The sequence below is a fragment of the Zalophus californianus genome, chromosome 4 (genome assembly GCF_009762305.2).
Source record: "Zalophus californianus isolate mZalCal1 chromosome 4, mZalCal1.pri.v2, whole genome shotgun sequence".
Taxonomy (NCBI): domain Eukaryota; kingdom Metazoa; phylum Chordata; class Mammalia; order Carnivora; family Otariidae; genus Zalophus; species Zalophus californianus.
The window spans coordinates 70,442,476-70,696,162 of NC_045598.1; the positions used below are offsets into that span (position 1 = coordinate 70,442,476).

The 253,687-nt window shown below is 39.1% G+C and overlaps 6 protein-coding genes, 1 long non-coding RNA gene and 1 pseudogene across 17 annotated transcripts; 3 read left to right on the forward strand and 5 right to left on the reverse strand.

The window, feature by feature from the left end:
- Positions 1-26,125: 26,125 nt before the first annotated feature.
- LOC113935935 (uricase) lies at positions 26,126-60,650 on the reverse strand. 3 transcript variants are annotated; one of them, XM_027618610.1, is made up of 8 exons: positions 60,525-60,650; positions 47,226-47,444; positions 43,947-44,063; positions 43,770-43,848; positions 33,350-33,536; positions 31,622-31,745; positions 29,496-29,579; positions 26,126-27,210 (listed from the first exon to the last, which is right to left on the reverse strand). In XM_027618610.1, the coding sequence occupies exons 2-8, from the start codon at positions 47,400-47,402 to the stop codon at positions 27,136-27,138; spliced, it is 843 nt and encodes a 280-aa protein (XP_027474411.1). In that variant the 5' UTR covers positions 47,403-47,444; positions 60,525-60,650; the 3' UTR covers positions 26,126-27,135. The 3 variants fall into 3 exon arrangements, with proteins under 3 accessions (XP_027474411.1, XP_027474403.1, XP_027474422.1); XM_027618602.1 differs by lacking the exon at positions 60,525-60,650 and adding an exon at positions 57,232-57,345; XM_027618621.1 differs by lacking the exons at positions 29,496-29,579; positions 60,525-60,650 and adding an exon at positions 57,232-57,345 and having other exon boundaries at positions 27,112-27,210.
- On the forward strand, positions 57,610-71,862 carry DNASE2B (deoxyribonuclease 2 beta). The gene is made up of 6 exons (XM_027618589.2): positions 57,610-58,160; positions 61,059-61,236; positions 64,541-64,622; positions 66,931-67,092; positions 68,418-68,615; positions 71,522-71,862. Exons 1-6 carry the CDS (start codon positions 58,048-58,050, stop codon positions 71,860-71,862), a joined length of 1,074 nt encoding a protein of 357 aa, XP_027474390.1. The 5' UTR covers positions 57,610-58,047.
- Positions 71,863-81,138: 9,276 nt separating this feature from the next.
- On the reverse strand, positions 81,139-83,526 carry LOC113926606 (annotated as a pseudogene).
- A 35,774-nt stretch (positions 83,527-119,300) lies between these two features.
- Positions 119,301-122,070, reverse strand: LOC113938560. Its single transcript, XR_003524898.1, has 3 exons — positions 121,254-122,070; positions 120,664-120,728; positions 119,301-119,611 (listed from the first exon to the last, which is right to left on the reverse strand). It is a non-coding gene; the product is annotated as an uncharacterized LOC113938560 (long non-coding RNA).
- A 303-nt stretch (positions 122,071-122,373) lies between these two features.
- On the forward strand, positions 122,374-147,276 carry RPF1 (ribosome production factor 1 homolog). The gene is made up of 9 exons (XM_027623930.2): positions 122,374-122,749; positions 124,315-124,371; positions 126,084-126,164; positions 137,261-137,356; positions 137,934-138,087; positions 145,406-145,488; positions 145,903-146,084; positions 146,265-146,391; positions 147,047-147,276. The coding sequence occupies exons 1-9, from the start codon at positions 122,522-122,524 to the stop codon at positions 147,086-147,088; spliced, it is 1,050 nt and encodes a 349-aa protein (XP_027479731.1). The 5' UTR covers positions 122,374-122,521; the 3' UTR covers positions 147,089-147,276.
- Positions 147,277-148,100: 824 nt separating this feature from the next.
- Positions 148,101-155,690, reverse strand: GNG5 (G protein subunit gamma 5). The gene is made up of 3 exons (XM_027623952.1): positions 155,536-155,690; positions 151,420-151,564; positions 148,101-148,326 (listed from the first exon to the last, which is right to left on the reverse strand). Exons 1-2 carry the CDS (start codon positions 155,614-155,616, stop codon positions 151,439-151,441), a joined length of 207 nt encoding a protein of 68 aa, XP_027479753.1. The 5' UTR covers positions 155,617-155,690; the 3' UTR covers positions 148,101-148,326; positions 151,420-151,438.
- On the forward strand, positions 155,583-203,699 carry SPATA1 (spermatogenesis associated 1). 9 transcript variants are annotated; one of them, XM_027623910.1, is made up of 16 exons: positions 155,841-155,953; positions 156,558-156,802; positions 162,610-162,779; positions 172,542-172,648; positions 174,080-174,197; positions 177,226-177,279; positions 177,367-177,595; positions 184,028-184,151; positions 184,878-184,938; positions 189,665-189,776; positions 190,853-190,978; positions 193,742-193,920; positions 195,561-195,659; positions 196,442-196,525; positions 198,366-198,431; positions 201,952-203,699. In XM_027623910.1, exons 3-16 carry the CDS (start codon positions 162,678-162,680, stop codon positions 201,988-201,990), a joined length of 1,500 nt encoding a protein of 499 aa, XP_027479711.1. In that variant the 5' UTR covers positions 155,841-155,953; positions 156,558-156,802; positions 162,610-162,677; the 3' UTR covers positions 201,991-203,699. The 9 variants fall into 9 exon arrangements, with proteins under 9 accessions (XP_027479679.1, XP_027479672.1, XP_027479687.1 ...); XM_027623918.1 differs by lacking the exon at positions 156,558-156,802 and having other exon boundaries at positions 155,817-155,953; positions 196,442-196,529; XM_027623905.1 differs by lacking the exon at positions 156,558-156,802 and having other exon boundaries at positions 155,817-155,953.
- Positions 197,747-233,869, reverse strand: CTBS (chitobiase). The gene is made up of 7 exons (XM_027623942.1): positions 233,487-233,869; positions 215,364-215,502; positions 214,419-214,627; positions 201,932-202,100; positions 200,189-200,286; positions 199,769-199,930; positions 197,747-197,938 (listed from the first exon to the last, which is right to left on the reverse strand). Exons 1-7 carry the CDS (start codon positions 233,643-233,645, stop codon positions 197,747-197,749), a joined length of 1,128 nt encoding a protein of 375 aa, XP_027479743.1. The 5' UTR covers positions 233,646-233,869.
- Positions 233,870-253,687: the final 19,818 nt, after the last annotated feature.

Here is a 253,687-nt window from a genome sequence, read left to right on the forward strand (position 1 = left end):
GTATCATGACAACATAGTATGCAATTCATGGTGACAAATTAATTTTACTCTATTATCTCCTCACTTTCCCAAACCACATGTATAAGAGCAGTATTTTACTCTGAAATGCCCAACTGGTTGTTTAAGCCATTCATTTAAAATGCAAAGATTAACATTTTTTTCAGATGACTATTTGCTAACTTTCTGAAGCTACTGACTAAACAAATGTGAGTAAAACTTCTCACTGCTACAAATTGCCAATAACACTACTTCCAAAAGGAGTAGTAAAGTGGGAAGGCCAATCAGAGCAACTCTGAGCCTAGTGGCCTAAGTCATTGCCAGATGGATTTCAACTGTAGTGATTTTGGTGGATATTTTCTTTTTTTTTTTTTTTTAAAGATTTTATTTATTTATTTGAGAGAGAGCAAAAGAGCAAGAGAGAGAGAGAGAGCAAACACGAGCTGGGAGAGGGACAGTGGGAGAGGGAGAAGCAGACTCCCCACTGAGCAGGGAGCCTCATATGGGGCTCAGTCCCAGGACCCTGAGATCATAACCGACTGAGCCACCCAGGCACCCCTGTGGTGGATATTTCTACTTAGACCCAGGACAAATCTAGGTTTGGGGAGGTCTAAAGCTTTTACAATTTTAGAGCCCTTCTTGGGGAAAGAAATTCAAAAATATGAATACAGAATTACTGAGGCAAAAGTTAAGCTTTGTTATCTTCATGGTAAATTCAGCTCTGAGTGAGACCAGTTAAAACCCCACAAATTGGTGGGTGCCTGAGTGGCTCAGTTGTTAAGCGTCTGCCTTCAGCTCAGGTCATGGTCCCAAGGTCCTGGGATCGAGCCCCTCATCACGCTCCCTGCTCGGTGGGAAGCCTGCTTCTCCCTCTCCCACTCCCCCTGCTTGTGTTCCCTCTCTCACTGTGTCTCTGTCAAGTAAATAAATAAAATCTTTTTTTAAAAACCCACAAATTGGAAGTAACTCTTATTATTTTATCAGCATTTTATAATACCAACTACTGTAAATATTTAAGGTGCTTTGACACATGATATTTCTTAACAGTTGAAGGCTTCTGAAATGCTTAAAACATTTTATAACATAATCAATAGGGGAAGTGGCAACTCAAACTCTGCTGATGCGTCCTTCCAGTCTATATATATTTAGGAAATAGTTAAAAACTAGATGGATGATGCTAACAATAAGAAAATAGCCAAGAGAACTGAAAGCAAAACTGATAAGGAAAGGACCTTTTGAGTTTTTGATTGAAATAGAGTAGATTTTTATAAGCCAAAAATCCCAAATGGTTGTTTAAGTCATTTATTTGAAATGAGACCAGTTGTAAGACATTATCACTTAGCCAGGTACATACATGGTGCTTCTTTGGCTTATTCACTCATTCAAGTGTTTCAATAGTTGTAGCTTTTTCTAACACTCATTAAAATGAATATAAAACTATTGAAGTAAACAATACTCATTATTACAAGTACTGTTTTACTTTAACAAAACCACCTGAAACCATTGTAGGTTTGGAAACCATTGGAAGGAAGCATAGAATTCCTGGCAGGGGAAGATCAAATACAAAGGCATGAGAAAACATGGTTTATCTTGAGAATTCCAAGTGCCTTGGAATAAGAGGTGTGGAACAGGGAATGTCAAGGGATAAGACTGAAAGATAAACAGGGGTCCAGAATACAGATAGTCTGGTTTGCCTGGCGGAAGAGAGACTTCACCTGAAAGGCCCTGGGAAACCGTGGAAGGATATTAAGTGGGAAGTGAGCGCCAGGATGAGATTTGTGGTTTTGAAAGATCAATCTAGTGGCAATGTGGAGAGTGGATTGGAGGACAAGGAGATGGAAGGTGGGAACACTGCTGCAATAATTCTACCAGGCAAAGGAAAAGATGGATTAGAAAACCTGGGGAAGATGGCCAGAAGAATTTAGTGGATCACTGGCAGTGGAGGTTGAAGATTTGTCCCATCTCTATTCTCCACCATAACCCAAGACCAAGTTCACTGCCCACAAGTGGGAAAGGGAGGGGCTTGGATGACTGCCAAGTTTCCAGACTGGGTGGTTGTAAAGTAGTGCCATTAACTAGGATGTTTTTGGGAGGTAAGCTGTAAAAGGGATATAATGAGCACAGTTTGGGGTACACTAAATCTGAAGGCCTATGGTACATTCAGGTGTAGATATCTAGCAGACAGTTTGGGGGAAGAGTGAGACCTAGAGACAGAGATATGAGGTCATCGACAGTCATAGGAGAGATGACAGTGAGAGAGGCATTTCGAACCGGGAGAGAAAAAGGCCAAGGTCAGCACCCTGGGGAATCCCAAGGTTTTAATTGCTTGGAGAAGAAAGGCAACTAGCAAAAGCAACTGAGAAAGAACCCTCAGGGAGGCGGGGAAAGAACCAGTAATGAGAGTTGTACAGAAACCAATGAAGGAGCAAGTTTTAAGAAAAATGCAATGATCGGCAAGGTCAAATACCTCAAAAAGGTGAAGCCCTCGTGGGGTCTGTGAATGATGGTGGAGTTTCAGTGGAGTTGGGGAAGGGAGAGGGTGGGTGACTGTTTGGGAAGTGGAGGACCCTTTCCTCCAAGTTGAGGCGTGAGTTGGGAGGCAGACAAGTGAAGGGAGAACCAGTAGCTGGAGGGTCATGTAGGCATGAGGGTTCTTTTCTAAGAGAGGAGACACTCAAACTTATTTACATGCAGGAAAGCAGCCAAAAGAATTAGGTTAAAATTGAATGAAATTGAGGACAGTTAAAGAAAGCAAACTCCTTGAGGAGAAGGAAAAGGATGAGATCAAAGAGTGTGGAAGGGCAAGGACAGGGGGAAGTTGGAAACCCCATGCACTGCTGGGTGGAAATGTAAAAGGGTACAGCCACTGTCGGAAAGTTTAGTGGTTCTTCAAAAAGTTGAGCATAGAATTACCATATGGCTCAACAATTCCCCACAAAGAATTGAAAAGAGGGACTCAAATAGATACTTGTACCCAAATGTTCATTGCAGCATTATTCACAATTACCAAAAGATGGAAACAATCCAAGTGTCTATGAACAGATGAAGGGATAAACAAAATACAGTATATACATATGACAGGATATTACTCAGCCATAAAAAGGAATGAAGTTCTGACACATGCTACGTGGATGAACCTTGAAAACACTACACTAAGTGAAGTAAACCACTTAAATATTGTATGATCCATTTATATGAGATATCTAAAAAAGGCAACTTCATGGAGACACAAAGTAGATTAGAGGTTATCAAGGGCTGGGGGCAGGGGGAGTTACTGCATAATAGAGTTTCTGTTTGGGGTGATGGAAGAGTTTAAAAAATAGATGGTAGCAATAATTTCACAATGTTGTGAATATAATTAATGCCACTAATTTGTACACTTAAAAATAGTGAACTAAAATGGCCTGCTTCATGTTATACATATTTTACCATAATAAAATGTAATGTCGGCCATAATATACATGATTCAGTTCATTCAATTTGGTTCATAAAATATTCAATTCTTTGATTTTTTTGTTTTAAAAAAAATATGAAGGGATTAATTCTGAGCAAGATAGGGATATTCTTCCTCTGTCCTTCCTGTGCTTTGGAGGCATAGGTGAGCATGTGTCCAGACCTAGCTAAGATAGCCCTTGTCCCCAGGGACATTAAGGGAGTTCCTGACAGCCTCTATTTCTTTTGCTAAACAAGAGGCAAGTTCCTGCGCTTGGCGTGGACAGGATGGGGAGAGGTTTAGTAAGGAACTGGAGGAGAGCAGTGAAGGTTAAGAGTGGCCATGAAGGGAAATGGGAGAGAGAACTGAAAAAGGATACATAGAACTGCTAAGGAATTTTCCTGACCCAGCGGAGACCGGCACACGGCTCCTGGGTAGTGTTTTGTCTTCACAGCTTGTTTGTTTTCCACAGCTGCACCAGGCATAGGAATCAGAGAAGCTGGATTGCTATTCTGCTCCTGGGTGGGGTGTTTGTGGCATGGGCACAGCGGATGACTAATGGCCTAAGAGGGCAATCTGAGAGGGCATATAAAAGAATGGTTCCCAGGGCCAACCAAGGGATGCAGACTTGATACAAACGAGGAGTCTGCAGGAGACCCATGACCCTGGAGAAAGTGAAATTGAAATGTGAAAGTGGGTGTAATGAAAGTGAGGAGCAAGAGATTGGATAGGATTTTGGACTTTAAGTGTTGCAGAGGTAGGACTCTGCTGGTTGATGATATTACTGAAGGTGGAGTTGTGGAAATGGTGTATTACAGTAGACTAACTGCTGTCACAAGTAGATGAAAAGATGTATAATGGCTTAATTATAGTAGAAGTTTATTTCTTATTCAAGTAAATAGTCCATGGTGGTCTTAGGAGTGTTCTCCTTCACTGTAATTCAAGAACCCAAGGTGATGGAGGCTCTGTCATCTTCAGTCAGATCAAGATCATCCAGACATTGACATCCAGTTGGCACAAAGATAAAGAGCAGGGAGGAGCACACATAGGTGGTCTTATGGGCCGGGTGCACAGGAGGAGGTACACATCATCTCTTCATATGACATTGGCCAGAACATGGTCACATGGCCATGCCAAATTGCCAGGAAGTCTGAGAAATGTGTAGCTGTGGGTCCTGGAAAAAAGAGCAACCAGCAGCCCTGGTTACACTTGAGCCTCAAAGTCATTTTTTTAAAGCATCTGATGTTGTGATGCTGCTACTTAGTTTTGTTCTTAAGTCCAGAGATAAGTTTCAAAAAGACTAACTTTATAAAGATAGCTGAAGTGAAAAAGCCTTATCTGACCATACATGGGAAGCCTTCACTTCTAATTCTGTTCCTTGTATTTATTCTGGTGGGTTTTTTTTTTTTTTTTTAATCTAGGCAGACATCTCTGTAACCCAGTTTCCTCATTTGATGAAGTGAGTTTCATTCTTTTTCCTTCATCAGAAATGTGTACAAGATATTTTTGGTAATAGAGCCCCTTTATCACCCACTTTGTGCCAGCAGCGAATATTAAATAACGGGGAGATACCCATTAAGTCACTGAAGGCATTAGCCCTCACAATGAGCCCAAATGGATTTTGTGTCGGATTTAAGGGCAAGACCCATTTTGTTCTGACTGTTACTTTAACAAATGAGGTAAAGACTTCTTTTTGAGCCACACAGATGTTTTTTTTCTGTAAACAAGCTGCTCAGTGTTGGTTTTTTAAACTAGGTGAAGTCTTCCTAATATGTATATTGTCCACCTCAGATTTTCCACCAATAGGAACGCAAGGCAAGCACAGCATCAGCTGAGAGTCATTGGCTGATAATGTTGAGCTCATAGTCACTCCCCCCCACATTGAGCTGTTGAGGGGGGTGGGCAGGGTAGGGGGTGGGAATTGTAGAGGACACCAAAGAGGAATTTCCTCTCCAGAAGAGAGTTTGCTCCAACAACTATATGTTAAGATTCTAAGGGTCTTGGTGTAGACTGGAGTAGTTCACCATCTTACTTTCCAAAATTACATGGAAGTTCTTCTGAAAACAAACTCTTTGTCTTGGTAAGGAGAGGTCCTTTAAAGAAACATGGTGAATTACTACAAAGTAGTAGGGGTGCCTCAAAACGCATCCCCCTCTGATATTAAGAAGGCTTACCACCGTTAGCTCTTCAGGTACATCCAGACAAGAACCCAGAAAACAGGGAGGCAGCTGAGGAGAAATTCAAACAAGTAGCAGAAGCCTATGAGGTCTTGTCTGATGTCGAGAAACGCAACAACTATGACAAGTCCAAAGAGAACCACATCAAAATGGAAGATACAAGCGACTGCAGAGACAAAAACTGCTTAAAAGAGGAACCACGGTTTGAGAAGTCACACTGTGGGTTTCAAAATGTCTTTGAAGACAAAGACTTCTTCTCAGGAGATTATTTTTCCACTGGTCATGTGGGTAAGGCTAGGAGATTTCGCTCCTCCTCCTTTGATGTGATCCCCATATTGGACACAGGATTTTCCACGTTTGTATCCCTGGGCTCCAGACCAAGTCCCCCTTCCTCTGGGACATCTGTGCCCTTTGTAAGCAGTGGAATGGGAAACTTCAGACTGGTCACAACTTGTAGCCAGATAGTGAATGGCAAGAGAGTTGTTACAAAGAAAGTTCTAGAAAACGTGAGAGGGAAGACTGAGGTGGAAAAAGACAGACTATTTCGTCAAATTCGTCCACGTCTTCGGTAAGGAGTCTGTGCTTTGTTCTTTCACAGGGAGACTTTCCTATAAGGCTGGTGAGTCTGATGCTTATCAAAGACAGAATTGGAATCTGAGAGTGTGTTGAACTAGAACGGACAGAAGTCAGCTTAGTCCAAACCTCTCGTTTCACAAAGGAAAGAAATAATGGGCCAGATAATACACAAGAAAATAAGAAGCAGCAGAGTCTGGCTTCCACCCCATCTTCTGGTTCTAACTGAGCCTTCTTTTCCTCTGCACGATATTTGGGACAGTGGAGGTTACCACCACAAATATGATCTTCCGGGTTAGTTGCAGGGCCCCACCATCAGAAAGCCCATTGACTTCTCTTTGACTTTTTCCCTGTCCTTCCTTGCTATTAACCAGTTTCCTCTTTCTTGACAGCCACTCTTTTTCTCTTCCTAACCTCTTTCTCTTTTCTCTTCCTACCTCATCTTTCTTCCCATACATTTCCAATGGACCATATCACAATTAGGCTCAGTTGAAAGATCTACCAAGGTGTAGATTAGTGTTTGTAGAGAGAAAGAGTGAAAAGTAAATGGGTTAAGATTTTTTTTTATATACTTTTTTAAAAATAGCATTTATTGAGTACTTGGTAGGTATCAGGCATTCTACTTCACCTGTGTTATCTCAATAATCCTTTCAGCAGTGAAATACAGTAACTATTCTTCCTCCATCATATAGATAAGGAAATGAGGCTTAGAGAGATTAAGTAACTTGCCTAGGCCCCACCTAATAAGCAATAAAATAATGTCTTACTCTAAAACACATGCTTATCTACTGAGCTATGACATCTAAGGATCCCACTCATTTATTTTTACATCTAGGGTCTTGCACTCATTGGAAATTTACACCTATCATCTCTAAACCTTAACTTCCATGCATGAGTACTTGCTGGAACTTATTAAGTAGGCAAAGATTTCTTGCATAAATATTATTGTTCAATGAGTACTTGGTTACTCTTACATGAAAACAGAAGCCATATACAAAGTTTCACTGACACTGACAAATGATTATCCCTTAACACAGGGATGTAATCAGGATACCAAGATGTGAACTATCTTTTTGTTTTGGCTTTAATCATGATGTACATGCAAAATCATGGGATTTTTTTTTTAATGTTTATTTAACTGGATCTGGTCACCCTCCAACCCCTTCATTTATGCTAATAAACAGACTGGGGTACAGAGGAGTGGCTGCTTGTGGAAAATTACTGATGGAGTCTACATCAGAAACTCTGTCTTCCGGTTCCCAATCTCATGCTCATTCTAGTACACCATGCTGACTGGCAAAATCTGGATTTCATTTGCATCTCAGTCTTTTATAGAAGTTATGTAACAAATGATTCGCTTCCTTAATCAAGGAACTTTTCTGTGTTTGCAATTTTTATGAGACAAATTTTTGATGTAGTCTTTGAGCTTTTTTAATCTCACCAAATCTTCTGAACTTGAACAGGAATACGCCTACATCCCTCTGGCAAAGGGTAGCATTCAGGCAGGGAGCACACTTCCAGAAAGGAAGCAGTAGATGGATTTGGAATTGGAACACATCCTGTTCTTGCCGCTTAGTAGTCATTGAGAACCTCCTGTCTGTCAGGCACTGTGCTAGGTGCCTTACGTGAATGAATAATTTCTAATCTCTAGAATCCTTCAGGGGGTTATTTTCATTTTGCAAGTGAGGAAACTGAGGCTCAGAAAAGTCAGGTCCTTTACACAGGGTCACACAATAAGCTGTGGAGACAGGGTTCAGACTGCAGTTTGCTTGACCTGGAAGCTCACATTTCCATCACGTTGTATTCCACTGCCATTCATCTGAGTTGCTATAGTCATGACCAAAGAGGAACATTTGTTTATGTATGAGTTATATTCATTTCCAATTTTTAAAATGAGGATTTCCAGATGGAGCTTTCTTTTACCAGCCCTAGTGTGAGGTGAACTGCAGTGTGGCTACTGAACAAAGGGAAAATCAAATTGGAGCATGAAACTTGATTTTCCATTTTGTCTTAAATAAAATCCAAATTTCAGCATTTTTCACAGACATACTTGGCTTTTGACAGAAATGCTGAGTTGTAGAAGGACTTTTTTGCCACCAAAGATAAAAAAAAAATTCACTTTCAGTTAGTCAAGGAAGTTTTCTTGCGTAGAAGTGAAAGCAGTGTCATCTCTTCCTGATGCCCATTTAAAATATGTAGGAAGTTAAGTATGAGCAAACAACAAGAAAGGAAAGATGGAGAGCAGGAAGGGTTTTGCTGTTTTCTAAAGTGTTCCAAGTGAGTCCATCTTCATCTCAGTCAATCTAAGATAGACGGTGAGATTTGAAGGGACCTATGATTCAGATTTCTGTGACCTCAGAGTGCCTTCAGAACGGCTACTGTGGTTTTCACATGTCATAAGTTCCTCTGCCAATTCTCATCCTTACAGGTTTTACTGATGGGCAGTCTTTGGGCTTACTAGCTGCACAGGGAGAAGAAAATATTTTATGGTTGGAAAGTCAAATCATCTGTCCCGAAATAATTTGCCACTCTTGCCCTGTCAACTAACTGCTTTTTTATGCACCACGTTTTTGAATAGTTGTCTCTCACAAATTAATGTAAGACCTTTTTTTTCTAGTTGTCAGCAAAATAAAGGTTTCCAGAGTTCAAAAACACCATAGAGCAGTTAGAAGTAATTCCTTGTCCTTCTGTTCTGGCTCATGGTAGGTGGTTGACAAATGACATGGGGACCATGGGCCTGTTGAGGAATAATGACAAGTGATCATATAACTCATAGCTCAGGAAGCATTTGCGAAAGTAATAGGTGACAGAATCCTGTCAGAAACCCAAAAATCCCCACATTACCAACCAAGGAGACAGAGGAGGAAAGAATTTACCTAAGGTCAGAAAGTGGGTGTTTCTTCAGCCCGCTAGACCAGTGCTGTTTCTCCACACACTAAGACATACAAAGCACATTTTCTTCATAGCCGGGCAAAACACAAGGGAGTTTGGAAGAATGGCCTTGTTGGGGACATTGTAGGAAAGAATCACAATTTTATGTAGTTGCAGTTACACCCCCAGTCCCCTTGTCTGTCCATCAGTGGGGAAGAAGGGTACAGACATATGTCTGTACAGACATGTCGAGGCTTACTGAACATGCACAGCTGGTCCATCTCTTGGGCCCAGGCCCCCTAAGAGCCAGCTCCCTTGTCCCCACAATAAAAAAATAACAAAAATAAGGTGGTATTCAGCATCTTTCTCAGTGATCCCTTTCCAAAAGTTCCAAACTACTTTCTGTATTTGGGATCCATATCCCTTTCATGGAAAGCCTGTTTATAGCTCATCCCCAAAGCTTTGTGGTCTCCAGGGCACTCTGGTTGGGTACCTGAAGGGGGTGGGAAGTGGACTCTGAGAGAGCTCTACCCCTCACTACCTTATCTGGAATCTTGAGGACCCACTGAGAGGAAGTATGGTAGGGCCCTCAACATGAGAGGTTGATTTTTGGGTTGAGGCAGGATGGTTCTTCTTTTAAAGGACAGGAAAGAAGTTCACAGAGAGTGAATCATTTTTCCACTGCCCATTGTTGTGATTGACAAGATTCCAGAAAACCAGGATTGTACAACCCCATTGGTTCACCTATACTACACATATTTACTTCCAAGTTTCAAGAGAAACAAAGGCGTTATGGAAAGAACATCAACTTTGGCTTTAGGCAGATGAGTTCAAATCCTCTGTTTTCCTTGCCTAACTTCTTGATCTTAGGCATGTTAACTTCTCGCCTTGGTCCTTGGTTTGCCTGTAAAATTAAGCTGATAATCCCTGCCTGTCCTAATATATAGAGTTGTTTGAGGAATTAAGTACACAGAAATTTTGCACAAACTTCAATACATTTTATAAATGGAAAGTGTCATTATTTCTTTCAGAAACAATATCTCTGATCCTTACAGGTATATGTGCCAAGCCTGCTGTCAGTTTTTTAAGATGCAACTTTGGGGATGTGATCTTGAAAACGAGATCAGCTATGGATTGTATTTAATCCAAAACTAAAAGTGGAAGATGGAACATAAAAATAGAGGAGTCCATTTTTTTCCATTTGACCCAAGTAAAAAAAAGTAATGTTTTAGCTTGAGGACAATCAATATGTCTTTTTCCTTTGAACTTCTTTTGTTCTTCATTATCCTTGCACTTTTGGACTTAATGTTGGTTTTACCCTCTGCTTCCATTATAGGAAATTGATGGAAAATCCCTGCTATTGATGACAAGAAATGACGTGTTGACGGGACTTCAGTTAAAACTGGGGCCTGCTCTGAAAATCTACGAGTATCATGTAAAACCTCTGCAGACAAAGCATCTAAAGAACAACTCTTCATAGTACAGTCAAGTTGGGGTCTTAGACCTCAAAAAATACATAATGACATAATTTAGTTTCATGTGATGAAACTTTGTAAACAGAATACATACATGTGTATATGTAAAGAATTTCAGTCAAATGAAACGTTATCCTATGGGATAGACTAGGCAATCCATCGGCTGACCTGAACTCAGCCAGGAGGAGCAGGGAGGACTTGTGGACAGCATGGGTTTCCTGGTGGAGCTTGTCAAACAGAGTTATCTTTGACATGGTTGGACACCCCTCCCCACCAAAGGGGTTTTCTTCAGATGGCTTTCCCAAAATCCTTGAAAAGTATTGAATGGCATGATCCTCTGGTTACAGATGTAGGGAGATTAAAGACAAGAAAACTTGGGGAAGGGGAGAAAAGAGAGAGAGTTTGCTGTCTCCCTTGAATCCCTCTGCTCCTTAGAGTTTGTGTTATTGGGATGGAATTGCCAACACCCTCTTTTATAGAGGGTCCTCCACTTGACCTTATTAAGGTTTCACTGGGATATACTGGAATGTTTGAGAGGAATGTGCATCATGGCCCCTACAGGAGCAGAACCTCTGAAAAGAGAAACTCTGTTGTGTCTTGGGGATCTCCATCCATATTCAGCTTCTTTCACAGGGGTAATGGTATTTTCTGCATAGATTTACTTTCAGATCAGCTCTTTGTTTCCAAAGAAGAAAGCATTTTTTCACTTTATGGTTTGTATTTATACTGATTTGTTTCTGAAGGAATTTGCCAAGAGTTACAGATCAAAAAGCCTTGTTACTAGTACAGAATATTTTTATATATATTCCTTCATGATGGTGTAATATTTTTTTAATTGCTCTGATGCTTTGTTTGATTCTTGGTTCGAGTACTTGTTTTTAAGAACTTGAAAAAAAGCGAGCTTGCTACATCTCTGTTCAAAGAGACATTTGTTCAAATCTCTGTGTGTCAATGCCTTGTTGAATTGGTGCTTTGTGGTCGCAATAAAGCATTGCTTCAGTTTATTGCCAGTGTGTGTTTAATCTTTTCTGTTTGGTTGCCTCTTCAGTTGAGATTAAGGATTAAGGTCATTCCTCAACACCAGGGAAAGAAAGTTAAGCCTAAAAAAAACCCAAAACAACAACAACAACAACAAACTTTCAATACATAAAACATTTTGATCTATTTGTGGGTTTATCTTCTTTATAAACTGCATTGTCCAAGTAGGCCTTATTCCTTCTCTTGCCCCCATCCAAAAACCAATTTTAGGTGTCATTTTAGCCAAAGAATTTTTCTTCTTCTTCTTTTTTTTTCTGTAGGCTAGTGGGGGTCATGATTTTCTGGAAATTCTGATGAAAGCTATGTTCTTTCTCTCCAGGCAAAAGCTCATATTCCCACATATAAAACTTTGCAGAGTTGATGGACTCCCCGAAGTTCTTCTATCTTCCCCTTCCTCAAGTTAAGAGCTGCTATTTTAGAGGGTGTTATAATTCAATCTCCTGTGAAGATAATTTCTCTAAAGAACAGAAAGTCTGAAGATGAGAGTGGAAAAAACACAGGAAGTGGTGTAATGAGTGGGGTTGAAAAATGCATTCCAAATTAATTCAATTATGGAGTGTATGGAGTGTCTGAAATTTAAGTAATGCTTTGTTTTGCATGCTAAGTGGGAGAAGGGGTTACAAAAGAGACATTTTCCATCCCCATGTTTTCACAGTCTACAGAACATGCAAAACTAAAAGGCAGAATATAGTTAAGTACTCTGGGGAGCGGTAGTGATAAAAAGTGAGAGGTGTACCTGCTGGAGATGCGGGCAGGAAAGAAGGGACACAGGATACAATAGAAGGAAAATGGGATGAAGAACTGAACTTACCCCTCTGAAAGACTTTCCCACAAGTGAAATAGTAATGACAAGTGACCCCTCTCGGCCTCAAAGGGATAGCATGAGAATGTCCCAGCCCCACTTCGGCACATCCACCTGATACTTTATGTATGAGTCTGGAAAAGATTTGGCTATAATCTAAAACTGCCTCCCTGCCTTCACCCACCCCCTGCCAGGTAATATAAACAAGACAGAAGGGTGTCTTCATGTAAAACATCCAGGGGGACCAGGGATGGCATGGCTCTCCGTGATGTTAGGGATTCCTCCCACCTTTTTGCTCCATCATGCATGCTGTTTATTCCCAGAATCCTTTCATGGCCCAAGACGGCTGCTTCAGCTTTCCCCATCACCACCTGACTTCCAACCAACAGGAAGAAAAAAGGGAAAAGAACATACTGCCTCTCTCTAAGGACACTTCCAAGAAATTGCACAAACTACTTCCTCTTATATCTTGCTGTCCAGAATTCTGTCACATTGCCATACTGAAGCTACAAGAGAGGCTTGAAATAATTCTTTTCCTTAAAGCCCATGGGCCCAACTAAACAAAAGTCCCATTATTTTACAAATAGGGGAGAAGGGATATTAGAGGACAATGTCCTGTCACCACCATCAGCTGGCCATTGAACACTTGGAGCAAATGTCACTGAAAGTATGTCTTTAGTTGTATTTTTCTCTAGATTTGAACTTGGGCTTATACTCCCTTCAGTCTCTAGATGCTTTTATCCCAGCCACCTTTCCCAGCTACCGGAAGCCTTGCTCACTAATCCCAACCTGACACAACTAAGCTTTAGACCCAGGCTGCTCCATAAATGCTTGTCAGGGGGTGGGGGAAAGGAAAGGAAAGGAAAGGAAAATATCTTAATTGAAAAGCAAACTGAAAAAAAATCATTTCTTAGCCCTCTGTTGACAGCTTTCAGGCAAAATTAGCAAATTAAAGATACTCTGCCTTTCTTACACCCAAAACAATGCCTTGGCAATAACCGAGGATGCTTTCTCCCCACCCCACCCCACCCCCAATTCAGGGAAAAGGAAATATTACCAAAACAGGACCATCCGGAGGGCTGGAAGTACTTGAAATTCAGCAGGTAGGCAGCCTTTGTCTCCAAACAGCCCTAAAACCGGAAATGTCTGATTCCTTTCCGATCACACCAGATTTCTATTAATGTGATCTGGGTCTGCCGCTAGTAGCAAATACACACATGGGCCAGCACTTCATAAGCACAAGTGGGAAGGAGCATGCCTTGGTGCCAATATATTTTATGTGAGAATTGTTTAATGTTGAATTTGATTATTCTCAACCAGAGGGGCAGATAGGATATCAGAATCGAGAGGGATTTTAAACAATAATTGCCACTCCACCTCTCCTCCCCACCCCACATTTGAGCCTTGGATTCAGACTCTACGAAGGACCTGTAATGAATTGATTTGCAGGCGAGGTCACAAACTTGTCTCTTTTCAGTGGAATCTAAGCTGACATGTTTTCCTTCGGCCAGTGCAGTACGTGTGTGTTCTTAGAACTACATTTGCATTCTTTTAGGTGAGGCTGAAAGCTTCAATTTATTACAGTCTTTTTAATTCCCTAATACCTTGCAGCCAGCAACGGCACCTTTTACATTTTCATTACAAGGTATATGAAATTTAGACCTCTGATGGAGACCAAGGACCACACAGAGAGCCTCCTTAGAGTGAGTTAATTCAGGAAATAGAGCTTATCAGTAGATTTAGTTGAAAAAGAAAAGGTGGCATAGTGCATTGGAATGTACAGCAGATTTGAGCATCATTTTTGATACTTAATGGACATGATGAATATGAAAGATCTTCATATTCAGAGACCAGTTGGTGGCAGTCTCCTTGTTCTTCCCTCAACAGATACCCTATGTGAGCATGGATTCTGTCCCTCTAAACTTAGCATCCACTGTGTCAGGGGCACATACTGTCCTTCCGTTGCATTAGAGAAATAGATCATAGAAGGAATTTAGTTTGGAAAAGTCTAATGACCCTCAGTTGCCCAACCACTCCTACATTTGGAAGCCAAATGCAAAGAGTACTTACTGGTGGTGATCCATCTGCCTTTGACGGTCATTGCAAATGGGATCTGCAGGGGTCAGGTCTGGGCACAGAGCCATTAAGTGTTTTCTGTAATGATTTGGAAGATGAAGTTAAATGTTCAAAGAGCTGACTGCTGTAGGACAGTTACGCTTCTTAGAAGAAAACTTGACAGTTCTGCTTCTAAAGCAGGAACAGAAGCCACAGGAAGGAAAGAGAAAGCAATGGGTGCACTAATGAGCAGCTCATTAGTTTCATGCTGTAGCTCCATAGGCAATTAAGTAGCCTGGGTACCATTTCTGGCCAGTCGTGGCAGTTCCACATAGAGAGAAAAAGATTAAAATGATCACATCTCAGGTTATTTGGTGACTGTGACTGTGTTATATCTTTGCGAACCTCAAGGAAAGAGTTGTGTCCAGCCTAGCACTGGGACAGAATAATGGAGGGCCCTGTGAGTAAAAACAAGAGGAGTCTTTGGCTGCCCACAAGTAGGGGGCTAGGCTGATATCTCTTCACCTCAGGTAGGCAGAGTGTTCCTGTCTACCATTATCTTTAGGGAGACATCAGGAATGCTGGGGATGCCAGGCAATCTCCAAATAGAAAATGTGCCCCACTTCCACAGAATAGGTGCCTGGGCAGAGCTACCACCTTTACCATAACAGAGGTGGATAAGAGGTCGGTGCGTATAGGTGTCAATAATACTGAACATACTTGTTACCTGTAGGGCAGGCCATGGCCTGGGGAGGCGAGACCTACAAACAACAAAATAAGGGGACAAGATAGAATGTGCTCTCATCTAAGCATCTGAGAGAGATCACAGAGCTTCGAGGCCTTAAGCTTCCAGAAGACTCAGGTAAAACAACCAAGGAAATATCTTCCACAAGTTTCTCCAGTTCTGTCATCCGTGGGGCAGAGACATCTATGGCAACGTTTGCAAGTTAAATGTCTTCTTTCTAAATTAAAGATAACAGAATCTTTCAGTAAATTGTATTTTTCATTTCCTTTTTCAATGGCCTACACTCTATTTTTACATGCTGGGAAATACACAATTTGAAAATAAAATTATAAAACTCATCAGATTATAAACATATTTTGAGGCAAACTCAGTAAAACTCTTCAAGCAACCAGCTGTTCCTGCCTTTAAGAATTAGTGTTTGGCACTATATGTTAACTATAATGGAATTCAAATACAAATACATACATACATACATACAAATAAATAAATAAGAAATAGTATTTGGGACAGTGTTCTCTCTCCTGCACCAGAACCCAATGACACCAGTTGAGATACACTGTGCTACAGTGGGTGGGAGCACTGAGGCTGCTCCGCATAGATCTGAGCTTGAGTCCAGCCCCATCACTTACCAGACATGGGAACTCAGGTAGTTGTATGGCTCCTCTTGGCCTCAGGGACCTCACCTATTCTCTAGTGCTGAGACAGAGACAGAGCAGAACAACATTTGCCTGGCACTGTCCAATAAATATATAATGGGAGCCACATGTGTCATTTAAAATTTTCTAGTAGTCCCATTTTTAAAAGTAAAAAGAAACAGGAAAGTAAAAAGAAAAATAATCTATTTAATCTAATAAATTCAAAATATTACCATTTCCATACATAATCAATATCAGAATTATTGATATACTTTACAATCGTTTTAAGATACGTCTTCAAAAGCCACTGCATATTTGACACTTCCAGCACATCTCAATTAGGATAGAACAGCTCAAGCGTATCAGTTAAGATTAGTTTCAGTTGGAAGCCTAAATAACAATGACTTAGACAAGTAGGACTTCCCTACTGTACAGATGAGGTCTGAAGGTAAGCAGATCAGGGTCAGGATAGACACTCCACAATCGCTGGGTCCCACTGTTTTCCTAGTATGTTCCTCCACCATCTTCAACACACGGCTTCCTGTGTGGTCCAAGATGGCAGCTTAAGTGTCATTTATCACAACTGTATTCCAGCCAAGAAGGAAAGGAGGGTACCTGTTGTCAGAAGTTGCATACAGCACTTCTACTTGTATTTCTTGAACCAAGAACTTGGTCATTTGGCCATACCTAGCTGCAGGGGAGACTGGGAGCTGTAGTGTTTGTTTCAGACAGCTGTGTATTCAGCTAAACAAAGACAGGAGGGTGGATACTGTGGGGAAGATAGGAACCCTTCCATAATACCAGTCTCAAGGTTGATGAAGAATTGAATGAGAGTACGTAGTTCAGTCATTAGTATAACAGGAAAAATGCATTAAAGTATGATTTTATTACGATGGTCTCACTCCATTTTTCAAGCCCAGACCAGTCACAGAATTAACAAACAAACATATGCTCAGCCCAAATACTGTTCATTTGATGCATTCTAATATTGCTAAAAGATAAAACAATTACTTTCTTAGGTCCTTGGATTTTGGGTGGTTCTAGATACTTTATTTTCATAAGGACCATAAAAGAAAAACATTTGCATTATTTAAGCTCCATGAAAAATTGTTATGCTGAGGGAAATGTGCTGAGCAAAATGCATATAAGTTTTTATTGGCCCCCAAAGGCCTAGAGAAGTTAGTTCGAGGTATTTGGTGAATTCTAAATACATCTCATCCCTAATTCAAAATGAACATTCAATGACATTCAAAAAAGTTTTGTGAGACTAATGAAAGGGAGACCTCTGATACCTTTGCGATTTTAATGAAGACATGTGTGGGTCAATAACAAACATCAAAAAACATTTTTTTAATTTAAAAATCTAAGTAGATCTGCATTCATTAATTTGAGCCAATTAGGTTGACATCAGTCTGTTTAATTATCTATTTGGGTAGATTTCATAATGAATTTTTAATGCTAAGGTGACTTCTCCCAGCTACCCTAATGTCTGTAGGTTATTCATCAGCCTTCTGTACGGTGTGCATGCAGAATGCAGAGTGAGTTAACATTAGCCTAACCCACACAGAGTTAAAAAGGAAAACACTGAAGCTATGAGTCCACATTGGAGGAGGAAGAGAACACTGGACTAGGGGTCAGCAGACCTGGGTTCTGATCCCAGATCTGCTACTGACTTACCTGTAAGACCCTGTACAAGTCTTTTAACTTCTGTTGGTTGAATTGCCTATGTAAAGTAAACAAATCCGACTAGAAGTTTATTTCAGCAATCTCTATGATTTTCTAAGAATCAAATAATTTGAGTTATATGTGTCACTGCTCTCTCCACCATTCAGTGAAAACTCACAACACTGTCCGGTCCTACAATTTCTTTTCCCCCTCATAAATGTTCTAAGATTTCAGTCTGATTGATTGTCTCTTGGCTGTGCAGTGGGCTGGGAACAGCTGTTTTTCGTGAGAATTGCCAAGTTTGCACATTGTACAAACCTATAGCTTTAAGACACAGCTCTCACTGTGTCCCCTGATGGAAGTATCCTCCCTCTAGGAATAGGGCCTCTACACAATCAGAGCCGAGTTGAGGGGATGAGAAAGCACAAATTTCCCAACTGGGTCACTGGGAATGATGGTGAGGGGGCCACTCTTACTTTTACCCTTTGGTTAACAGATCCATGTGTTCTACCTTCTGGGGACTTAGCACCATGTAAGAGTAAAGTATTTAGGAGATATATCACATCCTGGGGGATGGTACTCCATCATCACATAGTATCATCTCCAAGCTGGCACCCCAGCTGTACCTTCAAAAGGCCATTCCATCAACCTCATCAGGTCAGCAGCTTCCAAGATGGTACAGTATGTGATAGGACCAGTGGATCATATGGTCATTTACAGACTGTCATTATCTCCTTTATTGTAAAGTAGGTCTCATGGTCCCTTGATCTGAATAATCTTGTGCAGGATTGTGTAAGCCCTTGGACAGTGCTGCCAAGTGAATCCCTGTAGGCAGGAAAAGCAAAACCACACTCAAAATACGTATCAATTCTAGTTAAGATAAGGCACTGCCCCTTTCAGAGTGAAAGGGGTCCAATGTACTCAACTCACTGCCAAGTAGCTGCTTAGTGTTCTCAAGGATCAGTGCCATATCAAGTTCTCACTTGATTTTGGTCTCTACTGCTGGAAAGTTGGATGTTTGTGAGCAACAGTTATGATCAGTAATGGAAAGTAGAATCCCATCGGGGCCCATCTATGGCCTCATTCTCTGCTGTCATGGCTTCTTTATTCGTGAGCTCATTATGCCAACATTGAGATTGCCAGTGACAAAGGCTGACTGACATGAACTGGCCAAGTCATTCTGTCTACTTAATCGGTCGGTGCCTCTTCCATGACTGGTACTCTTTGATAGACATTATGCAATACAAAGATCCTCACATTTAAATGTCCACTCCCACAGTGACTTGTGCCCAGGTCTTAATTTATGAAGAAGACTGAGTGATAAAAGGGAGAAGTCAATGGCATTGAAGAAAGAATTTATTACTTACATTTCCTGAGAAAAAGGGACATGCCATACCATGCAGGGCCACAAGGGAAGCATCTGGTTTTGGTCAGAAAGCAAAAGCAGGTGTGAGGGGAAAGCCTAGAACAGAACCTTTATTGAGGTTTCCATGGGAAAGGCAAACCAGGGAAGAACTTAGGATTGGCTGGTTTGAATAATTCTGTCAGGCTTTGGGGTATAGGAGCTGTCTCTTCTCTAGCTGTCTGGTTTCTGGCCCTGGGTTGACTTAGGACAGAAGAAATATTGGTTTGGTATGTGAGTTAGGTAAAGGAGGTGATTGGATCAGACATGAGAGAATGCTCCTAAGTAACTTTCCTATCTTTAGGAATTAGCTACGCCCAGGAGGGGCAAACTTTCACTGAGTCTGTGAGGCCCACCAAGATGTCAAAACATAAGATACAGAGAATAAAAAGCATAATTAATACATATAGTTCCATTCACAGATCTCTTCCTTCTTCCCAATCTGCCAATCTTTTTCTTTCCAGGAGCCTGACCAACCAAGCCATTTGCCCATGAATTTATATATATTCTTACCTAGGGCCACTTTCTTTCCACACTTTCTTTCTTAGATGACCCTTTGGTGCATTTCCTAAAACTTTATTCATTGAGAGGATTTCCCTTCAATGCTGTCATAAGAGTCCCCTCCTCCTATGACCGTAAGTGTGAGAGGTGCTGGAGAAACACTGGTAGATGACATGAAGGTCGGGTCCCACATCCCTTTCTTGTGTCCTCCAGCCCTGTTTGTGCCTGATTCCAGATCTAACATTTCCATCTTACAATGGATTGCTGCTCGGCTTACCAAACCCTAATACTTGGTGGGTTTGGTAGAAACCAGCTCATGATGAACAGCTCTGGACACAAAGTCCCTCCATGTCCCATAATCAGATATTTGTCTTTACCAAGACTCAATAACACACCAGGAGTTATTTTTCTTTTTTTTTTCCTTTTTTGAAGATTTTATTTATTTATTTTGACAGAGACAGACACAGCGAGAGAGGAAACACAAACAGGGGGAGTGAGAGAGGGAGAAGCAGCTCCCCACTGAGCAGCGAGCCCAATGCGGGGCTCGATCCCAGGACCCTGGGATCATGACCTGAGCCTAAGGCAGACGCTTAACGACTGAGCCACCCAGGTGCCCCAGGAGTTATTTTTCAAATAGTGAATAATTCTCGGCTATAGATGGCATGCTCCAGAACCGTAGGAGTCAATGTTGTAATTTTCCTATTGGGGCTTTCTATAAACCCCAATACAATAACTTCCTCAGTCAGGTGCATTTCTAATAGCATAGTGTCTGCTAATTCATATGGCTGAAGCATCAGGAATGTTTGCACCCAGCCTGAATCTGCTTTGGGCCCCACACAAAGCTAGAAGTGTTTGTCACCCAGTAAATGGGTTGGACCAGTATTCCCATTGGAATATCCCAGTGAAATATGATGCCTCCAAAACTTGGAAAGACTACCAGGCACTGTGGTAGAAGTGGTAGAAAGTTTGAGATGCAGTAATGTGCCCTTTGGAAGAGATACCTGGAACAACCTAGACCAGAGGTCATGAACCTCCCTATTTAGGCCAGAGATTAAATATTTTAGGCTTTGTAGGCCAAATAGTCTCTATTGCAACTACTCAGTACATAAACAATATATAAGCAAATGGCTGTGTTCCAATAAAATTTATTTACAAAAACAGATGGTAGGATAGATTTTTCCAACCCCTGTCCCAGACCACTGGATTCCTAAAAACTTCACTAACATGGTGGGCTCCTGATAGGTTTCTCCACCATTCTCTAAAGCACAAGCACCACTTCTTGCTTTTCCAGTTCCATTAACATGATATCATGGGTACGATGAACCAATGTGATGTTCTGTGGAGTGTCCAGATGGTCCAGGTCCCAGACAGAAAAAGTAAGAAATTAATGTAGTCCTAGGGCAAGACCATAAATGTATACAGTGGGCCATCCTATGTGAATGGAAAGTGCTCTGTTCTTCCTCTTGATTTAAAAATCTGATGAGGGGGTGAGCACCGGGGTGGCTCAGTGGTTAAGCATCTGCCTTTGGCTCAGGTAGCAATCCTAGGGTCCTGGGATCAAGCCCCACATTGGGCTCCCCACTCAGCGGGGGTTCTGCTTCTCCCTCTCCCTCTGCCCCTCCCCCATCTAGTGCTCTCCCCCCTCTCTCTCACTGTCTCTCTCTCTCTCAAATAAATATCTTTTAAAAGAAATAAAAACAAGGGGCGCCTGGGTGGCTCAGTTGGTTAAGCGACTGCCTTCGGCTCAGGTCATGATCCTGGAGTCCCGGGATCGAGCCCCGCATCGGGCTCCCTGCTCAGCAGGGAGTCTGCTTCTCCCTCTGACCCTCCCCTCTCTCGTGTTCTCTCTCTCATTCTCTGTCTCTCTCTCTCAAATAAATAAATAAAATCTTTTAAAAAATTAAAAAATAAATAAATAAATAAATAAAAATAAAAATCTGATAGGTTTTGTCCAAAACCCTCGGGATCCAGTCCCATGTATAATCCTCCAGCTCTCATACACATTGACTGAATCTTTGCCACTCTTTTGGCCTGTAAGCCCCTTTCCTACCTTAGAAGTCCAAGCATGTCTCTGGCTGGTATATGATGTAACTTGACCCTATTTATAGGTCTGGTATCCTGAATGGGATGTGAAAATAGACTCCAAGGGGACATGCAGAAGGCTTTGCACTGTCTTCAAGCAACGGTGGCAGTGCTAGATTTTAACAGGGAAGAGTAGTCTACTTCTGCAGGCCCAGAGAATTCAGGGAAATCTGAAGATTTAAGGTTTCGGGTGCATCAATCAGGAGCCTAACCTTGGTGCGTGGACCTCTCAGAACTGAAAATTCAATCTTCCTTGGAGCTCTGCTCTTCTTACAAATAAGTCCTAGGCCTGATCTTAATTTTTTTCTATCATCTGGGTGTAGATTTTCTTCATAGGCTACCAAGGAGGTCCTCTTGCTTTCATGCTTTGCATTACATTGGTTATTAATCATCCTCATCTTTTTATTGTCTTTCTTAATGTATTAATGGTTCCCAGCAATATCCAAATTGCATCATCCTTATAATCATTACCCCAAATCTCTCAAGCATCCAGGATATTGTCACTGCCAAAATATTCCCTTCCTCCAGTATCCCATCCCAATTCACCTCAAGGGATAGTTTTAACCATCGCATAATTATAACATTCCAGGAGCTCATCACCAGCTGGACAGTGGGTGGTTCAGCTCCCACAACCCCATTTTAAAGCCTCCTTCCTAAAACACTCTTAGATCCACAGGTTGGCTTCCCTAAGAAATGTACAGTGAGACCCCGAGATTTTCATGCAGCTTTATTAAGGATCACTTCCTGGAACAATGCCTGTGAGCAGCAAAGGAAGCAGAACTGGGCAGAGAAAGAAGTTGGATTATGATGCTGTTGCAACAAAGACCTCAGTCAGTTAGGAGCTCTGGGGCTGGAGTGTCCCCGCAGAATTGTCCCAAATGAGGCAAGAGGGTCGGGACTTTATATCTCCTCCACTAACCAGCACTGGATGTGAGCGGCTCCCCGGTGGAAGGTATAAACTGGGGTGAGGCAGCTTCCTTTAGCCCAGGGCAATTCCTGCAGAGGGACCCAATGATAAGCCAGCAGAGGCCAACACTTCCGGCATCTGAGTGCTTTGGTGCCAAGGGAGATTTGGGTGATACACGCTATCTATAACAAGAGTTTACTACCCATTTTGTGACCCCAGGGGAAACATTAACGCCTGTGAGCATGGCAGAGCCAAGGATGGAAACGAGCCTGAGAACATGAAGCCATCCCTGAGTGTCCAGATCAATCCTGAGACAACTTACCTCTAAACTTCTTAAGTAAACAAGGTGTCCTTCCAGTTGAAGACACTCTGAGATATTTTGTCACTTGCAACCCAAAACATTTTAACTCATGCATGCGTTATCTCAGTTAATCCTCCGTTCATCTGTAAGGTAGTTACTATTATGAGACTCATTTCAAAATTACAGAACTAAAGTTTAGGGTTACTTGCCCAAGGTCACACAGCTAGAAATTGGAGAAGCCCAATCTGAAACTGAGCACAATCTAGATCCAAAGTCCATGCTCTTCACCCTTTTATAGACATCAGTGTGACAGCTGATCAAGCTGAAAGGGGGATGTGACTATCCCCCAGGTATGAAGGAAACAGTAGCCTATGTGTAGCTGAAGATCCAATATGCACTAGAAGAGCTGCTCTCAAGAAGCTCACTGTCCACTGACTCACGGGAGTCAGTTGAGCGGTGCCCCCCCAACCAATCCTATGTTTTTGCCTTAATTTGGAACCTGTAATTGTGATCTTATATGGGAAAAAGGTCTTTGTAGATACCATTAAGGATCTTGAGATAAAGAGATCACCTTGGGTTATTTGGGTGGGCCCTAAATCCAATGACAAGTGTCCTTATAAGAATGACACAGAGGAGACAGACAGAACAGGTAATGTGACCACGGGGGACAAACCAAGACACCGAAGAAAGTACCAGAAGCTGTAAGACCAAGGACAGAATCTCCTCTAAACCTTTAAAGCAGACACAAACCTACCAACTACCATGACTTTGGGTTTCTGGCCTCCAGAACAATGAAGGAATACATTTCTGTTGTTATGTACCATCAAGTTTGTGTTACTTTGTTATGGCAGCCCAAGAAACTAATATACCTGGAGTCCTTCTCTCTTGTTTGCTTATTTATTTATTTATTTATTTGGCAAAATTTGTTTTATTAAAGTGGTGTAGAACTGAACCTTCAGTTTCTCCACGGTATGCCTGCAAAACCCAATTGAAGTTTTTTTTTTTAATTTTTTAATTTAAATTCAATTAGCCAAGGTATAGTACATCATTAGTTTTTGAACACACTCATTTCCCTTTCTCATATAAAGGAATCAGTATGCCTTTCTTCCAAGTTTGGTTGAATGTATTCCTTATGTGGCAAATTTCCAATGGAATCCTTCACACTTTAAGGATTGAGAGTAAACCACTTCCATGATGGATGTTGAGGCACCTGTAGAGGTGTGAATGAGCGTTTTGCTGAGAGGAAGGTCCATAGCTATTCTTTCTCAATAAGATATCCATAGAATCCAAAAACTTTAAGAATTCCCGAGAAAGAGTCTGAGCAAATGCAAGAACGAAAGGCAGCTGAGCTCTGAGAGAAATGAGAACAAAGACTATGAAAAATGCAAAGAGAATAAGTTTCCAATATTTGGAAGCAGGAAGAACCCAGTGAGTCAGAAGGCTTGAAATCCACGTCTCTAGAAAGAAGCCTTGGTTTCCTCTTGAAATGCAGGCGAGGAAGCAGAAGTTACAAAGGTTTTGCAAAAGAGACTACAAAAGGCAAAGTCCGGTCAGGCCCAAGTCTGAAGGGGGAAAAAAATGCTCTTTCTGGACAGAGGGCTAGGAGGTTAGGGGGAAGTTCAGATTTCTGTAGTTAAATCTTGCATGTGGTTGAAAAAGGTAAGTTCTGTTTCAATAACAAACAAGAAAAACACTGTTTCCAAAGAGTGATTTCTATTATATTGAGAACAAAGGGAGAAAAAGCAGGTGACGGAAAGTGAAGAGAGGTATGAACTTAAGTCGGACTCTAAAAAGGAGAAAGAATGGAACATATTTTCTGAGCCTGTTTATGAAAAGTGGGAGATGAAATTTAGAGGATTTCGACCAAGTCTTAGAATTCTGGCTGCCAAAACCACAAGCCCCAAATGACAGCTGATCCCTTGAGGCCATGCAAACTGCCTCCCCGGCTGGAGTCACCTGCATTACTTCCCCCCGGGACTTGAGAGCGGGTTGGGGGATGCCTGGGGGGAAGGCAGGGGAGAGCGCTGGAGAGCAAGTCTGCTTCCCAGAAAAACTGGCAGAGTCCCGGTAGGCTTCTTTAACGACATTACAAAGTGTTTTGATACAAATGAGCTCACAGGCGTTTCCAGTTCAGGCTGGCCTGCTCCTTTGAGGGCACTGGCAAGACCAGGTGAAACCCCCAGCCTTGTTTTCAGCACATAGTTATGATTTTAACCACAAGAAAACATCCTTCCCAAAATAGGAATCTGGTCCTTGAAAATTTCACAGACAACAGGCTTTCCTGGCGCACCACTGGGTCATAACATCCAAGAGCTCATGTGCAGTCCCTTACAATAAATGTTTTAAGAGCTCAGGAGAAACAAAATGAACGCGTGTATAAAATGGGCCCCAATTTCTAAGGATTCTGCTCTAATACGGATTTCTTCTCAGGAGAAACTACAGTGTTTCTTAAACTTACATGACCGAGAAAATATCTAGCAAGAAGGGCCCAATTAAGTTTTTGTTCTTGTTTGTTTGTTTTTAGGAAAAAAAAATCATGTTAAACTCTAAATTGCTCTTCAAACTGGATCATCAAATCAGCAGAGGAATAAAATGTACCAGCTATTTGGCCATGCAAGTGACATGCTGTAAGCACATTCTGTAACGTGAATATTCAATGTGGCACAAAACTTTCCTTATCAAATTATTTCTTCCTTCTTATCTCATGTTCTTTCCCAGCAGGCACGAGCCTGTGCCTGGCCTCCAGCATCTTCTAGGGCTCGCTGCGCTCAGACCTCCCATCTCCCATCTCACTCACAAAGTCCAATGACGATTTTCTACTTGGGTCTAGTAACACATGAAAAGAAGGCAAGCAATTTCATTTAACAAACACATATAGAAGTTTCTGTGTGTCGGGCATAAATACGACCACAGCACTGTACAGACATTAACCCATTTAATCCTCAAAAAACCTCTGAGATTCTATTCTCACCTCTATTTTACAGATGAGGACACTTGTCATATAGCTAGTAAGAGGAGGATCCAGGAGTGAAGTGAGTTTGTGAAATTAAACACTACGCCATGCTAGCTTAAGGTATAGTACTAGAAGGGGGCGGGGAATGAAGCAGAGTTATCAAACAATACTAAGCACTCATATGTAACCATTTATAAAAAATGGAGATTTAAGAAAATTAATAAATGGAGATTTTTTAAATGGAGGAAGGTTATCTAGAATGTTCATGTGGACAGGTTTTCATCATGGGCTTCTAAAATTACAGTTTATGAAGCTTTATGGTATATATCTATATACAATGGTAGTATTAATCAACTGATATAAAGATAATCACCAGTCAAATCTGTGTACACCTTTAAATCATCAATTATATTTATTTCTCTGATTATAAAAGTAATAACTCTTCATATTTGGAAGATCCAGAAAAGCACATGGCCAAAAAAAAAAAAAAAAAAATCACCCCTAATCCCACCATCTAGAAATCATCATCACTGATATTTTTTTAAAGATGTATATATTTATTTGAGAGAGAGAGAGAGAGAGCCCTCTTGCACAAGTGAACAAGGGGAGGGGCAGAGGGAGAGAGAGAATACTGAAGCAGACTCCCCGAGCATGGAGCCCGATGCAGGACTCGATCCCAGGACCCTAAGACCATGACCGGAGCTGAAACCAATAATTGGCAACTCAACCAACTGAGCCACCCAGGCGCCCCATCACTGATATTTTTATAGAGAGAGTCTCTCGTCTTCTTTCTCTATGGATATTCACTGATTGGTGTATTGACTTAGCATTTATTAAATGTGCTCTTTTTGGGCCAAAGTGATGCATTATTCAAAGAAAAACAAGTTATATTTTTTTCAGTGTCTACTAAATATTCTCTAAGAGTTGTAAAAGTCATAAAACCAATACATTAAGATTGCAAAAGTACATTTAGAATAGAAATAAGCTCCCAGTGATTCATATACTAGAGCATTCTTAGAAATTCAAATATTCAGTCTAACTGAAGTCACAATGGTGATAGTTTTCAAAATATGATTTTGTCATTACATTTTCTGCATTGCCCAGAGCAAAGTTTTAGCATCAGTAGGTTGAAAACAGTGCTTACTCTTAAATTTGTGCACAAACTAATTGATAGGGCACATCCATTAATTCATGATTATTTTCTTAATACATTGATTCTAAAACTTCTCTAAGATAGGAAGGCACAAGACAACTAAAAGGAAATATTGACTTATGACTCTTCTCATACTGCTTAGCATTTGTGAAGTAAACTGTATCCACCACGCATGTTATAATTACTAATCACAAAACATTTCACTGAGCTAGTAGTAGAACAATTCTTTCCTACAGGAGGAAAATTAACACTATAAATCGACACTCTAGTTTGAACATTTGCATGGCTACATGCTATGATTTCCAGCATCACAAGAGGCTGAAGGAATTCCTCAGTTGAGAGTAGACTTCCCGTGGTGGTGGCTACAATGTCACAGCTTCGAAGCCAGTTTCCTCTTGACTGTCCCAGTAATTTTGCCATATGGATTGTCCAATGGTAGCAAGACCTGTAGAAAAACCAGATGGCAACTTCAGAGGCATTAAAATAGGCCTCTCCTTTTTTCTGTGAATCAGTAGTAAGTAAACAGCAAAAACAACTCACTAAACAGGAAAATGTATATGCCCTACAGTCATATAGTTATTTCAAGTATGGGAATGCCTTATTTTTCTGGCAATAGTTGAGAGATGAGTTGATGGTCCCGAAAGTTAAAGAGTTTTGGAAAAACTTTAATCACTGTGATATGAAAGTTTCTCAAATGCGTTATATATCCCCCTGCTTTTTCAATAGAATGTGGTGAACCTAATTTGACCTTTGCTTGATGATTCACTTTGAACATCAGTCATTGTTCAATGCTATAATACCACCATGGCCTCAGGAACATTTGAGGTCCTCCGGGCTGTTAGCCCAATACTAAATGGCTCCAGACAGCTGTGACTTTAGAGCGGTTCTCTCTTCCCACCCTGTCATTTGTCACTCCTCTGCCGTTGTCAGTGTATCCTGACTCCCTGCTTTTCGTGTGTTGCCTTCACTTTGTAGCCAAGAGCAGCTCCGGCCACCCCCAAAGTGCAGACACAGACCTGGGCCAACTTGTTCAGCCTCTCAGGTGCCTTCATGCAGAGCCCTGGCCCGAAGGAACTGGGCCTTCCTGCCTCGGGGTCCCCACCCGTTCTTCAGGTGGGAGCTGAGGAAGCTGCAAATCTGACTTCTTGGGTATAGAGACACAACTGGCAAGCTGGCAACAAGTTTTTGAGCTGGGATCGGTGCAAGCCAGAGGTGTCTGGGGGCCCTGAGGAGACCTCCTTTCTCCGCTGGCTTCCTGGGCTAAGCACTGTCTGAGTCATGACACTTGGGCCCTTTTCTATTTGGGGCCCCTTTGTTTTACCTTTGGTGGACATGGCCAGGATTACTTTCAGGTCCCCCTCCTGCTCTTTAGAAAGTAATTGCTTTAAAAGGCTTTATGGGTGGCTCAGTCATTAAGCGTCTGCCTTCAGCTCAGGTCATGATTCCAGGGTCCTGGGATCGAGCCCCGCATCGGGCTCCCTGCTCCGCGGGAAGCCTGCTTCTCCCTCTCCCACTCCCCCTGCTTGTGTTCTCTCTCTCACTGTCTCTGTCAAATGAATAAATAAAATCTTAAAAAAAAAAAAATAAAATCTTAAAAAAAGAAAAAGACTTTATACTCTAATTAGTGGTATTCTGGTAATCACCATGCTTTCCTTCCACCACAGTAAACAATGTTGCCTCCCTGCTCAGCTGAGTGAACAGCACCTTGGATCAAGGTTGCTCTCCTCTGCCACTCAGAGTTTTCTAGTAGCCATCCTGGCACCTAAGCATGACCTTCGTTTCACATGACCTTCAAGTTCCCCAGCCTCCACCTGCAGCTGTGGTGGTGCAGGCCCCGCACAGCCCAGGAACACAATTTGCCGAACAGAAACAAGGTGACTGGCCAGAGGACTGTGGCTAAGAAGAAGGCTCCTAGGTCAGCAGGCCCAAATTCTATGGCTGCAGAGCCACGTTGATAGATGGTCCCTCTCCCTACACACTAAAACAAGCTATCAAGATGATGTTTTTCAAATTCTAGAAGCCTATGCAAGGATGGATCAAATAGAGAAATCCTACCATTCTGAAAGTGGTTCGAGAGGGGAAGGACAGTTCTAATCTCCAAGGCCCTACTATTTCAGGCTGTTGAGTCAGACACTCCCACTCGGTTTAACCTTCTGTCATGGCTTAAAACAAGTCCAGGTAAGTGTTTTTTTCCAAAACAAGGTTTCCTTTCAAAAAGCGCACTTCCTCATCTCGCTTTCTATAATTGCAATTGGAAACACAAACACTCTTTCATTTTCCTGTTGACATTATCTGTTTATATGCTACTTAAATTGACGACTTAATCCAAAGTTAAAGACGATGAAGGAAAATGAAAATAGAATCTTTTTCTTCTCGTCGTCGCCTCATCATGGAAGAATAATGAAGCCGTGACCTTGGGTGGCACTTTTCGGAGAAGTAGATCTCAGAGCTGTCTCTTCTGGCACACTCTGTGCTTTCCTTGTCCTTTACTCCCTGCAGACTCCAACCCTCCTCCACAATCACTCATCCACTTCTAGGGTACTCCAGCCTTAGGTATGGAAAGGCCCAGAGTTTAAGAGGACTCTAATCAGTGGCAACTATAAATACTCCAAAAGCAACAACTGTGTAGAGTTTTGCTTGGTGATGCTATCATCCCAAATTTATAAAGACAAGTAAGGGTGTGGGGGCAGGAGGGTGGATGTACTTTAAATGTTTTTAAAGTTCTCTTACCTCTTCCTTGTTGATCAGTCCCATTTTGGACATGTCTATGTTAAAGTAGTGCATGTTGGGCAGGCTGATTTCCATGTCTTCTATCTGGAATCCGAAGTAATACGGATCACATTGGGCAACTGTGAATCTCTCTCCCTCTATCACTCCTCCCCTGCAACCCACCTGCCCAGTAGCCCATTACTCAAGTTCTACCTCTGTCCCTGAGACACCCTCTGATGATCCTCCACTGCTTGACACAGTTGTCTCCTGATAGTCCTATTATTAGATGGTGGACCCAAGCTTTTCCCCTCCGAGTACACAATCTGTTCTCAGAAAAGTAAGAGTTCCTTGGCTCAGAAAGCTGTGGGACCTTCGGTATCCAACTGGCCTCCTGGTGCTGGCCAGTCAACCTCTTAAATTCTTCCTCAGTCCATTTCCTCCTCTCTAGGCCTGTCCCAAACATTTGCAGGCCCTGGGGTAAGAATATAATTGGAGGCCCACATACCAGATGTTTAAAGCTATGAATAAAAAAGTTAAAAAATAAAGTTATGAATCAAGCAAGAAACTTTTAAGTGAAATATGTTCTATCCTTCCAACTTGACAAATATACCTTCATAACAACCTGGAAGGCCAGGATGTAATTTAGAATTCTCTGACTGCTTACAATGCCATGCCAGGATGTGGTAGTATGGGAAAAGCCAGACCCCAGCCCTTGGCCCATCCCACCTTCTCTTTTGGACTCACATGGGTGGACACCCTTGCTTACATGTCAAGTCTCATCCATACCTCCCGCAAACATCTGCCCCTTCACCTACTCTCAGGCCTAAGGGTGTATACACTGAGGGCATAATGTGCCTCCAGAGGATGGATCTGAGGAAGAGGTTTGCACAGTTTCTGAAAGTAGTCTCAGGGTTATTTGGGCAGTTAATTCCGGGCTGCAAGTATTCAGAGAATGATCTAGAGAATGTGGGTCCCTGAAGGTTTTGTTGCCTTGGCCCCATTGACTCTTCATCCAGTGAAGAGGGGCATAGCCAGAGAAAGGCTTGGAAAGTGCTGAGCCATGGCAGGTATCCCTCTTGCCCAGGTCTAAGGGTGGTACTCTTCCTCTCCAGGCCAACATGGAACTAAGTTCAGGCCCTTCTTGTGAAATTTCTGCTTCCCAAAAGCCTCCAACAGGTCTCCTTGTCTGTAATCTATTATCCTTTTAATTTATCACCCTTTTTTAGAGTGATCTTTCTAGAGTGCAAATCCAGTAGTGCCACACCTTACTTAAACCCCTCTGTGACTCCTAAGAGCTTTCAAGTTAAAGTACAGACTGTAAACAAGCCCACAAAGATCCTCCTGATCTGGTTCCTGCCTCATCCCTAGGCACATGGAAAGACTTTCATTCATGGAGCTTCATATATGGCAATCCTCAATGGCAAATGACCGCTCTATAATGCCTCCTTCTCTCTATACCTACCAGGCTCCCTCACCCTTGAGTGTGAACCCAGAAAGCCCCTACTTTTCCCTTAAGACTCAACCCAAACATCTCTCCCTCAGAAAGCCTGGCTGGTCCTATGCCCCATACCTGAGTTAGATGCCTTTCCCTGTATTTCCATTATAGTCTATGCTCTACTGCATCATTAGTTTACTTATTTTTTTTTCTTTTACTCAATGATGGACTCTTTGAGGGTAGGCACCCTGTCTAATCTGTCTTTGTATTCTTCATATGTTGACCGAGATATAATAACCATCCAATAACATCAGATGTATAGATGGATGGATGGATGGATGGATGGATGGAATCTGTCTGCATCTATCTTTCATTCCCTGGCTACCCTGAAACATAGACCCTTGGCCTAATTATTCCTCCTTCAGGGCATTTCAGTGTCTTGATATGAGGCTTAAATTATGGCAGGTTGAAAAGACCCACAGAATTTTCAACAAGCCTAAAGAACTATAGCAGTGGCCTGTGTTTTCAGGTTGGACAGATTTTTCCATTTTTTGCTCTCTTCTCACTTGCTATAACAAGCTTTTGAACAACAACAGATGTCATTTTTCATGTGTCTTCCACTGTCTTATTTTAACTCTCAACTCTCTGTCAGAGCTGACGGGAGACACAACAAGTTCTCTTAGTCTTCAGGATGGCAAGTGACAAAACATACCTCAGGAACTCGGCTCAAAGAGTGCACCTGGATGTCATAGAGGGTCTTCTGGACAGAGGGTGAGTACTCTCCTTTGTCACAGGGTCCAGCAAATTTCTCCAGGACAATGTCCCGAACAGTATCACTAAAACACAGAAAAGAGACCTGAGGACTCATAGAGTGGTCTTTTAGGAATGCACTATAAAGCTGGGTAGTGGTGACCTTCTGTCTCCCCAGAAAACAATTTTATTGCTGGTTTTAGAAGAGATTAATATCCTACAATGCCTTCCTCCTGAAAACACCTCACTTCCGATTTCCCTACACACACACACACACACACACACACACACACACACACACACACGCACGCACCCTATTCAACAAAAGTATTGTCACTAGACTATCTTCATCATCTGGAACTAGGGTCCATTGGGCATTCCAGAGTAAATCTTCCTCACATTTGAAGAACCCATGAAAAGGACTTCTAAGTACGCTAGTGCTCTTACTGCTCAGCTTGGCCATTTCTTTGCATTATTATGTTTTTAGGTGTTTTATTCTGTGCCAGGCTCCGTGTTAAGGATTTTATGTGATTACTTCATTGAATTCTCTCAATATACCTGAGGCAGGTACTATTATTATTCCCAATTTAGACATGAGCAATTTTAAAATTTAAATGATCCACACTAAGTCCCTCTCCTTAGTAGGAGGCCCAACTAAGACCCTGATTCTGCCATGTTCAATTTTGTGCTCTTTCCAACAGAAGTACATCAGCGTGCAGCCAATGGGGAACACTTAAAATAAAAAAGGAAAAAGAAGATTGAAGTGAGGTTCTCTGTAAGCATTTTCAAACCCATCACATAATAAAAGGAGTAGAGCAAAACTACACCAGTGGGAGGAAGCTCCCAGGGGGCAGATTCCAGCTTATCAGAAAGTAACGTTTCTAACAATTAGAACTTCAGCAGACGAATGAGATGCCTGGTTAAAAAGCAAACTCAGAGTCCAGAGGCCTAATTACTGCTTGTCAAGGATATTATAATAATAATCACACCTTTATGTTGTTAAGGCATTTATCATTTATAAAATACTGCTTCTGTGAATATCATCTCATTCTGAGTTTAGCCTACAGTGACCACCTGTCCCAGTTTGCCTATGACCAAGGGGTTTCCTGGGACATGAGACTTTTAAGTATCAAAATCAGAAAAGTCCTTCACAAACTGGGATGAGTTGGTCATCCTCATGTAGCCCTCTCTGCATCTACTATGAGGTAGTAAACCCAAATATCATTAGCCTCGCTTGATACAGTGATTCTTAAAGTGTGGCTCCTGGGCCAGGAGCATCAACATCAGCTGGGAGCTTACTAGAAATGTAAGTTCTCAGGCCTCACCCCAGACCTACAGAATCAGAGCCTCTGGAGGTGAGCCCAGTAATCTGCATTCTAGCAAGCCCTCCAGGTGATTCTGATACACAATAATGTTTGAGAACTGATGTAATCAATTGAAAAACAGAGGGTCAGGGAAATTAGGTGATCCATTCAAGGTCATTTTAGCTAATAGCATCTAGGATTTCAGTGCAGATTTACTAATTTAAATCAAGAGCATTGTCTTTCTGCTATCCAACAGAAGGACTCCGAACAGTGGGGAGGTTGACTTGGATGGCTTCTAAGTTTCCCTTTCAGATAGAAGAGTCTATGACCTTGGGGCCCCTGGGAAGAGGGCAGAGGTGGTGCCAGGCCCTAGCACAAGCTCATACCAAATAGCATCAAAATCCATGTCTCTGCAACGGTGATAGCGCCATTTGCAGTATACTTGGGTGGCAAAACACCGGTCCTTCACCTCAGGGAGGGTGGTGAACTGGTCCTTGATGAATCCTTCAAATCCAGACTGGGTCGTTTTCAAGACCTTGAGGTCTTTGATTCCAGAATGAATGACTGGAGGTCCTGTTTTAAGTAAAAACGCAAGAAGGAATAAGGTCATAAAATAGTGTCTTCTTACTGATACCTAGCTCTAAGGATCTGGGCCATTAAAACATGGTGCACTATTTGAACAAATAACTACCTCACTGCCCATATTTTCTGTCTCCCTGTCTCCTCTGAAGTCCAAGTGATGAGGATGGTGTGCCTTTCTCTCTATCTGGATTCCATGACTCCCCACCTTTCTCCAGCCCTAGGAGAACTGAAGGTTGGAGACTAAACCTTCTTGTTGTGTTGAAATGAACACCTTCCTCTCAGCTACACGTATAGGTGACTTCTAGGCCAAATACCTTCTACTTTTTGAGCTCTCCTTTACTCAACAGATAATCATGCTGATTAGTAAGCTCCTCCAGAACAGTTCTTCTGTTTGCTACTCTGACTGCCTTTATGCGATAGGGGAGAGTTAGTCCTCATGTTGATCATCTACACTGGGTGATGGCTCCGATGATCATCAGACCCTCAGTTCTCTTGTGGTCATGAGCTCACTGAAACCAGACAACTTCATGAATGGGTAGCATTGCGGACCCGGCTCAGCCTAAATAGAGACTGGGACGATGAGGCAGTATCCCATAGGGCATAGATCTGCCTAAAATGAATACCCATAACAGCTTTTGGTTTGGGCTGAAGGAGAAGGGACAAAGTTGGTTCATGGGGACCTGGGGGAGAGAGGGCAGAGTTGGCAAAAATGGAGGGGATGATAAGGCTCTCCTGCAGTTCCTGACAGCATGAGGTGAATGAGGAAGGTGGAGGGATAATAGGTATAATCTGAAGAAGCTATTTACTTGTGTACCAGGCAGGTCTAGCTTGGGGCCCAGGACAGGTGGGGAACAGAGTTAGTGAGGGGAAGATTCTCTCTTCTTCTATGTGGAACACACTGTAGCTCCAGCAGTTTGGTGAAGCCTGAATAGAACATGGCACCAGGTGACATACTGGGAAATCCCAGAGTACAATGTTCTGTAGAAAGCATCATTCTTCCCAAAGAGCAGCGACAATGAGCACAGCCAATGCTGAGCAGAGCCAGTGAAGCAGTAGTGGTACCCAATGGGTGCAAACTTCTCCCTAAACACGTGTGAAACAGACCTCCAGACTGTCAGGAGGTGGGAGAGTTTGGAGAGATCCAGCAGTTTTGTAATGAGAGAACTACAAGGCCAGAAAAATTCAGGAATTAACATTACCATAGACTTATTTGTGCAGGCTGGTGAGGCTGGATGTTCAGGGCGCACTTGGGTACAAACCCTGAGTGGCATGGTGCCATGACAGGATGACTAAGGTCATTTCTTTTCAGTCTTGAAGTTAGGCCTGATTAATATCTCTCTTTCCTGGCTGGTTTGGTGTATAACTCAAGGGCCAGAGGCATCAGGCATCACTATGTTGTACATGGTTTTAGTTGAAGGACAAGAATATAATTCTATCCTCAGTTAAAATCCAGGGCAGCTCTTAATAACCCAATAGTTTACATCTTCTCAAGTTACTGTGGTTAACTCAGGAGCTGTGGAGTTTAGAAGTAGGTAAATAATGACTATATTTTGATATTTTCCCAGCCACATGTGTACATCTACCAAAGATAGCGATAGCCAGTGGCTAGTGGTAGATCAGTTGATTAAATAAGGTCTTCTGGTCGGAGTGTTCCAGGATAATGAGGCAAAACCGAAATGATATTTGTTTAACATTCTGAAGTTCTCTTTGGAAACTACATCTGAAGAAGGATCAAGAGAAAGGCACTAGCAATGACTGCATGCTTTAAGTTGGCTTGATGTAACAGATTTTAGATGTATGAAGACATAGTTCTACAAAATCAGCATTTCTAAATGCTGTGTAGAGCTGATCCAAGTGAGTCTAAGTTTAAAATCCAAGAGGATTGTAGAAGCAATCAATAAGTATCTATTGAATGAATGAGTGAATGCATGCAACAAGATTGATGCACGTCAAAGAATAAATATTTCACAGCTAGTCTCTTTTTTTTCTAGACAGTTCTCTTCCATCAATCTTTACCATTTCCCTTCCTGATCACACCCACCAAACTATAATAGACAGCATGGCAGGGGAGGCGGAGGACGTCGCCATTAGCTGAGAACATCTGGACTATTGGCAAGCGTTCAGTTGCTGCCTTTTTCAGTCTTTATTTTACTTAATCCTCGCAATTCTATTAAGCATTTTTAGACAGGAGACTTTCAGTCATTTGCTCATAGTCACGTGGCTAGAAACTGGCAGGCGTGGAATTTGAACTCAGCACTTCATTATTTCCTCCTTTTTGGATCCCCTTCCCCATCCCCACGATGTTTTCCCCTTCCTTTAACTCTCCTCATTTTTTTTTTTTTACAATAAGAGGCCTTTCCAGGAGACAAGAAGGCTGCCACCTTCCCTTCCACAATGTTCTTTGAGAGCCTCAGACAGAATCCCCAGCCTGAAAAATACCATCTCCATTGATCTGAAACAAAAACTTGAAGCATCACTTTTAGAAATGGCCCCTGTGTCTGGAAAACTTTTCATTCCTTAAAAATTTCCTACTGAAATACAAAGACCCCATAAAAAGGTGACTTCTTAAGCCTTTATAAACTAATATAACCTACTTCCAACAGTTATCCCTTCTAAAAAAAAAAGTCCTACAGAAATGAAATGTAGGTTTGCAATAAGGAATGAGGTTAGAACAAGCAGTGGGAATCCTTGGGGGGGGGGATAAAGAGAAAGTCAATGAGAACCAAAGGCAAATTTTACCTATTTTATCTTTTCCTATACAGCTGGACTTTATCACCAACATCCAAGTAAGCCGATAAGACCTTGGCTCCTCCAATGGTCTTAGTCATAAAAGGATTCCCGGGTGTAGTGTTGTTGCATAGTGGTTGAGGTCACAGCCTTCGGACTCAAGATTTCCTGAATTCAAACCTTAGTGCTTTCTGTTCCTCTCCTCCCCTATTTATGAGCACTATTCCCCTCAGAAAATACTTAATCCCTCTCTAACTTGAGTTTCTCATCTTGAAAATGGAGATGATCACCATACCTATTTCCTATAATTGATAGATGTCTGAGATAATATCTGTAAAGTGCTTATTAGAATGGCTGCCCCACAGAAAAGGCTTTCTAAAAGCTATCATGATTTTGCAATAATTGACTTTTTCTTATCAACTTTAACTACCTGTGAATGTTTCCCATGTTTCACAAAGGCTCATTGGGTTCTGAAAACTACTTCTGACATGCCATCTCTGTCCACCTCCAACCCTGCGATGAGATTTATTGATCTCTGGGGAGTGTCGGTTTTGCTAGGCAAATTTTAAATGATCTATTTTCTTGCTAGAATCTGAAAATGAAGAAAAAGTTGAATTTTCTAATGTGTTCTGGCCTCAGTTTCACATAGAATAAAATGTTTTTATGTTCCCAAAGACAATTAACCATTGCCACAGTTTTGGCAGAACACAAATCATCTACTCTGGTGCACTCATCATTCTATGAAGAAACAACAACAAAAAACCCCTATTCTCTTTTAATGTGAAAAATTTTTCTTCCTTGGCACACATTAGACACTCTGGATGAAATCAAAGAGCTTATTTTATCTTCTCTGTTGGCGGTGCCCCAGTTTTCTGAACACTGGTACGAACCTGAGCCTTTCAAATTCATGGACCCATCAACTAAAAATATGTTGCCTCACACAGGCTAAAAACAATTCCAATTTATACTAACAGAATTAATTCAACCAAAAGGACTGTCCTTTTCTAGGTTACTTGTCATGAAACCACTTAATCAGCTTTTTTCCTTTTTTTTTTGCCATGGTTATAGAGTAATGCAAAAGAAGATTTTTCACATTTTACTTTGCTAGAACATAATCTTTGCTAGCTTTTAGTGTCCTCCTACACACTTAACAGATTGTGGTTTATCTCTCAAAGAAGCATACATCCTACCCCTTAGCTCTCTAAGGGAAAGAAACTCACTGCAAATTAATAGAAAATAAGCCCAATTCCTTACCTACGCATCAGGTGTCACAAAGCACAAAGCTTTATTGAGCCAAGAAAAAAAAAATCCTGTCATGAAGAGGATAATTGCTTCCATGTTTAACACCTCCAAAAAGGACACAAATAGCTAAAAGGAGGATATTTTAAAACTATATTAAATCATTCTAGTAGAAAAACCTCAAACTTGTGAAGTGCTAGAGAAAGTGAAGATTAAATATCATTTGTCTTTGAGAGTCCATTTCACTCATGCAGGGAGAATGCAAGGTACCTCCGTGCAACTCTGGATGGGGAAAAGGTGTCAGCCAGGTGGAAGGAAGTTAACTGGGCTTTTGTACAACGAGGTTGTGATAGAGATGATTTAAAAAAAACTTGTGTGTACTAAAAACTCATCTTTTGGAGAAACTGAAGAGTGTTTCTGTCGTGATATCAAAAAGGACATACACAGCCTTCTTGGCAATGGGCCGTCTCTGTCCTGAGTCTCCAGTTCCTCCCTCTCACTTCTTCTGCCTGCCGAGCCTCTGAAATTACTCTCCTCTAGGACTTCAGTTTCATCACCCCTCCTTCCTTAAGACCACCTCCAAGGCCCTACTGGTCTCCATGTCAATAGATTTTTTTTTTTCTTTTTACTTCCAGAAGACAATATCTCTTAGCTGACATGTCTTCTCCATCTACCATTCCTCTACTTAGCAATGCCTTAGCTGAATTTTTATACTTACTGTCAGATTGGGAGGAATTTGATTCTTAAAGAATTGTGAGTTATAAATCAAATACTGTAGAGGTCTGGGGGGCAATTTAGTCCAAATTAGTGACTCAACCATCTCAGCAACTTCAAGACTTGGCTACGCTTATCGTTCAGGGAGACACATGAGAGAAAGAGTTTGTAGGATCCAGGTTCCTTAGAATGCCTGAACCAACGACTTGCATCACACATGCAGAACCTAGCTCTTCTCTCAGAGTTTGGCAAGTCACAAACATAACATTTGTCATCCCTTTGGGTGAACAAATTTCTCTCTCTCTTCCAGATTCTCCCTTGGAACTAACAGACTTTGAAATAGGTAAAAGTACACTTAATGATGTAGCTTTCAAAGATCCGCTAGGAAAATAGTGTAATGGGAGTTTTACAGCAATTCTAGGGCCTAAAATGGTGCTCGAGATTCAGTAGGCTTTCTATAAATGTGTGTTCAATTGATAAGAAAGAATCCAGTCCTTTAGTTACATATCCTGCTGGGAAGAGTCCCTATTGGGAGTTGCATGGTTGAATGTGTGATTAAGTGCATGTGTTTGAGTGGGCAGAATTCTCACCAACTAGCTAGCCCCTCACCAAAAGCCTTACTTACAAGTTTGTAACAACAGTCTTTGCCATGTGAATTGGGGTTTGGAGGGGCAGGGGTAGATACCCATTATTGTCTTCAGTTAGGCCTATGCAAGGGCATTTCTTATGATAATGCTTGTTCATTGACTTACCTCAAAATACCTGCAGTTTTAGCTCTTGGATAATAAGCAAATTAAGAATTAAACTTTGCTACCCTAAGATCATAGATCCTTACTTTCCAAAGAGGGACAGAGTACAAATGTCATTTTTATGTACACAACACTGGCAGATACACATACTCATATACGTGTCCACACACATACTGCATACACTTAAGGCAACAGATCCCTTTTCCCCTACCCTGACCCCTGCCAGCCCTGCATGACATTCAGAGGGACGCTGGACTCTAGATGAGTCAAGCTGGGGCTTCTGGGAACATCACCATAACGACTGGAGTACCCTGAAGCATTGAGGCTTTCCGCAGAAAGAAAAAGCTTTCGCCTTATTATGGTGACTAGTTTTTCCATTCTGCAGCAACCAGGTGACTAGAATTCAGGCTGACGATAGCTTCCAGTAATTCCTGGAAAGAACAAGGGTGTAAAGAGTAGACGGTTTTCTTCTTATGGTCAGCGGAGACCTAACCTTGGCCACTCGATTTCCACTTCCAGGCCCTGCTAAAATATTCTTTTGGAAGTCACCAGTGACCCATTTGCCAAACTGCACATTTATTCTTCAGTCTTCTTTCAATCCAAACTTCTGAACCTTCCTGTGGCAAACACTGCTTGCTGTTTACTAAATCTGTTTCCTCTTCCTCCTGGGTACCTGGGTAGACTACATTTCCCAGCCTCCATTGCAGTTGGGTGTGGCTGTGTGATTGCGTTCTCTCCAGTAGAAGTGCTGTGTACTAGCTAGTCTCAGGCCTGGTGTTATGCTTGAGGGGTTTTGCCTCCTCCTTTGGCTCCTCCAAGCTCTTTTCTTCTCCTGGTTGTCTGGTAAGGGGATCTACTCTCAAGGTGACCCCAAAAAGTAAGGATTAAAAAAATGTAAGGTTGCATCAACCTGGATTCCTGAATAACTTCCTGGAGCAGAGCATCACCCCAACGCATGCCCGCACTCACGCACGCACACACACACACTGAACTGGACTTTTACAAAAAGCAGTGAGCTTCTTGTATGGAGCCAATACATATGAACCTGTGTGTTATGTATCCTGTTATCCTAACACGGTCCCTGATTTCTTGAAATGTATTTTTGTTTTAATTCCATGACACCACTCTCTCCAATCTTCCTTCTCTCTCTCTGTCCTTTCTTCTGTCTGACTTTTCAGACTGCCCAACCCGTAAACTGGGGAATTTCCCCCAGTCCTCTCACTTTTCTCCTCTCATTTCACTTGTTTTCCTGAAATGGCTCCTTCTTGCCCACAGCTTCACCCACCATCAGTCTGTTGATGGTCTCCAAATCTACCTCGATCCCTTATTACCCTCATTCACCAGCTTCCCCCTGAACACTTTTTCATCATATGTGTTCTCCTCAGTCAGTTCCTGCGAGCCCCCAGCTTTAGGGCAACTTTAACCTCTCCTTCTCTGTACCTTCCACCCCTACCCAACCCCTCACACACATTCAGTACCTTTGAGAAATGCCTCATATAATGCCCTCTCCATCTCTACTTCTCACTGCCTGAGATCCGACTCCATCATTTCTCCATCTCTGCAACAAGGTCCCAAATTTCTCACTACTGCCTGTTTCATCCAGGCAGTGCACAGTAACCTTGGTCAGAATTACTGAATGGTACATACACACACACACACACACACACACACACACACACACACACAGACCTTTCCTGGGTCTCTATGGCCATCCTAAATAATAATACTAGTAGCTTTCATTTAAGGAGTACTTCCTATGTGCCAGGTACTGTGCTAAAATGCTTTATATTAATATTTATCTCCTTTAATTCTCTGGGCCATTGAGGTGATCACTGTTATCATCATCTCACAAATGAAAACCAATGAGGTAGCATAAGTAACTTTCTCATAGTCACAAAGTTATTAAGTAGTGGAGCTCAAATTCAAATATAGCGTAGTCAGAGTCCAACACCTATGGCTTTACCACCATGCAAAACTGCCTCCAAGTTAGACCAATCTTGCTAGCATGCTACACAAGGCCCTTCCAAATCCAGCCCAAATCAATCTCTTCATTTTCATCTCAGCTCCTTACATTCTAAGAACTAGACCCTTTAAACTTGCTACTATTCCTCAAATGCTTTGCCCTTTAAAACAAAAATTACTTGCCCAGGGTGGTGGTCAGCAAAAGGCAGATGTCCAAAATATTTTAGTTTCCCTCCTCCACTCCTTCATAGGTCCTACCCATGTACATTCTATTTCTTCCACCTGTAATTTTCTTTACCCTTCTATGCCCAGCACATCCTGAATCATTTTTCAAAAGTCAGTTGGAATATTTCCTCCTCCCCTGTCAAGCCTTCCAGACTACCCTGGGAAGAGTTAGGTTTTTGCACCTCTTTGCCTTCCTCGCATAACTTTGATTCCTTCATTGTGATTTTTAGCCCCTGATATTGCAATAAATCTTTCTATAAGTCTATCTCCTGCTATTCATCTACTGTAAACTCACTAGGGCCAAGCAATGTCTTTTTCACCTCTGAATTTACAGCCCTAGGATACATAAAAAGTCCTCAAAATCCAATTGTTGAATGAATAGTATTTCAATGAATCACATAAACATATTTCATTCATGTTCTCATTTTTTAGTTAGCTCTCCCCAAATCTAATTCTAGCCCCTACTATTATTTTACATACTTGAAAGTCAAAAGAGGGATATACTAAATATTGCAAAATCACTTATGATTTGGTTTAGAGCTATGCTAATTAATATGGTAGTGCTAGCCCCACGTGGCTCTTAAGCACTTGGAATATGGGAAGTGTGAACTGAGATGGCTTGTAAATATAAAATACACCCAGGATTTCAAAGACTTAACTTTTTAAAAAGAATGTGAAATATTTCATTAGTAATTGATATTTATAGCATATATAATGGGGCATTGTGGATATATTGGATTAAATAAAATATATTATTAAAATTAATTTCTTTTTTCTTTCCTAATGTGACTACCAGAAAATTTTAATATTACATATGTAGCTTGCATTATATTTCTGCTGGACAGTGCTGTTTAGAATTTATAATTTTTTGAGGCTAGTCCGTGTGGTTTGGGTAAGAAAACCCTGGTTTGGGGAGGCAGGAAACATTTTTTTCTCTTTCTCTCCCAAAGTCACATGCAAAAGGAAAGAAGGAAGGGAGGGAGGAAGGAAGGAAGGAAGGAAGGAAGGAAGGAAGGAAGGAAGGAATGGAGGGAGGAAGGAAGGAAGGAAGGAAGGAAGGAAGGAAGGAAGGAAGGAAGGAAGGAAGGAAGGAATGGAGGGAGGAAGGAAGGAAGGAAGGAAGGAAGGAAGGAAGGAAGGAAGGAAGGAAGGAATGGAGGGAGGAAGGAAGGAAGGAAGGAAGGAAGGAAGGAAGGAAAGTTACATTTCAACTAACTCACAGCTCAGTCAGCAAGTCAATATATCACATGGCTAAGCATTTGGGGGATTAAAAAATCATTATCTCTTCAACTTAATTTAACAACTAGTTATTAAGTCTCCTTTATAGGACAATAATTACACAACTGTTAATTAAACACTGAGAAGGCTATGGCTGTGCCTGGAATTTAATACAGATAACGAAAATTATTAAACCACAGCTAATACAATAGAACTTTCTAAGGGAAGGCATTATCCAATAGAACTCCAAAGGGACTTATATTTTATTAACTTTGTAATATTTCCAACATTTATGAGATGCTACCTCCAATTCTTACTGAAGAGAGCTAGAGAAGAGCGAGAAGGAGATACAGCAAAGGAAGGGAAGGGAAGGGAAGCGAAGGAGCGAGAGGAGAAGGAAGGGAAGAATCATTGAAAAGGGAAAAAGTTCAGAGTCCACGTTCTCAATTTATGATGATCATGAAATTTTTTTTTTAAAAGATTTTATTTATTTATTTGAGAGAGAGAGACAGCGAGAGAGGGAACACAACAAGCAGGGGGAGTGGGAGAGGGAGAAGCAGGCTCCCGCGGAGCAGGGAGCCCGATGCGGGGCTCGATCCCAGGACCCTGTGATCATGACCCGAGCCCAAGACAGACGCTTAATGACTGAGCCACCCAGGTGCCCCAGAAGTTTATTTTTATTAGGATAGAGACCTATCTACCACGTTTGGCTCCAAGGTTCTTAGAGGTCCTCTACTCTAACTCATAGCCAATTATTAAACTCTGCTCTGACCATCTCAACCAAGCAGTGGGAGACAAGCTTTGGGAATTTTGATATTTGCTATGTTCAATCATCAGTACTAACAAGGTCCATATTGTAATTATGTTCCTCAGTTAAGTTTTAAATTTCTTAGTAAATAGAAAGAATTATATCATTGTCATTGCTATTTAAATGGGGTTCATTCTATAGTAATTATAATAATATCAGTGGTCTTATTATGAAAATAAAATGTCAGGGAAACTCGATTGTTATTTACTGGCTATTTCCTACAAAGGTTGTTATAATTATAGCATGGTATTGTACAAAAAGTACCGGTCAGAAAATTCAGAGATTTGGGGTTCTGTCAGCCTGGACCTTTTTTTCCCTCACCTCAGAATCAGATGATAAAAATGATCTACCTTATTCAACCCCTAGATTTGTTGCAAAATGTATTATTTCATTTTTACACTAGGCTAAAAAGCAGATAGTTTTTAATTGTACTCCAGAGTCACAATGCTCATTTCCATCTCAGATTTAAATGCCTTCAAAATTCTCTACAGTTTTCCTCAATGCTAATAAACAGAATTGTTTAGAAGAATAAAATATTGAAATTGCTATTGCAGAATCAAAACATGAAAAATATTTTCTCACCACCCCTCATCTGTTCAACCTCACAGAAGTGCGTTCCAGTGGGAGTGTGAATAAATGCATGGACATGCTTAACTCCATTCTGAAAATTAGAAAAAAAATTGTTTCCAGTAAAATTTCAGCATATGTCATAAAGCCAATTTCTTTAATTAAGCTGACAGCACAAATAACTGAGGTAACCTTTTCAAAACGCTTCCAAGGGACTTCTTCCACATAGACTTGAGTTCGGATGACATGGTTAAAAGAAGAAAGAAAATGCTCACAGATGTTCATTGCAAAAGTTTCTATGCTTTTGATCTGTAAAAGGAAACAAAATGGTAATGATCAGAAACAACTGCCTCATTTAAAAATAATTTTTAAATACCCATGGAGTTCTCTCTCCTGTTCAAATGTTTTTTTAGAATCAGAGAAATAGAGATTTTGAAAGACTCTGGAGAGGTGAATTGGCCCCTATCTCGATTTTTCACAACGTCTTCTAAGTGTGAGTTAATAGATCGCCATTACCAGGTGAGACTACCCTATTTTTAAAAGAAACCTGTTTTGCAGGAAGAAATGTGTCAGTGGATGAGCAAAATGAAACTTAACATTTAGATTCTCCTTATGGTGAGCTCAGTCATCACCCACCCCAACTACAGTACCACAGTATACTCCAAAGTGCTCTGGTGTGTTTATGACATTGGCCAATGGACCTTCCAGTTTCCCAAGGAAAAACATTAATGTAGAACCACTTCTGCTTCTTTGCTTTGCAAACAGGCCTTCTATGGACCATCCCCAGCTCTCCACCCCATAAAGCAGCTCCCTACTTTCACGCAAATTCTTCATAATAATCTTTAGACAATGGGTTATGGTCTTAGCACAGTCTACAAATGATTTATGTCTGTGCCTAAGGTGGACTGTTTGTACAGGTTTCCCCAGGATAGTTCTGTTTTATGCCTCTTTAGCATCTTATTTCACTCTCAGAAGTGTCCTAGTTTAGAAAACAAAAATATTAACTCAAAAAGATGTATGCTCATTGCAGCATTATTTACAATAGCTAAAATATGGAAACAATTTAAGTGTCCATCAGTGGATAAATGGATAAAGAAAATGTGGTGTGTGTATACATATATATATTTATGGTTTATATTTATTATTTATACCATATTTATATGGTATATATATGGTGTATATATATTTTATATATATATAATGGAATATTATTCAGCTATAAAAAATGAAATCTTTGTATTTGTGATAACATAGATCATAGATGAACCTTGATGGCATTATGCTAAGTGAAATAAGTCAGGGAAAAACAAATACCATATGTTCTCACTTATATGTGGAATCTAAACAAAACAAAAACAAACAGAAAAAAATCAAGCTCATAGATATAGATAACAGAATACTGTTTGCCAGGCGAGAGGGGGTGAGCAAAATGGGTGAAGAGAGTCAAAAAGTACAACCTTCCAGTTATAAAATAAATAAGTCAGGGGGATACAATGTACAGCACAGCAAATACAGTTAATAACACTGTGTTGCCTATTTGAAAGTAGCTAAGAGAACAAATCTTAAAAGTTCTCATCTCAAGAAATAAATATTTATTTCCCCATATATACAAATATCAAATCATTATGTGGTACACTTGAAACTAATATAAAGTTTTATGCCAATTATACCTCAATTAAAAAAAAATCAAAAGAAAAAAATGTCTTGGTTTGGATAAGAAATTATATGGTCATTCTATATATAATGAGTAAATTCTAATTGTTTTTAATACCCAGGTCCATTCCATCACTTTTCTGTATCTCTCACACAGTGCAAGAAATACAAGAATCTGTGTTACCTGGTCCTCTTCTATAGCTCAAGACGAAAGCCTATTTTCAATTTAATTTTTCAAGAGAGCAATGCCTTTGTCCATAGTCATGTTTTGTTTTGTTTTTTTATTATGTGATGTTAGTCACCATACAGTACATCATTAGTTTTTGATGTAGTGTTCCATGATTCATTGTTTGCGTCCATAGCCATGTTTATGCTTGCTGGGCCACTCTGATTAGCAAGAGAAAGGTTCAGCAGGGAGGGAGGCCTTGCAGAAATTATATTTCAATTAATCTGTTCATTTCATGCATTCTGAGCGTGCATTCATGCAAAAGCATGAGAAAAGAAGTTTTCCAGTCTACATGTCTTGTCTTTTTAGACTTCTTAGCAAATAGGAAAATTATCTTGCTGAGTGAAATAAGTCAATCAGAGAAAGACACGTATCATATGATCTCACTGATACGAGGAATTCTTAATCTCAGGAAACAAACTGAGGGTTGCTGGAGTGGTGGGGGGTGGGAGGGACGGGGTGGCTGGGTGATAGACATCGGGGAGGGTATGTGCTATGGTGAGCACTGTGAACTGTGCAAGACTGTTGAATCACAGACCTGTAGCTCTGAAACAAATAATACATCATATGTTAAAAAAAAAAATAGGAAAAAGAAGAAGATAGCAGGAGGGGAAGAATGAAGGGGAGTAAATCGGAGGGGGAGACGAACCATGAGAGACGATGGACCCTGAAAAACAAACTGAGGGTTCTAGAGGGGAGGGGGTGGGGGGATGGGTTAGCCTGGTGATGGGTATTAAAGAGGGCGCGTTCTGCATGGAGCACTGGGTGTTATACGCAAACAATGAATCATGGAACACTACATCAAAAACTAATGATGCAATGTATGCTGATAAACATAACATAATAAAATAAAAATAAATAAATAAATAAATAAATAAATAAATAAATAACATCTGCATGCCTGTGCAAAAAAAAAGAAAAATTATCTTGAGTTGCCCAGAAATCTGCTAGTGCTCCAACACAGCTTCACTCACACTTAAAGAAAGTGGAAGGTGAAGTGTTAAAATAGCAGATTCTATCAGCTTCAAGACCCTTTTGAAGAGTGCACTTACCACAATATACAGATACTAAGTGGTCATGGAGTTGGGAAAATTAGGAAGGCATCAAAAGTTGGGCAAATATATTTTGAAATATATCTTATACTCAAGATTTTCTTCTATAGTAACAGCAGGAAGAGAAATGGTACTTTTTTCTATAAATGTACACCATTCTAAATTAGCTAGAGGAATCAAAGAAATGTATGACAAAAATGTATAAAATCCTATTCTGAAATCCTCCCAGGGCCTTGATTTGCCAATGATCCTAATTAAGAGAGAACATGTAAATTTGTCAGATAGGATTCTCTTCCTAAAAGATGTAGTAAGTTGAGAACCAAAAAAGAGAAGAAGTGAGGTTAAGAAGAAGAAGAAAAAAAAAAAGCTTTTCTGTAAGGCTGAGAATTTTAGAATAGAAATTTTTAAAAATTAGTGGCTTAAATGTAAAAATAGGGTTAAAAAATAAAGGGAACTTGCAGTAAGCAAATAATACCCTCAGGTTATAGTACAGTGAGTTCTGCATCAAGATAGGCAGCATCTAAGAAGAATGACACCTACCCCTTTAAACTTTGCCAAGACATGAACTGTGTTCTTGATGGTGTCTGTGGGGATGATGTCTGAATTATCTCCATGCATGTAATCTTTTTTGGAGCTCAGAGTAAGTTGCACTGAAGTTGCCACCTCTTTAATGTTGTGGTATTTTCCATCTCGCTGAATATGAAGAACTCTTACCATATCCTTCCCATAGCCAGTTCGGACGAACTCCACCTCATCATTCTACAACAAAAACACAGTCCTCTTATTGAAGAAACTTAACGAAAGCAAAAAGTCAACTCCAAGCTCTTAAGCCTTGATTTAATCACATAATTATAAAAGGTGAGAGTTAAGAGTATTTATGAAAGCAAGACTACATCCGACCTTTGAAGCGAAATGGGAACTTTAACGGAGAAAAGAGAATTATGAGAAACAGATGAAAATATATCCCGCTAGCCTGAAGACAGACAGGTACAGGGCTTTCCTGATAACAATAACTAATGATAACAATAACAGTATCTCCTGGACTGAACTCTTTACTCTGTTTTATTTAATTCCTGCTAACTTAATCCTTGTAACAGCTCTATATATAAACTCATATTATTCCCATTTTACAGAGGGAGAAACTGAGGTTCAAAGAGTTTAAGTGACCTGCTCTACTCCACATAGTTCGTGAAGGATAGAGCCAAGGATTCCTAGTCAGATCTGTTGACTTCAGATTTTGTCCTCCGAACCACTGTGTAGACTGCCCTTCTTCTATTAACATGTTTTGACTATGTTAACTGAGAATAATTATATCCTCTTTTTTTATACTGAGCCATACTCTGGAGAAAATGCCGTGTGATCAATAAAAACAATTTGCAAACTGCTTCTTCTACTTGCTGCCGGGAAGAAGAGTAATTAGTGACAGGGTCCAGATTACCTTTAGGAGGGCAGAGCCAGGGCCATCTGGCTGCAGAGACAGCTATGCTTTTAGCGAAGAAACACTTAATAAAAGCCTGGTGACTGATTGATTAGTAGCCTTATCTGGAGCCCAAGCTCTCACTAGCGAATGCAATCCAACCCCACTGCTAGGATTCAGAAGATTCGTCCCTGGACTTTACTGGTATTTGAGAGAAGAGGCAGGAGGGAGCAGAGGGGCAGAAAACCCTATTTTAGTTAGGGTCAAAATTGAACATTAAAATGGTAATGAAAGCAAAGTGACAAAAATAAAAGTAAATCAGAAACAACATGCAATGAGAGTCTGGGGAGGGTCACAGAGGAACCTCACCTGCTAATGGCACGTAGGCAATATGCTGATGGCAGCCCCAAATTCTGCTTACGTAAAGTGTCACCAGATCCCCAGGGAGGAATCATAAAGTATGAGAGATGGTATTAAGTCTCAGGGACAGAGCCTGCTAGGACATGCTGCTGACTAAAGGGACGACTCTTGGAGAGGTCCCTCAAAAGCCTCTGACCCAGTTTTGGAGGGACTTATCTTCAAGAACAGGATCAATAAGACAACACAAAGAGCGGACTTAAAGGATCTTAATAAGAATGATAATATGGACAAGGAAAGAGTCACCGCTTGTGGTTGCAGGGGCTTTGGAATCAGACCAGGTCCAAATTCTGTCTTGCCGTTTATAGCTTTGTGGCTTGCAACAAATAATTTGTTGGTTCTGGCCCTCAGTTTCCCCGGCTGTACAAACGGAGATAACCACCCCTACTTGTAGGAGTTGCTGGTGAGTGTGAACGTCCCAGCTCAGTTCCTAGTACCTAGTGGAGCAGCGAGGGCCACCCCCAACTACAGTGGCCACGTCAGGCCCAGCTGCGGGCACAGCAGCGGCAGGGATGGCAAGAGGGACTTTGAGTGAAGGCACCAGGTTTTAGAGTAGAGAGCACTGCTGGCCGCAGTCGGAGGAAGACTCTGACATGACTTTTGAGCCACAGGGATTCCACCAGGGGGAGGGAGGCACTTGGCTGGCCTGGGGCCCCTGGACGGCATGGATGAGGGGCCAGAACCAAAGGTCTCCCAGATCATCCATCAGCTGCAAGACACAGCAGGACTCAATAAATGTGACCCCTCAGTCCTACACCCTGCCACTAAATACCCAAGCTACAGTAGCTCAGTCTGTGAAAGCAAGTGGTTCCTACATGATACATAGAAAGATTCAATGATAGCCACCCTTCAGGTCCCCAACCCTGCTCACCTCTCCAACTGCATGTCTTGCCACAGCCTATTTCAAACTCTGTTTCAGCTATCCTGAGCTCATTGGGCTTGCCCAGGCTCTGCATGCTTTCTCTGCCTGTAGGCCTTTGAATATGCTATTCCTTCTTCCTTGGGCACTCTTTCTCTTCCTTCCACCCAACTACCAACCCCTTCACCTGCCGAACTTATTCTAGTCACCCTTCAGGTCTCAGATGCCACTTCTCCCGGTTATCTGCCCAGTTCTTCAGGGCTGGAGTAGGTGCCTCTTCTATATGCTCTGGAAAGAATTACTGCCTTAGCAGAGCCTTTATCAAATTATGTTCCAATTGCCTCATCATGTGTCTGTTTGTTAAAAAACGGGTGACCATGAAAGCAGAAACCATTCTATCTTAGTTGTCATGGCAACCCCAGTGCTCAGCACAGTGCCTAGAACATAAATAGGTGCTTAACAAATATGGCATGGCTGAATGACTGGTGCACCATCACCTCCACTTCTTGTGTGGTGACATGGAATAGTTAATGAAAATATCCCAAAGATTTCAATACAGAATTGCCACGTCAGCTCAAACCCTGAGCAGGAAGTTCCTCTTCCTGGGAAAGTGGGGAAGGCACCATCAGCTCTCTGATCGCCGCAGCCTGGAGATCACAGGCACAGCTGACTGGAGAATGAAGGCCCGGGAAGGGCAGAACTGAGTGTAGAGAGAGTCAGGGACGCAGCACAAAGTGCTCACAGTGCTAACAAGACTGAGCACTCCACACAGCGCAGCCATCATGGAGCTCCTGCGTGATGCGTGCAGGAGAGGTCAGCCTTCCTCCCCGAGCTCCCAACCAGGCCTTGGCACCAGAGCAAAGCTTGAGTAATCACATTTACCGGGTAATAAGTCAGAAGAAAAAGGACATAACCATCTGAGGACGGAGCAGAATGGAACAACAGAGGTGTGGGATGCCCGAGAGTCTCTTGGCAGGACCTGACAGATAACGGGTCCAGACCAGAAATGAGGCTGTTCTCCTCAATAAGACTTCCCCCATTTCTGCAGGCAGAGACATCAGAAGTAGGTGCCAGAACCCTATGGTGTAGAAAGCACAGTGCGGTGCAGAGATCCATATCCAAGATAACCGCACAGTAAGATAGGAAGGCGGCTGTCATGTGGAGGGTGGGCAGGTGGCTGAGAGGATGGGCTCTGGGCTCTGGAATCAGGCAGCACAGGGGTGCACCTTTGTTCTGCCACCTATTAGCTCTGCACGTGGAGGTGAATTTCTCCATCTATAAAATGGGAATAATGGTAGTGCCCACCTCTCAGGATTGCTGTGAGGATTCTGTGGGAAAAACCACAAAGCACTCAGAAAAGGGCCTGGCAAATAGTGAGTGTTCAATAAATGTTAGCCATAATTACCATTGATAAATAATAACTACATGTCAGATTTTATATCAAAGGGTTCCAATTACTGTTAGAGATAAAAACCCAGATTGCACACCAATCCAGAAAGACTGCTGCTATGACAAGGCCTACCTCTGCCTTCATACTTTGGATGTCCTTCCTCAGCCTTGTGTGGCTTCAGGAAACAAAGTTACAAAAGGAAACTCAATTTCCTAGAGCAATACTCTGGATGAGTTACCTGGCTCTACACAAGGAAAATCCCCTTTTCTTAGACATGTCTTGAAAGATAAGAGGATAGAAATCATTACTTGCCCGCAAGTAATGTTGGAGACAACACTCTGAGATTGTAAATTAATTTTATTTTTCACTTCTGTAATGAGATCGTGAGCATTCTCTTATTTGCAAGCCATACTGAAAACGATGAAGGCTGTCACTACAGGTCTAGGGGTCCTTAGCCTGGAGTCTGTTAACCCTAGAAGGCCCAGTGGTTGGATTTGAGGTAGAAAATATTAAGAAAGGTTTAAAAAAAAAAACTTTTTTAAATTTAAAAATAACTCACATTTTCTCTTCAGTCTTAGAAGAGCTTCTGTAAGCCTTATCTCTTCCCTCCATAACAGAGACAAATACAAAAGGGCTAGCTATTTAGGACCCAACACAGGTATAAAAATCAACTCAGTTGCAGTGCACCATGATGGAAGAACTGTTCATGGAGACAGGCCTCTCTTTCTGTCTTTGGAATGTTCTGGAGAAGTTCTTCCAATTCTGTGCCCAGGTTTTTCCTTTGCCTGACTATTTTCTTGGGTATTCGTGAACAAAAAGATTTCAGAGAAAGATGCTAAACTAATACGAGAAAAAGGAGTACTCATCTGAACAATCTTAATATCACTTTGGCAGATCTTAACAATACATAAGGATAAGAACAACAATGGTGAATCATAACCTTAGAAGCAGCTGGTATTTCTTTTCTTTTCTTTTTTTTTTTTTTGGCTGCCTAGGATCTACTAAATGTCAGATGGGAAAATATTGATATCTGGTAGAAAATGTCATGTTGCTTTAGGCTGTAGAGTGGCTTTATTTTTGCTATCAAGGAGGGCTATGCCCTGAGTTATGTTCAAAGTGTGACTCTAAAGGGATTTGTCAAGCAGATGCTTCAAAAAGAGTCTAACAAGTCATATGCATAATTATGGTAGAAGGAAGGTGACCTGTTAGCTAATGAAGATTCTATTTACAGGTGCTCAGTGATTTTCATACTTCTGCCTATTACAAAGGAAGAGAAAGTTCAGTCACTAAATGTCAGGGGAAATGCTAATTTTCTTGCCAACCTCTCCATGGCGCCAGTAGCCTTAGGGCTGGGGACTGGAACAAGGCCCTCAGCAGCTTTCTAGCATTGGGGGCGGGAAACGCCACAACAAGGAATTGATGGAGACCTCCAAGAACTCGGTGGGAAGAAAATGTCACTAAAACGCATACACTGAAAGATACCTCTTTCCAAATGTGCAAGTCTTGAGAATAAAAATAACAGTAGTAACCATTTAGTGAGGGTTTCATCTGTGTCAGGAACTGGGCATCTATTATTCCCTCTGATCCTTTACAAGGACCCTGTGAAGTAGGTTATTTTTAATCCAAGCTTGACCAAGGGAGATACTAGGGGTTCAATAGCCTGCCAAGGTCACAAAATTACTCCGTGACAGAAGGCAGGAGGAGAACCCCACCCATTTGCCCCTGAATAACAGGCTCTTCCCCACTACAGGCAGAGCCCTGATCACCCCCTGGATGGCCAGCCCACTCTTTAGGGAGAGAAGGGATATAAAGGGAGGGAAACGGCCATGCAAACTTGAGTTTCTATACCATTTTTTAAAATTCCATTCATTGGAATCTACATTATCTTATCTCTTCCTCCCCAGACCCCTGCAATTTAAGAGGAAGTATCCCTGTTTGGATATAAAGTGAGCTGCCCAAAGCTATAAGGCTACCAGGCAGACCCGGGCCGTGGACAGAGCCCTGCTGAGACTGAAAAGCCGTATTCTGCTTACACTGAACCAGCCAGAACTTATCGACCCCCAGAGAGACCCCAGTCCAAGCCATCCCTTTTTTCTAGAACGGAAGTCATTGGTTTAAATTGCAGGGGAATTCTCTGCTCTGATCGATTCTGAGTGTATGGCTAGGATGTTTAAGTAGTGAAGTAAGGGGAGAATGAAAAGCTCATTGCCCTTGGGGGCAGGATGAAAATTCAGCTTCCAGTCTTCAGTAACAGGCACTCCATTTGAGTCAAACATTGACTTTTATCTGGGCAAGGACGACTATAAACATGAGCGATGTAGGTGTATTTGTGGTCATTAAACCCGTATCACCAAAGGACAGTTTTTAGTCCATCAGCAAAGATAAAGACAGAACAGTGTCACAGAAGAACAGGAAACAAGGAGGGAAGGAACCAGCATTTAATAAGCATTCGTCATGTGCCAGAGGCTATGCACACAGCCCCTCACTGAATCCTGAGAGCACTCTTTGAAAGCACAGATCATGAGCCTCACCTTGAGGGAAGGAAGCTGACAGTGTTGAGGTTAAATAGTTTGGTCAAAACCACATGGCTGTTGTGGGGGCACTTGGCTGGCTCAGTTGGTGGAGCAAGCAACTCTTGATCTAGGGGTTGTGAGTTCGAGCCCCATGTTGGGTATGGAGATTACTTAAACATAAAATCTTAAAAAAAAAAAAAAAAAGCCAAAACCACAAGGCTTTTTTTTTTTTAAGATTTTTTATTTATTTGACACAGAGAGAGGGGGCAAGAGGGGGAGAGCAAGCACAAGCGGTGGGGGGTGGGCAGCAGAGGGAGAAGCAGGCTCCCCGCTGAGCAAGGAGCCCGATGCAGGACCCTGGGATCATGACCCGAGCCGAAGGCAGATGCTCAACCAACTGAGCCACCCAGGCACCCCAAAAACCACAAGACTTTTGAGAGGCAGGGTCAGGCATGGAACCCAGGCCTGCCTGATTGTTTTCACTACACCCAGCTGCCTTTTTGACATAACATTGCAAGTTCTTTAAAATTGGATTTTGCCTGCATACTCATTTCTATTTATTTATCTGTTTAGATTTAATTCATTATGAATTCCACGTAATCCCAGAATAGAAACCTCTGAAATCGTTTTCATTCAATCCATTCATTCATCGATATTTCTTTAGCTCCTTCTAGGTGATAAGCACCAGGGTAAGTGCTAGAGATACAATAGCAAACCAGGCAGACATTGTTCTGCCCTGATAGGGATTATACATTAGAAGTTTATACCCTTCACACTAGAACAAACCTTTTCAGTAAAAAATCAAGAAGTTCATATTTTAGGCTTTGCAGACCATACAGTCTCTGTTGCAACTACTCAGCTCCGCCATCACAGCGTAAATAGTTATACATAATACATAAATGAATGGATGTTGCTGTGTTCCCATAAAACTTTATTTACAAAAACAGGCAGTGGGCCAGATTTGGCCTGAGGACCCCGGCTCTTAAGAAGAAGGCTCAGAAACATAACCAAGTAATTAGAACACATTGTGATAATTACTCCCATTGAAAAAAATACAGTGAACCCTGGGATACCTAAGCCAGATTGAGGGACATCAAGGATAGCTTCCAGGAGGGCCTGGCATCCACAAAGCTATGAATGATGAATAGGAATTAACAAAATAAAATTTTCTGGCCTTCTTCCATTAATTCTACTTATGTTTTCCTTTAACAACATTTTTCATAAACAATTCTTTGTTTCACAAATACCTGTATCAAGTTGCTTGTCTCATCAATTTTCATCAAAATAATTCCAGTCCCCGCCTTCCTCCCACAATAAGGATATCAACTTTTTCCTTCAGTCTGTCACATTCCAGATTTTACTCAGGACATCAACAGTCTTGTAAAAGTTTGAACATTAAGTTAAACTTAAACAGATAAATTTTCTGGCATGTAAATCATACCTCAAAAGCTATTGAAAATAAAAAAAAATAAAAATAAAGCCAGCAGCCTGACTTCCAGAAGTCCTCAAAGGATGACCAAATTTCAGTGAAGCCAGCATAGGCCAGGGGCTGGAGAAATCCAAGTTTATCTCAATCTCAAGAGATTTTCACAGATAAGGCTTCAAAGAATATGGACTCACCGCCGAAAATAAAAAAGCACACAGAGTAGCGAGGTATCATGAGAGAGAGTTGCAGAAACAACAAACAGCAAAGACTTCATTCCAATTTTAGTATACGTGCTGCCGAAGCGAGCACAAACAGCAAAGACTTCAGATATTGGAATTATCAAACACAAAATATAAAATAACATATTTAATATTTTTACAGAAATAAAAGAAAGAACTGAGCATATCTCCTTGAGATAGAGTGTATCTTCTCTTGAGCAAAAAACAAGAGACCATAGAAAAGACCAAGTAAATCTGAGAATTTTGAAAAAAACCCGATAGAACCTCTAGAAATGCATTACCAAATGCATTAAGAAACAGATTAAACACAACTGAAGAAATATAATTAGCTATTTGGAAGAGGTAGATTAAGTCACAGAATAATGTGGCCTAAGAGAGAATATGAGAACTGGAAGATAGATCCAAATAAAGAACCGGGATTGATACAGACACACAGGAGACAGAGTGTACGCAAGAGACGTAAAAGGGTCTAGGATGATATGACAGAGCGAGAGTGAAAGAGGCACAAATGACAGAGCGAGAGTGAAAGAGGCACAATTTCAAGGAGATCAGGACTGAGATCTTGCAGAATTACTGGATGAATGAACGCAAACTTCCAACTATGAACTAAGAAGCCCATGACCAAGTGAAGAACTCTACTTTGTTCACTATACTCGGCTAAGTTATAATGAAGGGGTTTTCTACTGTTTTTAGAGGTAATTGTACTGTGAAGGATCTGTGGTATTTTTGTCATCTTCTACCACTTGGGCTTCAAAAGTGGATATTGTGAAAAACATTCTATCCAGTTTGCGTTTTCTCCATCCACGAAATTCAGTTTCCTTTTACATTACTTCACTGTTTTCAGCAAAAACCAGGACACACTGGAATCTAGTCTTTAGGGTAATGTTGACATCTCTGGAGCCCCTCAATGTCCAGGACAGGGTTTGATACCTAGTGATTGCATAAGAAAAGTCACAGACTGACAATCAGCATGATCAGGTCAGCAACAACTGGAGATAAGAAAGCTTAACTGAAAGTTATATCTGAAAGAAAGTAACCTAACAGCATTTTTCCAGACCTTGAAATAAAAGTGGATTTAGCAAATAGCATCCTAATACAGATGTCCCCCAGCCCAACCACAGGAAGGGCTCAGGTTGTAGTAAAAATAATCTTACCTAACATTTGTGGATCATTTACTTTTGGCCAGGCCCTGTGCTAAGCATGTAATGAGGAGAAAACAGGAATTATTTTATATCCTATTCAACAAATGTTCCTTAGCCTACATAACTGAAAACAAGTTGCTTATATTCTCTGAATGCATCAATGAATCTTTTTTTTTTTTTAAAGATTTTATTCATTTATTTGACAGAGACAGACACAGCGAGAGAGGGAACACAAGCAGGGGGAGTGGGAGAGGGAGAAGCAGGCTTCCCGCTGAGCAGGGAGCCCGATGTGGGGCTCGATCCCAGGACCCCGGGATCATGACCTGAGCCGAAGGCAGACGCTTAACGACTGAGCCACCCAGGCGCCCCTGCATCAATGAATCTTAAGCCTAGGGTACTCAGCTATTACCTTTATACTACCAAAAGCTATCATAAGATAAAATTAATTTTATTTTATTTTAACTTAGAAAAATAAACTTCATGCTATGAAATTTTTAAAACTTGATGAAAAGTTTACAGTTGCTGAAATCCTTTTTTTTTTTGGATGCAATAAAAACATATATAAAACAAAATGATACCCACAGAGAAATGATCAGAAATTTTCTTTTTATTTACCAAGTTGATAGGTGGCAAACCTATCAGATACAGCACAGCCTTGGCTCAGGGCAGCAAGCCTCAAAGTTTAGGGTGTACCAGCATCACCACAAACCTTGTAAAAAAAAAAAAAATGCAGATTCCTAAGCCGAAGTGGAAGAATTCTGAGTTAGCAGGTCTGCACTGAGGCTCAGAATTCTGCCCCTTTTGTAAGCACCACAGGAAAATGTGGGTGGGTGGTCCAAACATCCTTCACAAAACTCTGTCTTTAGACAAATAGAGCCCCAACCCCTCACTTTCCCATGAACCTTGAGTCCTGAAAAACTCCAACTCAACCAGAAGATTTGAAAGATTCCAGTTTGGTCTGGGTCCCTAAGTGACTGATCTAGATCCATATTCAGAGGGACAGATCAGAGCCAAAATGATTTCCAGGCAGAGGGTAAAATGCTACTTTTTATGACAGCATCTTTAATAATTGAGTCAATTTAAGAAATTCTCTTCATATGCCTGTCTACTCCCTTCCCTCCCCCAAAAAGAGAATGGTCTCACCTTTTTATAGTCATTGTGGTAATGGGCCATTTTCTCTTGGCCTTCAACTTCAAATTCAGTTTCAAGAGTGAAAAAGAATAGTTTGGGCAAAACAGATGTTTTCTAACATTTTTTATCTGACCTGAAGGGTGAGCAGTCAATATGTTTACCTGGTTGCATTAAAACCAATCGGACACCAAGGCCTCTTGGGAAACGAAAGGACCACGCTGAGTGGCTAAAACCAGAGGTGGAGACAATATGTAAACATCTTTGGTGAAATACAATTAAATTTGTTCTGACTTTGAGGCAACCCTTTGAAGTACTTTAGGGAATGTTTACTTAAGACTGAGAGTATTAGAAGTGACAGATCCTAACTATTACTAAGACATAAGGTTTTGTCATTTCTGCTCAATGAGTCAACGACAAGCATTTGCTTTCACTCCTGGGCCATCATGAGGGAAAAACATGAAATATATTTAATTCAACATCTACTGATCAACATGGAGTTCCCCTGCCCACTGAACTTCCTACTATATGATGTTCACTCCAAAGAGTTAACTATATATCCCGCTTTTCTCTCCAGAACTTTTGATGACTTTGCAAACCAGTCAACAATTCAGCACCAAAGCCTCCAGAGTCACGCTGGCCTGTTGTGACAGGACCACACAATGACATGAAGTTCACCCTGTCCTGAAAATGCCCAAACAGCGGTAACAGAGGTAAATGGAATCCCAACATCAGCACCAGCACGGACTGAGAGAGACCTGAGACTCGGAGTCCTCAGTCTCGGGGGCAGGTTTCCCGCTGTGGCACGGCGTGAAGGTGGCAGATAAAAAAATGACAGCAAGACCTCGGAGAACAGCCCTTGCTTTGCTCTTCTTTAGCCTCTTTGGGGTCCTGGAGGCAACAACAATATCGTGCAGGAATGAAGAAGGCAAAGCTGTGGATTGGTAGGTAAATGCAATGTGCGGATTGGTGCATGCAGCTAGAAAGCCAGAGTATCTGAGGCAAAGCGGCTCACTGTAAAGTTCCAAAGGAGTCTTCCACCCTGCCTCTCCCTTTTAAAAAGAGAGGAAATTAAAGTGTGTAAATGGGCCAAATATCCAAATAGCGGCAGGCTCCTGAGTGGGGGAGCTTCCCCACTGAGAAAGAGCGCAGCAGCCCCTCGTGAACCTGATTTGCTGGTCCCAGAGGGGCACGGCTGGTGGCCACAGAGGTGGGGGAGGACTGACAGCCTCTCTTGGTTGGCAGTTTCCTTTCATTGCATTGTGCCTTTCTTAACAGAACCCTTCCAACATCCTTTTAGAGATTGACAAAGGAGAGAAGGCAGATTACTTTTTGTCTGACATGGGAGCTTGCTCTTCCCCTTATGAGAAGGAGAAAGAGGGCTTGATCGAACACAGCACTGTTGGGGTAACCTTGTTTATTAGGCAGCACAGGGCAGCTGTTGGAGTGGGTACTAGGTCACTGGCCTCCTTCACAGTGTCAGAGAGACTAAGCACAGCATCACATCATGGTCATGGATTCTTCTAAAGCTTTGATCACCTTTTCACTCTTTAATTAAGGTGTTTAGTTTTGACATTATGGTCGGGATCAAGCTTTGCGTAAACTTCAGGCTAGAGAACACAGATACACTCACTCAGTCTCTCAGCAAACAGTTCCCGAGCACATGCCAGGCCCTGTGCTGAGTTTTGAAAATACAGATATGAACAAAACGTGGTTCTTGCCCTCCAGGAGCTCAATTATGGGGTGAGGGCATAGATGGGGCCATTGGGGAGCAGAGAGCCCAAAAAGCTTCTCTGAGGGAGTAGTTTTGAGCTAAGTTTTAAGAACAAAGGTGAGCTGCTCAGAAAAACCAGGGAGCTGCAAGGGCATCCCAGGCCCAGGAGGGAGCAGTGAGGAGATGATACAGGGGCAAAAAGGCAAAAAGCCACAGAGAGGGCATGGCAGCAGTTCAGTGTTGTTGGTGCTTCAGGAGAACGTAGGGAGATGGCGAGAGGGAAGCTCAGCAGGAGGCAATGGCCAGGTCATGAAAGGCTTCGTGTGCTGGGCTTCAGAGTCCACACTCGACCCTCAAAGGGAGCTACTAAAGACCTTCAAGCAGGGATGTGATGTGGTCAGGTTCATATCTGAGAAAGCCCACTGGCGGTACTCTGAAGGCCAGCTGAACGGAGACCAGTCTAGCTAGAGTCATGGAGACCACGAAGACTCACATTATGGTCAAGGCAATGTGTGGACCCACGTCAGAGAAATGGTAGTCAAATTAGAGAGGAAGGAACACTCTGAGAAAACTTGCCCACAAATGGGCTGAGGGTTGTAGGAGAGAGGGAGAAGTTAAGAAAGACTTCTATATTGCTGGCTTCTCTGACCATACAGATAGATGTGTTCCCTAGCTGCAGAGAAGAGCAGAGTTGGAGCAAAATATTAGAAACTTGGTTTCAAAAATATGGAGCTGGAGGTCTCTGGGACATGTATGCATGTAGACTTCTCTGGACCTCAGCAGAGAGGTCTGGGCTACAAACAGATTCAGGAGTCTTCAGAATATAACTGGAAATGGTTACCCCCCCAAAAATGCTTAAAAGCATGAGTTCTCATCTGGTATGTTGTTACACTGAGAGTTCTCCAGGCCTTCAGTGGTGGGCCACCACCGTGTGATTGACACATAAAATGTATTTTTGCCACAACTTAATGAACATCTTACTTAGCAATACCCGTCAGAGGGAATGCTGAACTGAGCAGACAGGGAGGCAGCCTCCAGGGGCTACAACTCACCGTGAGAGTCAAAGGGCGGAGCAACATCAGGCCCGCAGCAAAGAATAATCTCAGGTTTCCTGCCACATGTGAGGACCCTGTCCTGAGAGTAAGAACGCATGCGCAGGGCAGGAAAGAGCGCGTGTAAATAGAAGTGAGCGTAGAATGTGAAGCTTTTACGGGCAGTGTGAGACACTGGCATGTGGCAATAGTGAAATGCATTAGAAGGTTTGCTTCATTGTATTTGACAGCTCATTGTGGGATTTTTGCTATTAGAGAGTATTTGGCTAGACCCGGGTGACTTTGCCCCCTGGGGACTTTCAACATTGGAAACATTTTTGATTGGCACAGCTGAGGAGTACTACTGTCGTCTAATAGGTAGAGGTCAGGGAGGCTGCGATGCCCAGTACAGCCCCCCACGGCAAAGCATGATCTGGCCTGAAATGTGAACAGAGCACATTGAGAAACCCTGGGCTACATGATCCAACCACCTCTCCTCCCTGTGAAGTACCTGATGAAGATATACAAACAGGAGATAAGAGTAAAGAAGGCAAAATGCTTACTTGATTGGCTGGTCTTGGCCCTGAATCCTCAATGCAGGGCAGTCTGATAAACAGCTGAAGAATGTGGCCTAGGCCAGAGGCTCAAGGGAGACGCCATCTACTCTGCCTGCCAGACCCAAATCTCCGACCCAGCCAGCTAGCTACAAAGAGATGAGCATGCCAAGCACTTGGGGCAGAAGAGAAAAACACATCCAAGGCCTTTGCAGTCCAGCCCTGGGCTTTGGCCTCTCCCTAATACAGCCATAAGGACCGTGGAAACAGAAGAGAGCCACGGTCAATGGGTACAATTCATACATGGGTTTCCCCTACAGGGACCCTCCCCACCGGACTGGTTACTCTCTCGAGACATATCCTGTCAGATTCACATTCCTTCTCTGGGAAGGAGCAAAGCTAAAGGTGAGAATAGAGGCAGAAAGCTGGAGCAAGTCCCTTTCCTTAGGCTTAGGAAACACAAGTGAAATGATATGTTTAGGTGCTTAACACCAGGGGAGCAGTCAATAAACGTTAGTAATTTGTAATTATTTCCTTTGTTAGGTTTATCTTTTACAAGTTACCTAAAAGGCAAGACAAGGAAAGCAGACAGACTGGGTTAGAGTCCCTATACCTAGACTCTACAACCAGAAGCTGGAGGAGGAGTAAGCAGCTCATGAACACCACCAAGAGTGTGTTGGGAAGGACATTACGACAGCTATATGAAGCTGACGCCTCCAAGGTAAGCTATAGTTAATCATTCATCTGAATCATATGAAATGCGTGAAACAGAATCTAAAGCTTCCAAAAGATTTTAACGGCTAACTTACCAAACCCCCAATCCTAGCAACTTGAAGTAAGCCAGCGCAGAATCTGAATCAATCTAAAACCTTAAGGCATATGTCATCAGACTCTACAGCAATGCCAAATTATTGGCACATTCAGCACTATATCCAATAGTATCGCTGGGTAAGGTGTGAACTAATTACATATGGAAGCCTTCTGGCTGCCAGACTCTGCCAATTCACTCAGTACTTGCTATCTTATCCCTCTGACAGAAATAGAAAGGAACCCCCTCCTGTTATAATGCAATAGAGACCTGCAGTCAATATGCCATGAGGGATGGATTCCTGATGCTATGGTGGGGCTGAGTGGTGGTGGCCCACATAAAGGGTTCCACTTGGTCTTCCTTTTAACTTATCATTTTCCGAATAGTAGGTTGAGAGCTAGGGCCCTAGTGCAAGGCCCAGAACCAACTTGCCTGAATGGAGACTAAACCTGCTATCTGGACTTGATCAGGCAATGAGCTAACCAGCCAAAAAGACACAGGTAAGTAGGCTGCTGGCTCACTGTGGGCAGTCTCCCAAAGTTCCAGGCACCATCTGCTGTTCAGTGACAAGATACTGCTTTCCAACCAGCGGTGACAAATAAAATCAAACAATAATATTCAGTTGCATGCACGGATGCATTCCTAACACTTATAGAGAAGTCAATGTGTATAAATAACTCAGCACTTACAGTGTACTGGGCCTTTCTATAGGTCAGTAAATCTAATCCCCACAATACTGTGTTAGACCCTACCACTATGGTACATGTATATGTGAGTATTTACTTAAAACATGCAGAGAGCCGTCCCTGTGTGGGCTAATACTCACTTTATTCACCTGCCATTAAGACCAGCCTTCAGAGCCAAATTACAAAGTAAGAATTTATTTGTAAGGTGCACCAAGGACGGTTCTAGGTGCTTTTTAAAATTATTGAATCCCAGCAGCAACCCTGTTTTCAATTAATAGATTATTATGTAAAGTCAAAACTGCCTTCTTTCCAAGGTTGGGGATGGAGGCTGGGGGCATAACCCATCAGTGAGAAAATCAACACTTCTACTGTTCCCTTCCCCACTGGGGAGAGAAAGGAAAGAGCAACATGGTAGAGCCTCTGTCATTTACCTTACTTGGGGCAGATGGTTCTTACTTTGGCAGAGTATAATAATGATCTTTGGAGGCACAACACTAGCCCCAGAGCCTAGGAGGGCAAGAGAGCCAAACTGCTCTGCAAAATAGAAAAGAGTAGATGAGAGCTAGGAATTAGAAAGTGTAAGAAACACGGAGGGAGACCGGGAGCAAGCCGGTGTAATGATGTAAAACCATTCAATGTTTTGTAGCCTCAGTAAAACCTGCTCCTACACAAGACCTTGAGTGATGGATTCAGGAAAGAAAATGACAGTAAAGGGGTTGATTTCCCTGTCTGATTGGCATAGAGCCAAAAGAAGAAGAGCAACAATAGTGGGTGACATCCCAGGGAGACGGGGTGTTCTTTGGAAGCTGGAATTCTGTGCCAGGCGTGATGGTGAGACATAACTCCCCCACCTCCCAACCTGGAATTCTAACAGAAAGCAGAATGCAAGATCAGACCAACTGGTTTTAAATCTCAATTGTCAAGTTGACCTCGGCCAATATCTCAGTTATATTTGGAGTTGTTTCCCTTCTTCTGCCTTTGTCAATAAGAACCTTCCATACACCTTCATAGTAACACTTATCAAACTATATTTGTAGTTGCCTGTACTTTCCTGTCTATATTCCCTGCTAGACTAGGGGCCAAGACTGTGCCAGTCTTGTCCAACATCCAGTAGTCAAAATAATACCCAGCCTAGGTGTTAAAGAAATAAAGCTGTCCAGAGGCACATGCGTAGGCCTACCTACTCTTAAGTCCATGGTCTTTCCCCTTTATCAGAGAGCCTCCCTTCACTAGGGCTACATCCCATTTAACCTTAGCTTACTGTTACCCTCCTGGTTAGAATAATACACTTCATCTATTATAAGAATAAAGCTCCTCCGGAATCTTCCCAGAGCCCCTTCACATTGCATACCAAAGGCACACAATGGCCTCCTGACCACATTCAACGCCAGCTCATTGAATCACTAACTGTCAGAGTCCTCCGGCAGAGGACCTGAACGCCAACAGTAGCTATGGTCAATTGTGGAAACTGAGGGTAAGGAGACAGCTTCTTTTCCTGGATATTCATAAATATAGTAGCCAGGAATGCTTCACAGACTATATGGTGCATTTAAAAAAAAAGTTTTTAGATTACATCAAATAATGAAGCAACTGTAAGTGACTCCGTTATTGACTTTTTTTCTGAGAGAAAAGGAGGAGCCTTTTTTTTTTTTATAGGAGCTGGGTTGTTCTTTCTTGCTTTTAATTACATCCCCAGATTTTTTTAAATATCAACATTATTGGCTTGAATAAGAATCGCTGCATCATGACACAAATGAAATGGAACCACACAGAACAAATATAAGCACGTTTCCAAAACATGACATAAGAGATACCACCAGAATAATACCTTCATTTTTACTCAGAGATTTGGCCAACTGTTTAGAAAATTTACTCATATTTCGACTTACCAGAGGAAATCCAATATCACACACTCAACTTCACCACTTTTTCTAAGCAGAAAGTATCAGGCAAGAAAGGTGAAGTGACACTGAGAAATGGATTGAAGGGAAATCCTCCCCTATAGGGAAGTAGTGGGAACAGAGAATGAGGAATCCTGATTAAACACAAAACTATGACCAAGCGGTGAAGCACAACATAGGCAGAGGAACCCCAAAAGACCCTGACAGCCAGTTCCACATTGTGCCTCTAATATCAGTGGAAGAAACCCAGGTGTAATCCTTGGCTGGTTGTTCCTACTTCAGTTCCTGAACAAATATTTAAGTACTCCTTTATTATACACCAGTTGCCAAATGAGAAACGCGGGTCCAAAACAACCAAGAGAAATAGGAATATTGCCCGTGCATGCACATCACAATGCATAGGGTCCCTGTCACGTGAGACGAAGCCATACATGGTTGAGAATTGACTTCCGGTTCCCTGTCTTGCATGGCTCAAAATTCACATTGATGGGGAAGCTGCCTATTAGGAGAATGGATGACTTCTCAAGTGTATTAATGAAAGCTTTGTACTGCAGTCTGGGCGGCTGGTAGAAATGTGAGCATTTATGAGCGTAAGATTTACACCATTATAACCCTAATGTATTCCTGCAGAATAATAACACAGCCTATCTACTATACAATGATGGGGTCCCTACCTCTGTGAATTACAGCAGAAAGTATGGACACACTAAAGGTATGACAAAAGCTGTTAGGTTTCTCTTTCCTCCTGGAAATCAACATTCTCTTAAATGTTCTGTCTTGAATATTCTTATATTCCACGCTAAAAAGATAGCTTTTCTTTTTAATGGTTTGAGTTATCAAAATGCATGATTTCTATATCACAGGTTATAATTACATCATTTGACTTGGAAATCTCCTTTTCACAAATTCCATTTTATTTCTTAACATTTAAAAATACATGCTTTATAGGAGAAATCCAAGTACTGACTACTGGGAATACCAACCAGTCTATCTATGTGTGTGTTGTGTGTGTGTGTGTTTGTGTGTGTGTATGCACACATTTCAGTCAGATTCATTGGGGTATAATTTACATAGAATAAAATTCATTCTTCTTAGTGTAGAGTTCCTTTTGAAATAAATATTTTTGAAAAGTATTTTAAATAGATTTTTTATATTGTAATTTTGTTACATATATTATAATTTTTATTACAGGAAATTTTATTTTTCTATTTATAAACTATATACATATATATATTATTTAAAAATTCAAAATGCCAAGCCAACAAAATATCTGTAATCCTAGGACCCACTAGATAATCACAATAATCCTTTCTACTTACTTTTTCTATAGTATGTATTTTAAAACATTTTTATAAAACCATTGTAATGACTATTTTCAACCGCTTTTCAACTTAATACATCATGAATAATTTCCCATGGCAACAAGTATTTTTCAGAAAGTCCCAAACACAAATGCCTTCAGGGACAGGCAAATGGACGTCAGCAAGCCGGGTGGGCTGAACTAGCAGGTCACTGAAGAACTGGAGGGTGCATACTTTGTCAAGAGGCAGATAGTATTCAACTTGCCTTTTAGGGATGCAATTTTTCAGGAGATGTTGAAAATTAGTATTTGTGGAAAATTTTCCCAGTGTTTAAATGTTGGCAATGAACTCAAAGTTACTCTGTAAGCATAATAATATGTATCTGCAGGCTAGATTTGACCAGTAGGCTGCCACTTTGCAACCTCTGATTAAGAATATAATTTGTAATGGCTGTCAAATGTCATGAGCATTGAAAGCTTTTGATTTAGCCAAGTTGCCTTCCTGATGGTCCTATTAGCATGGAATTCAGCAATTTTTATAATACACCACATTCTCCAACCTCTCCTCCAACAACCCTCAACCACCATTCTCACTCCACCCTGTTAGTTGCTAAAAGGGTTTGGGAAAAAGACTGGAAAGGGAATGAGACCCCATGTCCAGAGGGGGTGTTCTCTTTGTCAACAGGTGCCTGACATCCTGTGGCATTAGTACCAGGGGGTTAGGATTTCAGGCAAACAGCACACTCATCTGGGCAGAAGAGAGCCTCTGAAGGTCATCCAGCTCTTTTAGGGAACAGGACTTTGGACATTTTCCCCCTGGACACAGGGAATAGTTCTATATCCACTGAGAGACCAATAGTGTTCTTTCCTAAAGTGTGTCCTTTGCAAAAGAAATAACTGGCAGGCATTTGGTTTCCACTCTAACAATAAGACAAACATGAATACTTTATATTTGCATGGTCATATGCAAACTGGAAAGTCTAGTCAGCATACCAAAACTATCCCAATTTATTTATAAACACAGAAATAGTCACAGATGCCTGTTGGATAGGATTCCTTTTGCCATGTCACAAGATGATGAAAATCTTTCTGTTTCCTTCCTTTCCAGTTTTCATGTTATTTTGCTCTAGAAATCTTCACTAAACACAATTAACTGGGCTGTTTTGGCATGGCTTCTCTTTTAATTCTCTTTGCCTCTTGTTTCTGGGCTTGTGGAATTGACTGGTCTTCTACACATAAGCAAGCATCAGTTTCTTACAACAAATTACCACAGGTACATTTCTCCACTTGATATTTTTCTCTTTCAGCTCTTTTTTAGCCAGCTTTTGAAAATAGCTTAGCTGCTTAGCAGTAAAGAGACTCGTTATCTGAAGCTTGCCAGGTGACTATATAGTTTAACAAGGTCAAATTCCAATTTAGCAAATTTGCATTCTGCCAAAACAAATTCTCCTTATGATTACAACATGAAATTCCTCTTAACTCTTCACAGGGTAGCTGCCCTGGCTCTCTTTTTGGTGGCTTATTATCAGTAATGGGGCAATGTGATGTGTGCCTGAATTGGTTTTGAAATCTTTGAAAAACAAGCATAATCTTTGTGACTTTTAACGGAATAAAACATTGGCCTGAAATATAAATGGGCTTAAATGTTGCAGCTTTGAGCCCTATTGTTGAATGTAGATTTGTTTTTCTAATGTATCTGTATTAACTGTATTTTTGGTAGGCTTACTGCTGTGGAACAGAGTCCAGGGAATCTGGCTGATTCATTCTATTCCCCGGTTTCCTCCAACTCCTGAAGAAGGCTATGATTATCCACCCACAGGAAGAAGACATGGACAAACTGGCATCTGCATAACTTTTAAGTATAACCAGTATGAAGCAATAGGTAACACTAGAATGTGTTAAAAAAGAGATAGCAACGTTAAAGAAAGGATTTGGAAATGTATCATCTATTTCTCTATTTCTCTATTCATTAACACTCTGATACCTAGATTCTATTAGATTCTAATATTGGCGTTGCCATGGTGAGACCTTGAACAGGTTCACTTACTAGCCCTTTGTTTAGCCACCGATGAAGTCTTTGAAATTGATCAGGGGTAGTATTTTCAAATGTCTGCAGTGGCCAGGCAGGTAATGAAAATGGGTGAAACAGACAAACAACGCCACATGGGCAGTGGGGACAGTGACAAACTGGGGTGTTGACTCTCCCCTCAAAAGCCTCAGCTCTGCCATGTGGCTCTGCAGAAAAGCAGACCTAATGGTATCAGATCTCTATATTTTTCAAGAGGAACTAGGAATCTAGGGATGGGAGGGTGGGAGAGAGTCGGAAGAAAAGTATGGTCTCAATCTTATTTAAAAAAATAATTGTGCAGATTACATGTTGCTTGCAGACCACCAACTTGACAGCTCCAAGCTGCGTGATCTTCCTTTGAGATCCCAAGCTCAAGCAGCCAAAAATGCTTGGATTTGGAAAACTATGGTGGGGGAGAAGGAGAAGTAGGAACGCTGTTTTACCAATCTCTTTTTACTGAGGATGCTGCTAAATCGTAGTAAAGAGTGATTTACCTTTAAGTATAGGAGATTTAGAATATGTTTTTCATTAAATTTCTACCTTATGGCAAGGATTACTGAGGCTCTCACCCAAGTTAAGCCCTAGTTTAACTAATTGAGTTCCCGTAATGATTATAGAGATGAGTAGCATAGAGATTAGGTGTACATGCTGATGAGTTGACCATTCTTTAAGCTGGATGATCAGTGCACGGGAGTTCTCTACTTTTGTATATGTACATATTTGAGAAAGGAACATATGAGCTCCAATGCCAGACTGCCTGGATTTGAATATCAACGCCATCAGTTACAAGCTTTATAACCCTGTGCATGTGACATAAATTCTCCATTAATTCAACTGTAAAATGAAGATAATGATAAAAGAACTTACTTAATAATATGATTATTGTTAGGATTGAATTAGTACACCCATGTAAAACCCATAGAACAGTGCCTGGAAAGTAGGAAGTACTCAATAGGTGTCAACTATTTTAACCAAGAGTCATTTGAAAGCTATTGGTTTAAAGAAGGGGCTATTGTTGTTTTTGTTTGTTGGTTTTCTTTTTTTGCTTTGTTTTTTAATTCACAATAAGATCTATAATATCAACAAGAATTTCCATCTGTGTCCTAATTCTCAACTTTTCTTTCTGTTTCTTGATCCAGATTCTCAGCTCTTGGTCTATAACCCAAACATTTATAGCTGTTCCATCCCAGCCATCTTTCACCAGGAGCTCGTTCACATGCCCCAGCTGTGTACTGGGTCCAGCTCATCAGAGATCCCTGGCCGGCACCTCACTGCACTTCAGTCAGCCCAGGGCCAAAAATTCCTCCATTTTGCAAAGTCTGATTTCTTCATTGATGGTATGAAAGATCATGATCCAACCATACGTAACTCTGCTGTTGGACTCACTTTGGATTGTACAGAGGAAATATTCTGATTATTCAGGGATAGGGAAGTAGAAGGGAAGGGAGGAAATAGGAAGGAAAGGGAAAAGGGAAGTTGGATCAGTTCAAACATTTGCCTGCTCTGCTTGAATAGCACAATTGCTGATCCAACGGCCAAAGTATCTCACCATCATCCAGCCAGGGGCCAGTGAAAACTCAGTCTCCAGCCTCGGTTGGGCACAGGACCACAGCTGTCTCCTTTTTTTCCATTCCCTAAGCAGCTATTTTAAGCCTTCTTTACTCTCAAGTCCTTTACATTACCCTGACACCTGATTCTCAGCCTCACTTTTTCCTTCATAGAGAGAACAGATATCACCAAGGAGAAACCACTTCAAGGACAAACCCCACCCAAAACAGTAGGAGGTTCCTCAAAAAATTAAAAATAGAAATATCACATGATCCTATAATTCCACTACTGGGTATTTACACAAAGAAAACAAAAACACTAATTCAGAAAGATATATGCAGCCCTATGTTTATTGCAGCATTATTTACAGTAGCTAAGATATGGAAGCAACCGAAGTGTTCATCAATAGATGAATGAATAAAGAAGATGTAGTGTATGTATACACAATGGAATATTACTGAGCCATTAAAAAGAATGAGATCTTACCATTTGTGACAAAATGGATGGACCTAGAGGGTATTATGCTAAGTGAAATAAGTCAAACAGAGGAAGACAATGATTTCACTTATATGTAGAATTGAAAAAAAAAATGAACAAACACCCCTCCCAAAAAAAGCAGAAATGGACCCATAAATACATAGAACAAACTGATGATTCCCAGAGGGGAGTGAGTGGAGGGATGGGCAAAATGGGTGAAGGGGAGTGGGAGGTACAGGCTTCCAGTTATGGAATGAATAAGTCACAGGGATGAAAGGAGCAGCCTAGGGAAATAGTCGATGGTATTATAATAGCATTGTATGGTGCCAGATGAGAGCTCCACTGTGGTCAGCATAGCATGATGTACAGAGTTATCGAATCATTATGTTTTATGCCTGAAACTAATGTAATATTGTGTGTCAGCTATACTTCAATTTTTAAAACTAGCTAAAAAAAAAAAAAAAAGAACATACCCACTCTCAACAATCTTATCTGTTTCCGTTCCTTTTCACGAGTTTTCTCTCATCCCAACAGAAGAAGTGCACCCCTTGTGCCTTGGAACCCCTCCCAGCCTCAGAATACCTTGATTCATCCACCTGATCTGTTCTCCCTCTTCTATTTCAACAGACCCACTCTATAAGCTCTGTCCCCTTAGCGCACAAACATCCCTAAAAACCTTCCCTTAGTTCTAGATCCCCTTCTCTCTGTTTCTTCTTTTCTTCCAAATTTCTTTTTTAAAAAACTCTTCAGAACATTCACTTGCTCGATGCTCCTTCACTGCAGTCTTGAGCCTCTGTCTGTAGAGACTCCAATCTCTCCCCCGTCACCAATGACTCTCTTAGTTGACCTCACTGTCTTCCTTTCTTCCTTGCTTGCCTGCTTGCTTGCTTCCCTCCTTTTATATTAGATAAAATTTACCGAATGCCTACCACTTGCCAAGCCCTGTGTTAGGCACCAGACAGAGATCCACACATTAACAGGACAGAAATAGCCTCCACAGAATTTGGCACTGTTAAAACCTTTTCCTTCCTGAAACACTCCCCCTCCCTGATTTTGGGGAGTATATAGTCTCTTGGTCTTCTTACCACCTCTTGTAAGTCTCTTCTGCCTACTCCTTAGGTGACTGAGTTGCCATGGGGTCCTCTACTCTTCCTTATTTCATTCTACGTACTCACTCTAGGCTCTTCCAGCAAGGCTTCGGGTGATTCCCAAGACTAGATCTGCACCCCAGACCTCTGGACTGGCAGATGTATTCAACAGTGGGTGGGACATTTCTACTTGGAGGTGGCCCAGCCACCCCAAATTCAACCTGCCAAACTCATCATTATCCTCCACAAATCCACTATTTTCTTGTATTCTGCGTAGTCCACTGGGGACTCTAGATCCCTCCTTTTCCTCACCCGTCTATCAAGTCATCAAATTTAATCAGTTCCAGGTTCTTAGTAACAGTCACATTTATCTTTTCTTCTCCAAACTTTCTGCCACTGCCACAGTCCCACCTATGTTTATTGTCACAGTTATTGTGACAACCTGACGTTCTCCCTATCTCCAATCTAATGCACCTGTCTCAGCTCATCCTCCACATTGCCTCTCGATTGATATTTGTGATCATAAACCAGTTTCTATTAATTCTCCATTAACACTTCTTTAAAAACTCCCCCATTGAGGGGCGCCTGGGTGGCTCAGTTGTGTCTGACTCTTGATTTCAGCTCAGGTCATGATCTCAGGGTCATAGGATGGAGCCCTGCATTGGGCTCTGTGCTCAGAGCAGAGTCTGCTTCAGATTTTCTCTCTCCCTTTCACCCTCCCCTCTGCTCACTCTAAATAAATAAATAGCCCCATTGATTTCAGGAAAATCCAAACATTTTGACATGATTTGCAAAGATCCCTAGAAGCTGGCCCCTGGTTACTTCTCTAGCTTTATTCTTTCCGAAGATCTTTTCAGGACAAAAATATATATTGCTCTCGTTTGCGTGGAACAGAAGACATTTTTAAACACCAATGTCATCTTAGTAATAATGATAATAATTTTTATTTACATATCACTTTAGCACTTACAAAATGTTCTCCCATCCACTATCTCAATTATGTTGTTATTATTGTGCTTGTGACATCCACATATCAGGGGTGAATGATGATTTCCATTGCTGAGGATATTTTCAGGGACTTATCTAAGTATAAATACTAACCTCACTATCTTTCTGCCTGTAAACTCTAGACATCTTTGCAGCCTGGATGGCTCAACGTTTGAAGACACACTTGCTAACAGAAACTTGGCAGCGAAAGAGACAAGAGCTTCCTTCAAACTGCTCCCTTCCTTACCATGTCTACAATGTCAAAGCAATTAAGATATCTGGACAGTCTTATTTCAGTTCTTACCAGGATCATGCCAAATGGTGTGTTTCCCAAAAGAGGACCAAAAATCGCTGGACCTGTATTGGAGACCTAAATCGGAGCCCATACCAAGCCTTCAGAAGTGGAGGATTCATTTGTACCCAGAATCAGCATATTTACCATGCATTTCAAGGCCTGGTTTTATATTATGAGCACTGTAAGTAAACTTGGTGAAAGGACATATTTTCAAAGCTGACATTGGGTCTTCCCATACTAATCTTACAATCTTAGGCCATTCACTTGAACTCTCTGAGCTTTGGTTTTCTCACCTATGAAATGGAAATAATGTCTAGATGTGTTTAAGCATCTAGCGCAGAGCCTGCCAGAGTTGACACTTAAAAATACTGGTGGAATTTGAATATGAATCCCCCTACCAAGTTAGAAAAGACAAAAGAAAGTGCAGAAATGAGTAATATTTTTCAAAAAAAATTTTTAAGTCAGATTAGGAGAAAGAAGTAAAACAACCCACCAACTTGGGGGTAAATAAAGAAGAGTAACATAAAGAAGCCATAATCAAATCTAACAATCTTCATTCCAGTGTGTTTCATTTTGGGAGTTCTAATCACTAAATATAACTATGATATAAGTAAACAGTAAATAATAATATTAATTTATTATTAAATAATAAATTTGCATTAAGTACTAGTTGCTGAATAAAATTTGAAATATGGTTCCCAATTTCAAGAAAATTACAATCTAACAAAAGTAATCACAACAATAACTAAAGCCAGCACTTATTGAGCATTTACTATGTAGTTAACGGTCAACACATATTTTCTTATTTGATCTTCATAATGATACTATGCAGTGAGAATTATTATATCCCCATTTTACTGACAAGGAAACTGAAGCTTACAAAGCTTCAGTAACTTGCCCAATATTATAGAGGTCTATCTGACCTCTATAACTAAGGCTATGCTCTTTACTTCTTTTTCAAGAGACAATAAAAGAAAATGATGCGAAACAGGATAACATATATATGATGTCTTAATGCCAACCAAAACTCATGGGACATAATGGCACCTGTTCAATGAAAAGCAGAGAAAAAGTTGAATTTGTCTTCCTGTCAGAAGCAAAGATAAGCTAAGGGGATATTGAACACTAGCTAGCTAACTTACATGCTTGAATGTATGAAGAGGTCTGATCTTCACAGAGAGAATCTGAGCAAAAATAATTCCAATAAAATAGGATTAAAAGAAAAACTAAAAAGTACAAGATCCTGACTTTAAAGGTGAAGAGGGTCAGAACTTGATCCAATAGCACAAATACGAATGAATGAAAAGGAAAAAGAGAAAGCAAAGGTCAATTGAAGAAGAAATTTTATTGGGCTAAAAATACACACAGTAGGTATGAGCCTCCCCCAAAAGGTAAAACCAGACCTTCTAGAAAAATGGTTTTATCTCAAGCTCAACAGAAGAATCTGAACAAGAGTAGAATCAAAATCAGAATCCATAGAATAAAGAGTACAAGAATGTGACAGAGAGAAGAAAAAGAAGATGTTGGCCTACTGGCAATGCACATTGAGGATGTGCTTCCCAGTGAAGGGGTGAAGGGCAGTGCCTAGACCCTCCTTGAGGACAGAAAAAATGCTGGAAAGGAATTGAACAGCCCCGGGAGTTCAAGGATATCAAATACCGATCTTGAGAGGAAGGAATATACCTTGGTATTGTAGTTCCCTGTGATGGAGCTTAGGAGTAGCCACAGCAGACCAAAGAAATTAGTATTGCTATCTTTCTCAAGCATATACCCAAGCCCATTACCCAATCAACCTGATTCCTATAGGGACACTGGGGAGTATATTTAGGAGAATAACATCATTGGAAGGAAATTGAAACTTTTGAGATTATAGGGGATGTTTTCATTGATTCCCTTTGGGAGGAAGAGAAGGATATGGGAGATATCAATAAATGGTTTAAAATACTGGAATTAAAGACTCATGTCTAAGATGGAAGTGTACTTTACAAAGAAGTATAAGATTGTATTTGGTTGGAAACTACTTAATGTAATTGCAGAGGAAGGAAATTAAAATCAGAAATAAACCTATGGCAATAATTTGGGTTGAAGATGGCAATTCTAACATGGTAATTCCAAATCATTTCTACTGTGCCCTCACCCTTCTTAGGTGTGAGCCCCTTAGAAAAGCTATTTTCCCCAGTCTATATCATGTGACCCTTTCTTCTCCAACTCCAAATGCTTGTGACACCAAAGAAAATAAGCCATATGGCATTCCAAGGCAATACCATTCAGAAAATAGCTTGAGGTAGGGGTACCACAACTGAGTCTTGGTGCTTGAGCACTTGATCTGGAGGGTTATGTCCACTGGAGATAAGCTCACCATCGCCTGCCTTGTGCTTGCTGAAGCAGATAATGGTGGGCTGCAGAAGCTGGAGAATGGTGCAAATGCACCCTGTGTTCAAAGGAGCACAGAGTACTATCAACTCCAAATGTCCAGTTGTCAGATGAGTTCCTTGTGAAGCCCAGCTGTTTTTCCTAGTCACATATTCTGTGACATACCACTATATTCTTTCATTAAGTATCTCATTTTTAGTTTCAGTTGGTTTGAGTAGGTACCTATTTCTTGCAGGCAAACAATTCTCATTTAAGTTATGTAGAAACAAGAACGACAGTGCAAGGGTAGTGCCAAATCATTTCAATTAAGATAATAACTGAGGGGGACACCTGGCTGGCTCAGCTGGTCAACGTGCAACTCTTGATCTCAGAGTTGTAAGTTCGAGCCCCACGCGGGGTGTAGAGATCGCTTACAAATAAAATCTTTTAAAAAATAAATAAAATAATAAAAAAATAACTGAGAGATGGTCATGCACAATTCTCACAGACCCACAATCTCAGATTTTTTACATACTAACACAGAACATGGGTTATAAAGGAAGTAGACTAGAGATTGTAGCATGGCATGGTGAATGCACTTTCAAGGGAATAAATAGGAAGGATCTGGTGGGAAAAAAATAAGAAAGAGTGATGAGATAGCTTCAAATATGTGGACATCTACTAAGTGTCTCATTCAGCTAAAATAACTTTTTATTAATTTGTGGCTAAATACACTATTGCATTTCCCAAAGAGTCAATGAAATGACCAGAGGAATTTCAACTCTGAACCTAAGACTTGCAAACAAGGAGTTCATTGGTGAAATGAAAGAAACGGTGCTCCAGGAAAAAAGTGTCCCTGTATGATCATCAGAAAAAGAAAAGTTGCCGGGGGCGCCTGGGTGGCTCAGTTGGTTAAGCGACTGCCTTCGGCTCAGGTCATGATCCTGGAGTCCTGGGATCGAGTCCCACATCGGGCTCCCTGCTCAGCAGGGAGTCTGCTTCTCCCTCTGACTCTCCCCCCTCTCATGTGCTCTCTCTCTCTCTCTCATTCTCTCTCTCTTTCAAATAAATAAATAAATCTTTAAAAAAAAAAAAAGAAAAGTTGAATGTAGTTCAAGTTTAGAAAGTCTGAGATTGAGGTACAGAAAACAATATGATTCCATGGCAGAAGATTCTTAAAGGGAATACAGCTCAAGAGTTTAAGATCAAAAAGAAATTCTGACTATATAATTTCTCCATGAGGAAGAAAAGGAGAAAGCAATGTAAATACACAGCCCGCTTTCTCACAGGCTCTTCTATAACTTGCAAAGCATGTGAGAAAAAGCCCATTGAACAAAGAATATAAGAATGGCACCAATCTGTGTACAGAATTATGTGAAACTGTAATATGAAACTTGTTGCAAAAAATGCTCCGGTTAACAAAAAATATTTTATACTTATATTCAATCAGGATTACATTGGAATTAATAGGAGTTTGTGCATGTCAAAAAAAAAAAACATAAAAAACCAAAGCAACTTTTGTCTCTTTTACTTCCATCTTTTCAGTTAAGATAAATGGTATTTAAACTAAAAAGGTAGAAAAAAATGATCAGGAAGAACTAAATCAAGGCCTCTGCAAAGCAATCTTCAGAGAGCACACAGCACCCCACCATGAATTCATGTTTCCAGGCTCAATAAATGACAGTGAAAACTACTGAAAGACCAGAGATCACTAAATAAACACAGAAGAGAGGCAAATGTCACTTTCATTTAGAAAATCGAATGGTAGGTGTGTTCTTAAATGTAATCCCCAGGATGTTTCTGCGTGGCTCTTAAAAGGGCCAGATTTTTAAGCACTTACCAAACAATCAACTAGACAATCTGCTGGTTCAAGCATGAACTAGGTTCTCTATGAGTCAGGCATCTCTGACTACCTCATTTCCCTTTTTGATAAGAGTTATAAGACCAGTGGATCATGAGGTTGTAAGAGGTATAGTATCCTTGGGCAGCAACAAACAAATGTCGCTCTTGATATCCTTACGGTCAAGTCAACAACATTGGGTGAATGTGAGAACAGTCCAGTAAATTCATGCATTACTCAAAGAGTGGGTTTGTGTCAGTTTGAAAGGAAGCTCTTGGGGTCATACCCAAGCACTTTTTCCAATTTAATCCATCAAACATACTCTGTACTGGACTCTATGGTGAGCAAAAGGAACAGCAATGAACAAAACAGACAGCTTCTGCCCTTATAAATCTTATACTTAAGTCTGGCCTTAGCCCTGTTCCATAAACATTTTAGATGACTTCAGTGAGTATTCAGAAAACACATTTATTGAATTGGTATATGACAAGCCGGTAAGAGGAATAGCAGATCCACCAGACGAGGAAATCTCATCCCAAGGGAACTTGAAAGACTGGTGTAATGGGTTAAATCAAGTAATACTAAATATACTCATGATAAATGTAAGATTCTGCCCTTGAATAAAAAAACCCTGCACAATGGCCATCACAGAAGTGTGGGTTGAGGGGAAGTACAATTTAATAGCAAATGATATAGAAAATGATCCAGGGGTTTAGGCAAAAAGTCCACATGACTAGACAGTGCAAATGGCTGAAAAAAGAAAAAGCTAATGCAATCTTGAGATGTATGAACAGGACATATTAGAAAGAATAAGGAAATAGACATATGCTATCCTGTGTTGGTGACCTAGATAATCACTGTTAGGAGGAATACAGATTGCACTCAATTTAAATACAAGCCGTGTTGTCCAAACCTCTTGCTCTGACCTATGAGCTCTACAGGCTGTAACCTGGGCTCACTCTCCAGCCGCTCTCTCATCTTCCTCCCACACACTCACTACACTTCACCTACTGCCATTCTTCCTACTCCTCCAACTCTCCAAACTCACCCCCACTTCCCAAGGCATGCACTTGCTGTTCCCGCTGTCCGAAAAACTTTTCTCTCCAATGTATACATGGCTAGCCTGTTCTCATCAGTAAGGCCGTCAGCATTAAAGTAATTTCTTCTAAAAAGTCTCTTCTGGTCACCCTAAGTTAGCATCTCAAGGCACTCTCTAAGGCAACACCCTTTTATTTCATTTTAGTATCTCTCACTATATGATATTATCTTCATGATGAAAAGTAGATTTTTGCATCCTGTTCACTGTCAAATCCCCAGTCCCTTGTTCCCTGCCTGGAATACTGGGTGCTCAGGAAATGTGAGTTGAATGAATGAATGTACAGATGGCAAGATCTGCCAGATATGTGTTTGAGTGAAGAGCAAAAGCTTGTTGGGAAGGCTGTGGTAGAGGGGAGTCACACATAGATTGAGATGTAGAACTGGATGATCTTAAAGTCATTTTCAATCCCGAAATTGTATAATTAGGCACTAAATTGTGGGATGCATGATAATTTCACTATTGGTTCAGAGAAGGGTAATTAATGAAGACTGGAACAGTCAAGAAGATTTCATTGAAGAGGTAGACATCAAGGGCTCTTCAAGGACAGGTGAAATTTAGACAGTTGGAATGGAAAGAAAGATATTCTAGGAGAAAGGAATAGCATGAGCAAAGTCTCAGAGGCAGACCTGAGGAGAGAACCACAAGGAGTTAGGCTTGACTAAAGGAGAGGATGTACTTTAGGAACTTGAGAAAAAAATGAGACTGGACACGTACAGTAGGGCCACAATGCAAGGTGGGACCTTACAGCCAGGCTAGGAGTTGAACTCAAAGGGAAAAACCTGAGAATTCTTGAGAAGATAGATAAACATCATATAAAGACAATGATTTAAGGGAAGTTAGTCTCTGGTAAGGTTTGAGCCTTGAAACTGATTTAGACTAAATGATGTCCCTTCCACCCTAAAACAATTTATTTCTATTCTATTCCATTTTAGGTGGCTCTGACAATAATCCTGATGGGAGATAAGAGGTCCTGACCTAAGACAGTAACAAGTGATACCAGGAAAAGATGAATGTGAGAGACATTTCAAAAAGAAAAAAAAAAAAAAAAGCTGTCAGGATTTCACTTCTAAATTAATAATAACTATAGTTACTTCCAAATGGGAACCCAACATATACTAAGTATTCAATAAATATTTGCTTATGTACCATAAAGAATCCCATCACTGAATACTGGCAAGATAAATACAAGCCTTTGTGTAAGGATGGTCATGGATTTGCACATTCTCTCTCATGCAGATTCCTTTGTCACCAGTATCCTGCAGGTGGCTCGCTGATCATGGTCAAGTGGAAAAGATATCCTCTATTACAAACAGACAGCCTCTAAGACTCTATGCTGTGACCTTATTAGAATCATGCTCCATCCAGACCAGTTATAACCTTATGTGACCAGACCCATCTGAGACAGCACCATAAAGGGATTAAAATGATTTTTATCCATCTTGCCAGCGCTTAGACATTCAAACGAATGTATTTCTTTCCAAATAATCACTTTAAAATCCCATCCTTTAATACCATTCTTCCCGCCTTTTGTGACACTTCTCTTTATGAAAGACTTTCAGAAGCCACACGCCAGCCAAACAATTAAAAATGCCTCATCACTCTCAGCTGAATCCCCTTTGAAGCATCACCACAACTTCCTGCCTCGAGCAACGATGGTTAGAGATCAAGATCCCTGCGGGCCCTAACCCCATTTCATGCCTCTTCCTTGTCAACAGGCCTCTCTTTCTTCTCTTTGCACTTGACTCATTTATTTCTAATATTGCTTGATTTTTGTTTTTTTCCCCAATGTTTTCCAAAGCTCTTTGAAGGAAATGTTAACTATATTAGTAGTATTTAAATGAATTCAGTACGCTACCCCTTGAGAGCCCAGTTGAATTTGGGGAGGAGCGTGGCACAGTGTAACAGCTCTGGAATCACACAGCCTGGGTGTGAAAACCGGCTCTGCCGATCTTGAGCAATTACCAGCAGTGTGACCTTGAACAAATTATTTAACCTCTCTAAGCCACTTTCTAAAACTGAGAACAAGAACGTTAATGAGAGGAATAAGATAATCTATGTAAAACAGTACCTAGCACATACAGAATTTCCCCATTTTCCATTTTAAACTCTCAGAACAACAACAAATATTAATGATATTAATCCATCTCACTAATTGAGAGGTTGAGGGAAAAGCAAAGGCTCCGTCTGTAGTGCATTCGACCAACTACTCAAGTCCATGAAGAAATCAGTCTCACGGGTTAGCATAAATAGAGTAAAGGAACACAGAATGTCCATTTGACTTGTTCCCTTTCTCCATGGTGATAGTGTTTTCTCAGTAACAAACAGACAAACAAATAAAAGCCAGTCTTTTTTTTTTTTTTAACTTTATCTCACACTTGAGGAATCAGGAAGAAATGAATGGAAGAAAGAAATGCTCTCAGAGAAGAGGAAGTAAAGCCATCAACCTTCCAAACATCCGGGAAAATTCTTCACAAATGTTTTCAGTGCAACATTAACAAGCCAACTAAAGGGTGCTGCCGCCATTATTACAGAGGAAACAGGAAGGAGGCGCTTCAGGAGAGCAGGGCTTCGGAGATTTAAATTCCAGTTCTGCCACTTTCCACGCAGCCTCAGGTGATTTACCTAACCCCTCAAAGCCTCGATTTCCTCATCTGTGAGTTGGAGAAAATTAAGAAAAGTAACATATGTGACGTTCTTATGCAAGGTAAACAGGCATTGTACATTGCATCCCTCCCTACTCCCTTAGGGCCATGTTAGCTAAATAAAACTGTATGTTCTCATCAGGGTTTCTAGGCTACATCATGTGAAGTGTACATGGTACTTTGGTACAAAGGAAGACTTTGTATCTGAATATTAGGTAGGCAGGTGTTCAATCAATATTTGATCATTTGTTTTGGCTTCCATGGAAGCACTCTGTGTACCCGATATCTAGTCGAGGATTTCCTTCATCACATTCATAGGCAGGGAAGCCACCAGCTTCCTAGGTCTGCACCATACCTAATCCCAAGATCCTGTCTAGTTCATTCACCACTGTTTTTCTTCATTTCCTGTAGTCTCAGAATGTTTCCAGTGGTTTGGCAGGAGAGACATCCAAGGAAGGCAATCTTTTTAAATATGTTTGGACTGTGTGAAGCTTCTACTATGTTTAATTATCACTCTACGACTGGGAGGTATTTCAAACAGAAGTGAAGGAAAAGGAGTAATTTAAAGAATTATCCTAAACAATAAATTGCTCTCAATGTCACATATGTACAACCTTCTGAAAAAAGGGGGCCGTCTCACCGTTTTCCATTTTGGGTGAGAAGATTGTCATAACCCCTAGAGGCTATGGATTCCTGATGGGGTGTGAGCTGCTGATTTGGGGGAGTGTGGGTAGGTGGGAGGGGATGGGGGAGGTCCTTTAAAGTCAGGGAGCAAAGCAGGAAATGGAAATTCACCCAGCGAGAAATACATCAATTAATTTTGAAATTACTTCATCTTATAGATACATTTGTTTGCGTTGCTTTTCTATTTTTTATCGTAGTTTTAAATTTTTTTTAGTTTTAAAACTTTTTTCTTATAAAAAAAGAAACGTGTTCATTGAAGAATATTACAATACACAGATAAGTAAAAGGAAGAAAGTATGAGTACTGCAGAAGAGCAGGTCAGAGATTGCCTGGGGCTGGCGGTTGGGGCCATGGCATTGATCCGAAGAGCAGGTCAGAGATTGCCTGGGGCTGGCGGTTGGGGGATGTGGCATTGATCAGAAGAGGCATGAAGAAACTTCCAGGGGGGAGATGCACATGTTTTGTCTTGATTGTGATGGCGATTACAAATGTGTATACATTGTCAAAATTCAAGTTGTGTGCTTAAAGTAAGTGTATTTTGTATGTATCTTGAATGAGTATATGTAAATTATACCTTACAGAGCCAGTGAATACTTTTCAAAGTACTTCTGTCATCACCATACAAAACTACTGTTAATACTCTTAAGTACATTTTTTCAAATGATTTTCTACGTATCTATATATACACATATTTGCTTACACAAAAAATGGTATCATTTTTTTAAGTCCCATCAGTTTAATAACAATAAAAAAACCCCAAAATGGAAAACTGAGGGGGCAGGGAAGAGGCCCCTGGGCCAGGGGCACAGGCACCAGGTCTGGCCACAGGGTCCCCCGGGTATTGCTGTTGCTACGAGGTCGGGGGGCAGCGATTATCCTGTGGAAGCCACCGTTCACCTGGGTCAAGGACCCTTACTTCTTCTGGGGTGTGCTCAGCTTCTGCATGCCCCGGATCTTGTCCAGCAGGCCAGAGATGAAGGCCTCAATGGGTTTGTAACAGTCAACCAGCAGCTCCTTGACCCTGGCAGCCCGGGTATCATCACTCGCCATGTCCAGGAGTTCGTCCACATCAGTCTCCAACTCTGGGATCTCCTCTTCCTGGCAGTCATAGAGGCGAGTGAGCTGCTCCGGGATCCACCCCTCTAGGTTGAGGCGCTTCCGTAGCTCCTTGAGGTCGTCCTGACCGTGACCTTCCCTTGGCGCCTCACTGGGCCCTCGTCGTCCGCGCCGCCGGGCCCTCGCCTGCAGCCCCAGGGGGCCTCTGAAAGTAGATGCGGGGCCCTGGGCCACCACTGCCCCGCCCGGGGGCTGGGGCCGCCAACGCCGAGCCCCCCGCGGGACCGCTCAAAGTGGTACCATTTTTTTTTTTTAATCAAATGTAACTGGTTCTTATCGATTTAAATTTTTTACTCTCCTACTTGGAAGTAGATTTTACCACCATAACCAACTGCTCCTACAGAGCTTATTACATAACACCCAAGGGGAAAAATTGCTTTAGGGAGAGAGAAACAGAAAACTATTTTCACTTGTACAGCCTCCAGGATCTCCTTATTGGCAACTCAGTGATCATTGCACACTTAATAGGCAGGGTCTCGCCATATAAATGTTGGATGGCAACACTTGCCATAGATAATTTAATGGCAACCAACTGCTGAGAAACCCACTGGGGCTTGCTGACAACAGCCTTGACCACATCACATGGGCCTCTGAAAATGTGCTTCTACCTGTATGTGTGTGCCTGATGGACAACTATACAAGCCTCTGCATCTAGAGGTTTACTAGACATTTTAAAGGAGAGGACAGCAGAAAAATCTGACCCCTTCCTCCCAAGGCAAAGCTATCATTTTCCAGAGGTAATTGGAAGACAAGGAAAACTTTACCTCTACTTTCCTAGAGTCTCCAGCTGGGTCTAAGAATTAAACTGACATAAAACTAATTAACAGGAGAAAATCATACACGTTTTATTTAATGTAAGTTTTATGTGACATGGGAAGCCTTTGTAAGGAAATGAAGACCCAAAAAGGTGGCAAAACCTAAATGCTTTTATACAAGGTTGGTTATTAGAGAGAACTGTGGAAAAGTTACTAAAAATATGGGGGAGCTAAAGGAAAGAAAAGAGTCATTTTAACAAGGTCTGTTTGTACAGAATTCTCTCAGCTTCAACTACCCGATTCTGGTGATAAGAATGTTTTTTACCTCCAGGTACAGAGAAGACATCTTTCACATGGGAGTTTCATCTCCTGCTTTTAGGAAGAAAAGGGAAGGTCAGAGCACCCTTCTTGAGCTGGCTGTTTTTCAAGTGCCTTTAGCTCGAAATAATCCTCTGCCAAAATGGCATATTTTGGAGTGACATTGTGGTTTCCTTCATAATTCTGGACTCCTCAGTGCCAGTTCCTTCTGTCTATGGGAGACCTCAGGAACGAGGAAGGAGCCAGAGAAAGTAGAGGGAAACCATCCTGCAGTTATTATGGATGTCAGTGTGCAGACCCAATTATCACCCACCTCTGCCTCTGTGTGCACGTGTGTGCAGGTATGCCAAAGAAAGACGTATACCTCCCACCAGGGGTAGACAAAGCTTCTAACTGTGGGGTAATCTGTCTGGGGTTAGTTCCTAGAGAGCAGGAAAGGAAGCTGTAAAAATCTAGCTACTTTTACCAGGGACAAAATAATTTGGCCCCATTGACAGGAAAACAAAAACAGAAGTAAGACACTAGTCAGGTTTCATGACTCATTTACAGCAGTGCCCTATAGCTCAGGACCATATGCAGATGAGGGTTTAATGAAAGCCTCCTGATGACTCAGGTCTATACACCTCCAGGAGAAAGAAGAGTGCCTGGAGACCACAGGGAGGCTCAACCAAGCTGTAGGGCTTGCCAATTGTGTCTCTATACCCAAGAAGTCAGATTTGCAGCTTCCTCAGCTCCCACCTGAAGAACAGGTGGGGACCCCGAGGCAGGAAGGCCCAGTTCCTTTGGGCCAGGGCTCTGCATGAAGGCACCTGAGAGGCTGAACAAGTTGGCCCAGGTCTGTGTCTGCACTTTGGGGGTGGCCGGAGCTGCTCTTGGCTACAAAGTGAAGGCAACACACGAAAAGCAGGGAGTCAGGATACACTGACAACGGCAGAGGAGTGACAAATGACAGGGTGGGAAGAGAGAACCGCTCTAAAGTCACAGCTGTCTGGAGCCATTTAGTATTGGGCTAACAGCCCCGAGGACCTCAAATGTTCCTGAGGGCATGGCGGTATTATAGCATTGGACAATGACTGATGTTCAAAGTGAATCATCAAGCAAAGGTCAAATTAGGTTCAGAACATTTTGTTTAAGAAGGCAAAGTAAAGCATTTTGGAAAAATCACTTTTCAAGATAAAATGTTAAAGTCATCATTTAAGTTTGGGTTATACTCTGTGGCTATTAATAGTACCTCCACTTAAAATATTAGGTATATTCTATGTTATTATATGAAAAATCCCATCCAGAGAGAATTGATTTTTATCTTATACAGTCTTACTGATATATAAATGTATATACACACACACACATATATATACCTATTTTTAAATCAAATTCCATAACTTCCTTCCTCTTCCAGGACCTGATACCATTATTTATCTCCTCCCACGTTTTCAGCCACGTGCTCTCTTTCTCTTCAGCATATAAGCATGTTCAAGTTTCTCCTGTCTTGAAAACAAAACAAACAGAAAACCTGCCTACAGCACCTGCACCTACAGCACCCCACCCCCTCCCAGAATCGACCTTTTCCTTTCCTTCATAACAAACTTTTAAGAATGGTCTGAATCTCGGTGGCCACTTGTCCAAGGAATCTTCTCTTGCTAAAGTTCAGTGCTCTCTATTTAAACTTTTAATCTTGGGGTGCCTGGGTGTCTCAGTTGGTTAGGCATCTGCCTTCAGCTCAGGTCATGATCCCAGGATGGGATCAAGCCCCACATCGGGCAGTCTGCTCAGCAAGGAGTCTGCTTCTCCCTCTCCCTCTGACTCTCCTCCCCACTTGTGCTCTCTCTGTCTCAAATAAATAAATAAAAAATAAAGTTTTAATTGTATCTTTTGTGCCTTTCATTTGCACATTTCACTGTGCCCGCTTCTTAAGCCGTGCTTTCCTCCAGATCCCTGTGATACTGCTCTGCTTTATTTTCTTCCTACCTCTGTCCTACCAGGGTCTCCTTTCAAGTTTCCTTTTCCCCTCAATGTCAATATTTCTCAGGGTTCTATCTCTGGATCTCTTTTCACTTGAAACATTCTCCCTGGGCAGTCTCATCCACTATTGCTTTGATGACACCCGCATCTATGTTTCTGACAAAGTTCTCACTTATGTATTTGCTTACGTGCATCTGAGTGTATAAAACAGCATGGGAAACATCTCTATTGGAAGGGCACTTAAAAGGTCCCATATTCAAGATTCCTTTCTGCTCATCAGACCTGCTCCTCCTCTGTTTTTCCCTGTTTGGGAACCACTCATCCAGTCACCCAACTTTAGAGACATCATAGATTCTTTCCTTTCCATCTTCCACTCATCCAATAAACACCACTTCTTGATTCTTCTTCCTCAATATCTCTCCTGTCTATCTCCTCAGCCTGCCTACTGTGTGCTATTTTACTTACACATTGGGTCAGGATAGGGCCTCAGTCCTCATCTTCAAACTTTAGGTCTTGATCCCAGAACTTCTGTGTTGTACTGCCTGGCTTCTCTTTGGAATTTTTCGTTTGGTAATCTGGTTTTATTCTCACTTACTATCCAGGACATGAGGTCCTGGTTCTGTTGTGCAAGCCAAAGACCATTCTTCCCCTACTCTTAACCACCACCCTCTGTAAGGATAAGAGAGAAACAGGATAATTTTCTTGACTGAGGACACTCCCTTGCAAATCATAGCCTAATCATAAGTAATTCTGTATTGGAATGGTTGGTTCCTTTGTTGTCTTCCACTTTATGCTCTGAATTATTTTATAGTTCTTTCAATATCTAGATCATCAGTGGGCCTAGTTCTATTATCTGCCTTGTCCCTTGGCTATTAGCCATGTTTTATTGGCTCATCACATGTCTATTAATTTTATATTATATGCCAAACATTAAGCATAAAAATATCACAGAGAGTCCGAGTGTTACCTTCTACTAGGGAAGGTTCCCCATTTTTCTCTGTTAGAGAGGGTGAGGACTGGTTCCTTCAGTTATGTGAGAAATTGAGATGTGTTGGGTCTGAATTGCAATTTAACTAAGATTTGCTCTACCTCTGACCTGCCCCTTGTTCCTAGGGCATGGCTCTCCTGGGTTTATATTTCTGAGCCTAAGGGTCTTCTTGGTCCTGACAGATTGCAGGAGATCCAGCCCTGCCCTTCAGAAATTCCAGCCCACCTCTTCAGCCTACCTACCTGTCCCCCACAACTTCAATATCTGGTAAATGTCTTAAGGAGAGACAAGAAGCATTTTGAAACAAGGTTCTCCCCAGAGGGTCTTTGATTTCTAAGCATTTCGAGTGAAGTCTGTCTTTTAGAAGCTTTTACCCTAGCTCTGTAGCCTCCTGTGTAGTACCAGAATTCAGCAAATACGTTAAGGGGGAAATCAGTCATGCATTTGAGTCTCCTCCCTCTTATTTGTCACATCACCCCTATTGTCACATCATCCTTTTATAACTGCTAAGAACTTAACTGGTTTTTCTTTGCCCCAGTAGAGGTTCTCTGTGTGAGCAATCCCCTCACCCAACCCTCTAAACAGCACACGCCCTAGGGAAAAAATTATCAGACGGTGTCTTCTCACTACCGAAAGGATTCTTACTCTCTCTGGAATTTTAGTGCATGTAATCCTCAGTGATTTCATAGCAACCTGATGCCTTTAAAGTACAATTTTTGTCACTTATAATAGGTTATTCTAATTGTATGAGGAGGAGTGTTGGTCTGCCATGGTCTACTACATCTGACCCAGAAAAGAAAGTCCCTTATAAGACTTTTTTGATACCCATCTCAGTATTTTGTGAGTATTCAATACACAATAACATGCCAAGCAAATTTTAAATTAATGAAAAAAGAAATCATTTAACTTTTCTTAGCATCATTTCCTCCTAGTAAGATAGTAACATATTCCATAAATGTAATGCTTAATGCTATACAAAGTATTTTCAGCTCAAGAAAGAATACGGTCCTTATTCCATATTCATTTCATTCTTATAATACCTCTTCAGTAGGATTCGTAATAATGACAAAAAGGATAAAGGCAGCTAGTAGTTACTGAGTACTTGTTTTGTGTCAAACCCTATGCTAAGTAGTTTACGTATATTATCTTATTTAATCCTTACAATAAACTGGGAGATAGGTATTTCTCTCCCCAATTCCATAAAGAAAGGGAAGCTGGAGGGGCGCCTGGGTGGCTCAGTTGGTTAAGCAACTGCCTTCGGCTCAGGTCACGATCCCAGGGTCCTGGGATCGAGCCCCACATCAGGCTCCTTGCTCAGTGGGGAGCCTGCTTCTCCCCGTTCTCCCTGTTTGTGCTTTCTCTCTGTCAAATAAATAAAAATAAAATCTTGAAAAAAAAAAAAAGAAATGGAGGCTGGACAATGTTAAGTGACATGTCTAAGTGCTGAAAGGTGATAAATGAAAAGAGTTGGATTCAAATACTGCATATTTAGTTCCCTGCCCTGGATAGTTTTCACTGCACTTCAGCTTTGTGTCTGGTATAATATCAGGTTTCCTATAGGGTTCAACTACAATACCTAAAATTCTTCAACCTACAATCTTTCCTAAGTACTATATAAATATAAAATTTAACAATGAATGAGCTGTCCCAAGATGATACTGAAAATACTTAGAGGTAGGGTAAGGAACTTGAGCTGATTGTCCTCTTATTGATACAAATGGTTTTGCTTTCTTCAGATGACATTTCTTTGGTCTCATATCTGGACAGCAATAATAATTGGTAGGATGAATGAATATTTAGGATTAGAGATGGGTCTGTGGCCATAGTAGTGAGTAAATCTAAACCTCACAGGTTAGGTTAACCTCTGAGTTGACCAGTCATAGATCGAAGAGATCAAATTGCATTCTATGATGGAAGAATATATTGGTAAAAATGAAAGCTATCCTAATGATGTACTGTATGTTGGCTAATTGAATTTTAAGGGAAAAAAAGGAAAGCCATCCCATTTGTTTCTTTAAAAATCACTACTTAGAAAAATAACAATCTTAATGTTATATGTTAAATTATTTGTTGTCATTTGGAAAAAGAGAAAGATTTACTGAAAAAAAACCCCAGCCATTTTAGAAACTAAGTGAATAAAATGCACACTTTTTATCATAATGAACTAGATTTCTCTTTATTCAGAATCATGTATATTTTTGTCCTCTATTTCTCTCAAACTGCTTACAAAAAATTTTGATGCCATCCTTCTATTCGGGGTAGAAATAAGACGAAGGAAAAGTGAACTGACAATGTGTTTAATCAGGTATATTATTAGATAAGGATGGGCGTGTCTTAAAAGCTTTAGTTAAAGCATCACCTCTAATTCTTTCTTTATAAAACACACATGGGAAATAGGAGATACAAACTTCTCCTCACCAATAAAGAATTTTAGGAAGTATGGGACGCCTGGGTGGCTCAGTTGGTTAAGCAGCTGCCTTCAGCTCAGGTCATGATCCCAGGGTCCTGGGATTGAGCCCCACATCTGGCTCCCTGCTCAGCGGGGGAGCCTGCTTCTCCCTCTCCCTCTGCCTGACGCTCCGCCTGCTTGTGCTCTCTCTCTCTCTCTCTTTCTCGGACAAATAAATAAATTTTTTAAAAGTCTTAAAAAAAATTTTAGGAAGTAAACGATTATCAAGAGTCCTGGATTCTTTATTATTTCTGCCCGTAAGCTATTATTATTCTCAGTGAGTGGGTGGAATAATTATTATAAACAGTGTAATACTTTCAGAAAGAATTGTCCTTAACCTGTTTACCTCCTGTGTGTATAGATTGCATTGGTACAGAAAGATTTTATATATATATATATATATATATATATACACACACACACACACACAGATTTTATATATAGCTCATGGAGCTATACATACACATAAATATACACACACACGTATATATATATATATGTGCATGTACTTACACACACATGGGGTACATAGGCACTCTGTATGCATCTAAGCCTATATACATACGGACATGTGTCAAACTAGATCTTCTGTGTAAATTATTAAATAGCTATTTCCTGATCTTTTGAGGTGTTTTCAAATCTACTATATCATTTGCTCTTCACAAAAGTGTGTGGTGTTATTAAAAGCAGCAATCATGGTACAGAGTTAGGTGAACTATTTTGTCCGTGGTCACGAGCAGAATCCAGATGAGACCTGGTCTCCTGACTCTTCCTTCTCACGGGGCTGCCACCCTGGCCTGATGGGCTTCACTCCAGCTGAGTGTGGGAAGGACACCATGTCCTCATTGCCATCTTCTTGAATCCATTCACTCAAACAAAAGGTCGTTTTAGACAGAAACCTGGTTTTGACTGATTTCTTTCACTGCATTGACCAGTTTCAATAAAATGAGCAAATCAGTGTCTTTGTTTCTGTGTCACATAGACGCTGCCTAAATACTGACCAGGTGCTGTAACACTAGCTTCTGCGACCCATTTTAAACCCTGGCTCCTGGTTTAAACAAACGCCTCTCTCTCTAATTGGAATGTGACCAAAAGGCAAGACGGGATGAAAACACAGCAGATGACATCTTCTTAAGCAAACACTATTCAATTACAGAGGCGAAAAAAAGCTATTTTTAACAATTTCAACCACGAGGGAGCAAATGTATTGATCCTATCGTTGTTGTTTTCTTCCTCCCTGTTGCTAGGATGTGGTCTCTGTTAAAGATAGTTGTTGCCTTGGTGAAAATCTTCCCAGAGCAAAGTAGTAGTGCTCCCCCTGCTGGCCGAGAAGCCAACGTTGGGTTTTTTTGTTTTGTTTTTTTAATTTTAAACAAAACCACAGAAACAAAACATTTTTTGTTTTATTTACTATCTTTAGTAAGCAGCTTAGGACTTTATCCGTAAAATTGTTATTTCAAGAATATTGGAAACAGCACTGGATAGTTTCTTTCCTGTTATATATGACAACACGAAAGGCGAATTCTGGCCAGGTGCCAGGTTTCTCTCTGCTCGGGGCTATTTCTTTGTTTTATCTCTTTAACTCAGGGTGAGCCTGGAGAGTAAGACTTTTCTCACCTTGATAATTTAAGCAGTTTGGGTGCCATCTGAATTTCTGAAAAGGCCCGGGGCAGGAAATCGCTTATAATGCTAACTAGTGATTTTTGCTTGTCACTAGTTACTTGTAATAGAGGAGGGGGGAAAGAAAGAGAAATCCACAAAGTTTTAGTTTCTTTCACCATGGAAATTGTGAAAGCCCCGACATTAAAGCTGAAAAGTAGGCAGGGATTTGGTGGTCAGATTATGGAGGGGCAAGTGCACCCTGCTGAATTTGAAGGGCCTGCAACCTATCCAGTCAGCTATGACCAGAGGGAGTAGGGTTCAAGAGAGGGATTGGGAAATGAAGTTATAGACTTAAAAATCAACAGCCTATATGTCAGAGTTGAAGTCACAGGTGTGGGTGAGGTCATCCAAAGAGAAAATATAGAGAATGAAGAGAAGAGGGTTAAGCATGGAAACTTGGGGAACATCACCAATCGTTAAAGAATGGGCAGAAGAGGAAACATTAGTGGAAACTGAGACAGAATCCTCAGGGTTTTTTTTGGGGGGGTGGGGAACTAAGAGAAATTAACAGACTGACCGAAGGAGGAGAAAATGTCAAGAAGGAAGAAGTCAACGGTGTAAAAAGCCAAAGGGAAACCAGCAAGTCTAAGAACTTGAAGAAACCATTGGCTTTGTTATTTAGGAGGTCCCTGGTGACCCCAAAAGAGTATAATGGTGGAGACAAAAGCCCGATTTAGTGATAAATGAGAAAGTAAACGTAATGAGGACAAACAACACTATGGAGAAATTTGGCAGGGAAGTAGAAGAGAGAAAGGATGGTGCCCACAGGAGAGAGTGGGGCAGGAGAAACTTCCCTAAGACCAGCTGGCTTGAATATGCTTGGAGGGTAATGAGGAAGAGCCCGTGAAGCGGGAGAGACAGAGAAAAGAATGAGTGGTTCAGACAGATTCAAGAGAAGTTGGGAAGGGAAAGGATCGAGAATACAGCCGAGTTTTAATGATTTTTTTTTTTTTTAGGATTTTATTTATTTGTGAGAGAAAGAGAGAGCACAAGCGGGGGTAAAGTCAGAGGGAGAGAGAGAAGCAGGCTCCCCCTGAGCAAGGAGCCTGATGCAGGACTTGATCCCAAGACCCTAGGATCATGACCTGAGCCGAAGGCAGATGCTTAACCAACTGAGCCACCCAGGCATCCCACAGGTTGAGTCTTTAAAAGAGTAGAATACATCTTCTTCTGGGACAGCTGGACAGCAAAAAAGGATGTGCAGATGACTTCTGAACGGTGGTCAGGGGGTGGTGATTTCTGGAGGACCACACTGAGATGGGAGTTTAAGGAGACAAGTAAAGGTTTTTACTGCCAGAGGAGTTGCCATAAGAGAAAGGGAAAATCAAACCTACTAAATCTTCTACTAACGATTTGTAAAAGGCTCCCTGGGCAGTGTTGAGGGGACAAACAGTGAGACTGCAAACATAAACTGAAGGACATGAGCATCGACACAGTGGAGTGCTTTTTCTCCAGCAGCAACACGTAAACCAAAGGCATGAGAAGAAAGTCTAAGTAATGAGGCTGCTCCAGAATTCTAGATTGCCAAGGCCAAGGGAATGGACAAGAGAGTATTGTCTTGGTGAGACTGTGGCAGTGAATGTCCGGTTGTTGTGTGCTGGAGGGATATGAAAGGAAACGAAGCCGGTGTGGAGAGAAGGGAGTGGGTGAAGGGGTGCGGCTGACAGTTTGGGAAACTAAGATGAGATCCAGAGACACCAAAGAGACTGAAAAGCCCATTCAGTGAGAATGTAAACTTAAGAGGTTGAAGGACAGAAGCTGGAGTCTGGAGCGGGTTTTGAGAACTCAGGAGCTCTGGGACGGAGCAATTGCTGGTCTATGAATTGCTGGAGGGGGACATTCATGACACCCTTGAAGGGAGAATGAAACCAAATCCAGATGCCAAAACCTTGAGAGAATGCCTCATAGAATGTGGCAAGTTGAACCTAAATATCAGGTTATGATTATAACGAGGGGAATCTGTGATGGGCTCCCATCCTTTAAGCTCCTACTCTGTACCAGGCACTCTGTGGAGGTAAGTTGTATAGATTATCTCACTTCATTCCCATTTGTTGCTACTCCTAAGGCGTTACTCACATTTTACAAAAGATGAAACGGAAGCTCAAAGAGACTAAGTGATTTGCTCAGGATTATTCGCAAACAATGAATCATGGAACACTATCAAAAACTAATGATGTAATGTATGGTGACTAACATAATAAAATGAAATTTAAAAAAAGATCACTCAGGAGTACAAAGATGGAATTCGAATCTCCCCCAGGCCACGAACACAATATTGTACAATTTAGTGTTGTGTCCCCGGCAGCGAACAACGCCAAGCACATTTTAGGAGGCTAAAAATATTGTTAAGAAAAGAAGAAGTAAAGGAAGGAAGAGAGAACATAAAGTGATGACAAAAAAAGAAATGAATAAAGGACTTGAAAGCTCCTGTGTTTCTCCTCTACCCCGTAGCCTCCCCGGAAGGGTGTGGTCTAATCTAACCGGCAAAATCGAATTACCAGCAAGGAAAAACAAAGGAGCCTTCACTGCTCCCCTCCCCTTCCCTCACCGTTAAACATAGGGTTTTATTTGTAAATCAGAACCTAAACTAAATGAAGTTGCCAACATCAAGCCTTCCTGATTATCTTCCATCCATCCTAAATTGTCATGTGGGCCACGTAAGTAAAAACAATTTGTTCTTCTCTAACACAGACCTCTCCGAACACGGATCACCACTATTAGCTTCATGCCAATCCTCCCTCCACTTCCATTAAAGTAATGAAAATGAGCTCAGATTCCTCTGAGGACAGAGATAATTGATATGAAAGGAGATGCAGCTGGATTCCTCTGGTCAAAAGCTGAAGTGAGAATGAGGAATGTTTCGTGTCTCTGTAAACTCCCAGGGACGTGCTTTCCCCCCAGAGTCACTGGAAAGGAGGACATTTTCACAAGTCTCTATTTTTTGCTCAATATTTTTAAGAGTGCAATGTTGTAAATGAGCAAAAACTTAGCACTTGAATGCAGGCTCTTGGAATAGTTTCAAGGACCCTTATCCATCAAACCTAGCCTCATGACACGCTGGTGAGGTATTGCTAACCCTGGGCCTGCCAGGGGGCTGGCACCTCACATCCCACGTAAGTTGGGGGCAGGTAAGTATCAGCCTCAATATCATCAGCACCGAGATCAGACCTGTGAGAGGCAGGAAGAAGTACAAAATGAAGCTCTTGGACAAGTCCCTTCTAGCAAATCAGGCCGTTTTCAGAGGTCTTTATGGGAGAGTGGAGGAGGTCTTTATGCTCTGGGCTGCTCTGGGGATGTGGAGGGTGAGAAGGAGAAGTGGGAGGAGCCTGGGCACCCATTGCCCTTCTGTCTAGCACAGCTCTACTTTTACTTCTTTCATGTACTAAATTTCTAAATAAGATTTCTTTTAAGCAAAGATCATGCTAATTAAGAAAAACAAAAATAGAAAAGCTGTGAGGTTCTTTCTAGTTTTAAAAATATGCTCTGATTATAAATCTATAGAGCAGCCACCCCCAAAGTGGAACGCTGTGATTTGCTGTGGCTTAAGGAGATCCACAAGGGTTTGTTTTTTCAAAAATCTATCCTGTAAGATTCTAGAGGGAGGATTGAAGAGGAACGGCAGCTAGGAGAGGTTCAGATTGCTCTGGGGAGGAAAGGGACCTATCAATGAGCCTGAGGGGAAGCACAAACTGCCTAGGGACATCACAGGGGCACAGAGAACCTGCAAAGAAGGGCCTTGAACAAGGCAGTGAGCACCTAGGAAAATTCCATGCTTTAGCCAAGACTGGCCCTATACACAGGTTAGGCAAAAAGCCTGAATTTTTTTTCTGGTATCCAAGGAAACAGAATTAAGGGGACACAGGTGGTAATCCCTCCTAGAATTGACAAAAATTCCTCAAAGCTTTGAATACTAGGTTTGTGTCAAACGAACAAGCTTGGCTAATCAGAGGAAATCAGAAACTCCAATTAGATAAGATGAGATAAATGTTAAAGAACTTTGGGCATGGATGGGAAGTGGAAAGATAAGGGCCTTTATTAGATCCTTGTCTCTTCTAAGCCTGAGGAAGAGAGAAGACAGTGATTCTCAAATCCAGGGTCAATATAGAGAAGGTAACATTCTATCTTTGTAATATTTTATGTGACCAGGATTCATTTTGAGCTTATGAATAGTAAACCTTAAGGACAGAGGTAGAGTTATTATTCGTAGAAAAGTATAGATTGAAGATAATTCAGACATGTATTAGGCTATTTCTTTTGATTCTTGAATATCTGTATTCCCTCAGCAGCTTGCACATAATAGGTGTTGAATAAATAAGTGTTGCATGAACAAATAATGAAAAATATTTTTTTAAAAGATTTTATGTATTTATTTGACAAAGGCAGAGACAGCACAAGCAGGGGGAGCAGCAGGGAGAGGGAGAAACAGGCTCCCCGATGAGCAGGGAGCCCTGTATGAGGCAGGGCTCACATGGGGCTCCATCCCAGGACCCCAGGATCATGACCTGAGCCGAAGGCAGACGCTTAAGTGACTGAGCCACCCAGGCACCCCAATATTGGAAAATGTTTGTGAGTATTAAGCCATGGGATCATTGAATGCTTTCCTTACCTGAAGCCACGAATAAAATCTTCTAGGGAGCAGGAGGTGAATCCTTGAGCATTCTCACATGGGTGTTAGCTGAACATCATCACTATTATTATATATTTTAATATCCAGAATCAAGGATTCCTTCGTGGAAGGGTTGTGTAGGGATCTCTGTACATCTAAAAATGTGCTAAGCCTCTTGCTAGCAGTGTATATAGAAACCACAGTTTACTTCCAGGGACTAGCTTTTGGGGTAACAATGTTAAAGTTTTCCAATAATTAATTACAAAAATAAACTGAATTTACTACAGTGGCAATGCAGTGCATTTAAAGTAATTCTAGGAAAACGAAAACAATTGCAATGTAAACAAAGACTTTTCTGGAAAGTAGATCTGGTGTGAAGGCTGAGTTTCTATACATGAAAGAAAAGAAAGCAAGTTTTTATTCCATTTCTTGTCAAAAGATCTTCCTGGTTAGAATTTTTAGACTAGATTGACACAGTCAAGAAGGGCCTGCTCTTTCAGAAGAGGAACTACTCCTAAATGTTCTAAATTTCTTTCTGTGTAAGTCATGATTTTGTGAAATGGGATATGTTTATACAAACACAGAATGTTAATTAGAATCATATTTACATGTCTATTCCCAAATCTCATCATTCACTTGTTTAAATAACAATCTGCTTGATGATTACTGCTGAGCCAACTGTTGAATACTTTAAAAAATTATTCCCTGCTTAGTGTTCAACTTTTTTATGATACGGTTGTTATTAATGACAAACCTTGATCATGGCAAGCACCCTGTACTTTTCTAACAAATTCTTCGTTCATGAAGCTGTGCATATTCCAGAGAAGATGGGATGATTATAAACCCAAAATCCAGCCTTCTAGCCATCCATTCTATTTTTACCTTTATCTGCTTTTATTCTATTCTGTTAAAAAAGGTGTCAGAATATCTCACTCCTCTGCTCAAAACCCTACAGCAGCCTAAACCCCAAATCCTTACATAGTCTGTACGCTCCTGCCTGGCCTCATCTTCTATGGCCCTGCACCTGTTCTCTCTGCTCCAACCACACTGGCCTTAAATAAGGCAGACACACACACACACACACACACACACACACACACACACACACTGCTCGGGACTTTTGCACTTGCTGTTACCTGTACATGGAACATTCTTCTCCCAAATATCCTTGTGGTTTGCTCTGCTTTTCCACAACTTCTCTCAAATGTCACCTCCTCAGTATCTAACATCTCCCCTATTTAACACTGTAATATTACTCTCACTCTGGACATTCTGGACCCCTTTCCTCTGTTTTATTTTTTTCTCCTTAGCACTAATCATCATCTAAAGTAATATATACTTTACCTTAGTATCTTTCTTATCTGTCCCCTCACTAGAGGATAAGCTCTATGAGAGGAAGGATAGTCCTCTGTTTTGTTCCCTGCAGTCTCCCCACCATCTAAAAGAGTGCCTGGTATCTAACAAATACACATAGATATTTGTTGAATGAAATGCATGAAGTCAAATAGCACTAATCTCCTGAACCAAGAATAAATAGAAAAAAGGTGAGAAAATATGGAACTTCAATTCATTAGGCTTTACTACTTTGGATCAACTGCTTTTGATACGGTTGGAACACCTGTATTATTTGAAGCTTCTGATTAGCAAATATTTTTCATTTACCCAGAGGTTTCTATCTTCCCACAAAAACTTCCAAAGATGATATAATGAGTAGAAAAAATACTGCTTTGTATTTCATCCACTTTCTTTATTCCTTTCTATCACTTTAAAGGCATAATGAGAGAGATTAGAAGTAAAAGCAAAAATTATAGATAATGTCAAATTGGGCAAACAGTCCCTGAAAAAAAAAAGACAGTTGGTCTTTTTTTCTTTTTCTTTAAATTTTTTATTGTTATGTTAATCACCATACATTACATCATTAGTTTTTGATGTAGTGTTCCATGATTCATTGTTTGTGCATAACACCCAGTGCTCCACGCAGAACGTGCCCTCTTTAATACCCATCACTGGGCTAACCCATCCCCCCAACCCCCTAAAAGACAGTTGGTCTTATCAATGGAAATTATCAAGCATGGCCACAAAAAGGTTTTCTTCAATGAGGCACCCTACCTGGTTTGGGTTGTTTAAGCCACTTAATTCAAATGGAAACATTTTTCCAAAAAATTATGTCGACTAATGGGCTGGGAGGTAATTCTCTTACACAAGGAGGCAGTGTTGCTCAGAAAAACTAAAGATTCCACTTCTTTAGCTAAGTCATGGATATGAATCATCATCATATACCCAAAACCACTACAGAAAGAACCAGCATAATTTTCCATATAACTATTTGTTCAACTTCTCCAAAACTCATTACGTTCTGAATGAAAGTTGCTGCAAGAAACCCAACACAAGTATATTTATAAAAGCCCACTGGAAGGTGCTCTGTTTGAATGTTCACTCAATACAACCTTGTTTCAGATCCGGATTTTGCCTTCCACAAGATCTCCGATAAGATTTTCTTCCAAGAATGCTTTTAAAAGGTAACTTTAAGTGAAAAAAGCAGGCCTTTATAGTCTACAAATTTTCAAGTGTTAAACTTGTTTCAGCAGGAAGTAGAGTCTTACTTCATTTAAGTCTGCACCTAACCGGGGCTTTGTCAGTGCTAGTGAAGAGTGCTAAGGATCTCCCTTCTGATGCTCTATCAGTATCTTATTAATTCACTCTTAGAGATAAAGATATTGACAAGGTATGCCATGGAGATTAGAGTTACTGCTGAACAAAGTCACAAATCAACCAGCGTAATGGGTTTTGCTTGTGAAATCAACTCTCAATTATTCCCTATGTGGATTACTATTTGGTACATTTTCTGCGTGGAATGTTAATACCAGCCTGGCTTTCTGCTGCTATCGGCATTCTCCCAAACCCACTCAGCCCACTCCCAGCTGATGGGTGCTTCTCAAACTAAAGTCATTATCAATACCACCCGCTTAAAGCCAATCATAATTAGGAAGGAAAATCCACTACAGGATAATAATGCAACACATTCCAAGACCAAACAAACTACTCAAAGTTTTAAATAATTAGCACCACAGTCACTCCTGTTTCCTATGATACTGGTTGCTAATAGAATTGTACCTTTTTTTGAAGACATCATGTTTCTTAGGCATACTCCTTTTATTTTTTGTAGTTTCATGCTTTTATTTAAATTCCAGTTAGTTAACATAGAGTGTAATATTAGTTTTAGGGGAATTCAGTGATTCATCACTTACATATAACACCCCACACTCATCACAAGTGCCCTCCTTAATCCCCATCACCCATTTAGCCCATCCCCCCCCCCACTTAGGCCAACCGTCCATTTGTTCTCTATAGCTGAGAGTCTGTTTTACGATTTGCCTCTCTTTTTCCCCCCATGTTCATCTGTTTTGTTTTTTAATTCCACATATGAGTGAAATCATATGGTATTTGCCTTTCTCCGACTGACTTATTTCACCTAGCATAATATACTCTAGCTACATCCACATGATTGCAAATGGCAAGATTTCATTCTTTTTGATGGCTAAGTAATATTCCATTGTGTGTATATATACTACATTGTCTTTATCCGTTCATCAGTCAATGGACATTTGAGCTCTTTCCATAGTTTGGCGATTGTTGATAAGGCTACTATAAACATCCAGGAGCATGTATCCCTTTGAATTAGTATTTTTGTATCCTTTGGGCAAATTCCTAGTGGTGTGATTGCTGGATCATAGGGTAGTTCTATTTTTAACTTTTTGAGGAACCTCCATACAGTTTTCCAGAGTGACTGCACCAGTTTGCATTCCCACCAACAGTGTAAGAGGATTCCCCTTTCTCTGCATCCTGGCCAACATCAGCTGTTTCAGGTATTGTTAATTTTAGCCATTCTGACAGGTGTGAGGTGATATCACATTGTAGTTTTGATTTGTATTTCCCTGATGATCAGTGATGTTGAGCATATTTTCATGTGTCTGTTAGCCATCGGGATGTTTTCTTTAGAAAAAGTATCTATTCATGTCTTCTGCCCATTTTTTAACTGGATTATTTGTTTTTGGGGTGTTGAGTTTTATAAGTTCTTCATAGATTTTGGAAGCTAACCATTTATCAGATGTGTCATTTGCAAATATCTTCTCCCATTCTGGTTGCCTTTTAGTTTGTTGATTATTTCCCTCGCTGTGCAGAAGCTTTTTATCTTGATGAAGTCCCGCGGGTTCCTGTTTGCTTTTGTTTCCCTTGCTAGGCATAAACCTAAAGGCTTAATTCAGGACCCTGGATGATCCAATGACTTGCATTTTGACGAGTTGATTCAGAGAAGAACAGATGTGTTTAGAGCTCTCCCTGGATTCTTAGGAATAAATCCAAGGAGCACTTTTCCAATCATTACTTATTTCCTCTTCAGTTCTCTCCTCTATTCCAAATCAAGGTTGACATGTGTTTTAATTTGACAGAAAGTTGGTACAGGAAACTTTTCCAATCTCAGGATAATCTGGGCATGCCTTAGTATTAAAAAGCAGGATTTTTCCAAAAAATTGAACAGTCAAGATAGTACAAAACCCATTGGGGCCAGTTATAATATTTTTTTTTCTATTACACATGAATAAGAGAGCTTAAATAGGTGCTCTTGAGTAACAATAAAGACAAGGAAACAGGGTGTTTACAAGGAGACCCAATACTTAGTTTCAATATATAAATCGCTAGAATTTAAGGAATGAGCCAATGAGTACAAGAACATCTAAGTGACTATTATGTGAGCCCAAGTTGGGCACTCCAGGTTTTGTTAGAGAATATTATCATCGCCCTTTGTGCCGCAAACCATCAATGAATGTATATCTGAAAAAAATGTGTTGCTGACCATAACTGCAACGTTATTTGCACTCCAGTTTCTTTCCAAAAATATGATTTTATACACGTTGCTGCTAAACTCACATGGGCAGCTTACCAACCAGAAATATTTAATAAGAGTTGCCTCCCAAATATGCCATACATTTATTTCTCTAGATCAGTGATTTTTCACTTTTTTAAAGGCAAAGATTGCTTTCTTCAAAGTAAATCATATTTAGAACCCCAACTTTTAAATAAAATAAGGCTACCCTGGTTGAAATGGGGGTGGAGGCTCAGAGCCCCTTTCCCACACACCACTGACAGACCCCCAGTAAGACCTCTGTGCCACCCTAAAGCTCTGAGTGGTTTGAATCCATTGAATCCAAGATAGATATTCTCAATCTTCTTGTTGTATCAAACCAAACCATCAGAGAGATATACATCTGAACAATGATCTGGGTCTTTATAGAATTAATTTTCCAAAACTGCATCAAATTTACTCAAATTGCATTGAGTTACCTTATTTTCAAATTAATTTGGATATACTTAAAAAGTAAGCCCTACGATAAGAGTCGTGTTTAGTATAATGGTCAAAGGTGTAGATTTCAGAGCTAGACTGACCAGGTTTCAAATCACAGACCTACCATTTATGAATTGCATGATCTCATGCAAATTACTTGACCTCCTTGTGCCTTTGCTTTCTCATTTGGGAAAAGGAGTTGAGGGCAATAACAGTACCTACCAGAGAATGCTGTGAGGACTACATAAAACAATTGGAACAACACTATTTTTGAAGCACCATGGAGAATTCTTTCCTTTAGCCGTCAGCATTAAGAAAGTGTATCTTTCACCCTAAACTGTATATTTTTATTATGAAAGTATTGCCATTCTTTTATAATGACTATGAATTCTTTGTTGTGGCTAAATATAAGGATGTGTCTCCACTTCTCCCTTCAGGGCTCATGGGTGGCACAACTAGCCACTCTCACACTGAAATCATACAAAGCCTCAGAATATTTTGTGAATAATCCAGGTAACTACTTCTACTCCTCCTCCTCCTCCTCCTCCTCCTCCTACTACTACTACTACTACTACTAGGTCAAAGCTGTCATGTAAGTAAAACGTGCTACTCTCCACATGCTGCAAGTGCTCCTTCCATTAAACCACCTTGCATTCCAGGTCAAAGGAAGAGCAACACCAGAGAAATGAATATGGAACATGCTTATGAAATAAAAGAAGTCAGCCTAAGTTTTTATTTATCAAAAATTAACATTAAGATACTATGTACCGGGTCCTTTGAAATATGAAGTGTTAATATTAAATAATATAAACCTCATGATAGCCCTTTTGAGGTAGATATGATTATCCCTATTTTACGTATAAGAGAAGTGAGGCAGAGAAAAGTTGAGAAACTTCCCAAGATCACACAGCTAGTAAATGGTAACGCAGGCAGATCGACTGCAAAGGACAGCGTTTAATCACCTTGTGATGAAGCCTCTTTGGAGTAAGGAAGAGAGAATGTCAGAGCTGGACTTTAAGAGGATTAACCAGAGGGCAGAAAGTAGAATGAACTAGGAGACCTGAGCAGTGACATTTATTATTATGTGCTGAACACTGATTATGTGCCAGGCATTCTACTGAGTACATACATTCTGTCAGCTAATGCTCACAGCAAGCCTTTGAAGTCAACACAATTGTGTTCCCCATTTTACAGGGAAGGTAACTAAGGGTCAGGGAGGTTCAGCAATGACACATAGGCAGGAAGTGGCAGAGCTAGGACTCAAACCTAGTTCTGCTTGACTCCAAACCTATGTTCTTAACTGCTCACAAAATATGACTTTATGGGGCACCTGGATGATGCAGTCAGTTGAGCGCCCAACTCTTGGTTTCAGCTCAGGTCATGATCTTGGGGTCATGAGATCAAGCCCCATGTCAGGCTCTGCTCTCTCTCTCTCTCTCCCTCTGCCCCTCCTGCTCATACACACACTCTCTCTAAAGTAAATAAATAAATCTTTAAAAAAATATGCCTTTATGTGACATATGTGAAAAATAATAGGAATGAAGAAGGAAAATTGATGTAAGATATACGGCAAAGGAGAAATCCATGGAGTTTAGACGGTTGCAACATTATCAAAGAAAGAGGAAGGGTTAGAGATGACTAAGGTTTGAAGTGTGAGTAACTTGGAGAAGAATGACACTGATCAAAGAGATGGAGAAGTCAGGAAGAGCCAGCTTCTGAGAGCCAGGTGAGTTCATACTTAGACAATACTCATTCTGGAGCAGGAAAACCGTGTGTGGGACAGAGTTGTCATTTTTACACTAGCTCACATTACTCAACCATCAGATTTTTCTAATACCCATGCAGAGGCTGGACTGGAACTCCTGGTTTTTGCTTACCCAAACAGATTTCTCTGATCTCTTTTACTTTGTGAACAATGAACATGATTTTAAAAGTCAAGTAAGAAGGAAAAAAATTTTAAGTTGTTGGTTTCTTAAAGAACAGGTTGGTCTATTTCTTCAGGAGTTACCGGTCTGTGTTTAACTTTTAGGCGAACAACAAAACCTCTGCACAACAGTCACCAATATCTTTTTTTAAAGATTTATTTATTGATTGATTTGAGTGAGAGAGAGAGAGAGTGAGTGAGCATGCACATGAACAGAGGGAGGGGCTGAGGGAAAGGGAGAGAGAATCCCAAGCAGACTCCACGCTAAGCATTGGAGCCTGACACGGGACTCGGATGCTTAACCAACTAAACGACCCAGGTGCCCCAATAGTCACCAATATTTTGGGGTGAGATATACAAGGAACATCCTAATAGGCAATGCCATCTTAGCAGAAGGAGTTCCACATTTTTGTGAAAACTTCTGTTTCTTCTATACACATTATCACCACCACCACTGCAAAAAGACAGTGAGAAGAATTGTTCTGAGAAAAAAATTCTCAGTTGATAAAAATGTCAGGTTTTGGCTATTAATTAGTTGTGTGACCTAGACAAGTAATGTGACTTTTCTGTTCTCACCTCCTCCCTCTATAAACTAAGGAGGTTGTTTAGATTCAGTTTAGCTCAGACTTAACTAACATTAAGGGACCCGACGGTAGGATTCTTTCCCACACTTTATATTCCATTATTCAAGAAGGTAGAAAGAGGAACTAAAGGTCTGGAGCCTAAACAGAACATTAGAGCTGAATGTGCTGCTTCAGGTCAATTCATGCAATTCCCTTAGTTTATAAACCAAGAAAATGAGGCACAGAGTTTGGATGCAGCTCGGTAGTGATGAAGTCCAATCCAGAACCAAAATCCTGATTCCCAGTCTTAGGTTTTTCCCAGTACACCCCATTGTCTTTTCTAACCAACTGACTGATTTAGAAATATTTGCCTTGGATGAACTCAGAATGAGTTGAAAAAAAAAAAAAAAAGCCAAAATACAAAGCCTCCCTGACCAGAGAGAGATTCGTGTGTTAGACTTAAGGTCCTTATAAAATGAAATCCCACAACACTTCAATTGCAATATAAAAGTATTAGACTGTGTTGTGTGCTTTTTATAGAGCGGTATAATGGCGCAAGCCTCAGACAGAACTTCTGGTCTTGCTGCTACAAACACAGTGTAACCTGGAAAAGTCACTCTGAAGTCTCAACTCCTAAGACCACAAAACGGAGGTGATAGTATCCTCCTACTTAGGGAATGCCCTTGGCCAAGTCTGCATTTGCTCCCCACATTGACTCAGCAGCTGGAGGAGCAAAGAGGAAAAAAAGATGTCCTGAATACTATAGACAGGAAAGAAAGTGGGTGACAGAGAGAGTGCCAGCCAAGTCCTCCACCCACACCCCAGATCCCCATCTTCAATTCCCTCTCTCTTTACCACTGGCCCTAAAAGGATACAGAAATAGAGGAACAGCAAATACAAAATCCAAGCACAGAAACTGAAGTGAGAGTCAGCTTGTCACTGCCTGAGGAGCTATGGGCAGAAGTACACCCTGCCCACCCCAAGGGCTGGCTCTGCTCACACCTCTGTACTGAGTTGCCAGGTGTAACACAACCATCTGGGAATTATCTTGGAATTCCTTAGAGATAAGCACTCAATGAACACAGAAAAAGAAAAAAAACCAACAAATAAAACAATTTCATTGTTTTTATAATCAGGGTATTTATACCTTCCAAACAAGAGCAAAAATGAAAAGATGAAATTCACCACATGCCTCCTTTGTGACAAAACCAACCTGGAACATAAAATAGCCACCCCCTCTGAACATAAAGGAGCATGCCTCCTCTGACACTTAGATCTTCAAATCTACTTTGGGGTCCTTTTCTGAATGATGGACCTTCTGCTATTCACAATTCCAGGCCAAACGTGTTTAGGACAACTCTTACTCCAAAATGAATTTCTTAAAAAAAAAAAAACACACACATTAATATTCATTCACTAAGAAGTATTTATGAAGTGGCTCCTATGTGCCAGGCACTGTTCTGAGGGCTAGGGAGTACAGTGAAGGAAACAGACAAAAATCCTGTGCTCGCGGAGCTTACGTTCTGGTTGAAATTTCTCCCTCTTTGTTTGCAAAGTGCTTAATTTCATAGATGTTTGTTGAATGAATAAATGACAAAGAATATTTGGGATAACCTGTGAGAATCAAATAGATTACTGTATAAAGATGAGTAGTGAGCCACATAAAACTTAAAATGTATATATATATTTTAATCAATCCTTAAATTTCATCTCCGTTCCCCTTCAACTCTCCTTTTTCTTATTGACTAGACTGTAACAAAAATGGAGGTAATTCCTAGGAAGTGTTTCCCAAGGCCCAGTTAAAATATCAACAAAGGAAAAAAGAAGCTCTTACAAAGAGAAAAGAAGGGAGAGCCTACTAATGATCACCCTCATTCAGTGAAGTCCTACATTTAGACACCTCACACTTCTATGCTGAGCATCAATTTTTTTATTGAAGAATAGTTGACATACCATATTATATTAGTTTCAGGTGTCCAATGTACAACATAGTGATTTGATACTCATATACATTATGAAATGACCACCATAACAAGTGTAGTTACCATCTGTCCCAAACAAAGTTGTTGCATGTTAGTGACTATTTTCTGCTGTACATTAAATCCTCATGTCTTAATTATTTTATAACTAGAAGATTGTACCTTTTAATCCCCTTCACCTATTTTGTCTATCCCTCTATCTCTAAGCATCAATTTTTTAGAAATCCAATGACGTGGCATCTCAAAACCAATACTAAAATAAGTAATAATCTGGCTGAAAACTTACTTCAAGGAGGTTCAGAGATGACCCTCTACAGGATGGTCTTTGGGGTTCCATGTTGGTTTAGGTTCGTCTGAACCCAGCAGAGTACTGCTGGCCTCCAGTCAGTGGCGACTTCATTTTCATAGTGTCCTGGGTGGTGCAACCTATGGAGGGATGGGTCAGACAAACCCAGGTGTTTCATAATATAGTCAGGCACAAAGCGTGTCCTTTGCCTCTGGGGAGTAAAGTTATGAGGATAAAAGGTTATGAGGGAAATCACCTCCAGCATCAAGGAATGGCAACAAATACGGAAACATAGACATCAAAGCCGAGGTGATTATTAAAACAAATCTCCAAAGAAAGAAATGCCATCATTGGATGAAGCCACCCCTCACCCTCCCCTTCTAAGGTAACTAGATGAAAGAAGAGAGATATTTATTATTATATCAGAAGGTTAAAAAATAACAAAATACCAGAACACCACAATCACGTAACATTTGGTAGCACAACAACGCTACCTTCACCTCAGTGTAGCCTCTCCTTGGAAGGAAAGCCTATAATAAAAGGAATGAACTTGGCTTTCTTTGCCATCCCTCTTGAGCAAAGTACCATTTATATTACTATCAGTTACATCCATATCCCAACAAAACAGCAGAAGTCAAACAAAAGTTTTCAAATAATTCTAAGGACATACAGGTGAAAAGAAATCATATATATATATATTTATATTTATATTTATATATAACATATAATTTATATATGTTATATATGACATATAATTACATATAATTACATGTATGTGTGTGTTTGTGTGTGTATATATATATATATATATATATATATATAAAACATGAGCAAGAATAGAAAATGACATTACAAGGCCAAGAGGACAAGCTACCTACATCTGATGATGGTAGCAAGAGGTGGAGTCAAATCTTGATTCCCCTCTTGGGTCACCCTGTAAGAAGGACAACTTTACTACTGGTAATGAGAAAGCAGTCAGAAGTAGTTCTCTGTTTAGAAGAACCTAAGTAATGATGAGCAATAACTCTAATATGTATATTGAGAGAACATGTTCAAAACCATGGTGACTTTTGTGAAATGTCCCTCGTCAGCTGAAATGTTCTGTATAAGAAAGGTTTGGGCAGGAGATAGATGGTGGTGGAGATGCAGATGTAAAAGGAGAGAAGGCATACGTGCTACTTTATGTGTTTCTGTTGACACCTTCTCTTCGCCTCCATCCTCTATGTATGGCAAGGCCCCGAATTTCTGTGTCGAAGGAAGGAACAACACGCAAAGGGAGAATGAGAATATGATCAGGATTAGAGGAAGAACTGTTTTTCTCCCTTGAGCACTGGTTCTATGAAAAGATTTGTATAAGCTGGTGAGAAATATTGCAGAATGTGGCAGAGATGGACACTTAGGAAAGGAAGTCCACCATTCTAAATTCCAGTCCTGACACGTGATTCACTGTACCTCCATGCATTCCCCCATCTGGGTTTTATTTACATAAATAAATACAGGAAGCTTGGAATGGCAGACATCAGAAGGTGTTCATGAAAGAGATGGCTAAGACAACACCTTGCCAGTGACCCTAAAGCCAATGTTTAAGATGGATAGGCTGTGTCCCAAACACTCTGACCGGAAGGAAGAGTGGCTTCCAAGAGCTCTTTCAGATGATCTAGAAAATGCATAAAGATTGTTCACCTTTGGACACAGGCATAATCATTGCTGGCATTTTACTGACTAAAAAGAGCCACTATAGACCCAAGAAGGCAATCTAATACATCTAGTAATAAACGTACACTCATGAGTAAAATATTAAGTAAAACAAAATATACAGAAAACACAGCAAAGTGATAATAAAGATGTCTTGAAAGATACCACTATTTTTATATTAAACTATTGGGGTGTTTTAAAGTGTGAACTTCTTTTCTTTTCTTCTTTTGTGTCTTTTCATTTTTCTTCTACCTCCAACCCTTTTCCCAATTCAAGGACATAGGAATTTATGTGTTTATTGGCTCTGAGTAGCTTTTGGGCAAAGTGGAAAGTAGAAGAGGCCTTCAAATCTTTCATTACTCTTCCAGGACCTTGGGAGAACATAGTAGTTTTAGGAGGGAGATGAAAGTCTCTATGCTAAACATTGAAAAAAGTGTCTTGGCCAGAAATAAAAAGGAAAGAGGATTTTCACAGGTAGAGATCTCCCTTGTTCCACATTGGTGGTTGAGGGGAGAAGAGAATGTGAGCGGAGGAGGTCTGCAGGTTCTGAGAGCAAAGCAAACCTAGTCCTACTTCTTGCCAGCATACTAGTCCAGCAGCAAGACCCACGGAGGAAAGGGCTGCCTGCTGTTTCTAAGCTTGTGGGAATACAACAACCTTAGTACAAAATTTCAAGCTATTTTTCAGTAGGTAAAGGTAAGCAGAGCATCCCCACAGGTGAGGTATAAATCAAGGTACTTGGCTTGGAAGCAAACTACACCTGGTTTGCGCAAAAAAGAATGTATTACTGTCAAGCAAAAATGGAATTCATTGGAAGGTTATGGGGAAGTTCAAAGAATCAAAAGCAGTCTGGGAACACCTAGTTTCAGAAAGGGGAAGACTGAGGTAAATTTGGAGGCCTGGATAACAGGAAGTATGGGCTTCCTCCAGGGTGCTGACAGCAAGTGAATCAGCTATAATCTTTTCTCATCCTCGAGTCACTCCTCGCAAAATTTAAGCTCCTGGAGAAAAGGAAGGAAGCTTGCTCAGATCCTTTGTTCAACTTTCAGCTAAGGAGGGTCTGACAGCTTGTCTGATCATTGCAGGCGATTGTAGGCATTGGAGAAGTGTTAATACTCCAAAGAAAGATGAGCTGCTATTATAAAAAAATGGAAGAAGGAAAGAATGGAGGCTGGGCCGTCATAAATAGTATATTCCCACTACAGATGGCCCTTAAGATACACAAAAATCTCACATGCTTGATTACTGCTTAAAACACTATTCATGTGTGATAATCAATTGGAAGAAGCTGGAGCTCATTTTGACTGAGCATTCAATACATCCTGTCACTTCCCTGCTTACAACCATTTATTGACTCTGTTCTTTCCAATCAAGTTCCAAATTCCTTCCTGTTCTTCTAGTCCTTGCAACTTCCTCCAGCTTCATCTTTAATTCTCTTCCTTCCCTGAACCTTATGTCCCCACAATACTATGGGACTTACAGTTCCTTGAACACATTATCCTATTTCATATCTATGAATCTTTACATGTGCCATACCCTCTGCTCAGAATTGCCTTCCCGATTCCTTGTCTGCCTGGAGAACTTGCTCACCCTATTCAAACATTTCCTCTTTAGGAATGCCTCTCTGATGCCTTCTTATTCCTATCACCCTTTCCCCCCACTACTTCTCTTCTTCATTTTGGTACTCCTACTATACATCTTGCACATGTCTCTATTTTTAAATTTATTCTCCTGTGTTGTAATTATTTGTGTATGTGTTTATCTCCCCTACAGATCTATGAGCTTTTGGGGGGGGTAGGTTCTGAATAGATGGTTGTTGAATGAACTAATGAACTTTCCAATCAGACACCAATATTCACCAAGGACCCACTCTGCCACAGAAGGCGTTAATAGAGAGTCATGCAGCATATCAACTAAAGGAGTAAGTCTCTAGGAGGGGTATGCCGACCATCAGTAGGCAGAAAAAAGTGGTCTAGGTAGGACAAAAGGTTTTTATTAGAATCTCCAAATAGTCATTCTTCCTTAATCCCCATGTCCACTTGCAAGCATAGGGCACCACTTTTTGCCTACTTTATTTGCTTTATTTACTTTTGCAAATTTTTACTTCTCTTCATTTCACATCTGTAGTGGTAAAGTGTATACTCCAAAATATTATCATCTTTTTATTTATTAGTGAAACACTTGGTTTCATATAGTGGATCATTTTATAGTGTAGCCCCTAAGAATATGGGTACAGGAGCCAGACTGCCTGCATGTGGATCCTGGTTCTAGTCCAATGACTCTGGGCAAGATATTTAATTTCTGTGTGCCTCAAATGTCTAATCTATAAAAATGAGGCTCGCTATAGTACCCAGTTCATGGAACTGTTGAGAGGATTAAATGAGTCATAGATGTAAAGCACTCAGAACACTGCTTGGCATGTGAACAGTGCTAAATAAATGTTAGCTGCCATTATTATTGCAATAAAATGTACTTCCTACCATATTACCACAATTTTTGGTCAGTAAAATAATACAGTAAATGAGAAGTATAATAACAGAATGCCCGTAACCATGAGTTTGTTTTCATCATCGTAAGATTCAGGTTCTTGGTGAAGTAATTATCAGGACATAAGAAAAAATTCAAAACCACTGTAATTGAGAATGACCCTTAAGGAATTGATAAATAAGTGGGGGCAGAGAATAAACACAAATCCAAATCCACTCAGGGATAGTTGAATATGCTTTCTTGCATAAGAGCTTAATAATTGGACAATAATCAAATATGAGTCCAAAGGAGTTACTTAATTTGAGTGGCCAAAAAAAGAAAGGGGGCTGCCTTTTAGTTTGGAAGGAAGGCAGGAAAAAGTCTCAACCTTTCTGAAAAATAATTTTTTTGCCCCCCTTAACATGGGGAACTAGAACTAATTAATGAATCTAGTTGGTTCATGAGTCATTATTTACATTTTCAGTCAGTCTCATTTCCTAGGGTCAGAGCTACAAGGTTTATTAATCAGCCATGTATCAGAGTCTACTCATTTACCCCAAAACTGACTTTCATTAAAGGGAATTTATGTAATTTGCCTACTCACCTAAGTCTGTAAATCCAGTTTAAGCTGGTGCTAGATAAAACTGGTTTTCCTGGTTTTCTAAGCATGCTGGTCACTCAGTGAAAATGATATAAGTGAGATATATATTTCCAAATGGTCACTTTGTTTATACGGGAAGATGTTTGAAAATCCAAACTTATTTCTGTAGTTTTTATTACAAATTGATATTTTTGTGGTCATGAAAATAAGCACTGGCTTTAAGGTCCAGGGTCAAAGCTGAGTGATCTTAATGATAATTAAGTCTTCAGAATCTTGAAATCACTGAAATATATTTTCCTCTTCCCTGATCTCTTAGGGTTTAGCTTTGTTGGGGTGTATATTAATGAGGGCAATGAGATTACTGGCTATGGAAAAGTAACTGTGTTATTTCGTACATTTGGAACAATATGTGAGGATGTCTTGGAGGGTGAGAGAGACACGTCACCTTGGAAAACGCCTTAGTCAAATGGAATTTGGAATCTAAGAGGCTTCCCCTGATGATGGTAAAGCAATAATAATGAATAGTCTTTTTTTCAGTTAGCTAAAACCTCACCCTATGACCTCACCTCTACTACCTCAACAGGTCAGAAACTCTCGGTTTCCCAAACTGAAACCTACACCTCTATGTAAAATTGCACCCACACTTTCTCACTTTCCTTTTTCCTATCTAAGGTTGGTCCTCTTCCGGTGCTCTGGATCCCATCCCAAGTGCCTTCTCTCATGTGTTCAATTCCTAATGCCCTCTGTACTGGATCCTTTGCATCAGCTTTCAAACATACTCAGTCTCTTCACCTCTGAAACATTCTCCTTCAACCCTACCTCCTCCCCCTACTACCACCCTGTCACTGTCCTCCCCTCCACAAACAAACTGAGAAAGGATTTGTCCACTCTGTCTTCCTTCTCTCACTACACACTGCTTTTCAGACCCACTTCAATCTAACTTCCATTTGCACTCCCTTGAAAGGACTGTCACTAAGTCACCAATGGTCTCTAGGTTGTTAAACCCAATGGACATTTTAGTCCTAACCTTACTTCATCTCTCAGCAACGTTCAACATGTTGATGATTCTTCTTATCTCTTGGGTTCTAGTCTGTCACACACTCCTTGTTTTTCTTCTACTAGTCTTCCTCAGTCTCTTTTGCCAAGTTATCGTCCTCTATTCAGCATTTAACTGTTGGAGTTCTTCAAAGAGCAGTCCTAGACCTACTGTTCTTCTCAAGCTATGTCCTCTCGAGCTGGTTACACGCATATTGATGCCCTCAATTATTATCTATACAACAACGACTCCTAAATTTCTACTCCTATCTCCAACTTCTTGGAGCACCAGGCTCTTTGTCCAGCTACCTAGTTGATAATTCCAGCTAGATGTTTAAAAAGTACCTCACATTTGAACCCTGCAAAATCAAAGTCAGGGCCTCTCCTTTACCCTGACAACCTGGTCCTTTCTTGACTTAACTTTGTCTCACCATCCCTTCATTTTCTAGGTCAGACATGTGGAATCACCCTTGACTTTCTTCTCCCTCATCTCCCATATTTGGTGTTTCGGGATGGTAAACTGTTCTCTCCCTGTGCTCTCAGGATTGCTACCAAAGCTCCAGAGCTGAAGACAACAGGCATCAAGGAACTTCCATCATCTAAAGATATCCAGTGGGTTAATGAGATGCAGCAGAACCGGTTTTGCTCTCCCAAGCATCAGTCTCCTTTCCTTCTCTCTTCTCCCCTGCACTCTGTGTGTGTGTGTGTGTGTGTGTGTGTGTGCGCGCGCGCACGCGCACGTGAGTGTGCCTATGTGCACACACATATACTAGAGGAACATGAAGGGAGTCCCCGGGGGCAAATGATGTGCCTCTTCCCCTCCCACAAGCCAAGTTAGAAAATCCAAATTAATTGCAAAGACAAGAAAAGCCTTCAAGAAAAAGACACAAGCATCTCATTGCTAATTGGACATCTACTAAGGCAATAGACTTGCCAATTTGCGGGCGCCTGGGTGGCTCAGTTGGTTAAGCGACTGCCTTCGGCTCAGGTCATGATCCCGGAGTCCCGGGATCGAGTCCCGCATTGGGCTCCCTGCTCAGCAAAGGAGCCTGCTTCTCCCTCTGACCCTCCCCCCTCTCATGTGCTCTCTCTCTCTCAAATAAATAAATAAATCTTTAAAAAAGAAATAGACTTGCTAATTTGCTCTCAGCAGAAAAACAAGAATTGGAGAACAAAGAGAAGTAGCACCAGTTGGGTGGCAAGACCAGTTGGGGTGGCAAGATGTTCAGATTTCTCAGAAGGCACCAGAGAAGAAAGCCACACTTGAAGAAATTGCTGGTATCTTCCCAAGAGGGCCACACCCAAGTGAGGGGACCCCAACACCAAGAGGCTGTGGGCTACATTGCTAAGGTAAGCTATCGAAAGAGGTGACTCCTCCCACATCAGAGAACTCTACAGAGGCCCTTGCAGGGCGTGTCTTTTTTCAGCTATGTCTAGTACATTAGGGGCGTCCTCATTTTGTACAATGCTAGAAAGGCACAGTCTTCTAACAGTTCAAACAGTACACCTTCTTTTAGCAGCTCAAATTTTAAACCTCCCCATGAATGGTTTGAATGTAAAATCTTATTCCTGAGAAAAATTTTTTATTCCTGAGAAAGAAACCGGGAAGATCAATCAATCATGCTCCTGGTCTCTAGACCAGCAATTTTGTAATTGTGTCAGCCAAGTAATTTTCAGTTTATTACCTCACCTCCGGGAATCAAAAAGATCATTTTTCCCACTTTCTATAATTGGGAACCCCTGAGGTAAGTCTCCCTAGTTTAATTACATATATGGGAAACAATACATCAAATGTTTATATATTTTTTAGCTTAAATTCATTTTGCCAGGGCCCCTGAGTGCCTTTGGCTCAGGTTATGATCCCAGGGTCCTGGGATCGAGCCCCGCCTCGGGCTCCGTGCTCAGCAGGGAGCCTGCTTCTCCCTCTCCCCCATGCTTGTGCTCTCTCTTGCTATCTCTATTTCTTTCTCTCAAGTAAATGATAAGATCTTTAAAAAATAATTCATTTTGCCAAAATTGTATCAAGCTTCATCATATGTGCAAAAGAAAACAGGTTGAAGTAGTTCAATGTAAAACAAATATTGCGCCTACATTCACTACTTCAAACTTCATGTGTCTGACTCTTTTAAAGGATCCACACTGCACTTCATCCAGTGCTTTGTTCCTCATCATTCCCTGCAGTCAAGAAAAGAAAATGAGTTATATGCAGATGTATGGGGTTGTGTTCATTTAATAATTTACTCTAAGTAACATGGATCTAAAGGCATGACTCATGATTAGTTGAAAGAGCAATGGCCTAAGAATTATAATTTGTGGTTTAATCTGGATGCTGTTTTTTATCTCTTTGAATTACCATTTTCCCATTGGAAGAATGGTGATAATTCCTACCTTGCATCTATTTATAAGAATTTTAGAAGGTGTGAGATGATATATTGGAAACATTTTGAAAAACTCTAATGTTAGATGTATCATTATTCTTCATATTTTAAGTAGATTTGGTTTTTGTTTACAGAAATACTACCAACGAATATCAGAGAGCTAAATGGTTCCTTCTGTTACACACCTTTTTCAGAATTTCTCAACACATATAAAGAGCCACAGCAAGATAATATTTGTGATCCTTAATTACCTTAAAAAGCAAAATATAATAAAACAAAAAGCATGGAAGAAATAAGACTGGTAACTTTCTGTTAGCCCAAAATTTATTTTAGAAATGTTAACTTCACCACGAACTATTCACCTTCAGTCTTGAGTGTATTTCATATGGATGATTTAAATTTTTGATATTCTGGTTTCCACTGACAAATTCTGCATTTTGACAAGTTTTGATGAAGTCTATTCATTCTAGACAATTTATGCAAACCTAACTTGAATACTTGATTTTGACTTTATCCCTTTGAGTTCCTAGAACCGCCCTGATTAAATTTTAAAATATAATTACAGGTAGCACATTGAGTCAGTCAGTTAGTCAGAGAAATCTGAGCTCTGAATGCCTACTTCCTGCAGTGCACTGCATTAAGTGCTCTGGAGGAGGGCGGGGGTGGATGGGAACAGTCATCCACGAAATGATTTGAGGATTATTATTAAAACAACATATCACCAAGTACAAAGTACTCAAGTAGGAACTATACATAAAAGTTCAAGGAATGAAGAGTAAAGGAAGCACATTTCCGCTTTAATAGCCTGTCCTATATATTTAGCAAATGTGTTTGGTGACTGTTAGTAGTCATCTCTTGCTGGCATCCCAAGGAAACAAATTAAACAATGTTGCTCCACCTGACAAATGGGCAGCCTGGGTTGGTCGAGAGCAGTTCTCTAATTTCTTTTATCTGGTAATACTTCAACAGCTTTGTTAAATGAAGGGTCAGGCAGAGCTGATGAGGTTTGTTTTAATAATTTTTAAATTTTGGAACAATTTTAGATTTGTGAAAATGTTGCAAAAGTAATACAGAGAGTTCCTGTACACCCTCATCCAGTTTTCCCTAGTCTTAACCTTCTACTTTGCCATACCACATTTCTCAAAAGTAAGAACCAACAGTGGCACATTACTATTACTGAACTTTAGACTTCATTCAGTGTTCATTAATTTTCTGCTAATGTCTTTTTCCAGTTTCAGGATTCAATCCATATATCACATTGCAAAGAAACTTTAATGTCTTTCGGCTGAGATTTTAAAAATCAGCCATTTGGGGGCAATGAAGCTAATCATTGTCAAAATATTAACGTGAGGAATGATAAAAATAAACCGAGAGTCTAAGAGCCACCTGAGCAAACCACAGTGTCAGGTTCTTAACTAACTGTAGCAAGAAGTAAGCATGATCTTATGGTCAGTCATTATCTCTCTTTTATTTACTTAAAGACTATGATTGCATCAATATGAGCTTTACCATCATTGCTAGGGTATTTTTTTTATATCCATGAGAATTATTCTTTTTGTATCACATAGGATGGGCACCTACATTTTCCTATATGAAGACACAGATACAGGCTGATTGGGTTTCCAGTTAGGGAAGCTTACCACAGTCACTAGAGAAACAAAACCTTAAATACTCTGCTTGTATGAATCAGAAGATAATAATGGATCAAGACAAGTGGGTCTACAACTGGGGTATGCATCAGGATCACCTAGAGGGCTTATTAAAACACAGATTTCTGAGTCCTGTCCCCAGAGCCTCTGATTCAAAGGGGCTGGGTTAACCCAGGCATCTGCATTTCTAACAAGATTTCTGGAGACGTGGATGCTCCTTGGTCCTGGTACTACACTTTGAAAATCACTTTTGTTGATAGTTGCCTGAGAGAAAAGTAAAGTCATTTTGTTCTGACAAGGTATCATATAGGTCCCTAGATTAATGTTGCCTATCAGTCAGATAGGGAATCTGTTAAATCTCATTCCAAATCTGTGCAAGGACCAAGTTGGAAAATAAAACAAAAATATTAGTTTTCCATAATGGTTTTCACCATTTGTCTTCCTTTCAGGGAATGCAATCATTTTTAAAATAACAAAATATTGTTTTTAACAATAGTAAAATATCATTATAAATAAATCTTAAATTTGTGGCCTGAAACAAGGCCTCTGGCTGATCAATAGAAATCAATAGGGGTGAGGGATGTAACTAACACACATCTGCTTCAGCAGTGTTTCTTAAACTTTAACATCTTTATGAATCATCTAGGGGTCTTTTAGTTCATCTTGGGATGGACCCTGTGATTCTGCATTTTTACCAACTTCTAGATGATGTCATTGCTGCTGGCCCACTTTTGCAAAGTTTTAGCAAATACAAGGTGTTCTAGCATCCAGTGATCCCTGGAGAACATTGGAACTTCTTAGCATGTCTCTGTCATAGAAAGGGTGCCATTAACTAAGGCAAATTTTGGAATATATCAATCTGTATCCTGAACGCTAAGCTTTAGAATAAAGAAGGGATGGTTATAGGGAAACTAAATTAATAATATCTCCCTGGAGTATGACTGGAACATGGTGGAACTTTTGGAATCTGATCACTTACTGAGGGGACTTTTATTCCTAATCTCCACTTTTTCAGCCTAGTATCAATCTAGTAAGAATGACATAGGGAAAAAATACATAGGATAAGAGCATAATCCAATTTTGCAATCTCTGCCCATATCACTATTGTTAATGCTGATCTCATAAACAAATCTTCAGTTCCTCAGACCAATCATCCATCTCCTTACCTCTCTCTATTCCAGAGGTCCTCCTGGCTCTTGTGATGAAGTTTCAAGAAAGCTACTGACGTTTGTTATTTCCCCTAAATGAAGCTTAGCAATTTCTCAATTTTTTGAAAGCAAAGACCAACATGATATAAGATCTTATCATTCCTATTGGAGTGTAAAGGGATAAATAAGGTGTCTTTTCTTGCTTTTTTTTTTTTAAGATTTGTTTATTTATTTGAGAGAGCGTGCACATGCGAGCAGGGGAGGGGCAGAGGAAGAGGGAGAGAGAGGTAATCTCAAGCTGACTCCCTGCTGGGTGCAGAGCCCAACCTGCGGCTTGATCTCACAACCCTGAGATCATGACCTGAGTTGAAACCACGACTCGGACACTTAACCAACTGAGCCACCCAGGCACCCCAAGGTGTCTTTTATTTCTATTTGATCTGGTTGCTACAGGAAAAAAAAAAAAAAAGGAAACTTCAGAAAAATTGAAAAGGTTTGTTGATTGCCTCAGGAGAAGACAGACTATGAGAATGCATTCTCTTCCACGGTGGATCAGAAAAGAAAAACACTTCAGTCAAAAGCAACAAATGGTACAAACATTGGCTCCCTCAAGATGCTGCCTTATGATCCATCATATGGTGGGTTGGTAGCTTATATCCTGCACAAATTAATAGGGTGGAGGAACCCCAACAAAGCAGTCCTTGGACTGCCTCTGTAAGTAGACCAAATATATTCAGGTCTTCTGATAACGTTGCTCTTGCTAACTAACGGTGGCAACGGAAAAGTAAGCCAACTTTCAGGGGTCCACAGATAAAGGAAAGGCCCTCATCACAAACAACTCCCCTAAACCCCTGCTTCCAGCCCCTGCATTGTCATCAGTAATGGAGGTTGGGGGTAGGGGAGGTGGGAGAAAGTCCCCATCCAGTGAAAATCAGAATTTGAGGAAACTTTTCTCTACCACTATAAGCTTGACAGCTTACCAGTACCAGTATTTGAAGACTTCTCATGAGATTAGCAGTGATTTTAACAAATGTGATTTTTTGATGTTGTATAATGAAATGTGTCAACTTTTGGAAGATATGCATAACTCAGTGAACCAATAGTTTTCAAATGACCAATAAATGTATGATGTTACAAAGTCATGCATGGGTAAAAGATCCATTCAAAAGGCAAGACAGACCTGTAGATTTTAACGTGATAGAGTACATATAGTCTGTTAATATATTTCAGATTACACAGTACAACGAACCTTTAGGAAACTTAAAACTTCTCAATTTTTGGTGTAATATCAAAGATGAATATCCGTAGTTAACTCAAAAAGCTCTTAAATACTCCCTTTTTCAGCCACATACATGTTTGAGGCCACATTTTCTTCATATACCTCAACCAAAACAGTATGTCACAACTGGTTAAATGCAGAAGTAGGTATAAATCCAGCTATTTCCTATTAAGCCAGACATAAAAGAAATTTGCAAAGCATGTAAAAAATGCTACTCTTCTCACTAATTTTTTTTTTGTTTTGGAAAATACAGTCATTTCCATAGAGTGTGTATATTATCATAAAATGAGTTTATTGTTACTATTTTTGGATAAATAAATACATATTTAATTTGTTCTCAGTTTTAATTTCTACAGTGTATATATTGATATAATCTAAATAAATAAAAACTCTTTGGCGTTCTCAATAATTTTTAAGAGTGTGCAGGGGTTCTGAGACAAAACGTTTAAGACTTGCTACTCTAAGCTAAGGACTATGCCTCATTACTTTTCATTTTATTTTATTTTTTAATTTTTATTTAAATTCTAGGTAGTTAATATACAGTGTACCTTTCTTTTCTTTTATTCATTTGAGAGAGAGAGCAGGGGGAGGGGCAGAGGGAGAGAGAGAGAGAGAGAGAGAGAGTCTTAAGCAGACTCTGCGCTGAGCGTGGAGCCCAACATGGGGTTCCATCTCACAACCCTAAGATCATGACCTGAGCTGAAACCAATAATTGGACACTTAACCGACTGCACCACCCAGGTGCCCCCTTTCATTTTAAATATTGTGTCTCTAATAATTGCCCAAAATGTTTGTTATATTTTATGTTTGTGAAATGTATAGTAGAGAATGTTTTATTTCACATAGTAATTCTTTCTAAGGTTATGGAAAATTAACACATAAATATGGAGAAAAATTAAACAGTAGTGGCTGAAAACAAAAGAAACAAATATTTGTGTCTTTAGTCTGGGTGATCTAATCACTACATATAGGTTAATTTTTATGGAAAATATATCCTCAGCTACCAAGAAGGGACTTACAAATACACCTAATCTGGCTCTTAGAAGACATGAGAAAGTGTAATTCTAAATTTGGTCTTGACTATACAACAAAGTAGCAGTCATAGAAACTTTTACACTTTTTGGATTTGCTTGTGTGATCGTTTGTCTTTCCCAATGAAGTTCTTTGATGACAGGGAATAGTTTCTTTTTGACTGCTATAGCCAGAGGATCTGGCATAAAGTATGACTTAATAAATATGTGTTGAATGAATGAATCAACAGAAAAAATTCGTAGACACATAAAAGCCAGTCCAGGTTGTTATTTAAGTTGTATTTATGGTTACTCCATTATCAGAAACATAAGCCAGAGACACCATATACATTCCAAAGATATAAATGAAAGCTCCTTTGATGAACTCAACCAATCAGAAATCATTTTAGGAGATAATATTTTAGTGAAACTGAAATTTGATTGTGGTGTTGCTTTCCCTGGTCAGGTAAGAGTCAAGAATATGTATCACCAGAGGTGCCTGTCTGGCTCTGTTGATAGGGCATGCGACTCAATCTCAGCGTCATGAGTTCAAGCTTCACATTGGGCTTGGGGCCTACTTAATTCAAAAAATAAAATTAAGTTAAATTAAATTAAATTAAAGTAAAATAAACTAAAAGTGTATCACCAGACAAGACACATGTGGAACTATATACACTACGGAAATATTAACAGACAGAAAAAAATCTGTTTATCCAAGCAGCTCACCTTACTGCTAAGGATCAAGCTACTTGGAAAATATAGCAAAAATTGCCCTTGTATCCTATAGCATCATGACCAAATTTAGAATATGCTGGAAAAAGTTAAATTCCACCGGGGAATGATGAGAAAATATTCCAAAGTCACAATCTGAAGACTTATTTCTGGAAGAAAACTTTTGGTTTCCTAATATATTTCTGGTTTCTGGAAAGGCCAGCGTATACATTAAGTCTCTTTCATAGTGTGGAGTATACAGAGATGACATTATTCACCATATGATTACTCTTCAGTTTTTTAATATTTGAAAAGTTTTCATGTTTGAGTCATTAATTCATTTTCCAGTAGGAGGGGGTGTGACTCTAACATCTCCCAAAATTGTACTGATTCTATTCTTCTTGACTTTAACTTCTTTCAAAGGAGAGCAGCTATTGTGGGAGTCCTATTGACACTATAAATCCCTATAATAACTTTTCAACCTACTTCCTGGTTCAGTAAAGCCTGAGAAACAAACCTCATTAATCACCTAGATAACCTAAAGTATAGAACAAACAAAAAAGAGTTCTCAAAATTCCTTGAGATAAGTAGTTGAAGTGCCAAAAACAGCTCTCGGGTACCTATGAGACATCCACAGATGAGAGGCTAGCTCTGTAACAGGTCTATTGTTCTTGTCAAAAGAAAATTCTGAGAGCTTTATTTGATATGAACATTCTATTGAGCAAGAAACAAAACTGTTCACAGACCAACAGGGAGACTTCAAGCTAAAAGGGGCTAGGAGCTCAGCTTTTAGCAGCTACAGCTCAGTTTATAAATCATGAATGAGGTAGTACTTTGGGAGTTTTTTAAAACTGTGATTGGTTACTAAAAACTTAGTCTTTTCAGCGTAGTAGCACTGTGCAAGCTTAATTGTGTGCAGCTGATTGGGTAGGAAGCTATAAAATGACATTGACCTGAAAAAAGCTTAAGTTTTGTTTTAGGTCAATCAGTATTTTGTGGAAATCAGGATAGTTTAAGTTTTGGTTACATGACTATGAGTGCTGGTCTAGGAATATTTTCAAACTGTGGTCTTCATGTTGGTTTTTCTTTAGCAGTTCTTACCAACAAATTATATGGCATAATTCAAGTTCAGGAAGCATTAATTAACTTGGTGTTTGTCAAAGATTTATACCACATTGTAAATAAAACATCTTCCAACGCCCAAACTGGTGCCCCTTGTTCTTATGCAATGGATTCATATTTTGTGCCTTTGGAATAGTTTTGTGATACAAAGAGCTTAAGTCATATTGTAAAATGATAGATCCAATATTCTGAACAGAACTTTGGTCATTTATTAGTTTGTATCGTTGAATTCATCCGGCGTCCAAGAGTTGTATTTCAGGGTAGCTCATATGTCAGAACTAAAACAAGCAAAAAAATATTTATTAAATATTTAAAATAAGTGTTTCATCTTAAAATAACATATACTCTATTGGGAATGTGCCCTAAAACAATGAAGCAATTAGTGGGAAAAAGCAAATGGCTGAAATGGTTAGATTTCAATAGTTAAGAAGCACTCTACACTGACCACTATTCAATACACACACTAGAATTGTGCTTCAACTTCTTCTAAACTATAAGCTACTTGAGGGCAATTATGTCTTTTTTTTTCTCCACAATGTTTGGCATAATCTCTTATACCTAGAATTATAAAAACAGCTTGTTAGCATTTATCGGCTGTGTTTCTACATGGCAATATAATTAGCCCCATTTACAGATCAAGAAATTGAGGCTTACATTGAGATTATGTGATTTAATTGAGATTTTATAGCATCTAGGTGACTGAGTAAAGGTCTGAACACAGACCTGAACATAGAGCCCACTGTTTCCATCATATTCATTCACACTGTTCATTTATTGAGTAGCTTAAATATATATCTGCTGAATTGACCGAAGTTTTTGTGACTTCTTCAGAGTAAGGATTTTATTCTGATCACAGAAATCCTTTCATTCAACTCACACAACTGTTATTACAAATAGGCCATGAAGGAAAAATAGGAAGTCTCTATGTTAAACAGCTATGGTCTCATTTGTATGGTACCTCTGAATAAATTTAAGACAGTTAATTAAATCCATTTCAGGACTGTTTTGTATTTTTATGAGGCAAGGGTATATTAAATGTAGGGAGATACAATATTAAGACTAGAAGATACTTCCAAAATATTTTTTCAGTCTATATTTTTTCGATAAAGGCTGGTTTGTCTCCTCTTGCTTCCCCCTCCTCCTCGTTTTTGATCTGGTTATTCCTCTTTAAATAAGCGACATAATATTTTATGACTTATTGCAGCCAAACCCATATGTCAGGGATTTTAAAGCTCAATATTTTTTCCTTTCTATTGTATTGCATAAGTCAGATCCAGTGTTGTATCTAAGGATGATGGTTTTAGTTTTCTAATCACATTTTCAGACTTACAGCTTCATAGCAGGTTTTGATGGAGTTTGTATTCTGGAGAATGCAGTTTTGATGTTTTCAATATCCTGTTTAAAAGAAATTAAATGGGTAAAAAATGCAGTGTGGACACCAAACTACTGGAGTATCAAAACACTCAATGTCAATACTGAAACATATTATTTCAAAGTAAGGCAGTTTCTAACAATAAACCAAAAGGAATTCTTTTGTCTCTGGAGGACATTTTCATAAAATTAAAATGAGGAATACAGAAAAATTTAACCATTGGGTAAATACTGTCTTCACTTGGCTTCTATGACACTCCCTTCATTTTCCTTTCTCATTCTCTTTTACTGGGTTCTCCTTTTCTCTCCAGCTCTTTATGTAGGACTGTTCCAGTGATAAGTCCTTGGTCCTCTTCTCTTTTTCAGTTCTTTATCCACACTCACTATAATGATTTGAAATACTATCTGTATGCCAATGACTCCTAAATTTTTATCTCTAGTCCATACCTTTCTCTCCTACTGCAGAATCATACATGCCAACTGAAAACAACAATCAGTTGACTACTGTCTCAAACTCAATTATTTCCAGAACTGAAATCTTGATCTTACCCTTCAAATTTGCTCTACCTGAAGTCTCTCTCATCTCAATTGATGGTAACCCCATCCGTCCAGTCGCTTAGTTCAAAAGTCTTGGGGTCATCCTCGACTTCTCTCTCTCATGCGCTTCATTCAATCATCAGGAACTCCACCTTGCAAAAGAATCTGATCACTTCTCACTACCTCCCTTAGAACTACTCTAGTTGAAGCCATTGTCATTTCTCCCCTTTCACTTTCCTTCCCCTAAATAAAGTCTATTCTCCAAAGAAGAGCCTGAATGATGCTTTCAAAATGTAAGTCAAATCATGTTGTTTCTTTTCTCAAAATCCTCCAGATGTGCATCTCACATAAAAGCCTAAGTTCTTACAAAATCCTACACAATCTGCTATGTCTAAACCCTTCCCCCACCTACTCTCCTCCTTTCTCATATTACTCCTGGCTTCCATGGTGTTACACAAACATACCATGGTTGCTCTAGACTACGAGTCTTGGAATTCTATGTTTCTGTTGCTTGGGCAGCTTTTCTCCTAGATAACCAGCTTTACTCAGATGAGCAGCTCTTCCCTCAAATAACTGCATAGTTTACCCATTACCTCTTTCAAATCTCTGCTTAATTTAACTTTTTCAATGAAGGCTACTCTGACAATCCTATTTAAAAGGTGCAACCGGCCCCTTTACCCTCTCATCTTCCTTAATCCTATTCTATTTTCTCCATGCCATGTGTTACTTTCTAGGTCACCACACTGTTTGTGTGCTCATTTCACGTCTTCTTCCAGTAGGACATAAACTTTATACAGCAAAGACTGTTTTGTTCCAATATTTTGAGGGCTTGGCCCATAGTAGATGCTCAATAAAGGATTCTAACAAACTCATCATTTCAGTATTCATACAGCTGGGCAAACCCCCTAAACTTTTCTCAAAGCTAAATTTCACCATTTCTTTTTATTTATTTAAGATTTTATTTTATTTGAGAGACAAAGTGAGAGAGAATGAGCAGGGGGAGGAGCAGAGAGGGAAGCCGACTCCCCGTTGAGCAGGGAACGAATGAGTGGCTCGATCCTGGAATTCCGGGATCATGGCCTGAGCTGAAGGCAGACCCTTAACGACTGAGCCACCCAGGCGCCCCTAAATTCCGCCACCTTCTTAAATGGCTAAAGATCACAAAGTACTAGTCCACCTTTTTCTTTAAGAACTTCCTGACCCCGGAAGTAAAAGATTAAGTAAGGGAGTCACAGGGGGAGCTATTTCCGTTTCCGTACAGACGCCTAGAAGCAAACACCATGGCGAAAGCCGGGGATAAGAGCGGTAGCCGAGGAAAGAAAGGCCTGAAACGGAAAGCGACCGCCGAAGAACCTCAGGAGGCTGCAGCCGCTGAGGATGGGGCGCCGGAAAGTGGGGTCCAACTCCCGAAAGCGGCTGCCTTCCCCCCGGGCTTCAGCATTTCGGAAATTAAGAACAAACAACGGCGACACTTAATGTTCACGCGGTGGAAACAGCAGCAGCGTAAGGTAGGACGGGGCGGAGGCGGCAGGGCGCATGCGCCGCGTCATTCTTGCGCGCGTGTGGCAGTGGGGCGGGGAATAGCGCTTGCGTGGTCGCTCTTGCCTCGCGTCCCGGAGACGGTAATTAATCTAGACGAGTGAGAATGATGTTTTTGTGTCCTGGTCCCCTCACACTGTTTGGGAGACTTTCTCTAGGTTCAGCTTTTTACCTGAGCGTCAAGGTTTCTCTTCCTTTCTAGCCCCTTTCTAGGTTCCCCCTCTGAGAATGAAAGCGAGAAGTACCGCTCTCCTAGCAGTGAAAATACCCCAGCTGACCTGGATGGCGAAATTCTTCCATCTCTGTGCTTCGCCTACTCCATCTAACTTTGGCTGATTCCTAGAATCTGTAAAACGGCCCTGCATAAACCCAAAGTGATGCTTCTCTGATTCCTAGACAGCAACTCTTACCGAAATTAATTCTGTGAAGTTTCTAGTAATTGTATTTACAACGTTCCCTTCAGCCTGTTCTAGGAGATAAATATGAGGAGATAAAGCTCAAGGTCACAGTGCTTATTTGTGGCTAAATTGAAATTGGAAGCAAGCATTTGTTTATTCTTGTACGTCATAAAAGTTACACACATAATATTCTTTTTACTTGCCTGTCTCCTCTTACTAGATGCTAGATTTTTTGAGGCGGTGGATTGTGCCTTATTCATTATAAGCGCCAAAGTGCTATTGGAGTACATAGAGAATCTAACTCATTCTAGGTGAGCGCGTTTGCGGGAAGGGTCTCCTAGAATTCTGACTTCTTGACACCATAATCTGAAACTTGATGGGTGGAGGGTAGATAGGCACTGGGGGGTGGGGGGGAGAGTACTTTGTATTGTGTGTTAAGCATTCTGTTTAGAAATCTCCGGAAGGTACAGATTTACAGTACAATTGTAATTCACTTTGCAAGTTCTTAATAATTTTAAAAGCATATTTTGATTATAAGATTTATGGAAAACTAATGGTGGTTCATTGGAAGCAATCTGAAAACATATCTCCCATTCTCATTTATTTTTAGTACTTTCCAAAAGAAACAAGCAGCATAGCCATGGTTTTCTTTAGAACGCAACTTGTTAGGAATGCAAAATAAAACAAAAACTTGTTTTAAGTATACATTTTACATTTTTACTTAAATTGAGACTTTTTTTTTTAAAGATTTTATTTATTTATTTATTTGAGAGAGAGAATGAGATAGCGAGAGAGAGCATGAGACGGGGGAAGGTCAGAGGGAGAAGCAGACTCCCTGTTGAGCAGGGAGCCCGATGCCGGACTCCATCCCAGGACTCCAGGATCATGACCTGAGCCGAAGGCAGTCGCTTAACCAACTGAGCCACCCAGGCGCCCCAAGATCTTTATTTTTTATTGATTGGCCAGCTTATTTGGTTTACATTAACTTAGGTATGAAAATCTGTGTCAGGATGTTTAATACATTACAAAGATTGCTCAGTTTAAGTATTCATAGCATTAGTAATGTAGAGTTTCTGTATGTGTTTGTCATATAACTGGTGGTTTCTCAATATTGTTCTTTGCTTTAAACTTTTTAGGAAAAGTTGGCAATTAAGAAAAAACTTAAGAAAGAGAGAGAAGCTCTTGGTGATAAGGTAAATAAAATTTTTAGCCATCTGCTTTTTGTCTTATATTGAGGAATGCTTCCAGATATTTATGTTGTATCATTTTCTTTTAAATTTATTATAAAATATTCCCAGTGTATAAAAGATGTGAAAATAAATAGTATAACAAACCCCTTTCTATTCTTCACTCAGCTTAGAAACAGTGCGTTTAGCAAATAATATTCAAAGTCTTTTGGATGCTTCTTCCTGAATGCTTTCCCTTCCAAAGATAACCACTTATGAAATTGTCATGTTTTGTTCCCATGCACTTCTTTTTTTGTGTCCCTAAACAATGAAGACAATAGTGGTGTTTTGCATTTTTTTCAAAATTTCATATAAATGGTGTGTCTGCTTCATCGTGCTTATTTTACTTAATTTTATGTGTTTGAGAGACAGAAACTCATCTTCCTGACTTTGGGAATGAGGAAGCTCCCCAGTCTAGGCCTTGCCAGACTTGCCAGTATTAGACTGTTTTGACTTGCAGAATCCTATCAAGTAACATTAGTCTCTTAATTTTCTCAGTAATCAGTCAATTACAGCAAATATGCCAATCACCATTTGGAAATTTCACCATTCTTGTTTTTTGGACTGAAAGATGACTTCCTAGAACTGCCTCCTTTAAGAAATTACTTTTAAAACTTAATATTTGTTTCATAGAATAATAAAAAATAAAATCCTAGTTTATCAGTTCATACTTCTTCATATCTCTGGTAGCATACATATGTTTTGAATTTGTTTTAGTCAGTGTAGGCTTACAATTCTGTGTTCCTGCTCCTTAGCATTTCATTTACACAGCTTTTTGGTCTAAGCTGAGAATGTATGTTGCCAATTCTAACAGTATTCCATTATGTTAAAGTGTCGTAGTCATTACCCTCTTATGTTGGATATTTGCCCTATTTGCTGTTCATTTCCACCAATAATAGTGACACTGCATATTTGTTTATATATTGTTCCTCCCTTTCATTCCTTACCATAAATGCCTCAAACTAGAATTACTAGCTCAGAAGATTAGATTTGTAGCTTTTGTTACTTATTTCTGAATAGCTTTCTGGAAGTATTGGAAAGGTAGATATACCTTTGTACAGCCAACCTTTGAACAGCATGTCAGTTGGGTTGCAGACCATCTCCACTCCTGCACAGTTGAAAGTCCCAAAAACTTAACTATGAATACCCTACTATTCATCTGAAGTCTTAATGATAATGTAAATAATCAATTAACACATATTTTATATGTTATGTTTACTATATACTGTATGCTTACTATAAAATAAGCTAGAGAAAAGAAAATATTATTCAGAAAATTATAAGAAAATACATTTATAGTCTTGCACTGTAAAAAATTCGCATGTAAGAGGGCCTGCACAGTTCAAATCTATGTTGTTTTAGGGTCAACTGTAATTTTTTTCATTCTGTTTAATAAACTTAGCAGATAATTATTTTAATTCCACTTTCTTCTTTCAGCTACTTCTGTATGGTTTTAAGTCATTTCATTCAGTTAGCAATTCTTCTGGGATGTTTATGTTTCTGCTCAGTGTTAAAAACCTCTTACTCGGTATTATTATTAGGATTAATGTAGCAGTGGAAGTGAGGAACAGATTTAGTTTTTGGATTATTTGTAAATTTCTGTTACTCTTCCGCAATCAGAATGCAAAATTATTAATGTAAATTGTTTCTAAAACTTAATCTTTTTTGCTTTTATTTAGGCTCCACCAAAGCCTATACCAAAGACCATTGACAACCAGAGAGTATATGATGAAACTGTAGTAGACCCTAATGATGAAGAGGTAATGTTACAAGTCTTAAATAAATTTGGATGGCCACATTTGCTAAATCATTTGTTCATATATTGATACTTAAAGTACTGGCTGGTGAAGTTGTATAATGGACTGATTCAGCTATAATGTTGGCATATTATTTGCTATAGATTATTTCATAATTGAATTTCTCAAATATTCTAGAAAAGGGCAGTGGGATTACTTATTTTCTAGAAATGTATGCTATTTTATGTCTAGGTAAACTTTTTGTCATTTAGTATCTTATGTAGTGCTTCTGTTGTTTTTAATATCATTCGAAAATTATTCCTCATACTATAGATTTTTGTAGTATTAGACATTTTGATTTAAGGATAACATTTGGTGGTATTTCCTGTGTCCTCATAAAACTCTTGGCTTCAAGATAATATCCACTTGTCACTTTTCACATTTTCCTTTTGAATAGTTGGCAACAGTACAGTGAGAGAATCAGCATTTTTAAACTTTTTTTTTTGTATAGCAGATTTGGTTTTGGTTATATTTGCTCTCGAACAGTACTGTTAGTGACAGTCTTTAACATTTCCTGATATAGTCATTCATTCAATCAGTCTGTCAATCTTCCAGCAAATGTTTGATTGCCTGCCATGTATTGGGATCTGTTTTAGGGACTTGGAACCCACTAGTGCACCAAACACTCTGCCATATATACACACAAAATATCAGCCCACCTGGAACTTACATTCTAGGGAGAGAGACAAACAGTGAACATAATAAAATAAATTATGTGTTGGGGGAGTGAAAGAGGGGGCCTGGGTGGCTCAGTCATTTATGCGTCCCAGCTTGATTCTGGCTCATGTCATGATCTCAGGGTTGAGATCGAGCCCCAACTCAGACTCTGAGCCCCAACTCAGACTGTGTTCCACGGGGAATCTGTTTGAGATTTTCTTTCTTCCTCTCCTCCTGCATGCGCCTGCTCTCTCTCTCTCCTCCTAAAATAAATCATAAAAAAAATTGGGTAAAGTAGATTTAGGACTACCTGAGGTAGAGAGAGTTTGCAATTTTATATATATATAGGAGTATGTGTGTATATACGTTTTATTTAGTTTGACATAATTTCAGACTTAATAGAAAAGTGGGAATTCATATATGCCCTTCACCTAGATTTCCTAAATACTAAATTGTACCACACATGTTTTTCTTTTGTATTCTGTCTGCAATGCTTGAGAGTAAATGGCAGCCATGAAGCCTGTTTACTCCTATATAATATAGTGGATTTTACTTATAAACAAGTGTGTTTTTCTTAAACACAGGGTATAGTTATCAAAATCACAGAATTAACATTGATTATTATCTAGTCTAGACATCTTACTCAGATGTCTACAGTTGTCCAAATGGCGTCATTTTTAGCAAAAGAAAAATCCAGCTCATGCATTTTATTCCATTATAATGACTTTAACCTCCCTCGATTTGGAACAGTTCCTCGGACTTTCTTTGCTTTTAATGTCCAGGTATTTTGTGGAATGTCACTTAATATGAGTTTCATAATTGCTCATGATTATGTTCAGTTTATGTACTTTTCTTTTTAATCAGTTGTTTGTTCATGTCTATTGCCCATTCTGTTGGTTAGGGTTGCAATTCTATATAATGATGGTCAGAGTAGGCTTCATTGAGAAGATGACATTTTAGCAAAGACTTGAAGGATGTAAAGAAATTAGCCATTTTTGGATGTAAAGAAATTGGCCTCCTTGCAGTTCTGCCCCACTTGTTTCCAAGGGATGGCCAGTGTAAAAACTAGTGCATAAACAGTTAATGCAAAAGCTCTAAGGCAGGAGGAGCATGTTTAGTATGTTTTTGAAGAACAGCAAGGAAGCCAGTATGCTGAAATATAGTGAGCAAGAGAGAGGGTTATAGAAGAGGTGCCAGGGAAAGTATTGGGAAGAGCAGAGGCCAGAGCAGTGGCTTTGTTGCCCATCGTGAGGACTTAGGCTTTTATACTTAGTGAAATGAGCCATTGGATGGTTTTGTACAGAGGAATGATATGATCACACTTAGTTTTTAATAGTAATTGGTTGCTGTCTGAGAATGTAATTAGAGAGGCAAATAGATACTTAGGAAGCTACTGCAGTAATCCAAGAAAGAGATTATGATGATGATGACTTGGGCTATTGGGCTACAGTGGTTACAGTGTGTGTTGAGAATCAATTTGATTCGGGTTTTTTCCCCAGGTGTATATTTTGAAATTAGAGCCACTAGAATTTCTTGATAGATTGGAAATGGGATATGAGAGAAAGAGGATTCAAAGATGGTATTGAGGTTTTTAGCCTGAGCAGTTAGAAGGATAGAAGGATGGAATTGTCATTGAAGAGATACGGAAGAGGTCTTGGCTGGAGATAAATTGGAAATCATAGGTATTTAGAGGCTACATTATATGTAAAAATTTCCTAAATATTTACCTGGGGGAGAATTGTTGGGTCATGAGGTGTGTAAATGTTCAACTTTACATGGTGGTGCCAAAATGTTTTCCAAAGTAGTGGTATCATTTTTCACTTGCATAGAATAAGGGCAGTATTTCTGGTCATCTACATTCTGACCAATACTTCTACATTCTGACCAGGACTTTGCCTAGTATAAAGGACTATCTCATTGTGGTTTGAGTTTGCGTTTCCCTTACTCCTAATGTGGTTGAGCATCTTTTTCATGTATGCACTGTTTTTGCTAAAGTTATGCAAGCTCATGTCTTTTGCCCAGTTTTTTATCCTATAGTATATTTTACTGATTTGTAGAACTTCTTTTTATATTTTGGATACTAATCTTTTATTAAGTATCTTCCAATTTGTGGATGCTCTTTTTACTTTTTCTGTGTTGTCTTTTGGTGAATAAAAGTCCTTAATATAGTTGAGTTTAAAGTTTTTTAATACTTAATGTTTTTTTGGTCATATTTAAGAAATCTTTATCCTGTGATCATATGTTCTCATATTTTTTTTCCTAAAAAAATTGAAGAGTTGATTTTCACATTTATGTACATAATCACCAGGAATCAATTTTTTTTGTTTGGCAGGAGAAAGAAAACCAGTTTCTTTCTTTCTTCCCCTGCCCCTTTTCCTACCCCCACCATATGTAACCAGTTTCCCCAGCACCATTTTTGCAATAGTACAACCTTTCCCACTGAATTATAATGCCTTGTCATAAATCAAGTATCCATATATACTTGGCCTTTTTCTGGACTATTGGTCAGTTTGTTGCTGTATGACTTCTTTATTTTCTTAATTATTTATCTTCATGGTAAGTTTTGGTATCTGTTAGAGCAGAATGCCCCTCTCCGCCCCTATCCTTTAATCTCTCTCTTCAGGAACGTTCTCTCTCTGAAACTTTCATCTGCCATATAAAATTATAAATTGTATTAGAGCAGATAACTTAGGGGTTCCATTTATATATTGCTTTTTTTAGATAGGTCTTCTTACTGAAAATGCATTTCAATGAATATAGTTTTCTTCATGCAAGTTTTATACATAAATTTTGTTAGAGCTATTGCTGTGTATCTTGTGTTTTTTATTAGTGTAAATCACATCTCTGAAAATTGTTTTATTTGCTGATTTATAAAAATGCCATTGATTTTTGGATTGTGATCTTCTAAACAGTAGTTTACCTAAATTCGTTTCTAATAATTTGTTTAAATATTGTTTTCATTTCATGTTTAGCTAATCATTTCTGCAAATAACTTTCAGTCCATTAATAATTTATTTCTTTTGTGCTGACTAGAACCTCCAGCATGTCAAATAAATAGAAACGGCAATAGTGTTATCTGTGCCATGTTCCTAATTTTAAAGAGAATCCTTCTAACATGTCATCATTAATGTTTATCTTTAATGGTAGATTCTCCTTATGAGTTAAGAAAATCCATTTATTCTTTTCTTGCTGGCGGGGTTGTTTGTTTTATCATGAATGAATGTAAAATGTTACCAGATACTTTTTCTGCAAATATTGAGATGAGTATGCAGTTTTTCTCCTTTATTGTATTAATGTAGGAAATGAAATAGATTCTCTCATGTTAAATCTCTTTTGCATTCTTGGGATAAATTCAATTTAATTAAGATGTTTTATCTTTTACACATTGTTTTGGTTTGTCAGAACTTTGGAATATGTGTATCTGTGTATATAAGGGAGACTGCAGTAATGTTCCTTTCCATTCCTAATATTATCTATTTGGGCTTTTCACCAGAGATAAAATGTTTTGTTAACTCTTTTCAAACTACTTTTTTGATCATCCCTATTTGAAACTTTGTTTTCTAATTTATTTATATCTCACCTTATCTTTATCATTTATTTCCTATTACTCTCTTGAGTTTATTCTTTTTATTTGATTAACTTATTTTTCAACTTCCTTTCTATAATGAGCAATTAAGGCCACAAAATTCCCTCTAAGTACCACTTTTGGTATATCCCCCAAGCTTTAAGATGTGTGTCCTTCCTTATTGTTCAAATCTTAGTATCTCTTATAATGAAAGATTTGTTGATTTCTTCTTGTAATTTCATGTTTTTGGTTTTGCTTTTGTTTTGTTTTGCTTGGTGTATTTTATTTCATTAGTTTTTCCCCTGATCCTTGTATTTCTTTTCTTCTACTTACCTAAGATTTCATTTATTCTTCTTTTTCTAGTTTCTTAAAATGGAATCTTACATTACTAGTTTTATACTTTTCTTTCTTTTTAATATAATCACATAAAGCTATGGTTTTCCTCCTAAGCACTGCGGTAGCCACAGCCCATACATTTTGATGTGTTTGTTGTGTTTTCATTTTCATTCTGTTCAAGATATTTTCTAATTTCTCTTGGGATTTCTTCTTTGGTTCATTGATTATCAAGAAGTGTGTTGCTCAATTTCCAAATACTTGAGGATTTCCCAGATATATTTCTGCTGTTGATTTCTAATCCAATTTTATTGTGGTTCTGGAACATACTCTGTTTGATTTTAGTCCTTTTCAAGTAAAGAGACTGTTCTGTGTTCTAGGGCAAGATCTATTCTAGAGAATGTTCTGTGTTCCTTTGGAAAACATGTATGTTCTGCTGTTTTGAAGTAGATTGTTAAGAGAGTTGTTTTAAGTTGGTTGATTGTGGGGTTCAGATTTTCTATATACTTGCTGAATTTCTAATTCTATCAGTTACTGAAAGAGGAATATTGAAATCTCTAATTATAATTTTCGAATTATTCATTTCTTCCATTCCTTTCAGTTTTGCTTCATGTCTTTTTGGGGGTTCTTTTGTTAGGTACATACCTATTTTTTTTTAATAATTTTTTATTGCTATGTTAATCACCATACATTACATCATTAGTTTTTGATGTGTTCCATGATTCATTGTTTGTGCATAACACCCAGTGCTCCATTCAGTATGTGCCCTCTTTAATACCCATCACCAGGCTAACCCATCCCCCCACCCCCCTCCCCTCTAGAACCCTCTGTTTTTCAGAGTCCATCGTCTCTCATGGTTCATCTCCCCCTCCGACTTAACTCCACTTCATTCTTCCCCTCCTGCTATCTTCTTCTTTTTTTTTTCTTAACATATATTGCATTATTTGTTTCAGAAGTACGGATCCGTGATTCATCAGTCTTGTACAATTCACAGTGCTCACCGTAGCACATACCCTCCCCAACGTCTGTCACCCAGCCACCCAATCCCTCCCACCCCCCACCACTCCAGCAACCCTCAGTTTGTTTCCTGAGATTAAGAATTCCTCATATCAGTGAGGTCATATGATACATGTCTTTCTCTGATTGACTTACTTCACTCAGCATAACACCCTCCAGTTCCATCCACGTCGTTGCAAATGGCAAGCTCTCATTCCTTTTGATGGCTGCATAATATTCCATTGTGTATATACACCACATCTTTTTTATCCATTCATCTGTCGATGGACATCTTGGCTCTTTCCACAGTTTGGTATTGTGGACATTGCTGCTATAAACATTGGGGTGCACGTACCCCTTCGGATCCCTACATTTGTATCTTTGTGGTAAATACCCAGTAGTGCAATTGCTGGATCGTATGGTAGCTCTATTTTCAACTGTTTGAGGAACCTCCATACTGTTTTCCAGAGTGGTTGCACCAGCTTGCATTCCCACCAACAGTGTAGGAGGGTTCCCCTTTCTCCACATCCCCGCCAACATCTGTCGTTTCCGGACTTGTTAATTTTAGCCATTCTGACGGGTGTGAGGTGGTATCTCATTGAGGTTTTGATTTGGATTTCCCTGATGCCGAGCGATGTTGAGCACTTTTTCATGTGTCTGTTGGCCATTTGGATGTCTTCTTTGGAAAAATGTCTGTTCATGTCTTCTGCCCATTTCTTGATTGGATCATTTGTTCTTTGGGTGTTGAGTTGGATAAGTTCTTTATAGATTTTGGATACTAGCCCTTTATCTGATATGTCATTTGCAAATATTTTCTCCCATTCTGTTGGTTGTCTTTTGGTTTTGTGGACTGTTTCTTTTGCTGTGCAAAAGCTTTTTATCTTGATGACATCCCAGTAGTTCATTTTTGCCCTGACTTCCCTTGCCTTTGGCGATGTTTCTAGGAAGAAGTTGCTGTGGCTGAGGTCGAAGAGGTTGCTGCCTGTGTTCTCCTTTAGGATTTTGATGGACTCCTGTCTCACATTTAGGTCTTTCAACCATTTGGAGTCTATTTTTGTGTGTGGTGTAAGGAAATGGTCCAGTTTCATTCTTCTGCATGTGGCTGTCCAATTTTCCCAACACCATTTGTTGAAGAGACTGTCTTTTTTCCATTGGACATTCTTTCCTGCTTTGTCAAAGATTAGTTGACCATAGAGTTGAGGGTCCATTTCTGGGCTCTCTCTTCTGTTTCATTGATCTATGTGTCTGTTTTTGTGCCAGTACCATACTGTCTTAATGATGACAACTTTGTAATAGAGCTGGAAGTCCGGAATTGTGGTGCCGCCAGCTTTGCTTTTCTTTTTCAATATTCCTCTGGCTATTCAGGGTCTCTTCTGGTTCCATACAAATTTTAGGATTATTTGTTCCATTTCTTTGAAAAAGGTGGATGGTATTTTGATGGGGATTGCATTGAATGTGTAGATTGCTCTAGGTAGCATTGACATCTTCACAATGTTTGTTCTTCCAATCCATGAGCATGGAACGTTTTTCCATTTCTTTGTGTCTTCCGTCAATTTCTTTCATGAGTATTTTATAGTTTTCTGAGTACAGATCCTTTGCCTCTTTGGTGAAATTTATTCCTAGGTATCTTATGGTTTTGGGTGCAATTGTAAATGGGATCAACTCCTTGATTTGTCTCTCTTCTGTCTTGTTGTTGGTGTATAGGAATGCCACTGATTTCTGTGCATTGATTTTATATCCTGCTACTTTACTGAATTCCTGTATGAGTTCTAGCAATTTTGGGGTGGAGTCTTTTGGGTTTTGCACACACAGTATCATATCATCTGCAAAGAGTGAGAGTTTGACTTCCTCTTTGCTGATTTGGATGCCTTTGATTTCTTTTTGTTGTCTGATTGCTGTGGCTAGGACTTCTAATACTATGTTGAATAGCAGTGGTGAGAGTGGACATCCCTGCCACGTTCCTGACCTTAGGGGAAAAGCCCTCAGCTTTTCCCCATTGAGAATGATATTTGCTGTAGGTTTTTCATCGATGGCTTTTATGATATTGAGGTATAGGTACATACCTATTTTTAATTTTTTTTGTTTTTACTTTTCTTCAGGTATGTGTCCGCTTACAATTACTGTATCTTCCTAATGTACTGACTCGTAATCCAGTGTCCCTTATTGTCCCGTCCCTTAAATTGTTCACTGCAGCATTTCTTTTCTTAATGTCTATTTTGTCGCATGTACACATAGCCATCTAAATTCTCTTATGGTTACTGTTCACATGGTATATCTTTTTTCATGCTTTTACTTTTAACCAGTTTGTATCTTTGAATTTAAAATGTCACTTACAGACAGCATATGGTTGGATATTGCTCTTTCATTCAGTCTGACAATTAGTGTTTAATGTTAATTATTGATGTAGTTATATTTATATCTGCCATTTTGCTTTTTTTAACATATTTTATATCTTTATTTTTATTGTTTCTCCTTGACTGCTTTCTTTTATATTAAAAAATATTTTTTAGTATGCTATTTTAATTCCTCTTAATCTTTTGAATTATATATTTAGGGTTCTTTTACCAGTTTCTCTAGGAATTACAGCATACTTCTTTATTTATCACAATCTACTTCAAGTAAATATAGATGTGATGCTGGTAAAGTATAGCAGGTTTATACCAGTGTAGCTTTGTTTCCTCCACTGTTGTTTATGGTGTTGTCATATATACAACATCTGCCTATGTTATAAATGCAGTGTTATAATTTCTGCTTTAAATAATCTCATTAAAAAAAAGAAATTAAGAGTGTACACACACCCACAGTCTTTTGTGGTTACCTTTGTATTTACCATTTATAGTGCTGTTCTTTCTTTTCCTTGGATCCGAGTTACCATCTGCTGTCATTTTCTTTCAGCCTGTAGAATCTCCTTATGTTTTTGATTTTATAACAGATCTAATAGCTAATTACCTCATTTTTGTTTATTTGAAAATACACTTATTTTACCTTCAGTTTTGAAAGAATTTTGCAAATTACAAAATTCTTGGTTGACTTTTTTTTTTTCTTTTAGTATTTGGAACATATTCCATTACATTTTGACCTTCATAATTTCTGATGAGACATCAGCCATTTTAATAGTTGTTCACCTACACATGATTTTTCTTATTTCTTTCAAAATGTTCTGTTTTTGGCTCTTAGCAGTTTGACTTAGATGTGTTTAGGTTATTGTTCTTTTTATCCTATTTGGGGTTTGTTGAGCTTGTAGCTGTATGTTAAGAATTTTTCACCCATTATTTCTTCAAATACTTTTTTCTACATTCTCTTTCCTTCAAAGAGTTCCTTTTTTTTTTTTTTTTTAAGATTTATTTATTTATTTATTAGAGAGAGAGAGAGAGAAGGATCAGGGGGAGAGGGAGAGGGAGAAGCAGGTTCCCCGATGAGCAGGGAGCCCAGTGTGGGGCTTGATCCCAGGACCCTGGGATCATGACCTGAGCCGAAGGCAGACGCTTAATGGACTGAGCCACCCAGGTGCCCCAGAGACTTCCTTTTCACACACTATTGAAATGGTTAACATTGTCCTAAGTTTCTTCAGTTTTACTCTTTTTTTGATGATTGTTTTCTCTGTTCTTCAGATTGGATATTTATTAATCCAATTTCAAATTCATTGATTCTTTTACCATCTTAGATCCACATTAAGCTCCTCTTTTCTCTTAATTTCTTGAATAGATTTATTATGCTACTTTGAAATTTTCACTAAATTCAACATCTAGGCCCAGTCAGAGACAGTTTTTATTGGCTGCTTTTTTCCTGATTATAGGTCATACTAAATACCTAATTTTTTGGCCGAAAGCTGGACATTTTAGACAACATATTACAGTAGTTCTGGACTGTTTTATTTTCTGAGTTATTGATTTTTTTTGTTCTAGTAACTTGCCTAGATTTAAACTGTGTAATGAATATGTCTCCCCATCAGTAGCACTGTCGATGCAAAATGAACAAATCTTTTAGAATTTCTAAAAAAAAAAAGAGAGAGAGAGAGAGAAAGGAAAGCAAGCAGCCAAGCCCAGTTGAGGACAGCTGGTCAGGATACAGTCTTGACAAAGAAGAGAGTACTCTGGAGAAGGAACATCTAATACAGGGTTATGTATGTTTTTTGTTACATCAAGAGTTACAAAGCATCATGACAAAGGACATTTCAGAAAATTACAAACTTTATCTTATGCTTTTAGTATGTGCAAGGTTGCAGGCTTTGGAGGTATGGGAGTGGAATTTAGGGAGATTTTTACTCATCTTTAGTTTAAAGTGTTCTTCTGGAAAGTTATTTGTTAACAAAGTAGATATACAGTGTGTGTTTGGGGCAGAAATAGAGCCCATGCTTTGAAGTTTGGTGAAGTCATGCTAACCTTGGTAAAAGTTCGCTTCCTTGGGAGCCCAGGAGCAGGGCCCACAAACATTAAAAGTTGAATTTCCTTTATCAGCAATGTGTGTCTCTTCTTGTTTTTTTATTGTTATTTTTAACCCCTCCCTAGAGATCATCTCTTTGTTTGTATGGCTTAATGGTAAGCCAGTGATTTGGGTAGAGATTGTGTTGAGGTACCTTGAGCCTCTCAACTTCTATCAACTGAGCTGGGTGTGGGTTGAGGATTGCATTCAAAGTTGCAGCCGGTTCTCAAGTCTCTTTCGCCTTTCATGTGAATTGGTTTCTTAGAACGCTCCCATGTGTAGTTCGGCTGTCAGCCAGGGATTTGTGGAGATTATCTCAGCCCCTCTATGGCTCTTTCACTTCCTTAGCTCTCCTTTATATTTCTGGTTGGTCCACACCTACCCTGAACTGGCCCAGTAACCTTGGACTAGCAAAGCAATGGTTTTCAAATCCACCTCTCCCCAATCCAGTCCACCACCCTTAGATTCAAGATTGCTGGTTCTTGCCTACCATCAGACCTAAAGTTGATAAAGTTACTATTTTCACAGCCATGTTGATGGAAGAAATGGAATAGTTCTAAGCAAGATTCCTGATGTCCTTGCCCCTAGCCCTAGCCATTTTTCAAAAATGAACACAGCTCAGGGCGCCTAAGTGGTTCATTTGGTTAAGCACCCAACTTTTGATTTCAGGTCAGGTCATGATCTCAGGGTCGTGAGATCGAGTCCTGTGTTGGGTTCTGCACTCAGCACGGAGTCTGCTTGAGATTGTCTCCCTCTTCCTCTGCCCCTCCCCCTGCTCACACACTCTTTTCTCTCTCTCTCTAAATAAATAAATAATCTTTAATCTTCAAAAGAATAAACACAGCTCAGTTTGTGTCTTGAAATTGTTTTTTGACAATTTTTTCCAGTTTTATACTTGTATTCTGCAAATAGAAAATCACTCAGCCTATTCATGTTGCCATTGATATAAGTCCTTCTTGGCTTTCTTTAAATCCCCTATCAGCTAGGAAGGTAGTCAGTGTCATTGAATCCTGCTGGAGCTACTTTTAAAATTTTGGCCTAGTAGAGTATTTGTTTGATATAAGATTATATTTTTTTCTGTTCACAGGTTGCTTATGATGAAACTACAGATGAATTTGCTTCTTACTTCAACAGACAAACTTCTCCCAAGATTCTCATCACAACATCAGATAGACCTCATGGGGTAAACATATCAATCAGTATAGTTATTGAATTCTTAATTTTCTTACATTACTTAGACTATTTAAAAGAACTCCTTTCAGAAGATCTGAGTTAAATTATTAGTAATTGCCATAGATAATACCTGTGAATAAGCTAAATAAAATTAATACTGTGATGTGATACAGCTTCTCTAAGCATGATTTTTCAGGATAGAGTTTATCAGCCTCAGCACTATTAGCATTCTGGGCTGCATCATTTTTTATCATGGGGATAGTCCTGTTCATCATAGGATGTTTAGGAGCATGCCTGGCCTCTGCCCACTAGATACCACTACCCACCACCCCTACCACTACCACCAGTTAGAACTATTTTTGCCAAGTGTCCTCCAGTGGGGCATAATCACCCCCATTTGAGAACCACTGCTTTAGGATGATCAGCCTTTGATAAAGGATTAAATACTGTTCAGATATCATTCTTTCCCTACCCTTGCCCTTTATTAATAACACTTATATTAATCATTGCTTTTTTCTTTATAAATGTATTCCACATAAGACTGATTCCTTTTCACCTTCTAGGATTTCTGTTATTTTGTTTTGCAGAGAACAGTACGACTCTGTGAACAGCTCTCCACAGTTATACCAAACTCACATGTTTATTACAGAAGAGGACTGGCTCTGAAAAAAATTATTCCACAGTGCATTTCAAGAGATTTCACAGATCTGATTGTTATTAATGAAGATCGTAAAACACCAAGTATCCTTTCTTTATTAAAGAAGTTTTCCTGTCTCACCTTCAGCCCCCTTTTAAAATATATTTGAAAGAATAAGGAAATGTTTTCTATAACTTTAAGAACATAATTTTTTAAGCTAGAAAATTATGAATCTAAGATTCTATGAACTTTTCATGTAGCAAATATTCATCAAGTAAATGCTACAGGCAAGACATTACTTTAATCCTTAGTAAAAGATGCAGAGATGAACAAGAGCTTCAGGGAGTTCATAATCTAGTAGGAGAAAATAGATAAGCAAACTAACAAAAATGGAGAGTGGATAGTACAATTAGAGAAATACACTGCACACTCTGGTAAAATCTGTCCTGGGGATATCAGGGAGGAAGGACTTCACAGAAAATATGCTTAAGCTCAGTCAAGGTGAATATGGGTAAATGAGGTGAATAAGGTGGAAGAAGAGTGCCCAGTGCAGATATACTATTTGTAAAGGCAGAGGCATGATGGAGCTGACCCAGCTGGGGATCTGCAGGTAGTTAGATATGGCTAGATTTTATGTTACCAGGGGTGGTATCACAGGAGTACATTTTTGAGGTAGATGTTTGAGCCCGTATTATGTATTTGCTACTGTTTCAGATGCCAAGAATACTCTATCCTTTTTTCTGTGAGTCTCAGATCTGAGGTGACTGTGTCACATGAAACCAAGGTATTTTTTTTCCTGTTTGGAGATGAAAGAGCACATAAAGATGCCTAGGTTTGTTTTTGTTGTTGCTGCTGTTTTACTTATTTATTGAATGGTGCCTATGAGCTCATTAATGTAATTTAATTTTTTTAAAGATTTATTTATTTTTAGAGAGCACATGAAGCAGGGGAAGGAGCAGAGGCAGTGGGGCTCAACCCCAGGATCCTGAGATCATGACCTGAGCAAAAATTAAGAGTTAGCCACCCAGGCTCCCCTGTGAGCTCATTAATTTTGAAGATGATCATTTGAATGGGTCAAATTATTAAAATTATTAAGGATTCATAAAAAATAGGGATAGGACTTTGCTGCTGCCAGAATAACATTTTTTTTTAAATCAATGAACACTGCCTTTTTTTTTTTTTTTTTTTAATAATAGTTTAAAAGCTATGTTTTAAAAACCTAAATAACTTTTAGGGCCTTATTATTTTCAGTATAAGTTAAAGACATTATCCACTTGTACAGGTTGCTTTCCAGAGACTAAAATAGGCTAAAACTAGCTTTCTAATGTGATGTTTTGTTGGCCATATTATAATTTGGCTTGGATTGTGGGTTAATGTACCAAAATAACTAAAATCTCTTGAATACGTAACTATTCCAGAAGAGATGTTTTTAATGTAGTTTCTGCTTTCTTTAAAACTGTCTCTCAAAATAAAGTGGCAGGGTCTGTGTTCCTCTCTTATTTTTGGCAGTTAAAAAATTATTACCATTTTAAGGCTGCTAGCAGGCATTCATCAATTCAATAAACATTGTATCCTTGTTTTAGTTGAGGTATTTTATATAGGTTCGTAAGTTTCACTTATACCATCTGTTGCCTTTAGACTTATGTTCTCTTTTCCTTATAAAATTGTATTGTCTTTTTACCCAAAGTATATTAATATTTTTCTGGTTACCATATTGGACACCTTCAGATCATTAAGGTACCATCAGTACATAGACCAGATTTATATTAAGGAAATAACTAGACTAATTAACCCAAGTGTGAGATTATATTCCTATATACATAAATATATATATGCATACATACATATGCATGTGTTAGGTGTCCCATGATTGTAGGTTTTGAGTATAGAATTGTGTAGTTTTTAAAAGTCCTAATGAATAGAATTTTTATAAGTATAATCCTGCCTGGATGTTGATTTTTTTTTTTTTAGATTTTATTTATTTGAGAGAGGGAGATAGTGACAGAGATAGTGAGAGAGAGAGCACAAGCGGGAAGGAGAGGGAGAAGCAGGCTCCAGTGGGAGCCTGACGTGGGGCTTGATCCCAGGACGCTGGGATCATGACCTGAGCCACAGGCAGATGCTTAACTGACTGAGCCACCCAGGTGCCCCTGAATGTTGATTTTTATAATTTCAAAGGTACTTCATTTTCTTTTCTAATTGATATGTACTAATGCAGTTGATGGCAAAGTGTTGGTGGAAGAAGCTAGGAAAGCAGACCTCCTAAATTGCTTTTGTGTTCTCTTAACAGAGAATGGTCTTTAAGACTAATAAGGACATTGATAAGGGGCATTGGAAGTCCATCTTGGTTAAAAAGATTTTAAGATAAGGCCTAGAAACTCTGAATAAGGTCAGATATCCTGGCTTCAAAGAATATCTGCACAAACTTGTAAATGAGACTTTGCTAACTCTGAGGAAGATATGAGACAGGCAAATGGAAGGAGGAGGGGGAGAGGACTGCCAGTTAGTATTTGCCATGATCCAGAAAAAACATGTAGAATAATTAAAGGGAGAATAATTTGTAGGCACATAATAGGAATGGCAGTGTGATTCCTAGAGACTTAACATGGGCTTACAAATAGTAAGTCACGATTCCTAATGGTGACACTTGGAGAAAAGTTGAAAGAATTGAGGATATTCGGCCTGTGGGAAATTAGAATATGGGGGCATGACAAGATACTGGAAGGGCTGCTGTAAAAGAGTAGTGCCAAATGGTGGAAATTTATGGAGATATAACCTTGATTTCCTCTAGAAAAGAGCTTTGTCAGTTATGTAAACTGTAGTATAGTGGCTTTGGGTCAGGCAGATGTGATGTCAAATACACTTCATTACTTGCTGCTTTTGTAATTTTTGTCAAGTTTCTTAGCTACTCGGTTTTCTCCTATTTTAAAGTAAGAAAAAATAGCTAAATCTTTAGGGTTCCCACAAAGACCACATGAAATGTATTATATTTCCGCGGCTTAACGCCTGGTCTGTTGTAGGCATGTTAATAAATGATATAGGGGGAAGCATGGAAGTTTTTTCTGGAGAGACCTATGTCCTCTATTCAGTATTTTTAAATGGAAATTTGAGCTAGGTAAGTCTTTGTGCTGTACTTTTGGCGGCTTGTAGGCTGTTTTGCATTCTTGGCCTTTGGGTACTGAAAGTCAGTTTTACCTCAGTCTAAAAGAATTATGGAACATGAGAACAGATTTAGGGAATTCAGTGACTCCATCAAACATAACAATACTCATAAGAGTGCCAGAAGAAGAGAGAAAAGGGGGCAGAAAATTTGAGGAAATAATAGTTGAAAACTTCCCTAATCTGGGGAAGGGACTAGACATCCACATCCAGGAGGCACAGAGAACTCCCATCAAAATCAACAAAAACAGGCCATCACCAAGATACGTTGTAGTTAAAATGTCAAAATATAGTGATAAAAAACAGAATGCCTCTATGCATTAGGGCTTGTGCACAGGTGTAATCCCACCTAGTAAGATCTGCCACCTAGCTCTGAAATTTGGGCTAATCTGCCTAACCCTTCTCAACCTCTTTTCCTTGTTACTGAAATAGGGATAATGACTCCTATTCTTCATGGTTTATGTTAGGAATTATCAATAACATAAGTAGTAAAGCTTTTTGTACATTGCAGGTACTTAGGAACTGATAATTTTGGATTTTGTAGTTTTCTTTTGACAGAAGCCACAATTTAGTGGGAATGTTCTAGGAAGGAGTCAAGTCTTGATTTATGTTGGAAGAAATTATCTTTACCTTCTTAGCATCCTGAGATTTCATGGTTTTTTCCAGTGTGCAAATGATCCAGAAATACTTTTGGTTATACCTCATGAAATTGAACCTGTGGTGAATTTTTGAGAAGTAGGAAAGAATTCAAATAACACTGATTATCTGCTATGTGGTAGGCACTAGTATTTATTAGAAACAAATCTGTCTTCCAAGAGTTAACAGATTAGTTGGGAAGAAAGTCATTTACATGATTATAAGTCAAATAAGTGACAGGTGCTAAAGTTAAGTAACAGTGACAGCTGAGATTTAAAGCTTAATTTTAACTGTGTAAAAAGAGGTGGCATTTGAAGTAGGCCTCAACAGTACTGCCCTTCTTGGTCAAGCTTGCCTCAGTCCTAGCACGGCGAGCCCCTTCCCCAGAAGACCAGCACCATGTCTCCTGACCAAAGAGTTCTGCAGGGCTTCAGATCTAGTGGAAGTAGTATCAGGTCTCATTTAACAAACAGATCAGAGCACACCTAGTTAAAACTCACCAGATTCTGGCCGAGGACCAAACACTGCCCACTGCAGGCCAGGAGAGCCTCTGCAGACAGCTGGCCTGAAGGACAGAACAGCCAGAACACAAGGTAGAGCACACACAGCACACACCAGGGACACTTCCTAAAGTGCCAGGCCCTGGGCCGTATAGGACCTCTACTTCCTAAAGCCATTACTGTTTGGAGCAGGAAACATAACGAGCTTTTCTAACACAAAAGAAAGCAGAGACTTTGACAGAATGCCAGATGGAAAAATTTATCCCGAATGAAAGAACAAGATAATGTCACAGCCAGAGATCTAAGCAAAACAGATATAAGTAACATGTCTGCTGGAGAATTTAAAGCAACAATCAAGGATATTCGTTGGGCTTGAGAAAAGAGATTTCAGGGAGGCCCTTACCACAGAGATAAAAGAGTTAAAAGTCAGAACCGAAAAATGCAATGACTGAGATTGGAAACAGGCTAGATACAGTGAACACAAGGCTAGAAGAAGCAGAGGAATGAGTAAGTGATATAGAAGACAAGAACGGAAAATAAGCTGAACAAAAGAATTATGGAACATGAGAACAGATTTAGGGAATTCAGTGACTCCATCAAACATAACAATACTCATAAGAGTGCCAGAAGAAGAGAGAAAAGGGGGCAGAAAATTTGAGGAAATAATAGTTGAAAACTTCCCTAATCTGGGGAAGGGACTAGACATCCACATCCAGGAGGCACAGAGAACTCCCATCAAAATCAACAAAAACAGGCCATCACCAAGATACGTTGTAGTTAAAATGTCAAAATATAGTGATAAAAAAAATCTTAAAAAAAACCCAGTAAGACAAAAGGAAGTCCCCAACTTACAAGAGAAGACCCAAAAGGCTAGCTGCAGATTTCTCAACAAACTTGGCAAGCTAGAAGGCAGTGGTATGGTGTATTCAAAGGGCTGAATGGGAAAAATCTGCAGCCAAGAATGTTCTATCCAGCAAGGCTACCATTCAGAATAGAAGGAGAGAGAGTTTCCCAAACAAAAACTAATGGAGTTTGTGACCACTGAACCAGTCCTGCAAGAAGTATTAAAGGAGACTCTTGAAAGTAGAAAGATCTCCAGAAACAATGACAAAACAAGTAATAAAATGGCACTAAATACATATCTGTCAGTAATTACTCTGAATGTAAATGGACTAAACGCTCCAATCAGAATGGATAGAGAAGACCCATCTATATGCTGCCTACAAGAGACCCATTTTAAACTAAAGATACATGCCAATTGAAAGTGAGGGGATGGAGAAGCAAAATGGATGTAAAAAAAAAGCTGGGGTATCAGTGCTTATATCAGACTTACAAACTAGACTTCAAAGACTAACGAGATGCAGAACATTATCGTAATATAGGGGACAATTGAACAAGATCTAACAATTGTAAATATGCACCCAACAAGGGGGCACCCGGATATATAAAACAATAACAAACATAAAGGCACTCATTAGTGGGTCTTAGGGATGAGTTACAAAATGCAGGTATTTGAAATAGCATGAACAAAAAATACATAATAGCATTAATATGTATGGTGTATAAGAGATTGTGTGCCTACCAGTTAAGAAACATAGGCACAAGGGAGACAGATTAGAAAGGTGATTTGGGGCCACGTGAGAGCTGTACTGATATCTTTGTTTTGTAGATGAGCAGTCATGAGAGTAGTTTGAAATTAGCTTACAGCTGTCAAGACTCAAGGTGTATCTAGTTTGCTTTTCACTTAGCGTGAGAAACTGTGGTAGATAAAATGACAGTTGCGTCCCATACCTTATTACATATAAACTTGATTTACAGTCTATTAGAAAATGTACTTGGAATGGTAAGGGGTCAGACCAACTAGGATACTGTTTTAATGTGGTGGAAAATCTCAAGGACCTCAACTAAGAGAATAGCAGTAAGGGTAAAGAGGAGGCTATGGAAGTCCTTAATGTGAGGGTAAAAGCAGTAAATAGGATTTGGTAAGGAAGGGAAGGAGGAAGTTGAAGATAACCCATGGGCTAATGGGAGAATGTTGATGCCTTTATAAAAAGATGGCAACATTTGTTTTGTAAAACCATGTGCAGATAATTTGGAATAGTCTGATTCTGACCTTTTAAGTTTCCATATTTGGAAGAATCAAGTTGTGTCACAAAGACTTGAGGAATGTTGTATGGGTAGCTGCGTTCCAGACTTTTAAAGCCCTTGGGCTGCTAACCCTGCCAGTTGTAGATATATTTCATTTATAGTTTAGTACGTTTGCCGGGAGTCTCTGTGGTAGACAGTCAGTAAAAACCTGGTTATTAATTAGTTGATTTTACTTTGTGGCACAGTAATCCCAAGAATAAGAGCTTGTCTTTTGAGAAACACTAATAACTTTGATTTCAAAAAGAGAGCTTAGGAGTCTCTAGTCTTATGGGACAGTATTCAAAGCTGACAGCATATACTAACCCTACAAATGTATAAAAAAATATGCACACAAGTGTGTTTATGTATGAAAGTGCATTTTTAGGGTTATAAGGCCTCTGAACATGGAGGTAAACTTTTTGTTTGCAATGCTAAAATCATGCTAGAATCCCATCTTGTCTTACTACTGTTAGGGTAGTGGACATAAGCTCCTTTTGCCTAGTTTTGTTGAATACCCAACACACCCTCTTGTGGGTGATGAGTCATTTATCATATGGTGAAGAGAAAAAGTGGGAGTACTATAGGTTAATCTTTTTTTGAAATACTGGGTTGACTTACGGGGCTTTAGTTTTTGTTTTTTTTTTTTTTTAAAGATCTTATTTGACAGAGAGAGACAGCGAGAGCAGGAACACAAGCAGGGGGAGTGGGAGAGGGAGAAGCAGGCTTCCTGCGGAGCAGGGAGCCCGATGTGGGACTCGATCCCAGGACCCTGGGATCATGACCTGAGCCAAAGGCAGATGCTTAACAACTGAGCCACCCAGGCACCCACGGGGCTTTAGTTTTGAGTGTGGTAAGAAACTGTTAACCCAGAGGCATACATGTACCTACCTATTCACCTAGCTACAAATTTTATAAGCCTTTGGACATACAGAGGCCCAGTTATTTATACAATTTAAGATTTAAATTACAGCGTTCAGTGTGTTCTTAGCTTTATGAACAGATGGATTAATTCTGAGTCACTTGCCAAATGGCCCAACTGCTCATTTTAAGATGAGCAGTGTTCGTTTGCGTAAAGAAATTAAGGTAAGTTTTATTCATTCCTTGATTGGCATTGGTCTCCTTGCAGTATATGCTTAGTCAACTCTGTAGACTTGCAGATTGAATTGCTTTTATAATGGCATTGGTCCTTCTGCTTAAAGCAAGTTTCATCTACTGGCAGTTTTCTTATGAGATTGTAATTGAGTTATGGCAGACAGGCAATAGCCTTCATTACTATGAAACAGGTTACTTTTCTAGTAGGACTTTCTGGTACAGTCAACTGCATGTTAAAATAATTTTAGATGTATTTTATTTAATGGGATTGATAAGTCATCTGTGGTAGTTTGTCATTAAGAAAGATACCTTTAAAATTTTTCAGTTTGTCACATAAATTCTTAAACTCACAGTATCAGGATATAGATTAATTCCTTATTGTGATATTTTTCATCATTTTTCCAGAGAAGAGGCAAGGACCCTACAGAACACATACCTGAAATAATTTTGAATAACTTTACAACGAGACTGGGTCATTCTGTTGGACGTATGTTTGCATCTCTCTTTCCCCATAATCCTCAGTTTATTGGGAGGCAAGTTGCCACATTCCACAATCAACGGGACTATATCTTCTTCAGATTTCATAGGTGAGGAAGGTACTTTAACTCCTTAGACTTTGACTTAAATCATGAAATATATTTTCAATGTAAACATGTTTTCTAACGTATTGTGACAAGTATTGTAGATGAGAAATTTATCTTTTGAACTCTGTCACGTGAAATTACATTTGATTCATTCAGACTGTTTTCCCTTCTTTATCTTTGAAGGTACATATTCAAGAGTGAAAAGAAAGTGGGAATTCAGGAACTTGGACCACGTTTTACCTTAAAATTAAGATCTCTTCAGAAAGGAACCTTTGATTCTAAATATGGAGAGTATGAATGGGTCCATAAGGTATGTGCCTTATTTCAAAAACCATTTAGATCATTTTAAAAGAATGGAATGAGAAGGAAACCATGTACTTTATGCTTTGAGAGTGCTTACATCTCAAGCTATGCTTCTGACCTCCATAAGCTTGAAAAAAAAACATAAGCTTGAAAAAACCAGTCTCTAATAGGGTATTTTGCTCTGGTGATGAACCCTGGTTCATTTGAATTATCCTAAAGATCAGTGGTCCTCAAAGTGGGCCAGCAGCATCACCTAGGAACCTGTTAGGAAGGCAGATTGTTGGCCCACAGACCTACCAAATCAGCATCTTAGGGAGTGGGGCCCAGCACTCCATTTATAAGCCAGTGTTACGATTCTGCTCTATGTTTGAAAACTTTTGCTATAGAGGTTTTGTAAAGTTTGTAGATCATTTTAAATCACAAATGAAAACTTCAATATTTTAAAACCCGTCTCTTTTCTAGTAAGCAATAATTCACTTAGGTATTTTTACTTCAAAATTTTATATGTATATATACACCTACATATAATAAACTTCTAATACCTTTATTAGACCTAGACTATGCAGTCTCTGAACTCTGAAATGGACCCAGAAGGGTTTTTTTTTTTTTTTAAAGCATTGTTACCTATAAATTGTTTTACTTTTTTTTTTCCTAATTTTCAGCCCCGGGAAATGGATACAAGTAGAAGAAAATTCCATTTATAAAATACTGAAGGAATAGTACTGAATTGTGCTAAACAGGCCAATCCTGGATTTATGACAGAAGACCCTTTTCAAAATGTCATTTACTGGTTTCATAAACCTTTTCATGTCTGGACAAAGTATCAAGTGCCATGAATTACCATTCACCGTCTATGTAGTAAATACAAATAAAAGTCATTTTGGTGAATTTAGAAGTTGCAGTTTAAGTTTCCTAAAAATTCTCTTATTTCTAGGTACTTATAAGTTGGACTCAAGATTCAAACTAACTTTTCCACGTGTACTTTCATGGAACATGTGGCCTGGAGAGAAAATACAGTCCTTGGTAGATACTAACCCAATCAATGGTTTTCTACCAGCCTAATCTTGGATCTGGCACATAACTTTAATTCTGTTTCCTGCATGTATATTGGGAGGCCAGGTTTCTGGGATGTTTTCATATTTCCTTAAGCCTTTCAGAATGGTAAAAATTTAAAGCAAAATGGTTTACCAAGGACTTAACAGTTGCAAATTACTGAAGCTAAACTTTGGTTCCTTTTTTCTTGGTACTTTGTACCTCATTACATCGTACTATAGTATTCCACCCAAGAAACGTTTAAAAGTCTGTTTTTCTTAACATCTTCTAATGGAATTCCTATGTCCAGTCTTTACTGTCCTTATTAGGAGAGTAATCTATTAAGAAGTAATTAACTCTTAGCTATAATGGTAATAACCCTACACAAGAGCTTATTAGAAATATTTATTATTAAAACAAAGTTAATCCTGCAAATAACTCATGAGTAGGACTAGTACTAGCAGCTTCTTCTTGACCTTGAAAGGATACAGAAGTCTGCAACTTACCTTTAATTCCCTATAGTCTTTCAAATAAATGTATGGCATAAAATTATATGTGAGATGAGTTGGTAGGAAAAAACACTATAACTTAACCCCTTCTTAATGACAATGGGAAACTGTCATGTATCTTAGGTATTCAAAATACATTAATAGTCTATTTAATACCAGTAATTAACCAAAAAACTTTTACACTAAGTATTTTATTGTATGCTGCTGCCAGTGTATATATAAAATAATTACCCTTGTGAAATAGAAATTTATGAAAATTCAGAGAGGTAGATGTTAAGGACTGACAAAAGTAGAAGTTTATATAGTATGGCACGTGTTACAGGGATAATAAGCTTTTGTACAGGCTTCAAATTTAATTCTCCTTTGATATTCACTGGTTCATGAAAAGTGGTTTAGAAAACCTGAAATGGAAAAGAAAGAGTGAATTAGGGTACAGTACCAAAGCACAATAGTTTTTTCTGGAAAGTAATACATCTATTACTTTAAGGGCATACATTTGCATATGAGCTTATAAAGTGCTTTCAATTAAACTAAGCCTGTTTTATTTTTTAAAAAGATTTATTTATTTCAGAGAGAGCCAGCACTGGTGTGTGCGCAACTGGGGGGGGGGGGGGGGAGCACGGGAGAAAATATCCAAGCAAACTCCTGACTTGGGGCTCGATCTCAGGACCAATGAGATCAAGATGACTGAGCCACCCAGGTGCCCCCAACTAAGCCAGTTTTGTTTTGTTTTCTGTTTTTTTAAAGCAGACATATCGCAGGGTTTCTAGGGGGAAAAAATGAGAAACAGATCTCTGATGTATAAAATGTAACTTCCTCTTAATTTTCACAACCACTCTGAAGAACAAATCACTTCTGGTTTATAAGCAACAGACTTAAAGATTAACTTGCCAAGATCACTCCCAAAGATACTCTATGTCCTAATAAAAAAAAGTTAATGTAAAACTCTCTTAAATTCTGAAAAATCTGAACATCCCTGGAAAATGAGCAGTTAGCATTGATGAGAGCAGTCTGGCTCCATCTACTAAGGTAAAAGATGCAATCCCACTTCTATTTACCTAGATAAACCTACGCTTAAAGAGAGACATGTACACGGATATTGACTATAGTGATGTTTTAACAGCAAAGAACTTGAAAGAGCCTAAATGTAATGCAATAGGGGAAAAGATAAACCAGGATTTATACATATTGTTAAATACTATACAGCAGTTAAAACAATTTACATGGATCAACACAAATCTCAAAAATAATACAGTAGTTGTTCCTAAAAAACAGTAAGTTATATGGAAAGGTAGAAAAAATATCTTTTAAAAAATTTTTTGATAAATGGTTCTCTACTTATTTGAAAATTTCTGATATTTTATAACAAAAATGTTCAAGAAGCTTAAACAGAATCAGTGATGAAAAAACAAAATGTCTAACCTCGATTAACATCTGAATTAATGCAAATTTAAAAAACTAAATAGGCAGAAAATGAGGGTTGTTTAGCAAGAGCTCAACAAAAAAAGCATTCTCAAGGTCCAGGTGGAAAGTTTGCTCCTAGTTATCAAGTGTCATTAAATTTTAAATGTCATTCCTTATTGAATAATTTTACTTTTATTTTTTAAAGATTTTATTTGAGAGAGAGTGAGGAAGAGAGAGCTTTAAGCCAGGGGGAGGAGAGCAGAGAGGAACAAGCAGACTCCACCCAACACGGGGCTCTTTCCCACAACCCTGAGCTCACGACCTGAGCTGAAATCGAGTCAGAAGCTTCCAACTGAGCCACCCAGGCACCCCTAAATAATTTTACTTTTAAGAAATCGATCTTAAGGAAACAGGTAAACTATACACAGGAGTACCAAGATGTTTGCCTCAGTGTAGCTTCAAACTTGGAAACCTCAATATTTAATGATGTTTAAGTCATAACCATTGAAAATCTCGTTTACAAAGAATTTTTAAAGAAAATTCAAGTGTTTTTTTTAAAAGCAGAATAAAAACTACATACTATGATCCTTATTGTCTGTAAACCTGCCCATAAATATTTCTTCCTCTTAAAAGGAAATCTAATCTATTAACAGTGATTGCTTCTAAGTGTGCTGATCATGGTAATTTCTATTTTCCTTGTACTCTATCTACTACTAAATTATGTTGTCTTAATTTAAATGATCAAAACTATATATTTTTAAAAGATGTGAAAGACTGACATGTAGATTCTTTGCATCCAGGCCATTTCACTGTGGGCCACCCAGGACCACCAGCATCAATATAACCTGGGAGTCTGTAAGAAGTGGTTCACCCCTAGAATTCAGACCTATTGAGAATCTGCTTCTGAACAAGGTGATTTGCAGATACATTCAAGTTTGAGAAGAAATGCTTTTACATCCAAATGTCCTTTTCCTGGACCAAGGTGTTTCAAATCATACCTACAAACTTGTTTTATTATACCGCCAGGATTAGTAGCAATTATTTTACTCTGAAATTTGGGTTCTTATCCTAGCTATATTTATAACTTTGAGCAAGTCATTTAAACACCTATCTGCAGACTCTTGTGAAATGAAACCGTTAACAGCCAGATAAGAAGCCAGGCTTCTTAACAGTATTTTATATCAAATGAAAATAAACCCCTTTGTAAAGTGAATACAACGGGAACAGAGGTTAAAAAAGAATCTTTAATAAGCCATAAAAAGAAATTTCTAAAAACTGCCATGAAGAATTAATATTACTAGAGTCAAAGAACTATTAACTATTCCAAAATGAACGTGTTAAGCTGTTAAAAAGAATGACTTCCTCATGGGAAACCTGTTACTCAAAGGTGGTTTCTGGTGTTTCAAAATCTTAACCAATTTAACCATTTTATTTACTGGAAAGGGCACAACTATGTCACACGGTATTTTAGGAAGCAGCTTCCTGAACTTTGAGGAGTTAGAATGTTTGTAAAGGGTGTGTGCCACACAGTTTTTTTTAAAGCACTATTATTTTACAGTTGCTTCTCAGAGGTCAGTACAGGTGAGTAAACCCTCTGACTAAAGTACCGCGTATTTATAAAAGCACCCTTGGATTACACTTTAAATTCTCCACAGCATGTTTTTTGGTCACAACTCTCTTGGATTAACATTCTATACTTTTGCACACACTGACATTTGATCTGGAAGGTACAGATTAATATATAGACACATGCCTTAAACCAGCAAATTCTTTAGTTTCTTAATCTTCTGAAGTCAAATCCGCTGCCTGCCACCATGAACTCATACACTTCATTTCTCTCGTTCTATCTTTACTTAACAAGAATAAAGAGTAAAACCTGTTATTCCCCACTACAAATGTCAGTTTATTCAATGATCTCTTGATTTTCTCTTACATTCCCAACTCCCAATTCTTTGCTATGCTGCGTTATAGCTGGGTTCTATTAGAGAAATGACATCAGGATTAATCCAAATCAGTTGGTAGTATTTAAAAATCATCCCCATAAACACTGCAGATTTTTTTAAAACTGTCTAAATATTAAGGCAACTTACCATCCAAAGATTCATTTTACTACAAAAAGGAACAGACTTTTTGGGGTCTGAAGGGATTCGTACTTGAAGATACACCAGTTAGCAGGGGGTCGTGTTGGGCATTCTGCAGACAGAATTGTTTCAAATCTGCAGCTGCCTGGGAAACCTGTATAAGACAAAGAGAGGGTAGTGGGAAGAGGCGAGAATGTTTTTTTAAATTTTATTTTATTATGTTAATCACCATACATCATTAGTTTTTGATGTTGTGTTCCATGATTCATTGCTTAGGCATAACACCCAGTGCTCCATTCAATACGTGCCCTCTTTAATACCCATCACCAGGTTAACCCATCCCCCCACCCCCCCCCAGAACCCTCAGTTTGTTTCTCAGAGTCCATAGTCTCTCATGGTCCGTCTCCCCCTCCAATTTACCCCCTTCATTTTTCCCTTCCTATGATCTTTTTTTTCTTTTTATGTGCTATGGTGAGCACTGTGAATTGTGTAAGACTGATGAATCACAGCGAGAATGTTTTAATGAAGGTTTTCGTCAAATCTTTGAAATACCTGCAATAAATACCTCTCTCTCTTTTTAAAGATTCTGAGCCACCCAGGCGCCCCTATAAACACTTAAGTCAAAAGATACATACTAATTGAAAGTCAACAATCATATATATACTGAGCTCATACTCAAAACACTACATGTACAGAGGACTAGTTTATGTTTTCTTTTGCTTGCTTATTAAAAGCATCAAATGATTCAGTACATCTGCAAAATAAAACCTATCTTGCTAGTTTATTAATAATCTTCAGAGGTATTCCACCTTCAGGGCCTCAATGATTTTTATTAAAAGCTGTACACTAGATACAAAAGGCGTTAAAATTCTAGCCAACTATTATTTTGTCTTGAAAGCAATATTATTGGAAAAATGCTACTGTGAATGAACATTATGTTCTAAATCTGAACCATTCAGTTCATTGTTTTGGTATTATGTACCATTGCTGTTTAAGGTTACGAAACTAAACAGTGACTGCTTTCTGCTTAATGTCATGTGACTGAAAGGCTGATAGCAGACTTCAAATTATTTTAATAACTTCACTGAGCAGCCTGCCTTTAAAAAGCAGTCTGTTTGCTTAAATGTGATTTTAACAATTTTCATATACATATACAATGCCACTCAAACAGGACTTAAGGAATTATCACTTAAATGTCTACTATTTGTATACTGATAAGGTGATGCAGAATACCAAAATAAAGAACCGAATGGTTCAAATGTAGAACATGAATAACTAAAAGATGTACCAAATGAATACAATATCCTCAGTCTTGAGGTTTAGGAAGATGGGAAAAATAATCATTTATTTTCAGTTTCAACTATCCCCAAGGAGGGTGAGAGCAGGTGTCCAGTCCGGCTGGGCATTTGCCTATGAAAGGGAGGTAAGAGCATCACAAATACCCTCTATAAGAAGAAATCCTGCAGATTACTGCTGTATCCCAGACATTTACCTGGTAAAAGGATACATGATCCTGAGATGAATCTCAAGTCTTGAAATCTATTTGTATGTTTGGGTTATACTACAGTCCAGAGTAACTGAGTTCCATAGGTTTATTTAGCAACTGTGTTAAAATATAATGTAAATACCTGATACCAAGTGCTACAAAAAATGGCCGCCCTGTTTACCCACCAAAAGAAGGTGTAAAGGAAGGTGTAGCTAAAGTGGGGAGTATGCATGGTATCATTTTGCACAATCTTAAAACTTGGTTTCATTCACATTAACTAGCAGTAAGGATAAAGTATTAATTTTCTGCCTAAAAGGGAGGCAGGCTCCAACTTAACTAATTCCCTTTTACAAACTTCTCAAGCACTAGTATGTGCCAAATATACTCTAGGCACCGAGAATACCTAAGAACAGCCAGGTCCTTGTTACGGAGGTGACAGTTCGGAGGAAAATACAGACAGTTCAGAGGAAAATACTCTTTTTTCTTTGGAAAAGATCGTGCCTTAAGGGAAGGTGTCTCTGGGGAGGTGGTATTTAAACTTGAGATCTCAAAGACAAGAGAACCAGCCAGGTAACTATCAGTGAGAAACCAATCAGAATTCTAAGCAGTGGGGAGAACTAAGACAAAGGCTCTAAAACTCAAAACAAACTGCTAGCCCCTAAAGCATTGTAATAATCACTATCCAGGAGGTTGAAACCCTATAATCCTGGCATAATTATTACTGCCCTCTTTCACTCAAAACTGTCCTGGGTTGGCGAAACAACGTATATCACCCTACATATGGTAGAGTTTGTCAAGCATTTGTGAAAATTTCTATCAACTGTACTCAAACAAAGGTTTAACAGTAAACTTGGCTAGTTTAAAAATAAAAGAACACCCAAAAAAGCATCTAGCAGAGTCATGGATAAAATAGGCACACAAAATAAAATCGAACTAACCACATTTTACAACAGATTTAAAGAAAAGTTCATTTAAAGTCTCAAGGTGGGATGCCCTCCCTTCCTTGCTACAGCCCCTAGCAGGAGATGAAATGAGAACTCTAAAACCGAATCACCTATGGTGGCTTTAAGGCTCCTGACCAGAAGCCTCCTGAAGAAATGAAGTATAGGGAACAGGCATCACTCTGGAGAGTTACTGGAGTAGCTGAGGTTTTCATGGTAAACCCTCAAGTACTTTAGTCTGAGGACTTCCATCTCATTTTCTTTTGAGACAAGGGCTAAGTACTCCTACTGAACACTTAACTGCTTTCAACCAAACTTTTTTTTTCCTTTTGCCTCCCATACCCCTCCCCATTTTTTTCTTTCCTGAGCCACTCCAACTATGGTAAAGGCACACCTGAATGATAATGTAATGGTTGGTTAAGAAACAAATTTCAGAGTTAAATCCAGCCAAGAGTGACCATAAACCACTGGGATGAAGTATCTGGATATGAGAGAAATGGACTCCAACAACAATGGAGTCTACAGCACTTAAGGCCAGGGGTTAAGGAGGGGAATCCCACACCAAAACTGATGGGAATTTCCCTCCCGTCCTGAGGTGACCACAACTGGTCCCTGACATTTCTATTTAAGGAAATAGGTAAATGGGAGGCTGTCTTACTCCACAGAACATTTCAGGGAGAAGTAAAGACTAGCCCGATAAGTACACAATCAAGTCATATTGGAAACTGGCTGTTTTTCAACGGAGTGCATGATTTATATTCTTCTGTTTCATTTTTTTTAATTACAAGAGTTTCACTTGTAAGCTGACCTGTGCCAGAAAGAAGCCAATCCATTTAGGATTTTAAAAATCAGGAGAAACTTGGAATAGCATGTCAATGTCAGGTTATCCTACCAACACACACAAAAGGTTTTTTTCCCCCAAAGTAAACGCCCAAGGTCAGCGTTAACCAGTCGGCAAAACAAATAAAACTTGTCCACCCTGTTCAGTAAGATAGAGCAGACCAGTAGATATTCCCAAGGTCGGATCCCAGCAAACTGTGCCAAATAGGTATGCAATGCACGCTTTGTACGAGGTTGTACAGGGCACCAGTGGGTACCTTAGACACTGGGAACGTTCTGAAAACAAACACGCTTCTTTAACCTAAAGTTTGCGTTTGCAAAAATTCGTTTTCAAGTATGTGTTCGGTGGATAAGAAGAGCTGGAGGTAAGAATCTAGTACTAAAAGGAGTGGGTTTGGGAACGTTCTTGACATGAAAAGAAAATTGGTTGTTCTGAATTAAAAGATAAAACTGTCCAGTGAAAAGAAAGGGTGGAGTCTGGTAAGCTGAGGACTGGAAGGGTGCAGACGGCGCGCGGAGGAGCAGCTGTTGCCCAAGCCAGCCACGGAGTCACTGCGGAGGGAGGGAGAGAGAAGGGCGAACGGAATGCGGAAAGCCGCAGTTCAGCCCCGGGACCAGCCGCCTTGGAAAGCCCTGGCCGCAGAAGGGCGCACTAACCGGTACCCCAAGCCACAGCGCCGACCCGCGCCCCTACTTTTTTAAAGTTGGCCGCTCCCGGAGCCTCGCCGCCGAGCGCGCGCCCTACCCAAGGGAAGCGGGAGCCGGACGCGAGTGCAGCCAGTCCCAGCCACCTCGGCCTCCCGATCCCACCCTCCGCCTCCGCCCTCCCCTCCCCCTCGGCCGCCCGCCCCCGCTCACCTTCACGCGGTTGAGCCCGGCTTCCAGCCGGAGCTGTTGAACCACTTTCTTCATAGCGGCGACGCTGGAGGAACCAGACATGGCGCTCTCAAGAGCGGGCAGATTCGTCCGTGCGTGGATCGGTCGGTTCGTGGGTCCGCTGGGCCAGACGGTGGGGCAGCGCGGCGGGGGGCGGGGCTCGGAACTTTGTCTCTTAAGTTTCCGGTTCTTTGCCCAGCGGCTCCACCCGCGGCGCGCATGCGCGCTCCTCCTCCGAGCTCAGTTCCAGCTCCTCACCCCGGCGGGGAGCGGAGCCGGAGGGAGGGGGAGAAGGGAGCGAGAAGGGGCGGAGCGGACTGTGGGCAGAGTAGCTGCTGGACGCGAGCGCGACCGGACGCCCATCTTCTCCTTCCTCTCCCGAGAGGCCGACTTTGGAAAGGTAAAAAAGAAAAAAAAAAAAAGTTTGTCATTAGCCGCCAAGACCCGAGGGGGACCCTGAAGAGGACTGGTGAGGGAAGTCAGGTGCTTGAGGGAGTTTATAAAAGGCGTGGTGGCAGGCTGACAAGGAGGTTCTAGCTTTCCTGACGGCGTTGGTGGCAGAGGTTGAGGGAAGACAAGGACCCAGCCGAGGTGTATAGGAGCCAGAAGTACCGGGCGCGAGTCACTGATACCCTACCCTGTCTCCTTAGAGACATGTCTCTTAAGTGACTCGAGTTTGTTGAACGGGCGGCCAGTCCTCAGCCAGCTTCGCGCCATCAGACCCCTGAGGCCGAAAAAGGGCACGTAGGTTGCTGTAACCGACCGGGGAGGAGCGGGGCGACGGCGGCGGAGCAGGGGTGCTGTTTTGCTAGGGAAAAGCGCTTCCCAGGATTTGGCTTCTTTCGCTTCTTACCTCTTGGTTTTCTCGAAGAGGTTGTGAACAAGCCAAGGTACTTGCTGAAGATTACACCCATCTCTTGTTACCCATTTCATTTGGGGGATTAACGCTTATACCTTAAAATACAACATGTGTGTGTTTCGGGAAAGTTTGTTCTGCATTTCAGTTGTAACTCGTTACCTGCTGCCTGAAATTGACCTTCAGAGGAGTTTCTGGAGAGAGAAACTGGGATCTAATCAAGCGAAATAGACTCAGGCAAAGTGTGTTTCACCCATGGAAACGTATTTATTGTGGCACAGCACGTAGAACAAGTGTTTCCTATGCAGCGATTCAAGTACATCAACAAATACACTGATGTTTTCAATAAACGGGAATAATTTAATCACTAAGACGTTACAGATTTTTTGTATGGTGAGAAAATCCACATATAATTTTCCCTAATTGACAAATAAAACCTAACTTATTTACTAAACGGTTTAAATCATTTTTTAAAAATGTACAATGTGCTTTAGTATATTAATTCATACGATAGATGTAATGACTAGGGTTATAAACCAAGGTATAAGTCCTGGCACTACGACTTACCTTGGTATTCCTAGGCAAGCCACTTTAACTTCCCCGAGCCTCTTGTTTCCTCATTTTTTTTCCTAAAGATTTTATTTGACGAAGAGAGAAAGAGCACAAGTAGGAGGAGCGGCAGACTGAGGTAGAGGGAGAATCAGGCTTCCTGATGAGCAAGGAGCCTGATGTGGGGCTCGATCCCAGTACTGTGGGATCATGACCTGAGCGGAAGGCAGACTCTTAACCCACTGAGCCATCCAGGTGCCCCTGTTTACTAATTTCATAATGAAATAATAAAGCTTCCCAGAATTTTTTTTTAATTGACAACTATTCATTATGCTGTGCTCACCACAAGTATAGCTACCGTCTGTCACCATACAATGCTATTACAGTACCATTGATTATATTCCATGCTGTACCTTTCATCTGGGAGACTTATTCCATAACTGGAAGCTTGTACCTCCCACTCCCCTTCACCCATTGTGCTTATCCTCTCAACCTCCCTCCCTCTGGCCACCATAAGTTTGTTCTCTAAAATTATGGGTCTATTTCTGGTTTTGTTTGTTCCTTTGTTTTTTAGATTCCACATATAAGTGAAATCATATTGTATTTGTCATTCTCTGATTTATTTCACCTAGCATAATATCCTCTAGGTCCATTCATGTTGTAAAGGGCAAGACCTCATTCTTTTTCATGGCTGAGTAATATTCCATTACTGAGTAATATTCTACATATTCTTTATACACTCATCTATTGGTGGACACTTGGGTTGCTTCCATACCTTGGCTATTGTAAATAATGTTGCAATAAACACAGTGGTTCGTAGGGGGCACCTGGGTGGCTCGGTCTGTTAAAAGTCTGCCTTTGGCTCAGGTCATGAGCTCAGGGTCCTGGGATGGAGCCCTGCATCAGGCTCCCTGCTCAGTGGGGAGTCTGCTTCTCCTCCTTCCTCTGCCCCTCCCCCTCCTCATGCTCGCGCTCTCGCGCTCTCTCTCTCTCTCTCTCTCTCTCTCTGTGTCTCTCAAATAAGTAAATAAAATCTTAAAAAAAAACAGGGGTGCATATATCTTTTCAAATTAGTGTTTTTGTTTTCTTTGGGTAATATCAAGTAGAATTATTGGATGGTAGGCATTTCTATTTTTTTATGGTATTTCTATTTTTAATTTTTGAAGAAACTGCATACTGTTTTCTATAGTGGCTGCATCAGTTTATATTCCCACCAACAGTGCATGAGAATTCCTTTTTCTCCACATCCTTGCCAACACTTGTTATTTCTTGTCTTTCTGAAACTAGCCATCGTGAGGGGTGTGAAGTGGTATCTCCTTGTTTTGATTTCTCTAATGATTAGTGATGTTGAGCATCTTTTCATATGTCTGTTGGCCATCTGTGCATTGTCTTTGGAAAAATTCCTGTTCAGGTGCTCTGCCCATTTTTTTTTAAAGATTTTATTTATTTTGAGAAAGAATGTGAGCAGAGGGAGGGGCAAAGGGAGAGAGAATCTTAAGCAGACTTCATGTCTAGTGGGGCTCAGTCTCAGGACCCTGAAATCATGACCTGAGCCAAAATCAAGAGTTGGATGCTTAACTGACTGAGCCACCCAGGCAACCCTCCTCTGCCCATTTTTTAATATCAGATTGTTTTTTGTTACTGAAGTATAATTAACATACAATATTATATTAGTTTCAGGTGTATAACATAATGATTCAGTAGTTTCATATATTATTCAGTGCTCACCACCATAAGTATACTCACCATCTATCACCAATGTTATCACAATATTATTGACTATATTTTTCATGCTGTACTTTTTATTTCCATGACTTATTTTATCACTGGAAGTTTGTACTTTTTAATCCCCTTTATTTCACTCATCTCTTTATGGTCCTCTGGCAACCATCAGTTTGTTCTTTGTATTTAAGCATCTAGTTTCTTGTTCATTTCTTTTTTAGATTCCACATATAAGTGAAATCATATGGTATTTGTCTTTCTGAGTCTGACTTATTTCACTTAGCATAATACCCTCTAGTTCCATCCATGTTGTTGCAAAGGGCAAGATCTCTTTTTTTTTTTTTAAGATTTTATTTATTTGACAGAGAGAGACAGAGAGGGAACACAAGCAGGGGGAGTGGGAGAGGGAGAAGCAGGTGCCCTGCTGAGCAGGGAGCCCGATGTGGGGCTTGATCCCAGGATGCTGGGATCACGACCTGAGCTGTAGGCAGATGCTTAACGACTGAGCCACCCAGGCGCCCCAAAGATCTTTCTTTATGGCTGAGTAATATTCCATTGTGTGTATGTAATGAGTAATATTCCATTGTGTGTATGTATACCACATCTTCATTCATCTATCAGTGGACTCTTGGGTTGCTTCCATATCTTGGTTATTATAAATAATGCTGCTATAAACATAGGAGTACATATATCTTTTTGAATCAGTTTTTGTTTCTTTGGTAAATACCTAGCAGTGAAATTACTGGATCGTATGGTGTTTCTATTTTTAATTTTTGAGGAACCTGCATAGTGTTTTCCACAGTGGCTGCACCAACTTGCATTACCACCAACAGTGCATGGGTGATTCTTTTTCTCCACATCCTCACCAACACTTGTTTCTTGTCTTTTTGATTCTAATCATTCTGACATGTGTAAAGTGGTATTTCATTGTGGTTTTGATTTGCATTTCCCTGATGATTAGTGATGTTGAGCATCTTTTCATGTGTCTACTGCCATTTATATACCTTCTTTGGAAAAGCATCTGTTCAGTTCCTCTGCCCATTTTTTAGTTGGATTATTTGTGGTTTTGGTGTAGATTGTGTAAGTTCTTCATGTATTTTGCATATTAACATCTTATCAGATATATCATATGCCAAAATCTTCTCCCATTCAGTAGGTTGCCTTTTCATTTTGTTATGGTTTCCTTCACTGTGCAAAAGCTTTTTTTGATGTAGGCCTAATAGTTTATTTTTTCTTTTATTTCCCTTCCTTGAGGAGGCATATCTAGGAAAATGTTGCTAAGGCTGATGTCAGAGAGATTGCTGCCTATGTTTTCTTCAGGTCTCATATTTAGGTCTTTAATCCATTTTGAGTTTATTTTTGTGTATGGGTGGAGACAGTCCAGTTTCTTTTCCCTTCTTTTTTTGTCACTGTCCCATTTTCCCAGCACCATTTGTTGAAGAGACTCTCTTTTCCCCCATTGTATATTCTTGCCTCCTTTGTTGTAGATTAAGTGACCATATAATCATTTTTTTATTTCTGGGCTCTCTGTTCTGTTTCAATGATCTATGTGTGTCTTTTTGTGCCAGTACCGTATTATTTTGACTACTACAGCTTTGCAGTATATCTGGAAATCTGGGGTTGTAATCCCTCCATCTTTATTCTTTTCTCTCAAGATTGCTTTGGCGATTTCAGATCTTTTGTGCTTCCGTACAAATTTTGTATTATTTCTTCTAGTTTTATAAAAAATGCTGTTGATGTTTTGATAGGGAATACATTGAATTTGTAGATTGCTTTGGGTGGGTAGTGTGGACATTTGAATAATATTAAATCTTCCATGAGCATGCAGTATCTTTCCCTTTGTGTTATCTTTAATGTCTTTCATCAGTGTTTTATGGTTTACAGAGTATGGGTTTTTTTACCCACTCATTAAGCTTATTTCTAGGTATTTTATTCTTTTGGTGCAATTGTGAATGGAACTGTTCTCTTAATTTCTCTTTCTGGTACTTCATTATTAGTGTATAGAAACACAACAGATTTCTGTTTATTAATTCTGTATCCTGCACTTTTACTGAATTCATTTATCAGTTCTAGCGGTTTTTTAGTGGAGTCTTTAAGGTTTTCTATATATAATATATATTATGTCATCTATACATAGGGACAGTTTAAGTTCTTCCTTACCAGTTTGGATGCATTTTATTTCTTTTTCTTGTCTGATTGCTGCAGCCTGGACTTCCAATGCTATGTTGAATAAAAGCAGTGAAAGTGGGCATCCTTGTCTTGTTATTGAGCTTAGAGGAAAAGCTCTGTTTTTCACCATTGAGTATGATGTTAGCTGTGACTTTTTCATGTGCGGCCTTATTATGTTGATGTTCTCTAAACCTATCATGTTGAGAGTTTTTATCATGAATGGATGTACTTTCTCAAATGCTTTTTCTGCATCTATCGAAATGATCATATGGTTTTTATACTTTCTCATTAGTGTGACTTACTATGTTGATTGATTTGTGAATATTGCACCCCCCCTTGTATCCCTAGAATAAATCCTACTTGATTGTGGTAAATGATTGTTTTAAATTTTGAAATTCATTTGTTAACATCTTGTAGAAGATGTGATTTTCTCCTTTTTTGTATTGTCTTTGTCTGGTTTTAGTATCAGGGTAATGCTGGCCTGGTAGAATGAATTTGGAAGTTTTCCTTCCTCTTCTGTTTTTTTGGAAAAGTTTGAGAAGAGTGGGTAGTAACTCTTCTTCAAATGTTTGGTAAATTCACCTGTGAATCTACCTGGTGCCCTGACTTTTGTTTGTTAGGACCTTTTTGATTACTGATTGAATTTTGTTACTAGTAATCAGTCTGTTCAGATTTTTTCTTTCTTTTTGATCCAGTCTTGGCGTATTGTATTGTTTCTATGAATTTCTTTCTTTTAGGTTGTCCAATTTGTTGGCATATAATTTCTCATAGTAGTCTTTTATAATCCTTTGTATTTCTGTGATGAAGTTTATTCTCTTTCATTTCTGATATAATTAAATCCTCTCCCTTTTTTCTTGATGAATCTGGCTAACAGTTTATTAATTTTGTTTATCTTTTCAAAGACCCACTCTTTGTTTCATTGATTTTTTTTTATAAAAAATAAAAGATGTTTTGTCCCAGGATATAATTTTTAAATTTTGATACCATTAGAACAATTAGTGATCTCTGGTATGATTTCATAAAGCCGTAATCAGTACCAAATTACAGAAATTATACACTTTTTTTTTTTACTCACTAATTTAATATAAATCAAGATGGAGCAATGCTTTGGAATCTTGGAGAGGCTTCTGTTCTGGTATCGCTATCTTTTTGTATCCTTAAGGATTGTCCAACTTTGATAATTCTTTTTTACAGTAATTCAGCTCCCTTATTTTTTAATTTTTATTATATATTTATATAATTTAAATTTTACTGTGTTTTCTTGTAAACTGTTATAAATCCTCAGAGGAAAAATACAGGAAACAATACACAAACATAGCTTAAAATACTTAAAAACTGGCATTTTCATCTGGAATAATTGTTCACATTTATTATTGAGGTATCCAAGCCTAGGAAGAAATACATGTGGTAAAATGGTTTTCATCATTCTATAGCCATTTGTACAAATTTAGTCTTTCCATTTCCAGAAGCATAGTTCTACTTTATGTAAAATACCATATATATTTAACTTTAATTTTCAAACTTGAGAAAATGAATTGTTTAGAATAGTAAAATATGCCCTGATCACAATTCTATCATAATATAACTTAGCACTCTATTTAGTTGTATGGGATATATGTTCATTTTATTGCATTCCCAGTCCTACTTACTAGTAATATGTCTTTTCAAATTACTATAATGAGTGTATACGTTCCTAAGTTTTCATTTTTGGTCTATTTTAAAGCCTTCTGTGTTTTTCTTTTCACTTTCAAATGAATCAGAAACCAGAAATGAGTGGAATGCTATCTTAAGTCAAAAATCTGTTACAACCTTTATAAATACTACTTAAATGAAGAAAGATAAAAAAAACCACAGAATTCCAACTGATAATTACCCCATTCAGACACTGGTGAATATGTCCCTCAGTCCAAGCCGACCTTCCTCCTCAGAGGTAAGAAAATCTTTTAAACTAAAATATAAGAAAGACTTGCTTAACATTGCTTTTGAAGAGTTCTGAGGAAGAAAAAATATGGATTGTATAAAGTTTTAGATATTAACTCCACTGTGTATCTCATTGTCTGATTATAGTTATTTTATTACAGTTCTTTTATCTCTAGCTGATTGTACTGGAACCCCCAGTGCATTGATGCTATCACTTTTTTTTTTTTAATTCTTCACCTTGTGATGCCCTCCATAGCTTAAATACCACAGAGCAGTCTTGATTACTCTCTTGCTTATACTTTTGACTCTTTGCCTCTCTCTCATTTCATCATACTGCTTGGCAAAACAAAAACCCTGGTTTATTGAATTCTTCACCTATGCTATACCCATGCCAGCAATGGAACGTGACTGGAAAAAAAGTATACCAACATGAAGACTGTTCTCACTTTAAAGTCATGACCATGAATCTAAACTAGAACCTTTTGCTGGTAGGCAAACAGACTATCTTCTGCTCACTCACTTTTCTGTTCTAGACAACTATTTCATACCTTTCCATACCCTCAGTACCTTCTCCATTTTCTCTTTAAACCAACTGTGATCACTTTCATTCTACTGCACCAAAATTGCTCTTGTTAAATTTACTTCTACATCACTAAATATGTTGTTTAATTCTTACCCCACATATTCTGATCTATCTGTGCAAAACAGTTGACACTATTGATCACTCTTCTTTGACATAATTCCTTCACTTTTAGCATACACATATCTTGGTTTTCCTTCTACTTGTTCATTTTCAGTCTTCTTTGCTGGTTTTTCTTCTTTTTGACCTCTTAATATTGGAGAATTTCAGGAACCAGCTCTTTGTTCTCTTCTGTAAATGCACTTACTCTTTGATGATCTCCTTCAGTATAATAGCTTTAAATACCAACTTTATGCTAAGGATCCCAAATTTATATCCCCAATCTAGTCCTCTTTCCCAAACTACAGATGTGTATTTTCAACTGCCTACTTGACATCTCCACCTGGATGGCCAGTAAACATCTTAAAATTAGCATGTCTCAAACTGAATTATGAATCTTTTCCCCCCTCCCCTAAACATGTTCTATTTGACTTTCTCTATCTCAGGTAATGGCAAATCCATCCTTTGACTATCTAAGGCCAAATACCCTGGAGTTGTACTTCTTTCTTAAACTTCACTTCCAATGTACTGACTTTAGCTTCAAATTATATAAAAAATCTGACCACTTCCCATCATCTCTACTGCTCGTACCTTGGAGTGAGCCACCATCATCTCATATTTTAATTATTCTGATAGCTTCTTAACAGTTTCCATTTTCTTATCCCTTACAACCTAATCTATTATCCCTTTAATAGTTACTAAACATAGCAAAATTTGCAAGTATAACATTATATGTGTCCTAATGTGAAGCAATATGAAATACAGGCACCATTTATAAAGTTTTATGCCCCTAGGTGACTAATTTGCATCAGTTGAAGGCTGTACAGAGAGATAGAGGACTTCATTTCAAAAATGCTTATGAAATGAGGTTGGCTGGGAAGATGGCAGAATAGGAGGACCCTAAGCTCACCTCATTCCATGGATACAACTAGATAACATTCTTATCAGTGTAAGTAACCCAGAAAATGACATGAAAAAGACTGGCAGAACAGACTCTTCAACTAAAGGCAGGGAAAAAGCCACACCAAAGGAGTTAGGAAGGGCAAAGACATGGTCTGAGAGCAAAATGGACCATGGCCATCTTCACTGGGCAGAGAACCAGTGGTAGGGAGGGGGCGGAAAATAGATTTTCACACCAGGGAGCCCATGAACAGGGAGGACGAATCCCTGTAATATTTGCCTTTGTAAATGAGAGGGGCTGAATTTCTTGAGTTCTAACAACCGGTGCAACTTAAAGCCTGGAATTTTAAAAATCAGCAGGCTCTGCTCTGGGAGAGGACAGAGGGCAGTAGGAAGTGGAGGCCCTGCCCATACAGAGCTCACAAAACAGCCCATGCAGATACAAGGTAGAACCAGCAGTTAGAAAACCGGTGGGGGAAGGAAAGTGATTTGCTCATCTCAGAGCATACCTCAGAGACACAGGGATCACCAGGAGACCCCTCCAGGAACAAAGGAACTGGCACCTACTGGTAGGTGCCATTTCCCTCCCCCACCCCCAGAATAAACAGTGGCCACTTGTAGGAACCAGTTGTTACCTAACTTGCTTACACCAAGCCCTGCGCCCTCATGCTTTGGCAGATTAGCCCTTCCCAGTCCCGCTTGTCTCAGACCTGGTGCTGCAGGTTCTTCCCCCAGAAGACTGGTGCAAACCCTGCCAGCACCAAATCTGCTCACTCATGCATTTCTGATAGTAGCAGGAACAGGTCTTATTTCATAAGCAGATAACCACACACCTTGTTAAAATGCACCCCATTCCTGCTGGGGACAAAATGATACTAATAGGCAAAGAGAGCCTCTGCAGACGACTAAAGGAAAAAGAGGCCAAGACTCAACAGCAGAGCACATGCAACACACATAGGAGACACTCCCTGAAGCTCCAGGCCCTGGGGAATGGGACACTGCACTGCAGGGCACTATAGGACCTCTTCTTCATAAGACTATTATTGTTAAGAGCAAGAGAAATAGCTGACTTTCCTAACACAGAGAAACAGACATAGAAAGTCAAACAAAATGAGGAGACAGAAATCTCTCCCAAATGAAAGAACAGGACCAAACCACTGCAAAATACCACAGTAAAACATATAAGTAATATGCCTGATAGAGAATTTAAAGTAATGATCATAAACATACTCCTGGACTTGAGAAAAGAGTGGAGGACATCAGTGAGACCCTTAAGAAAGAGATTAAAAGATCAGAGATGAAGAACACAGTAAGTGAAATTAAAAATACATTTAATGGAATAAATGCCAGGCTAGATAAAGCAGAGGAACAAATTAATGACCTGGAAGACAAGTAATGGAAAATAACCAAGCTGAGCAAAGGAGAGGAAGGAAAATTATGCATATTGAGAACAGTCTTCGGGAACTCAGTGACTCCATCAAGCATAATAACATTTGCATTATAGGGATCTCAGAAGAAAACAAAAATTACATGGAAACAAAATGAAAACACAATGGCCCAAAATCTTTGGGTTGCAGCAGAAGTGGTCCCTAAGAGGGAAATTTATAGCTTATAGCAATACAGGCCTACTTCAAGAAGCAAGAAAAGTCTCAGAGAACCTAACTTTACACCTAAAGAGCTAGAAAAAGAGAAACAAAACCCAAACCCAGCAAAAGGAAGGAAATAATAAAGATTAGAATAGATATAAATGATAACTTAAAAAAAACCCAATAGAACAGATCAGTGAAACCAGGAGCTGTTTCTTTGAAAAGATCAACAAAATTGATAAACCTCTAGCAAGATTCATTAAAAAAAAAAAAAAAAGGACCCAAATAAAATCACTAATGCAAAAGGAGAAATAACACCAGAGAAATACAAACAATTGTAACAGAATATTTTGAAAACCTATATGCCAACGAATTGGACAACTTATATGAGTAAATTCCTAGAAACATATAACCTACCAAAACTAAAGCAGAAAGAAATAGAAAATATGACTAGACCAATTACCAGCAATGAAATTGAATCAGTAATCAAAAACTTCCCAAAAAACAAAAGTCCAGGGCTAGATGGCTTCACAAGGAAATTCTACCAAACATTTAAAGAGTTAATACCTATTCTTTTTAAACTACTCCAGAAAATACAAGAGGAAAGAAGACTTCTAAATCCAATTTATGAAGCCAGTATCAACCTGATACCAAAACTAGATAAAGACACCGTAAAAAGAACTACAGGCCAGTATCTCTCATGAATATAGATAAAAAAATCCTCAACAAAATATTAGCAAACCAAATCCAACAATACGTTTAAAAAAATCATACACCACAATCAAGTGGGATTTATTCCTGGTATGCACGGGTAATTCAATATTCATAAAACCATAAACATATGTAATATCAATAAGAGAAAGGATAAAAACCGTATCATTTCAATAGACGCAGAAAAAGCATTTGACAAAGTACAACATCCATTCATGATTAAAAACTCTGCAAGGTAAATCTAGAGGTAACGTACCTCAACATAATAAAGGCCTTATATGAATAACTCACAACCAACATCATACTCAGTGGTGAAAACCTGACAGCTTTTCTCCCAGGGTCAGGAATAAGATAAGGATGTCCACTCTTACCACTTTTATTCATCATAGTACCAGAAGTCCTAGCCATAGCAATTAGACAATGTAAATTAAAGGCATCCAAATTGGTAGAAGGAAGGAAGAAGTAAAATTTTCACAATTTGTGGATGACATACTATATATAGAAAACCCTAAAGACTCCACCAAAAAACTAAAACTCATAAATGAATTCAGTAAAGTCACAGGATACAAAATCAATGTATAGAAATCTGTTGCATTCCTATACACTAATAATAAAGCAGCAGAAAGTGCAGTTAAGAAAATAATCCCATCTACAATTGCACCAAAAACAATAAAATATCTAGAAATAAACTTAACCAAGAGGTGAAAGACCTGTACTCTGAAAACCATAAAACACTGATGAAAGAAATTCAAGACCGTGCAAAGCCATTCCATACTCATGGGTTAGAAGAGCAAATATTGTTAAAATGTTTATAATACCCAAAGCAATCTACAGATTTAATGCAATCCCCATCAAAATACCAATAGCATTTTTCACAGAACTAGAACAAACAATCCTAAAATTTGTATGGAACCACAAAAGACCTCGAATAGCCAAAGCAATCTTGAAAAACGAAACTAGAGGAATCACAATTCCAGATTTCAAGTCATATTACAAAGCAGTAGCAATTAAAACAGTATGGCACTGACATAAAAATACACACATAGATCAATGGAATAGTACAGAAAACCCAGAAATAAACCCATAATTATATGGTCAATTAATCTTCGACAAGGAATGAATATACAGTGGGGAAAAAGACAGTTTCTTCAACAAATGGTGTTGGGAATACTGGACAGCCACATGCAAAGAATGAAACTAGACCACTTTCTTTCACCATACACAGAAATAAACTCAAAATGGATTAAAGACCTAAATGCAAAACCTGAAACCATAAAAATCCTGGAAGAGAGTAATTTCTCTGACATCGGTCAGAGCAACAGTTTTCTAGATATGTCTCCTGAGGCAAGGGAAATAAAAGCAAAAATTAACTATTGGGACTACATCAAAATAAAAGGCTTCTGCACTGTGAAGGAAACAATCAACAAAACTAAAAGGCAACCTATGGAATGGGAGAAGATATTGCAGATAACATCCAGTAAAGGGTTAGTGTTCCAAAGTATGTAACAAACTGATACAACTCAATACCCAAAAAAATAATAAAAAATGGGCAGAAGACATGAACAGACATTTCTCCAAAGACATCCAGATGGCCAACAGACACATGAAAAGATGCTCAACATCACTCATCATCAAGAAAATGCAAATCAAAACTACAATGAGATATCACCCCATAATACAAGAAACCAGTGTTGGAAAGGATATGGAGAAAAAGGAATCTTCTTGCACTGTTGGTGGGACTGCAAACTGGTGCAGCCACCATGGAAACAGTATGAAGATTCCTCAAAAAATTAAAAATAGAATTAACCTTCAATCCAGTAATCACACTACTCTTTACCCAAAGAATATAAAAACATTAATTCAAAAGAGTACATGCACCCCTATGCTTATTACAGCATTACTTATAGTAGCCAAACTATGTAAGCAGATGAAGTGTCCATTTGTAGGTGACCAGATAAAGAAGAAGTCTTTATATACAATGGAGTATTATTCAACCATAAAGAATGAAATCTTGCCATTTGCAACAACATGGGTAGAGATAGAGAGTATAGTGCTTAGCGAAATAAGTCAGAGAAAGACAAATACTATGTGATCCTACTCATACGCGGAATTTCAGAAACAAATGAGCAAAGAAAAGGGGAGAGAGACGAACCAAGAAACAGACTCTTAACTGTAGAAAACAAACTGATGGTTATCAGAGGTGAGGGGGGTTGGGGGAATGAGGAAATAGGGGATGGGGATTGAAGAATACACTTTTCATGATTAAAAAAATCTTTATACTATGTTTTTAAAAAAAGGGATTGGAGAATTAAGTTAAATGACATCTTGAGATAATAAGGTAAATTCAGAATGCAAAACATTCTTTGAAACAACTGGCCCAGTCTCTTCAAAAAGTTAATGCCATGAAGAAGGGGAAAAAGAAAACAGGTATGGAAGAATTTGCGGATTAAGATATTTAAGGATGTGACAAACCAGTTGTAAAGTGCTATCCTTGATTGGATTGTAGATTGAAAAAACATTGAGGAAATTTGAATATGGAATGGATATTATTTTACATTAAGGGATTATTAATTTTCTTAAATGTGAAAATGGTACTGTGATCATGTTGGAGAAATCCTTATTTTTAGAAGATGGCTGCCAAGGTATTTAGAAGTATATTTTCACAATGTCTAATTTACTTTGAATGGTTTATCAAGAAAGGGATAGAGGATGTGAGGACACTCTGCAACATTTGTCAGCCCATTGATCGCCAAGGTTGATTTGGCTGATCTGGCTGGCTAGGTGGGTGTCCCCTTCCTCCCTCACCGCTCCATGTGCATCCCTCCCAAAGCTGCATGCTGGGTTGAAGAGGAGGACTTTCCCCAATAAAGGAGCACCATTCTTCAGTCAAGGGTATATGAGCAGCTGTGCTCCCCTGCTAGAACCTCCAAACAAGCTCTCAAGGTCCATTTCTAAGACTTAAGACACATCCAAATAAAGCGCTGCAATGTGGCAGTCTGCCTTTAAAAAAGAGAGAGAGAGGGTGAGAGAAAGTAAATGTGGCCTGATGTTAACTTTTGAATCTACATAGTAGGTATTTGGGTATTCATAGTATTATTCCTTTTATTTGTATGTATGTTTAGAATTTTTCTTGTTAAAATAAAACTAAAATGAATGTCAGATGTCCTATTAAAACTCTGTATTGGCTTCCCATTTTCTGAAATGGAAGATCTTAAAATGGCCTGGAAAACCCAATTTATTTTGTTCCTTGTCTTCCTCATTTTTCTTACTTTATGTCTTACTGTTCCCTGCTTCAGTCATACTAGCACACTCTCACCTTAAGACCTTTATTTTAGGGGTGCCTCGGTGGCTCAGTTGGTTAAGCGGTTAAGTGTCTGCCTTCAGTCCAGGACCCTGGGATCTAGCTCCCTGCTCAGCAGGGAGTGTGCTTCTCCCTCTGCCCCTGACTCCACTCTCTCTCTAGCAAATAAATAAAATCTTAAAAAAAAACAAAAAAAAAACAAAAAAAAACTTTGCTTTAGCTCTTCTTGGAACTCTTTCCCTCTGCATCATCACTTGGCTAATTGTTTCTTCCCCTGCAATCTTTACTTCAATCTCACCTTTTCTATAAGACCTGCCCAGACTATTTAAAACTGAAACCTATTTCCCCTTTTATCTTTCCAGTTTGCCTTACCCTGCTCTTCTTATCCTTTTCCCCAGTACTTAGCCCTTTCTCATGTGCTGTATAATGTAGAAGTGTTTTATATTTAGTAGTTATTGTCTGTGTCCCTCACAGGCCTGGGACTAGTCTGAGGCAAATGAGTCACTTGCCTTGGGTGCAATATTTAGGGGGCACACACACAAAAAACCTCCATAATTACGATAAATAATCAATACAAGATTTTTTTTAATGAAAAACTGATGCAAAAGATCCATAAAAGCAACATTTTAAATAGAAATAGAATCTGATAGTGCTATGCCTAGCCATTTTGGAGCCTGAGGCAAAAGGCAAGATATGTGCCCCTAAATATACCTTTTAGTATATTTTTAAATGTTTAATAGTTTTGATGAAAATATTACTGATGAGCTTGCTTCCATGAGAGCCAGGAAGGTAAAATTATAATAAATTCATGTTTTGATATAAATAGAATATTTGACCTTAAAATAATGTTGTGAATTTTAATACACACTTTTGAAATTTTCAGTATTTTTTTCAACTACTTGGTTATTCTGGAAAAAGTTGACCATTAAGAAATGTGTTTTTTTTTTTAAGAAACATGTATTGAAGTTCATATTTTTCCTTTTTCCTCAGGCTCTAATAGTAGTATTAAATTCTGTATTTAAATTTTTGATATTTTATCATGAAATTTTTTGCGTTGAGTTACGTTTTTTTTTAATGTTATTTATCTTGATTACTGAGGTTTTGGTACAGCCTTAAATTTTGTATCTGAGGTGCCTCACTTGCCTCACCCTTCTTATCCTGATACCTCATTAGAATGTAAAACTATACGCAGGCAAGGATCTTTGTCTTATTGACTGCATATTCCTGTTGCCTAGACCAGTGCTGGCACATGGTAGACATTCAGTAAATATTTGCTGAGGGAATGAATAAATACAAATTCACTATAAATTATTTTACAGAAATGTTTTATTAACTATATTTTCTCTGTATTGCCTACTCATTTAATTAAGGAATTAAATCTGTACAAACACTTTTATAGTTCATGAATTATAAAAAATATTGACAGAATTTACTTGGTTTATAAGAACAGAGTAAAGTGTTTAGTTCAATAAATATTTTTATCCTGTAAATTATTAATGCATCTATATAAAGGATAAGGTCATATTAAGTCTTCTGAAGGTTTTGCAAATATATAATTGTGTAACTATTAAATATTGTAGTATTAATAGTATAGTGTAGTGTTAGCTAAGAATAGTATAATATAGCTAGGGAATTTTAAATGCTCTGGTGTTCAAAATATAGAATATGGCAAACTTCACATCAGATCTATACATGTATCAAATGCATAGAAATAATTTACTTGGTCTATAAAAACAACTTGAGCAAAACATTCATTTCAAAAATGAATTTTATCTCCTGTAAAAATTTCTATTTTTAATGATAGGTCATATTCAACTTTTTAAAGTTTTTCTCAGGTATTTAATATTGTAGAGCATAATCATTTAAATTTTAATATGCAATGAATAACATCATTAGACTAAAGGATAGGAATATTTGCTATAATTGTTCTGTTTCTGTTGTAATAATCTAAATATTCTTCTAAGTAGAAGGATTCTAATTGAGGTTTAACAAAACACTAATAGAAAAGAAAGTGGCATTTATAAGGACAGTCAAGCTAAGCTGACAGACATGACCTATGTAAGAACAACCATTTCCTTCCCTATAACCATCAGGAATAGGTTCTTCCTAGAATTCAGGGAAACAAAAATATTTCCCAAACCACGGTATTCACACTTTTGCAGTTGCTAGGAACTAGCACTTATCACAACTATGTTAGGGAGACAATATGTAAAGTATAAGGATTCCACAAGATCACCCCAACAGAACTGAGTAGGTAGGGATCAGGGGAAAGGAAAAGGTTGGTAAGCAGAAACTGATCTTGGTGGTCTCGTACTCTTACTTCAAGCCACAGAAAGAACACTGTATTCAGAGATGTTAGGGTACCCTAGGACCACGTCTATGACATTGTTTTTAAGGAAAAGATGTGCTCCAAGTGCCAAGTAGCCAACTAACCAAAATTTTGGCTCTTCATTTTGTTTTCTGTGTTTGTTCAGAAGGATACATGTATTCCATGTTTATTTTAATTATGTTTATTAAGCTTAAAATTCTAGAGGACATCAGTTATTTTTTTCACTTTAAAAATATTTTAACTGACATTCTTCTCAATTTATTCAGTTGGTGGAACTTCATGTTTTCTATGTCCCTGAAGGATCATGGAACTATAAGCTAAATACCATTTCAATAGAAGTTGTTAACAAATTCATTTCAGCTGGATTTATAAGGCAAGTATTTTGTGGTCATGTTATAATGTGCCTGAAAAGCAGTCTTTTTTTTCTGCAGAGAAAAATGTTTTTTGGAAATTTAAGTTGTAAGTGAAAAACTCTGGTCCATGTTATGGATCCAGTTTCTAACTTAATACTATCAATAAATAATGCTATGTAACAGTTAATAAGTACTGTAGAAACAGATGTCACTTAGCCAGGTGTCACTGACACCCAGAGAAAAGGGTATAACTGGGGTATTACTATCATTACACACAAAGAGAATTAATAGAGAAATTATCTGTATTTAGAAACCTGTTGAAGAGCTGTGAATAGTGGTTAAATCAGTGTATCCACAATGACTTTTTTCACTGAACTGTTTCAAAATCGAAACAGACTATATGTGTACATACACTTACATGTATGTATATGTAAATGTATATACATGTATGAAGCGCACATGACATTATTCCTTATCTTCCCCATCACTTCAAGCATATTGGCCTTGTTTTTGTTCTGGAACACATCAGACATGGACCTACCTCAGGACCCTTGTACTTGCTCTTCTCTTAGTCTAGAATGCTCTTTCTGCCATTAGATATCCTATTTCTTCTTTAGCTCTTTACTTCAATATTACTTTTTTGTTTAGATCTTCTCTGATCACTATATTTAAAATTGTAGCTACCCTTCCTTCCCTGCTTTATTTTTCTTTATAATACTTAGCAGTGTCTTAGGAATTATATGTTTTCATAGTTTGTCTATTTTTCTTTCCCACCATTAGATTTATAAAGTCTATAAGAGCAGAGATTTTTGTCTCTTTTGTTGATTGCCATTTTCCCACCCTTAGAACAATGCCTGACATATAGTGGGGGCTCAATAAATATTTTTTGGTTGAATGAATTAATTACATAATGTTTCCCATAAGATTCTAAAAAACAAAACCTCAAAACAGTACCATAAATGATGGCTTTAAATTTTAGATGTTGAGGAGTGAAGTATTCCTAATGAGCAAAGATGTGGAGTCTGACAATACTTGATTATCAAAGAAATTTTAAGCACTAGCTAATCCTGTCAAACTTCCAAAATAAATATCTGTGGCTAAATCATTCTTTATGTATAAAAGTATATAAATTCCATAGCAAAGTTTTTTTTTTAATAATACAGTTCGGAGTATCCTTCTGTGTTGATGATGAGAAAAGTAGACAAGCATTTTCCTTTTCAGTACAGAAAGGACTTTTATAAACAGTATTTATTTGCATAATCATTTTATTTTTTAAAAATTTCCTGAAGTTTTACAAAGTGCCACACAATGTAAAAACACAATATATTGATCTATATGTGATACATTAAATTAGTATTTATGTTTGAGATAGCTGACTAATGTTATAGAATTTGTAGTATAGCTGAAACCTATTTCATTTTACATTATAAGGCAATGTCATGATATTTCAGAGTATCTCCTCACCTTACTTTACAAGCGCTGAGAGAGCGACTTGGTGAGTTCCTTGGTGAAGATGCTGTTGCAGAAAAATTTTTATTTCTGAAATGCATTGGAAATAATCTAGCTGTGGTAAGTTTTCTTATTTTTTTCCTTTTGATTAAAAAAAACATAACAAATTATGTTTTTTAAATGCTTATCAACTCAGCTTCTTGTCAATTCAGCTTCTATAAATGGGATAAGTATTATCAATCATGACAAAATGGAAATATCACTAAATACATAGATCATCAAGAAAGAAATGGGTCTTTTGGGCATATTATTGAGCACTAAAAGGATGGGGATATTTTGGAGTGTGCATTTCCTTGGGAAGAAAAGGAAGACAAAGTTAAAATGTGATTATGTACATAATATGTATTTTTAAATTTAAATGAGTGTTTAAAAACTTTTGAGAGCGAGAGAGAAAGCACGCGCATGTGTGTGCATGAGCTGGGGGGGTGGGTGCGGGGCGTGGGGCAAAGGGAAAGAGAGAATCTTAAGCAGTCTTCACATTCAATGTGAGCCTGACATAGGGCTCAATCTCACAACCCTGAATCCAAATCATGAGTCGGCCGCTCAACTGACTGAGCCACCCAGGCACCCCCTAAAACGTTTAAATAAGTACTTGTGTTCTAGACAAAAATGGGTTCTCATTGTTCGGGCCACAGCTAGCCTCATTTGATGTGAAATGATAGGACTCCAACAAGTTTTTGTTTGTTTGTTTCAACTATTATCTCTTGAACACTCCTGTTTATAGTTTCTGTGATTTAATGACAGGATTTTCTAAGTAGAATTTTCCTAGCTGAAATTCTTAATCCAGCAAGCTATCAGATCTCAAAGTTTCTGGTTTCTTTTAACTACATAAGGTTTATTTCTTTAATCAAGATTTTCTATATTAAAAATAAGGTATATTCCTATTTCACTCTAATTAACATATTGTCTTTAGTATTTATGTGATTGTTTATTTAACATCTGACTCTGCCATTAGACTATATTTGATTATCAAATAAATTTTTATATAACTCCCTGTGAGCTGGGACTTTATTCACAATTATTTATACGGTGCCTAACAAAGTGTTTAGCACTTAGAGGCATTTAAATGCTTATTGGACAAATTAAATAATGGTAATGGGGAAAAAAAGCATTCCCAAAGTAAAGGAATTTGCTATGTGGAATTCTCAAGATCAGCTAAATATGAAGTTTTTGTCATTTGAATTCTATTCAGTATGGTAAAATATCAATTTACTCATCTTTAAGTTTTTCTCAAACAAGGAAGAAAAAGAACAATTCTTTTTGTTCATAATATCTAAAATACAAAATATCAATCACAGAATCCTATGTTGGAAGAGACCTTAATAAAGATAATTTAAATCAACTTCTGAAGTCCTAATATTTATTGATGTTTTTCTATAAACAAAATGAGAAAAAAGAACTGGATATGGATCCTGCCCTTAAAGAGTATTTACTGTAGTGGTGAAGAGAGAATACGTAAATAATTAAAATAGTGTATTTTGTATATTCAGAAGAAAAAAGGACTTCTTCCAGTAGGAGAAGAAGGGAGATAGAGGACTTTCGTTTGGATCTTGAAAGATAAATATTTGGGGGCACCTGGGTGGCTCAGTCAGTTAAGCATCTGCCTTTGGCTCAGGTCATGATCCCAGAGTCCTGGAATAGAGCCCTGCATCGGGCTCCCTACTCAGGGCTCCCTGCTCAGCAGAGAGCCTGCTTCTCCCTCTGCTTCTCATTCGTGCGCTCTCTCTTGCTCTCTCACTCTCTCTCAAATAAATTAAATCTTTAAAAAAAATAAATATTTGATCTTGCAAAAATGTTAGGTAGGAAAAGCTTTCTGAGCAGAGAAAATAGAATGAGCACAGAAGTGGAAAAACAGGCAACTAAGAAAGACTAAATGTTTCCTTTTTTATTGGAACATGGTGTAAAACGTAATAGTAGAGAACAAGTTGTAAAGTGATTTGTTGAAGGTCTTGAATGCCAGATTAATGAGTTTTGTTTGTTTCTGAAGCATTGGAGTTTTTGAGCAAAGGATGACATGATTGGAGCCTTCAGAGACTAGAGGCAGGGATTGTAACTAGGAGACTTTAGGAGACTTTTGCAATGGTTAGGCCAGAGATACGGAGGGCCTAAGGAATAGCAGATGAAATCTGCTGCTATTTTTCTTCTTGGTTCTCCATTTCAAACGCAAAAATCCTTGGTCCTCAAATACAACAAACTCCTTTCTGATTTATGTTCTTTGCACTTGCCTGGAAATTACTTCCCCATGATTTTCAAATAACTTGCTTTTTCTTTTCATAATTCACGTTCTCAGTCTCAAGTACTATCTTTGCAAAAGGGTCTTCTCTGACCACCATATTTTAGATATTCTTTCTCTTAAGTTGTTCTCTATTACATCAGTTTTTTGTTTTCATAAATCACATATCACTATCCTAAATCATGTTTATTTAACATCCATTCTCTTAAGTAGAATATAAGCTACATGAGAGCAAGGACTTTGCCCTGTTTACCATTGTATCTCCCACCATATAGAACACATAGTTCTGACCCATAGTGTGGGTCTGCCTGACCCATAGTATGCCCTAGTATTTGTTGAATGAATGAATGGTTGGATGGATGAATAACAAATGAACTCTGTGGGTTGTATATTTAGGAAATAAAGTTTACGACATTGGACTCTGGAGCCAGATTATCTGGTTTTGCATCCCAATTTGGAAAATTTGTAGTTATAAAATCACGGGCAAGTTATTTAACTTCTCTTTCCTCAATCTTACTGTCTGTGAACTATATGTAATATGTGTGCCTATCACATGGAATTGTGAAGATTAACTGAGCTAATGTATGTAAAGCACTTAAAATAGTGCTTGGCATATAGTGAGTCCATGCAAGTGATAGCCATAATTATTACTACTAAATGACATAGAATTTCTTTTATGTTTTGTATAGTGAATAGAAATAGGATTATGTTCTACATTTTCTAGACTCTAGCCTTAGTTATCAGCTTTTAGATTTGATTTTTATGTTACAGGTATGTGCCTTCTGCAAAAAAAAGGAATAAAAATAATTGAAAACTTACAAAAGCTTTATTTTTTTGTCATTTATTTATTTCTAGGTGAAGGTAAAGCAAGAATCAGAACTGAAACTCAAATCATTTGCTCCTCCATATGTATGTAATGTGACATTTTAAACTTGTTAATTTTTTTAACTTTTTTAAATTACAAACTAATTTTTTTTAATTTTCTATATGTTTTAGGCTCTTCAACCAGAATTATATTTGCTTCCTATAATGGATCATTTAGGAAATATTTATTCAGCATCAACTGTTTCTTTAGATGGGCAGCAGACTAATAATGGTGTTGCTGAGGCTGATGGAATAATCCACAGACCACTTAGTGTAACTTTGTTGAACGAAGAACCTGGAACAGATCCCAGTTTTTTAGTAAACACTTTGAAAGAGCTTCTTAACAAAAATCAGGAAGAAGGTGATTTCAACTGGAATGGGAAAAACAAAGAGGTTATTATAGTACGTTTTAGTAGTCAGGTCTGTGAGCAAATTCTGGGCAAATCTAGCCTTACACAAATGTAGCAGTGTAAAAGGAAAGCTACAATTCCATTTGGGGATTTTTAAAAATAGTTTCACCAAGTGAGAGAAAAAAAAATTTAATTACTATGTTAAAAGCCAAATCAAAATACTTATCGCACTTAAACTCTACTACCTTCTTTTATAATAGTTTCAGATAAAGTTAAGGCTAAAGGAAAAAGGAAGTGATCACTGCATAGAACCTTGGTGTTATTACTGTAAGTGAGAAGGATCTTAGCCACAATAACTGTATCAAACCAAAGCAAATCAACTTTAATGCTGGGAGACATTTGTATTTCAAAGAATCATAAATTTTTATATGATTACATTCATCAGTGTAGTGATAGTTCAGTTCTTAAAAAGTGGTAGATAAACAAAATTAAACCTATAAATAAAGCTGGAACTATACTATAAGAACTTACTGAAAAAATATTGTGTAAGGAAATAAACTGTTTGTGATGGAAAAGCAAATATATTAAACATTTGTAAATGAACCCCTCCAATTAATGACAACGTCCATTACAGCTGCAAAATATACATGTTCTTAACCAGTTGCATTTTTCTCCATCATCAATTATAGCCATTCTTACATTCTAAGTTTGTGCTATATCCAATAATAGTTCAAACTTAGCACCTTCTTTAGTATTTACCCTTCTGATATGTTTTATTATTTCTGATGAGACATGTGGATGAGATCCACCTATTTTATTTGATGCCAGTGAGATGCTCAGTGAGAATCTTTACCTCCTTGATTTAGGCTTGTCTCTGCTACACTGTTAAATATTGCTTCCCAGTCATGGTATTACTTAAAGGTTAAAGGGGAAAAAGACCTGGGAAAAAAAATTCAGAGTAGAATCCCAGCATTCCTGAAAAGTACAAAGTCAGGTGGCTGATGAAGTGGGCAGTTGCCTACATAAAGCTGTGAGTAGTGTCATATTTCATATCCTGGGCTACTGGCCAGACATTTGCACAAAACCCCAAAAAATCTGTGGTGGGAGTATTTAACCCTTGAATTTTGTACAAGTGTAGTTTTTAAATTGTATTAATTTCTTGGTGCTTTACTCCCAAAAAAGTATGCTGGCCAGCATATGCTCATTTTTAAAAAGTTCTAGAAACACCAATAACTATGAAGAAGAAAATTAAGATTAAAAATAATTCTACCATCCAGAGATGGCTTCTGTTAGTATTCTGGTTTATATTCTTTCAGTTATTTTTTTCAGTTCTTGTATGTAATAAATATTTTTAACTTTTAAAAATGAAGATACAAACCCTCTTAGAGCCTCTTCTTGTATTTTAGAATATATTGTAGATATTTCATATCAATAACTATAGATGTACATCATTATAGAATTCCTTGTGGTATAACTTATGTACCCAACACTGTATCAGTGTTTTTGCTGTTATGAATACTGCTGCAAGCAACATTTTTCTAAGTGCTTTGTGCATTTGTCCTGTTAATTTTTTTTTATTAGAAGTTAATGGCTGTTTCTAAGGCTGTGTTTTTTGTTGTTATTCTTTTTCTTATAAGAACTTTTCAACATTGTGTGTCTTCCTCTGGTCACATCCTCTTTCTTCCTAGAGATGATTACTACTTTGATTTTTTTGAGATAATTGTTTTCTTTATAGTTTTACAACCTAAATATGTATTCCTTAACAGTAGTTTAGTTTTGTATGTTTTGAATTGCATTAAGATGGAATAATATTGAAAGTATTTTATTTTTGACGACTTTTGTTCAACATTGCAAGATTCAATCGTGTTTCACATAAAATACCATTTCATTTTTTCATTGTTGTATAATATTCCATTATATGACTGTACCATGATTTATTCTGATGATGGACATTTGGTTTGTTGCCAGTTTGCAGGTATTACAAATATGCTTTTATGTGCATTATTTTACATGACTCTTAAATGTACATGTGCATAAGGATATCAAGACAGTATACCTAGCACTGGCATTGTTTGTACATATTCAGCCTTACTAAATAATGTCCACATGTTTTCCAAGGTGGTTGTACCCAGCAGCAATGTCTGAAAGTTCTATTGAACCATAACTTGCCATTGTATCAGATATTTTCTGTCTCCTGTTTCTCTGCTGTACATTTTGGATAATTTCTGCAGATTTTTCTTCCAAATCTATTTTACTAATTCTCTCTTTAGTTGTGTCTTGTCTGCTGTTAAATCCTTACACTGAATTTTTAATTCCAAATATTTTATTTTTCTTTTCTAATGGTTTTCTTTGGTTGAACATGTTTTCATATATTTAATGGCCATTTGGATTTGCCTTCACTCAAATGTTTTGCTCATTTTCTTTCAAATATTGATTCATTTAATATACATATGTATTTTTTCCACGATATGTGTGTGTGTGTGGGTCTGTGTATTAAATTCATTCTAGATTTTAGTTCATGGCTTGTCTTTTTATTATCTTTATGATTCTTTTGATGAAAGGAATTCTTAAATTTTGTCAACATGCTCTAACAGTTGCAAGGATTATGTTGACATCTTCAACTTCAAATCAGTTTTGCTTTATGTATTTTGAAGCTGTTATTAAATGCATGCACATTTAGGATTATCGTGTCTTCTTGATGAATTGACCCCAATGTGATTATGTAATGTTTCTCTTTATTTCTGGCAATAGTCTTTATTTTAAAGTTTATTTAGTCTGATATTAATATAGTCACTCAAGCTTTCTCTTTATTAGTGTTTGCATGGTGTATCTTTCTCCATTTTTTTATCTGTTACTGAATATCCAAAGTGGGTTTCTTGTAGACAGCAAATATTTAGATCTTACTTTTTAGTCCAGTTTGACAATCTGTGCCTTTTACTAGGGGTATTTAGACCACTTACATTCAGTGTAATTATTGATGTGGTTGGTTTTAAATCTACCATCTTGCTATTTGTTTTCTATTTGTCTCATGTCTTCTATCTTCCTAGTTTTTCCATTTTCTTGCCTTTTTTTAGATTGTGAAGTTTTTTATGATTCACTTTTATCTCTACTATTGGCCCACTATTTCTCATTTTAGAAAATTGTTACTGGTTGCTATAGGGTAGAGGTCAGCAAATACCTATATTTATACTTTTTAAATTTTTCTTTTTAATTTTTAAGTAATCGCTACACCCAATGTGGAGCTCAAACTCACAACCCCAAGATCAAGAGTTGCATGTTCCACTGACTGAGCCAGCCAGGCACTCCTATTTTATTTTAATCTATGCCTATGGCTTGTTTTCATAAATAAACTTTTATTGGAACACAGCCTTACCCATTTGTTTACATATTTTCAATGATTGTTTTTATACTACAATGACAGACTTGAGTAGTTGTGATAAAGACCAAATGTCCATGAGCCTGAAATATTTAGTATCTGGCCCTTTAAGAAAAGGTTTGCTGACTCTTGCTCTAAGGTATACATTATACACTTTTAGTTTGAAGTCTACTTTCAAATTACATACAACTTCATATATAAGAACCATATAGCAGTATTATTTCTATTTCCTCCCTCAATTCCTTTGTGCTATTGTCATACATTTTACTTCTGTGTATAACTCCACAATAAATTTTTACCATTTTTACTTTACGTTGTTAGTTATCTTTAAAGAAATTAAAAGTAAGGGAAAAAATGACTTCTTATATTTAGGAGAGAGTTTTTTCCCCCACCCAGTGGTAGTAAACCTATGCTTTGTATCAGTGCATGATCCTGGGTCTGAGATGATCCTTACGGCTTTTGCTTCTACCCTTCCTTTAGGCCTTGCCTCGGACTGGTGATGAGAGGGTTTCCTACCCCCTCCCCAGTGATAAGACCTTTCAAAGCTAATATTGTTGGAAGGAGAGTCACCTGCTTTTCCCTTTAGAGCTGATGGCTTTTGCCTCTGTTCCTCCATGAGAGCAAATAGGTATTTGTGTGGGTTCTGAGATGGGAGAGTTTCTTGTTCCTCCCCCCAGTGGCTTAAGTCTTTTGCTTTGTGTGAAGGGGTTTCTCTCCTATGTGCCAATGATGGTTCTTTCAGGTCTCCTGCTCTACCCCCAGTCTTTCCTATAAGTATGATACAGGCACATGGAAAGGAGCTTGCTATTAAGTATTGACTTCCCTTTGTGTTTGAGGATCCCAGAGATTCTAAACTATCCTGGTAGCCTACATTGGCCTTTAGAATTCCTTTAAATTTTAATCTGTTTTCTTCTTATTTCTTTTAATAGTAGTTACTCCTTCCTCCTGTGTTCTGCCAAAGATGAAACAATTTTCTCCTAGGAGGGAATTGGAATTCAACTCCTTGCAACTATAATTCTCTAATGAGTTCAAGAAAAGTTATTATTTTATAGGTTATTTACCTTTTTCTCCTTGTTCAAGTGGGAGCACTGTTTCATCTTTCTATAATCCTAAGCAGGAATGGAACTGTAGTTCTTAAATTTTAATATCATCAAGTTTACTGGCATTTTCATTTATGGGTAGTTATGTCTTTTTAAAAAATCCCTTTTCTGCCCTGAGATGTAACATTTTATGATTTCCTTTTCCAATTTAGTTTATTAATCTACCAGGAACTAATTTTTATATGTGATGTGAGTTAAAGTTCCTTAATTTTTTTCCATATGTACTCTTCCCATTTGTTGATTGTTGTGCAGTTTCTTAAAAATGCCAAATTACTCTTTTGTGGTGCATGAGAATGCAAAATATCTGAGGTCTAACATTATATTAAATATAGCTGTTAAGAATGTGCATTTACAAGTCCTTTAATGAAGTAGACAAGAGTAATGCTTTACTCATTTTCATATTGAAATGGGTATTCCCTTCCATTAGATATCTTCTGTTCTTTCCCATGGGTCTGTGCTGCACACCTCTACATTTTTGTTTAATGTGTTTAATACTTGACTCTATTGTTGCCCCCAAATAAGTATACTTTTTTGACTTCTTTGGTTTCATCATTCTTCTAGCTGTTCAGACTTTAAGCCTTGAAATATTCCTCACTGTAGAATAATAGATTGTTAGAGTAAAGGAACCTTGAAAACCATTTCGTAGCCTCCTTATAATCTGCTTTCCAGTCTGTTCTCCAGAACGTAGTCAGCATCATTCTTCTTGTTACAGGCTGGATTATTTATCTCCCTGCTTGAAAACCTTTGAAAGACTCATTAATTACTATTTAAAGTCCAAGTTCTTTAAGATGATTTAGAGAACCCTTTGTATTCTGACTTCAAAACCAGGGTTGCAAACCCAGGGTTGCAAATGTTTGGCCATGCAGATTGTTCACTGCCTAATGCCAGAAGGCTTCCTTCACAGAGATCATGATATGAATAGAGCTTTCAGGATTTGCTTAATGTGGTAGTTGGTTCGGTAACTTTATTATCATTACTACTACTACTACTACTACTACTACTACTACTACTACTACTATAGTTTGGGGGTAGAAGGGAAGGAAGAAGTACCATGAAGTACAACTGGAGAGGTAGGTAGGGACTTGAACTGCAAGAGCCTTGGTTCCAAAACTAAGGAATTTTTAGGCAATGAGAAGCCATCTGAGCTTGTGTTTGTTTATTTCAAGTTTTTATTTAAATTCCAGTTAGTTGGGGGGTGGGAGGGATGGGGTGGCTGGGTGATAGACATTGGGGAGGGTATGTGCTAGGGTGAGCGCTGTGAATCGTTTAAGACTGTTGAATCACAGACCTGTAGCTCTGAAACAAATAATACATATGTTTAAAAAAAAATAGTAGGAAGGGGAAAATGAAGAGGGGGAAATCAGAGGGGGAGACGAACCATGAGAGACTATGGACTCTGAGAAACAAACTGAGGGTTCTAGAGGGGAGGGGGTTGGGGGGATGGGTAGCCTGGTGATGGGTATTAAAGAGGGCACATACTGAATGGAGCACTAGGTGTTATATGCAAACAATGAATCATGGAACACTACATCAAAAACTAATGATGTATGGTGATTAACATAAAATTTAAAAAATAAAAAAATATTCCTGTTAACATACAGTGTAATATTAGTCTCAGGAGTAGAATTTAGTGATTCATCACTTATGTTTAACACCCAGTGCTCATCACAAGGGCCTGCCTTAATACCCATCACCATTTAACCCATCCCTCCATGTGGGGGGTGTATATTCCTGGTAGGGTTCCTTAATTCTTTTTTTCTCAAACTATTGAACAAAGAATTCTTCACATAAACTGTTTCATGAAATTCACTTTGGAAATTGTTGCCTTATATCATGAATCGTAGAGTCCACGGAGATTCTGAAACATGGGACAAGATTATAGTATGTACATATATATATATATTTGTATGAAATTTTATTTTACTATTTTCTTAATATTATGAACTTTATTTGCCATGGATGAACAGCACCATCAGCTGGGGGAAAAGCCACTCCAAAAGAAAACCAGACTGGAAAAAATCACATTGGAAATTCTGAAGTTCCAGGATCATTGGGAGAATCAAATAGTGATTATTTTAGCAACAAAAAAAGGTAATTAGTTTAGATGTTGATTCCACATATCATAGTCTAAGCTATAAGAAAGAGTGAGATATCAGGGTACTTTTATAAGGACTTCTAATTAGAACAAACATGACTGAAATTAGTGATATTTTTAGTTAAAATGACCTTGATTCTAATCTCTACTGTTATATATGAACATGCCTCTCTAACATAATGAATAATTTATCACTTAAATTTATTTCCATTGTAATTATTTTATCATCAAGGGCAGAGTAATGACAGAAAAATTTGTCTTTATTTGCCCTTATTAGAATTTTTCTGCCTCACTTAGATTCTTGGTTATGGGTAAACTAACCAGTGTGTTTGAGCTTCATATGGAATCATTTCATTCAGAATTATAGTATTTAGACAACAGTTTTGCATATAGTCTTTTGAAGTTAAGGGATTTTATAAACTTTCTCAAAAGAACTACAAATAAAATACGTTTCCAAAATTTTTATTTTACTTTGCTATAGACATTGCAATGTGATTTGAATTTAGCTGTAATATAATTAAATATGATTTTCTTACTCAAGCTAAATGTTTATGTTAATCATTAATGAGTTTGAAAGATAATATGCTAATGGTCTCAGGCTTTTTAAAAGGTTTTAATGTTACATTTGTGTTTACAGAATATCAAATAAGATATATAAAATGTGAATAATATTCATGGAATCTTTTTTTAATATGATTTTCAAATCTGTCATTCCCTTTAAGTCAATTTCTTTGGAAAAATGAAGATGATGGAGTTAATATCATTAGAAGAGAGGACAATCAGGTATAATTTTTAAAGTTATTGTTTAAATGCAGTATTGCAACAACATTTATACTTAAATTGAAACAAAACTGCAGCTTAAAGTGTTTAAGGTTATAGGATGGGAGATAAGCCTCAAGAAAATTCAGGAGCTTACCATTTCAGTGAAATTTTGGGGTGTTCCATGGTATGGGTGGGACATGTTGAGGTACGCCCTTTAAGTGAAAGCTAGGTTTGTATATCTTACCCTAGTTATCACTGAGAATGAGTCATTTGATGGACCTCTTGAATTTGGAGAAAGATTTGCCACATTTGGATGTGCTGCTTCAGATTTTTTGTTTTGTTTTGTTTTTTGTTTTTAATCAAGTAATCTAAAAGATGCCAACTTTGGGCCCAAAGCAAGAGAGGTTCAGAGGGTGATCTGAAAGACATTGCAAGCAGTGTTGCCACTTGGTGGCCAGCTCATATAGTGCTGCCTGACGTGTAGTAGGTTGGGAATGTAGTAGGAATGCTGAATGGAGTCTGAGACAAGCCCTGGCAGGGGAATCACAGCTCAGAGCCCTTGGGTTTTAGAGCAAAAGGTGCATCATCTTCAAATAATTGTTCTATTTTTGCTGGATATTAATAAAACATGCTATCTTCATGCTTTAAAATTTTTGTTGGTCTAGTGGATGCTTACTGCTATCCATGGTTTGAATTTTAATTTCCCAGATTATCCATAAAGTTGGTCCTGTTTTAATATTTTTATGGACTCCATTTTGGTAACCTTTTGAAAGTACCTTTTCAAGTGTTTCTTTTGAGTTGTTTGCTATATGTTTCTGATTATATATATAATTATATAATATAGAGTATATATATCATATATATATATGATAATGTATAATTTTTTTAAGTACTCTGAAGATATTTCTTTGATGCTTGTGTATGTTGCAAGCATCTTCTACTCTGCACCTTGTCTGCACTCTACCTTGCTGAGTGCCTTCAGTGTTCCATATCCTTTTTTCCCATATCCTTATTATTTTCTCTTGCTATGTCGTAGACTGAGAATGGTATATTAGAATCTCCTATTATTAGTGTGTTACTGTTTATCCTTACATTTCCTGTGGTTTCTGATCTATTTAGATTTCTATATGTTATTTGGCACGAAGTTCTTATGTGAATACTAAAATCACTTTTGCACTTTTTTGACTCTTTTAATGCTTTTCTTTTGGCCTGAATTCTTCTTTATTGTGTATCAAGATACTAACCTGCTTTCTTTTTGTATACATTTATTTGGCAATACCCTCATCTTCCTTCCCCACTTCTTATCCAGCCTTTCTGAATTGCTTTGTTTTAGGTATGTCTTTTTTTTTTTTTTTAAGATTATTTATTTATTTATTTGAGAGAGAGCACAGCAAGAGAGAGCGAGCATGAGCTGGGGTGAGGGGCAGAGGGAGAGGGACAAGCAGACTCCCTAGTGAGCAGGGAGCCCGATACAGGGCTCGATTCCAGGACCCTTAGATCATGGCCTGAACGGAGGCAGACGCTTAACTGCCTAAGCCACCCAGGCGCCCCTAGGTATGTCTTATATGTACAGCTTAGATAGAGTTGGGTTTTGCTTTGTGAGACAGTCTGAAAATATTTTTCATTTAGTAGGTGAGTTATGTCTGCTTACGTTGATAGGACTGATGTGTTTGTCCTGAGATTTGTCATTTTATTTTATGTTACAGTTAGTATGAGTTACTATGTAGTTTATTTGTACTTTTCCCCCCCCTCCTCGTTTTAGGAGGGTTGTATTTTTGTTCTAGTGCTTACCTTTATACTAATACATTTATACTAGTATTCTTAGTCTTTTTCCTTTTTTAAAAATGTATGCTTCTGCTTTTGTTACCTCTAAAATTATCCACTGACTCCTACCTGTTATATTCAGGGCGATCAAAAAAATCTTTCTTCTCTCATGTATTTTTAGTTGTGTTATTTCTACTGTGTCAAAGAATATAACATTTATATACCATACTTCTAGTCTACCCCCTCACCTTTTGTTTTAGTCTCAGATCTCAAATAATTAAATATATTCAACACTTACTGCCAGTTCTTTTGCAGATTTTTCAATCATCTCTTGGTTGGATTAAACTCAATTTAAAAAAGCACCTCACTATTCTCTTCTTCCACATTTAAAACTTTGTCTAGAGCAGAGTTAAGCAAACTAGGGCCTGCAGACTGTTTGGTAAGGCCTTGGACCTAAGAGTGTTTTCTACATTTTTAAGGAATTGAAAAAAAAGAAGAATCATGACAGAGACCATATGTGGCCCACAAAGCCTAAATTATTTACTCTCTGGCCCTTTACAAAATTTGTTAATCCCCGCTATAGAATTTTGTTACCGGAAGGATAGCTTGATTGGATATCACATCCTTGGCTTAGATCTTTTTTCCTTTCAGTTTCTTTGAAATGTTGCTCTACTGATGTCTTGTTTTATATATGTTACTAATAAGTGTGGTGCCTCGTTTTCTTTTCTTTGTACACTAGCTTGCGTATATTTTCCTGGAAGGTCAGAGGATTCCTTTAATGTGTACTAGTTTTACCAGACTGTATCTCAATTGAGAATTCTAGGTCAGGTTTTTCTGGGTACACAGTGGATCCTTGCAGTGTGAAAATTAGGACTTCTTTATTTCAGGATATTAAAATTATAATTTCAGAAAATTCAGTTAGATCCATTCTACTGTTTTGTTTTCTTTTTTCTTCTTTACCTTTTATATATGTTACTTTCTCTAAATAACGTATATAAAATAGATATAAATAAAAATAGTAAAATAGATATATTTTACCATATTTTTGTGTTTCATCTTCGTTGCTCTTTTTATTTGTATTCTCCACTATCCTTTTTTTGGCCCTATTTGTTCCTTCTTGGATACGTGCTAATTTGTTCATTTGTGAAACAATTTTGTTTTTCCCTTAATTTCTTTCTTCAGTTTAGCCAACTTTCATATCTTCCTGTTGTTTTTCCTATTTTATTCCGAGTTTTAAAATTCCTGATTTATTGTGTTGTTGGTATCTGCAAATGCTTGCTTAATTATATTTAATCTATATTGGAAGTATTAAGTCTTTCTCTGCTTCGTGGCTGCCTGTTTTGTCTTAGTTCTCAGTTTTGAGGGTTTTAAAAAGTACATTTGTGTGGATCCTAGATTATTTTGTATTACGTTTACTTGTGTTGGATTTCTCCATATAAGTAATAATAACGGGTGTTCTTACAGAGGAACAGGGAGTGGTGGTTTGGTAGTTTCTTTTGCTTTTTAGATCAGGAGCTCCCTCTTCTGTTGATATAGCAAAATGCAGCTATTTGTTTATTTCTTAAATGGAGTCTTTGGTGTCTATTTTCTTTTTTTTCTTTTTGTTTTTTTAATTTATTTGACAGAGATACAGCGAGGGAGGGAACACAAGCAGGGGGAGCGGGAGAGGGAGAATCAGGCTTCCTGCTGAGCAGAGAGCCCAATGCGGGGCTCGATCCCAGGACCCTGGGATCATGACCTGAGCTGAAGGCAGACGCTCAACCGTCTGAGCCACCCAGATGCCCCAGTGTCTATTTTCTTTGAATTCTCTTCTACTAATTTAATTCGGCAAAGCTGTTATTTTGGCCACTTTCTTCTTTTCTCTTACCACCTGGCCCTTGGGAACACCTCTTCCAAAGTATTTTTCTCTCTCCTAGAAGCTGTCTTCCCATGATTACCACCTCTGGCCCCCTACATTTTATAATCCATTTCTTTTGGCCTCCTACTCAAAAGTGCTCTAATTTACAAGATCTTATCCTTACTCTCAGTATTTCTTCTATGCATGTGGGGCCCTCTCCTCCTAGACTAAATCGTGTTTGTTTATTGTGTTATCTTTATATAGCAATCTCTAATGCACAGTCCACATATATTTGTAGGTGGGAACACTCTGCTAGTCTAGGGTGTTTATTTCCCCACTTATATGTAAAGTATGTGTAAATTAAAGGAGTCTGTGTACTAGTTATGCTGTAGACATAAATTATGGGTAATTTTATTTGCTTTCCTTTTATAGTAATTGGGAAGATATATGGAGAGATTGTAATTTAGGTGGTTGCCATTATCTTATTGGAACCTGAACATTAAAAACTAGGAAAGAACAATAAAACAAAGGGGTAAGGACTTAATGAAGATAGAAGAAGAAACTAAGAAGTTAACAGAAGTAAAAAACCTAGCAGAATTGAAAACAACTCAAGATCTATGAAGTGCTAGTGAGAGAAACATCAACATCGGTAAGGCTTAAGGTAGTTTATCATAAAAGGGTGGTAACACAAAAGTTAGGAAAGGTAAAGGTGATACAAACAAATACAGAGCAGATAAAATATATGAGAATAAAATATATGCTAAAATTTGAAAATGTAATACATTTTCTAATTTTCAAAGCAGATATAAATTATCAAAGTTGACCCAATTTAAAAAAAAATCAATAGTCATCTTAGAAAAATTTTAAAATCATAACTAAGAAATCTTGGAAAGAAATCATGTTTAGGAAGGATTAATGGATTTTTTTTTTCCTATTAAGTGAAGTGCCTGTGTATAATATCCAAGGAATAGTGGAGAAGCTGGAGCACAAGAGAGAATCTCTGTAGTTATAAATAAAGATTTGGGAGTTTGTCACCATATGAGTAAAAAAAATGCATTGCTGTTGTGAATTATCAAATGCTTACAGATAGGTGAAAAGTAATGTGTCATCCTACCAGATCCTACTGATTTTCATATTTGCTTACAGATAGGTAAAAAAGAGTGCATCACCCTACCAGATCTTATTGATTTTCCTTCACTTCCTTGTCAGCCTGCTCTTTCTCCCAGAATAACTGATACCTCTTTATTACACATTGAAAGTAAGTATGATGACACTATAAGTACAGATGATTCTATGAGATAAAGTTAACTATTAATGGGAAGTTATTGCCTAATGGGTACAGAGTTTCAATTTGGGAAGATAAGGTTCTAGAGATAGATGGTGGCGATGGCTGCAAAGCATCATGAATGTACATAATGCCACTGAACTGTACATTTAAAAATAGTTAAAACTAAATTTTATTATATGTATTTTACCACAAAAATGTTACATTATTTTAAAGTGTGTGAATTATATGTTAATTACTGCATATGTTTAATCACTAATATTTGTGTTTTTTTTTTTAAGGTTTTATTTATTTGACAGAGAGATAGCACAAGTAGGCAGAGCAGCAGGCAGAGGGAGAGGGAGAAGTAGACTCCCGCTGAGCAGGGAGCCCGATGTGGGGCTCGATCCCAGGACCCTGGGATCATGACCTGAGCCGAAGGCAGACACTTAACGACTGAGCCACCCAGGCGCCCCATATTTGTGTTTTTAAAAATATACATTTGTTGGGGCACCTGGGTGGCTCAGTCTGTTAAGCATCCGACTCTTGATTTCAGCTCAGGTCATGATCTCAGGGTTGTGAGATTGAGCCCCAGGTTGGGCTCTGTGCTCAGTGCAGAGTCTGCTTGAGATTTCTCTCTCCCTCTCCCTCTCCCTCTCCCTCTGCCTCTGCCCATGCATGCACTCTCTCTCTCTCAAAAATAAATAAAATCTTTAAATACATATGTGTGTACACACATTTTTTATGTAAGGACAATAAGTCTAGGTCCAAGATAAATTTACCAAAAGAATTAAACCAAGATGCATAACTACTTTAACTTTACCTAATTTCTACACATTTATGTAAATGTGAAAGAGACATATGATATTCTTTACTTATCTGGAAATCCTCTTATGTATCCCTGTTAGAAACTGAAATGACTCCTCAGTATTTGTCATAGTGGCAAATGCTATACTGCAGCAAAAAAAAACAGACTTTTGGGTAAAATTTACTCTTGCTATTTTAATTACTTTTAAGTTTTACACTCCCAGCTTTTAGCTTTTAGACATTGATGGGTTATTACCTTTTAGGAGAGAAGATTATTGAACAAATGAAACAAGTAAAGGAAGAAAGGCAGTATCTGGAAAGAATTAGAAAAGAACTAATAAAAAAAGTTGAAAAGCTATTTGAACAAAGAAAATTGAAGCGATATCATGGTAAAGTTTTACATCTTTTATCACTAGCATGCTTTACAGGTGGTTTTTAAAATTTAAGTTCAAATTTTTTTATAATTGACATTCATTTATTTGTTTATTCATTATTGTCTACTGAATTTAGCCACTGTTCTAGGGACTCAGGAGATAGTAATAGGCAGACAGTTTTGTTTCTGCCCTCAAAGAGCTTATAGTCCAGTGAGGAAATGATAATCAAGAAAAAAATGATGCATCCTGATGATCCTATGATAAAGGAATTACAGAATAGTACACAGAGGAGTACAGAGAAAGAACACCCAAATTAGATGGAAGAGATCAAGAAAGGCTTCCAGGAAAAGTGTTAAGTATGCTAGAATCTGAAGTGTGCCTCCTCTTGGCTTTAGGCCTTCAGACATGTTTTTCCCTCTGTCAGCTACATCTTTTCCTTCTATCTCCCCTCTTCCCAGCTCACCTGGCTATTTCCTACTAGTCATTCAATCTCAGCTTAGATAGCACTTACTCTAGAAGCAATCTGTGGATCCTAGTCCTCCCTATATGCTTAATTTTGTGCTATGTGTCTATCTACTCTGCTAACCTAAATGAGTGAATTGAAGGAATGAGAGAAATTAGGTAGAAAAGCAGCTAGTTTTCTTGCAACAGAGTTAGAAACAAGTTTATTATTATTAGAAAAAATGAGCCAGAATGGAGAAAGTATGGGATAATGGTTTGAGAGGTGTTAAAGGGTTTGAAAGGACTGCATTTTGGATTGTATTTGAGGGTTATATGAATAAAAGGTATATATGGAATTAACTGGTTTTAGAATCCTCAATTGACAGCAAAATTATTGCTTCAGTACTAGAATTGACTGAAGGTTATAGGCAGTGTCAGGAGATACTTCTGCAAGTTCCACCTCGTAATATTAAGTGTTATCCTGGAAATGGTGGCAGTGACTCAGCTTTGTTGTCCTGTTAAAAGTGATTTTATCAGACAAATTTGAGTAATGGACTAAAAATCATAGGATCAAGATTCTAATACCAGAGGAATCTTTCACTTTTTTCTCCTCTTCGTGCCTCCCTTTTTCTATTTATAAAATGAGAATGATCATTTTCTATTTCAACAGGAACGTTTCAAGATAAAAGGCATGTATCAGCCATCAAATATTTATTGAGGTTATGTGCTCCATTCCCTACATTGTTTTAAATGCTGAGGATATAGCAACAAACAAGATAAACAAGGCCCTGCTCATAAGGAGCTTGCTTCTAATGGGAGGAGACAGACAGTAAACAAATAAGACAATATCAGCTACTGACCAGAGCTCAGAAGTCCATTTAAAAAAAAAGAAAAAAGAAAAAAAGCATATTAAAGGGTGATGGGGCAGGAGAGATACTTTAGCTAGGGTTTTCAAGGAAGGCATCACTGAGGCGATACCATTATGATGTGATTAATAAGGAGACAGGCAGGTAAAGAGAGGGAAAAAACAGTCTGAACAGAAGGAACACTAAAATGTCAAGGTCTAGAGATGGAAATGAGCTTGCAGTAGTAAGGACCTGAAAGGAGGCTAGTGTGGCTGGAATGTAATACAGAGTAATGTAGAGGAAAATAAAAGCTCAGCAAGGAACAGGCCAATTCAAGACATTTAGATTTTATTCTAAGTAAGGTAGGATGCCATTGTTGGGTTTTTAAGCTAGAGGTTTATATGATTTAAAAAATATTTTTAAAAGATCAGAATGACTGCTATATGGAATAGCCTGTTAGAGGGGCAAGAATGGAAGCAGGGAGACCAGTTAGAAACATAATGTACTTTCAAAAGATGATAGTGGGGTGCCTGGATGGCTCAGTCAATTAAGCATCTGACTTGATGTCAGCTCAGGTCATGATCTCAGGGTCGTAAGCTCGAGCCCCATGTTGGGCTCTGAATTCAGTGGGTAGTCTGTTTGAGATTCTTCTCCCTCATCCTCTGCACACACACATGTGCACGCTCTCAGGATAAATCTTAAAAAAAAAAAGATAGTGGATTGACTAGGGACATAACTTTGAAGAAGGTAGAACGTGCCAGATGCTGGAAGTATTTTGGCAATAGTACCAATAGAACTTGCTGAGGGATTGGATATAAGGCATGAGGGAAATAAACTCTTGAATTTTAATCAAATCACCATATAGACTTTTTAAATTTGGGGTTTTCATTTCTTTGATAATCTTTTAAACATATGCATATTCTGATATAGTAGCATGCAGTTTATGTTCCTGTTAAGTTTGTATGTAGACTCTTCTTGGTGTCAAAGTGATTCCCTAAATTGGCAGTATTTAATTTCTAATTTTCTCAACTAAGGGGCTCAGGGTTTAAGAAATTCTGCCCTATATAAGCTTGGGGATATATTTGGAATAATTTTAATAAGTGATGAATCAGAATCAGCTTATTTTATAAAACATTTTGGGGGCTGAAAAATATGCCTTTCTGTTTATCATTTTAAATTAATGACTTCAAATCAGATTATGGAAAAAAGTGATCAAAATATACACATTTTGCTATAGGTAGTATTTTTAATCAAGATTTTTCAGAAATAATTACAAGTTTAAAGAACTTGGTTCCTGTGTTTATCACTACTATATTCGTAAGGCAAATCCTTTTATTTTCTAATAAACATTTCAGTCTTTGCTTTAATTTCTTCAACATATGAGGGAAGAAGGGTAGGGTCGTAGAAGGGTTTAAATTAACTCTAGTATCCTTTCCAGTTTGAAAAGTTTAATCCTTTAGTCAGACTCACACTATAGTCTTTTTTTTTGTAGCCTGTGATGGTTGGAAGAAAAAATACTTTGAAACAAAGAAAATTACAGCATCATTAGAGGAGGTTTTAACAAAACTTCAAGAAGATTTGGAACTTTACTATAAAAAACTGCTCATGCAACTTGAAGCCAGGGAGATCAAGATGAGACCAAAGAATCTGGCAAACATCACAGACTCTAAGGTACTTATTACTAAATTTTTTCACATTCTATTAGAGAATTCTACTCAAAATACATGGTTTATCATTATTAGTATTATCATATGTAGGATGCTTTGGGCTACAGGTAACAAAACCTTGACTTAACCTGACTTAAACAATAAGAAAATTTATGATCTCATATAATGGGTGCTGAAAAGTTATAATCAGCAGCTTAATATCTTTAAACAGACTAGGTGCTTCCAATAGTTCTTCCCCATTATTTTCAGTGTTGGCTTCATTATAAGACTGCTTTTCCTCATGGTACAAGTAGAGTTGCCAATGGCTAGTAGGGCTATATGCCTCCCAAACAAGAATATATAAAATTTTTCCTTTAGCCTGATGGGGGTTCAGCCAGGCCTAACCTGGATTAATTTAGACTACTTGGGGTCTACCTCTGTACCTGGGGATAGGGTCACTTTCTTTGAATCAATGGAAGAGATGAATACCTGATGGAATATGGCAAGGGATCAACAGTATGCACTACATTCCTTTTCTTTAGCTGGGGAATAGTTAATAAGACCCACAGAATCTAAAGGTGTTAATATTCTAAGGAAATTATTAAATTATATTAAATTTTGATTTTTTTTCTTGAGATAGTATTGAACCTTGATAGATCAGAAATATGTTTACTTTTTAATTGAGTGATTCTACCATATATAAACAAATTCTAGAGGCCATTTATCAATTTTTCTTGGTTGACCAAAAAAGATTATATGTTAATTATGATTAAAAGTATGGATTTAACTTTAGACTTGATGAAATAGTACAAGTTTGCTCTTTTATTTTTCCCATCTTCTTGAGATATAATTGGCATATAACATTAGATATAAAGTATACAACATGATTTGATATATGTATATATTGTGAAATGATTACTACAATGTTTAGTTATAAACTATTTTCCTTGTGATGAGAACTTTTAAGGTCTATTCTCTAAGCAACTTTCAAATACACAATACAATATTTTTAACTATAGTTGTCATGCTGGACATTATATCCTCAGGACTTCACCCATTTCCCCCTATTCTCTACCCACCCACCCCCACGAATCTGTTCTGTTTCTATGAGTAAAAGCTTACTATTTTAGATAAATCTAATGTAAAACTCAAATAGGTTCAAGTAATGGTTTGTCCATTTTAGCTGATACTTTTTATTTTGCATAGCTCATTTTTTGTTTTACCAAATAGTTCTTGTTGACCACTATACTTAATAAACTTTTCTAAACAAAAATAGCCAAAAAGACTTCTTATATAAAATACAGTATTTCATTAACTATTTTAAAGTAATAATCTGATTCAGCTAATGAAGTATAATGACAATTTCAAAAGCTTTCCTAGTATCTTCCTTTTGTAGTAATAGTTCTTGCCTTTGTGGTGCTAATTTAATGGCAACTTGTACAGATATCTACTTATTTTAATAAAACATGAATAAAGGTAGTAGAACAGAAGAGAATGTGGTCCCTGAGACATAAGAAATTTACTCCAAAGCAATGAGTTTATTTTATGCTATAGGTTATTCTTATGATTTGCTTTTTTGGTATTACCACTTTGTAGTTTACAAGGCAATTAAAAATAAAAATAGATGTTATACTAAATAAGGATATCTTTATGTATTTCACACAGAATTACCTTATAATCCAGATCACTGAAGTACAGCATGAAATTGACCAACTTAAGAGAAAACTGGATACTGACAAAATGAAACTCATAATAGAAGTTAAGGTAATTTGCATTTCTCCATTTCTCCTAATCAGATAACATTTATCCTGAAATAAGTTGTCTTAGTGTTTTAATTTTGGGTATCAATAGCATAAGGATAGTAAGGATTGTCTTAAAATTGTTACCTTAACAACCAAGAGCAGGAGTGAAAAAAATGCAAGAATTAAATCCTGTGTAAAGGTGCATGTTATAACAAGGCCAAAGTAAAATTAGTAGAATTTCCCTAAGATTTAAAGGAAAAGGACCTTCTGAATCAGTATATAGAGTCTCAGTATTTTAAAAGTAATTTTCATATATTAGAGTCATCCATAAATAAGTCTGACAAACCACTGAACTCTGAGCTCAATTTTTTTTTTTTTTTTTTTTTTTACCCGTTCTGGGGGTAATTATCTCATGCTGATTATTTTCATATATATATAATTATATAAAAGCTCAGAGTTCACTTCTTTTCTTTATCTTAATCTTCTATTTCTTTATCAGAAATAGCTCTATGACATGAATAATGACCCCTTTCTAGAATCAGAACTTTCTGCAATGATAGAAATGTTCTGTATCTGCACTGATACAGCCGCCACATGAGGATATTGAGCACTTGAAATGGAGCTTGTTGTGTAACTGGGGAACTGATTATGATTTGTTACTATAAGTAGCTACATGTGGCACTTAGCTACTGTATTGAATAATGCAATTCTAGATTCTTTTCACTAGCAGCATTCAATTAGGGCTGTCTCAATTTTAGAAGGGTAAGATCAAAGTTCATTTTTGAAAGGTGGTTCTTTTTATAGATGAGAAAACAAGCAGTTTCAGATTTACGCACATTGAAAGCTGAACTGGCACAGAAGAAAATTAACACATCTTTACAATCCCAAGTAGGTATGTTAATTTAAAACTTGTCAAAAAATTTAACCATTATTCTCCTTGGCACAATATTTTATATAAATCATAAGTTTTATATTTTTTCACTTTTCGTGTGGATTTTACAAAGTGTTTCAGGAAATATTAGATGTAAAAAAGCAAACCGGTGGCTATTTAGTTTTGAAGCTTTTAAGTATTATAGTCTTAGAGACAGTTTGTTCATTGTATTTTAATTAAAAGCAATCTGGCAATATAAAATGGGGATATTGAACTTACATCCAGAGCTATGATACAGATTAGTATCTAAGAATTTAAAATTTTAGAAATACAAATAGTAATTCAACAAATCTATGGAAAATGGTTGGTTTTCCTCTGCCATAAATAATTCGGTAAATAGGAAATGAAATATTCTCAATAATTCCAATTTGAAGGCAGAATATACAGGGAAGACAGATTTATGTAAGTCCAGAGTTCAAGGATGCAGATTTTTTAATCAGTGTTTATAGGAACTAATATTATTCTTAATTGCCCTAAGAGAACAGAGACCTCTGTACATTTAGAAAAATTCTAATTGTGCAAATAATTGAGAAACCAATGTCTTTAGATAATTTAAAATGCATATATAAGCTAAGAAATTATATAAGCTAAGAAATTATATATAGATGTATTAGAAAGGTAAACAAAAATTTTGGTGAAAAATATTAGGTAGCTCTAACCTACTAATTCAAAATATTGTATTTAATTCAAAATATTATCTTGTATTTTAATCCTTTCCCCCCACCCCGGAGGCTTGTGACCCAGAGGCTTGTGAGTTTACTTGAAGTGCATCAGAGAACTTGAGTACTATATGAAATCAGGAAGCAGAAAAATTGCATCAGCTTGATGCAGGTTTTAAATTTATTGAACAAAAAGTATAGAGCAAAAGTAAACCTATTCTGAGCAAATTTCCCCTTCAAATTATACATATTTTTGAAATTAGCATAAAATTCTGAAAAGTTTTTCCTAATTATAGTATTAAACATAGTTGATTTCTTACCTTTGTTTTTAGACAACCAAAGCATTTATCTGCTTTTAAGTAGAATAAAATATATGACATGACAAAAATGTGTACATTTTTATTCAAGAAACTGATTTAGAATAAAATATATATGACAAAAATGTGTACATTTTTATTCAAGAAACTGATTTATACTGATCATTTTTCTAAATCTTTAGTTTGACAAAACTATTATCTGTCACAGCTTTGGTTTTAAGACTTTCCACATTTCTTCAGTTTGCTGTTTGGCCACAGCATCTCCAGAATAGTCAAGACAATTTGTGTGCCACATGCCAATGCCTCGTAAGCCATGCTTTTGTATGTATGCTGCTTTTAAAGAAATGCTCTGAGGGTTATCATACCACACTTGATGAAAATGGCCAGAAGAATCCTATAAGAATAAATTATTCAGTACAATATTAGAAATTTTAGTGCACAGTACTTTATGCTTCCATGGTTCGTTCTGTATGTGATTCTAGATGATTGTGGTACTCTCACAACAGCAGAGATTACACAAATGAGCTTTGTAATACAGTCTGTACTGTATTTAAAGTCCTTCTCATGTTCCCATGCCCTAAGATTCCTTCCTTGGTCTGATCTGATGATTATCAACCAAGATGTACAAGAGCTTTTCAAAATACAAACTCCTGGGACCCACATGAAACCTACTTAATCAAAATATTCCAGGGTTGGAACTAGGACATATATTTGTGTTTTGCCATCCCATTAGGTAATTCTGATACACAGATATAGTTAAGGAGGATCACTGCTATGGTCCTCTAAAACCAGCATATGCATTTTTTTTGTACTCCCTGCAGTTCCTGGAAATGTACTTAGGAGCTCAGCGGATGATTTTGTTTATGACGAATCAGCCAAATCAAAAGGTAATGGGTGGGGAAAATATCTCCTTTAAATCTTACAGAATTAAGAACCATAAACTAGCCTGTAAAGTCCTCCCCAGCATCAACTGCCTCTATCTAGGACTAACACAGTCTCTCTCAGAAGGTAGGTAAGCTATTGGATAAGGGATAAAAAGAACTAGGCAAAAGGGTTAAGGAAAAGGCAATTCTCAGTGGATGCCAGTAATGTGTTTATGGTAGCACCACTGGAATTAGAGTAGTCCCCTAAGATAAATGAATAAACTGTGGCATATTTAAGTACTGTAGACTCATTTGCTACTACAAGCATATCTCATGTTCTTTAAAACTTTAAAGAAATGTCAAATGCCTCAAAATAGTGAAGGATGAAAAACTGAGTAAATGTAAGATTAACGTATGCATGATTAAGGCATATTATTGAGTGCATGATGAAAGTGCATAAGAAAGCAGAATGATTCTCTTCAGTCACAGCAAGAAATTTGATTTGGTTGCTATGGAATTTTACAATAAATGAAAGAGAAAATAGTTTTATAACTAGATTGTTGTCTAAAGTGCCATTAAATGAATGGCCTTCAAAGGCTTATCAAAATGTTTCCTGAATTCTAAAACTTTAAAGAAGCAAAGACAGGAGTATAATATGGATCTGAATTATATAAATTACAAGCCTAATTAATGAATAGGTATAGAATTTTCAAAATTTAGAAAGCTCTACATCAAAGCTTCTTATTAAAGAATATAAATTCTTACTGAAATCAACTTACATCATGACACTTTAGGGCTCCTTTTACAGTGACAAAATCCAAAGTAAATTCAAAGATGATTTGTAATTAGATTTTTGAGGTGTGGAAAAGTTTTATTATGCTAAAGGTAAATTATGAAAAATGTAACTTTTCTTTGCCTCTTTGGTATAGCAATTCCTATTTATCTAAATGACCAGAGCAAGTCTGTCAGGTAGTGTTTCTTCAGTGTTTCTGTTTGTAATATAATTTGTCTAATATCACATAGTTTATACCATTTTCCACTAACGCATTTCTTATTCTCAGCATCATGCCTCCCTATAAGAATCCTCAGACTACTTTGAAATGGAGGTTTACAGAGCCAGTAACCTATTTTGGCCCAAAGCCACAGTTATCGTACATAATTAAGGAAATCCTGTTTGTGATATAACACCATCTAAAATGACAAGTGGCCCATGCAGAGCAGTTCCATTATTACTATAACTTGACCTGCTCACCGGCAAAGTACTTGATTAGACAAGTTTACTCATGTAAACAGTAGTCTGTATATTGTACCCTAAAAGAAAATGGATAGAATAGAGGTTCATAACTTGTGAAAAGTCTTACTTTATAATTATAATAAGAAGCTTGCTGATCTTTATCCCAGTGGCTTCCAGAAATAGAACTATTTACTTGCTTCATAATTATTTTATAGGGCACCTGACGTCCTGAGGTAATACCACAAGAAGCCCTCCAGGAAGGGACTTTTGGAATGGTACAGACACGATCCTAGAAATACAAAAATGTTCATGATATAGATTTAAGCAAATCAGAAAAACTATATTAGAAATAAAACGTATACTATAAATAACACTGACTATACAGAATAAAAGTTAAATTTCATTATTAAAATGTAACACTCAAACTTCCATGGGATTAAATAATTAAAAATAAACTCTACTTTTAGTCTCAAACTTCTACATATGAAAGAAAACAGGCTTTAAAGAATAGAAAGAAAAAAATTATATAAGAAAAATCCTTACTTACCTCTAATAGATTTAGACAGGTATAATCATAACCATACCAGGGAACACCCATTACAAGTTTCTTAGGGTTAATGCCTATCTTGATGTAGTCATCATACCCTAATCAAATTGGGACAGAAAAAGCATGTTTTTTCTTTTTATATTCTAATGGGTTTATACAAACTATGCAGCCATTCAGAATTGAAGTCAGAATTGAAGTTTGAAAAAACAAGTACATTTATGCAAAATACTAATACAGTGTTTCCCTAACATGACATTATAAACATCATCCCTTAAGAACTATAAATTCTGTATCACTTGATAAATGATTTCTTTTTGAATATAGAAAGCATTCAAAAGATCAAACTGAAGCAAAAAATTCACAAAATTTAATTCTAGGAAGAATGACATTTCAGGAGAAAGCATGTTAATTTTGTCTATTAACTGCTGAGATATATTTGATTTTCTAGATTCTGAAGTTCCAGAAAAGTTCATAAACTTTCTGGAAGGGATGGTCTCAATTTTTTTTTTAAGATTTTATTTGAGAGAGAGCGCACACATAAGCAGGCTCCCCACTGAGCTTGATCCCAAGACCCCAGGATCATGACCTGAGCCGAAGGCAGACACTTAACCGACTGAGCCACCCCGGCACCCCTCACTTGTGCTTTCTAGAATTACAGCCAGGGACAAGAAATGTCCCCTCAATCTGTAGTTATGGCAAAGAGAAAAATGAACAAATTCCTGGTCATTCCCTTTTGTGCCCAATGCAAAATGTTTTCCCACCAAAAGATGTTCCAAGATTATCTAGAATGTTTAAGTAAATTTGCCGTTTTTCAGAGCCTTTAAAGTTATTACGTACTATTAAATATCCAGGTCTCAAACATACTTGATAATGAGCCTTTTATTGATAGAACACAGTTATCTCCTTTATGAAATAGTTTGGGAACACTGGATTAAATAATTGCTTTGTAACATTTTTTATTTTTAAATAGCATATGATCAGACAACTTGGATGTGATAAGGCTAGGTTTTAAGACTTTATCTCTAAAATAAAGGGTTTTTATTTATAAATCAGGGCCAATTATCCCAGAAAATTTCACTTGAGTCCAAAAGATAGCAAGCAATTGTTTTAAAATCAGGGCCAATTATCCCAGAAAATTTCACTTGAGTCCAAAAGATAGCAAGCAATTGTTTTATTCAGTTGGCTGATGGGATACAAACCAAACTTCAGAAAGGCTAATGCAAAGCCCACATCATATGAATGACAGAATAGTGATGTCATTTTTAATATAGCATGGGCACTAATAATAAATGCCAAGTAAGACAGTCCTCTATCAATCATGCATAGTAGGTACTCACATTATAACTACCTTAGCTATTAAATTATTTAATGTTGGTTATTTCAGCAAAAATATCCTATCAAATTCTAGAAAAGCAAATATCTCCTTCATGTAATTTTGGGACAAGAGGGTTGACTTGAAGTTAGTAGTCAGCTGCTCGAGTCCCAACTAAATAATACCTTAATATAAGCAGTGCAATGAGAACTTAACACTCATCATCTGATCTATAATAGAGGATTGATATACCTATCCCACAAGATTTTTAGAAGAATTAAGTGAAAACTTTAGAATGTGTAAACTTGAAAGCTCTCCAAATTAAGTGATATTCATGTTTCAAAGAAGCTTTATAAATGGAAAAGGTATACAAATGACTTAGAAATACTAAAATAATCTTATTGTTTAAGTGCTCATTTGTGAATTCTTACCAGTTAATGTCTCCTTATAGGGAGCATTGGCTGCTGCAATACATTCTGACAAGGCCTGACTTTGTTCATCATAAGACATCACAAAGAGAAAGTCACAAGCATCTGCAATTCCAGCATAATTATAGCACCTGTCTTTGCACTTTGGAGACCAAGTTACATCAAAGGTTACCTGCGGAAAAACACATGCCTTTTTATGTAACATGATCAAATATGATTATGTCCGTTGTTTTTTTGATTATATTTTCTTGCCTCATACTATCCAAGAAAAAAGACCTGTTTACATATATGAACATAGGGTTTGACACTTACAGAAATAGAACAGTTCTAAGATGATTGAGCTAGATATATATTTGGACAGAAGCAGGACGCTGTGTCGAAAAGGAGTTTTAAACATAGGTGTAATGACAGTAGGGTGTAGTGGGGCCTCCAAGCAACTAGACAGTAAAGAAAGCACACTAAAAGAATTCAAATACCGTGTTTTTTTTAAAATATCGTGCAGGCTGAATAGGTCATCTCTTGGCATAGGTTGACTCTCCTGTGTCGGGAGTTTAACCCCCTGATACACAATTACATTACAGGATAGGTTTAATCCAACATTACAGTTAAAGAATAGTGGTTTATGGCTATAGGGATAAATCAACTCAAAATGTTGAACAAATCACTTAAATGGTCTTATTTTATGGGACTAGTCAAATAAAACTTGAGTGATGAATTTTGGTGAGCCAGTCTTCCACAAGGGTGAGTCTATTTAAAATATTTATTGCCTTAGCCAAATGTTAGCCTTATTTTATATACGTGCAAGTGTTCTAAAGTGTCAGTAAAGACTTTTTTCTCTCATTAAACACATTATTACAAAAATTGAGATAGTTCAGTTAAAATTTTTATATTTTGGCCAATTTATCCTATTATAACTTTTTAGGACTTTGTCAAAATTTCATAATTGTCTAAGTATTAGCACTGAAGGAAGCTCAGCTTCACAGGTACAAGCTTTCCTCAGCACTACAGCAAAATAGGTTATAAAGTGAATTTTTTTTTACACATCCGATCCCATTTTATCACTGCCTATTATAAAATAGGAGCTGTGTTCTAGTAATAGAGAAACTTAATGATCACCTCTAAACAGGTAAATTTCAAATCCATTGTATAAGTCCTTACCCTCTGCTGAGCATTGAGTATTTTTACCTGGATTTTCTGCCATAGTTCATCTCCAGCATTAGTATATTAGACAAACCAAAATGATTTTGGTTTTACTCTTGGCTCTATTATAACTGGGTCTATGTCCTTAAAACATCTGAATCTGTTTTCCTACCTGTAAAAAATGATGGTGTAGAAAGAACTCAGGAAGATTTCTAACTCTTTAATTCAATTACCATAATTCTGTAATCTTAATCATCTTTTCCCCAAAACTCATTTCTCCTTCCGACTCTAGTCATTTTTTTCTGGTGGCCAGTTTAAGAACTTTTGGGTCATTATTTGACTTCTCTCACACCCCAAAACTAATCTCACATTTTCCTTTCTGTGGCTTCTCACAGCTGTTCTGCCTCTTTCTTTTCATTAATTAATATTTATTAAACACTTCTTGGTGTTAAGGCTATGCCATCATCCTAATCCAAACTATAAATCTCAAGTTAGTAGACTTGGATTAGTCGGTACTGGTCTCCATTTCTCCTCTAAACTACTAAATACATACTACTATGGAATAACCTTCCCCACTTTGTACCATGTAAACTCATTACATACAGAATAAAATGCATGTACTTCAATCTGACATTCTGGATATTCCATAATCTGACCTGTCTTGGCAACTGTACCTCCCCCTAATTTTGAAATTGAATTTGACAGAGTAGCCCAAATTGTTCGCCTTGCCCCTCAAACATGGAAATATTCCTACTGCAAAGTCTTTGTTCAGTTTCTTCCTCCTTGCCCTTTCACTGTAGGAAAATCAGTACTAGCAAAGAGATTGTTTCCCACACACTAATTCTAACCTATTAGTAACAGCAATCTAGAGACTGAAGGAAACGTTTTCTAAGAAGAAAATTTGTCAGGAGTATGGTGGCCTGCATACCAGGTATAAGATTTTATTTATTTATTTGAGAGAGAGAGAATGAGAGCGAGCACGAGAGGGAAGAGGGTCAGAGGGAGAAGCAGACTCCCGGCTGAGCAGGGAGCATCGATGCGGGACTTGATCCCGGGACTCCACACCATGACCCAAGCCGAAGGCAGCCGCCCAACGAACTGAGCCACCCATGCGCCCCCCAGGTATTTGCTATTTTTGATCTAAATTGTATTCATCTGAGGAGGGAGAGTTCAATTCAGTGAGTAGGAAAACCCAGAAATCACCTGCTCCATAGACACACCAAACCTACACCTCTCTATAGAGCAATTTCTCCTGAAGAACTGAGGACTGACTGAACAGCTTTTATACAACAGAAGATAAACACACCACCTAGAGAACAGCAAGAGAGACACAGACACAGTAACAAAGGAAATCCCCACCCCCTGATGCTGCTAACTGCAGTGGGGAAGGATATATACTGGGAGACCGTGAGCAGATTTTTCTGCCTTGGGGCACAGGAGGGAGAAAGCAACTGTGTAAAAGACCAACTAGAATATACAAGATCCAGTCCTAGAACTTTGTCGGACAGTGGGAGAGCAGCTGGAACTCTTGGGATTAGAAGGGCTGGAGAGCACCATGGTTTACATTCCTTCTCTACCTTGATAGCATAAGCATGAACAGGAACAGGGTCTGGGTGATCGCCAAAGCCAACCTACTACCTCAGTAAGCCCTGGGCTCCTAGCCCACACCAGCCCCACCCATCCCACCAATGCAGATTGAGTACAATGCACACAGGACACCCCTGGTCAACACTAACTTCAGTTCCAGGTGTCTCACTAAGGTGACACAGGTGCCAAACACCCTAGAACACTCCAGGCCTACACTGCTTTGGCTCCAAGTGATTTGCTGGGGTACCCCCTGAGCAAAGCACCCTGGGACACCCTGGCCTGCACCTGCCTCTGCTCCAGCCACCCTGCCAGGTATCCCTGCACAGATGCCCCAAGACTCCCTCCCCCCCGCCTTCCACCCACTTAATCTTCAGCTGTCCTGCCAAGGCGTCTTCTGTGCAAAGAGCCCTGGACTGCCCCGGCCCATGCCCACTTCAGCTCTAACCATCCCACCAGGGTTGCCCCAATCTACAGGACATCCACAGCTCCAGCCAGCCAGCCAAAATCACCAGGTGCTACAGTCTGCACAGGGGATGATCATACACAAGACCATTTCTTCAAGTTTAGAAGTAGCTCTTCCATCTAATTCATAGAAACAAACACAGAAGGTCAATCAAAATGATAAAGAGGAATATGCTCCAAATGAAAGAACTCAGAAAAAGAACTAAGTGAAATAAACATAAGCAATCTACCTGATAAAGAGTTCAAAATAATGATCATAAAGATAGTCACCAGAGGAAAGAGTGGATAAACTCAGAACATCAAGAAGAGATTAAAAGAAAATTTTTTTTAATCAGAGTTGAATATGGTTACCAAGATGGAAGATACACTAGAGGGAATCAAGAGTAGATTAGAAGATGCAGAAAAATGGACCAGCAATCTAGAAGACAGAGTAATGGAAAGTACCCAACCTGAGCAGCAAAAAGAAAAAACAATGAGGGTAGCTTAAGGGTTATCTTGGGCATCGAATGAACAAGCATCCACATTCTAGGGGCCCCAGAAGAGGAGAGAGAGGAAGGCGGAGAACTTATTTGAAGAAACAATAGCTGAAAATGTCCCTAACCTAGGAAGGAAACAGACATCCAGGTTCAAGAATCACAGAGAGTTCCAAAGAAGATGAACTCAAGGAGGGCCACAAGACAATAATAATTAAAATGTCAAAAATTAAAGAATTTTAAAAGCAGCAAAAGGAATTAGTTACATACAAAGGTTAAAACGCTATCAGCTTATTTTTCAGCAGAAACTTTGTAGGCCAGAAGAGATTGGCATGATATATTGAAAGCATGGAAAGGAAAAAACCTCCAAGAATACTCTACCTGGCAAAGTTATCATTCAGAATTAAGGAAAGGGAGAGTTTCCCAAACAAAAGTTAAACAAATTTATCACCACAGTTACAAGAAATGTTAAAGGCACTCCCTTAAGTGGAAAAGAAAAAGGCCAGATTAGAAGAAAATTATGAAGAATTTCATGAGTAAAGGAAACAAAATAAAGGCAGTAGAGCAATCACTTATAAAGCTAGTATGAAGGTTAAAAGTAGTAAATCAATTGTATCTAAAAAAAAGTAGTTAATGGGACTCACAAAATAAGAAGATATAAAATATGACCACATATACATAGGGGGGACTGAAAATGAAGTTCATATAAAATGTGTTTGAACATAACTGACCATCAACTTACTATAGACTGCTATACACTTAAAATATTATATATGAACCTCTTGGTAACCACAAACCAAAAACCTATAATAGATACACAAAAAATGAAGAGAAAGAAAGCAAAACACTAAAAAAAGTCATCCATTACAAAGAGCAAGAGAAGAAAGGGACAAAAACTACCAAAAAAATTAGAGTCATCTGGGTGGTACAGTTGGTTAAGCGTACAACTCTTGGTTTTGGCTCAGATTGTGATCTCAGAGTCGTGAGATCAAGCCCCGTGTCAGGCTCCATGCTCAACGTGGAGTCTGCTTAAGACTCTTTCTCTCCTTCTCCCTCTGCCCCTTCCACCTGTGCACAGGCTTTCTCTAATAAATAAATCTTCAAACAAATCTTTAAAAAAATAATTACTTTAAATGTAAATGGTGTAAATATTCCAAAAGACCTAGACAAAATGGTTAAAAAAAGACAAGACCCATCAAAACAAAACAAAAACAAGACCCATCAATATGTTCCTGCAAGAGATTCATTTCAGACATAAAGACACATAGAGACTGAAAGTAACAGGATGGGAAATAGCCCAGGCAAATGGAAGGGGGAAAAAAGGTGGGGGCATCTGGGTGGCTCAGTTGGTTAAGCGTCTGCCTTCGGCTCGGGTCCTGATCCCAGGGTCCTGGGATCAAGTTCCGTGTCAGGCTTCTTGCTCAGTGGGGAGTCTGCTTCACCATCTCCCTCTGCTACTCACTCTCTCTCTGTCAAATAAAATAAAATAAAATAAAAAAGTGGGGTACCAACTCTTAGACCTAATAGACTTTAAAACAAGTCTGTAACGAGACTGAGGTGAACATACATAATGATAAAAGGATCAATCCAATGAGAGGATACAACAGTTGTAAAAATCTATTATGCAGCCAACATTGGAGCACCTAACTACATAAAGCAAATATTAACAGCAGACATAAAGGAAAAAATGGACAGCAATACATAATGGTAGAGGAATTTAAACCCCACATACATCAATGGATAGATCATCCAGACATAAAATCAACAGAATACACATTCTTTTCAAACATACATGGAATATTCTTCAAAATAGATCACGTGTTAGGCCACAAAACAAGTCTCAATAAATTCAAGAAAACTGAAATCATATTAAACATATTTTCTAACCACGATAGAATGAAACTAGAAATCAATTATCTGGAAAAAGCAAACACATGGAGGCTAAAAACATGCCACTAAACAACAAATGAGTTAAAGAAAGAGGAAATAGATAATACATGGAGACAAATATGAAAATACAATGGTCCAAAATCTATGGGACACAGCAAAAGCAGTCGGAGGGAAGTTTATAGCAATTCAGGACTACCTCAAGAAACAAGACAGATCTCAAATAGACACTTCAACCTTACACTAAAGGAACTAGGGGAAAAAAGCTCAAAGTTAGAAGAAATTAATAGGATCAGATTAATAAATGAAATAGAGAATTAAGAAAAGATAAATGAAACAACTATTTGAAAAGATAAAGTTAAAACTTTAGTGAAACTCATCAAGAAGACAGAGGACTCAAATCAGAAATAGAAGAACTCCACAGAAATATAAAAGATTATAATAAACTACTACTGAAAAACTATATGCAAATTGGACAACCTAAAAGAAATGGGTAAATTCCTAGAAATAAAGAACCTACCTCCCAAAATGAAATTAAGAAGAAATAAAAAATCTGAACAGACCAATTAATAGCAACAAAATTGAATTTATAATCCAAAATCTCCCAACAAACAAAAGTCCAGAACCAGATGTATTTACAGGTGAATTCTACCAAACATTGAAAAAAGAGGTAACCTATTCTTCTCAAACTCTTCCGAAAAAAAAAGACTCCACATTCCTTATATGAGACCCTGACACCAAAACAGGACAAAGACAAAACAAAAAAGAGAAAACAAGCCAACCAAATATTAGCAAGCCAATATTCAACAATATATTGTTGCAAATTCAACAATATATTAAAAGAATCATCCACCAAGTGGGATTTATTCCAGGGATGCAAGAATGGTTCAATATCCACATACCAACATGATATACCACAGTTAACACAATGAAAGATAAAATCATATGATCATAATAGATGCAGAAAATGCATTTGACAAAATTCAATATCCTTTCACGATAAAAACTCTCAAAGGGGGTTTAGAGGTAACATACCTCAACATGATAAAGCTATATATGATAAAACCCACAGATAAGATCATACTCAATGGTGAAAAACAGTTTTTCCTCTAAGTTCAGAAACAAGGGTGTCCACACTCACCACTTTTATTCAATATAATATTAGAAGTCCTAGCTGTAGCAATCAAACAAGAAATAAATGGCATCCACATTGGTAAGGAAGAAGTAAAACTGTTACTATTTTCATATAACATGATACTATATATAAAAAAACCCTAAAGACTGCACCAAAAACTAGACCTGATAAATGAGTTAAGTTGCAGGATACGAAATTAATATGCAGAAACCTGTTGCATTTCAATACACTAATAATGAAGTAGCAGAAAGAGAAATTAAGAAATAATTCCATCTACAGTTGTACCAAGAATCAAATAAAATACCTAGGAATAAACTTAACCAAGGAGGTAAAAAACCTGTACTCTAAAAACTATAAAACGTTTATGAAAGAAATTGGGGATGACACAAATGGAAAGATAATCCATGCTCATAGATTGGAAGAATTAATATTGTTAAAATGTCCATACTACCCAAAGCAATCTACAGATTTAATGCAATCTTTACCAAAATACAAGTACCATTTTTTTTTTTTTTACAGAACTAGAATAAATACTAAAATCCTTATGGTACAACCAACAAAGTTGGAAGGATCACAATTCCAGATTTCAAAATACACTATACAAATACACTATATAATAATCAAAACAGTATGGTACTGGCACAAAAAGAGACACAAAGATCAATGTTACAGAATACAAAGCCCAGAAATAAACCCCCATTTATATGGTCAATTAATCTACAACAAAGGAGGCAAGAATATACAATGGGGAAAAGAAAGTCTCTTCTTCAACAGATGGTAATCAGAAAATAACACACTACATGCAAAAAAAAAATGAAATTGAACCACTTTCTCAAACCATATACAAAAATAAACTCAAAATGAATTAAAGATCTAAATGTGAGACCTGAAACCAAAAGTCTTCTAGAAGAAAACATGTCTAGTAATCTCTTTGAAATCAGCCTTAGCAACGTTTTTCTAGATATGCCTCCACAGGCAAGGGAAACAAAAGCAAAAATGAACTATTGGGACTACAACAAAATAAAAAGCTTTTGCACAGTGAAGTAAACCATCAACAAAATGAAAAACCTATTGAATGGGAGATTTTTGCGAATGATCTATCCAATAAGGGATTAATACCCAAAATATGTAAAAAGTGTACACAACACCCAAAACACAAATAGTCCAATTAAAAATGGGCAGAGGACCTGAATAGACATTTTTCCAAAGATGACATACAAATGGCCAACAGACACATGAAAAGATGCTCAGCATTACTAATCATCAAGGAAATGCAAATCAAAACCACAAGGAGATATCACCTATCAGAATGGCTACTATCAAAAAGAAATAAGTATTGACAAGGATGAGGAGAATGTTTGTGCACTGTTGGTGAGGATGTGATTGGTGCATTCACTATGGAAAACAGTATGGAGTTTCCTCAAAAAAATTAAAAACAAATACCATATGATCCAGTAATTCCACTACTGGGTATTTACCCAAAGAAAATGAAAACACTAACTCAAAGATATGTGCATCCCTGTGTTTATTGCAGCATTATTTACAATAGTCAAGATATGGAGGCTATCCAAGTGTCTATCCATAGATGAAGGGATAAAGATGCGGGTATGCTTCTATGTCTGTCTCCCCCTCTCTCCCCCTCTTTCCCTCCCTCTCTCTATATATATGATGGAATATTTCTCAGCCATAAAGAAGAATGAGATCCTACTCTTTGCAACAACATGGATGGACCTAGAAGGTATTATGCTAAGTGAAATAAGACAAATACCATATGATTTCAGTCATATGTGGAATTTAAGAAACAAAACAAGTGAACAAAGGAACAAACAAAAAACGGACTTCTAAATACAGAGAACTGGTAGTTGCGAGAGGGGAGTGTGTGGGGAGATGGGGTAAATAAATAGGTAATAAATTTTACTCAGCTGAAAAGCCAATTTCTATACTGATAAAACTTCCTTGCTTACATAAAGCCACAGAGATATCAGTCCTTATATCATTTATTATTTTCCAGTGAATCTCAAATTCATGTTGACCAATTGTACCAAAATCACCTAGCACAGTTGGTAAAAATACAGTTCCTAGGCTCTATGCCAGACCTACTGAATCAATCTCTCGAGTTGGTTTATCAGGTGATTCTCAGATAGTATAAACCAGTGACTCTAAACCTATTTATATGAAATAGAATATATATTTCATATGTATATATTTCCTACTTAACTAGATTTTAAATATTTGAAAGGCAGATATCATTTATTCACTAAATAAACAATTTTTAACATTGTGTTAGATAGAAAGGAGCTGGTCCCCACCTTCAAAAATCTCACTATTTAGTCTTGTATAGGTATATCTCATTTTATTATGTTTCACAGATACTGCTTTTTTTTTTTTTTTTTACACAGATTTAAAGTTTTTGGCAACCCTGCATCAAGCAAGTCTATCAGCACCATTATTCCAACAGCATTTGCTCACTTCATGTCTCTGTGTCACATTTTGGTAAATCTCACAATATATCAAACTTTTTCATTATTTGTTCTGATTTGTGATCAGTAATTTTTAATGTTACTATTGTAATAAGTTTAGGGTGCCACAAACCATGCCCATATAAGATGGCAAACAAGCCATAAATGTGTGTGTTCTGACTGCCTCACCCACTGGTTGTTTCCCTGTCTCTATCCCTCTTCTTGGGCCTCCCTATTCCCTGAAACACAATAACGTTGAAATTAGAACAAATTAATAACTCTACATGGCCTCTAAGTGTTCAAGTGAAAGGAAGAGTCACACGTCTCTCACTTCGAATAAAAAGGCAAAAATGAAGGGTGCCTGGGTGGCTCAGTCATTAAGCGTCTGCCTTCGGCTCAGGTCATGATCCCAGGGTCCTGGGTTCAAGCCCCACATTGGGCTCCCTGCTCAGCGGGAAGCCTGCTTCTCCCTCTCACTCTCCGAGCTTGTGTTCCCTCTCTTGCTGTGTCTCTGTCAAATAAATAAAGTCTTAAAAAAAAAAAAAGGCAAAAATGATTAAGCTTAGTGAGGAAAATTTGTCAAAAGCTGAGAAAGGCCAAAAGCTAGGCTTCTTGTGCCAAACAGCCAAGTTGTGAAAGCAAAAAGTTCTTGAAGGAATTAAAAGTGCTACTCCAGTGAACACATGTATTATAAGAAAGCATCAAAAACTAATGATGTAACGTATGGTGATTAACATAATAAAATAATTAAAATAATATTAAAAATTAAAAAAAAATAAAGCAAAACAGCCATATTGCTGATATGGAAAAAGTTGTAGTGGTCTGGATGGAAGATCAAACCACCCAAAACATCCCCTTAAGCCATAGCCTAATCCAGAGAATAAGGCCTTGAATTCTGTGAAGGTTGGGAGAAGTAAGGAAGCTGCAAAAATAAGTTTGGAGCAACAGAGTTTGTTTCATGAGGTTTAAGGGAAGAAGTTCTTTCCATTAAAAAAAAAAAGTACAACGTGAAGCAGCAAGTGCTGATATAGAAGCTGTGGTGAATTATCTAGAAGATCTAGCTAAGGTAATTAATGAAGGTGGCTATACTAAACAACAGATTTTTAAGGTAGACAAAACAGCCTTCTATTGGAAGAAGATGCCATCTAGGACTTCCATACCTGGAAAGAAGTCAATGCATGGCTTCAAGGCTTCATAGGACAGGCTGAGTCTCTCATTAGGGGCTAAAGTAGCTAGTGACTTTAAGTTGAAGCCATTTCTCATTGACCATTCTGAAAATCCTAGGCCCCTTAAGAATTATGTTAAATCTACTCTGCCTGTGCTCTATAAATGGAATAAAAAAAGCCTGGATATGGGCACATCTGTTTACAACATGGTTTACTGAATGTTTTAAGCCCACGATTAAGAGCTACTGAAGAAAGATTCCTTTCAAAATATGACTACTCATTGACAACGTACCTGGTCACTGAAGAGCTCTGATGGAGATAGACAATGAGATGCATGTTGTTTTCATGCTGGCTAACACAACATCCATTCTGCAGCCCATGGATCAAATAGTCATTCCAAATTTCAAATCTTATTATTTAAGAAACGTATTTAGTAGGACTACAGTTGCCACAGACAATGATTCTGCTGAAGGATCCGGGCAAAGTAAATTGAAAACCTTCTGGAAAGGATTCACCATTCTATATGCCATTAAGAACATTTGTGATTCATGGGGGAAAAAATAAAAATATTAACAGTAAGAGGAGTTTGGAACAGGAGGGTTGATACCTACCCTCATGGAGGACGCTGAGGGGTTTAAGACTTTCATGGAGGCAGTAACTGTAGATGTGGTAGACCTAGCAGGAGAACTAGAAGTAGAAGTGGAGCCTGAAGATGTGACTGAATGGCTGCTATCTCATGATAAAACTTTCACAAATGAGGAATTGCTTCTTATGAATGAGCAAAGAAAGTGGTTTCTTGAGATGGAATCTACTGGTGGAGATGCTATGAAGATCGTTGAAATGACAACAGAAGATTTAGAAACATACATTTAGTCAATAAAGCAGCAGCAAGATTTGAGAGAATGGACTCCAATTTTGGGAGAAGTCCTACTGTGGGTAAAATGCTATTTAAACAGCATTGCATGATACAAAGATATTGTTTGTGAAAGGAAGAGTCCATCAGTGCAGCAAACTTCATTTTTGTTTTAAGGAATTGCCACAGCCTCCCCCACCTTTAGCAACCACCACCCTGGTCAGTCACAGCCATTAACATCAAGGCAAGACCCTTTCCCAGCAAAAAGATTACAACTTGCTGAAAAGCTCAGATGATGGTTAGCATTTTTAGCAATACAGTATTTTTTAATTAAGGTATTTACATTATTTTTCAGATGTAATACTATTGCACACTCAATAGACTATAGTAAAGAGTAAACATAACTTTATATGTACTGGAAAGCCAAAAAGTTCATTTGACTTGCTTCATTGCAGTGTGTGTGTGTGTGTGTGTGTGTGTGTGTGTGTGTGTATGTGTGTGTGTGTGTCTGTTTAAAGACTTGGTTATGTTGGGGTGCCTGGGTGGCTCAGTCGGATAAGTGTGTGGCTCTTGATTTTGGCTCAGGTCATGATCTCAGGGTCATAAGATCAAGCCCTGGCACCAGGCTCTGTGCTGAGCATGGAGCCTACTTAAGATTCTCTCTGCTCCTCCCTTTGCCCCTCCCCTGCCTGCTTGCATGCTCTCAAAAAAAGGAAAAAAAAAAAAAAAGACTTGGTTATCTTAATGTGTGGTCAGGTTTGAGATCACTGATCCAAGGCCACATTATCTTTTATTACCCATATATTGCCTGGCAAAATGCCTTCTGCTGTGATCTGCTGTAATCATGCTCACTATGGCAATGGGGAAGGCTTTGTCATAGCTCTGTCAAATTATATGGAGTTAGTACTTAGAGCTTTCTTGGACGTCAGGTGCTTTAGAGCCTATGAAGTGAGTGAGACACTTCCCCAGAACTATGTCTACTCTTAGGCAAGAGCTATTTCTGTCCTACCCTAGTGAAAGCAGGGCCTGGACAGCTAAGCACTTCCTGATTCTTGCTGATCCAATTGCCTATTTAATATCTCTAACCCTGCTGCAAGGCAAGTAGGGAGAATAATCTCAATGCTGTGTCTTCATATGGACAGAGAACAGGGCACCTTAAAATTCTGTAAAACTCTAAGAACCTCAAAAGTTCCAGAAAATATTTTGAGGATATATGTGCTGAAATTCTCTCCTACTCAGTAAAGCTGAGATTCTATTAGTCATACTTTCATGAATACATTTTGATAGGGAAAATAAGGAGATCCAAAAAATAATAAATGAACTTTTACCTGTGATCCCTTAATTTCACGATGGAAAGAGTCTGTGGTTTCTTTGACTAAAGTGGTTAATGCATAATATTCCGGTGATAAACAATTAGCTTCTTGCTCTATGTCTATATTAATTCCATCCATATATTGTGTTTTGGCCAACTTAACTTTTTGAGCTATCCAGGATGCTCTGAAAATAGGATCAGTGATACCCTTTAAGGGTGCATCTCCTATGGAAGAAATATACATCTTTTGTGCATATATGCTTTTTGCAGTTTAATGACATTTATTTCACAAAACCTTTAAAACATCTCATTACTTTGGAATACTAAGCCCCCGACTTAAGTTTTTGAAGTAGAGAAATAATATACCAAAATAATAGAAAGTCATTGCTCAATCTCCAAAATAACCATTATGAATAATTAGTAATATAATTCTCAAATTAGAAGTAGAAATTGAAGACTATGACTAGCTAAAAGTCATCATGCTAATTAGGATTCACATTTTGCTCAAAATCATAGTGGCTTATTTTTTTTTTAAGATTTTATTTATTTATCTGAGAGAATGGGGGAGAGAGAGTGCATGAGGGGGGAGGGTCAGAGGGAGAAGCAGACTCCCCTCTGAGTGGGGAGCCCGACGTGGGACTTGATCCCGGGACTCCAGAATAATGACCTGAGCCGAAGGCAGACACTTAACGACTGAGCCACCCAGGCGCCCTCACAGATAGTTATTTTAACTATCTCTCCCACTGCCCCTGCTTGTGTTCCCTCTCTTGTTGTCTCTGTCAAATAAATAAATAAAATCTTTTAAAAAAATCTGTGAAATGAATTAGTATATAAGGTTAATTTTAGGATGATAAAAAATATACCAGATAAACATGAAAAGGGATTTGGAAAGTCAGCATGGCAAACAATGCAAGTAAATTGACTTATTGGCTGGACACATCTGGTAAAAACTGTAACTCACCTTTTAGCACTACTCTGGCTCCATGTGAATGAGCATAACACATAAGTTCTGGGTCATATTTTCCAAAAATCACCACAGTTGTAATCTGTGACCAATCATAAAATTTCCAAGTTTTATTTCCAACATCAAAAGCAAACACCTGCCAAAACAGCAAAGATAAGCATCATCACTTAAACCAAGAATACAGTGCTGACCACCCAAAATAACATTAAACACTGATCATATGCCAGGCATTAAGAGTACAACATCAAACAAGACATAGGTGTCCTAATATAATTGGTGGTGGGAAAAATTAGCCAGGCCTCAAAAGTAGGGCTAGGAAGAAATAATGGAAAGAGCCAAGACCTGGAGGCAGAGGAAGCGTGGTGATTGCATAAGTAAGTATTAGGTATAGCTGACACCTTGAATTTGGAAGGAGATAGCAATAAAGAACCAAAGAGTGGTAGGCAGGGTTAAGTCATAAAAGGCCTTGTAAACTCTCCTGAAAAATTAGTACATTATCCTGAGGGGAAGGGTTTTAAAAGGAGAATGTATACATTTTAGGTATGCATTTATATATACATTTTAGAAAAATACCTTCAGCTGAAGTGGAAACAGAGGCTAAAACTGAAAGAATAATAGGAAAGCTGTTAGAAGAATCTATGCAGGAGATGATGACCTCAAATTAAACTTATAGAAAGGCAGAGATAAATAAGATAAATGAACAGATAGGGAAGATCCTAAGGGCAAAATTAACAGGACTTTGAAACTAATGAATGAGTAAAGTAAGAGAAAGGGAGGTTGGTTAGTACTTGTTTCTGGCTGCTGTAGATGGAGCTACTCCATCTATACAAATGTACCAGATCCTGCATTTACTATGAATGGTTTTTGGTGAGACAGACTTCTTAGAATAGTTCTAAGGTGGTAGATGTTATGTTTCACCAGTATCCAACCCCCACTCCCGCCCAGATACTTCTAGAAGCACAGAAGTCTCATCATTTTATTCCAAATAAGATGTTAATTCATTGACTTAGCAAATACTTATTGAATTTCAGTAAGCCAATTTCAGGAGCCAATCTGACCCACAGGACTGTCCATGGGAGGGAGGGATGCCATAGGTACAGGGAGCGGTGGGGAGCAGACCCCATACCGGCAACCTGGGCACAGGGAATCCACATTGGGAAGACAAATCCCCATAACATTTGGCTTTGAAAATGGGAGAGGCCAAATTTCATGAGTTCTTACAATCAAAGGGGATTAATACCTGGAATTTAAAAAAATCAGCTGGCTTGGCTCTGAGAGAGCTAGAGGGCAATAGGAAACTGAGTTCTCACCCTTAAAGAGACAGCACACCAAAGAGCCCCTCTAAGACACAGCATAGAGCAGCAGTTTGAAAAACACCAGGAGTATACAAGAAGGAGATTTACTTAATAATAGTGTGTGTTGGAGGGGCAGGGATCTTTGGGAGACTTTAACAACAAAAGAGCTGGTAGATGCCTTTTCCTTCCCCTAGACTAGATACACAGACAACTGCAGAAGACAGTGCTGCAGGAACACTCTCTACCTAGCTTGCTAACAGCATGCTTCACCCCCACGTTCTTCTGTAGGTCTGCCCCTCCACAAACTGGCTGGCCTTGGCAGGTTTCCTGGGTGGCTGCAGCTCCTCTCCCACTTTGGACCAGCACAAACCTTGCTGGCACCATGCATCCTGCCCCCACATTCTCCTGCAGATCTTCCCCCTCCAATACAACCTTAGCCTGAGCCCATCTAAAGTGGTGCCACAAACCTGGAAGTCTACCAGCAGCCCCAACAGGGGCCAGCATCACTCCAAAATGACTCCTGCCCTTGGGAGAGGGGAAGATAACTACACAGACCAGTCCAACTGCAGCCCCAGCAGTAGGCTAGGGGCAGACATCTGATGGCCCTGCCCACCAAACAAAGCTTCTCAGGGGACCACACAGAAAAAGTGTCCTATAGTTCCATGCTACTGCATCCCTGGAAAACACCTGGTCAAACTCAACTCAAGCCAAAGGCAGCCCCAGACTAACCCTCTAACAACACAGGTACTAAGCTCTGCCCACAAGAGGCAAAAAGGGCCATTGCAGATGACTGGACTGAAGGCAAACACAGCTGAGCCACAATAGCAGGGTGCATACAACACACATAGGAGGCATCCCTGAAGCACCAGGTTCTGGTGAACAGGGGACATTGCACTGCAGAGCACCACAGAACCTCTTATTCATAAGGCCACTACTTTCAAGAGCAAGAGATGTAGCTGACTTTCCTAACACAGGAAACTGACACAAAGAGTCAAAATGAGGAGAGGAATATGTCCCAAATGAAAGAACAGGACAAAACCACAGGAAGAGAGCTAAATGAAACAGATAAGTAATATGCCTGATAGAGAATTTAAAGTGCCATAAAGATACTCACTGGACTTGAGAAAAGAGTGAAGGACCTCTGTCAGACCCTCAACAAAGAGACAGAAAACATCAAAAAGAATGAATCAGGTTCATCTAAGTTCTAGTAAGAACTTAATAACTGAAATTAAAAAAACACTAGAGGGAATAAATAGTAAAGTAGAAGAAACAGAAGAATAGATCAGTGACCTGGAGGACAGAGTAATAGAAAGCAATCAAGCTGAACAGGAGACTAAATAATTAATAAATAAATAAATAAACCCAAAATGAAAATAGATGAAAGGGGACTCAAAAACACCATCAAGCATAATAACGTTTGCATTATAGGATCCCAGAAGGAGAAGAGAGAGAAAAGGGGACAGAAAATGTATTTGAAGTAATAGTTTAAAACTTCCTGAATCTTGGGAAGAAAACAGATATCCAGATGTAGGAGGCACAGAGAACCCCCAACAAAATCAAGCCAAGGAGGTCCACATCAAGACACACAGTAATTAAAATGGTAAAAAGGAATGGTCAACAGAGAATTTTAAATGTAGCAAGAGCAAACAGTTACATACAAGGGAACTCCCATAAGGTTATCTGATTTTTCAGCAGAAACTTTGTAGACCAGAGGAGAGCAGCATGATATATTCAAAGTGCTAAAAAAACAAACAAAACCTGCAATCAAGAATACTCTATCCAGCAAGGTTTTCATTCAGAATAGAAGGAAAGATAGTTTCCCAGACAAACAAAAGTTGAAGGAATTCATCACCACTAATCTAGTGCTATAGAAATAGGAAATGTTAAAGGGGACTCTTTGAGTGGAAAGGAAAGAGAAAGAAAAGTAGGAAACACAAAATCAGTAAAATTAAATATATCTATAAAAATCAGTCAAGGAATTCACAAAATAAAAGGATGTAAAGTAGGATACCATATACTGAAAACATGAAGGGGAGAGGAGTAAAAATTTAGTGCTTTCAGAATGGATTCAAACTTAAGTGACTATCCATTTAGTATAGACTGATAAATGCCTAAGATGTTATATATGAACCTAACTGTAACCAAATCAACAACCAGAAACAGATATACAAAAAATAGAAAGAAATCCAAGTATATCATTAAAGAAAGCCAGCAAACTGTGGAGGAAGAGAGCAAGAGAAGAAAGGAACAGAAAAAAACTACAAAAACAATTGAAAAACAAGTAACAAAATGGCAATAAGTACATACCTATCAATAATTACTTTGAATGTAAATGGACTAAAGGCTCCAATCAAAAGACATAAGGTGACAGAATGGATAAAAAAGCAAGGTCCAGGGCGCATGGGTGGCTCAGTCAGTTGAGCATCTGATTCTTGATCTCAGCCCACATTGGGCTCCACACTGAGCATTCAGCCTACTAAAAAAAAAAAAAAAAAAAAAAAAAAAAAGCAAGACCCATCTCTATGCTTCCTACAAGGGACTCATTTTAGACATAAAGACACATGCAGGTTGAAACTGAAGGGATAGAAAGGCATTTCTCATTCAAATGGAAATGAAAAGAAAGCTGAGGTAGCAATACTTACATCAGACAAAATATTTTAAAATAAAGACTATAACAAGAGATAAAGACACTATATAATAAAAGGGACAATCCCACAAGAAGATATAACAAATGTAAACATTTATGCACCCAACAAGAGAGCACCCAGATACATAAAGCAGCTAATAACAAACGAAGTAATCAGTAGCGATGCAATAATAGGAAGGGACTTTAACAACCTACTTACATCAATGGATAGATTATCTAAACAGAATCAATGAAACAGTGGCTTTGAATGACACATTGAACCAGATGGATCTAATATATTCAGAATATTCCATCCTGAAACAGCAGAATACACATTCTTTTCAAGGGCACATGAAACATTCTCCAGGATAAATCACATGTGAGGCCACAAAATAAGTCAACAAATTCAAAAAGATAGAAGTCATACCATGCATCTTTTCTCATCACAATGCTATGAGATGAGAAATCAACCACAAGAAAAAAATCTGGAAAGACCACAAATACATGGAGGTAATACAATATGCTACTAAACAATGAGACAGCCAACCAAGAAATCAAAGAGGAAATAAAATACATGGAGACAAATGAAAATGAAAACACAACCATCTAAAATCTTTGGGATGCAGCAAAAGCTGTTCTCAGAGGAAATTTTAGAGGAATAGAGGCTTGTCTCAATAAGAAAAATCTCAAACAACCTAACTTTACACCTAAAGGAGCTAGAAAAAGAAGAACAAAACAAACCCAAAACCAGTAGGACGGACATAATAAAAATTAGAACCGATCGATGAAATCAGGAGCCACTACTTTGAAAAGATAAACAAAATTAATAAACTTTAGCCAAAACTATCAAAAAAAAAAAAAGAAAAGAGAAGACTCAAAATCAGAAATAAAAGAGAAGTAACAACCAGCAACACAGAAATATATGACAAAAATTGGGACAACCTAGAAGAAATAGGTAAATTCCTAGAGACATATAACCTCCTGAAACTGAATTAGAAAGAAATAGAAAATTTGAACACACTGATTACCAGCAATGAAGTTGAGTCAGTAATCAAAAAATGCCCAACAAACGAAAATCCAGGATCAGATGGCTTCACAGGTGAATTCTACCAAACATTTAAAGAAGAGTTAATATCTATTCTTCTCAAACTATTCCAAAAAAATAGAAGAGGAAAGACAGCTTCCAAATTCATCCAATGAGGCCAGCATTACCCAGATACCCAAACCAAAGACACAACCAAAAAAAAAAAAAAAAAAAAACTACAGGCCAATATCTCTGGTAAATATAGATGCAAGAAATCCTCAACAAACTATTAGCAAACCAAATCCAACAATACATTAAAAAAAAATCATTCCCCAGGATTTATTCCTGGGCTAGAAGAGTGATTCAATATTCACAAATCAATCAACATGATACATCACGTCAACAAGGGATAAAAACCATAAGATCATTTCAATAGATTCAGAAAATGCATTCAGCAAAGTACAACATCCATTCAACTGAAAACAAATTTAGAGGGAAAATACCTCAAAAAATAAAGGCTATATAAGAAAAACCCACAGCTAACATCATATTCAATGGTGAAAAACTGAGAGCTTCCCCCCTAAGATCAGGAACAAGACAAGGATGTTCACACTCCCCGCTTTTAGTCAACATAGTTCTGGAAGTCCTAGCCACAGCAATAGGACAAGAAAAAGAAATAAAAATGCATCCAAGTTGGTAAGGAAGATCTAAAACTGTTACTATTTGCAGATGACATAGCACTATATATAGAAAACCCTAAAAACTTCACCAAAAAAGCTACTATAAGTGATAAATGAATTCAGTAAGATTTCAGGATGTAAAATCAATAGAGAAATCCATTACATTTCTATACAGTAATGAAGTAGCAGAAAGAGAAATTAAGAAAACAATCCCATTTATAATTGCACCAAAAATAATAAAATACCTAGGAATAAACTTATCCAAGGAGGTGAAAGACCTATACTCTGAAAACTATAAAACAATGATGAAAGAAATTGAAGACAACACAAATTGAAAGATATTCCATGCTCATAGATTGGAAGAACCAATATTGTTAAAATGTCCATACTACCCAAAGCAATCTACAGATTTAATGCAGTCCCCATCAAAATACCAACAGCATTTTTCAAAGAACTAGAATAATACTAAAATTTCTATGGAACCACAAAAAACCTCAAATAGCCAATGTAATCTTGAAAAAAAGAACAAAACTCGAGGTATCACAATCCTATATTTCAAGATATACTGCAAAGCTACAGTAATCAAAACACTATGGTACTGGCACAAAAACAGACACATAGGTCAGTGGAACAGAATAATAGAGCCCAGAAATAAACCCACAATTATATGGACATTAATCTTTGACAAAGGAGACAAGAAAATGCAATTGGAAAAAGATGGTCTCTTCAACAAATGATGTTGGGAAAATTGGACAGCTACATGCAAAATAATGAAACCAGACCATTTTCTCATATCATACAGAAAAATAAACTCAAAATGGATTAAATGTGAGATCTGACACCATAAAAATCCTAGAGGAGAATACAGGCAGTAATTTCTCTGATATTGGCCATAGTAACATTTTTCTAGATAGATCTCTTGAAGCAAGAGGATAAAAGCAAAAGTATACTATTGGGACTACATCAAAATAAGAAGCTTCTGCACATTGAAGGAATCAGTCAACAAAACTAAAAGGCAACCTATTGAATGGGAGAAGATATTTGCAGATGACATATCTGATAAAGGGTTGGTATCCAAATTATATAAAGAACTTATACAATTCAACACCAAAACCCCAAATAATCCAATTAAAAATGGGCAGAAGGCATGAACAGACATTTCTCCAAAGAAGACTTTCAGATGGCCAACAGACACATGAAAATATGCTCAACATCACTAATCATCAGGGAAATGCAAAACAAAACCACAATGAGATATCACCTCACACTTGTCAGAATGGCAAAAATCAAAAACACAAGAAACAAGTGTTGGTGAGGCTGTGGAGGAAAAGGAACCCTCATGTACTCTTCGTGGGAAAGCAAACTGGTGCAGCCACTGTGGAAAACTGTATGGAGCTTCTTCAAAAAATTAAAAATAGAACTTCCCTAGGATGTAGCAGTTCCACTACTGCGTATTTACCCAAAGAATACAAAATACTAATTCAAAAAGATATATGCAACCCCATGTTTATTACAGAATTATCTACTACAATAGCCAAATTATAGAAGTCCAAGTATCCATTGATAGATGAACGAATAAAGGTGTAGTGTGTACACACATGTACACGTACACACACACACACACACACACACACACACACACACACACACACACACACACACACACACACACACTGGAATATTACTCCACCATCAAAAAGAATGATATCTTGCCATTTGCAACAACATGGATGGATCTAAAGGGTATAATGCTAAGGGAAATAAGTCAGAGAAAGACAAATACCATATGATTTCACTCATATGTGGAATTTAAGAAACAAAAAAAAGACAAAAAAAAAAAAAACCATTGTTAAATAGAGACCAGAGAATAAAGATGGCGGAGCAGTAGGGGACCCTATTCCAACTGGTTCCCTGAATTGAGCTGGATATCTACCAGACCACTCTGAACACCCCACCAAATCAGCCTGAGATGTTAAAAGATATATCTGGATCTCTACAAACAGAATATCGCAGGCAGTTGCTTTCAAGATATGAAGCAGGGAGCTGTGATTCCACAGGCACATATCTGAAGATAAATGGAAGAGGGAGGGAGCCATGGGGATCCTGCACTGCTGGTGAGCGAAAGCCTCCCACGCTGGGGATGGGGCACAGACTCACAGACAGGTAGCAGCGAGGAAAGGACTTTAGGGCAGCCCCCCAGGCTGAAACCTGGAGTGGTGGGGCTGTGCCTGCGAACTGGGGGTGGCTGGCTGTTTTAGAAGCACCAAAGGGCAGAGATGAGCCCCGACCTGGAGGTGAGGACTGGGAGGGCTGCTGAGAGGTGCAAAATCCAGGACACTGCAGTTTATAGCAGCAGGGACAGAAATGGAGATAGTGTGGCCTGGAGAACTCACTGAAGAACAGACTGTGATCTCTCTGTTCTGAGGCAGAGGGTTGGAAACGATCTCTTCTGCTCTCTCAGAAGAGACGCGGAAAGCCGCCAGAGAACAAAAGCCCCCCAAAAACAGTTTTCACTGAGCCCATCCCCCACCACAGGGGGCAGAGCAACTCTACCCAAACAGGGTTGCCTGAGTAACAGCGAGGCAGGCCCCTCTCCCAGAAGACAGGCTGGGAGAACAAGAGGCCAACAACTCTAAGGTGCCTATAAAACAGGTGCATCTTGCTTGGGTTGTGGTCAATAATTTGGACTCTGTACATTCCCTCGACCACCCCTCAAAAGAATGACTAAGAGGAGGAACCCCCAAAATAGGAAAGACTCAGAGACTGTGACTTCTGCCACAGATTTACAAATGGATACAGATACAACCAAGATGTCGGAGATGGACTTCAGGGTAGCAGTTATGAAGACAATAGCTAGAATGGAGAAATTGATTAATGGCAACATAGTCTCTAAGGGCAGAAATGAAAGCTGAATTGGCAGAACTTAAAAATACTATCAGTGAGATTCAATCTAAACTAGACAATCTAACAGCTAAGGTAAGCGAGGCAGAAGAATGAATTAGTAATTTAGAAGACCAATTGATAGAAAAGAAGGAAAAAGAGGAAGCCAGGGAGAAACTGAAATAGAACAGAAATTTACAGAGACAATCTATAGAAACAAGGACTTCACAGGCAACATGATGACAAATTCATATCTTTCAATAATCACTCTTAACGTGAACGGCCTAAATGGGCCCATAAAACGGCACAGCATTGCAGACTGGATAAAAAGACAGGACCCATCCATATGCTGTCTACAAGAGACTCATTTTGAACCTAAAGATGCATCCAGACTGAAAGTGAAGGGATGGAGATCCATCTTCCATGCCAACAGACCTCAAAAGAAAGCTGGGGTAGCAATTCTTATATCAGACAAATTAGATCTTAAGCTAAAGACTTTAGTTGGATACACAGAAGGACACTATATCATTCTTAAAGGATCTATCCAACAAGAAGATCTAACAATTATAAATATCTATGCCCCCCAATGGGAGCAGCCATCTACATAAGCCAACTGTTAACCAAAATAAAGAGTCCTACTGATAATAATACAATAATTGTAGGAGACCTCAATACTCCACTCTCAGCAATAGACAGATGATCTAAGCAGAAAATCAACAAAGAAACAAGAGCTTTGAATGACACACTGGACCAGATGGACCTCATAGATATATACAGAACATTCCACCCTAAAACAACAGAATACTCATCCTTCTTGAGCGCACACAGAACTTTCTCCAGAATAGACCACATACTGGGTCACAAATCAGGTCTCAACCAATACCAAAAGATTGAGATTATTCCCTGCATATTCTCAGGCCATAATGCTTTAAAACTGGAACTCACTCAAAAGAAAAAATTTGGGAGAAATTCGAACACTTGGAAGCTAAAGACCACTCTGCTCAAGAATGTTTGGGTCAAGCAGGAAATCAAAGAAGAACTTAAACAATTTATGGAAACCAATGAGAATGAAAATACATTGGTCCAAAACCTATGGGACACTGCAAAGGCAGTCCTAAGGGGGAAATACATAGCCATCCAAGTCTCACTCAAAAAAAATAGAAAAATCCTGAATTCACCAACTAACTTTACACCTTAAAGAACTAGAGAAAAAGCAACAAACAATGTCTAAGCCATGCATTAGAAGAGAAATAATTAAGATTAGAGCAGAGATCAATGAATTAGAAACCAGAAACACAGTAGACCAGATCAATGAAACTAGAAGCTGGTTCTTTGAAAGAATTGATAAGATCGATAAACCACTGGCCAGACTTATCCAAAAGAAAAGAGAAAGAATGCAAATTAATAAAATTATGAATGAAAGGGGAGAGATCACGACTAACACCAAGGAAATAGAAACAATTATTAGAAATTATTATCAACAACTATATGCCAATAAATTGAGCAATCTGGAAGAAATGGATGCCTTCCTGGAAACCTACAAACTCCCAAGACTGAAACAGGAAGAACTTAACAACCTGAATAGGCCAATAACCAGTAACGAGATTGAAGCAGTGATCAAAAACCTCCCAAAAAACAAGAGTCCAGAGCCTGATGGATTCCCTGGGGAGCTCTACCACATTCAAAAAAGAAATAATAGCTATTCTCCTGAAACTGTTTCAAAAAACAGAAACAGAAGGAAAGCTTCCAGACTCATTCTATGAGGCCAGCCTTACCTTAATCCCCAAACCAGGCAAAAACCCCCATCAAAAAGGAGAATTTCAGACCGATATCCCTGATGAATATGGATTCCAAAATTCTCAACAAAATCCTAGCTAATAGGATCCAACAATACATTAAGAGGATCATCTACCACGACCAAGTGAGATTTATCCCTGGGATGCAAGGGTGGTTCAACATTCGCAAATCAATCAACGTGATAGAACACATTAATAAGAGGAGAGAGAAGAACCATATGGTCCTCTCAACAGATGCAGAAAAAGCATTTGACAAAATACAGCATCCTTTCCTGATTAAAACTCTTGAGTATAGGGATAGAGGGAACATTCCTTGGGTTCATAAAATCCATCTATGAAAAACGCACAACGAATATCATCCTCAATGGGGAAAAGAGGAGAGCCTTTCCCTTAAGATCAGGAACACATCAAGAATGCCCACTCTCACCACTATTGTTCAACATAGTACTAGAAGTCCTAGCAACAGCAATCAGACAACAAAAAGAAAAGATATTCAAATTGGCAAAAAAGAAGTCAAACTCTCTCTTTTCACAGATGACATGATACTTTATGTGCAAAACCCAAAAGACTCCACCCCCAAATTACTAGAATTCATACAGCAATTCAGTAATGTGGCAGGATACAAAATCAATACCCAGAAATCAGTTGCTTTCTTATACACTAACAATGCAACCGTAGAAAGAAATTAGAGAAATGATTCCATTTACAATAGCACCAAAAACCATAAGATACTTTGGAATAAACCTAACCAAAGAGGTAAAGGATCTATACTCTAGGAACTACAGAATACTCAGGAAAGAAATTGAAGACACAAAAAGTTGGAAAAACATTTCATGCTCATGGATCAGAAGAATAAACATTGTTAAAATGTCTATGCTGCCCAGAGCAATCTATACCTTCAACGCCATCCCAATCAAAATTCCAATGACATTTTTCAAGTGCTGGAACAAACATTCCTAAAATTTGTATGGAATCAGAAAAGACCCTGAATTGCCAAGAAAATGTTGAAAAAGAAAAAGTTGGGGGCATCATGTTGCCTGATTTCAAGCTATATTACAAAGCTGTGATCACCAAGACAGCATGGTACTGGCACAAAAACAGACATATAGACCAATGGAATAGAATAGAGAGCCCAGATATGGACTCTCAACTCTATGGTCAAATAATCTTTGACAAAGCAGGAAAAAATATGCAATGGAAAAAAGACAGTCTCTTCAATAAATGGTGCTGTGAAAATTGGACAGCTATATACAGGAGAATGAAACTTGACCATTCTTTAACACCATACACAAAGATTAACTCAAAATGGATGAAAGACCACAATGTGAGACAGAAATCCATCAAAATCCTAGAGAACATAGGCAGTAACCTCTCCAACATCGGCCATAGCAACTTCTCTCAAGATACATCTCCAAAGGCAAGTGAAACAAAAGCAGAAATGAACTTTTGGGACTTCATCAAGATAAAAAGCTTCTGCACAGCAAAGGAAATAGTCAACAAAACAAAGAGGCAACCCACAGAATGGGAGAAGATATTTGCAAATGACACTACAGACAAAGGGCTGATTTCTAAGATCTATAAAGAACTTCTCAAACTCAACACCCAAAAAAACGAATAAATCAAAAAATGAGAAGACATGAACAGACACGTGTCAAAAGAAGACATACAAATGGCTAACAGACACATGAAAAAATGTTCATCGTCATTAGCCATCAGGGAAATTCAAATCAAAACCACATTGAGATACCACCTTACACCAGTTAGAATGGCAAAAATTGACAAGGCAAGAAATGACAAATGTTGAGAAGTTGTGGAGAAAGGGGAACCCTCTTACACTGTTGGTGGGAATGCAAGTTGGTACAGCCTCTTTGGAAAAGTGTGGAGGTTCCTCAAAAAATTAAAAATAGAGCTACCCTATGACCCAGCAATTGCCCTCCTGGGTATCCACCCCAAAGACACAGATGTAGTGAAAAGAAGGGCCATATGCATCCCAATGTTCATAGCAGCAATGTCCGCAATAGCCAAACTGTGGAAAGAGCCGAGATGCCCTTCAACAGATGAATGGATAAAGAAGATGTGGTCCATATATACAATGGAATATTACTCAGTCATCAGAAAGGGTGAATACCCAACTTTTGCATCAACATGGATGGGAGTGGAGGAGATTATGCTAAGTGAAATAAGTCAAGCAGAGAAAGTCAATTATCATATGGTTTCACTTATTTGTGGAACATACGGAATAGCATGGAGGACATTAGGAGAAGGAAGGGAAAAATGAAGGGGGGGAGTTTGAGGGAGAGACGAACCATGAGACGATGGACTCTGAGAAACAAACTGAGGGTTCTAGAGGGGAGGGGGGTGGGGGGATGGGTTAGCCTGGTGATGGGTATTAAGTAGGGCACGTACTGCATGGAGCACTGGGTATTACACGAAAACAGTAAATCATGGAACACCACATCAAAAACTAATGATGTATTGAATGGTGACTAACATAATTAAATTTAAAAAATTAAAAAATAAAAAATAGAGAACTGATGGATACCGGGGGGGATGGAGTGATGGGTAAAATAGGTGAAAGGGATTAAGAACATACTTATGATGAGCACTGAGTAATGTACAGAATTGTTGAATCACTATATTGTACACCCTGAAATTAATACAACACTGTATGCTAATTATACTGGAATTTAAAAAATTTTAAACAAAGTATAGTTATTTTTAATAGAAGCAATTAGACCTTTACAATATTGAAGTATATATCTCCTTTTATTAACTGTGGGTCAGAGGAGGCGGGGCAAAGTGCACTGGATGCCCTATGACTATTACAAGGGTGAGAGTGAGGAGTTCAAATGGGGGTAGATCTGAGATTTAGAGGACCAACAGTAGTGCTTTAAGCCAAGGTATTTGGAGGATCTCTATTAATTTTGCCAGTTGAATCTTAATAGTGCCATTAGTGCATGTGACTAACCCTGAGGATTGAGGACAATATGCACAGTGAAAGTGTTGTAAAACCAGCCAAACAGCATAGAACCTGACCAGTAAAATAGGTTCCCCAATCAGTGAAATATTTGAGAGGGGTGCCCCAGGTATAATCTTTTCTGACAGAAGCATTGGCCTGACTTAGAAAACTTTGGTCCAGTGAGAAAACACACAAACCATGACTAAAATATATTTATCCATGAGAGGGGAAGTTGTACAAAATGCATTTGTAGGAACAGATTTCTCTGGATGGTAGGCACTTTGGAAAGCCTCATTAACTTTTCCCCACCAAAATTTGTTCATAAATGCTATAATTTGTCAGTAGACCAATTGTTCAATGCATGTACAGTGGTTAAGTACAGGAAATTTTAGAATTTCTGGTAGGGCCATGGTGTTATTTGGCCCACAACAGAGTTATCTTTTTATGGAGCCAAGAATTACTAGATTTCCAATATTTTTCCCTCCTCTAGGGCCAATTGTTGGGTATTTCTTGTCAATTTTTCCAAAATTATCATTTGAGAGAACATCCCTTTGAGCTATGGCAGAGGTTTGGCCAATGATTTCCTTGAGAAGAGCAATTTTGGCAGAAATAGTGAGGTGGATTACTTTGTCCTCCAGGGAGTGAGTCTGAAATGCCCAGGAACCTTTAGAGCTGGGGCAGTCAACAAAAATATGGCATCTAATAAATTTTGGACATAGGAGCCATTTTAAATTTTATTTCCATTGGAGATAAGGACAGCCCATTGTCCCCATAATATTCCAAAGTCATGAGCTACCCCCAAAACATAACAGTATAAATGTTTGCAATTTTACCCTTGGCTAAATGGGGGAGGGGGTTAGGAGCCACGGGGTGCCAAGAAATAATGTTATTTATTGCTTGGAGGTCTTAGGCAAACCTCCATCCTCATCATTGGGTTTTCTCGTAGCTAAAATAGGGGTATTACAGGCACTACTGCAGGAGATGATGAAGCTCCGAGCATTGTAATATTCTATTATGGACTTGATGTCTCCTTGAGAGGCTTATTTACAGGGCATTAATTATGGGAGAGGTTTTAAGGGATTTGAATCTTGATGGGAGGTGCACTGGGGATTTTGCCAGTATCAATTGAGGCTTTTGCCCATAAAAAGGATGGTAGCTTGCCAATACAAATAAATAAAATATGTTGAAGGGTCATTTAATTTCCTTGGTTGGCTCTTTTCATTACTGTTGTCAAATTCTAGAATTATTTTTCCCTATTGAGAAAAATATTGGCATGATACTTTTCTAAGAAATCTCAGCCCAATAAATGGAGGTAGAATAACTAAAGAGAAAAATAGTAGGTCTCAAAGGGCCTACACAAAAGGGAAAAGGTTCAGAGACAGGATCTTGTTGAGATTTATTAGAGACCCCCCCACTATTTGAACTGTTTTAGTGCTCTAAGGCAGGGGCTGCTCTGTAGCAGTGGGGTTAAGCACTGAGAGTAGCTCTGGTATCAATAAAAACAGATTTTCATTTCCAGTTCTGGAGAGTGGTTTCTCTGAAGCCATTTAAGAGGGAGGATTGAGAAGAGCCCCTATAATTCCTTGGAACTCTGTTACCGGGAATTAAGAGGACATTGGAAAGGCCAACAAGAAGGCTGAAGGTACCATTTAAGAATGCTTAAATTCATAAAACTTTTTCCCAATGTCCTGGCTCTTTAGAGAGGTAACAACAGAAACTACGGGAATTTTGGTTTTGTTTAGGGGGTCTTCATTTGCTGGAGTTGAAAACTGAGATTTTTAGCAGTCTTTCTTTTAGGTGGTTCATCAAGGATGTGAGTGAGCGGATTTGCCAGATTAACTAAATCTGGAGTGGTAAGTTTCTTATTTCATCCTGATCCTTTTAACTAAAAGAGAAAGGTCCCAGTTAAGACCATTAATAAACAGAATGAAATGCTACCCAGGTGGATTCAACATCTACAGAAAGACCAGAATATTCTTAAAATACAATTTGGAGTTGATTGTAATAATCATAAACAGGTTTGTCAGGTCTTTGTGTATAAGCTTGAATCTTGTTTCAATCAGCAGGCTTAACAAAAGCTACTCTAATTGCTCAGTAGAGATTTCCAGTGAGTGTTCTAGCATCTTGTCAAAAGTTTGGGGTTTTTCTAAATCACCATCAGGATGTTACCTCAGGGTTAGTTTCATCCAATATTTGGCCTGGTCCTCACCACTAAGCAGGTGGACTAGTTGATAGAAATCTGAGAAATGAAGTCTGAATATGCTAAATTCTTCAGCAAATTTATGGGGTACTCAGTCACTTTAGGAAACTTTATGGCTCACGATTCGGCCTTAGTCCAGGGATCATAAGAAACTTGGGTTTTGTTTAGGTCAACAAAAACTTTAAAGAGGAAGTTTCTGGGGCACGGGTGGCTCAGGTTAAGCGTCTGCCTTCAGCTCAGGTCATGATTTCAGGGTCCAGGGATCGAGCCCCACCTTGGGCTCTCTGCTCAGCAGTCAGTGGGGGAGTCTGCTTTTCTCTCTCCCTCTGCCCTTCTCACTCATGTGTTCTCTCCCTCTCTCTGATAAATAAAAAATAAAGTTTAAAAAAATAAAGAATATGGTTTTTAAGAGGCTCAGGAGAGGAAGGAGACAGAGATTCATGTCTGCAAAGAAGATGAGGGAGGGAAAGGGGGCCTCAGAAGCCATTTAGACTCCTTTCAATTGTTTGCCTCAGTTAGGTTAGAAATAGTATCTTTCAAAGAGGCAAACTTAGAATCCTAAGAACATCTAGAAGCCTCGAGGTACCATTTAAAATAAGCATCCCATTCAGTTTTTTGTTTTGGAGCCATAGCTAACTTTGAGTAAAGCAGGTTTGGGGAGATTGAAATTCCCCATAATGGCCATTGATGTTCTACATTTTGGTTAAGTCAGTCCATTTAGTTATAAATGCATATGAGAGAGACCATAGTTTTTTTGTTTTCTTAAAGATTTTATTTATTTGAGAGTGCAAGAGCGAGCCAGCAGGGACGGGGGAGGCAGAACGAGCAGGCTCCCCACTGAGCAGGGAACCCTACACGGGGCTTGATCCCAGGACCCCGAGATTACAACCTGAGCCAAAGACAGCTGCTCAACTGAGCCACCCAGGTACCCTGGGACCATAGTTTTTAAAACAAAACTGGCCAGAGCCTGGCCGGGGGCACCCTCAAAGCATTCTGATGACTGGGATCCCATTTTCTGAAGGTTTTTCTCTAAAGAGAAAAATTCCTAAACAGCAGTTTCAGCAGAACAGCCTGGTTCCAGAAGGAATCAAACCAAAGGCCAGCACAGTTCCAGTAGGAACAGTCCAGTTCCAAATAGGAGTCCTACCAAGGGCCGAGTACTCCCAGAAAACAAACAAAAACATGGCCTTAAAACAAATCCCAAATAATGTCTGGAAAACTCAAACACAAAGCATGGAGCTTGAAATCCAGGAAAAAACTTACCCTCAAACCCCAGGGTCGGCAAGAAAGCAATGAGCACAGGCTGTTTGCTTACCAGCCTCAGAGCTGCTGTGATCTTCTCTGGATCCCACTTCTGATCACTAAGTAATTTTAACCTTAAAAAAACTCAGCTATTTTACCAGCAAAGAAGTGTTTATTTGGGAATAGCAGAGAATTACAAACCAGGACAAAGAGCTACAGCAAAACCACAAAACAAAGGAGAAAAACACTCTTTTTGGAGGAAAAGGGGAAGTTAGGAAGACTGTTATAAACAAAATATCAATTGGAGTAAACTGGGAGTTTGAAGTATAGTGGCTTTTGATTGGCTAAGTTGTAACGATGTCTCATTGGTTGGGCTGTTGCCAGAAAGGAGGAAAGCCTTTCTTCTCCCTGTTAGGGTAGTAAAGTAGCATCACTTGCAAAGTACCCCTGCTTTCCCTATTGGGTCTGTGCTTGAGGAGGAGGTGAGCGCTCCCCCTGCCTGGCCTCCTGACCATTACTTTAGGAAGCTTCCTTCCTTTTTTTTTTTTAATTTAAATTTTAGTTAGTGAGCATAAATGCAGTGCAATATGGGTTTCTGGAGTAGAATTCAGTGATTCATCACTTATACACAACACCCAGTGCTCATCAAAACAAGTGCCCTCTTTAATACCGAAGAAACAACAGATGTTGGCAGGGATGCAGGAAAAGGGGAACCCTCTTGCACTGTTGGTGGGAATGCAAACAGAGGCAGCCACTCTGGAGAACAGCATGGAGGCTCCTCAAAAAGTTAAACGTTTCCGTCTATTATTTTTCACAGGATTAAGCCTTTCCTCCTTCAACTCCTGTTGTAGTTATCAAACTCTAGGGGTCAGGTGGTTTTCACATTGCCTGTGAAAGGGTGTTTGATTAAAGTTCCCCAAAGCCTTATAAATTGTTAGGTGGGTACAAGGAGAATTATTTTTACCATCCTTCTTGGAATGTTTTGAGGCGCCAGAAGAAGGGCTGGTAGATAGGGAAAAGCAAAGGTAAGTAGAACATTCTGCATTCCAGTGCGTGTTGGAGTGCTGAAATTCTCTCATGCTAAATATTCATTCTCTTAGAAAATGGTGGAACTTGCTACTTAGGAAATACCTCATTATCCTACCTCCTCGCTAGTATGTCCAGAGTGCCCCCCGAAGAGGCACTGCAGGGCAATGGAAGGAACTTGCCTTTGGGGGTCAGACCTGGGTTTGAACACCTGCCTCAACCTCTCGGAGTTTCCTCATCACACGAGGAAGGCAATCCATGAAGAGGCCCTCAGGGAGTGGTCAAAGTTGGTGACTGCACCCACAACCACCTCTTTGTAGGGCTGAGTTTTACTCTAACTTCTTACCAGGCCATAAGGACCAGACCCGAAAGGGCAAGGGAGAGGCACTGACCTCGAAGTCACGGTGCTGGGTGATGGGCTGGCACAACGCTGGATCCTGGCAAGGGCAGTGGGCCCCTGCCCAGAATGGCAGCAACAGCACAGCGAGCCCGGGGACGCCATGTGGTGGGCGGACAAGGAGGCGCAGGTGACCAAGCTGCGGCGGGGACATGACGGCAGCCACTCCTCGGCGACAGTGGGTTCCTCCACCTGCTGGCTCCGGTTGAGACTCTCAGCAAGGCGGGCCCTGCCTCGGGGCAGAGCGGACTTGGGAGGGGCTGACACAGGAAGGGCTGGGCAGTCTTGGCCAATGGGGACAAGAAGGTGGGGTGAAGGGGAAAGGCTGCCTTGAACACCTGCCCTGGCAAGCCAGTGCCTCGGGCCCCCAGCAGACCTGTTGACTCGATCAAGTCAAAATCATCAGTACCGTTTATACCCCCTCAACACTCTGCACCTGCCTTCGTGTCATGGCCCTTTGTACTCCTTGTACAGTTTGAAAGTGGAGGGGGGCCCCCAAATGGAGAAGTAGGGGACCTTGAGAGGGATGACTGAGCCCTATTGCTTGAATGGGGGCGGGGGTTCGGGAGCTTTCCTGGTGTGCTTTGAAACTGGCACCCGCACACAGAGGGCAGGGAGAGACGGAAGAAAGAGGCAGGTCACTCCAGGTTGGCAGGTGGCCATTTTAATAAGACCAGCGGAGCTTACATACGAGGCTTGAGCGACAGCCCTCCAGATCTTAAAAAGCTTTATAAAGGGGCCCCAACTGGGCTCAGTCACATAGGCCATGCAGGTGTTTTCAATACTCCATCACTAGCTCAAGGTTATGTCCTTGGAACAGCCCTCGGGTGCCAGAAAGGCCAGCGGAACCCACGTTCCAAGGACAGGCGCGGTGAGGAGCCTCAGCGTGCTCACAGGTCAATCGGCGGTCGTGTCTTTTTGATGACACTCCCAACACTCTACCCCTGGTGACCAGCTCTTACAATCTCATGTGCCCCCCTCTTCCACAATGAGGCTTGAGTGGTCAGCAAGGGGTTTCATTAACATGGAGGTGGCTCTTTTGGTGGCTGGCTGGGCATTGGAGGCAGATGCCATAGCGACGATACAGGTACAAGTAAGAGAAAACACAGATGAAGACAATAATTCCCCAGGTTAGTGACAACGCTTTCTTTCAAAAGCCCTGGGATCCAAACCATCAATTTGTTAAATCCTCTAAGCTGGGAGTTGGATCACTCGGGGCATTCACCTGTGTCTTCATGTGATTTAATAAGGATGATACATTAGCAGACTCATTAGGTGGGAGCTGAGAACATTTTGTTTTGATAATGGCACAGGTGCCTCCCTGTGAGGTAGGAATAATGTCCAAGGCCATCCTATTTTAGAGGACAGTTTTTCTCAGAGTCATTTCAGTGTTCAGTAAGGACAGATTTTTTTGGCTATCATTCAGGGCTTGCTGACTGAATTCAGTAAGGGTTTCTCCATGTGCTGTACCACCCTCCAAGCCTGTGGAGGGAACAAAGACTGTAGCCAGTAATCATACCCGTGAGACAGTGTCCACCTGGGCTTGAGGGGAGAGGGAGGTTGGCAGCTTTAGGAATTTGCCTCAGTTGTTCGTACTATGCATGTTGGCCAGGGGAGGCAGCACTGTCAGGCATGAGGAGATCTACCGAGGACAGGATATGCCAGAATAGGGCCCTCACCTTCTCCTCTCTCAACGTGTATGTTCCATTCCAGGCATAGTGCATTTCAACAGGTCCAGCTTGCAGCAGGACAATGGATCCCAGTGGAGAATGAGTAGTCCCTCCTCACCCAGGAATGTGAAGTAACTCGCCAGCCCTGTCAGCATGCCCCATTGCAAATTCCAGTAGATAATTCCTTTCCCAGGCATGACGGGGCTTGGTGTTCTCAGCAGCATGGCATGCTGACCCATGGTTGAGAGTTGGAGCAAGGGTTGTTTCCTGTCACGTCCACACCTGTTTGGTGTTGGGGGCCTTGTCAGGGGTCCCCAGTCTGGGATATGGGGCAACTGGTCCTACTCACTGATTATTCAAAAGTATTAAAGCCTAGACAGTACTTTAGTCTACCTGCCGAAGGTGGTCTTATCTATTAATTTAATCTGCTGTGTTAATATTTTTTCTCTCTACCAACCCTGCTGCTTATGGATCATCGGGGAGATAAAACCTCCATTTGATGTCTTTTTTTTTTTTTTGCCCCGTCTTATATATCATGACCTTCAAAATGTGACTCCCCAATTGCTATCTATTTGATGAGGCTACCCATACATAGTACTCAGTTTCTCTGATCCCCTAATTGTGGCAGCCTGCTGTGCGCAGGGGCAGGGGAAAGCTTGGGTTAGGCCAGATGCAGTATGCACACAAACCAGGGTATATATGGAATCTTCACTTGGAGGGAGCCAATATAATCAGTTTGCCAGTTCTTCACCAGTTGGGAACTGCAGCAAATGGCCCCAGATTCTTTCAGCAGATGCCTTGAGAGTTGTTTAGAACACACAGGACAGCCTGTTCCTTCCTTAGTGAAGTCACTGTACTCCAAGGGCAATTTGGCATCATTGACAAAATGCCATCCCGCCCGGGCATTGTGATGGCCATTCTTTCTGTGCACCCAATCTGCTGTACTTACTGAAGGGTCAGTAGCTAAAGCCTGTGCCTGAGGAAGAGCATCAACTTCCTGATCGCCAGGGGGGTCAGTACCTTATGAGCTGTGGCACGGAAAACTGTGAGGCCTGCCTCAGACAAGATCTTGCAGATGGACTCGAATGTCTTCCCACACATCTTTACCCCACAAGGGCTTATTCATAATCATCCACCCCTTGGCCTCGCATTGTCCAAGCCATAGAGCTAATCCCTTTGGTAAAGCCCAGCTGTCAGTGTAAGGGGTTAACGGTGAGGGCTCCTGCGTGATCACCAGCCAGACCACTCAGCTCCACCCAGCGGCTGCAGTGGGAGAGGCCCTACCTGGGGGAGCGCTGTGTACCCTGCTAGGAGCAGCTGCTCTATGGGGTATGTTGGGTTTCTGCCCCCTTCCAGAACTGGGACCAAAACCGTAGGGGCACTCTCCCCTGTCCACCCGTATCTTTGGGAGTCACGGGCATATTTAATTCAAATGTTAGCCCTATTTGGGAGATGCCCAGACCTTTAATCGGCTTTGCCAGTATTTTTGCTTTCTCAAAACCAGCTTGCTGCTCTGATCCCCAGTTCCACGTGTGCCCTTTCTTTACCCGGCAGAATAAGAGATGGAGGCACTGTGCCAGGTAGGGAAGAAAAGTCCTCCCCAACCCCCAAATCTCTACAGAGGCTTGTACTTCCTTCACATTTTTAGGGGTTGGATAGAATTGTACCTTATCAATCATAACTTTCGGGACAACGTAAATCTTACCTGACCAGATGACACCCAAAACCTTACGGCAGTGCCTGGGCCTTGAATTTTCTGTGGATTCACTGCCCCTCCTTTCCCTCGCAGAGGCTCCAGCAAAGCCTGTAAGGTGTCCTATGGCAGAGGCAAATCTCTAACATGTTAACATTATGCCCACTGATGTACATGTTACTGATGTGAGGAAGGAGAACAGGGACACGTCCCCGGCCACCATCCCATGACATACTGTGGGGCTATGCAGGTAACCTTGGGGGAGTACTTAAGAGGTTTATTATCATCCCTCCTACATGAAGGCAAATTGATCCTGGTTACCGGAAACCTGTACTTGTCAGTCTTTTCCACGGAATCTCCTGAGGAAAACAGCAACTCTGCAAGTAACAGACTTAAAAATGGCCATGGTTAAATGATGGGAGTTTCTTATAAACCTGGTAAAGATAAGACCTACAAACCTTGTTTTTAATTTAACTATAAACTTTGTTTATAATTTTTAAATTTAATTTCATTATAAACCTTTGTTTATAATTTTTTATCAAGAGCAGACCAACAATACAAGAAAATGTCTTTTTAATAGAGAGAAAACCACATTTTAATCTTACACCAGTGTACTTTTTAAACTCAATTCCGATCTTCATCAGTCCTGACCACCCATAAAATTCCTTTCCAAAGATTCCCCTTCACAAACCTTCTACAACTTTCTTTTTCATTCAGATTTTGTCCTGTGTTTTCCCTCTCTAAAAAACCAATCTCAATTTAGAACAATATTGCTTTTACTTTTCCCCTCAGTAAAAATGTATTTTCATTCCTTATACCTTTCTCATACATCTCCTCCTTTCCCTACCTACAGAGTTGTTTTCCTTATCGTTTCAAGCAGTCTGTATGTGAAAAAGCCTTTTCCCCCACCTTTTCTTTCTTTAGTCCCTGTGGGAAATGTTTTGGTTATCACCTGGGGTGTTACATTTTAAAGACAGGAGGAGAGTTACAAATTCAAGGGACAGAGGATGCAAGTTTCCTCCTAAAAGTTTCAAGGGCAATTGCTATTTAAAATTTTCCTTTTTATTAAGGGTCAGAAGACATGCAGCTTATCAACACTTACTATAATCTTTTTAAAAATTTTTCATTATTTTTTAGAGATTCCACCTTAGTGTCCTAATCAGGCTTTGTCACAAGTGCCCTGATCTCTATCTGTGGTATCTTGTGCCCTCCTAGCTTTGAAAAACAGCACTTTTTTTTTTAAAGATTTTATTTATTTGAGAGAGAGAATGATAGCACAAGAGGGAAGAGGGTCAGAGGGAGAAGCAGACCCCCCCCTCCCCCGCTGAGCAGGGAGCCCGATGCAGGACTCGATCCCAGGACTCCAGGATCATGACCTGAGCCGAAGGCAGTCACTTAACCAACTGAGCCACCCAGGCGCCCTGAAAAACAGCACTTTAAGGTCTCTAACTTTTTATCCTGCTCTTCCATCTTGTCAAATACAAACATCTAATTTTGCTTCCTCTCGTGCTTAAACTATAATAAAAACTTAAGCCCATAAGGACAAGGAGGTGACAGCAACATAATTTTAGAAGCTGGAAAACACGAGAGGTAAGTACGCCATACCCCAACAGTAGGGAAAGCTGAGAAACAACCCAATTTAAACCACAGAAATCCTCAAAATGTTCCAGAACTGCAAGAGGAGCCTCAGGAATTCAGGGTCAAGTGGGGAACAGGAGGCGGTTGTCTGAAAATAAGGGGACAGGTGTCGGCCTGGGGCAGATAGGTTACACATGGAATATAAAAATAGCAGTGGGCTCTATTCAAAGTAGGTAATACCCCTTTGCTCACTTAATTCTCACAACAACCCACGAGAGAGACTCAACTATTGTCATCTCTAGTTTACAGACAAAGGGGCACCAGAAGTTAAATAACACTTTCACACAGATAGTAAGGTGTGGAGCTAGGCTTTGAACTTAGGCCGTGTAGCTCCAAAGGCCACGATCTTAAGTATGCTATTCAGTCTCCGTCCCACAGCTGAGAAGAGCAAGGCTCAGGCCGGTCATATGCTTGGGATCCCCATCCCTCGCTGCCCTTGAGCAAGAATCATCAGTTCAGATGGAGGAACACAGCAACCCAGGGCCATTTTCAGCAACACAGCAGTGTTATTTTGGTAGATGGTGATTTAAATTTGATAACAAGACTACAGTCGGCTTTGCCGCGATGGAGAAAACAGTCACCATTAGAGTGACACAGTCCAAGACTCTACCAAGAGAAGATGTGGTATATATACACAATGGAATATTATGCAGCCATCAAAAGGAATGAGATCTTGCCATTTGCAACGACGTGGATGGAACTGGAGGGTGTTATGCTGAGTGAAATAAGTCAATCAGAGAAAGACATGTATCACATGACCTCACTGATATGAGGAATTCTTAATCTCAGGAAACAAACTGAGTGTTGCTGGAGTGGTTGGGGGTGGGAGGGATGGGGTGTCTGGGTGATAGACATTGGGGAGGGTATGTGCTACGGTGAGCGCTGTGAATTGTGTAAGACTGTTGAATCACAGATCTGTACTTCTGAAACAAATAACGCAACATATTTTAAGAAAAAAGAAAAAGAAGATAACAGGAGAGGAAGAAAAGGGGAGTATGTCAGAGGGGGAGACGAACCATGAGAGATGATGGCCTCTGAAAAACAAACTGAGGGTTCTAGAGGGGAGGGGGTACGGGGATGGGTTAGCCAGGTGATGGGTATTGAGGAGGGCACGTTCTGCATGGAGCACTGGGTGTTATGAACAAACAATGAATCATGGAACACTGCACCAAAAACTAATGATGTAATATATGGTGATTAACATAACAATAAAAAATTAATAAAAAAAATAAAAAATAAAAAAATAAAAAAAAAAGAGTGTGCAGCATGGGCCAGGATAGCTCCCAGAATCTCCAGGGGCCATTCTTACCACACTTTGAATAGAAGCTCTCAGAGTCCCACCTTCCACCCATCTTCCCCTCCCGTACTCAATAGTGTTCAGCCCTCACTGGGGTCCTCCAGTATCACAAGGTCACCACTCCACTGAGTAAGCAGCCCAGCCTACTGTAGGGAAAGTAATAATTACAAAAAGCTTCTTAACCTTGAGCTGGAAATTGTCTACTATCACCTTAATTGGTCCTGGGTTTTCCTTTGGGGGGACCTCCAGAACAACTACAATAGCTTTTCCACAAGGTACTCTTCAGGTATTAAAGATGAACAGCCAATATTTCCTCCTCTTCTGCTTCCCACATTTTTCCTTTTCTGGACTAAATAAATCCAATCCCCTCAACTGTTCCTCATAAAACATAGTTTTCAAACTTTTCACCATCCACCGGGAACCTTTTTTGATGAGCTTAAAGGACGTGGTGCACAGCTAATCTGTGCATTCCAGGTCAGGCATGATCCGGCCAATGCAGCAGACGGCAAAATTGTTACCTCCTATGAGCTGACATGCCTTAGTGCTTTTGGGGCAGTAATGACGTCTTAGCTTTCTGGGCAGCGACATACCTCTTGGCTCGTAACAAATTCATGACCCTCTTACTATGTCTGTTTGACAGAAAGTATTGTTCAACCGGTCCTCTTTTGTCTTGTATGCATGCAATCAATTTGCTTAATGTAGAAAGGACTTTACATCCAACCCTTAAAATCCTATCTTACTGGAGCCAGTCCATCTTGTATGCAGAGACTCAGAGACAATGTGTCCTGTGTGTACTCCAATTAGAGAAGTTTAGGAAAAAAGCTGACAACCTGTCACCCTAACACTTTTAAAATGGCTTCTGTCTGCATGCATGGACAGCGCCGAAAAGGTGTCCACTCACCTGCTGCCCAACAGGGACAGAGGTGTCCCTGGAACTGCTGATGCTCTGGGGGCTGTTCCTAGGGCCGCTTTGCCTCTCTTTGCTTTTCACAGCTCTTGTTTTTTAATCCAAAATCAACCAGAATAAACTTCAAGAAGACACTAGGATGCAAAATCTTTTCATAGAATTGACAGAAATGCCTCTGACTGTCTGCAAATGTTTCCTTGACAGTTTATGTGTACATCAGGGGGTTGTCTCTAAAACTTTGGGGGTGTAATCTCTTATTTTGAATGAAGACCAAGTCCTCAGAAATAATTGGGCTTTTACCCGATATAACCTCAAACGTGTAGAAAACAGTTTATAATTTATAGTGTGCCTTTACTAAGCAGTAAGAGTATTTTGCAATGTTATGGCATACCGTTTTTGTTTCAAAACCAATTTTAAAGTTCCTATAGTTGAAAATTCTGATTAAAATATTAAGTTTTCTAACGCTGGCTCCTAGGTGTGTTCTTTTTTTTTTTTTTAATATCCCTTTCCAGTGCAAGAAAAAAAGTGTCATGAGTTGTTCTAGCATGAATGAGAAACAGCTGTGGCCATAACTGTACATTCCTTAAGTCCCATCTCTATTGCCTGGGTGATCCTGGTTAGGGCTTGCTGGCTTTCTTCATCAATGGAAGACGGGTTCCTTCAGAATTGGAATTCATTGAGGAGTAAGACCTGTCTTATATCTGTGGGGCAATCTGAATTTCAGTTGGTAGCTCTCCAGTGGAATCTTTGAGCAAAGGGAAATCAGCTACAGATAATACCGCTTGAGGAAACAGGTCACCGTATTGCTGTAATTTCAAGCGGAGAAACAGAGCCAAATGAAATTTTTTTAAAAGTATCCACTCCATAATCAAAACTGAAGCCTCATTAAATGCCCTCTAACAAAAAACTAAAAGAGTTAGTAATGAGAAACAAAATGATCATGTTAAGAATTCTGACAACAGGCAGAATCATTAGGGAAAGCAAAGGAAGGGGGCAAACAAAGTAACGGAATCATAAACAGAATGATTAGCCTCACTGAGCTGATTTATTAGATAAAGTCCAGTTGGTCATCCTCACGAGGTCAGAACCTTACCATATGGTGACTATTCACAGAATCCAAAAGGATGGGAAATAGGGCCCATTTAAATTACATATTGAATTAATAATGGCAAAATAACCAATAGACTCTTTGGTATGGAGTTTTTAAATTACTTTTAAATACTAATATTTGTGATCACTATCACATCATTAACAGCAACAGTATAAGTAATTATTTTTGGCTGCCATGTTGCTGTCCACAATGCACTTTAATGTATATATGTATTATCTCATTAAAACACGTCCAGTGACTAGTCATAGATTCAGATACAGTACCTCTCTAGCATATTGCAAATAGATACGTGAAGCTCAATCCTTGAACTGGAGCACGATTACCACCAACTTTAGTCCCTTGCCTTTGTGGGGATGCCAAGGATTTCCCTTGCCCCCCTCCCCGCCCCCGACCACGTTTGCTTGGCTGGCGCGTGCACAGTGCGGCTGACGGTGCACCGCGGCTGTCCCTGCTCTCCGTACTATGACTTGTTTTGCCCAAGACCCTCTGTGCTGCGGTTTGTTTTCTTCCAAGAGTGTTTGCTTTTGCTCTTGCTAGGGAGGCGGCGGGGATGCCCAGGCTGCCTGTGCCTGCAACTTTGTTGCGGCTGCTGCGGCTGTACCCTGCCCGCCGGGAGAGCTGCCGCTCTGGTCCTCCCTGGGGCGCTGTCCCCCGCCCCCCACCCCCGTGTGCTGCTTGCGCCTCGTCCAGAGACCCATGTCCCCACCTTCCGGCTCGCTCTTTCCAGAAGGTGTCACAGAAAACGTTACCATTTTTTATAGAAACTTGAATGGGATTACCTCCAACTTCGGTCCGAATTCCAGAATTTCACTGCGATGTTGCTTTGGTTGGAGACACGTGCTTATGTTGGCCAAGCTTGTATGATGTTTTCAGTTTTATGCTATTGATTGATATTGATATTTATGATGATGATGATTCATGAAAAGGGGTCACAGAGCAGAGTGAGCAAGAGTTCAAGCTCTGCAATCATACAGAGCTGGGTTCAAATCTCAGTTCTGCCTAATTCTAATCATTAGATCACGAAAATGTCATTCAACTCTTTGAATTTTTATGTTGTATTAAACACATAACAATAGTCTCATTCTCACAGGATGCTATGAGAATCATGAAAACAAGGAAAAGTATGTAAAGTCCTTTGTACCTGACACATATTGATACTGATTTTCATTATTGTTCTTACTGGCGTATCAATTACCGGATCCTACACAAAGCTAGGAGTGTGTTCTGCACATGTAAGTGTTACGTAAGTTTTGGTTTCATAATGAAATGAATAAATGCATATTATTAGTAGATGGTACCTCTAATATCTTATTCCATGAAATTATAAGATATAAACTTTGCACATCCCTTTATTTAAGAACCAAATATTTTCATTATTAGTTTATAAAGTTCTGGAAGGTTTAAGCCATCAAAGCTAACAGAAAAAATTTTTGGCTTTAGCAAAATTGCCTCTGACAGACCTTAAAATGAAGCAAATGCAATTTTCTCTCCAGGGAGAAAAATCAAATGCAAGTAAGGGTCTGTAAATATTTAAAGAGGAATAAAATAAGATCTGTCAGTATTCATTTATTCATTCATTCGTACATACTATTTAATGAATATGTGTTGAGTATTACAATGCCCTAGGTTTATTCTGTATTAATCCCTTTAAATTTATCGCTGGCTGCGGCAAAGGCTGCATTGGGCTGAGGCCTGGGTGAGGCCATGGGACTCGCGGGCCGGAAAGGAGCCCATTCTAGGACTCAGCATCTGCTCCCATCAGTCGGGGTGCGGCCATTCCTTCCCAGCCTTCTTCACAGGATACCCCCCTCTTCCTGACCTCTGTGCTGGTACCTCAGCGCTCCATCTTGCCCCTCTTTTCTTCTTCATCCATACTCACTTTCTGAATGATTTCATCCAGTCCCACGACTTTAAATATAACCTATATGCTTATGAACCCCAGCTTTCTATCTTCACCATCATCCCTCACCTGAGCTCCAGATTTGCACATTTAATGGCATCTGGGCATTTAACAGGCATCTCAAACTCACCCTGTCGAAGTTAAGCTCCTGATTTCCATCCCCTACTTGCTTCTGCTCCGATGTTCCCCACCTCAGTAATCCCCTAGCCAATCAGCAGATTGCTCAGGCAAAGCCCCCTTTCTCTCTCACATACCATGTCTAACCAGCATCTTCAAACTCTCCCCCAAAACCTTTCTCGCCTCCTCCATCACCACTTTGGTCCAAATAACCATCAGCTCTTTCCATGCCTACGGAAAGAGCCCCTATTTGAATCCTTTTGTTCTTATGCCCTCAAAAGCAGCCAGAATTCTCTTTTGAAATTGTAAATCATTTTTATTGTATCCCTTATCCAGCACATTCCAGAGTAAATCCAAAGTCCTCACCATGACCTTTGATGCTCTACAGTGCAGGCTTCTGCCTATCATTCACCTTCAGGCTTTCTTGTTGTCAGATTCTTCCCATTGACGTCCCCACCTCGTTCTTCCCTCAGGGCCTTTGCAGGTGCTACTCCCTCTGCTTTGAACACTCTTCCGCAAGCTTCTCAAGCCTCTGCCCATCACTTGTCTCAGGCCTCTGCTCATCTGTTACCTCTCCATAGATCGCCTGGTCAGCCTCTCTGAAAGGCTCTTCCTCATTTGAAATCACCCTACTTTGCCTTGTTTTTCTTCAAAGTACTCATCAACCCCAACACATATTTATTCGTTTAGTGGCATCTTAACCATCCAGAAGAGATTTAATTTTTCTTATTCATCTCTGAATTCCTGTTACTTAGAATAGTGTCTGATGCATACAAGACATTCAATAGATGTTTGTGAAATGGATAAGTGAATGTCTCTACTTCCTTCCCATCCAGAAAACATAGCACTGGGGGCAGACTGAAGTTCAAGTCCTTGACTTTTTGATAACATTTACTGAGCACTTATGTGCTAGGAATAATACTAACAGGTTGTTTTTTTTTTTTTTTTAATATTCATTATCTTATTTAATCCTCAAACCCTACAAAGAATGTATTCCTACTGTCATTATTATTACTACTTCCTCTTTTACCGATGAGGGAACAACTCAGCAAGGTTCAATAACTAAGTGTTGGGAAAGGCAGTTGTGAGCAGTTTGTTGACCCTTGAGCAACTGCTGAAGAGTGCCTTGGGCCTGGAACATTCCCTTGTATGGAGATAAAGAGCCATAACCACCTGTGCTGCTGGACTTATCTCCTTCTTTGGAACTATCTTTCCTTCTTCTGGGTTTGGTGTATACTCAGGGGCTCTCTCCCTGCTTTTTCAAGATCCTTATCTTATGTATACGTGTACAGGCAGGAGGATAGAGGTAAGCTATCTCTAAAACAGCTCTAAAAAAATCTTTTGAGCTGGTCAGCCAAGGTTCCAGATAATTCCAATCTCTCATCGCTAAGATTTTTCCATTCTTAAGTATGATTTGTTTACTGTTACAAAGTGAGTCACAGGACATATGGAGAATTAACTCAGATAACTTGTACCATGTGAGTGGACACACAGGGGTACGGTATATTGTGTATGTTTATGCTGTCTCCAGGGATTTGGAAGAATTGGACATAAGGAAAAAAAAACTCCTGTTGTTCCTGACAACATTCAAAATTATATCCTGGAGGATCCTTTTAAATAAATAGAATTAACTTCTAGAGAAAAGAAGCTTGATGGTACTGTACTCATGGATGATATTGCTGTTTTTTTTTAAGTCACACTTACCTCTCAAGATGCTTATAACATTGTCATCTCCAAATAGATTCACTGCAGCAATGTGTCTGCTGTATTGATGCCCAAGGAATATTCTGATTCTGGTGAAGAGCTTCTTTATATTTTTCCCCTTGGAAAATCATTCATATGGATATTTTGTTTCAGAATATTCCATTTTTCTTCCTGAAATGCGCATCATTATGTAAGACTTAGTATTTCATTTCTGACACCTCTACTTATCCACAACATTGTTAGAGATCAGTCTCTCACTATTCTCGTGAAACTTGGTAAGAGATTGAGAACAGAAGTTTTTCATATTTCATTGCTCAAGTGCAAACTGTTGATTATCTAAAGAACATGTTTAATCCTGGTTGGCCTTTTCCTGCCTCCCCAAAGTCTCCAACACAGAATCAGACAAGCATGGAATGTTAGAAACAGAAGAGACATCAGAAACTCCAAACTTAATCCCTCCTTTTAGAGATGACATGACTTGCTTACTTCCACTGCCATGGTTTGTTTCCAGGGAATAGAAATGCACCAAACTATTCACATGGGCAAGAAAAAAATTAGGAAAAGAAACTAGCTTCCAAAATGAACTGAAAATATAAACTAAATGATTTTTGTTGCCCTCCTCTGTAACACCCACCCTCCATTAGCAGAAACATCAGAAAGTTCACAGGAAAGCTCAGAGATTGATAACAGCTGTTTTTGGTGTGCAGTTTTTATTATAAAATTGAAAAGATTGAATTTGATATAATTATTAGGTCTCAGGCCAATTTAAAATTCATCCAGTTGTCTGTTTGTTAACAGGGAGCAATGAACATAAGAATGACAATGACAACTCCCAACATGGCGTGTCCAAATGAAACTGCAGAAGGTTCTAGGACTTCATAAAATGGTTAAGACATTACTCATCTGGAGTACCATTCTTATATCAGACAAACTAGATTTTAAACCAAAGACTGTAATAAGAGATGAAGAGGAACACTATATCATAATAAAGGGGTCTATCCAACAAGAAGATCTAATAACAGTAAATATTTATGCCCCCAACTTAGGAGCACACAAATACATAAATCAATTAATAAGAAACTTAAAGAAACTCATTGATAATAATACAATAATAGTAGGGGACTTTAATACCCCACTCAACAGCAATGAACAGATCTAAGCAGAAGATCAACAAGGAAAGAGTGGCTTTGAATGACACACTGGACCAGATGGACTTCACAGATATATTCAGAGCATTTCATCCATACATTCTTTTTGAGTGCACATGGAACATTCTCCAGAATAGATCACATACTGGGTCACAAATCAGGCCTCAACCAGTACAAAAAGACTGAGATCATACCATGCATATTTTCAGACTACAATGCTATGAAACTTAAAGTCAACCATGAGAAAAATTTTGGAAAGACCTCATGGAGGTTAAAGAACATCCTACTAGGGGCGCCTGGGTGGCTCAGTAGATTTAATGTCTGCCTTCGGCTCTGGGCATGATCCCAGGGTTCTGGGATCAAGCCCTGCATCAGGCTCCCTGCTCAGCGGGGAGCCTGCTTGTCCCTCTGTCTGCCAATCCCCCTGCTTGTGTTCCCTCTTTCTCTTGTGTGCGTGCTCACAAATAAATAAAATCTTTTTAAAAATTAAAGAAAATAATTTAACATTTTACTGGCATTTTGACCCAATTTAAACTGAACAATTAGAGCCCTACATTGTATCGGAAATATACATATAATCCTCCAGCTCAGTAGTTAAGCTAACCTAGCCCTCTCAAATTATAAAACCACTCTTGTTGCCATAGTGCATAGATAAAAGCAATTTTTATATCCAGACTAGATGCAAAGTCTATGAATAAAGCGCAATATCTTTAAAACTCTTAGGAAATCTTTTAGGACTAGGAGGAAGCTGTCCCCCAGCTCTCTTCACCTTGAAGTAAAATACACACACACACACACACACAGTGTAGATGCAATCAGCCCTGAGAGGCAGAAAGCTTCACTGATGGACAGCAGTGTTCACTGTCTGAAGATGTCAACACTCAGTAGCAAAGAAATACTATGTTTCTAATGTATATCCATTCACCTATGCTGAAACCTAGACTATGACAAAGAGGTGGCAGCTTTGATGCAGGGGAAGCTCTGAACTCTTCGAAATTACATGGTCCATTTGGAGCATTGAGAATGGCTGTGTCCAGAGCAAGAAGAGCCTTTACGGAGTAGGGAGATCACTTTCAACTTTCTATGGGTTCCATTACTGTCTGTAGGCAGATCATACACCAGGTTATTTATCTGTTCATATATTGATTCAGATTTTTTTTCTGTGTAAATCTTCTACTTTGTTCAAGTTCCCAGAAATGTATTTACAGATTTTTAAAAACAACTCATCCAAAAGACAAGTTTTGTCTTGGCCACCATCTTTCCCAACCAGAGCTTACTTTTTTATACAATCATTCTGGCCTGATGCCATCACAGCCTCTGCCTGAAGCCCAACAGGAAGGTCCAAAGCAGCAGATGAAAACTCAGACAGGGCAGAATGGTGAATTATCCTTTTCCAGCAAAATGGAGCTGGGGGCCACAAGGAGCTACACCAGGCCAGTGCACATGGCCATCTTCCCTCATCCGACTATGCTGCTGTTGGCCACTAACATGTTCTTCACTGCCTGGTTTTTCATTTATGAGGTCACCTCCACTAAATACACTTGGGATATCTATTGATTATGTGAACAGGAAGAGAATAAAATGACATTTCTTGAATCTATTATGTGTTAAACAATTCACCCATCTTCTTTCATTTACTCCTCACCACAAACTGCAAAGGAGGTGGATTTAGGCTCATTTTACAAATGAGGGCAAGTAACTTGCATAGGATTAAACATCTTTCATTTAATTACTCATCCATTCAACAAACATTCATTGAGTGCTTACTATGAGCTAGGTGTTCAATAAACAACAGGTGTTGGTTTCGGTAAACAATAGCAAAAAAAAAAAAAAAGGTCCAACTTCAGTTTGGTTTCAATTTTCCTTGTCAGTGAAAGTCACAAGAATGGAAACTCAGGCCCAAGCATTGCAATTTGGAAATGAAGTTCAGAGAAAGCAGTGCCTCTCCCCGCTAATGAACATGTGTTAAGTGTCTATAGGAGGCAGGGTCCCATGTTAGAACTGTCAGAACCCTTATACTTGGCCTCATAGACTATCATTATTGCTTGAGAATGAAGAATTACCTCCTAATAGAAGAGAGGAAACCTACCATACAAAATCAATTAAAAAACAAAGCGCAGGGCTGTTCAATTTAGAAATGGGGGTGCTTGAAGCTTTACACATACCTCACCCCCCACCAGATGTTCTGGGCAGAACATCTCAGACTGTAGGACAGAGTTTGAAAACCACTGAGCAACTCAGTATGGCATTGATTCAGGAGAGTGGGCATTGGATTTCATGGCCCCTGGGCTGCTGGTCTGGGAAGGTGCTAGGGAGCTCTAGTCCTGGGACCCACCCGAGGGTGGACTGGGAGACCATTCATGTACATTATCCCATTGCTCTTCATAACCTTCCCTTGGCAAGGGCTGACATCCTTGGTCTTGCTTATAATCACCCAGTTGTGCTTGGGGTCTTTCTGGATGGGACATCGGGTGGGCAAATTCTAGAAATGCCTACTATAAACAATCTGAGAAAAACAATCTGATCATCTTCTCCTGCAGCTGGGAAGAATGTCACCCGATCATCGCCACTTGTCATCTGACAACCTCTGTCATCTGACCATCTCTACCTGGTCTCAGAGAGGAATGACCCCTGGCCATCTCCACCTTTCATGAGATCATCTTCACCGGGAAGCTGAAAGGAATGTCAGCAAGCCCAGGGCAGGGGCGTTTACACCCACCTCTGCAGGTCATACATCGATTGTTTTCCTGATAGTCGCATGCAACGTGTAGAATCCTCGGCTCATGATAATGTTTCACATATTTCCAGAGGCATTAATGTTTCCAACCTTCCCATTGGTATGCTCAAATTTAACAGTGTCAGAGCGATGGAATGCCATTAAAGCAGTCACCTTTGCTGACGCTATGAAGGGGTCTTGGGGCCAGTGGCCACTGTATTCATCAAACTGGAAACAAGATTAAATCTGAAAACAAGATTGTGGGAAAAGGCTAAGACATTCTTCAGAGCAAAACGAATGAAATAAAATATAAAGAACATCCCGAGTATTTATCAAGTGTTTATTTAGTTCATTCTAGCAGTGTGTTTATTCATTCATCCTATAAATATTTAGCAAGTATCTGCCTGGTGCCAGGCCCGATGCTAAACCTTGGGATAACTTTCAAAGAGTTGGTAATATTTCCATGATGTCGTACCTGAAGGAATTCCAGGGCATTTTAGGCTTTTATTTATTGTCATTTCTCCCCAGTTCCCTACCACCCCTTTCTGAAAAACTGCAAGTCTTCAGGAAAACCATCAGGCCCTGGGCAGCCGCTGAATTGCCCTTGGGACAATCCAGTGGTCACCACTGTCATTTTGAGCCAACCTCCCAACCTGAACTAGAAGCAGCAGATCTAGGGTGGAGGTGGGGCAGGATTTTATCACCTGCAGGCAGAAATCTGTCTGCGTTCTTCCCAGACGAGAAAAGGAGAATTGAGAAAGCCAATTTCAGATTAAGTTGGCAGGAACCAGTGTGAAAGAGACAATATTCTGGCAGTTTTTCATTGACCTCTAAAACCTTGGCACTTGAGAGAACAACTAAAAGAACAACAGAAAGGCTAACACTTGGATTTCACTGGATTGCCTCAAGTGTAAAATAATGTGAGCAATTTTCTCTTCTAATTTGGGGAGGGTCACCAGAGTTAGAGGGGAAGAAAACACCTCCACCTGTACTCTCCTCACCCCTCCTCCAGCTCCGTCCCACGAGGCTTCTGGGGCTCCTTCCAGAATACAGCACAGACTCTGCTCTACCTGCAGGGCTGGGGGTGAGTCTCCCCTTGTGTGAGTTCTCTGAGGGATCCAGGGGAAGAGGGGCTTGGGAGTCAAGATCACAGGCGTTCTGCTCTGTTCCTCTCTCCAAATAAAGTCAATGAATCCAGAATTGTGTTGAAAAGAGGAAGTTGCTGGGGTCGCCTGGGTGGGTTAAGCATCAGACTCTTGATCTGGGCTCAGGTCATGATCTCAGGGTCATGAGATGGAGCCCCACTTCGGGCTCCACGCTAAACATGGAGCCTGCTTAACATTCTCTCTCCCGGAGCATGCTCACTCTCTCTCTAAAAAAGAGAGAAAGAGAGAGAAGCCCTTTACCCGAGAAGATTCTGATAATGGTGGAAGAATTGCTGGTATTCTCCTTGGCTAGAAAAATAGAAACATTATTTTTGCTCCCAGGGAAGAACATGAACAGCTGTGAAAGCTGTGGATTTCTGCAAAGCCACAGCAGGAAGAAAGTAGAGAAGAAATATTTAAAGGGGAAAACTTACTAATAAGAAGTGGGCCTCTCTGTTCTGGTTTCTGTAACTTCCTAGCTCTTCTGATGCATTGACATTATGAGGCATACAGACTCAGAGCCTGAGTCAGAAATTCATTTTGGAGACATTTCAGAATATCTGAATGGTCCAGAAGAAGGGGAAAAGTTCAAAACAGAAATGTGAGGTCTCTGGCTAAAGTAACATTCAGAAAATGGCCTCTTCAGGAGAGAAGTCAATCCCTGTTATACATTCAAGAGCTTGAACTGGATTCCATGAAGATTCCGTGTTTTGTTTACAACATTTGAATGAAGAACCTTTAAGAGCAGAGCAGCCTTCGCTTCTGCTCCCAGACTTCCACAGGACCCATTTTTATTTCAAGCCTTAAAAAAAAATTCAAAATGTAGAAACAAATGATGGACAATCCATGGGTGGGGGTGGGGGGGTGGGGAACACTTCATTACAGTAGTTAATGCAAAGGTGAATAAGTCCTGTTTCTAAGGAACTGAGCCCTACATAGACCAGGAATTATACTATATAATTATATAATATCTTTGTGGAATTATACTTTACATAAGTCTCCATTCTGTTCTAATTTCATCAGTTCAGACAAACTGGATTGTGCTGGCTAACTCAGGGACAATAAAATATTCCCATCACATACAGATTTCCTGTAAGCTGTTTTGCAGTAGGAAAGTTAATAAAGGCCTGGAGGCTTAAAAATTCAATTCTGTTGAGGCATTTTCCACATTTATTAACTATTATTACCAGAGCTCTGTATGCGGGTTCTCTTAAGACATGTTGGTGGGAGGAGTGGTGAAGCTATTAAAGCAAACAAGAAAAACAAGGTACCATTTCATGGTTTAGGCAGGTGCTAATGAGACTGGCGGGGGGCGGGGGGGGAGCGCTGTCAGGACCCAGGGTGAAGAAATGGAACAGGTGATGACCATTCACTGAGAAGTTTTTGGTTAAAGGAAAGTTATCAGTATTTCATATGTGAAATCTAAAAAAAGACAAATGAATAAACAAACAAGCATAAACAGAACCATTAAGTTCACAGAACTGATGGTTGCCAGAAAGGAAGAGGGTGGGGGGATGGGCACAGCGGGTGAAGGGGCATAAGGTGGGAGGCTCAAGCTTCCAGTTATGGAATGAAGAAGTCACAGGGATGAAAGGCACCGCACAGCGGATGGAGTCAATGGTATCGTAATAGCGTCCTATGGGGACAGATGGGAGCTGCAAGGGAGCGTAGCATGTTGCATGCGTTTGTGGAATCACCATGTTGTACACCTGAAACTAATGTAATACTGTATGTCAACTGTACTCAAATCCAAAATAAATATATTTTTAAAAATTATCAAGAATAGCAGCCAAAAGAAGCTGATAGGTAGTGGGATTCTGGGAGCTCCTATGTGTTTGAAGGTTTGGCTTCAACGATGCCCAACCGGAGGGGTGCGGGGGGTGGGGGGGAAGAGAGGCTGAAGGTGTTTGGAAGACGGTCTGTCCAGAGGAGACAGCATGATGGCCTGGAGGGCAGCGGGAGGCTTTAAGCCTGGAAAAAAAGGGATGCACCTCTTCGGTTGTGAGCAGGAGAAAGGAGCAGCGAGGGGAGAGGGGCGGGGCGGGGCCCCACGCCCAGCATGACGCAGGCCGCCCGCAACTCACCTGGATTCAACTCCTCACACGTCTTGCCTTCTGAAGTCGTGTGCCCTTAAAACCTACTTGGGCCACACAGATCTCATTGTACGCTCTTCTCCTGAAACCGCTTCCATAGTTCTGTCACTGTTGTCACAGAATCTAAACTCCCGAGCCGGCGTGTGAAGCCCACTCTACTTCTCACCACTCCTGCCCCCCACTCCCACTCCCGGTGCTCACAGTGTGGTCCCTGGCCAGCAGCAGGAGGACCCCCTGGGAACTTGTTAAAAATGCAAAAGCTCAGGGGGGCTCCTGGGGTGCCTCTGTCGGTTAAGCATCCGCCTCTTGGCTGGGCTCAGGCTGTGAGCTCAGCGCAGAGTGGCCGAGTCGACTTGAGATTCTCCCTCCCCCTCCCTCTGCCCCTCCTCCCACCACACTCCCAAGGGCGCTTGAGCGCACTCTCTCTCTGAAATAAACAAATACATCTTTAAAAAAAATGCAAAAGCTTATGCCCTGCCCCGGATTTAATAAATCCGAAACGCTGGTAAAGAGGCCTGGCAATCTGCATTTCACCAAGGCTTCCCGGGGATTCTGACGCATGCTCGGGTGTGAGAACCAGGGGCCTAGTCTTACTGAACCACACTGGCAGCTCCCGGACCACACTGTGCTGGCCACCTCTGCCAGAAGGCGCCTCTCCCCCGCCCCCCGCACTCCCATTTCGCCGGGTCCTCCGCCTCTCCCGCTGCCCTCGGTGACTGCCTCCCCTGCCTGTGCTCCCAGGGAAACGGTGAGCACTTCCATCATTCAGCCTTGCTGCAGCTCCGGGTTTATGTGTCTGCCTCCCCCAGAGCCAGCGAGCTCCCCTCCCCGGCGGGGTGGGGGGCGGGGGGAGGGGCGACTGTGTTTGTCCCGGCACAGTCCTGGGACTCAGAAGCTGTTTCTTGAGTTGAAATGTTAATAAAAAGCAAAGGACAGGGAGGGGAGCGAAGAAGAGGGAGTGAGCATGCGGGAGAGAGACAACCACGAAAGGCTAACAGCGGCTGTTTGCCCCGATCCATCTGTGGGCGGGTCCCGGGTCCCGCCCCGAGTGCCTCGC

Bases quoted from the DNA above. Each gene is read 5' to 3' on its own strand.
- CTBS (XM_027623942.1), bottom strand. From the start codon at position 233,645: ATGTCCCCGCCGCAGCTTGGTCACCTGCGCCTCCTTGTCCGCCCACCA. The intron at 202,101-214,418 runs GTAAAAGTTCAT...GTTTTTCCGCAG, and splicing joins GTGAAATTAAGGGATCACAG to GTAACCTTTGATGTAACTTG. The intron at 197,939-199,768 runs GTAAGACTTTTC...TTATTCTTATAG, and splicing joins CTTCTTATTATAATTATAAA to GATTCTTCTGGCCATTTTCA.
- SPATA1 (XM_027623871.2), top strand. From the start codon at position 155,615: ATGGCGCTCTCAAGAGCGGGCAGATTCGTCCGTGCGTGGATCGGTCGG. The intron at 155,954-172,541 runs GTAAAAAAGAAA...CAATTTATTCAG, and splicing joins GAGAGGCCGACTTTGGAAAG to TTGGTGGAACTTCATGTTTT. The intron at 172,649-174,079 runs GCAAGTATTTTG...ATGATATTTCAG, and splicing joins ATTTCAGCTGGATTTATAAG to AGTATCTCCTCACCTTACTT.
- LOC113935935 (XM_027618602.1), bottom strand. From the start codon at position 57,261: ATGGCCCATTACCACAATGACTATAAAAAG. The intron at 44,064-47,225 runs GTAGGTGTCATT...TTCCTTTTACAG, and splicing joins TCTTGGCAAAGTTTAAAGGG to ATCAAAAGCATAGAAACTTT. The intron at 31,746-33,349 runs GTATGAGCTTGT...TCTGTGTTTTAG, and splicing joins ATGGATTTTGATGCTATTTG to TGATACTGTTCGGGACATTG.
- GNG5 (XM_027623952.1), bottom strand. From the start codon at position 155,616: ATGTCTGGTTCCTCCAGCGTCGCCGCTATGAAGAAAGTGGTTCAACAG. The intron at 151,565-155,535 runs GTGAGCGGGGGC...TGTCTTATACAG, and splicing joins CCGGGCTCAACCGCGTGAAG to GTTTCCCAGGCAGCTGCAGA.
- DNASE2B (XM_027618589.2), top strand. From the start codon at position 58,048: ATGACAGCAAGACCTCGGAGAACAGCCCTTGCTTTGCTCTTCTTTAGC. The intron at 64,623-66,930 runs GTATGACAAAAG...TATTTTTGGTAG, and splicing joins AAAGTATGGACACACTAAAG to GCTTACTGCTGTGGAACAGA. The intron at 68,616-71,521 runs GTATGAAAGATC...TGTAAACTCTAG, and splicing joins GTCTGATTTCTTCATTGATG to ACATCTTTGCAGCCTGGATG.
- RPF1 (XM_027623930.2), top strand. From the start codon at position 122,522: ATGGCGAAAGCCGGGGATAAGAGCGGTAGCCGAGGAAAGAAAGGCCTG. The intron at 124,372-126,083 runs GTAAATAAAATT...GCTTTTATTTAG, and splicing joins GAGAAGCTCTTGGTGATAAG to GCTCCACCAAAGCCTATACC. The intron at 138,088-145,405 runs GTATCCTTTCTT...CTTTATGAACAG, and splicing joins TGAAGATCGTAAAACACCAA to ATGGATTAATTCTGAGTCAC.